The sequence below is a fragment of the Heterodontus francisci genome, chromosome 9 (assembly GCF_036365525.1).
Source record: "Heterodontus francisci isolate sHetFra1 chromosome 9, sHetFra1.hap1, whole genome shotgun sequence".
Taxonomy (NCBI): domain Eukaryota; kingdom Metazoa; phylum Chordata; class Chondrichthyes; order Heterodontiformes; family Heterodontidae; genus Heterodontus; species Heterodontus francisci.
Genome location: NC_090379.1, coordinates 98,578,542 through 98,795,769, shown reverse-complemented (window position 1 = coordinate 98,795,769; position 217,228 = coordinate 98,578,542). Strand labels below are relative to the sequence as shown.

Genomic DNA, 217,228 nt, shown 5'->3' with positions numbered 1-217,228 from the left:
ACAGTAGCCTTGGCGGTGGTGCAGTGCAGATTCATGAGAATTCTACTGGGTCTTAAAGGGTTAAATTATGAGGACCGGTTGCATAGACTTGGCTTGTTTTCCCTTGAATGTGGAAGATTAAGGGGTGGACTAATTGAGGTGTTTAAGGTGATCAAAGGATTTGAACGGGTGTCTCTGACTGGGAATGTTTGCTCCTGTCACTAGCTGTCTCAACAGTGGAAAGTAATCTGTTCTCCTGACAGGAAAATTCTTTCCCTTAACAAGCAGGAAGGGTCAATTCAACAAGAGAAAAGCGATTTGTGACTGGATATAATGGGAAGAAGGGAGGAACCTGAATGCTTAGGCCCCCAACTAAGACGGGCAGAGTGGAGGAGTCAAGCATTGGAAATGCAAAGAGAAAGCTCCCTATTGTTGGTGGTGGGGTTAGCAACTCAATGACGTTTCATGGACTACCCAGATCTACAAAAGGACGAGCAGTAGTAGACTGTGTGCATGGGCCTACACAATGAAGCAAGAGCCACAGCACTCAATGAATCAAACAAGGAGAGGGAAAAGGGGGAAGCCCTCAAACCCCTCCGACCTGACAGTAACAGTGCACACAGCTCCCTGTATAACACACTATTTGGTACACACAGCTAGTGAAGGCCAATCCCCAAGCACTATGGGGAGAAACTAGAGGTAGACACAGCGTGGGGGGAGGCAGGCAGGGGCACCTGTTACCAAAGCTCTTTTGTTCAGGGAACTATTGTCCCAGGAGATTCAACCAGAGAGATTAGAGAGAAGACACATTCCGCTGCAGATTCTGAAGCACTACACAGGGGGATGTCATCGCCATAGTGACCAGAAAATAGGGCTGGAAGCAGAAGAGAAAATAGTCCAAGCAACAAAGGAACAACGCCACACACAGAGCACAGATGGGGATGCAATAATCATTCATTAAGAACAGGGATCAGACATTGCTTCTCAGCATAATCAACAGACAAGCATGCAGGAGGCGGCATAAATAATAGCGCAAATGGAAAAGTCTAAATAATGTACGTGCTAAGGAGCTGGACGTAGAAAGAACTGCATTACACAGAAAGAGCTGTCTGCACTGAATAGTGTGTTACACAGAGAGAGCTGTGTGTACTTAACAGTGTGTTACACAGAGAGCGGGCGGTGTGTACTTAACATTGTTTTACATTGAGAGAGCTATGTGTACTGAAGGTATGTTACAAAGGGAGCTGTGAATACTGAACTGTGTGTTACACAGGGAGCGCTGTAGTTACTTAACAATGAGTTACACAGGGGGAGATGTGTTTACTGAACACTCTGTTACCCAGGGAGAGCTGTGTGTACTTAATAGTGTGTTACACAGAGAGCTGGCGGTGTGTACTTAACATTGTTTTACATTGAGAGAGCTATGTGTACTGAAGGTGTGTTACAAAGGGAGAGCTGTGTGTACTCAACAGAGTGTTACACAGGGGGAGCTGCATGTCCTGAAGAGTGTGGTGCACAGAGAGAGCTCTTTATACAGAACAGTGTGTTACACTGGAAGTGCTGTGTGTACTGAACAGTGTATTACACAGGGAGCTGTGTGTGCTGAACACTGTGTTACACAGAGAAAGCGCTGAACACTTAACAGTGTGTTGCACGGGGGAGCTGTGTGCACTCAACAGTGTGTAACACAGGTAGAGCTGTGTGTACTGAACAGTGTGTTACACAGGGAGAGCTGTGTGTACTGAACAGTGTGTTGCCTAGAGAGAGCTCTCTGCACTGAACAGTGTGTTATAGAGAGAGAGCTGTGTGTACTGAATAATGTGTTACAAAGGGAGCTGGGTGTACTGTACAGTGTGTTACATAGGGAGAGCTGTGTCTGTTAAGCAGTGTGTTACACAGGGAGCTGTGTGTACTGAACAATATGTTACAGAGGGAGCTGTGTGTACTGAATAGTGTGTTTCACAGGGAGAGCTGTGTCAGCTAAGCAGTGTTTTGCACAGGGAGCTGTGTGTACTGAACTGTGTGTTACACAGGGAGCTGTGAATAATGTACAGTGTGTTACACAGGGAGCTGTGAATAATGTACAGTGTGTTACAAAGTGAGCTGTGTGGACTGAAAAGTGTGTTACACAGGGAGCTGTGTGTACTGAACAATGAGTTACACGGATAGAGCTGTGTTTACTTAACAGTGAGTTACACAGGTGGAGCTGTGTGTACTGAACAGTGTGTTACAAAGGGAGAGCTGTGTGTACTGAACATACTGTTACACAGGAAAAGATGTGTGTCCTGAACAGCGTGTTACAAAGAGGGAGCTGTGTGTACTGAACAGTGTGTTACACAGTGAGAGCTGTGTGTACTGAACACATACTGTTACACAGGAAAAGCTGTGTGTCCTGAACAGTGTATTTCACAGGGTGAGCTGTGTGCACTGAACAGTGTATTTCACAGGGTGAGCTGTGTGTACTGAACTGTGTGTTACACAGAGAGAGCTGCGTGAACTCAACATTGTGTTACACAGGGAACTGTGTGTACTGAACTCTGTGTAACACAAATAGAGCTGTATGCCCTGAACAGTGTGGTACAATGAGAGAGCTGTGTGAATTCAACAGTGTGTAACAAACAAAGCTGTGTGCACTGAACAGCGTACTACACAGGGAGAGCTGTGTGTGCTGCACATTGTGTTATGCAAGAGAGATGTGTATATTGAACAGGGTGTTACATAGAGTGAGCTGTGTGTACTTAATAGTGAGTTACACAGGGAGAGCTGTCTGTACTGAACAGTGTGATGTACAGTACCACTGTGTGTACTGAACAGTGTGTTAGACTGTGAGAGCTGTGTGTACTGACCACACTGTTAACAAAGGGTGAGCTGCGTCTGCTGAACAGTGTCTTGCACAGGGAGAGCTGTGTGAACTGAACAATGTGTTACACAGAGAGAGCTGTGTGTACTGAACAGGGTGTTATACACAGAGAGCTGTGTGTACTTAATAGTGAGTTACACAGCGAGCTGTGTGCATTGAACAGTGTGTTACACAGTACCGATGTGTGTTCTAAACAGTGTGTTACATAGTGAGAGCTGTGTGTACGGAACACACTGTTACACAGTGAGAGCTATGTATACTGAACAGCGTGTTACACAGGGAGCTGTGAATACTGTACAGTGTGTTACAAAGTGAGCTATGTGTACTGAAAAGTGCGTTATACAGATAGAGATGTGTGTTCTGAACAGTGTGTTACGCAGAGAGAGAGCTGTGTGTGCTGAACAGTGTTACACAGGGAGAGTTTTGTGTAGTAAACAGCGTGTTAGACCTGGGGAGTGGTGTGTACTTAACAGTGTATTACACAGAGAGCGAGCGGTGTGTACTTAACATTGTTTTACATTGAGAGAGCTGTGTGTACTCAACAGAGTGTTACACAGGGGGAGCTGCATGTCCTGAAGAGTGTGGTGCACAGAGAGAGCTCTTTATACTGAACAGTGTGTTACACAGGAAGTGCTGTGTGTACTGAACAGTGTATTACACAGGGAGCTGTGTGTGCTGAACACTGTGTTACACAGAGAAAGCGCTGTACACTTAACAGTGTGTTGCACGGGGGAGCTGTGTGCACTCAACAGTGTGTAACACAGGTAGAGCTGTGTGTACTGAACAGTGTATTTCACAGGGTGAGCTGTGTGCACTGAACAGTGTGTTACAAAGGGAGAGCTGTGTGCACTGAACAGTGTGTTACAAAGGGAGAGCTGTGTGTACTGAACATACTGTTACACAGGAAAAGATGTGTGTCCTGAACAGTGTGTTACAAAGGGGGAGCTGTGTGTACTGAACAGTGTGTTACACAGTCCGCTGTGTGTACTGAACACTGCGTTACACAGTGAGAGCTGTGTGTACTGAACACATACTGTTACACAGGAAAAGCTGTGTGTCCTGAACAGTGTGTTACAAAGGGAGAGCTGTGTGTACTGAACAGTGTGTTACACAAAGAGTGCTGCATGTCCCAAAGAGTGTAGTACACAGAGAGAGTTCTATTTACTGAACAGTGTGTTATACAGAGAGAGCTGTGTAATTACCAATGAGTTACACAGGGAGAACTGTGTGTACTGAAAACTCTGTTACACAGGGAGAGCTGTGTGTACTCAACAGTGTATTACACAGGGTGAGCTGTATGTCCTGAACTCTGTCTTACAGAAAGAGAGGTATATGTCCTGAACACTGCATTACACAGGGAGAGCTGTATGTACTTATCAGTGTGTTACACAGGGAGAGCTACGTGTACTGAACAGTGTGTTACACAGGGAGTGCTGTGTGTACTGAACACTGAGTTACACAGGGAGAGCTGTATGTACTTATCAGTGTGTTACACAGAGGGAGCTCTGTGTACTGCAGAGTGTTACACAGATAGAGCTGTATATCCTGAACAGTGTGTAACACACTAAGCTGTGTGTATGAACAGTGTTACATGGGGAGAGCTGTGTTTACTGAACAGTGTGTTGCAGACAGACAGCTGTATGTCCTGAATATTGTGTTACACAGAGAGAGCTGTGTGTACATAACAGTGTGTTACACAGAGAGAGCTGTGTGTCCTGAACCGTGTGTTACATATGGAGACCTGTATTTACTGGACACTGTGTTTCACGGAGAGACTTTATGTACTGAACGGCCTGTTACACAGAGACAGTGTAGGTATTGAATGGTGTTTTACATCGGGAGCTGTGTCTAATGCACAGTGTGTTACACGGGGAGAGCTGTATGTACTGAACAGTGTGTTACACAGGGAGCTTTGTGTGCTCAACAGTGAGTTACACAGGGAGTGCTGTGTGTACTGAACAGTATGTTACACATGGAGAACTGTGTGCACTGAATAGTGTGTTACCCTCATAGGTCCTATTTATGCCTGTCTTTTTGTGGGATATGTCGAACATTCCTTGTTCCAGTCCTACTCAGGCACCCTCCCCCAACTCTTTTTCCGGTACATTGATGACTGTATCGGTGCCGTTTCCTGCTCTGGCCCCGAACTGGAAAACCTTATCAACTTTGCTTCTAATTTCCACCCTTCTCTCCCTTTATATTGTCCATCTCCGACACTTCTCTTCCCTTCCTCGACTTCTCTGTCTCCATCTCTGGGGATAGGCAGTCTACTAATATCCATTATAAGCCCACCGACTCCCACAGCTACCTCGACTACACTTCTTTACATCCTGCCTCCTGTAAGGACTCCATTCCATCCTCCCAGTTTCTCCATCTCTGACGCATCTGCTCTGATGATGCTACCTTCCATGACAGTGCTTCTGATATGTCTTCCTTTTTCCTCAACCGAAGATTCCCCCTCACTGTGGTTGACAGGGCCCTCAACCATGTCTGTCCCATTTCCCGCACCTCTACCCTCAACCCTTCCCCTCCCTCCCAGAACCGCGACAGGGTTCCCCTGGTCCTCACTTTCCACCCCATCAGCCTCCAAATCCAAACCATCATCCCCCGCCATTTCCGCCAACTCCAGCGTGATGCCACTACCAAACGCATCTTCCTCTCCCTTCCCCGTCAGCATTCCGAAGGGATCGTTCCCTCTGCGACACCCTGGTCCACTCCTCCATTACCCCCACCACCTCGTCCCCTTCCCATGGCACCTTCCCCTGCAATCGCAGGAGGTGTAATACCTGCCCATTTACCTCCTCTCTCCTCACTATCCCAGGCCCCAAACACTCCTTTCAGGTGAAGCCGCGATTTACTTGTACTTCTTTCAATGTAGTATACTGTATTCGCTGCTCACAATGTGGTCTCCTCTACATTGGGGAGACCAAACGCAGACTGGGTGACCGTTTTGCGGAATACCTCCGCTCAGTCCGCAAGCATGACCCCGAGCTTCCGGTTGCTTGCCATTTCAACACATCCCCCATGCTCTCATGCTCACATCTCTGTCCTGGGATTGCTGCAATGTTCCAGTGAACATCAACGCAAGCTCGAGGAACAGCATCTCATTTACCGATTAGGCACACAGCCTGCCGGACTGAACATTGAGTTCAATAATTTCAGAGCATGACGGCACCACCCCCCCCCCCACCCCCCCCCACCCCCCCACCTTTTACTTTTAATTTTAGTTACTTTTTCTTTTTTCTTTTTTATGTATTTTTGTTGTGTGTTTATTTTATTTTATTTCATCTTAGTTTGTTCAGTTTGCTTACCCACTGTTTTTTTTACATGTTAGTACTCGCTGCTGTTCAATTTTCAGTCTGTTAACACCCTATCTATACTAATGCTTTGTCTTTCAACACACCATTAACATATTGTTTGTGTTTGCCCCGTGACTTTCTGGTCAGCTATTCTGTGACCTTGTTCTATCTACACCGTCTCCTTTGTTATCTCTTGCCCCACCCCCGCTTTACTTGCTTATAACCATTTACATTTCTAATATTTGCCAGTTCTGAAGAAGGGTCACTGAGCTGAAACGTTAACTCTGCTTCTCTCTCCACAGTTGCTGCCAGACCTGCTGAGTATTTCCAGCATTTCTTGTTTTTATTTCAGATTTCCAGCATCCGCAGTATTTTGCCTTTATTTATGTTACACAGGGAGCTGTTTACTCAACATTATGATACAGAGGGAAAGCTGTATGTACTGAACAATATGTCACACAGGGAGAGCTGTGTCTACTGAACAGTGTGTTACACAGGGAGAGCTGTGTTTACTGAACAGTGTGTTACACACAAGCTGTGTTTAGTGAACAGTGTATTACACAGGGAGAGCTGTGTTTACTGAACAGTGTGTTACACAGGGAGAGCTGTGTGTTCTGAACAGTATGTTACACACAAGCTGTGTTTAGTGAACAGTGTATTACACAGGGAGAGCTGTGTTTACTGAACAGTGTGTTACACAGGGAGAGCTGTGTGTTCTGAACAGTATGTTACACACAAGCTGTGTTTAGTGAACAGTGTATTACACAGGGAGAGCTGTGTTTACTGAACAGTGTGTTACACAGGGAGAGCTGTGTGTTCTGAACAGTATGTTACACACAAGCTGTGTTTAGTGAACAGTGTATTACACAGGGAGAGCTGTGTTTACTGAACAGTGTGTTACACAGGGAGAGATGTGTATACTGAACAATGTTTTACACAGGGTGAGCTGTGTGTACATAACAGTGAGTTACACATAAGCTGTGTGAACTGAACAGTGTGGTACACTGAGAGAGCTGTGTGAATTCAACAGTGTGTAACAAATGAAGCTGTGTGCACTGAACAGCGTACTACACAGGGAGAGCTGTGTGTGCTGCACATTGTGTTATGCAAGAGAGATGTGTGTATTGAACAGGGTGTTACATAGAGTGAGCTGTGTGTACTTAATAGTGAGTTACACAGGGAGAGCTGTCTGTACTGAACAGTGCGATGCACAGTACCACTGTGTGTACTGAACAGTGTGTTAGACTGTGAGAGCTGTGTGTACTGAACACACTGTTAACAAAGGGGGAGTTGTGTATGCTGAACAATTGGTTACACAGAGAGAGCTGTGTGTACTGAACAGGGTGTTATACCCAGAGAGCTGTGTGTACTTAACAGTGTATTACATAGTACCGATGTGTGTTCTAAACAGTGTGTTACATAGTGAGAGCTGTGTGTACGGAACACACTGTTACACAGTGAGAGCTGTGTATACTGAACAGTGTGTTACACAGGGAGCTGTGAATACTGTACAGTGTGTTACAAAGTGACCTGTGTGTACTGAACAGTGTTTAAACAGGGAACTGTGTTTACGTAACGGTGAGTTATACAAGGGGAGTTGTGTGTACTGAACACTCTGTTATCCAGGGAAAGCTGTGTGTCCTGAGCAGTGTGTTACACAGAGAGAGCTTTGTGTATTGAACAGGGTGTTACACAGAGGGAGCTGTGTGTACTTAACAGTGAGTTACGCAGCCAACTTGGTGTACTGAACAATATGTTACAAAGGGAGAGCCGTGTGTACTGAACAGTGTGTTACACGAGGCAAGCTGTATGGCCTGAGCAGTGTGTTACAGGGAGAGAGCTGTGTGTACTGAACAGTGTGTTACACAGGGAGAGCTGTGTGTACTGAACATTGTGTTACACAGAGAGAGCTGTGTGTACTGAACATTGTGTTACACAGAGAGAGCTGTATGACCTGAACAGTGTGCTATACAGAGAGAGTTGTATGTCCTGCACTGTGTGTTACACAGGGAGCTGTGTGTACTGAACAGAGTATTACATGGAGAGAGCTCTGCACAGTGAATAGTGTGTTGCACAGAGAGAACTGTATGTACTGAACAATGTTATACAGGGAGACCTGTGTGTACTGAACAGTACAGGGAGAGCAGTGTGTTACACAGGGAGAGCTGTGTGTACTGCAGTGTCTTACAGAGAGAGAGAGCTGTGTGTACTGAACAGTGTGTTACACAGAGAGAGCTGTCTGTCCTGAACAGTGTATTACACAGAGAGAGTGGTCTGTCCTGAACAGTGTGTTACACAGGGAGACCTGTGTGTACTGAACAGTGTGTTTGTTTCACAGGGAGAACTGTATGACCTGAACAGTGTGTTATACAGAGAGAGCTATAGGTCCTGTACAGTGTGTTACGCAGAGAGAGCTGTAGGTCCTGTACAGTGTTACAGAGAGAAAGTTGCATGTCCTGAACAGTGTGTTACACAGAGGGAGCTGTAGGTCCTGTACAGTGTGTTTCACAGGGAGGGCTGTGTTTACTGAACAGTGTGTTACACAGAGAGAGCTGTATGTCCTGAACGGTGTATTACACAGAGAGAGCTCTATGTCCTGAACAGTGTCCTACACAGGGAGAGCTGTGTGTACAGAACAGTGTGTTACACAGGGAGAGCTGTGTGTTTGAATTGTTTTAGAGAAAGGGTGTTGTGTAGCATGTGTTTTCTTTAGCCTTCTTTCAAGATTTCGTTTTACTAAACTGCCTTCTTCACTTCAGATATTTAAATACTTTTTCTTGTAGAGGGACATGGTATAAGAGATTTGGAACCATTTGCCTTAATGTTGTGCCTCGTAGAGATACTCAATGTGCTCAGTTATTAGGCCTTTAATCCTAATGTTAGACTGCCATCTGCAGTCCACTGCTTACACTGATATACAGTGTTGACATGGGATTGTGGCAGACAGGTTTATCTGTCTTCAGATGAGACGCCAAGCCAAGGACCCCTCTGTCCTCCCAGGTGGACATAAAATGTCCCATGGCACTACTCAAAAGAGAGCAGGGAGTGCTGCCAAAATATGGCCAATATTTTTCCCTCAACCAGCAACACCAAAACTGTTTATCCAGTCATTATTTTATTGCTAGTTGTGGGAGCTCGCTGTGTGCAAGTTGGCCACTGGGCTTCCTACATTACAACAGGAACTCCACTTCAAAAATACTTCATTGACTGTAAAGTGCTTTGGGAGCTCCTGAGGTTGAGAAAGGCACTAGATAAACACAAGAGTTTTCTTTCTTGCTATCCTAGAAATGCTAAGTTGCTGATTTCTGTCACAATTGTGGATGAAACCCCTTGTAATTTTTATTGGAATGACCACTGTTTTACAGCAACATGCTGGGATAAATCTTTTCACTGACCTGGAAGTCCCGCTGGCGGAGTCTGAAGCTCCCAAGAGCTCCCAGCCCAATCAGCTGGCTGGCAGCTCGGCAGCCTCAGCAACCCAACCATTCGTGATGGCCGGTACTGAGGCTGTAGCTCCAGGGAAAGGGTGTCTCGGCGGAAGGGTGCCTTTGAATACGTGCGAGTTGGTTTGTGGATGTGGGATCATGCAAGCTGGCCCCGGCGATTGCGTGATGCACCGACGGCGCTGTTGCCATGGGGACAGCCATTGCCACCAAGTGGGGTGGGGGGGGGGTTGAGTGGGGTGGGTGGGGGCCGTCCGCGGGCCATGGAGTGCCTACAAAGGAGGTCCTCTGGGCCAGAACCCACTGGGAGGCCATCAGGTTTTACCTGTCAGGCTCCCCACATGGCATTGGGCCCTCACGACATGGGCAAAATGCCTGCTAAGGCGGGAAGTGGCTCTTAATTGGACAATTAAGTGGGTCAATTAGTCGCCAGGCAGGCGGCAGCATCGGCACATTTCCTGTCACTGGCCATATGCCATGGCAGCAGGAAGATGTCGGGCTCCCCTCCCGATGCCTTCCCCCTGCCACTTGGCAGTCCTCCCGCCTCCCAGCCTGTCTCCAATGGCCGGGAAAATTCGCTATCTTGTCCACTTGCAGCAAGGTGACTTGGTCGCTGGATTTTATTTCTGTGTCAAGGCCTGCAATGGAGCTATCCCATCAGTCACCCATTTTATTTCTCTCTACATTTTCGTTCCCATTCAGTTTGATAACGGGAGATTTAAATGAGGTATTCAAAACTATGAAGGGTTTTGGCAGAGTAAATAGGGTGAAACAGTGTCCATTAGAGCTGGAGTGTTGGTAGTCAGAGAATACAGGTTTAAAATAATCGCAAATGAACCAGAGGACAAATGAGAATTGTTTTTACATAGCGAATTGTTATGATCTGGAATGCACTGCCCTGAGTGATGGAAGCTGGCTTATTAGTAACTTTCAAAAGGGAAATGGATATATATACCTGTGGGAGAAACATTTACAAGGTCACGGGGAAAGAGCAGGGCAGCGGGACTAATTCGATAGCTGTTTCAAAGAGCCGGCACAGACACGGTGGGCCAAATGGCCTCCTGTGTTGTTTGATTCGTTGATGATTCGTTGATGGACAATAGTCAGTCAGTCTGATATTGCCCCAAGGTTGACATGACTCCCATTTTCTTCTCAAGGGGAGTCATCTCTTACAAAATGCTCTTCCTCTGTTACTTTTGGCAACCTGATCTTAATCCTTGAGCACATCATTTAGGCAGATCTTTCCATGCTATATTGTTGGAGGTGCCACAGTTCTGATAAGATATGAAAACATTTGCCCTTTCAGACTAAAGAGCTGGGAGTGGAAGGTGTTGGGGAATGAAAATGTATGCCGCCAATATCCAGGGTGTCACAGCCAGCAGCCTCTGACAATGAGCCCTCCTGGGTATAGGGTCAGGGGCAGGTACCCTCTTTAAATAGTTCTTTGGGGCATCTGCATGAAAGATACCCTGCATAGCAGGGGTTAGGGAAGAAACAGCAGCCGAGCAACACCATTACAACAAAAGCTTGCATTTACATAGTGCTTTTAACGTAGTAAACATCCCAATGTACTTAACAGAAGAATAATCAGACAAATACTGACACTGAGTCGGGTAAGGAGATATTAGGATCAAAAGCTTGGTCAAAGAGGGAGTTTAGGAGTGTCTTAAAGGAGAGAGTGGTAGAGAGAGGTTTGGAGGGGGAATTCCAGAGTTAAGGGCCTATGCTGCTGAAGGCACGGTTGCCAATGGCGGAGCGATGGAAATCAAGGATGCACAAGGACCAGGGTTGGAGGAGTTCAGCAATTTCGGAGGGTTGTAGGGCTGGAGGAGGTCACAGAGATCAGGAGAGCTGAAGAAAATTGGGAATGGACAAATGCCTGGAAGCTCCACTATACAAGTAGGTTACAAGATTCTTCCCAGAATAAGAGTGCCTACACTTCAAGGTAACCTGCTGTGTATGATGCTCTTGAGTTTGGTTTGACGTGACTGTAAATGGAAGTATCTCATTGCTGATACTCAGTAATAGTTTGAGAATATGAAACCTACTGGTAATGGAAGTCTCTTCGTAAACAAAATGATTAAAAGAAAATTAATCTCCTTCTTCATGACTTATCACCGTCTTTTCTTCATCCTTATCTTTCTGGTTTCTCTGCTCTTGCTCCATTACACCCAGCTTAAATCGTAGTTTTTTTTCCATTTTCCCCAAGTAGGTGGGGGCAGTGTAAGCCATGGGTGTGAAAAGTAAAAGTTTAGCTGTCTCAAACCCAATTACAAATGCGAATCTTTTACTCACTCTACTGATGCACTATACTGAAGATGGTGAATGGCAGATACCTTAGTATGTGTGAAATGGTAAGGCTCTACAATTGTTTTGAAATGGCAGATTGAAGAATAGATCCACTCTGCTACAGAATGATCGTTTGAGGGATTAATCTACTGGGCTACAGAATGGCAGATTGATCTACAAATAGATTTGCTGTAGACTGGAAGATCCTGGTATTTTTGTAAAATAAAAGACAGAAACCAATCATTTGTTTGGAGCGCTTTGTGTGATTATGTATTTTGGAGATTATTGTTCCTCCTGACATATGGAAGATGAGGTTGTTTCCACAGACTAGTAAAACATTATATAGTCCAATCTAAACCCAGAGCACCATCACAACCATTTAAAACTGAAGCCAAGTCTCAAGATTGCATAATCAGAGAAAATCATTTTTAATAGCCTCTTCACCTGAAGATGTTGACTCATGCAGGCTGATAATTTCATTGGGAGTCAGCAGGCCTCATGGCAGTGGTTATTCTTTACATGTGAGCTAAGATTTCACTGTAGGGACCATCACAGCCAAACTCAATCCTGCCCTTGCCTGATGCCCTCTCGCACACTTCCTACTTCCAGTGAACAATGAGTTGGTGCAGTAGTTCTTCATAGCTCAGCTCGGTCATGACCGATTGTGGTGCCCCTACTGCTACCTGGACTGACAGAAGCTAACTCAGCACAGTCAATCTGAGGACCTTTCTGTCTCAGTACAACACTGGGTGGCTGCATTTACCTATTGAACCATTTTGGGGAGAGTCTGCAAAATACATGTTGATGGGTCAATCTGGAGGGATAGGCTCCTCTCCTGAGCTCACTGGGGCTTGAGCAAGCCATGGGCAGGTGGGGTGGGGGTGCTCCAACAGGTTTGATGAGGGTAGTAAACAGGGAATCAATCACCTCATATATTGCAATTTTGAGTCATGTTTATTTATAAAAACATCACAGAGTGATACAGCAGTTGCTCAGCTTTTGGTGCATTCCACTAAATTACCAAACAATCAGAAAGCGTTGAGTGCCAAACCTTTACAGTCTTTCCATCTGGCAGCATACTGGATTTCCAGAAATCAGGAATAGCTAACTGTACATATTTTACATGCATAGTTTTGTGCTAGCAATTTTGTGCTTTCAAATGAAGTGAAAAGCCCATTGGGGAAGTAATGTCATGAACATTTCCTAGCAGTAGTTCTGAATACAGCAATAGAGACAGAGGGTGACTTCAAATGCAAGGCTCATTTGTGGATTTTTGCTCCCACATGCATAAGAGGCTCATCATTAACATTCCTGAGGTCCCCTCCCAGACCAAGGTTTCCAGGCCCCTTCATAATTTTTGTGAACCTGTTCACAGTGGAAATCATTACACATTTGAGGTTCTTCCTGATTACACCCATTGGAACAAGAGTAGGCCATTCAGCCCCCAGAGCCTGTTCCATCATTGCTGATCTCAACTATATTTACCTGCCTTTGCTCCCTTGATACCCTAACAAAATTCTATCAATGTCAGTCTTGAAAATTTCAATTGACCTCCAGCATCCACAGCCTTTTGGGGGAGCTCCAGATTCCTACTACCCTTTGTGTGGGGATAAGTGCTTAAAATATGAGAAGCTGTCGCCTTCACTTTGGAAGGGCCCAATTTTAATTCTGTGCAAGTGGGTTTTGAGTGGTTTTGAGTGAGTTAAAATCTTATCCTTAGTGCTAACTTTTGTTGGTTGTAATCATTTCTATCTCTTTTTGAAAATATGAAATCGTTCCATTTTTCTCACAGTCCCTTTTGGTCTTTCTGAGGCAGCAGGAGACTGACCTCCTTTTAGGCCTCTCACAATGGTACTCTGAGACTGTAGTAGGTGTACAATAGCACCCTGGGATGTTTCTACTTCATGGGGAGCCCCCGGTCTTTTTCTGACACTGTCTTGTAACAGTTGGAACCTGCAATTCACTGGAGTGAAGGGGGCATTGAGAGTGTGGACTTTGGCATTGCCATTGGCATTCTAATGCACTTTGCCACTATCCCCCTTTTTGAGCAACTTAATCTCCTCCAGTCTGGACCTGCTGGGGTCTCTAGCTCTGCAGGCCCTCAAAAATCACCCTTTCTATAGCACCTTTCACATAGAAAAACATCCCAAAGCACTTCACGGGACTGTCATCAGTCAAAATTTTACACCAAGCCACATAAGGGCACCTGCCTAAGTTTGTAGGCTGTGCCGTGTTATTGATAGAATAGGAATTGACCAAGAAATTTGATTGCAAGGAAATGAGTTGACAAACTGCATCATGAAGACAAAAGTAACAACTGATGGCATTTCATAGGATTTTCTTTGGAGTTAGTCTCTGCTACCAAATTGCCTAACTCCTTTCCAAAGCCATGGTTGTCTCAGGGTTCAATCTCAATGCTGCAGCACCTTGCTGCTTTTAGCCAAATACTCAGCACTTTCTACATTCATAATTCATTTTGCTACAGATATTAAAATCTAAGGGCTGAATATTATTCTGGTGATGGGGCTGCCAGGGGCAGGCCGGAAGGCAGGGGGAAAACCTGCCTCGGCCCTTGTTGCAATTTAACGGCTGGCGGCCAATTAACTGCCCGCCATCGAGTCATTGTCCCTATAAGGGACAAGCTCCCACCTCCGGCCAATCAAAGGGCCAACAGCTTTGTAGTACTGGCAGCGCCAGGACTACATCAGGAACGCAGCATCTGCTGCCATCTCCAAGGGCAGGATTTTATCTGAGTTCTGAAAATATATCCACTTTAAAAAGCACAGTTTTCTTTCTTGTGACTTGAATTTGTTTCAGTTTGCTGAAAAATATTTGGATGATGGAAAATATTCCTGTCTTTGTTACAATGATGTCTGTGGTTTGTTGCTAGGATTACAGAGCATGCTTCAGTACATACAGATGGATTCCCTACACAACATAGACTTCCATGCGGTCTTCTCACAGTTATATAATGCAGGATGAAGGGTGTTAAAAAATATCATGACAGACTATCCCTAAAACATACTTAACTACAACAACTGATCATAGGACAAGACTTTAATATTGTTTTAATTGGAATTGCTAATTGTGTATTGAACTGTACAACCCTGTCACCTGCCCCGATAAATGCCATAAACAAGCAAGACGAAGAAAAGAATACATTTTCTTGGTTTTGTTATAAATATGTACATGCTTCAATTTATAATATGCTTTTTACATGAGGATTTTGTTTCTATGTGGCGATTTTGCTGTGATATAGTTTTCAAGAACACAATCAACTATAAAACCTTCTTTTGGGGCTGTCAGTGAGACTTAAAGCAGTTAGCTCCCTCTGGTTTAGAAGATGCTGTACTTAGAATGCATGTGCATCTGATATTAAAAAGTTGCATCGATATACTGCTGTATTATCTATTTCAAAACACTTCTAAAGCGAATCACCTATTGAAATGCAGTAATGATTAATTTGATAGTATTGACTGCTGGACCAATGTTGGATAGGATGCCGGGAAACTTCACTCTCTTCTTTAAGAAGTGGAGATGGTGCTTCAGTTTAAAGTTGCTTCTGAAGGAGGCATTTACAGCAATGCAACTCTCTCTCAGTACTGCACTGGAGTGTTAAAGTGTATGCTCAAAGCTTTAGCAGGTCAGTGGGTCTTCAGTTTATCATGTCCTGGGAGAAGTGGATAATACTAGGATGATTGTATTTTTTTTTAAGCTTCCTTCTACCTCCTCAATGTCAAGGCCAATCCTAAATGAAAATACCAAACATGGGGTGCAAAAAGGCCAGATGGCATCACATTAAATCTGTTTTCTGGATGTCTCATCGACTGTAATGAACCACTGGTAGCAACTGTAGTTCTGAAAACAAATGCTTTGGTTTTGGTGCCTTTGAGTTTGGCAATTGCAGAAGATCCACTGTTCTGTGTTGATTTGTTGATTTAATTGATTATTTAATTGAAACCATTCATTAGCAAGAAGAGGTAGGGTAAGGGGACAAGGGAGTGAAGTTTATACAGTCTGTACAGGACTTCTTTCTTACCCAGTATGTAAGCAGCCAAACAAAAAAACAAAACAATCGTTGCTTGGTTTAATAATGATTAGCGAACTAGAGAAGATAAGAAAGGTGAACAGAGTAGAATACCTAGGCAATAGCGATCACAGCATAGTAGAGTTTAAAATAAAGATTGAGAAAAACCAAAGTAAAACAATAACCAAAACAATAGACTGGGAAAAATCTAGATTTGAGAGAATGAGAATAGAACAAGGGAGGTTAACTGGAAAAAAAAACTATTGTCAAATAGAACAGCAGTGAAAAATATTTAAAAGGGTGATCAATTATGTTCAGAAGAAATATATTCCTCTAAAAAACAATAACAAACTAGCCAATAATGAAATGAATAAAGAGATAAGGATAAAACTGAAACTGAAGAATAACACGAAGTTCATAGACAATAAAGGAGGATGACAAAAGGGATTACGAAGAGGTTAGGAAAGAAATCAAAAAAGCAATGAAGAATGTGCAGAGGAACTACAAAATTACATTATCAAGGAATAGAAAAAGAAAGAGTAAAGTATTCAACAGGCACATAGATAACCAAAGGAAAACACAGGATAGGGATATGGCCACAAAGGTATGCACAAGATACAGGTAATGGCAGGGAAATCCCAGAATATTGAATAATTACTTTGTTCAGTATTTAGCAGGGAGACTAATGGGGTGGTCGTGACATTAGATCAAAAAAGATATAAAGACACTGAAGAAAGAAAAGTGGGGTGGGTGATAATTGATAAACTAGTTAAACTTAGAGAGGATAAAACGCCTGGTTCAGATGGATTGCATTCGTACATATTAAAAGAAGCCAAGGGAAAATTTTGTAAAGCATTATTATCTATTTATAAAAATTCATGGGAAAACAGTATAATGCCAAAAGTCTGGTGGCTAGCTAATATGATTCCTGTATTTACAAAGGAAGATGAAACAAGTCCAGGGAACTATAGACCACTTCGCTTATTATTGTTAATAGGAAATGTAACAGAACCTTTAATTAAAGATGTAATTGAAAAAAATCTAGAAACTGAAAATATAATAAAGAGTTGTCAACATGGATTTCAAAGTATTCCATGCTTGACCAACCCTACCGAATTCTTTGCAAATGTAACAGAAACTGTGAACAAGGGTAATGCAGTAGATGCAACATACTTAGATCTTAAAAGGCCTTTGATAAGGTGCCACACAGTAGATTCATGACCAAAGTCACAGCATGTGAAGTCAGTGGACATGTAGCAGAATGGAAAGCATGCAGGCTACAAAACAGAAAACAGAAAGTAAGGGGTTAAAGTTATTTACTCAGACTGGCCGAAAATGGGAACTGGTGTGTTTCACAAGAACTGGCGCTGGAACCACAGTTGTTCATCATTTACATAAACAACCCTGGAATCTAAAGTACAATTTCAAAATTTGCAGATGAGACCAAATTGGGGGCTATAGTTAATACTGAGGAGGACTGCTGTGGGCCGGTTTAATAAATGATACTTATCCGAGTGATTGAAACTTCTTAAACAGTAGACACAGTAGACTCACAGAGAAGCTGTTTTCCTCTCTCTCAAAAGGGACAGAGAAGCAGTTCCTAATGCCAGGGTCATCACTGGTGTTATCAAGATAGGTGGAGAAGAGTATGACATTCCCAAGGGGATCATATAGAAACCACTAGACACCATAGACATTCCCAAGCTGATACAAGGGAGTCTTCTAGCACCATGTGTACCCTCTTATCTGTAAAAGTGTCTTCTGAAAGCTAACATTTGACCTTGAGCTGATGTGATGGACAAGCGGGAGGTGATGACCCCGACACCTCGAGTAGCTGTCATGTATTCATTGGTTAGAAGGGTTTGAACAAGTGATTGACATAGGGTGAACTACCAACCCCTAGAAATACAGGATATAAATAGATGCACAGGAGGGAAATAGTCTTTGAAGGAAAGAAGGGGAGGTTCCTGAAGCTCGGCTTCAGCCGAGTGTTAGGCTTCAGCACTTTGGTTAGCTCAAGACAACTGAGGACCCCGAGGACCAAAAGACCATCTACAGCTCGCCTGCCTCACCCATCAGGGAGACTGCCAACACCGTTCTGTCCCATTGTATGATCTGGGATCGATACTCTGTTCAATCATTTATAGGTCGTATGTCTTTTCTGTCTATTTAGCTTATGCATCATCATATTTAAACTGCTACTTAATATACATTATATTTAAAACTATTGTTTCTTAATAAACTATAAACTATTTTAAAATCACATTATGAGCTCACTCCCCTTCTTTGGGTATCTGTGACCCCCGAACCTAAATTTTACACTGTGACAAAATACAAGAAAATGTTAATAAACTTGCAGAATGGGCATATAAATAGTAAATGAATTTCAATATAGACAAGTGTGAGATAACACATTCTGATAAAGCCTATTGCTGTGCTATAAATTCTATGTAATTCAAGTTTAATTCATTTATATACTGTTTCATTTAATTAAAAGCCTTTGTGCTGGAGAAATTCCATCTTTATACCTTTTAAAGGAACAGAAGTTTGACAAGAAGCAGAAGGGCTTCCTGAGAGCTATAAAGAAAGAAGAAAGAACTTGCATTTATTTGATGCATTTCACATCATTAGAATGTCCCAATGCACTTCACAGACAATGAAGTACTTTTGGAAGTGTGGTCATTATTATGTATGCAAACACTGCAACCAATTTGTGCACAGCAAGGTCCCACAAACAGCAATGAGGTAAATGCCCAATTAATCTGTTTTTGTGGTGTTAGTTGAGGAACTAACATGGGCCAGGACACACATTTTCCCAGGGCCACTTTTTCTCGGAGTTTTTCACGTTAGATCCCAGTCTGTCAAAAAGAACTTATAAATAGTAGAGCAGTAAGATGTAGCAAAACGATTATGAAGTCGGGCTGTAACGTAACTAGTTGGAGCCTTCATATGCTGTGCTACAATGTTTAAATGGCTCCTCTGGTTAATCCTGAACTGAGGCTGATTCATGCAATGATTTTGTGTGATTTCCCACCCCGCCCCTGCCTTCATTCATTTAGTGTTTGCTCTGCATTCAGTCAGCATTGAACAGAAGATCCTTTTTACTCAGAATTACCATTAGTGCTGCTCCCTTTTGGCTAACATTAGATGTATTAAGTACCATCTACTCTGTTACTTTGAGATTCTCCGAATCACAGGAAGAAACAACACTGAGGATAGACAGTTGAGTTATAGTGTGAAGCTCAGTGATGCTGAATAGGTCACTGCCAGCAATCTACCTGCTGGAGATATAGAGGTTTCTGTCAGCTGTGACAAAGAAACAGCAAAAGAAACAGAACTAAGTTGCTAGGCCAGCATGCAATTCGTAAATCTCTTGCTAACATTTGTCGCTCAACTGTAATAAACAGCAACTGGGCACAAATGGAACCCATGAATTCATGAGTGTTTCCCCAACCCCTCAACCCTCTATTCAGATGGTCAGAAACTATCTTATGGTTTCACTGACAGCCAGCAATTCATTTTCTGCTTTGCCATCTCTGGGACTGATCCATTGTTTTGTTTCTTAAAAAAAAGGGAGGTTTTTTTCAATGACTTCTGCGGTAACTCAAATTCATTCTGCACAGAGGAAAGGTGAAAATGTTCAAAGATGATCTTTTTATCCAGTTGTACAGTACAACCCCTCACTGTGGCTCCTTCGCATGGTGAGTCCCGGGAGTGCAGGTATAAACCGCTTCCCTTTCTGCAGCAGGCAGCTCTGGATGTATGTCAGGAAGACTGCATGAGGCCGGTGAGACGTTTGGCAGTCAGAGACTTACCCTAGAAAACATGAAGTCATGTTTAATACATTTAAAAGCATACCAAGATTCATTTGTTACTAATAGATGCACCTATTAACCAATGGTAATATTATCAGTGTTGTTACAGGAATTCAATCTGGGCACATGTAATTTTCATATCATCCTCACGTCAAAAAACAACCAGTATGACAATCACAGGTTTTGCTCTTCAAAACTTGAGTTGAGTTGGAAGAAGTTTTTTTTTAGTTCTGTAATAAAGGAAGGATTGTGTTTGTGTAAAAACTTATCCCATCTCTCAGAAATATGCTTTCCACACAACAAATTATTTCGAAATGCAGTCAACGTTGTGTAAATCAGCAATTTCACACTTCACAGCATTGCACAAGCAACAAATGATATGAAGGGGGTTAGGGGGGAGGGGTGTGATCTCGAAGGTGGGGTGGGTCAATGAGTGGGGCATCCATATGGGGTCAATTGAGTGGGCTGCCGATCCTGGGGTCCCATGGTCGGGAGGTCATAGGGATGGAAATTGGAGGCCTGGGGTGGGGGGTGCAGAGGTGATCGGAGAGCCGCAGGAGTGGGGATCAGACGCCTGAGTCGGGAGGATCGGTTGAATGGTGGTGGGAGATGGGGGGCCTGGTGTTGGTGGGGGAGGGTTTGGGGACCTGGTAGTGGGGGGAGGGAGGAAATCAGAGGCCTGGTGGTGGGGGGATGGTGGTGGAAGGGTCTCAGGGTTGGGAGGGGATTGGAGGCCTGGTATTGGGGGAGCCGGCGGGAAGGAAAATCATGGACCTCGGTGGTGTTGGTTGGTTGGGGAGATGCCTGATCACAAAAACTCCTCAGGCAGGAACCAGGATTCTGGAGCTAGGTGTAAAGGCACGTACCTCCTGTATCTGCCAAGTCCTCGCCTCAATGAAGCTGTCAGATTTCCTGATGCTTGGGAAACCCGGCCGACCAGAGTTAAAGGTGAAAAATTAAATGATAATGAGGATCGCAGCCTCATTATCATTCTTAAACTTTCAACCCTCCTCCTTGGAGTGGGTTAGCTGCCTGTTCACCTTCTGGTCTCAGTTAAAGCTGGAAATGGGCAGGTTGGAGGTGGGTTTGGGTTGGAAAGCAGATTTTTCAGACTTTAACTGCTCACCCGACCCAAACCTGTTTTTTTTTGGTTAAAATTCACCCCAATGGCTTCACACCCATTTTTAGGCACTATATGGGTGCCTAAGCCTCCAATAAGGTGGGCAGGAAGCGCACACTCACTACGAGCTGGAAGTGCGCCACCCGCTGTATTGTGTCCCAGAGACTGCACTTGAAACAGGGGTTAGTTCCTATGCGTATGCAGATAAGGGGCCTAATACATGTTTGAGCCCTACTGCAAGACTGGATTGCCCTGAAAGCAGCTAGCATCGAGCGTTCAGGCAAACCAAGTTTACATGCAGCCTAACCAGTTGTCCTCAAATGGAACCACTGGAGACCATAACCAAGTGGGTAAGCTTGTCAAAAATATTTACCTGACTGTGGAAGCATGAAGTGCAGGAGGGCTTCTCCCGACTTCACTGCAGTCCTGCATCACCTTCCTTCTCAATCCTTCCTTCCTAACCAATTGCTTCCCCTGCCTCCTGGTCCCTTCCTTCCATGTCTCCTACCCCACCCTCTGAAATGAGAAGCTTCTTTATGTTGTCTGATGCAACATCAATGAGATCTGTGGAGTTCAGGTAGTTGAAGATCTCGAAAAGGTTTATTAAACAGCTAACAACTATATACAGTACAGAGCTATCTATTTGCAGATCTTCAGTTCGTTAACACCCTATCTGTACCAATGCTTTGTCTTTCAACACACCATTAACATATTGTTTGCCTTTGCTCCATGACCTTTTGGTCAGCTATGTGGCCTTGTCCAATCTACACCTTCTCCTTTGTTATCTCTTGCCCCACCACCGGCTCACTTGCTGATAACCTTTGACATTTCTAATATTTGTTAGTTCCGAAGAAGGGTCACTGACCCGAAATGTTAACTCTGCTTCTCTTTCCACAGATGCTGCCAGACCTGCTGAGTGGTTCCAGCATTTCTTGTTTTTATTTCAGATTTCCAGCATCTGCAGTATTTTGCTTTTATTTGCAGATCTTGCCTCTTGGTGGTACAATTACAGAGTGAGACTGGCATGTCGTCACATGACCACATCCTGGTACTTAGCTTCTTAGCATACTAAGATCTTAAAGGTACATTAGTCTTAAAGGCAATCACACAACATCCCACTTCTTTCCAAAGATAAGTCTCGAGGAAGAGGAGTAGAAGAGCAGTAGTGATAAGGGATTCATTAGTTAGAGGAACAGACAGGCGTTTCTGCAGCACTAAACATGACTCCAGGATGGTGTGCTGCCTCCCTGTTGCCAGGGTCAAGGATGTCACAGAAAAGCTGCAGGACATTTTTCTGAGGCAGGGTGAACAGCCAGAGGTCGTGGTCCACATTAGTACCAATGACATAGGTAAGAAGGGGGATGAGGTCCTGAAAGCAGATTTTAGGGAGCTAGGAAGGAGATTAAAAATCAGGACCTCAAAAGCAGTAATCTCAGGATTACTCCCAGTCCCACATGCAAGTGAGCATAGGAATAGGAGAACTGAGTGATTGAACACGTGGCTGGGGAACTGGTGTAGGAGGGGGGACATCAAATTTCTAAGGCATTGGGACCGGTTCTGGGGCAGGTGGGACCTGTACAAGATGGACGGGTTGCATCTTAGCAGGACTAGGATGAATATCCTCGCAGGGAGATTTGCTAGTGCTGTTGGGGAGGGTTTAAACTAAATTATCAGGGGGGATGGAAACCTGTGAGGGAGCTCAGATCAGAGGGAAGCAAAACTGGTAACTAGTCAGAGGTGTGGCAAGCAGGAGCAAGTATTAAAGAGGAATACCAAGGTGCACAGGATACTGGGGGAGACAGATGGCACGAGAGGATGGAATAGTACGTTATTCAGTGGGGTCAGAGTAAGGGAGAAAGTAATAAAGTCTGAATCAGGGTTAATGTGCATGTATATGAATGCACGGAATGTAGTTAATAAGACTGGTGAGGTACAGGCACAGATTTCCTTGTGGAAATATGATGTGGCTATAACAGAGACCTGGTTCAAAGAAGGGCAGGATTGGGTGTTAGATATTCCTGGATACGAGGTGTTCAGGAAAGACAGGAAAAGGAAAAAAGAGGGAGGGGTGATAGTATTGGTTAAGGAGAACATTGCAGTGCTGGAGAAAAAGGATGTCCCAGAGGGGTCGAGGACAGAATGAATTTAACTAGAGCTGAGGAACAAAAAAGGTGCAGTTACATTGCTCGCTGTTGTCTGTAGGCCACCAGCAAGTGGGAAGGATGTGGAGGAACAAATTTGCAAGGAAATTACAGAAAGGTGCAAAAATTATAGGGTAGTTTTAAAGGGGGCCTTTAATTATCCAAATATAGAATGGGATAATTGTAGTGCAGGGCAGTGAAGGGCAACAGTTCCTAGAGTATATTCAGGAAAGTTTTCTACAACAGTATGTTGCTAGTCCAACAAGAAAGGAGGCACTGCTAGACCTGGTTCTTGGGAATGAGGTGGGCCAAGTGGATCAATTATCAGTAGGAGAGCATTTAGGGGATAGTGATCATTGTATCATAAGGTTTAGGCTGACTACGCAAAAGGACAAGGAGAAATCCAGGGGAAGAATAATTAACTGGGGGAAGACCAACTTGAATGGGGTAAGAATGGAGCTGGGACGAATAAACTGGAGTCAAAAGCTGACAGGAAAACCAGTAGATGAACAATAGGCTACCTTCAAAGAAGAAATAATTTGGGCACAGTCAAGGTATGTTCCTTTGAAGAGGAAAAGTAGAGCAAACAAATCCGGGGCTCCCTGGATGACAAATGAGGTAGCGATTAAGATAAAGAAGAAAAAGTGTGCTTATGACAGATGCCAGGTGAAAATACTATTGAGAACCAGGCTGAATATAGAAGGTCCATAGGGGAAATGAAAAAGTAAATAAGAGAAGCAAAGAGTGAGCATGAGAAGAGACAGGCAGCTAGCATTAAAGGAAATCTCAAAGTTTTCCATAGGCATATAAATAGTAAAAGGGTGGTAAAAGGAGGAGTGGGGCTGATTAGAGACCAGAAAGGGGATTTACACATGGAGGGAGAGGGCATAGCTGAGGTATTAAATGAATACATTGTATCTGTCTTTACCAAGGCGGAAGATGCAACCCAGGCAATGTTGAAAGAGGAGGTAAGTCAGACATTAGAGGGGTTTAAAATTGATAAATATGAAGTATTAGATAGGCTGTCTGTACTTAAAATGGGTAAACCACCAGGGCCAGATGAAATGCATCCAAGGATACTGAGGGAAGTGAGGGTGGAAATCGCAGAGGCACTGGCCATAATTTTTCAGTCGTCCTTAGTCTCAGGGATGGCGCCAGAGGACTGGAGAATTGCAAACGTTACACCCTTGTTGAAAAAAAAGTGTAAAGATAAGCCTAGCAACTACAGACCAGTCAGTTTAACTTCGGTGGTGGGAAAACTCCGAGAAAAAATAATTCGGGACAAAATCAATAGTCACATGGACAAATGCGAATTAATCAAGGAAAGCCAGCATGGATTCTTTAAGGGAAAATCATGTTTAACTAACTTGCTGGAGTTTTTTCAAGAGGTAACAAAGAGGGTTGATGAGGGCAATGCTGTTGATGTGGTGTACTTGGACTTTCAAAAGGCATTTGATACAATGCCACACAACAGACTTGTGAGCAAACTTGTAGCTCATGGAATAAAAGGGATAGTAGCAACATGGATACAAAAATGGTTGAGTGACAGGAAACAAAGAATAGTGGTTAATGGATGTTATTTGAGCTGGAGGAAGGTTTGCAGTGGAGCTCCTGAGGGATCAGTATTGGGATCCTTGCTTCTCCTGATATATATTAATGACCTAGACCTTGGTGTATAGGGCACAATTTCAAAGTTTGCAGACATTACAAAACTTGGAAACATTGTGAACTGTGAGGAGGATAGTGCAGAACTTCAAAAGAACTTAGGCAAGTTGGTGGAATGGGCAGACAGGTGGCAGATGAAGTTCAATGCAGAGAAATGTGAGGTGATTCATTTTAGTAGGAAGAACATGGAGAGACAATATAGAAGAAAGGGCACAATTCTAAAGGGGGTGCAGGAGCAGAGGGACCTAGGTGTACATGTGCATAAGTCATTAAAGGTGGCAGGACAGGTTGAGAGAGCAGTTAATAAAGCATACAGTGTCCTGGGCTTTATTAATAGGGACATAGAGTATAAGAGTAAGGAAGTTATGTTGAATTTGTATAAGACACTAGTTCGGCCTCAGCTGGAGTATTGCGCCCAATTTTGGGTGCCGCACTTGAGGAAAGATATGACGACATTGGAGAGAGAACAGAAGAGATTCACGAGAATGGTTCCGGGGTGAGGAATTTCAGTTATGAAGATGGATTGGAGAAGTTAAGACTGTTTTTCTTGGAGAAGAGAAGGCTGAGAGGTGATTTGATAGAGGTATTCAAAATCATGAGGGGTCTGGACAGAGTTGATAGAGAGAAACTGTTCCCACTTGTGAAAGGATCGAGAATGAGAGGGCACAGATTTATAGTATTTGGTAAGAGAAGCAAAAGTGACAAGAGAAAAAACTTTATCATGCAGCGAGTGCTTAAGGTCTGGAATGCACTACCTGAGAACGTGATGGCGACAGGTTCAATTGAAGCATTCAAAAAGAATTAGACAGTTATATGAAAAGAAAGAATGTGTAGGGTTATGGGGAGAAGACAGGGGAATGGGACTGAGGGAACTGCTCTTTCGGAGAGCCAGTGCGGACATGATAAGCCAGATGGCCTTCTTCTGTGCTTTAATGATTCTGTGATTCTGTCTGTTAAAAGTAAAAATACATGAAATTAGATAACATCAAAATGATTTACACATTGCTAGAGATTATGAACTTTACAAGAATAGAGGCTCAAAAGTCCATAGGGCATCTCGGTGGTTTGACAACTCTTGCTCAAGGACTTTGTATCTCATCTGTTGCTGTTCTTTCTGAAGTTTCTCCCTCTCTGCATTCTGCTTCTGTTGCTCTGCCTTCAGTCTGTTAACGTATTCTGTTGCTTTTCTCAAGATGACCACTTTTGGGGCCTTGTCATTCTTGGAAGGTTCTTCATCTCGAAGAGCCAATAGACAATTCTACAACTCATTCCTCCTCTGCCTCTTCAGGACATTGCGTGTCCTTTGCCTCTCCTCATCCTCCGTGTCTGAAGGTTTGGGTCTCAAGATCGAGGACTTGTTGGGGGAAGAGTACTTGGTCTCATGGAGATACCTGTTTGTTCTGGCTCGTTGTGGTGCTGGTGGTTCTCTGGATACCAGAGGTGAAGGCATGGCATAGTTGTGCTGTTGCTGGGTTTCCAGACTGCACCATTTGATGCTGGTCAGAGTCTGTGAGCAGGTTCTGGTCTTTGAAGATTTCCCCTTGGCAATGCTGTCGTGGATAGTTATGATGTTGAGGTCCTTACACGCTGGTAGTCCTGCCACTCCTGGTCTGCTTGGGTCTATTAGGTAGAATGTTTGTGGTTTCGATGCCGACTTGCCGTATCTGCATTGCATTGTTAATCTGCCACTGCAAGGGATGGGTGACACGTTGTATGCGGTTAACTTGGCAGTTGTCGGTTATATCATTGATCTCCAACGACTCCGGTATTTATCCTTGAGGATTTGGACTGGTAGGATATTTGTACTAGCACCGGTGTCAATCTTGACCTTGATTGTGTGTTTGCCAGCTTTCTTTGGGCACGTGACGTTGATGGTGGTGAAAGATTCCAGTTGTTGGACTTCTTCAACATGATGTGTGAGGTTCACAATGTGGACTGCTTGCTCATCTTCTGATTGAGACTTACTTCTCTCTGAGCCTTGTCTCAGGTCTGTTTTGCTGTGGACCTCATGTATCGGCTTGTGATTATGCAGGTCTCTGGCACTTTCCTTGCTGCTGTTGCCGTGTTGCTGCGCCTGTCTTCTGTTGGCTCCTGTCCTACCATGGCTTCTGGCTGTTTCTTTGGAGCCAGAAGTCCTGCATGGGCGGGCCCAGTGTCCTTTTACACCAGACGCCTTGCGCAGGTCTCGAAATGCAGGGCAATTTCACCGTGACTGGGACAGACCTCACTTACCAAACAGCTTGCTTGCTCTTTTCAACCTGGTTATGGTGCCAATACTTGTTGTTGCAGCTAGTGCTTGTAGGTGCTGTTGTCCATCTACAATGGCTTCATATTTCCTGCCATCTTCCAGCAGTGCATCAATGCTGTGACCTTTCTTTTTCCCCAAGAGGTCTTTCTGAAATGCTTCAATGGGTGTTGATATGATCACCAACTCCATTATTCGGTCTGACAGCTCAGCTTCTGAGAAGTCACATTCATTGCCCTGTTGCCCTTGCTACAGCATCCGCTGATGAACTGGTCTATTGATTCCTGTGGCTGTTGCCTGTAGGACATCAATTCTGGGCGGTGAATTCTGAAATTCACTCTTAATCTGAGCTGATCTTACAGCATCTTCCATATCTTTGTGGGGTCTTTCTGGTCCTGTTCAGATATGCCTGAGGTATTGATTCTGTGTAATCCCTCATTTCCAATTGTTATCATTATTTTAAAGCTGTTTTCCTGTGCTCTTCAAATTTGGATTTTGTCTTCTCACCACTGCTGCCACTATGCAATGAGAAGCTTCTTTATGTTGTCTGATGTAACATAAATGAGATGCGTGGAGTTCAGGTAGTTGAAAGATCTCAAACAGGTTTATCAAACAGCTAACAACTATATACAGTAGAGCTATCTATTTGCAGATCTTGCCTCTTGGTGTTACAGTTACAGAGTGAGACTGGCATGTAGTCACATGATCACGCCCTGGTGCTTAGCTAATTAGCATACTAAGATCTTAAAGGTACATTACTCTTAACGGCAATCACACAACATTCCCGATTCTCTTTCCCTTCCTGGTCCTTTCCTTCCAGTCTCCTTCCCCCTTCTCATCCCTTTCCTCTTCCTGGTCTCTTTCTTCCTGATCCCCTTTCACCTACAGGTCTCCTTCTCCCTCCTAATCCTCTACCCGATCCCTTTGTTCGTCTGACCCCTTACCCCTCCCATCCCGTTCCCTTCCGAGCCCCTTCTTTCCTGGTCTCCTTACCCCTCCTGATCCCCTTTCCCTTTCTGGTACCTTCCCTCCCAGTCTGTCTTCTGCGTGGTTCCCTTCCTCCCTGGTCACTTCCTTTCCGGTCTTCTTTCTTCTCATGATTTCCCTAATAGGGTCTACCCATTCAGGCACTGGGATCATATTCTGTACCCAGTTGATGCTGACAGTCCAGCACAAACAAACTTCTAGGCCCGAGTCCTTCCTCCAGCTAGAAAGCTGAAAACTGACTATTTGATGAAACAGGCTGCCCAGAAAATCACAATCCAAACACTTTTGAAGTTATACTGAAACAAAATGCTGCATATTTTTCATCTTTATTAAATGCATGGCCAGTATTTAACAATGTTAGTTTGCCAAGCAGTGCGACCTTGGGGCTTAACCCCTCAATACGCAGTTTCCAACAATAAGCAGGTTTTTATTACTATTTATATGAATGACAGACCTGATTAGATTACTGTCTGAACACATTCCCAGAGTATCCATTATTTTTCATAGGCATAATTCCAATTTTGAATGTAAATGTTGAATTAGCACATTTGAGATCATATCCAGCACAGGCCAAATGTTAACTACCAAATCAATTGATATAAGCTATTTGTATCTTTCACCATATTAAGGAAATAGGACTCTGATTTTAGCTTAAAGTTTTCAAAATGTTTAAAAATATATTTTTTCTTTCATTCATTCCAAGGATAATGGGTACCACATGAGCTTGGTTCTCATCTAATGTTCAGTCCTAAACTACTACTGTGACATGATAGCTCATCTGAACCCTTGTGTCTCTTAGTACCCTAGGAGAAATATTGTTCAACCCAAAGATTTGAGTGTATTTAGCTTGTCTTCAATGTCTAAAATGTCCATCTCATTGATATCAATCTTTAGTTTTGAATTATTCCTGACATGGAGGGTATGTTACTGGGGTCCTCCCCAGGATGAAGCAAACATTCAGTATCTTAGTTCTGCCACTGTTATTTGGGTTCTGATCTCTTCTCTGACAGCCCCTTAACTCTTATTTATTTAAAGAATGCCTTGCTGTCGTGCTTAATACCTGCCGCTATGCTTATTTTCAGTTCCTTTGACCCTCTAACCATCCCATTGATGTTTTCTACAGAATCCATTATTCATCCCAATGACACCCCCCCCCCCACCCCCCCACCCCCGCCATCATTCTCCCACAGTAGATTTGTAGATTTTTTTCCTTATTCACTTTAGATTGTTTAATTGGTCTGCTTATGTGTGTGGTGGAGGAGGGATTTTTATGAGGTAATTTTTCAAAAATTGGAATGAATCATTCAGTGGGTATGGAAATACATATGGTGGAACAAGAATGGCGGCACAGTGGCGCAGTGGTTAGCACTGCAGCCTCACAGCTCCAGCGACCCGGGTTCAATTCTGGGTACTGCCTGTGTGGAGTTTGCAAGTTCTCCCTGTGTCTGCGTGGGTTTTCTCCGGGTGCTCCGGTTTCCTCCCACAAGCCAAAAGACTTGCAGGTTGGTAGGTAAATTGGCCATTATAAATTGCCATTAGTATAGGTAGATGGTAGAGAAATATAGGGACAGGTGGGGATGTTTGGTAGGAATATGGGATTAGTGTATGATTAGTATAAATGGGTGATTGATGGTCGGCACAGACTCGGTGGGCCGAAGGGCCTGTTTCAGTGCTGTATCTCTAAACTAAATGGCAAAATAACCAGGCAACATGATTAGACATGGAAGAAAACACAAGATACATGTTATTAATAGAAAATGCTGGAGTTTAATTAGCTAAAGCTGTGCAGCATACCAGCAGAAAGCTATCTCTCCACTTGTTGGGACCATCCAACCCATTTCAGCCAGTTTACATGGAACAAAGTAGGAAGAACCCCAGTTTCCCTATCTCCATAAGTCCATTAGTTAGCTAGGTTGGCTGGTTGATCATCAACAATGTGTCTGTTTATAGCCTGAAACCTCGGAGCCAGATTGACTCATAAGAGGCTCCACTTGCATGTTACCCCGAAGGAGGACATTATATAATTTAAAACAATTCCAAATTAGCATTTACAAATGTGTTTACAGGTGGCTGTGGTGGGGAAGAGACTGTTGCCAACCTCCTTCTGAAATGTGCCTTTGCAAAGCAGGTCTGGAAAGAGCTGCAGTGGTTTTTTGTTAAAGTTCATCCCGAGCAGCTCTGTAATACAGGACTCTGAGCTCTACGGGTTGTTCCCAGGGATGCACACCAAGATAAACATCAACTGTTGCCAGAGGACCATCAACTCGGTAAAGGACTCACTTTGGTCTGCCCGAAACTTGCTGATCTTCCAGGGAAAAGAGTTGCCCATGGCCGAGTGTTGCAGACTGGCACATTCTAAGCTCCAGGTCTATGTGCTGACGGATGCACTAAAGCTTGGGGCAACCACCGCAAAGGCTCAATGGGGAAAGGACACTGTGTAAGAGCCTCCCACCATAGTATACCGAGGGTCTGCAACCTGTGTAAAACCCCTTGGGCTGCATGCACCAATCTGTTTTTTTGCTATCTTTTGCCAATGTACATTGCATATAAAATGGAACGGCAAGAGTTGTGAGGCACTTCATGTTTCTGTATTTAAGAAATCTGATCTCTATTGTACTTTCCGAAATGTGAAATTTGAACTGTTTTGAACTATTTTGTAATGTATTTTTGCAAATTGTTTTATGCATAAAGTATATTTTTGAAACAAATATGTTTATAGGCTGAATTTTAAGCTGCTCCGGCGGACCGGAAAGTGGCATGGGGGCCGTGTAAAATTGAGCGTGAGGTTCCGGCAGGCTTTCACACCCCGCTCCCATCTCCAGCCAACTTTACCGAAGGTGTCGGTGGGGGGGGGGGTGGAACTAAGAGCTGCCAGCCCGCTGATTGGCCGGCAGCTCACTGAGGTGGGACTTCCTCCCTCAAGTGGGTGGAAGTCCCGCCTTGTGACAATTAAAGCCTGGGGACCTGTAAAATGTGGGTCGGATCCCCAGGCTAGGCAGAAGCGGGTTCACCACCGACGTAAAAGTCGGTGGCGAAGTCCCGTCCACCTAAGGTAAAGTTCAGCCCTATATCTTTTTTTTATTATTCTTTAATATTCTTCCCTTGGCAGATGGAATACAATGTGACAAAGTGTGAGGTTCTTCACTTTAGTAGGAAAAATAGAAAAGCAGAATATTTTTTGAATGGTGAGAGACTGGGAAACATTTGCATTCAAAGGGATCTGAGTGTCCATGAATCACAGCAAGTTCACATGCAGGTACAGCAAGTAATTAGGAAGGTAAATTGGTATGTTAGCTTTTGTTACAAAGGGATTGGAGTATAAGAGTAAAGAAGTCTTACTACAATTATACATGTCATTGGTGAGGCCATACCTGGAGTACTGTGTGCAGTTCTGGTCTCCTTAACTAAGGAAGGACATACCTGCCCTAGAGGGAGTGCAACAAAGGTTCACTAGACTGGTTCCTGGGATGAGAGGGTTGTCCTGTGAGGAGATTGAGTAGACAGGGCCTATATTCCCTGGAGTTTAGAAGAATGAGAGGTGAACTCATTGAAACGTATAAAATTCTTAAAATGATTGTCAGGGCAGATGCTGAGAAAATGTTTCCTCTGCCTGGGGAAGCTAGAACACAGGGTCACATTCTCAGAATAAGGAGTTGGCTATTTAGAACTGAGATGAGGAGAAATTTCTTCACTCAAAGGGTTGTGAATCTTTGGAATTCTCTACCCCAGAGAGCTGTGAATGTTCAGTCGTTAAGTATATTCAAAGCAGAGGTCGACAGATTTTTGGGAATTCAGGGATATGGGGATAGTGCAGGAAGGTATAATTGAGGTCGGAGATCATCTGTGATCTTGTTGAATGGCAGAGGAGGCTTGAAGCACTCCATTTCCTATCTCTTATGTTCTTGTGTTCTCTTACAAGTACTAATGCTTCAAAGAGTCCATGATCGCTGGCAGTGCTCTCCCAACTAGCCATCCTTCACGTGAAACTAGACAGGGAGTGCTGCCTGGTTATTTGACAATGACGCTATTTGCCTGTAGTTTGCAATGTGGAGCTCTGACTGCGATTGACTAATTCAGTGTACACAAGGCATGGTAATTCCAGCTCTGCCTGGCCCAGTTCCACATTGAGTGGAATGTCTAGCGTCTAAGCCATTAATCAAGCATTGCTTTCTACAAAGACCACCATTTATATCTTATTTACACTTTGTTAAGTTTTTCCAGCTCAGAGGATGAAGGTAACTTTATGGGCCCATCAGTACACACTTCATATTGTGAAGGAATCTGGCCATAATAAGGGGTTATAAGGCTAAAAAAAAGTTACTTCCTATGAATTAGGGATTTATAAATTAAAAGCAAGGTTCATCTTCCTAAAAGGTTAAAAGAAGTTCCTAGGCATTCCTCAGACATGCCCCTATGGTGAAGGGCTTGCCTCATCTTAGAGCATAGAGGCAGCTTCTGATAAGAGGGATTCACTCCTAAAAGTCAAGAAGCTCCTCACATAGTGAAACATTGATAACACAGTTTGCAAGTGATCACGTGAGCTACCACAGTGTAATAGAGTCATAGAGAGATACAGCACTGAAACAGGCCCTTCGGCCCACTGAGCTTGTGCTGACCATCAGCCGCCCATTTTTATACTAATCCTACATTAATGCCATATTCCCTACCACATCCTTCAATTCTCCTACCACCTACTTAGGGGCAATTTACTATGGCCAATTTACCTATCAACCTGCAAGTCTTTGGCTGTGGGAGGAAACCAGAGCACCCGGCAGAAAAGAAACCCACGTGGTTACTGGGAGAATTTGCAAACTCCGGACAGGCAGTACCCAGAACCGAACCCAGGTTACTGGAGTTGTGAGGCTGTGGTGCAAACCACTGCACCATTGTGCTGCCCTATGGTTGATATGATGGTCTTATGCAGACAGCTCTAAACCACAGTCAATTGAAATTTTGACACAACTGGCCAATCAGAACTTAGGTGACTAAGGAAATTGACCACCATGAGAAGCTCCCAGCTTGCTGCTGGTTTAGCCTTTCTTAGAAATCAAAGAAGGTGGATCTTAACGAGAAATTAACAGTTACACAGTCTTATTTGGGAAATAGAAGAGGACAAATCTACCTGCAAGAGAGGAAACACCCCCATATGTTAAAAAAGCAAGTTATGCAGCTTAGAAACAGTATAAAAATTGGATTTACACTGTGGATCTTTAGATTTGTTGGATACACTCCAGTGTTTCTCACGCTAAAGGTACTGCTGTTGTGGTGCAGCGATGAAAGTTCTCCCTTAATTGAGATAGAGGTGTCTCGCTAAACTCTGTAGCTTTGTACTCAGGGATTTAAGGTAAATGCTGCTTTAAATGTTGATGGATATCTTAAGTATTTTACTGCAACAAGAATTAGACTTAAAACTTGGATTTTCTACTACAAATAAGGTTATACTTTCTTTTTCTAGAACTAGTAATGTTGCAATTGACTTCCCATCAAATGTGAATTGCATGTTTGGTTTTTCAATAATCTTTTATATAATTTAGAAAATATATTGTCTCATATAGTCTTCTGTGTCGCAAACTTGAGAACCCGTCTCTATACATGTGGGGAGGTACATTTTTGAGGAGAGATGCCCGGACCCTTTTAATATTCAGGTTGTTATAATCTGGCTACAACTTGTTAAAAAGGCTATTTGGAGGACAGTAATATCCTCAGCTGGTTTCTATCCTTTGGGAAGAGTTAGATCAGTTCTTCAGACCCATTCAAGTGTCTGTGAGATCCAGGATGGTCCCAAAAAGGGGCTAGGATTATAATCAATATCAACTGAGCTGTGAAACTCTTAACTTACCACACTGCGAGTGAATTTTTCCAGTGAGGTTCTACGACCCTGCTCATTTTCAGGCTTGAATGGGGGGGAAAAAAAGCAGAAAGAATCACAGCATGACACCATAATAATGTGCAGCAACACGGGAGAAGTGACACAAGAATAATCAGGGGACGGGAAGCCAATCAAGTCTAATATGCTGGCAGGTTCATAGGAGCAAGGACACCAATTGATGTTCCAAATAGATGGCTTACTTTCACTAAAGCCCGACTGATCTACCAGAAATAACAATGAGCTGTAAAGGAAATGTCTAAAATCAACAATGAGGATGTACCAGAACTACAAAAGTTTCTATGAGTTGAGAAGGATACAATGACCCTTAGTTTCTCCATCCAGTCACATGCCAGAAGGGCACGTGTGAACATTCGGATCAGCTGTGAAGCTCCCTGCAGTTGAATAATAAAGACTCTCTACGCTCACTTTCACGTCTGTCACCCATGAAAAAGTTATCCTCACTAAAGGAGGGAAAAAATTGGCACAAAATAAAAATTGGCACCAAATAAGAGATTAAAGCAATTTATTAAAAATTATTGATCTTAATAATTCCTAATGACCTCATTTGAGAGTCAACTTGAAATGCTTTTCAATTGTACTTTGCTCCGTAGGGTCAAGAGTTAAATATTCTGCTTACTGGATAGTAACTAGCTGTTTTAGAAGGCAGGCAGACAGTCCTGTTACCCCATCTCCTCATTTTTTTATACTTCATTTCTAACATCTTAGGTTATGCATCTCCCATGGGGACCTGTCCCCACCAGGAGCTCTGGTGATGAATATCATCCCTGCTCCTCTGAGGTGATACCTGGAAATGGACCAGCTCCTTCCACAGTTGCACCACTAAGATTGTGACTTCTGCATTGTTGTGGATCAAACTCACATTCTCCACTTTTGCTATAGAGCCCCGGACTACATTCAATCTACCCATTCTATCTTTATCAAATGAATTGCTTTCCCTCTCATTTCATCCCCTCTGTCCTAACCCTGGCTGAGATACAGTTCCACACCTCCTTGTGTTCTTACCCAGCTCCCTATTCCTCTTATTTGATCTTGGGCAATGGGTGTCAACAGGCAATTTGATCATGAAGGGCATCACAGTACTTGAGTATTATCCAGCTAGAGTAATTAAATTTGGTCTAATTTTTTTTCCCTTTCCTAGACCAGGGGCTCTGGGGCCAATTTTAACAACCCAAGAGCTGCCCCAGCAGAGATCAGCTCGGAAGGGGATCAAATCTGAGACCTCCTGTCTTTGGGGCTCAGTAACACATTAACACAAGAAGTTTACCCACTAAGCTAACGATGAACTTTAATGGACACCAAACCAAAGCATGTCATCACAAATGAGGAACAAAAAAATTACTTTCAATAGCAAGTAGGTACAAGATCCTGGAACAATACCTTCTTTTTTGCTTGTAAAAGCTCCTGATAGCCACTGGAACGCAGGAAACGAGCATAGCTGTCACTTTTCATTAGTTTATAGATGTGTTCCTGAAAAGCAAGATTAATTCTAATTAAGCTGTTTTCAATTCACTGCTGACAAAATATCTCAACCCAATGTTGGGTTTCCTGGCCAGGGATGGGGGGACTGAAGGTACAGCAGCAGCTGCCACGGAACTCGATGCCAGGATTGTCGGGCCTGATCTTCCCAGTGGCAGCGAGACTTCATGTGACAGGACCCTACTTTAAATATATAAAATACCTCTCTGCATAAATTTAAAATTAATTCCCCATGATCTCACCATTAGTTCCCAATCTTGAGCACGTTGTGCGGCACTCATGCGCCTTCCCTTCCCCATCCAGGAGAAGCTAGTGCCATCGAGGTGGGGAAGGGGGCAACTCTGCATTATTTAGTGCATGGGGCGAAGGGCACAACTCTGCATTATTTAGTGTATGGGGGAAGGGGCAACTCTGCATTATTTAGTGTATGGGGGAAGGGGCAACTCTGCATTATTTAGTGTATGGGGGAAGGGGCAACTCTGCATTATTTAGTGTATGGGGGAAGGGGCAACTCTGCATTATTTAGTGTATGGGGGAAGGGGCAACTCTGCATTATTTAGTGTATGGTGGAAGGGGGAAACTCTGCATTATTTAGTGTATGGGGGAAGGGGCAACTCTGCATTATTTAGTGTATGGTGGAAGGGGCAACTCTGCATTATTTAGTGTATGGGGGGAAGGGGGCAACTCTGCATTATTTAGTGTATGGGGGAAGGGGCAACTCTGCATTATTTAGTGTATGGTGGAAGGGGGAAACTCTGCATTATTTAGTGTATGGGGGAAGGGGCAACTCTGCATTATTTAGTGTATGGGGGAAGGGGCAACTCTGCATTATTTAGTGTATGGGGGGAAGGGGGCAACTCTGCATTATTTAGTGTATGGGGGGAAGGGGGCAACTCTGCATTATTTAGTGTATGGGGGAAGGGGCAACTCTGCATTATTTAGTGTATGGTGGAAGGGGGAAACTCTGCATTATTTAGTGTATGGGGGAAGGGGCAACTCTGCATTATTTAGTGTATGGGGGAAGGGGCAACTCTGCATTATTTAGTGTATGGGGGGAAGGGGGCAACTCTGCATTATTTAGTGTATGGGGGAAGGGGCAACTCTGCATTATTTAGTGTATGGGGGGAAGGGGGCAACTCTGCATTATTTAGTGTACGGGGGAAGGGGCAACTCTGCATTATTTAGTGTATGGTGGAAGGGGGAAACTCTGCATTATTTAGTGTATGGGGGAAGGGGCAACTCTGCATTATTTAGTGTATGGGGGAAGGGGCAACTCTGCATTATTTAGCGTATGGGGGAAGGGGCAACTCTGCATTATTTAGTGTATGGGGGAAAGGGCAACTCTGCATTATTTAGTGTATGGGGGGAAGGGGGCAACTCTGCATTATTTAGTGTATGGGGGAAGGGGCAACTCTGCATTATTTAGTGTATGGTGGAAGGGGGAAACTCTGCATTATTTAGTGTATGGGGGAAGGGGCAACTCTGCATTATTTAGTGTATGGGGGAAGTGGCAACTCTGCATTATTTAGTGTATGGGGGGAAGGGGGCAACTCTGCATTATTTAGTGTATGGGGGAAGGGGAAACTCTGCATTATTTAGTGTATGGTGGAAGGGCAACTCTGCATTATTTAGTGTATGGTGGAAGGAGGCAACTCTGCATTATTTAGTGTATGGGGGAAGGGGCAACTCTGCATTATTTAGTGTATGGGGGAAGGGGCAACTCTGCATTATTTAGTGTATGGGGGAAGGGGGCAACTCTGCATTATTTAGTGTATGGGGGAAGGGGCAACTCTGTATTATTTAGTGTATGAGGGAAGGGGCAACTCTGCATTATTTAGTGTATGGGGGAAGGGGCAACTCTGCATTATTTAGTGTATGGGGGAAGGGGCAACTTTGTATTATTTAGTGTATGGGGGAAGGGGCAACTCTGCATGATTTAGTGTATGGGGGAAGGGGGCAACTGCATTATTTAGTGTATGGGGGAAGGGGCAACTTTGTATTATTTAGTGTATGGGGGAAGGGGCAACTCTGCATGATTTAGTGTATGGGGGGAAGGGGGCAACTCCGCATTATTTAGTGTATGGGGGAAGGGGGTAACTCTACATTATTTAGTATATGGGGGGAAGGGGGCAACTCTGCATGATTTAGTGTATGGGGGAAGGGTCAACTCTGCATTATTTAGTGTATGGAGGAAGGGGACCACTCTGCATTATTTAGTGTATGGTGGAAGGGGCAACTCTGCATTATTTAGTGTATGGGGGAAGGGGCAACATTGTATTATTTAGTGTATGGGGGAAGGGGGCAACTGCATTATTTAGTGTATGGGGGAAGGGTCAACTTTGAATTATTTAGTGTATGGGGGAAGGGGCAACTCTGCATGATTTAGTGTATGGGGGGAAGGGGCAACTTTGTATTATTTAGTGTATGGGGCGAAGGGGGCAACTGCATTATTTAGTGTATGGGGGAAGGGGCAACTTTGTATTATTTAGTGTATGGGGGAAGGGGCAACTCTGCATGATTTAGTGTATGGGGGGAAGGGTCAACTCTGCATTATTTAGTGTATGGGGGGGGGGCGAGAGGTCAATTCTGCATTTTTTAGTGTATGGGGGGGGTCAACTCTGCATTATTTAGTATATGGGGGAAGGGTCAACTCTGCATGATTTAGTGTATGGAAGGGAAGGGGCAACTTTGCATTATTTAGTATATGGGGGAGGGAGGGGTCAACTCCGAATTATTTTGAAATGTTTGCCGCACTGGCTGCCTTTTAAAAATGGCCCAGTACCTGCTCCTGCATCACCAGTGCCGCCCCCGCCACCTAATTGAGGGGGGGTTGCGGATGCCATCAATATGTTAAGTGGCCGCCTGCCGTGTAATCGCAGCCGTGCGGCGGCGTGTGCCCCATGCGGGGCAGCCACCATTTTCTGCACTCACCATCGCTCCCGGTGGCGGGACAACAAAATCCAGCCCAACAGTAAAATTAAACCCATTCAAAGTGATCAGTGTGGTGCATGGGTATTTTAAATCCTACATTTTACATTCAGTGTCAGCTGTGGTTCAGTTGGTAGCACTTGCGCCTCTGAGGGATAAATCTTCTGTGCCCGCTGCCGCAAAATGAACGGTATCGCGGAGCTGCCGCAATCTTCTGTTCGCTGGCTCATTTAAATAGCCTGTCCACAGACGCTGACTCCATTTTTAAAGGGCTTTCAGCCCTACCGGGAAATTTAAATATTTAAAGGTAAAGTAAATAAAAAGAAATACAGACATTTCATTTGCCCCTCTCTCACCCTCCCCCATACCAATTAAATTAATTATTTTCCCTCTCTCCCCCAAAACACTTACCTTGTCCATGTGACCTTACCCGCCAAACTGCATAAACTTAAAACTCCAACCCTTCCAAACGTCCCTTACACCCATGATGTTAATTTGACCCTGCTCCCTCCGTCCCGCACTGATAAACCTACCTCCTTCCCCATCCCCACCAGTGTGGCGCCTCAACTCCCCGAATGGGGATCTGAAGGCGCGGGAGTGCCGGCTGCCAGACCGAAGAACGCAGTGGGACATCAGGAGGTGACGTGGGTATCATTAATTAATTCATTTTATTTAAATATTCAAATGGGGGTCCCGTTGCTGAATGGTATAGGGGCTGCCACAAGTGTCACTGCCGTCGATAATATCGGGCCAAGCCCTCCTGGCATCGGGCTGTGTGGCGGCCCTCTCCCAGAGGCATCCTCATGCCCCTCCCCCCCGCCATGGAACCCGATGCCTGGGGGAAAGCAAAATCCAGCCCTGAATCACAAGATTCTAGGTTCAAGCCCTACACCAGGGCTTCACAGAATCACAGAATAATACAGTGCAGAAGAGGCCCTTCGGCCCATCGAGTCTGCACCGATGCATTAAAAGACCTGACCTGTCTACCTCATCCCATTTGCCAGCACTTGGCCCATAGCCTTGAATGTTGTGACGTGCCAAGTGCTCATCCAGGTGTTTTTTAAAGGATGTGAGGCAACCTGCCTCTACCACCCTCCCAGGCAGGGCATTCCAGACCGTCACCACCCTCTGGGTAAAAAAGTTCTTCCTCAAATCCCCCTTAAACCTCCCGCCCTTCACCTTAAACTTGTGACCCCTCGTAACTGACCCTTCAACTAAGGGGAACAGCGGCTCCCTATCCACCCTGTCCATGCCCCTCATAATCTTGTACACCTCGATCAGGTCACCCCTCAGTCTTCTCTGCGCCAGCGAAAACAACCCAAGCCAATCCAACCTCTCTTCATAGCTTAAATGTTCCATCCCAGGCAACATCCTGGTGAATCGTCTCTGCACCCTCTCCAATGCAATCACATCCTTCCTATAATGTGGCGACCAGAATTGAACACAGTACTCCAGCTGTGGCCTTACAAAAGTTCTGTACAACTCCAACATGACCTCCCTGCTTTTGTAATCTATGCCTCGATTGATAAAGGCAAGTGTCCCATCTGCCTTTTTCACCACCCTATTAACCTGCCCTTCTGCCTTCAGAGATCTATGGACAAACACGCCAAGGTCCTTTTGTTCCTCGGAACTTCCCAGTGTCAGGCCATTCATTGAATACTTCCGTATCACATTACTCCTTCCAAAGTGTATCACCTCACACTTTTTAGCGTTAAATTCCATCTGCCACTTTTCTGCCCATTTGACCATCCCGTCTATATCTTCCTGTAACCTAAGACACTCCACCTCACTGTTAACCACTCGGCCAATCTTTGTGTTATCTGCAAACTTACTGAGCCTACCCCCCACATAGTCATCTATGTCGTTTATATAAATGACAAACAACAGGGGACCCAGCACAGATCCCTGTGGTACGCCACTGGACACTGGCTTCCAGTCACTAAAACAGCCGTCTGTCATCACTCTCTGTCTCCTACAGCTAAGCCAATTTTGAATCCACCTTATCAAGTTACCTTGTATCCCATGTGCATTTGCTTTCTTGATAAGTCTCCCATGTGGGACCTTGTCAAAGGCTTTGCTGAAATCCATGTAAACTACATCAACTGCACTACCCTCATCTACATACCTGGTCACATGCTCAAAAAATTCAATCAAATTTGTTAGGCATGACCTCCCTCTGACAAAGCTATGCTGACTATTCCGAATCAAATTTTGCCTCTCCAAGTGGTGATAGATTCTCTCCTTCAGAATTTTCTCCAACAGTTTCCCTACCACTGACGTGAGACTCACTGGTCTGTTGTTCCCTGGCTTATCTCTACAACCTTTCTTTAATAGTGAGACTACATTAGCTGTTCTCCAGGCACCTCCTCCGTGGCCAGAGAGGAATTAAAAGTTAGGATCAGAGCCCCTGCAATCTCCACCCTCGCCTCCCACAGCATCCTGGGACACAAATCATCCGAACCTGGAGATTTGTCTACTTTTAAGCCTTCCTAAACCTCCAATACCTTGTCATTCCCTATGACAATTTGCTCAAGAACCTCACAGTCTCTCTCTCTAGTTCCATATCTACATCCTCTTTCTCTTGGGTGAAGACAGATGTGAAGTATTCGTTCAACACCCTACCAATGTCCTCTGGCTCCACCCACAAATTTCCCCCTTGGTCCCTAATGGGCCCTACTCTTTCCCTGGTTATCCTCTTCCCATTGATATACTTATAGAATATCTTGGGATTTTCCCTACTTTTACCAGCCATAGCTTTCTCATATCCCCTCTTTGCTCTCCTAATTGCTTTCTTGAGCTCCATCCTACACTTTCTCTACTCCACTAATGCTTCCGTTGATTTGCTCTTCTTGTATTTGCTAAAAGCCTCTCTTTTCCTTCTCATCGTACCCTGAATGTTTCTGGTCATCCATGGTTTTCTGGGCTTGTTGCTCCTACCTATTACCCTAGAGGGAACATGTTGGGCCTGTACCCTCCCCATTTCCTTTTTGAATGCCCCCCAATGCTCTTCTGCAGATTTCCCGACAAGTAACTTTTTCCAGTCTACCTTGGCCAGATCCTGCCATATTTTACTAAAATTCGCTCTCCCCCAATCCAAAACCTTTTTTTGCTTGAGTAAATAAATCAAGGATGATGCCCCAGTGCAGTACTGAAGGATTGCTACACAGAGTTTCTGTCTCTCAGATGAGGTGTTAAACTGGGTCCCATCCGCTTGTTGTGGTGGCTGTGAACGATCCCATGGCACTATTTTGAAGAAGAGCAGGGGAGTTACCCCGGGGTCCTGGCCAATATTTATCCCTCAATTAACATCACAAAAGTAAACAGATTATCTGGTCATTATCACATTGCAGTTTGTGGGAGTTTGCTGTGCGCAAATTGGCTGCTGTGTTTCCTGCACTTCCAAAAAAAAGTGCTTCGTTAGCTGTAAAGCGCTATAGTCCAGTGACCGTAAAGGTACAAGATAAATGCAAATCTTTTTTCTGCCGGATTGCTACCCATCTAAAGCAGGTGGAAGGAGGCAGTGGACCAGCCTTGGGCAGGTCAGAGTTATGTGGCCAAGACTGCCCACCAGCAGCAAGGAAAATCAGCAAAGGGAGCCACTCAGTGGGTCATTAAATTACCATTCAAGCTATGACATCATAGGTGTTATGACCAAGGAGGAAGGAGTGCACTGTCTTTCTCTAGTTCCACTTCTTCTCCACAGGTCACAACATTTATTTAAATGTTTACCCAGTTACTGATACAGCCAATCATATACTCTACTCTTCATCCCATTGTGTACTATTGTGTATTGTGGACTATTCTACTACTCTGTACTAGTGTTGTGTACTCTTCACAATATGCATTAATGATTCAGATGAGGGAACTAAATGTAATCGCTCCAAATTTGCAGATGACACAAAACTGGGTAGGAGGGTGAGTTGTGAGGAGGATGCAGAGAGGCTTCAGGGTGATTTGGCCAAGTTGAGTGAGTGGGCTAATGCATGGTAGATGCAGTACAATGTGGATAAATGTGAGGTTATCCACTTTGGTAGCAAAAACAGGAAGACAGATTATTATCTGAATGGCTATAAACTGAGAGAGGGGAATATGCAGCGAGACCTGGGTGTTCTCATACACCAGTCGCTGAAGGTAAGCATGCAGGTGTAACAGGCGGTAAAAAAGGCAAATGGTACGTTGGTCTTCATAGCGAGAGGATTCGAGTACAGAAGCAGGGATGTCTTGCTGCAATTATACAGGGCCTTGGTGAGGCCACACCTGGAATATTGTGTACAATTTTGGTCTTCTTATCTGAGGAAGGATGTTCTTGCTATAGAAGGAGTGCAGCGAAGGTTTACCAGACTGATTCCTGGGATGGCGGGACTGACGTATGAGGAGAGATGAGTTGGTTAGGATTATATTCGCTGGAGTTCAGAAGAGTCGGGGGGATCTCATAGAAACCTATAAAATTCTAACAGGACTTGACAGGGTAGATGCAGGAAGGATGTTCCTGATGGTGGGGGAGTCCAGAACCAGGGGTCATAGTCTAAGGTAAATCTTTCAGGACTAAGGTGAGGAGAAATTTCTTCACCCAGAGAGTGGTGAGCCTGTGGAATTAGCTACCACAGAAAGTAGCTGAGGCCAAAACATTGTATGTTTTCAAAAAGGAGTTAGATATAGCTCTCGGGTCTAAAGGGATCAAAGGGTATTGGGCGAAAGCCGGAACAGACTACTAAGTTGGATGATCAGCCATGATCATAATGAATGACGGAGCAGGCTCAATGGGCCGAATGGCCTAATCATGCTCCTATTTTCTATGTTTCTATGTTTCTATCCCAGAATAAAATACAACAACCAGGTTTCTTTAATAAGCAACAAAATTATCAGTTTATTATAAAACAAGATGCAAAGCATTAACACACAGTTTGAGATATTAATGGAAATAGATATTCCCTTCTGGATACCCAACACGCACACACACAGACACAGGTTAGATAAAAAAAAAGTTTTCTTTGCAGAGATTCACTTTACAAAAAGACAAAAAAACTTTGGTCAAATACTTGTTCATTCCTGAAGGAAAAGGAACAAACATGGAAGGATATCAGTTGTCCTTTAGTCTGGCATCCAGGTACATGGAGACAGGTCATGGGGATCTTTTCTGGAGCAGTTCTTTTCAGGCAGCATTGAGAATTAATCTGGCAGGCTTTCCAGGAGTTTCTCAGGAGAAATGCGGCATCAGGGGTTTTAGCTATCACACACTGGATTTTCCAAGGTTTTGCAAAGAGGTGGAGAAGGATGAGTTGGGTGCTTCTCTCTTGGCAGGCTGATCTCTAACTGCCTTCAAAACAGTCCACACCCCAACAGCAAGTCAAAACCTCCTGACCACCATAAATCTTGACATGTCACTTCTCTGCAAAACAACTCCCCTGGATACCAAGGTTCCTGTTGTTTATTTAGCTTAAGGCATGTGACATCCAGGTGAAGGCACCACAGGTGAACAGCTATTTCACACAATCACCTGAGCTGAACAGGTTCATTCTGTTAACAAAATGGAAACTTTTGCAACACTCCAGATTGTCTGACCCAATAAGGCTCGACGACATTGACTGAGAGTGAAGATTGACACAGGTGCAAGTGTCAACACTCTACCTTTCCACAATCTCACGGACCTATACCATGAGGCATGAAAGTCTGCGGTCAAACCCACAAGAGTGAAGCTTTCAGAATACAGCAGCTCGACAATAAAGTCCCTAGGTTCCCTAGACCTGGAATGCAGGTACAAAGAGTCAACATCGTCTACTCAGATATTCTACATAGTGGATCTGTCAGTATCAGCAGTAGCAGGACTGCTGGCATGCAACTGACTTAACATGGTCACCGTCCATGAGCTGACCCAGTCAGAAGACCAAAGCAGTCAAAACAGGTGCATGCTCATTGGATTGGTACAAGACCTCCACACGTTGTACCAGGACTGATTTGACACACTTGGGAATTTCCATGGGGACGCAGTCCTACTCCTTAAAGAAGGTGCAACGCCATCAATTGATCTGTCGTGAAAATGCAGCGTGCACATTTGAGAACATTTAAAGATGGAACTGGATGGAATGGAAACACAAGGCAAAATTCAATGAGTGCAACCTCACACAGACTGGTGCATTTCCATCACGACCGCAATCAAGAATGAAAGACATATTTTGCTATGTTTAGACCCAAGTAGGCTAACAAAGCCATAAAGAAATGTTCTCATAAGATACCAACACTAGAAGAGTTAAACCTGACATTTGCTGGAGTGAAATACTTTTACAAATTCGATCCAAAAAACGGATATTGGTCCATGCATCTGTCAAGAGAGTTGCAAGAGCTAACGGCATTCAGAATTCTCTTTGGCAGGTACTGTTTCCTCCGTTTACCACTTAGGCTGTCGGTCAGCCAGGATATATTTCAACAGCTAACGGAACAAGTCCTGGGCTGTGTGTGTTTTGCGGACGACATCACCGTAGTTGGATACATGGAAGAGCATGGCAGAAACCTACACTTATTAATGGAGACTACCAAACATGAAGGTTTGGTTTTCAAAGGCAAAAGGTGCTCCATCAAAGCTGATCACATAATATTTTTCAGTGCCATTTTCTCAAGCTCAGATATCAATCTGGCCCCAGGAAGATCAAAGACACCCAGGCAATGCCAATACCGCAGGACAAGGATGACATCCAAAGGTGTCTAGGTCTATTCAACTTCTTTTCTGCATACATACCAAGCTTCTCAGAGAAGGCTCTCTACTACGAAAATAGCTAAAGAAAGACACACTATTCCAATAGCAGGACGATCATCAACATGCATTCAGTGCATTGAAACAAGCACAATCAGACGAGTCATGTCTTCAATACTGTTATGATGCTGTAGTTTTTTTTCTGGGATGAATGCAGTGTGTCTTTAAGGCTGGAAAAAGGAGCCGTACTGCTTTAAGGCAGCTAGGACAGCTAGCTCCAAAGACTGAGTCGAAGAATGCATTCTCGTTGCCCCAGATACAGCCATTCAGAGACGGTGATTCAAAGAGTGCATTCTGGTTGCCCGGGATACAGCCACTCAGAGTCTGAGGATCAAGAGAAACATTGTTGCCAATTGACATTTGAAACTGGGTTTTGAGACACAGTTAACAGAGACACAGACAGACAGCTGGACCAGCAGGAACGGAACAGAGATCTCTGATAATTTAAACTGAAGGAAGGAAAGTTCGACTGTGACAATCTTTTATCCCTCAAAAATTCTAAAGCCAAATTGATTCATTAAAATGTGTTTGTGAGTTGTTAATTGTTGAAATTCATCACTGGAGAAGGAAAGCATCACTTACTACTGAATTAGACTACGGACTGTTCTACTGTTGAATAACCTTTTCTTCCCCCCAGGACGGCTTTGAGGACTTCAAGCAACCTTGGACTATTCCACATTGGAAGATTTTACTTCAGCAGGAACGTAAATATGCAAGGACTCTAATTTTTCTATTTTAAATGCTGTTTATATCTTAGTAGTGTTTACGAATTTAGTTTTTCTAATTAAACAGTTAATTTGTTGATTTAAAGACACTTGGTTTGCTTAGTCTCATTCGGGGGTTAGAGCATAGAGTTATACAGCATTGAAATGGGCCCTTCAGGCCTGTGCCAGCCATTAAGCCTTTCTATTCTAATCCCATTTCCAGCACTTGGCCCATAGCCTTGAATGCTATGGCATTTCAAGTGCTCATCTAAAGACTCCTTAAATGTTGTGAGGGTTCCTGCCTCTACCACCCCTTCAGGCTGTGTGTTCCAGAGTCCAACCACACGCTGGGTAAAAAAAAAATCCTCAAATCCCCTCTAAACCTCCTGTCCATTACCTTAAATCTATGCCCCCTGGTTATTAATATCTCTGCTAAGGGAAAAAGTTTCTTCTTATCTACACCCCTCATAATTTTGTATACCTCAGTCAGGTCCCCACTCAGCCTTCTCTGCTCTAAGGAAAACAACCCTAGCCTATCCAGTCTTTCTTCATAGCTGAAATGCTCCAGCCTAGGCAACATCCTCTGCACCCTCTCCAGTGCAATCACATCTTTCCGAAGTGTGATGACCAGAACTGTACACAGTGCTCCAGCTGTGACCTAACTAGTGTTTTATACATGGTCCATCTCCGACACTTCCCTTCCCTTCCTCGACTTCTCTGTCTCTATCTCTGGGCATAGGCTGTCTAGTAATATTTATTATAAACCACTATAAGGGTTAATAGACGGTACAATTTGGCTGAGTTTTTTTTAATTTGGAAAGTTTAAAATGATATGTTAGGCGATCTGTGGAGGGATGGGATTGAATTAACAGTGCGTTTCTCCCACCACAATCAGAATGGTATATTTTGATTGGGAGCTTTGGCTTGAGTGGTTGGTCATAACAATACTATGACCGTCATAAGTCAACAACATTAGAAGTGGACACATTGCAGAAAGGTCTTGGTGAAAGTCTTCTTCAAGAAAGCAAGCCTGTCGAATTTGTTTCAAAAAGTCTGCCGCCAGCACAAACAAATTACTCCAACGAGAAACTCTTGCTCTTGTCTTCAGAATCACCAGGTTCCACATATATTTATTCCGAAAAGAGTTCATTGTCGAGGCAGATAAGGCAAGGGAATCAAGGGTTATCGGGGGTAGATGGGAATGTGGAATTTGAGACACAAACAGATCAGCCATGATCTTATTGAAAGATAGAGCAGGCTCGAAGGGCCGAATGGCCTACTTCTGCTCCTAATTCGTATGTTCGTAAAAGCAGCCAAAGATGATGTGGAGAAAACCATTCACGAGTGCACTGCCTCGACTCCAGAGGTTATTCATTAAGATTCAGGGCTATAACTGTGATGTCAGATACAAACCCAGTAGTCAGATGATCCTATCGGACACCCTAACTAGATTGCCCAAACCTGGGAAGGCGTGAGAAATGCCATTTGACTTCCAGGTGGATGGAATCTGTGCAGGCTTGGAGGATGTCGACAACGTAGATTCTCATGTGCTTCGGTCAAAACAGGAGAGAGGAATTCCACAGGGAGATTTCTCAAGACCCCATACTCTGAGCTTTGTGGCAGGTCACTGCAGACGGTTTCTGAGACCATTCAGGACATCCCCATATATCTAGGAACATATTGACCATATTGAGATGAAATCGGTATATCCAATGAAGCATTAATCAAGGGATGCCCAGTACTCATACCAGCAACACATCAGTCTGACATACTTGGACAGCTGCACCAAGAACACATGGGAATAGAAAGGATGTGTTCTTGTCCGGAATCAGCAAGGGACATTGACCAAATGGTGAGATCATGTGATGCGTGTCAGGAATACCAGGCTAGTTAACAAAAAGAGCCGCTCCAACTGCATGACATACCATCATCACCATGGATCAAGATAGCAACAGATCTGTGCTCTGTGGGCAGAGAAGACTATCTGCTCAGGACTGACAGTAACTCCAAATTTCCCATTGTGCAGAAGCTTCGAGACACATTGAGTACAGCAGTGGTCAACACTGTTAGTGCAGTCTTTAATTCTTTTAGGTGCCCCGGTAGAAGTGATATCTGACAGCGGTCCACAACACACAGGAAAATCGTTCCAGGATATGTGTGAATGATGGTCCATCAGCCATGTCATATCATTACCCAGATATCATTGTTCGAATGATATGGTTGAATGCATGGTCAGGTCTGTCAAATCACTGATTAAAAAGTGTACAGAAACCAAGCAAGATATCCAAGTTCTGTTATTGCATCTTCACACAATACCACTAGATTCCAGATTGCCATCACCTGCTGAGATTCTGTTTGGTCGACTGGTGAGAACCACACTCCCAAGCTATAATCTCACCAAGTCGTCCTTGATCAGAGACCGGTTACGTCAGAAACATTATAAGATGAAAGACAGACACGACGTGCATGCAGATATAATATTACCGCCACTATATGTTGGCCAGAAGGTGAGGGTCCTACATCTGCAAGAACAGACATGGATCCCAGCAGAGGTGTCCAAGGTGTGCAAAGAACCATGTTCATGTGAGGTGACAACACCAAATGGTGCGGTACTGCAAAGGAATCAATCTCATCCCAAGGTACTCTCTGCTAGCTATGCAGAAGGCGACTAACCAGCAGCTTCTACGTATACCTGCATATGTTTTGAAGATGAAGAGACAACAAACAACAAACCAACAACTGAGGACAATCTACCAGTCACAATCTTCAGGAGGAGAGGACGGACAGTTTGAAAATATATCCATATGTCGTTGTCACAAAGTCTAGTCGAGTCAGCCGACGACCAGCACAGTTCCAAACATAGATAACACCGTGAAGAGGAGTGTTCCAAAGGTTCTTCTTACAGTCGAATATTTTATGTAAATTGTGTTATAATTGTCAAATTTCTTATGTCTTGCAAGGGTTGCTTATTCATATACGTAATTACATTATACTATATGGGGTTGCCATTTAAGGGAAAGGGGATGTTGTAATACTGTATTTGTTAGTATGTTAAATATAATCATTTAAATATATGTTTATGCTAACATGTATGTCACCACAGGAAGTGATGCAATATCATATGATTCAGTTCACTTGCACAGTTAGTTAGCACATGCCAGCTGAAGCAATAACAAGTCCCCATTAAAGCTCTGCATTCAAATCTTTATGCCAGCCCTTCAGCATTGTTTGTATTCGTCTAGAAAGTGATAATACAACACAAATCCACCCACTTCCTGTTTTAGCTAAGGTGGGACGAGGGACGGGCAACCAATTGCTCACAGGAGACAGGTAGGGCGTTGAAACCTTTTAAGGAGGTGTGTGCCTCCATATTAATTGTGTTTCTATCTTTTACAGTATACAAAAGCAAAATACTGCAGATGCTGGAAATCTGAAATAAAAACAGAAAATGCTGGAAGTACTCAGCCATCAGTGGAGAGAGAAACAGAGTTAATGGGCAGGATTATCCTTCTGGGGGCAGGACACCAATGTTGAGGTCAAATCAGGGTCCCGATCCTGTACCGTGTTGGCAACAGTCAGCTGACATGATTTTGGAAGGATTGGCCAATTAATGGCCAGAGGGTGTGCTCACCATCCGATTAAAGATAGCAGGTGCGCTCTCAAAGCTGGAGGGCCAATAGGAGGTCCTCCAGGACTGAAGGAACTGCAACCTGCCATTGCAAGTAGGGGAGAGAGAGGGCATCTCCATCTTGAGGCATCCTCTCAGCACTTTTAACAAAACTTTTTTAAAATATTCTTTCACAGGATTTAGGCATCGCTGGCTAGGCCAGCATTATTGTCCATCCCTAAATGACCTTGAGAGCTGCCTTCTTGAACTGCTGCAGTCCATGTGGTGTCAGTACACCCACAGTGCTGTTAGGAAGCGAGTCCCAGGATTTTGATCCAGCAACAATGAAGGAATGGCGATATATGTCCAAGTCAAGATGATGTGTGGCTTGGAGGGGAACTTGCAGGTGGTGGTTTTCCCATGTATCTGCTGCCCTTGTCTTTCCAGGTGGTAGAAGTTGCGGGTTTGGAAGGTGCTGTCGAAGGAGCCTTGGTGAGTTCCTGCAGTGCATCTTGTAGATGGTACACACTGCTGCCACTGTGCATCAGTGGCGGAGGGAGTGAATGTGAAAGGTGGTTGATGGGGTACCAGTCAAGCGGGCTGCTTTGTCCTGGATGGTGTTGAGCCTCATGAGTGTTTTTGGAGTGGCACTCATCTAGGCAAGTGGACAGTATTCCATCACACTCCTGATTTGTGCCTTGCAGACAGCAGACAGGCTTTGGGGAGTCAGGAGGTGAGATACTAGCTGCAGAACTCCTAGTCTCTGACCTGCTCTTGTAGCCACAGTACCTATATGGCTGGTCCAGTTCCATTTCTGGCCAATGGTAATTCCCAGGATGTTGATAGTGGGGTATTCAGTGATGGTAATGCCATTGAAAGTCAAGGGCAGATGGTTGGAGATGGTCATTGCCTAGCACTTGTGTGGCGTGAATGTTATTTGCCACTTATCAGCCCAAGCCTGAATGTTGTCCAGGTCTTGTTTCATATGTACACAGACTGCTTCAGTATCTGAGGAATTGCAAATTGTGCTGAACATTGTCAAGTGTCATCAATTAGACTTCAACGCCATTTTCTGCCGTCATTGCCTGACCAATGCCAGTTCCAGTCCTCCAACCATGGATGATACAGGTCAGGGGGTGGCCATTTTGGGTGATATTTAGAGAAATCCTTTGCTGCCCTGAAGTAAAACTGTGTGGAGCTTTAGGAGACACTTCTTTCAGCAGCTTGTGGGGGTTTTCACCTTCAAGGATTTGAAATTGTTTCTTGTTACTGCTGTAGGTTCTGAACTAATCTGCCTTTTGCAGGAGCCTCGTTCATGGGTTGACTTCTGCACTTTAAAATTTAAAGGGGCGGGAATGGGGGTGGTTGCCCGATCTTGATATTTTATCCCCACCCATTACCACACCCGCCCCGTCCCCACTCATTGGATGGGTTAAAATCGAGGCTGATGACTGTTTCTCCTTCCTGATCTGTTGAACGTTCCCAGCATTTACTGCTTATATTTCAGAAATTCCAGCATCTGCAATATTTTACTTTTGTTTCTCATGAGAAAAAAACATATTTACTTTTGGTTGGGCAGGTGCAGATGCTTACTGAAAATCCCTGTGGAATACGAAATGCATAACATGCAGAGATTAATGTTCAGAAGGGATTCATTCATTAGCAAATGATAATTGACGTCACATCTGGGGATGTAGTGGAATGCTGTTATATACTGAGGTACAATGTTTGTTAGATTTACGTGGGAGGTGTAAAAGCGAAGGTAATATTTTGAGGCGGTTGCCACAGTGAAAAGTCACATGGGGTCAAAGTGTTCCTTGTTGTTATAGTAACCCAGGCAGTGTGGAGCCACACATACCTAAAGAAGACGTAGAATGAAGGGAATGGCCAATTCTCCATCTTGACCTTATTAGGTCTGCCACTAATAATTAGGGGAGATTACACTGGAGACAAAGGGCATCATTCCAATGTGTGACCACACTGCCATGTGCTGTCTCCAATTGGCATGGTTGGTTTCTAACCAGATGGCCCTTTGGCCAGTGACTGGCATAGAGTTAGGAAATGTTGTCAGCCAGCATTTTCAAAACCAAATCATAAAGCAGGGACACATTCCAGGTGCAGAAATTCAATATTAATTCGATTGGCTTTAAAGAGCTGGTAAAGACAGCATAACTACAAACAGAAAAAAATGGGCATCAGCTAATCAATTCTGGAAGTTTCGAAGCAGCGCTTTCTCTCTCTCTCTTTTTCTTCATTTGTCCTTTGCACTTTGGAGGTTGACAGCCAGTGCACTCTATATTTTCCATTCTCACTGTCAGTATATTGTGTTAGCTGCTAAAATTACACCTGATGTTGCATCGCATTACCAAGCCACATTCTTCTTCACCTGCATCTTGCTCTACAATCATCAAATTTTAAATCTAACAATCCTCAAACCAGACATAAGATTCTCTCCACAGAGTTTGTGAATCTTGTTATGATTCTGTAGTTTTTTTCCCAGGAAGAATGCGGTGTGCCTTTAAAGCTGGAAAAGGAGCTGTACTAATTTAAGGTAACAAGCCCCAGAAACTGAGTCAAAGAATGCATTCTCGTTTCCCCGGAATACAGCCATTTGGAGACTGTGATTCAAAGAGTGCATTCTGGTTGCCAGGGCTGCAGCCAATCGGACTGACCATCGAGAGATATATTGTTGCCAATTGACATTTGAAACTAATTGAAAAGCTGGCTTTTGGGAAACAGTTAACAGACACTCACAGACTGCTGGGCCAGCTAGAACGGAACAGAGATCTCTGATAATTTAAACTGAAGGAAGGAAAGTTAGACTGTGACAATCTTTTATCCCTCAAAAATTCTAAAGACAAAGTGACTCATTAAAAAGTGTTTGTGAGTTGTTAATTATTGAAATTCATCGCTGGAGAAGGAAAGCATCACTTACTGCTGAATTAGACTACGGACTGTTCTACTGTTGAAGAACCTTTTCTTTTTCCCCCTGTTGGACAACTGTGAAGACTTCAAGCAACCTTGGACTATTCCACATTAGAAGATTTCACTTCAGCAGAAGCGTAATATGCATGGACTCTAATTTTTTCTATTTTAAATGTTGTTTATATCTTAGCAATGTTTAACAATTTAGTTTTCCTAATTAAACAGTTAATTTGTTGATTTAAGGACACCTGGTTTGGTCAGCCTCATTCGGGGGTTAATAGATGGTACAATTTGGCTGGGTCTTTCTTTAATTTGGAAAGTTTAAAATGATATGTTAGTTGATCTGTGGAGGGATGGGATTGAATTAACAGTGCGTTTCTCCCACCACAATCGGAATGGTATATTTTGATTGGGGGCTTTGACTGGAGCATTCGGTCGTAACATATTAATTGGGTTTCTCGTTCGGGATTTGAATCACATATTAATTGGGGGTTTGCTCGCAGTTGAATCATATTTAATTCAGTGGCTCGCATCTGGGATCAGAATCAGAACTAATCCAGAAGTCTCGCGTTTGGAATCATATTAGTTACTCGTCTCTGGGATAACATATTTAAATTGGGGTCTTGTGTTTGGCATCATATTTAATTGCTCTCGTGTCTGTAATCATAGTAATTGTAAACTTGATTGTTGGGATCTAAATCTGACACCAATTACAAAGAAATTTAAAAAAAACATGTCTCTTGTATAATAAGGTACAATCTATAACATTGTTATGGCATTAGTAGTTATAGCAGAATTTTTGGGAAAGGAGAATGTTTTTCTGAGTGACTTGATAACTTTAACTAAGAACAAATTAAAAGAATTGGCAGCGAAATTGGGGCTGGAATTGAAATCAGATGCCAAAAAGCAGAGATAATTGACTTAATAGCCGAACATCTGAAATTAGTAAAAGAAGATGATGATGATGATGACGAAGCTGAAGAGGAATACGAGGAACAAGAAAGGGAATATGAGAGACAAGAAGATAGTAGGTCTGAGAGTGATGCAGTGATATTGGCTAGGATTCAGTTAGAAATGAAAAAACTTGAGGCAGAAAAAGAATGAAGAAAACTTGAATTAGAGGAAAGGGAGAAAGAGAGAGCATTTCGAGAGAAAGAGAAGAGATCGGATTTAAGTTAAATGAGATGGAACTAAGACAAAAGGGTGGTCTTGAATCCAGGGAAAATTCGGGTCAGGAAGAATCTGAATTTAGATCAGGGCCCAGCGCGAAGTTGTTTAAATTTATACAGGCTCTTCCTAAGTTCGAGGAAAGGGATGTAGAGAGATTTTTCATATCTTTGAAAAAATAGCCAAACAGATGAAATGGCTGAAAGAAAGCTGGACATTGCTCATGCAGGGCAGGCTGGTAGGCAGAGCTCATGAAGCTTATGCCGTGCTTTCTGAAGAGGCTTCTGCAGGTTATGAGATGGCAAAAAAGGCTATTCTCACTGCGTATGAGTTAGTCCCTGAAACTTACTGTCAGAATTTTAGGAACTTACGGAGAGTGGCTGGGCAGACATATTTAGAATTTGAGAGGGTGAAGCAAATGAATTTTGACCGTTGGATACGGGCATTAAAGATAGAAACCACATATGAGAACCTTCGAGAATTGATTCTCTTAGAAGAGTTTAAAAACTCCATTCCTTCAGTAATGAGAACTCATATAGATAACCTGAAAGTGTTGAAAGCTAGGCAAGCAGCAGAGATTGCTGATGATTTTGAGCTTGTGAATAAACCAAACTATTTTGCCCATCACCCCCATAAACTCGAGAAGGATAGAAAGTGGGAGAGTGAAAAAAAGGCAATTAGCTGGGGACAAGAAGGAACAGCTGGGAATGCCCCAGGATCACCTCCTCAGGTCAGAAAGAAAGATGCTGAGGGTAGAAGTGAGGTTCGCAAGCCAAAGTGTTATCATTGCAACAAAACAGGTCATCTTCGTTCAGAGTGCTAGAAATTGTGAGGTAAACCCATAGCACTTGTTGGGGTCCACAAAGTTAGTGCAGAGGAAAAGACTCTGACTGAGAGTATAGCAGACCAGGCTATAGCTTTAACGACAGCTGTGAATGTGAAACCAGATACTAAAACTAAAAGGAGTGTAGTGGTTAAGAATAAAATACCTGAGAGTTATAATAAATTTTTGTCAAAGGGGAGAGTAACACTCCTGTAAGTGAAGCAGGTAAACCTATCGTTATACTCAGGGAAACAGGAGCAACCCAAACGCTCTTGCTGGGGAAAGATATAAGGTTTCCACCAGAGAGCTCCTTGAAAGCTAAAGTTTTAGTTAATGGAATTGGCAGGGAGTGTATACCTGTACCTTTGTATAAAGAACGCCTAGACAGTGACTTAATATCTGGGATTGTAACTGTCGGAGTTGTCCACAGTTTACCAGTAAAGGGAATTGATCTACTCCAAGGAAACGATTTGGCTGGATCAAAAGTATCAGTTTCTCCTATAGTTACAGAGGAACCAAGTGAAATAAAGAAAGCGGAGCAATTACAGGAGCAAGTTCCGGGAATATTTCCTGTGTGTGTAGTTACCCGAGCAATGGCTAAACAGGATCCATTGTCAGAGGTAAAAGGGGCATCACAGATAGAGAGCCAAGCATCTGAAACCTTATTTGGGGATTTAGATAATTCAAATGAGATGTTTAACAGATCATCTATCATTGCAGCACAGCAAGCTGATACAAAGATATACCGAGTAGCACAGACAGCTCTGTCAGAAGCTGAACTGAAAGGAGTTACGGAAGACTATTATATGGCAAACGGAGTTTTAAGGAGGAAATGGAGACTGCCTCACAGGCCTACTGACGAAGACTGGACAGTTGTTGAACAGATAGTGGTACCACCTAAATATCAATCAGGATTATTAAGGTTAGCACAGGACATTCCATTTGCAGGATATAGGGGGATTCGGAAGACCAAATCACACATAAGCCAACATTATTACTGGCCAGGTCTTACAAAGGATGTGAGACAATTTTGTAGAACATGCCATACCTGTCAAATGCTGGGAAAATCACAACCTAACATAAAGCCAGGAGATGAAGTATTAGTAATGTTACCATCACAGGGAGAACCATTAAAAGCATGGTTCAGTGGCCCATATAGAGTGATCAAAAGAGTGGGTAAGGTAGATTACTTGATTGACACTCCTGATCGCCGGAAGGTTATGTCACATCAATATGCTCAAACAATATTACCGCAGGGAGGAGGATAAGCCAGTACAGGTAGGTCAGATAATCGGGACTGTTGAGAAGGAAATGGATAGTGAGGATGAGGCAGGAAATTCTCAGATTGAACCTCCAACTATCCGATTAGCGAATACAGAATGGCTAAGAAAATTAAACAATAGGCTTTTACACTTGGAGGTAAAACAGTGGGAAGTCCTAACCAGGGTTTTCACAACATTTCAAAAAGTTTGTAGGGATAAGCCAGGATGTACAAAGTTAGCCACACATGATGTGGGTATAGGGGGAACCATTGCTTTAAAACAACATCCTTACCACTTAGGTTCAGACAGACAGACCCAAGTGGAAGCAGAGGTACAATACATGCTGAAGGGCAGCTTAGTTGAACCGAGTCAGGACAGCTGGAATTCACAGATGGTCTTGATGTCTAAACCTGGTGGGTCGGCTCAAACTTGCGTAGACTTTAGAAAAGTCACTGTGGTAAAGAAGGCAGGCTCCTACCCAAATTCTCATTTAAAGGACTGTACGGACAGGGTGGGCAACACAATGTGTTTTCCAGAGACAAAAGGGTTGGAGGAAACCTGTCAAATTCCTTTGACACCCCAGAGTAAGTAAAAATCAGCTTCTGTTACACCGGACAGGGTTTTCCAGTGTCAAGTGATGCCACATAGGGTAAGGGGTATTGGAGAAAATTCTCAGACAATAATGAGTAGTGGTCAGTGCTGCTAGCTGTGCAGTTCACCTGGCTGAGGTGATGGACAATTGGGACACGTGGAAGGAAACACGAAACAATTGAAGACTATGCTTGGAAATTTGAAATGGGTTAATTAGGACAATCTTTTGAAAATTTAAAGCCAAAATGTTCTGGTGGAACTTGTTGCTGTAGTCTTAACATTTTAGAGAAGTGTATGCGTATAAATGCGGGAAAAAAATGTGTCAGCGTTTTTTTCAATTTGTATTTTCTACTCATTGTAATGAAACGCATTTCAGGAATGGCATTTCAGTCCGCCAGGGACGGAGGTGTTATGATCCTGTATTTTTTTTTCCAGGAAGAATGTGGCGTGCCTTTAAGACTGGTAAAGGAGCCATGCTGTTTTAAGGCAACAAGCCCCAGAAACCGAGGCAAAGAATGCATTCTCATTGCCCTGGGATACAGTCATTTGGAGACTGTAATTCAAAGAGTGCATTCTGGGTGCCCGGGATGCAGCCATTCGGACTGAGCATCGAGAGATATATTGTTGTCGATTGAGATTTGAAACTAATTGTAAAGATGGCTTTTTAGAGACAGTTAACAGACACAGACAGACAGCTGGGCCAGCTAGAATGGAACAGAGATCTCTGATAATTTAAACTGAAGGAAGGAAAGTTAGACTGTGGCAATCTTTTATCCCTCAAAAATTCTAAAGTCAAATTGATTTATTAAAAAGTGTTTGCGAGTTGTTAATTATTGAAATTCATCGCTGGAGAAGGAAAGCATCACTTACTGCTGAATTAGACTATGGACTGTTACACTGTTGAAGAACCTTTTCTTTCTTCCCCGTCAAACTGCTGTGAGGACTTCAAGCAACCTTGGACTATTCCACATTAGAAGATTTCACTTCGGCAGGAGCATAATATGAAAAGACTTTAATTTTTTCTAATTTAAATGTTGTTTCTATCTTAGTAGTGTTTAAGAATTTAGTTTTCCTAATTAAACAGTTAATTTGTTGGTTTAAGGACACCTGGTTTGGTTAGCCTCATTCGGGGGTTAATAGATGGTACAATTTGGCTGGGTCTTTCTTTAATTTGGAAAGTTCAAAATGATATGTTAGATGATCTGTGGAGGGACAGGATTGAATTATCCCACCACAGCCATACCCTAATTGTCTCCCACCACAATCAGAATCATATATTTTGATTGGGGGCTTTGACTAGAGCGGTTGGTCAGAACAATCTGTAGAAGTGATTCCCAGCGAAAGCGTTTCATTCTGGGTCAAAAATGCCTTTAAAAAAAGAGGCTGGATAAATAGTCAGTTCGAATCATAGCACCCACGCCCATCCCCAGAGTGGGAAGGAGGGAGGGTGGAGATAAGGACCGGAAACCCAGAAGTACGCATTTCCCAAACATCCGGACATCTTTTAAATTTTCTCTCGAGGTTTCCTATCCGACATCCAATCTGAGTGACAGCCGCCTGTCCGGCAGGAAAACCAGCGACAGTAGAACACAATGAAAGAGCAGGTAGGGAGACGGAGAGATCGGGGTTGGGGGATTGTCTAGTGATGGGAGGTGATTAGAGTATGGTTGTGGTGGGGAGATGGCGGTCGGCTGGGGGGTGGAAAGCGAGATTGAGGAGCTGGGGAACTCACAGGTAAGCTTGTTGGTTCCTCCTGGAAATCAAACTGTGCTTATGGATCCATCCCTTCTCACCATTAACTTGACAGGTTTCCTGAGGCCTGGGATAGCCAGCTAACAGTAGTTAGAAATGAAAAGCATATTTAAATGGAGGCACGTAGCCTTCTTAAAAGCTGTTACTGACGAAGCTGCCTCCTCCGAGTGGATTGGTCGCTAACCTCCCATCCCTCTTCCGTTAAAACTGGAAGTGAGTGGGTTCAAGGTGGGCTGAAATCGGGTTTGAAATATTTTAAATTTTAAATTGTCATGCAACCCAAACCCACCTGTTTTTACAGGTGAAAGCTGCCCCCACAGGAATTGCAGGACCGAAGGAAATCATTTGTACCTGTGCTGGAACTGTCTACTCAAATTCTTTTCCTCACATCCTTTCATATTCTTCCCTTTCAAATACTAAACCCTTTAATGATGCTGTCACATCCTGTGTGAGCCACTTTGCAGACCTGCCCCATCAAGAATTCTTGGGTGACAGAGATTTGATCCTAAGAGTACAAAAATATTATGACTGTAAAAAGTTCAGCTCAGGCAACATAGGTAAAATCCAACTTGCTACAATGACTGTGGTCATCTATTTCAGAGCGCCTGCATAGGTATTGTGGGCTGATAGGCCGCTTTCATTGCTGTAAAATTCTAAAGCCTTGGAATTTGATTGGACCGGGAAACGGGCACAGGAGACAGGCCAAAGACTGCAAGTGCCTGTTGACATGGTCCCAGCAAGCAAGTTAAATTCATGCCGGGCTCTCATTATGATGAGTTAGGTGTGCAGCCAATGCTAATCGACCAATTCACTGGCTGCATGGCTATTTGATCGCGATGGGGAAGGGGGTGGAATCGGGGCATCTGTTCAGACGTGATTACTTCTTACTGCAGGCAGAGTGCACCTCCTATTTAAGAGGTGCTGGCTACCTTTAAGTGGTGTTAGAGACACCTGGGCCGGAATTATACATCCCCCAAAGAGCGGAATGCTCTTTTTACACGGGGTGGCGGCCGTGGAAAACGGCCCTCCCATCCCAGGCCAAACAAGGCCCTTAAGTGGTCAGTTAACGGCCACTTAAGGGCCTCTGCCCACCATCACGGGGATTTTACCATTGGCAGGCGGGCGGCGCAGGTCCGAGAAAAGCCGCATGTTAAAAGTAGGTGGCTTTCTGATGGCCTGGGTGCGGAGGGGCGGGGGGGGCCCTCCTGATCAGGTACCCTGTGACCGATGAAGGGCCACCACCGATGCCCCAACCACCCCCAACGCCCAACACACTACCTATCCCCCCAGTTGACCACCCTTGACTCACCGGAGCCTGACCGATCACCCCTGGCGAAGCCCCAAAAACGTACCTTTTCCCGAGGGCATCCTTTCCCTTCTTCTTGAAGCTGGGTTGCAGTCCCAGCAGTGGCCACCGCTCCCAGTGGTGCTGCTGGGACTAAAGAGCTGCTGGCCCGCTGATTGGCCAGCAGCTCCAATAGGTCGGACCTCTTGCCTCAATGAAATGAAAGTCCCGCCTCAAGTCAATTAAGGACCCGAGGAGCGTAAAATGCGGTTTGGATCCCCAGGCCCAGCGGACGCGGGATCGCCACCGACTTTTCGGTTGGTGGTCAGCTCCTGTCCGACGAGAGTAAAGTTCTGGCCCCGTTTTCTGCCCCTCCCCTGATCTGCAGCCAATGAATAGCTCAGGTGGTGCATTATAAGTATTTCACAGCATAAATATTAGTTGCTGTCTCCGACAACACTAATAGTGCAGTGTGTGGCCTAAGTGCCCCCCCACCCCGCCGAGCTCCCCTCCCTCAATCATTCCCACCCCTTGATTGCCCCACCACCATAGCACTCCACCCTGAGTGCCTTGCTCCTGTGTCCTGCCTCTGAGTCCCCTGCCCCCATCATGTACATCTCCTTGAGCGTCCCCATCCTGAGGGCCTGCTGCCTGAGCACCTCATCCTCTGATCACCCCGCCCCTTTAGCACCTTACCCTGAGTGCCCCTCCCCGTGCGTGCCATGCTCTGAGCATCCTGTTCCCACTTAACTAAATGAATAGCAGAACAATCTTGAGCGACCGAATGTCGAATGTCAAACACTTAGTCAGGACCTGTCATAGTTTTACAACAGTCTAATGCTGTGTGGCCTTTAAACAAAACTCCTGTGTTTTATTTGTCATTAGTGCCATTAAACTTGACAAAAAACTGAACAAACCTGGGCATCTTCAAAGGTGTACCTTCCGGGATCCTTGACATTCTGACTGGTTATCTCATATGAATGGGAATCCAGGTTGATGGCGCTGGGTGCCCCTGGCGCAAGAAATTCCTGCCAGGTTTCTTGAACCTTGTCTGGGACTTCCAGAAGGGGACGTTTCTTCAGATCCTCTGCAGCTAACCAAAACCTGCAGAGGGAAGGAAAGGACATGATTGAAAGTAAGCCAAAAATAATAATGTAAAGTAATTGATGAATCCAATCTTTAACTAACTGACAAGTAACATCATTGCCTTAACACATTAATTTGCAAAAGATCCAAGTCATTCATTAAACATATTTAATCATTGGCCTTTGCATTTTCCACACAATTTTGCTAAGTAAACAGTTAATGGAGAACTGATAATATCAACCCATAACAGACACATCATATGAATAAATATTCTTGGGTCATTATATTATTAAAGGATAGGCAATGAGTTAACAAAATATTTAATCACAAAACCTGTAATAATTGTGTGTGGAAGGATTACCAGGATTAAATTCCATGGATTTACTTCCAGCTTCCAACTGTCCATGGAATACACTATTGTCCTGCACAATCTGAGGATCAACCCCCTCTCACCCAAAAGTCCATCTAAGATTTAAATATTGTTCTTATATAAGGGAAGGCTTGCCTATCACCTCTCTGCATTCCTGGGAAGAATGGAAGAAAAAGCTTGAAAAATGATGAAAGGTCATAGACCTGAACCGTCAACTCTGTTTCTCTCTCCACAGATGCTGACAGACCTCCAGAGTATTTCCATCATCTTCTGTTTTATTTCTGATTTCCAGCATCTGCAGTATTTTGCATTTGTAGAAGAGAAAGCTTGTTGACTGCTCACATCTAACCTCTCCCTCCATGTCACAGTCTATCTTAATTGTCTATTTTATCAACACCACAGTGTTTGATGCAACTTTGAACTTTTTGTTCATCTGAGCTCCAAAGTCACATCCTCCTCCTATCCTCACTTTCCTTGCATGTTTTCCTTCATTTCTATCCTCATATGCTTTTCCTCACTATCCTCACTATTGTCACCTGCTCTTCCTCACTTTTCTCACTAACTTTATGTATTTTTCCTCCGAACGTCACTATGTTGAAATGAGCCCTTATCGTACCACTTCTTCAGTTAATCCATCATTTCCCAGTGCTACAAAGCCATCAAACTCCTGACTGAGTCCTCCTGCAATCTCTTAAATGCAGCAGGCAATAGGCAGGTTAGCAGAGTGGCAGATAGGTGGCAGATGTAATCCAATGCAAAGAAATGTGAAGTCGTGCATTTTAGGAAAAAGAACAGAGATCTCAAGGGGGCGACATCTAACTTCGAAAAAACGGATGGAAAATGGGCAATAGTCAATAGAGTGTAAAATCAGATGGGCAACCAGTCTACTATCACTTCTTTTGCACCCACAAAATTAAAATTTCACTTTAATGATGAGAGTGCCAGTAAAAAACACAGTACAAAAGTCAAATGGGATTCTGGATCTTATATCCAGGATCATTAAATACAAAAGCAAGGAAATGATATTGAATTTGTACAAGATATTGATTAGGTCACAGTTGCAGGACTGGATACAATTCACAATACCCCATTATAGTATGGATATTAACACCTTGGAAAGAATACTCAGCAAATTGACTGAAATAATACCAGGAATAAGAGGTTATAGTTATGAAGAAAGGCTTGAAAAATTGAAGAATTTTCATGGAACAGAGATGGGTAATGAATTCTGAAATCATTTGAGAAGGAAATTTGTAACAGGTGGTTTCCATTGGTTGACACATTGTATAGAGCGTATGGACCCAGGATTATCATGAAGGAGGAAAAAATGTAACTATTTCACATAGAGGGGTATTGGAATGTGGAGGCCTAGAAATTAAGCCATGCAGCACCCATTTTTCAGGAGCTATGAAGCCTAATTTGCCAAAATGGCGGGAGAGAAGCACATGCATACATTCAGCTGGAAGTGAACTGACTGCCCTATTGCATTAGGACAAACTAGAGGTGTGCTCTACACCTTTGCATATGCAAATAAGGGGCCTAACATCTGCTTGAGGCCCCTGCTCCAACTTCGATTGTTCTCAGGCAGCCAGTGCTATCACGGGCTGCATTCATGGATACCAACCCAACTGAATGCTTGCCAAGCAAGAAGGTAAGTAACTTACCTGAAGGTGGAGCAAGAGTTTTATGATACTTTTCCGATATCATAACCACTTGGCCACTGTACCTTGTATGGTTCAAACAAAAGGCCTCTCATTTCGTTGTAAATACAGTGAGCAGTGGTAACTTTAGAGCTTATAACCTGTGATGTCTTGTGACGAAGTAGAACATTGATATTCTACGCACAGTTCAGCACTCAGAGCTCTTTGTTGATAACTTGCTTGCATCATTTAAGAAGGCTATAGAAAAAATGTTTTCTTCTATTTCGAAATGCTATTTTTAACAAAATTTATGGAAGCAGAGGAAGTGGTGCCTAACACACTAAACCATGGCCAACAGGAAGCCAGAATGGTAGTACAATTTGAAACAGCACCTGCTCTGCTATCAGATTTTTCTCAGCTTGTAGAATAGTGACTGCCTTTATTCCTTAGAGATACTCAACTCTCCAACTGTCAACTTAACTGAACTATGGTACACTTTGGTGCACAGAAATATCAGGAGTAAAAATAAAAAAAACACAACTGCAGCTGCACAGGAAATATGGGTCAAGGAAATGTTTTGCAAAAGTGACTGTTTGTAAAAGCACTTGTGGCCCTAAGTGCAACTGGTAGTGATGATAGTTTGTGGATCATTGTGCATGACCATCTGGATCCCATTCCATCAAGGACTACACTCTTAAAAACAGGAAAGATTTCAAGCACCATTGACCCCTGTCAAAATTATTTCTATTGTGACTATTGAATCAACTTAGCACTTTGAAAGTTTAGAATAGAGAATATTCCCTGGAGATGAAAGATAGGAGAATCCTGCACTATGTAAAGGGCAGAGGTGGAGGGTTGGGTGATGCATAGGATACCTCTGGGATTTAGGTCTGAATGTATCCTGACTGAATGGATGTAAAAGGAGTAACTTTATTTTAGTTAGGCATGTGTCGGATATGCAAAGAAATGCAGCAAGTTACTGAAAAGTCCACACAGGTAGTTTGCCCAATATTGAGTGCATGTTCTGTGTTGAAGGACACTCATCACTTACCAGAGCTCAGAGAGATTAGGGGCAATTGTGCACAAGACTACTGCTGGAGTTTAACCAGCTAAACCCACATAGATTATCAGTACAGTTAGGACCAAGCTACCTATTAGTATAGTAGCATGTGGGGCTTGCTGGAACCAAGTGGGAACAATCTCAGTGCCCAATGCCAAGTCTACTCCACCAGCTTCCATTGATGACCCAGACTGACTCTCAATCATCATCAGTGTCTTAAAGTATTGCAGACCTTCTTGACTCAAGTAGCAGATTACCATGTCTGCTTGGTTCTAATCTTCCATTGCTAGACATCTCACATTAGATCCACCTTGGCCCAAAAGAGTGTGCCTATCTTCCCCTCAAGGAGGAAAGTTAATAGTTGGTCATTATATATTTATAAACTCAAATTTGAGCCAATGATAAGTGAATTCATTACAAATGGCTTAGAAGAAGCTCAGTTCCCCACTAAATGTGTTAGGGTGCTGCCAGCATGATCCTGACCACAGCATGGACTCAAACACATCATCCAACCTAGGGATACCAACTCTCATTGGAGATCATGTTTCATCCCATGGCCTTCCACTTTGAACCGCCCCACCCTCACAGTCTCACAATTCGTCGTCCAGCACGTCCATGCTCCAAACACTCACCTTCTCATTCTAATTGGATAGTGACCAGACTCTTCAAGCAATTCTTGACTGTTAAACATTCCTTTTTCCTCATCTCTTGACATTTTTGTAACTAATAAAAAAAAAGTTCAAAAAATATGACAAAACTACATCCTTTTTGAATACCCCTATGACTTTTCTCCCAGGTTGTTTGTAGCAGTGTCAGTATGATCTAGTCCTTTTGCCACATCCTTATGGCGTGTCAGTGAGATTGTTGATTTAATGCCTGTCTGTTGTGGACGGCTGCCCATGAAGAACTGGTTCGAAACTGCCCAAGTGCATTTTCACTTCAGATCCACACAGCTGGAAGTAAGAGGAGGCGGTTATTATTCTATTAGTATGGCCTGCATTCAAACCCAGCTCCAAAGTATGAGGAGAATTTACTAATCCTCCCTGCACCATCTAGTCTGTCGCATCTGTGCTTTTGAAATAAACAGTGTCTGAAAAATCAGCCTCTGTAATTCAGGACTCTTTGGTTCTTAAACACAAGTTTTAATCGTCGAGTATTTATTACAGGCAACAACACATCTGTCTCCATTCTCTGTGTCCTCTCATGTGTATGTCAGGCTTGGACCCACACTGTGCAATAAAAGGACAATGAGACAGTGTATGATAAACAAAGCAATGCAGCCTTGATTTGCCAATAACATGCTTCAGCAATGCACTGGGTTTGTGGCATTTAAATCTCTTTGTTACATAGCATATACAGCACAGAAACAGGCCATTCACTCCATCTCCATGCTAGTGTTTATGCTCCATCTGAGCCTCCTCTGATCTTCCCCATTAAACTCAAAATCAAAATCAGCAACATCCTCCATTCCCCTCTCCCTCATACGCTTATCTAGCTTCCCCTTAAATGCATCAGTACTGCTCACTTCAACTACTCCCTGTGATAGTGAGTTCCACATTCTCACCACTCTCTGGGTAAAGAAATTCTGAATCCCCTATTTGATTTCTTAGTGACTATCTAATATTGATGGCTTCTAGTTTTGCTTTTCCACAAGTAAAAATACTCTCACTGTGTCTACTCTATCAAAATCTTTTGTAATTGTTTCTCTTTTGGGCCTCCTTATCTCGAGAGACAATGGATACGCGCCTGGAGGTGGTCAGTGGTTTGTGAAGCAGCGCCTGGAGTGGCTATAAAGGCCAATTCTGGAGTGACAGGCTCTTCCACAGGTGCTGCAGAGAAATTTGTTTGTTGGGGCTGTTGCACAGTTGGCTCTCCCCTTGCGCCTCTGTCTTTTTTCCTGCCAACTACTAAGTCTCTTCGACTCGCCACAATTTAGCCCTGTCTTTATGGCTGCCCGCCAGCTCTGGCGAATGCTGGCAACTGACTCCCACGACTTGTGATCAATGTCACACGATTTCATGTCGCGTTTGCAGACGTCTTTATAACGGAGACATGGACGGCCGGTGGGTCTGATACCAGTGGCGAGCTCGCTGTACAATGTGTCTTTGGGGATCCTGCCATCTTCCATGCGGCTCACATGGCCAAGCCATCTCAAGCGCCGCTGACTCAGTAGTGTGTATAAGCTGGGGATGTTGGCCGCTTCAAGGACTTCTGTGTTGGAGATATAGTCCTGCCACCTGATGCCAAGTATTCTCCGAAGGCAGCGAAGATGGAATGAATTGAGACGTCGCTCTTGGCTGGCATACGTTGTCCAGGCCTCGCTGCCGTAGAGCAAGGTACTGAGGACACAGGCCTGATACACTCGGACTTTTGTGTTCCGTGTCAGTGCGCCATTTTCCCACACTCTCTTGGCCAGTCTGAACATAGCAGTGGAAGCCTTACCCATGCGCTTGTTGATTTCTGCATCTAGAGACAGGTTACTGGTGATAGTTGAGCCTAGGTAGGTGAACTCTTGAACCACTTCCAGAGCGTGGTCGCCAATATTGATGGATGGAGCATTTCTGACATCCTGCCCCATGATGTTCGTTTTCTTGAGGCTGATGGTTAGGCCAAATTCATTGCAGGCAGACGCAAACCTGTCGATGAGACTCTGCAGGCATTCTTCAGTGTGAGATGTTAAAGCAGCATCGTCAGCAAAGAGGAGTTCTCTGATGAGGACTTTCCGTACTTTGGACTTCGCTCTTAGACGGGCAAGGTTGAACAACCTGCCCCCTGATCTTGTGTGGAGGAAAATTCCTTCTTCAGAGGATTTGAACGCATGTGAAAGCAGCAGGGAGAAGAAAATCCCAAAAAGTGTGGGTGCGAGAACACAGCCCTGTTTCACACCACTCAGGATAGGAAAGGGCTCTGATGAGGAGCCACCATGTTGAATTGTGCCTTTCATATTGTCATGGAATGAGGTGATGATACTTAGTAGCTTTGGTGGACATCCGATCTTTTCTAGTAGTCTGAAGAGACCACGTCTGCTGACGAGGTCAAAGGCTTTGGTGAGATCAATGAAAGCAATGTAGAGGGGCATCTGTTGTTCACGGCATTTCTCCTGTATCTGACGAAGGGAGAACAGCATGTCAATAGTCGATCTCTCTGCACGAAAGCCACACTGTGCCTCAGGGTAGACGCGCTCGGCCAGCTTCTGGAGCCTGTTCAGAGCGACTCGAGCAAAGACTTTCCCCACTATGCTGAGCAGGGAGATTCCACGGTAGTTGTTGCAGTCACCGCGGTCACCTTTGTTTTTATAGAGGGTGATGATGTTGGCATCGCGCATGTCCTGGGGTACTGCTCCCTCGTCCCAGCACAGGCATAGCAGTTCATGTAGTGCTGAGAGTATAGCAGGCTTGGCACTCTTGATTATTTCAGGGGTAATGCTGTCCTTCCCAGGGGCTTTTCCGCTGGCTAGGGAATCAATGGCATCACTGAGTTCCGATTTGGTTGACTGTATGTCCAGCTCATCCATGACTGGTAGAGGCTGGGCTGCATTGAGGGCAGTCTCAGTGACAGCATTCTCCCTGGAGTACAGTTCTAGGTAGTGCTCAACCCAGCGGTCCATCTGTTTGCGTTGGTCAGTGATTATGTCCCCCGATTTAGATTTGAGGGGGGTGGTCTTCTTGATGGTTGGCCCAAGAGCTCTCTTCATGCCATCATACATTCCTCTGATGTTTCCGGTGTCTGAGGCCAGCTGAATATGACTGCATAGGTGTTGCCAGTAGTCGTTTGCGCAACGCCTAGCTGTTCTTTGTGCAGTACTTCTGGCTGCTTTAAGTGCTGCGGATGTTAAATCGCTGGGGGCTTTCTTGTAGTTCAAAAGTGCAATGCGCTTAGCGGCTATGACAGGTTCCAGCTCTTCATTATGAGATTGAAACCAGTCTGCATTTCTCTTCGCACTTTTGCCGTAGGTGGTCAAAGCTGACTCATAGATGGCGTCTCTGATGTGGGCCCACTTGGTCTCAGCATCCCCTGTGGGAGTGTTTTGAAGGGCTGTTACAAGTGAATTTAGAAATTTTTGTAACAGCTGTGGGTGAGAAATTCTGCTCGTGTTGATGCGCGGGTGGCCCTTCTGCTTGGAATGATGCAACTTCTTTGGTCTGAGTCTAACCTTGCTGCACACCAGGGAGTGGTCGGTGTCGCAGTCCGCACTGTGGAAGCTGCGTGTGATTTGAACACTGTTTAAGGCGGCTCGCCTTGTGACAATGAGGTCTAGCTGGTGCCAACGACGTGATCTTGGGTGCCTCCATGAAACCTGGTGACAGGGTTTAGTGTGAAAGAACGAGTTGGTGATGCAGAGGTTATGATAGGTACACAACTCAAGCAGTCTCTGCCCGTTCTCATTCATCCTTCCAACGCCATAGCGCCCAAGGCAGGAGGGCCATGAGTCATGGTCGGCCCCAACCCTGGCATTAAAGTCCCCCAGCAGGAATAGGTGTTCGGTGTTGGGGATGCTGCTAATGATGTTATGGAGTTGTTCATAGAACTGGTCTTTAGCTTCAGGTGCGGAACAGAGTGTTGGAGCATAGATGCTGAGTAGGTGTACTGGACCAGAGGTGGTGAGCAGTCGGATGGACAGTAAGCGTTCCGAGCCATTTGAGGGAGGCTCTATCATGCTGAGCAAGGAGTTTCTGATGGCGAAGCCCACTCCATGCTGTCTTGGTTCTTCAGGATCCCTGCCCTGCCAGAAGAAGGTGTAGTCTTGCTCTGCTAGAGAGCCACTCGCGGGGAGGCGAGTCTCCTGAAGTGCTGCAATGTCCACATTGAGTCTACTGAGCTCGTTGTTAATGATGGCGGTCTTCCGAGAATCGTTGATTTGTGTAAGGTCTTCCGACAGGCCAGGACACATAGTTCTGACGTTCCAGCTTGCAAAGCGAAGGGCTGGTACCTTCTTTCCTTTTTTCATGTTGTTTGGTGCGGTGTATCAATCCACCTTTCGGGCAATGACCCTGAGCTCCAAGCACCCATTGAAGCAGGCAGACTGTGGCGGGACAGAACCTTATTGACCGGGGGCTGCCCGGTTTGAGTAATTGTAAAGACCTCTATTAGCCCTCAACTTTCTCTTTTCAAGCAAAAAGAAACCCTGGCTGTTCATCCTTTCCTGATAGCTGTAACCTCTCAATTCTAATATCATCTGTGCAAATCTTTTCTTCCACTCTCTCCAATGCCTCTATATCCTTTTTATAATGTGGTGACCAGAACTGTACACAGTACTCCAAGTGTGGTCCAACCAAGGTTCAATACAAGTTTAGCATAACGTATCTACTTTTCATAGAGTCATAGAGTCATGCCCTTTGGCCCATCATGTCTGTGCTGGCCATCAAGCACCTAAATATTCTAATCCCATTTTTCTAGCACTTGGCCCGTAGCCTTGTATGCTATGGCGTTTCAAGTGCTTATCTAAATACTTCATAAATGTTGTGACGGTTTCTGCCTCTACCACCCCTTCAGGCAGTGCATTCCAGAGACCAACCACCCTCTGGGTGAAAATTGTTTCCCTCAAATCCACTCTAAACCTACTGCACCTTACCCTAAATCCATGCCCCCTGGTTATTGACCCCTACGCTAAGGGAAAACGTTTCTTCCTATCTAACCTATCAATGCCCCTCATAATTTTGTATACCTCAATCATATCTCCCCTCAGCCTTCTCTGCTCTAAGGAAAACAACACTAGCCTTTTCAGTCTCTCTTCATAGCTGAAATGCTCCAGCCCAGGAAACATCCTGGTGAATCTCCTCTGCACCCTCTCCAGTGCAATCACATCCTTCCTATAGTGTGGCAACCAGAACTGTACAATGTGCTCCAGCTGTGGCCTAACTAGCGTTTTATACAGCTCCATCATAACCTCCCTGCTGTTATATTCTATGCCTCGGCTAATAAAGGCAAGTATCCCATATGCTTTCCTAACTATCTTATCTACCTGTGCTGCTGCCTTCAGTGATCGACGGACAAGTACACCAAGGTCTCTCTGACCCTCTGTACTTCCTAGGGTCCTACCATCCATTGTATATTCCCTTGCCTTGTTGGTCCTCCCAAAATGCATCACCTCACACTTCTCAGGATTAAATTCCATTTGCCACAGCCCCACCCATTTTACCAGCCCATCTATATCGTCCTGTAATCTAAGGCTTTCCTCCTCACTATTTATGACATCACTAATTTTCGTGTCATCTGCAAACTTACTGATCATACCTCCTATATTCACGTTTAAATCATTAATGTACACTACAACCAGCAAGGGTCCCAGCACTGATCGCTATAAAAATTGGTAGTAGGTACAGCACTGGTCACAGGCTTCCACTCGCAAAAACAACCCTCGACCATCACCCTTTGCCTCCTGCCACTAAGCCAATTTTGGAACCAATTTGCCAAATTGCCTTGGATCCCATGGGCTCTTACCTTCTTAACCAATCTCCCACGTGGTACCTTATCAAAAGCCTTACTGAAGTCCATATAGACTACATCAACTGCTTTACCCTCATCTACACATTTCGTCACCATCTTAAAAAATTCAATCAAGTTAGTCAAACATGATCTCCCCCTGACAAAGCCATGCTGACTATCCCTGATTAATCCCTGCCTCTCCAAGTGGAGATTAATCCTGTCCCTCAGAACTTTTTCCAATAGTTTCCCAACCACCCATGTTAGACTCACCGGCCTGTAATTACCTGGTTTATCCCTGCTACCCTTCTTGAATAATAGTACCACATTTGCTGTCCTCCAGTCCTCTGGTACCTCTCCTGTGGCCAGAGAGGATTTGAAAATTTGTGTCAGAGCCCCTGCAGTCTTCTCCCTTGCCTCACACAACAGCCTGAGGATTTATTCTATCCCTCTAGAAATAAACCTTAGTGCTTGGCTTGCTTTTGTTAGGGCCTTATTGACCTGTGTTGCAACTTTCAGTGATTTATGACATTGTACTTTCAGATCCCTTTGCCCCTCTACTCTGTTTAGGTTCTTATTTTCCAAATTGTAATACCTCATATTTGGTGGAGCAGGCTCGAACGGCTTACTCCTGCTCCTATGTTCCTATTTAGCTGTGTTGAAATTCATTTGTCAATTATACACCTATTCTGCAAGTTTATTAATGCCTTCTTGTAATTTGTTGCAGAACTCCTCAGTGTTGACTATCACCTCCAATTTGGGGTGGTGTGCAAATTTGGAAATGGTGTTTTTGATTCCAAAGTCTAAATCGTTAATATAAATTGTGAATAACAGCGGTCCCAGTACTGATCCCTAAGGTACCTTACTTCCCACCTTCTGCCACTTTGAATAGCTACCTTTTACTGCTACTCTCTGCTTTCTGTATCCAACTAGATAGCCATTCTGCTACTTGTCCCTGATTCTGCATGCTCTGACCTTATTCATTAATGTATTATGGAATACCTTATCGACGGCCTTTTGGAAATCTAGATATAGTATATCTACTGCATTACCCTTGTCTACTCTTTCTGTTATCTCTTCTGGGCGGCACAGTGGTGCAGTGGTTAGCACCGCAGCCTCACAGCTCCAGCGACCTGGGTTCAATTCCGGGTACTGCCTGTGTGGAGTTTGCAAGTTCTCCCTGTGTCTGCGTGGGTTTCCTCCGGGTGCTCCGGTTTCCTCCCACACGCCAAAGACTTTCAGGTTGATAGGTAAATTGGCCATTATAAATTGCCCCTAGTATAGGTAGGTGGTAGGGAAATATAGGGACAGGTGGGGATGTGGTAGGAACATGGAATTAGTGTAGGATTAGTATAAATGGGTGGTTGATGGTCGGCATAGACTCGGTGGGCCGAAGGGCCTGTTTCAGTGCTGTATCTCTAAACTAAACTAAACTAATAAGCTCAATGAGGTTGGTCAAATAAGGCTGCCCACTTTGAAATCCATGTTGGCGATTCACTACCATATTTTTGGATTCTAAAAGTTTTTCTATTTTCTCCTTTAGTACAGATTCAATAATTTTTCCTACTATCAATTTTTATAGCCATGTGGTGTGAAGTGGGTGGTTCCCACTGTTCAACTCCCCACCTGACTCAGCTAGTGTATTTGTATTAAATGTTTAAGCCCTTGGTGTTTTATTTTTCAAATAACCAGACAGTGACAGAGTTTCTTGTAGGTTTCAAAAAACAGAAAGTCAATTGTTTATTAATCAATACGCCTTATCCTGAAATTGTCACAACCTCATTTACTCACGCTTTCGCTTGCAGACACGCACACACACAAAGAGACAGATAGAGAAGGGAAAAAGGTAGGTGGGTTTTTTGTGGGGGAGAAGAGATATGATAAACCCGTTGAATTCTCTCAAGACTCAAAGTCCAGATAGTTGCAGACCTGAGATGGTTGTAGATTTCTCTCTTGATTGAAGGTTCTGTTGAAGATGGTGGGTCATTTCCAGTTCTCTATCTGCTCTATTATGTAGAATGTCGGATTTTTTCAGCAGGGCAGGTGTTTTCTGGCTTGCTGGAATGCCAGCTGTTACAAGTAGCTTCACCTTTTGGGTCAGTCTCTCTCTCTCTCTGGCTGTCTTTATTTTAAGGTAAAACTGTGTCACCTCTCACCTTCCATGAGGACACACTTTGGTTTCCACCTTATGGTGATCACACAATGTCCCAGGATGTGGCGACTTCACACCTCCTTTGTTTTAGAAGAAGACATTCAATTCTGGATTGTTTTAGGATAGGTGTGAGATGTGTTTCATTAACACCTTTTGGCTTTGAAGATTTTTCCTTTGTCAAACTGTTTGAATACACAAAAGGCTAATCCTTTTTTCTTCAGTAGCCATTTTGAACCATTGTCCACTTTTTAAAATAAAGATTCATTTTTTAAAGACAAATTTTGTTTTTTCAAAACTCTTCAGAGTTAGTCCATGAATGTTGCATCATTGCACCTCCAATATGTGTGACACTTCGCCCAAAAGGGAAAAAATGAAATTCCTCGGATTTCACTTTTATATTGTTTTTTGGGTTTAGAAAGAGGGAAAAAGAAACTGGTGGAATTTTTCATTGGGCAGGAGGCCCCGTCCACCGGCTGAAAAGTCAGTGGCATGCCTGCTCCTGCAGGGCATGGGGAGCCAGACCAGGATTTTTTTCAGCACCTGCCTTTACTTGGTCTTGGGCGGGACTTCCACCTCCTTAAGGCAGGAAGTCCCACCTAATGGAGCTGCTGGCCAATCAGCGGGCCAGCAGCTCTTAGTCCCAGCAGCGCCACTGGGAGCATGCCATTGGTGGGACTACACCCAGCTTCAGGAGGAAGAGGATGACCCGGGAAAGGAGGTATGTTTTTAGGGCCTTTCTGGGGACAATCAGTCAGGCCCTGGTGAGGCAAGGGTTGGGGGGTTGCAGTTAGGTGTCGGGGGTAGTGTTGTGTATTGGGGGTAGTTGGGGCTTCGGAGGTGCCCCTCCTTGGGGCACAGGGTGCCCGATCAGGGGGCCCCCCACCAGCCCACAAGAAGGCCACCTGGTTTCACCAGGCGAAGTTTTTGGGGCCTCAGCCACCCACCAGCCAAGGGTAAAATACTCGTGGAGTTGGGTGGAGGCCCTTAAATGCCAGTTAATTGGCCACTGAAGGGCCTTGATTGGCCTGGGGTGGGCGGGCTGTTTCTCGCCATAGCCACCCTGCGTAAAATTGCAGCGGGGGTGGGAGGGGTGGGGAACAGTCCGCGCCCACCTCCCTCTCAATATTACGCCCCCCCCACTCTGACCAGCCCACTCATTTGGGGGCCTAAAATTCCAGTCAGTAAAACAGTTTAGGGTCACATCACTTCACACATTCATTTCATTCACTCCGCAGGCTTCCAGCGACCTTTTTTTCCATCATCCTTTCTTTGGATGAGGTACCATCAAAAAATTGCATTTCTTTTGCTTATGTGTTGTCAAATGGATTGTAGTTTCTCTCGCACCAGTTTGTACCACTTTCGGAATGTTAATCTCCAGGGCCATGTGATTGATGATGAAGCTTTAGTATGCTAATTTGTTACTGCTTGTAGCAAAATTCTCTGTTTGTACAAGCTTTAACTCTTTGACCACTACTTCCACAATACATGGCATTAACCATTCAAGCTCTGGTGCATTCATAGTTTTTATTTCTAGGGTGATAGTGGGTGATACATTGTTTTTTTAGCCCCTGCGGGGCATCTCGGTTTTCTTCCTGCCCCTTGTTCTGGCTGGGTTCTAACTCTCAATTGTTGGGTGTGATTAGTTTTGGATTGGAACGTGAGTGTGTGATTCTTCAGTGGTAGATCCATGCTGACCTCACTTTTAACTCTCTTGTGATTTTCACAAGTATGGTTTACTTTCGGGTACGTTACCTTCCCTTTTCCTTTTACTTCAGCGATAGATGTTTCCCTAATATGCCCCATGTCCTCTGGAACACTACTACACGCAGGTGGTTGTCCATCTTCCACTGCGCTCCGCTGTGGCACTTCGACTAGGGAAGGCATCTCCCTCACTCTTGGTTTTCCTGTTTGTGAGCTTTCCTCGTCTCTATTTAAATCTTTAAAAAAGATTTCAGCTAATCATATCTCAGTTGTTTTTCAGTTTTTTTCAGCTCTTAATGCAGCTTCTTTAAATATTTTTGGCTCTATCTGAGCCCTTTTAGATTCCTCTGGCTCTTACGTCCCCTATGGAATTTTTGGGACTTCCCCAGCCCTCTGCAGTTGTACAGAGTTTTGTTTTCTTCAGTCTCTATGGACTGCTCTGGACCCTCTGGGTACAATACTGTGCTTCCTGCCAAGTCATTGCCCAGCAATAGGTCTACCTCCTGCATGGGTAAGCTTGGAATGATTCTGACTGTCACTAGCCCAGTAATCAACTTACTTTGTATGTAAATTTTAACTAAGGGAACCTTCAAGCATTTGCCACTAAGCCTTTTTACGTATACCATGGTATTTGTTCTGCTCTCCAGTGGCATTTCTGTCAGTTTGGCAGCCAGTAAGGTTTGAGAACAATTGGTATCCCTGAAGATGGTTATCTCCTTGTCTGATGCTTGGGACACAAAAGGAGTCATTTTTCCTTTGTGCAAAAAGTTCTGATATGTGCTCTGCTCTTGAGTTATATTAGAACACAGGCTTATAACTTTCAAAGCCACAGACACAGGCTTGACTGCAGCGCCTCCTGCTGGTTTTTTGGCAAACCAACAATTGGCCCAGACATGCCCAGATTTTCCACACTGGAAACATGTCTGGCAGACCCCTACTGGTAACCACCCCCCAACCCCCCCCACGGGTTCCTTCATTTAAAAGTTGGAGACTGATCTGGTTTTCCTTCCCTCCTCTCCTTTTCTCTCGAGCCCATTTCTGCTTCCTCTGCATCCCTGCTATCTCTTTTAGCTTGTAAGAGATACTAGACCCAAATTTATTCGGAGTTAGAGATTTATGTATTTATTCATAATCATCAGTCATTTAAGCTACTTCCCTTACTGTTGTGACTCTTTAATAAAAGCAAAATACTGCGGATGCTGGAAATCTGAAACAAAAACAAGAAATGCTGGAATCACTCAGCAGGTCTGGCAGCATCTGTGGAAAGAGAAGCAGAGTTAATGTTTCGGGTCAGTGACCCTTCTTCGGGTCAGTGACCCGAAACGTTAACTCTGCTTCTCTTTCCACAGATGCTGCCAGACCTGCTGAGTGATTCCAGCATTTCTTGTTGTTGTGACTCTTTGTTCTTTGATCTGGGTTCTGATACTAGTTGGGATGCTATTTTTAAGCTCTTCCAGCAACATCACTTCGCTCAAATTTTAATTTGAGGGTTCGAGCTTGAGAGACCATATCCAGTGATCAAAAGCTTTGATTCTTTCAAATTCAATATACGTCTGTGTGGGTCTTTTCTGGGTGTGTTGGAATTTCTGTCGATATGCTTCCGGTACCAGTTCATAAGTATTTAGAATTGCAGTTTTAGTTTGTTCATAATCGGAGGACCTTTCTTCTAATAATAGGGAAAAAGCTTCACGAGCCCTACCCACAAACTCACCTTGTCGGAGGAGAGTCCAGAATTCTTTCAGCTATTTTAACCTAGTAGCTATTTTCTCAAATGAGATAAAATGTGACTCAACCTCCGACTCCTTAAATTTTGGCACTAGTCTTGAGTGTCTCAGCACGTCAAAGTTTTGTTCTGATTTGGGGATAAGGTTTGAGCGACTAGCAGCATTTTCATTTTGGTTTTGCAGTCCCTGTAACTCAAACCTTCTTGCTGCTTCCTCACTTTGTGTCTCTCTTTCCTCTTTTTCCTTTTGAACCTGAAACTCCCTTTCTTCCTTTTCCTTTTGAAATTGCAGCTCTTCCAATTTCAACTGTAACTGGATTCTAGCTCAAATTATTTTTTCAGACTCTGATTCTAGGCTTTCTTCTTCCAGTTCAAGGGTAGGTTTAAAATGGTTGGCTAGACTTTTCACCAGTTCAGGTTTCTTTGTTTTTTTCTGAAAGTGATTCCCACCTCTGTAACTGCATTTTTAAAAAATCTTCAGCACTTAATTTGTTTAACTTATCATGGGAAATCTCTCACTGCACTACAAACTCCTTTGCATTAAATATGACCATCTCTTTTGTTTCTAGCACTGTGGAGAACAAAAAAGAATAATACAAGAAAACCTGTTTGTTTATTTTTCCACAATTTTAGAGGTCAATTTTCCTCCCCTTTTCCAAATCTCTCATTTGCCTGGGGGTTCAGAACCTGGCATCGAGCCCCCAATTTGTTACAGCCATGTGGTTCCCAATTGTTCAACTCCCCAAATGACTGCAGTAAGTGTATTTGTATTAAGAGTTTAACCCCTTGGTGTTTTATTTTTCAAATAACCAGATAGCGACAGGTTTTCTTGTAGGTTTTAAAAAACAGAAAGTCAATTATTAATTAATACGCCTTATCCTGAAATTGTCACAACATCATTCACTGATGCATTTGCTCACATACACACGCATGCACACACACACACAAAGAAACAGATCAAGAAGGGAAAGAGGTAGGTGGGTTTTTGTGGGGGAGAAGAGTGCTCTTCAGACTCAAAGTCCAGGTTGTTGCAGGCCTGAGATGATTGTAGATTTCTCTCTTGATTGAAGGTTTCTGTTGAAGATGGTGGGTCACTTCCAGCTCTCTCCGTTATATAGATGTCGGAATTTTTCGGCTTGTCGGAATGCCAGCTGTTACAAATAGCTTCAGCTTCTGGGTCAGTCTCTCTCTCTCTCTCTCCCTCTCTGACTGTCTTTATTTTATGGGAAAACTGCATCACCTCTTATCTCCTGTTAGGAGACACTCTGATTCTTTTCCATGGTGATCACAGAATGGCCCAGGATGTGGCTACTTCACACTTCTTTGATTCAGAAGAGTACATTCAATTCTGGAAAGTTTTTAGGATAGGTGTGAAATGTGTTTCATTAACACTTTGAGGATGTGTCCTTTGTCTTTGTCAGATTGCTTGAATACAAAAAAAGCTAATCCCCTTTTTTCTTCAGCGGCCATTTTGGACCACTGTTCATTTTTTTAAAAAAAGGTTCATTTTTTAAAAAACAAATTTTGTTTTTCATAACTCTTCAGCGTTAGTCCGTGAATGTTGTATCATCGCACCTCTGATGTGCGCGACACAATGTTAATCTGACTGGTCTATAGTTCCCTTAACAAGTTCTATCTCTGTTTTAAAATATGGGTGTAATATTAGCTATCTGCCAGTCCTCTGGAACTACACCTTTTTCTAACGGATTGTTAAATATGTGTAATATTTGCTATGTCTTCTCTAGATTCTTTTGTTACATGATTGCCTTGTGAACCCAAGGTCACATGGCACGCATGTATGTAGCTATGTGCATAGGTATAATCAAAGTATGTATTGACCTCTGCATTGTCTTAAATATTCAATTAAAAAAAGTGAAATTATGTAAGTTGGCAACATCAGTATGGAATGTGATTCTATGGCTTACCAAAGTTAAACCACCAGTAAAGCATGAACAAACCATTTGTCATGAGGCTCCCAACTTTTTTCAGTAAACCAGTGAGCCTGTGTCCTCTATTTGTTCTACTGTACTCACTATTAAAAAATATACAAGAGTTATGCAGCATATCACTTCATATGGCACAGTGGCAAGGGACTTAACATTTCAAGTACTTCCCTGTTAAAATGTGATTTATTTTCTCCACCTCACTCCTCACTTACCCTGTGTTCAATATCACTCCCTGACTCACTGTATCAGCAAAGGGACTAGGTTCTCTGGCTTCAATAGAGTTGCACTGTGGCCGGGCACATGGAGATGGCTGAGAGTGACCATCTCTTTGGCTTCCCCTCCTTACCGGCTGCACTCAGGATATACTCCTGACTGCAGAGTGATGGTGGGGAATCCACCACATGAAAGTGTGTGCGTGTGTGTGTCCTAGCTATTGTTTTCTGTGGTAGAGTTTCAGAGGAACACCCACTTTAAAGAAAAGAAAAAAAAAAACTTATATTGATATTGTGACTTCCACAGCCTTAGGATGTCCCAAAATATTTTACAATCAATTAACAACTTTTGAATTGTATTCACTGTGCTTATGTTGGACAGTGTGAAACTGTAGCACATGCCTATGCTGTCCAAACGGTCTTTACATAAGCAAAGTGATGGACAATATCGACAAATTAAACCTATTATTTGACAAGAGACATGGAAGAGAGTGGCTCTCCTGGCACCCTTCCAGCTGCTCGCATTGTAGAATGTTCCAATAAAGAAATAGGCCATTTAGTCCATCAAGTCTGAGCTAGTGTTTTTCATTTGTTTAGTTCATTTTCACAGATGTGGGTGTTGCTAGCAAGGCTGGTATTTATTGCCCTTCCCTAGTTGCCCTTGAGAAGCGGGGCCTTTTTCTTGACCAACTGCAGTCCATGTGGTTTAGGTTCATTCAAATAGGGAGTTCCAGGAATTTGACCCTGCGACAGTTAAGGAACAGCGATATATTTCCAATTATGGACAGTGGAGAACTTGGAGATGGTGATGTTCTCATGTGCCTGCTGCCCTTTCCCTACTAGGTCACAGGTTCTGGAGGTGGAAAGATGCCTTGATGAGTTGCTGCCTGTACACACTGCAGCCATGGTACACTAGAGGGAGTGAACATTTGAGTTAGTGGATGAAGCGTTATAGACAGTGCTGAACTTCTTGAGAGTGTTGTTGCAGCAGCAGCCATCGACACAAATGGAGAGTGTTCCATCACACCCCTGACAAGCGCTGTATGTGGAGGACAGGCTCTAGGGAGTCAGAAGGTTAGTCACTTCCCACAGAATACTGATGTTGTCCAGCTCTTGCTGCTTTATTAACTGAGGAATTACAAATGGAGCTGAACATTGTGCAATCATCAGCAAACAGCTCCACTCTGCTATGATAGAGGGAAGGTCATTGATGAATTACCTTCATGGTCACCATTACTGATAGTAGCTTTTTAATTCCAAAATCATTAAATTAACTGAATTTAAATTCCCCAGCTGCTATGATGGGGTTTGAACTCATGTCTCCAGATCATTAGTCCAGTAACATAACCTCCATGCTACTGTACCCATGGTGAATAATGGTGAGTATTTGTTGCTTGATAGCACTGTTGATAACACTTTCCATCATTTTGCTGATGGTTGGGAGTAGATAATGGGGTTGTAATTGACCAGGTTGGATTAGTCCTGCTTTGTATACAGGACATCTCTGGGAATTTTCCAATTTATCGGGTAAGCACCTTGGGGCATTTTATTCCACTAAACGCATCATATAAATGCAAGTTGCTATTTTTGTAGATGCCAGTGTCGTAGCTGTACGGAAACAGCTTGGCTAGAGGCTAAGCTAGTTCTGGAGCCAGGTCTTGAGCACTAAAACCAGGATATTGTAGTGACCCATTGCCTTTACTGTGTACAGTGCATTCAGCCATTTCTTCATGATACATGGAGTAAATCAAACTTGCTGAAGTCTGGGTATCTGTGATGGTGAGCATCTGTTCTTAATCTGTCCCACTTAGGACAGAGGTAATGCCACTTGACATGACAGAGGGTATCCTCAATGTGAAGATGGGACTTCATCTCCACAAGGACTGTGCAGTGGTCACTTCTACCAATACTGCCATGGACAGATGCATCTGGTAGAATGGTGAGAATGAGATGAAGTATGTTATTCCCTTGTGTTGATCTTCTGACCATCTGCTTGGCCAGCTCAGTTAGTGGTGCTACCGAACCACTCTTGCCAATGGGCATTGAAGTCCTCACCCAGAGTACATTCAGAGCCCTTGCTATTCTCAAGTCTCCTCCATGTGTTGTTCAACATGGAGGAGAACTGATTCATCAGCTGAAGGAGGGCAGGAGCTTTCTTTGCCTATGCTTGACCTGAAGCCATGGGATTTCATGGGGTCCAGGGCCAATGTTGAGGAGTTCCAGGACCACCCCTACTGGACTATGTACCACTGTGCTGCCATCTTTGATTTCCCTGCTCCTGGTGCTATTGGATTGTTTGGGTGCAGCAAGTTGGGCAGTGAGGGTTCCACATTCATATGGCTGATTTTTCACCCATTAATTTAAAGGGATTTAGGCTCTATTATTTGTGTACAATCAACCTGCCTGACTTTCATCTGAGCAGCATGCAGGTGATCCAACAAGAGGAAAATCTACCCCTAATGTCGACCACACCGCTCATTCCTTTCCAGGACCTCAAAACTGTGGAACTCTTTCACGTCTGTCAGAAATCCTTTCCTCCTAATTGCTATAGTTTTTTTATAATTGCATTATTCAACCATGGCTTAAGTGTTTATGTTGTCTTTAAGGTCAGTGTCACCTAAACACTACTTTAAGTTGCATCCTTTTCTCCCATATCTTTTCAACATTGGTGCCTTGAACCCTGAAACTTAGGCTTTCACCAAGGTGTCAAAAAAACACTGGTTAGAAACTAGGAGCAGAATCTTCTCACCTCAGTCCATGCCGGAAAGGCAGGACCATTTTCGGGTCGGGAACCTGACTTGCTGATTTGCACGCCTGGCCGTTGTTCTTTCCCAGAGCAAGCTAATTATTGTTCCACCTCCGGGCTCCCCGACTAATTAGGGAGGTTAGGTGGGATGATGCATCCATTCCGGCAAAGGAAGGATTTCTAATTAAAGGGACCATGGCATGGCACTTGGATTTTTGACGCTACAGCAACCACAGGAATAGAAGACCCGGGGAAGGATGCTCCCCTGGATCTCTCTCTTACCTGGAGATCCTGCTGTAGGATTTGAGGGACTGCAGTGAGTTGATGATTGCCAAGGACAGAAGGAAGAGGCCAGCCTCTCCAACCAAGCAGGCACGGATGGAAGTGGCTGAGGAAGTCAGCAGCAGGAGTGTGATCCCTCAAACCTGAAGACAGTGCACCAAGAGAATGAGGACCTCAGAAGGGCATGGACGGTGAGTGGGATAACACTTTCAGGTGCCAAGCCCTACTCGCTGACTTGAAAACAGAAAATGCTAGAAATACTCAGCAGTTCAGGCAGCATCTGTGGAGAAACAGGCCAATGAGTTTTCATCAGAACTCGTTGGCTTGCCCAGCATTCTCCTGCACAGCACTCATTCCTGTCTTTGTTGCCTGTCTCCTAACTTGCACCAAGTCCTGTTCACCCATCACCTCTGTGTTCATTGACCACAGTGGCTTGTGTTCCAGCAATGCCTCAAATTTAAAATTCTCATTACTGTGTTCAAATCTCTTCATGGCCTTGACTCTCCCTATTTCTGTAACCTTCTCCAGTCTAACAATCCTCTAAGAACTCTGTGCGGCTCCAATTCTGGCCTCTTGCGCAATCCCTAATTTCCTTCGCCTCACCATTGGCGGCTGCACCTTCAGATGTCTAGTTTTTAAACTTTGGAATTGCCTTCCTACACCTCTCTGCCTCTTTACTTCTCCTCCCCTCCTTAAGATGTTCCTTAAAACGTACCTCTCTGACCAAGTTTTTGGACACCTGTTCCAATATTACCTTATGTGACTTGATGTGAAATTTTGTTTGATAACCTTCCTGTGAAGCACCTTGGGAAGTTGTATTGCATTAAAGGCACAATATAAATATAACTTCTTGTTGCTGTTGCTTTCATTACCTCCAAATTCCACCATTCCAATGCTTTCCTGGCTGGCCTCTTATTCCCCAGCTTCCAAATTTACCAAAGCACGATTACCTGCATCCTATCCCACACCAACTCCATCAGACCTCTCACCTTGTCCTTGCTGACACCATTGGCTTCCAATGAGCCAATCATCACCTTTAAAATACCCCTTATGTTTAAATTACTTCATGGGGCTGAATTCTATAGGCTTGCCGCCAAAATCGGCGGTGGACGAAAAAAATGGCGGCCCACATGCCCGGGATGCAGACCAAAGAGCCGCCGCCATTCCAAGTATGGCGCCTCATTGAAATAGCCGGGGCAGGCCGCCCACACACCCTCACCAGATCACATGGAGGGGATGACCCATCCGTCACTAGCAATGGCATCGGCTGCCTGTGCGCAGGCGCTGATGCAATTTTTAAAGGGCTTTGAGCTTTTCTGGGATTTTGTAAGAAAGGAGTAAACAGTTATTAAAAAATTAAAACTAATATTTTTGCACCTCTCCCACCACCCCCTGCCCATAACTACAATATTAAATACTTATCCTCTCCAGCCCAAAACACTTTCCTTTTTCAAATGACCTTTCCCCCCCACCCCCCATCAAAGTGCATCAGCTATAAACGTTACCCCTTTCCACCATCCCCTCCATAATGAGAAGACTTTATCACTGGTCCCCCTCCCCCCCCACAGAAAAACTGACCTGCTCCCCCCTCCCTACCAGTGTGGTGCCTCAATACCCCGGATGGGGATTGGAAGGCATGGGAATGCTGGCCAGCGGCATGAAGATTGCAATGGGACCGGAGGCGGGCTTGCAACTGAGTCAGATATGTAGATTTATTTAAATATTTAAATGCAGGGCCCATTGCCAATTGGTGGGGGGGGGGGGGGCGGAGCTGCCATGAGGCCTCTCCACCTCCGGAGATCGGGCCGTGCCCTGCCAGCGTGAAGGTCCGTGGCGGGCCTCATCCTGAGCAATCTTCATGCACCCCCCCGCTACAGATCCCGACGTCGAGGCCTCTATAAAATCCAGCCCATCGTCTTGCCCCTCCCTATTTTTGTAATTTTCTCCAGCCCAACAACCACCCAAGCCACCTCCTCCACCTACCTGACACTGGCGTTTTATGCATCCTCTCTCCTTTCAGCTCACCATTGGCACCTGTGCCTTCAGTCCTCCTGGCCCTATGCTTCTGCAATTTACTCCCTCAATCCCTCGGCAACTCCATCTCCTCCTTTATTGTCCTACTTAAAACTCACCTCGATCAAGTTTTTGGTCAGCCTAATAGCTCATCCTTTGATTCTTCATGCTGCAGAATTCCTGGATGGGATAGGTTTCTACATTAAAAGGCCCTCTAAAGGTGCATGTTATTATTGTTGTTGTTGTAATACGTAGCCAAAATTGTATAAATAAGAGGAAGTATTATCAAATTTCAGAGTGTTCTTATCAGACCACACCTTGAATACTGCATCCACGACTCGTCACCAATAAATTAGTGAGACATTCCAGCGCCGGAGGCATTGTAGAGAAGACGCACAAGTGAAGACTCCAGTGATAGGAATCTGAGAGCGGACTGGAGAGACTTGGGCTTTTCAGCCTGGGAAGAAGCAATTTACCTTCTGAAAGGTTAATCTTCTAGAAGGTTATAAAATTATTAAGGCGTTTGAAAATTTTGATCCAGAATATTGCTTTAAACTAAACAATGGAACGACAACTAGGTGAACTTTTAGGACTGACAGCAGGAAATTCTTTACACAAAGAGTGGTCAACCAGTGGAATAAATTTCCAGATGGAATAATGGAAGTAAAATCCCTGGAATCATTTAAGAGACAATTGGATACTATAATGGGAGGATGCTAGGATTTCTCTGGATGAAGGAGTGAGATGGGCCAATTGTCCATTTTCATGATCTTGTAATTATTGCGCCCGCCTCTGTCTGCAGATCAAGGTAAGTTGACTTGCAAGTGTCTTTACCTTGGCCATATTTGTAGGTGTAACTTCAGCAGTGTCTCGTTGGGTATACAGTCCACTCCTATGAATTCAAAATTGCTTCATTTGCATGACAAAATAATTCAGATTTTCTTCGCACAGAAGAAAAATGATTTTGAACTAATGGGAACAGACTGAACATGGTTCCCTGGCTTATTTATTTTATTTTGAGATACAGCACTGAAACAGGCCCTTCGGCCCACTGAGTCTGTGCCAACCAACAACCACCCATTTATACTAATCCTACACTAATCCCATACTCTCTACTACATCCCCACCATTCTCCTACCACCTACCTACACTTGGCGCAATTTACAATGGCTAATTTACCTGTCAACCTGCAAGTCTTTGGCTGTGGGAGGAAACTGGAGCACCCAGCAGAAACAGGGAGAACTTGCAAACTCCACACAGGCAGTACCCAGAACTGAATCTAGGTCACTGGAGCTGTGAGGCTGTGGTGCTAACCACTGCGCCACTGTGCCACCCTTAGTTAAAAGAATCCTGGTAATGCAATCTGTAAATTCACATAACTCAAGAACTTCGCTGAATCCAACCAAATTGTATTTGCAGGTAAGGCTGCCCTCCAGTGGTCTAAAATGTACAATTCTTTTGGCAGAATGACAAAAACAAATTTGCTGTAACTTCTTCACAGGCAGGGTGGTGAAAACTCTGTTTATGTGGATTAATGGAGTTTGCACTGCACTTCTGGAAAAGTTACAATGGCACAGTGACAGACAGTGGCAATGAGATTCACGGCCTTGGGGAGCTAATTTTAACCTTACAGATCATTTGCCATTTCTCATGCTCTTCAATTTTACTGGGTGGATGTGCAGAAGGCAGCAAGTTGAAACCCGCCGAGTAGGTTGTTCCAGCTCTACTGATTTGAAGTTTTGTTTCAAAATAACAAGATCCGACATAGCTTTAGAGAAGTATTGCTGTGATATTAGGAAATTTTCAAACACGCTTAAGCCCTGCACAGTGGTCGGCAACGTGTCCGTACATGGACCCCAGTGTCCGTGGTAAAAAACTTTGAGGTCTGTGACTGGTAATTTCAGGGATGAGAAACTTCCCACTGGCTTCTTCTTTCTGACCAGACTGGCTTTTAAAAAAAATCAAATCTCTCAGTTTCATAGCTGATAGGAGCTGAAGCAGGAACGGTGGCTTCTAAACTTTGGAAAGATTTTGGGTTTTCCAGCAGGTTCTGATTTTTTTTTTAAAAAGCCCACCGGAAGACCACAAAGCTGTTGAAGTTCCGAAACCACTGTTTCTGCTCTCAGCAATGTTTGCGGGCCGGTGGAGGGGGTGGGTGTGTGGGGGCGGGGGGGGGTGGGTGGTGGGTAGGGTAGTGGATAGAGACAGAGGGGGTGGGGGGGGGGGAGAGACACAGAGGGGGCAGAGAGATAGAGGGGGCAAAGACAGATGAGAGAGAGACAGAAATGGGGACAGAGAGAGACAGATGGGGGGCAGAGAGGGGTGGCCAGAGAGAGAGAGAGAGAGAGGAAGGGTTCAGAGAGAGAAAGAGGGGGACAGAGAGAAATAGTGGAGTGGGACAGAGAGAGAGGAGAGGGACAGAGAGAGAGTGGTGGAACAGAGACATGGATGGGGGACAGAGACACAGATGGGGGATGACATAGACAGAGGGGACAACACGGGAGCAATTGACACAGCAAAGGGAGGGAACAATAGAGAGGGGGGAATAAAATGGGAGGGGCACGGGGGGCACAGAGAGGGAGGGGGAACACAGAAGGGGGAACACAGAGATGGAGCAAGAGAGAGACAGATAGGAGGGAGAGAGAGTGATAAAAATCACTCCTGACAGATGGACATCTATCCAGAATACCCTGCAACACTACAAGAAGTGGGCGGGCAAATGTTGACTACTTGTTCAATCAAAAAAAATGCCAGATCTCTCACTAAATCAGTGTCCAACATAGTGATGAGAAAGTAAGTCAATACATTAGTCTTCTCACTTAAAGCTTCTTCACAAAAAATGCACATTTATTCTTGTTTCGATTAATAGTAAGATCAAATTTAATGCCTTTATCTTTTGAAATTGTCTCACCGGCCCCCTATGCAAGACAAAAATTGTAATATGCCCCCCCACCATGTGAAAAGGTTGGACACCCTTGCTCCAAACCTTTACCCTTGAGTTTTAAAATAACCTAGCAGCTAGTTTTTAAAAAAAACACAAGTTTAAAGGCTTGTGTTATGTAAACTCATTTTAAAATGGCAAAAGCCACTTAAGGAATGTGCCAATTTCTACACTCTGGCATGCATTACCTTCCCTTGGAACACAAGCAAGGTGACATGTTGAATGTTGCTGGACTTTTATTTCCATATAAATGTCACAATTCTGCTGCTAACACTTTAGTATCACATTGTTCCAGAACTTGCATTGAGGGGAAAATAGGCAAGAAAATCCAAGGAATCTGCAGAAGTCGACACTGTAAGTTTCTCACGAATACAAGAGTATGGTGTAATGGGGCTGAGTGATATTGGCAAAAACAGGATGTTGCTGACCCATATACAATAGTTAGTAAATACAATGTAATGGATAGCTTTTATAAACCTTAATCTATGATGAGATGTCTATAATTACTTAACAAAATCCATGCTGCATTTGCAGTTTTAAAAAGACATAGTAAAAATGTATTATGTTTTGATGACCATGTTAGAAACAGTCATTAACTGATTTTTTTTTTGCTGTGATTTGGATTAAAGGAAAAGTTTTATAAATATGTCAAAGATCAGTAACTGCAATGTGCTTTATTTACTATGCAGTTTGAGGGCAGATAACCTGGTGGCCAATGTCATTTGAAAGTTGTCTGTATCATATAATTACGTTATGTTAAAAATGCACTTTTGCTAATAGGTAAGAGAATTATTTGGCTTGGACATAAATTGGTTAGTCTGGAGTACAATCTTACAAATAGTGACGAAACATTTTGTAACTGAATAATACATGCAGTTACAACCGCTCAACGCTTTTCAAAAAAAGCTTTTTGTTAATGATTATCTTTTCAGAGCTGAATCGGAATCGTTAGTGATAGACTGAGATATGGACATAAGTGAATTTAAGAGAATTTGCATTATTGGAGGAACTGAAGGGCACTCTTTATTTGTAATTGTGTTTATCTAATTTGGTCACTAGCTTTGGTGAGTGAATGACATTTTTTCCAAGAGAGATGCCGTTGTTTCTGTATTTTAGAATCCAGGACCTTGTTTAACAGCCTGTCAAAATGAATAAACTAGTGTTGGCTACCTACCATTAATCTCTTTGTCCCTTCCTGTTCCACTCTGATTTTCTGTTTTAAATGACTTTTTTGAAGTACTATCTGCTCCATCCTATAAAATTGTCCTGATTTGGAGATTACTGCCCTTTTGTTGGCTGCCCTGTCTGAAGAAGTTGCACAATCAATGCCCATCATGGGTTAAATTGTCTTATGACAACAGCAGTGTAAAAAATGGTCCTTCTTCCTACTGCTGATTTTTCTACTGGCTCAACTCAATAACCACAATAATAATTCTCTCCTTGAGTTTAATGGTTTATTGGGTGAATTTGCACTCCTGACACAGTGTGAATACACAGAGGTCATCCAATAAGATCCATCTACCACCCCGTGACATGGTGTAGCTAGCTCTATTCTGTAAACAAAAGTAATTTGCATTGGCACTGAATACTATTTTACTTGCTAATACATTTGTGTTGCTCTCCATTGATGTTTGTATGCTTAGCTACTTTATTTGTAGGGAGAAATGTATTTTAAATCAGACTGTGTTTTGATGGCATTACATTGGAACTTAATATACAGATTAATTGCCTCCATCTCCATGGCTGGGTCAATAGATTTGTCAAATGTCCATGGTGCAACATGTTGGTGCCTATCCCTGCTCCTAAACAGCTTTATTCAAAAGCTTACCTTGAAGGCTTTGGCTTCCAAATGATGAATGATTGTGTCAATTGCCAGATAATGGCCAAAGTCTGTTTTATTACGGACCATGAAGGTAAAACATTTGCTTGATATGTCAGCATCCCCTTCCATGAAGGCTAGGAATGCAATTGTAAATGTAAATAAGCATGCAGCTCAAGGTTCATCATATTGGTTTGATAAAGGTACAGCATTACTTTGTATGGCAGCCGCTGTCTCATAATCTTAGACATGATCATAACCATTGGGGCTGCTTTTTGGTGCACATGTCCGTTAATATGCATCAAAAGCCAAAAGGCTATTGCATTCTCAAGGAAGACAAAAAATGTCATGGGTGCTCTTCATTTTCTTGTCTTACTAGCATCACTAGAGAGGAGTGGGCCTCTCGACAGAAAAAGAATAATTATTGCCCACTGATATCAGATGCACGACTCTAGTACAGTGAGACTGAATATGTCCTGTCCTTGGTAACGAAAGTCATGTCAGGCTTTTTATGAATCCCCAGTTCTCTTTCATATATAATTCCTCATCACTTATACATTTTCCAGCCTCTTTTAGCCAGGTGCTAACATTTATGAAAGCTCAATTCTGGCACATACAGCTGCTGATCACATATCTTAATTTCAGCACAGTTTGGTCAGCTTATACTTTGGATTTGCCATTTCATCATTACAAAGGTGGATAACTATCCAAGTTGGAGAAGACTAGAATGTAGTCGCTGGACTCCTCGGGTCGGTACCTAAAGTCATTAAGTTTTACTCAATACTGCAGGATGAGCATCCCATCTTATATTCTCTGAAGAGGAAAAATACAAAGGGGAAGACATAGTCTTTCATACCAGGATCCAGTCATAACTCTTTTTATGAATATAAATCGCGTTGGCACATAGCTGAGATGCCATATTGCAGAACAGATGCACCGCATTCAAGGCCTGCTGCAGTAACCCATAGTTCAGACATTGACTCCTCCAACATGGTCTACTACTCGATCGTTGTGTGAGATGCCAATATCTCTAAACTAGACAAGCTATATAGCACTTTTTTTAAAATTGAGAAAATAAAGATGAAAGGCTAAGACCCGTAGGGCTGGATTCAACTGAAGCTGAAAAGGGAAGGCAAAGAATTGAGCAGGTTCTGCCAAGCTTGGGTTTTGACTGTCTGGAGATCGAAAGATGATTGAAAGTCAGGAAATCATCAGCAAATAAATGGACAAGTTGGACAATGAGAAGAGGCAATCATTGATGTGAAGATGGAAAAGAGTAAAGAACAAACCCTAGGAACTCCTGAGTGAATGGAAAAAAAGAGTTAGAGGATGAACCATTAACTGGCAGAGCAGTTTCAGGGGAGACTAAATAGAACAAAGAAAATTACAGCACAGGAACAGGCCCTTCGGCCCTCCAGATCCTCTAGCTAAACATGTCGCCTATTTTCTAAGGGTCTGTATCTCTTTGCTTCCTGCCCATTCATGTATCTGTCTAGATACATCTTAAAAGACGCTATCGTGCCCACGTCTACCACCTCCGCTGGCAACGCATTCCAGGCACCCACCACCCTCTGCGTAAAGAACTTTCCACGCATATCCCCCCTAAACTTTTCCCCTCTCACTTTGAACTCGTGACCCCTCGTAATTGAATCCCCCACTCTGGGAAAAAGCTTCTTGCTATCCACCCTGTCTATGCCTCTCATGATTTTGTACACCTCAATCAGGTCCCCTCTCAACCTCCGTCTTTCTAATGAAAATAGTCCTAATCTACTCAACCTCTCTTCATAGCTAGCGCCCTCCATACCAGGCAACATCCTGGTGAACCTCCTCTGCACCCTCTCCAAAGCATCTACATCCTTTTGGTAGTCCTGAATTCGATGTTCGTGAATGGTTGAATGATGGTAACTTGTATAGTACAGGTCCACGGGCTTTGGAGATAATATTGCCAAATGAACCAAATCATTGGCAAAGTCCACCACGAACATCAAGGATGACTTCAAGTTCCCCTGCAGACTTCCAAAACAAATTCTAGAACTGTCTTCTTAAGGCAAAAGTCTCTTTTTTGATGGCTGCAAATGCATCACTGTTCAGAAAATGGTTTGCAACCTTCCATCTATGAAAGATGATAGGCAGCAAACAATCCATTTAGGTGGGGTGTCTTCTCTTGGTGCACCTTTGCTGATCGTTGTGAAGGCCAATCCTTGAGAGTCAGATTCAAGTAATGCACACCAGTCTACAGGATGTGTTGTCATTTCCCTCTTCCCCTGCTCATGCCTTCCAGGTGCAATAGTAGATATTTAGGGCCTTCATGTCACGCTTGCAAGCATCCTTGAAGCAGAGCTTTGGTTACCCCATTGGTTGTCTGGTCCCGGCTACTTCACCATAAAGGACGTGTCCAATCCACCGAAGCCGCCTCTGTTTGTTTAGTGCCAACACATTTGGGAGCTCTGCCTTTGAGAGGATGCCACATTTGTGATTTTGTCCTGCCAGGACAATGTAGCTCCCATAACAACAATGTTCCAAACTCACCATAAGATCTGCACATTCCATTTGCACATCTGCACATTTCTAGCTAGTGACGGTTTTTCTCAAAATTCATATGATTCAGGAAGGTGGACAACAAAAGGTCAGGAAATAAGCCACTATCTTCATCTTTTGCACCTCTAGCAAAGACGCAAGATCCTGATCGATGCTGGCATAACACCATCAATAAATTTTCAAGCAAGTGGCACTTTGGCCCAGATTTTCCTCAACTAGTTAGATGGGATTGTGAACAGAAAATGCAGAGAAATTAGACATAGGAGCATAGGAATCGGAGTAGGCCATTCAGCCCCTCCAGCATGTTCTCCCATTCAACTAAATCATGGCTAATCTGTATTTTAACTCTGTTTACCGGCTGTGGTTCCATATTTCCTAATACCTTCGCCTAACAAATATCATCACCCCAGTTTTGAAATTTTCTTTGATCTAGCTTTAAGATTTTCACTACCTTTTGTGCGCAGCAATGCTTCCTGATACCACTACTGAACAGTCGGACTCTAATTTTAAATTCATGCCCCCTAGTCTGGAATTCCCCATAAGAAGAAATAGTTTCTCTCTAACTGCCATATCCATTCTTTATTCTGATGAAAGATCATCGACCTGAAACGTTGGCCAAAATTTTTCACATGGCGGACAGGAGCCGTCCACCGCCTGAAAGGTCAGGGGTAATCCCGCCTCTGCCAGGTTTGGGGATTCTGGATTTTATGGTCCCCCAGAGCTTCATTGGTTTTAGGCGGGACTTCCACCTCATTGAGGCAGGAAGTCCCGCCTAATGGAGGTTCTGGCCAATCAGCAAGCTGGCAGCTCTTAGTCCCAGCAGTACCACTGGGAGCGGTGGCCACTGCTGGGACTGCAACTCAGCTTCCACATGAAGAGGAAGGACAGCCCCAGAAAAAGGTAAGTTTTTGGGGCCTCGCCGGAGGTGATCAGTGGCCCCGGCGAGGCAAGGGGGCGTGTTGGGTGTTGGGGGTGGTTGAAGCATTGGGATGGCCCTCTGTCTGGCACAGAGTGCCCAATCAAGAGGACCCACCCAGGCCGGGGCCGCCTGCCTGCCAATGGCAAAATCCCTGCTTTAAGTGGCGTTAATTGGCCTGGGGCGGATGGGCCATTTCTCGCTGCCGCTGCCCCGCATAAAATGGCGGCGGAGGTGGGAGCCGGTCAGGAAGGGCTGCCTGAGCTTCCCACAACGTTTTATGCTCCCCCCCCCCCTCCCCCACCACCACAATCCCGCTCTTTGGGAGGGCGTAAAATTCCGGCCGTTAACTCGGTTTATTCTCTCCACAGGTGCTGCCAGACCTGCCAAGCGTTTCCAGCATTTTCTGTTTTTGTTTCAGATTTCCAGCATCTGCAGTATTTTGCTCTTGTATCCATTCTTTTAATTATTTTAAGCACCTCAGTTAGATCATCTCTTAAGCTTCTATACTCAAGGGAACACAAGCCTAGTCTATACAACCTGTCTTCACAATTTAACTGTTTTAGGCCAATAATATTCTGGTGAATCTGTGCTCCCCTCCAAAACCCGTATATCCTTTCTGAGGTACAGTGCCCAGAACAGAATGCAATTCTCTAAATGGGGTCTAATCAGAGCTTGATATAACTGTAATATAGTACTACATCTCCCTTTTAATACAAAGGCCAACATTCCATTTTTTTTTTGTTTCATGGGATGTGGGCATCGCTGGCCAGGCTAGCATTTATTGTCCATCCTTAATTGCCCTTCTTGAACTGCTGCAGTCCATGTGGGGTAGGTACATTCACAGTGCTGTTAGGCATCAAATTGGGCTGCATTTTAAGACTCCGCCGCCTACTTTGGCGGCGAACGTAAAAAAATGCGGCGCATGCACATGGGCACCATGTCATGGAGCCGCCGCGATTTCAAATGACATGGCTCAGTTGTATGGCCGTGGCGCACGCCATCCGCAATGACTTGGGGGGGGGGGGGGAGTGCAAGCCGTCGCCAGCAACAGCGTCTGGTGCCAAGGCGCAGGTGCCATTTCTAAAGGGCTGACAGCCCTGAATGAACATTTAAAATTTAAAGGGCAAGTTCAGTGAAAGTTTTGCTCAAATAAATGCAATGACCTTTCCAGGCATTCTCCCACTCCCCCCCAATGGCATCACAACATTCCTGCCCTTTACACCGCCCTCCCCCTGCCCCCCGGAATTCCAATATTGAAACTTTGACCATTCCCCTCCCCCCACCAAAGTTCAGCACCTTTGTCCTTTACCCCTTCGCATCACCCCCCCACCGACCAATCCAAGGCCTTGTAACCCCACTCCCCCCTTCCACACAGAGATAAAAACCTCCTCCCCCCTCCCCACAGGTGTCGCGCCACATTTCCCCGAACGGGGATTCGAAGGCGCAACCTTGTCGGCGGCAAGAATGAAGATGGCAACGTTTTGGCAGAATCGCAGCAGGATGAATGGTAAGTAGGCATTTACATATTTTAATGTGGGTCCTGTCGCTGAGCGGCAGGGTGTTCGCAACAAGGCCTCACCGCCGAGATCGGTACAAGGCCTGCCGCCGTCAGGGTCGGTGGTTGGCCTCTGCCATACTGATCTTCATTGCCCCTCTGCCACGATTACCTTTGATGCAAGGGTTTTAAACTCCAACCCATTATTTTTTGTACCTATCCATTAGCTTTTAGTGATTTCTGTACTTGCACCCGAAATCTCTCTGCTTCTCCACAGTTCCAAGCTTCTTGCCATTTAGAAAATATTATGATCTATCTTCCTTAGGTCCAAAGTGGATGACTTCACACTTTTCCACATTGAACTCCATCTGCCACAGGCTTGCCCACTCATTTAATCTATCAATGTCCCTTTGCAAATTTTCTGCTCCCATCTACCTTATTTATTGTGCCACATAACTTTGTGCCATCAGCAAAACCAAATGCATGGCTCTCTATTTATTCAGCCAAGTCATTTATAAATGTGACAAAAAGCTGAGCTGCCAATACAGGTCTCTTGTGGGGTAGGGGACACCACTAGTCATACTCTGCCAATTTAAGTACATACCCACTATCCCTACTCTTACCCCCGAACCAATTCCCTACCCATGCTAATAGGTTGCTTCCAATTCTATGTGCTCTCATTTTTGTTAAGCCTCTTATATGGGACCTCATTGAATTATTTCTGGACATAAATAACATCTGTAGACATTCCCTTTTCGAACACATTTTTACCTCCTCAGAAAATTCAACAAGGAACGTCAGCCATGACACACCCTTTACAAATCCATACTGGAGCTCTCTCTCTGATCAGTTTTGTTTGTCCAAGTGCTCAGTCACTCGGCCCCTAATAATAGATTCTAGTAACTTTCCTATAATGGACGTTAGATGAATAGACCTACAATTTCCTAGTTTATCTCTCTTATTCCTCTTAAATAATGGAGAGTCATTGGGAATTTTCGATTCCAAGGGAAGAATTCTGAAGAGCTTTTGAAGATCATGACTAGAGCATTTACAATTTTTTCACATATCACTTTTAATATGCAGTGGTGTAAACAATTATATCCTGGAGATTTGTCTATCTTTAATCTCATAATTTTCTCCAGTACCATTTTTTAACGTATTAAATCTAGTAAGTTTCTCCCCTTGGTTAATTTCACATCTCTGGTACTTTATCCTCATCTTCTACTGTTAGGACAGATAGAAATTCCAATAAGAACAATATTTATATAGTGCCTTTCACGTGATAAAAATGTCCCAAAGTGCTTCACAGGAGCATTATAAAACAAAGTATGACATTGAGCCACAAAAGGAGATAATAGGTTCAGCTGACCAAAAGGCTGGTCAAATAGGTAAGTTTTAAGGAGTGTCTTAAAGGAAGAAAATGAGGTAGAGAGGCGGAGGGGTATAGGGAGGGTATTTCAGAGCATGGGGGCCTAAGCAACTGCAGGCGCAGTTACCGATGTTGGAGCGATTCAAATCAGGGATGCACAAGAGGCCAGAATTAGAGGAGTGCAGATATCTTGGAAGGTTGTGGCACTGGAGGAGATTACAAAGATAGGGAGGGGCGAGGCCATGGAGGGATTTGAAAACAAGGATGAGAATTTTAAAATCAAGATGTTATTTGACCGGGAGCCAATGTAGGTCAGTGGACACAGGTATAAGAAGGGAACGGGACTTGATGCGAGTTAAGTCATGGGCAGCAGAGTTTTGGATGACCTCTAGTTTACAAAGAGTAGAATATGGGAGACCAGCCAGGAGTGCATTGAAATAGTCAAGTTAGGAGGTAACAAAGGCATGAACGAGGGTTTCAGCAGCAGATGAGCTGAGACAGGGGTGAAGTTTAGCAATGTTACGGAGTTGGAAATTGGCGGTCTTAGTGATGGCACGAATATGAGGTCAGAACTCATTTTGGGGTCAAATGTGACACCAAGGTTGCAAACAGATTGGCTTAACCTCAGACTGTTGCCAGGGAGAGGAATGGAGTTGGTAGCGAGGGAATGGTGTTTGGAGCGGGGACCAAAAGCAATGGCTTCAGTCTTCCCAATATTTAATTGAAGGAAACTTTTGCTCATCCAGTACTGGATGTCGGATAAACAGTCTGATAGCTTAACAACAATGGAGGAGTCGAGAGAGATAGTGGTGAATGAGAGCTGAGTGTCATCAGCATACGTGTGAAAACTAAAGCTGTACTTGTGAAAGCTGTCACTGAGGGGCAGCATGTAGATGAGAAATAGGAGGGGACCAAGGACAGATCCTTGGGGCACACCAGAGGAAACAGTGCAGGAACAGGACGGGAAGCCATTGCAAGTGATTGTCTGGCTACGATTAGATAGATAAGAATGGAACCAGTTGAGAGCAGTCCCACCCAGCTGGACGACAGTGGAGAGGCAATGGAAGAGGATGTTGTGGTTAACCATGTCAAAGGCTGCAGACAGGTCGAGAAGCATGAGGAGGGAAAGTTAAGATTTGTCACAGTCACACAGGACGTTATTTAGCAAGTTTCCTATTTCCTGATTTTCAATAATAATAACGCCTGCATCTCTCTTTGAAGTGCCCACAATATTTTTAGTCGCCCTTGTTCTCTTAATGTACTTGTAAAATCTTTTAGTGTTGTCCTTGATATTATTTACAAGTTTTTCTTTTATTCCCCTTTTGCAGCCCTTATTACTTTCTTAGCATTCCTTTGACTGTTCTTTCTCAGATGGTGGGATCTCTCCTGTTCTTTGCGTTCATATAAACCCCTTTATTTAGTTTAATGCTATCTCTCACATCTTTTGTTGACCAAAGTTGTTTAATTACACAAGTAACAATCTTGCTTTTTAGGAGTATGTACAAGTCTTGTATTCTACCAAATACATCTTTGAACACCTCCACTGTCTGTAGTTTTAACCATTATTATTTCTATCCAGTCTAATGAGCAGTTATGCAGAGGTGTATTAATTTTTTTTAGATAGTAAAATGAAAACATCAGCATTTGATTCATATTCTTGCCCAGTGAAATAACAGACAGAATGGTATAGAATATATAGCAGAGAAATAGGCTATTTGGACCAACCAGTCCACACATGCATTTTTGCTCTGCTTCAGACGCTTCCCATCCTTCCTCATCTATTAGCATAATCCTCCATTCCTTTCTCCATCATATGCTTATCTAGCTTCCCCTTAAATGCATCTATACTATTCGCTTCAACCATTCCCTGTGGTTACGAGTTCCACATTCCCACCACTCCGAGTAAAAAAGTTTCTTCCGAATTCCCTATTCGATTTCTTGCTGACTTTCTTATATTGATGGCCTCCAGTTTTGCTCATTCCCAAAAGCGAAAACACTCTATGTCTACTCTGTCAAAACCTCTATTAGGTCACCTTTCAGCCTTCTCTTTTCAAGAAAAAAAAGAGATCCACCCTGTACATCCTTTCCTGATAGGTATATAACCTCTTGGTTCTGGTATTATCCTTGTAAATCTTTTCTGCACCCTCTCCATGCCTGTATATCCTTTTTTATAACATGGCAACCAGAATTGTACAAAGTACTCCCAAGTGTGGTCTAACCAAGTTTCACTACAAGTATAACATAACTTTTCTATTTTTCAGTTCTATTCCTCTAGAAATAATGCTTAGTGTTTGGTTTGCTTATTGACCTGTATCACAACATTTAGTAATTTGCATGCTTAAACTCCCAGATCCCTTTGCTCCTCTAACCTATTTAAATCCTTATTTTACAAGTAATATGTGACCTCCTTATTTTTCTTGCCAAAATGTAATACTTCACACATATCTATATTGAAATTCATTTGCCCATTATATGCTGTTATGGTTAAGTGAGGAAGGGTCAAAAAGCTTCCTTCTTTCCATCTCCTTGTTTGACCAGAACACGGACCAATTGGGCAGGTTTTCTTGAGTTTAACAAAGAAAGAGTTTGACTTTATTGCACCTAAACTGAACTAATGAAAAAAATAAACTATGTGCCAACTTTCAATCACACACACACTAGAGGTTTACACACAGACAAATAGGTTACAGAGTGGGGAAAAGTAGGCTGGTTGGGTTAGCATACATCGAAAAAAAGGGCCAAGGTGGGAGGAGTGCATTGTCTTTCTCTAGTTCCACTTCTCCACAGGTCGCAACATATATTTAAATGTTTAGCCAGTTATTGATATGGCCAATTATATAATCTATTTTATTTCAAATAAAATCCACCAACCAGGTTTCTTTCATAAACAACAAAAATCTCAATTTATTATAATACAAGCCTTATCCAATAAAGGTGCAAAGCATTAACACACAGATTGAAATATGAACGTTCCCGTCTAACTTAGCACAACACGCATGCACGCATGCGCGCACGCACACAAACACACACACACCGGTTAAAAAAAAAAAGAGGTTTTCTCTGCAGAGGTCTCTTTAGAAAAAAAGACAAAAAGAAACTCTGGCCAAATATTTGTTAATCCTTGAAAGAAAAGGATCAGGTATGGAATGATGTCAGTTGTCCCTTTTCTGGTATCCCAAATATGTGTAAACAGCTGTCACTGGGATCTTTTTGGAGCAGTTCTCTTCAGGCGATGTCAATGATTAGTCTGGCAGGCTTTCCAGGAGAAATGCAGCATCAGGAGTTTCAGCTATCACACTGGATTCTGGAGAAAGGATGAGCTAGTGTCTTCTCTCTTAGCAGGCTGACCCCGAACTGACTCAAAAAAAAACCAATCTAAAATGAAACCAACTCTTGACCACCATAAATCTTGACATGCCACTTCTCTGTAAATAACTCCCCCTAGTTACCAAGGCTCCTGTTATTTATTTAGCTTAAGATATGTGACATCCAGTAAGGGTTGTTTTTAAACAGAAAGCTCAAGTCCTTCCAGTGACCTTCATTTTCAAAAAAAAAAGTCCAGCATCTATGTAATCTCTTCAGTCCTCTAAAGGAATCCATTTCCACAATTTTAAAACAGGAGTCCTCACAAAATATTAAAAAATGGAAGTACTTTCATAACAGTATACAGTCGATGGCATTTGGTGATTCAGCTGGCTTCTAGCTGAATTCAATGGTCCTGAGGCATTTAGTTTGAAGTGGTTCCGTTGGTCTCTTGGAGACTGCAATGCGGATGATTTCCTCCAATGGGGTGTCTGATTGTATCCGGAATACACAAAGGTGGTCAGTCAACAGACAGAGTTCAAAGCTTGTAAGCTGGAATGGAGAGAGAGAGAGAGGGACCCCCACTTGGGTCTGCGTATGGCAGAATCCAGAAGCTTCTCCTCTTTGCTGCAGAGAAACACAAGCTTAAAAAAACACAGATGGGGAGGGGTTTGTCACATGACAGTCACTCAGTAATTCAAACACAGCATTTAGCAGTATTTCTTCTTAGGAACATGGGAACATAGGAGCAGGAATAGGCCATTCAGCCTATCGAACCTGCCCCGCCATTCAATATCATCAAAGCTGATCATCCACTTCATTGCTATTTCCCAAACTATCCTCATATCCCCTTACGTCATTTGTATTTAGAAATCTGTCAATCTCTGCTTTAAACATACTCAATGACTGAGCTTCCATACTCTTCTGGGGTAGAGAATTCCAAAGATTCACAACACTCTGAGTGAAGAGGTTTCTCATCATCTCCATCTTAAATGGCCTCCGCCTTATTTTGAAATTGTGCCCCCTCGTTCTAGACTCCCCAACCAGGGAAAACATCTTAGCTGCATCTACCCTTTCTATCCCTTTAAGTATGTTGCAGGTTTCAATGAGATTACCTCTCATTCTTCGAAACTCTAGAGAATACAAGCCCAATTTCCCAATCTCTCTTCATAGGACAGTCCCGCCATCTCGGGAACAAGTCTGGTGAACCTTCATTGCACTCCCTCTATGGCAATAATATTTTTCCTAAAGTAAGGGGACCAAAACTGCACACAGTACTCCAAGTGGGGTCTAACCAAGGTTCTATACAATTGAAGCAAAACTTCACTACTCCTGAAATTGAATCCTCTTTGATAAAGGCTAACATACCATTAGCCTTCCTAATTGTTTGCTGCACCTGCATGTTAGCTTTCAGTGACTTATTGACAAGGACACCCGGGTCCCTTTGTATATCTACACCTTCTAATCTCTTACCAGTTAAAAAATACTTTGCACATCTGTTCCTCCTACCAAAGTGGATAACCCCACATTTTTCCACATTATATTTCATCTGCCACATTCTTGCCTACTCACTAAGTCTGTCCATATCCCCTTGAAGCCACTTTGCATCTTCCTCACAACACACATTCCCACCTGATTTTGAGTCATCTGTGAACTTGGAAATGCTACATTTGGTCCCCACATCCAAATCATTGATATATATTGTGAACAGCTGGGGCCCAAGCACTGATCCCTGCGATACCCCGCTGGTCACAGCCTGCCAATGCGAGAATGACCCATTTATTCCTACTCCCTGCTTTCTGCCTGTTAAACGATCCATTAATCCATGTCAGCATATTACCTCCTATGCCATGTGCTTTAATTTTGCTAACCAATCTCCTGTGGGCGACTTTATCAAAAGCCATCTGAAAATACAACTATACCACGTCCACCAACTCCCCTTTATCAATTCTGTTAGTAACATCCTCAAAAAACTCCAATAGGTTTGTCAAACATAATTTCCCGTTCATAAAGCCATGTTGACAATGCCCAATCAGATCAGTATTATCCAAGTGCCCATTTATCACATCCTTTCGAATAGATTCTAGCATTTTCCCAATGACTGATGTAAGGCTAACAGGTCTGTAATTCCCCGTTTTCTCTCTTCCTCCTTTCTTAAATAGTGGGATGACACTTGCGACCTTCCAATCTGCAGGAACCGCTTCTTCTTGCTAAAAGAAAAAGAACTAGCAGTTTCCTTTAACTTCCTGGGTCTTGGTTCTTGCTTGGGAATGAGCAGACATTTTGTCTCCCTCCTCACAGGCCTTACAATGTCAGATACATTTTCATGATTATACTTTGAGAAAATAATGGGCAGAGGTATTTAGCGTGAATGACCAGAGCCTGTGCGAATTTTGCCACGCTCACTGATTGCTGTCATGTTGATACTGAAAAAAAAACAATGACATTTCCATTTAGTGCCAAGCAGTACAGATTGGCAGCTCGGTTGGAGCATTCAGCAATACTGCAAGCAAGACAGGCACATCTGCACTGCATGCCTCTACTGGTATCATCATGAAAGTAATTGATTGAAATTGACATTGATGTTCACAAAATGGAACTAGCAGCTGTGATTATGGGGTGCATTTTGTTATATCAAGGTCCTGGACTAAAACTTGAGCTCAGTAAAAATCCTGAAGTGGACCCTTATCTGTTAAAGCAAGAGATGTAAGAAAAATGTTGCAATTATTAAATATTGAACACCTTATGATGCTGTAATAACATGAATGGAAATGTTGAATGAAGCAGCAGTCCCATACCTTCATGAATGAAATGCTGATTCTTTGACCACTATGTTAGTAACAATTATAATAATAATAATTTCCCCCAAAAATGAATGAGCTGCTGAATCTGGAAACACAGGGGTTATTTTATATCCAGATCAATTACAAAGCACAAAGCAGACGCAGTAGAGGGCACAGAGGGATGTATGGAGGTGAGGGAAGCTAATGATGACTGAGGAGAAAGGGTTTCTCAGATCATTCCAACACATAAGTCAGCTATTTTATACATTTGGTGTTTGAGGGTTTTATCTGACAATAGGTCAACAAACTGCACTTTTGGGCAAAGCAAACAAGATAGTCAACAAAATGGGAGACACTATCATTAACAAGACACAATATTTTGGGGTCAAATTCACGGTCTTCAGTTGTTCAACAAGTTGGTCGAATGGATACTAAATATATAGCAGTATGTGTATCTGGTTAATCCAACTGAAGATCCTCCACAGACGAAATTACACTCTGAATAGAATGGCTAATTTGGGCTCCTCAGCAGAAGATAGGCACTTTCACTCTTCTCCTCTTACTGTGGTACTGTCTAATAATCTCATTTTTTGGGAAGTGGGAATGAGTTTTGCAGCCTTGATAGATGGGGTAGCCCTTCATACTGACCCTAAGATAGGTCTATTGGGATTACTGTTAGGATATTAATGCTCCGCTGCATTCACACTGACGTAGTATTGAGGATACAAAAGGAACAAGAAAATCCAGAAACAGGAAACACGTGCAATTGAACTTCCCTTCCATTTGTTTAATGTGCAGTTTGGACAAGAGCTTCGTTGAACCCAGTTATCAGGCTGCTTGATATGCAGTCACACAGGAGTGTAAAAGGAACCTAGATGTAATCAGATGTACAGTAATGTGCATGTTTTATAATTACATGTGGTAATGTAATGAAATGACTTATTGGGCGGGATTTCAATTCTGGTGTTGGAGCCCCGATGTTGCGATGACTTCCCAGTCTCAACCCCACACCACTGCGGCAATGCGCACATGTTGAAAGTTTAACTTGCAAATCACTTAATTGGCACAGAGTCGTGTTCACCTGCCAATTAGTGGCAGTGGCGGACACGGGAAGGAAGCGGGACTCAGGCAGCAGTGGGCCCAATTTAAAGGGCGCATGGGTGCCATTGTTGAGGTTGTTGTTTTTCCAAAAAATGAAAGGAGGACCTGAGCAGAGGGCAATGGAGAGGGAGGGCCCCCATGCCAGGGATTCCCCTGTTTTTCTGATGCCTCATTAAGAGGTACTGCTGGAGGTGGTGACTGAGTGCCGAAGCATCCTGTTCCCTGCGAGAGGCAACAGAAAGCCTGCAAGGCACACCAAAAGGGCATAGCTGGAGGTGGCACACGAGGTCAGCAGCAGAGGAGCGATGAGGAGGAACTGGGTGCAGTGCAGGAAACATTTCAATGATCTACTCAGGTCTGGAAAGGCGAGTCTAAAGGAAGACCCAGATGGCATGCCTCCTGGTCAGCAGTCACCACAGTACAAAAGTGAGGAGCGCCCTGAAGCTGCATAGAATTCTCCTGACCATAGGAGAGATGTGTGCTCAGCAGCCTAAATAACCCATAGCATAGGTCAGAACCCCAGTGCTGTTGGATGGGAAGGTAGATCACAGCAACATATGCTAATGGTAGCCACCAGTGGTGAGGGAGAGAGGCAAGCAATTTTCTTCACCTTGCAGGCTAAATGGAAGTTGAACACCAGGGAGAATGAGAGGACACGTCTGGACAGCGCGGTGCCCCAGCTCGCAGTGCTGATGCACTTTGATGTGGCCAGAGTGTCAAGTCACAGGGATGCTAGGGACAGAGAAATGGGAGTCAGCCTGACCTGCCGAGTATTTGCAGCGTTTTCTGCTTTTGTTTGAGATTTCCAGAATCCGCAGCATTTTGTTTTTGTATCAACCTTTGCAGGTTCAGGGGATGCATGGCAATACTCCCTTTGAAACAAGCTGCCAATGCTTAAGTGGTCATCTCATTATGTTAAGCAGCAGAGGCATCTGTTGACTATCCTGATCACTCTTCACCATCTTCTATCTCCCACAGGGCCAACTGTAGAGGGGCAGGAGTCTACGCTACAACAAGAAGTTCCCGAGCAGTCAGAGGACTTAGAGGAAGAAGACACTTCACAGCCTGCACTGTCACATCTTACTAGCGCACCCTCCACAAGCCCAGACACGAGCACCTCAGTAGGTCCTGGTGCGGTATTAGAAACGCTGGCACAGAGTGAAGCACACATCATGTCAGAGCTGGACGATTCGGGGGAGACAGAGTCGGCTGTGGCCAGTCCCCCTCGGCAGATGGAGGACAGGCGCAGCCCTGCTCAGGAGGGTGGAGACGCAGTGCCTCAGGAGTCATGAAATAGGTGGCTCTACCTGGAGAACCAGTGTGAGATGTGACCCCACATGTCAGAATTACTTGAGAAATGCCTGCACTGTCCAAATGGCCACTTAAGCCTCGTAATGAGTTTGTTGTTAGCTCGTTAAAAGGCCAGTTTAAGATTTTCTTTCTAAGTGTTTCAATCTCCTTAATAGGCCTGTGCACAAACTGGTAAAATGAGTGCTCATCACTGAAGTGTTGTTGAAAAGAATTCTTCTGAAGCAAGTCTCTCATTGTGAATACATCTGCTATTATGCGCCAGAAGCAAATATTCGATCAGTTTTCAATATTCAGAATAGTCCCTAATTTTCAGTAAGTGTTTCTTTGACATGTTCTCCCCTCCTTGTAACAGTACATTATGAGCATGTATGGTGCTCCTTTACTTCAATAGTGTCCTGTTTTGGACCATTCACACCAGCATATCTACAAATGCTCCTCAAAGGACTGCACCATTAGCAAACAAAGTTTGTTAGTTAGAATTGTCCATTAACAATCAGTATGTGATATTCTACCAATCAGGCAATTGCTTTGAAACAGTCTGCTCCAGACAGATAAACTGCAGATGGAGTTTGTGAGCAAAAGGCTGAATATTGGATATTGGCCTGAATTTTGCAGTTAGCAGCAAAACAGTGCTTGCTGATGACCTCAAAGAAAGCTGCCCACAAAGATCTAACAATCTCTCTGATGTGGATTTCACCTTTCCCGAAGTGAATCTGAATCTGGTGCCAAGTCAAGGGGAGTTCAGGCATCCAGCAACAGTGATGTCATCGAGCACAATAAGCAGCCAATCACATTGAAGAATTCACAAAGACAGCAAACTAGGAAGTAAAATGCACTGATTATCATTCACTTTTTATAAATGTTACATAGAGCGAAATAAAGATTGGGACATACACATTAAAAGTGGAATATCAGAAACAAACTTGAAGAATATTTATTATATTAAAGACAGAATTTTTATCATAATGAAAAAATTTGACATTCTGCAAATATTAGTTTTCAAGGACCAGAGAGGTTGTTCACTGTAATTATGACTTAATACACTGGTAAAAACCCAGTTACGCTTCATTAGCGAAGCGTAACCTTTTCGGGGGTTTTAACCATGATATTACAGCGAAAAAGGGGATGTTTTCATCAGATCAGTGATTTCTAAAGACTTCTGTCTGTGGGGACTTCAACAGAGTACCCTGTGGAGAAGCAGGGAAACACTGACAGCAACGCCTGGATTTCCACATGTGGGGACGCCAGGAGTTGCTGCCAGTTTTACAGGGTAATTAAGGTGATCGCTGATAGTTTTGCCGTCATTACAACCCTAAAATCCAGGCCATTATGTTGAAATGCCCATACTCCTTTTAATAGCCTTGGATTATAAGCACCATAAAATAAAAACATCATTCTGGCATACAGTTCCACAGACACATCCCTTTACTGCCTCTTTCTAACCTCCTAACTTATTCTGAAAGGTTGCTTCACTTACAACTCTGACAGTGCATTCTACAGCCTCAGTAGCACTCACTTAGTGAGTGGGCAAGAACGTGGCAGATCGAATATAATGTGGAAAAATGTGAGGTTATCCCTTTTGTTAGGTGGCATAGATGTGCAGAGTATTTCTTAAATGGTAAGAGATTGGAAAGTATAGATGTATAAAGGGACCTGGGTGTCCTTGTCAATAAGTCACTGAAAGCTAACATGCAGGTGCAGCAAACAATTAGAAAGGCTAACCTTTATCACAAGAGGATTTGAGTACAGGAGTAGTGAAGTCTTGCTTCAATTGTATAGAACCTTGGTTATTTTTTTTTATTTATTCGCTTTTGTGGGATGTGGGTGTCACTGGCTAGGCTAGCATTTATTGCCCATCCGTAATTGCCCTTGAACTGAGTGGCTTGCTAGGTCATTTCAGAGGGCATTTTAGAGTCAACCACATTGCTGTAGGTCTGGAGTCACATGTAGGCCAGACCAGGTAAGGATGGCAGATTTCCTTCCCTAAAGGACATTAGTGAACCAGATGGGTTTTTACAACAATCGACAATGGTTTCATGGTCACCATTAGGCTAGCTTTTAAATCCAGATTTATTAATTGAATGCAAATTTCACCATCTGCCGTGGTGGGATTTGAACCCATGTCCCCAGAGCATTAGCCTGGGCTCTGGATTATTAGTCTAGTGACAATACCAGTACGCCACCGCCTCCCCATTAGACTGCATTTGGAGTACTGTGTGCAGTTTGGTCCCCTTACCTTAGGAAGGATATTATTGCCATAGAGGGAGTGCACCAAAGGTTCACCAGGCTTGTTCCCGGGATGGCAGGACTGTCCTATGAAGAGAGATTGGGGAAACTGGACCTTTATTCTCTAGAGTTTTGAAGAATGAGAGGCGATCCCATTGAAACCAACAAAATACTTCAAGGGATAGACAAGGTACATGCAGGTAAGATATTTCCCCTGGCTGGGGAATCTAGAACCAGGAGACACAATTTCAATATAAGGGGGAAGCCACTTAGGACAGAGATGAAGAGAAATTTCTTAATTCAGAGGGTTGTGAATCTTTGGAATTCTCTACCCCAGAGGGCTGTTAAAGCTCAGTCATTGAGTATGTTTAAAGCAGAGATTGACAGATTTCTAAATACAAAAGATATAAGGGGATATGAGGATAGTGTGTGAAAAAGGCATTGAAGTGGTTGATCAGCCATGATGATATTGAATGGCGGGGCAGGCTCGATGGGCCGAATGGCCTACACCTGCTCCTATATTCCTATGTTCTTAAAATCTCCTGTGTAATAAATTTTCTCCTGTACTCTGTCCTAAGTCTCTTAATTTTCATCTTATATCTATTAACCCATCAGGCCAGTGGGATGCTTACATTCCTAATGTAAACTTCCTTTAGTGCAGCGATGATCACCTTACCTCAGATTCTCAGAGCTGAATTCAGATTCTAGAAACTTCAGAAATTGTTCTCGTCCTGCAGGATCCTTTAGCACCTCATCGAAGGAGAATCCCCACCTCTTCACACGCTGCTGGTTGAGCTCTTTGCTTAATTCACACAAAAAAAGAGGAGAGAAATTCTTTAACATAATAGCAAACATATCCATACATTGTTTCCAAAAAGAGATTCATTGAAGGTAAGTGAAGAAAGAACTTGGATTTATAGAGCACTAAATCACGTTTCCTCAGAATGTCCCAAAGCTATTCACATATGATGAAATGCTATTATGAATGCTAAAATGCTAAATGGAGTTCTATTATACAACTGTTATGACCAGGTGAAGAAGGTGTCTAGGGGTCTTTTACTGTCTTCACCTGATCTTATTGTAGCAGGGTTTAATTTTAAACACACAGTGTTTTGAGCTCCCCCTTTCTGAATCCTTGTTCACAGCTTTCCAATTATCAGGCAAAGAAATGAGCACACCAGGTTTTCTTTAGGTTTAAAGAAGAAGTGAAATTTATTAAACCTTAAACTTAAACTCTAATACGGGTAATGCCTATGGATATACAACACACCCATGTTAGCATGCACATGCGATACACACATGCAAATAGGGGTAGAAAAGAGAAGAAAAATAAAATGGAGAGGTTTGAGGCATTCTCCAAAGGGGGGTTTCTTGTTACTGTATGTGTTTCCAGCTCGCCATAGAGTCCTTGATTGTGGACAGCTCTTACTTTTCGTTGGGGCCCAGTATTCTTCTTAAACCTTGTTCATTGTAGGAGACGTTTCTCTCTTGGGGTTTATATTTCTTCAATGTTTTCTGAAGTTGGTGAGAGTGAGATGAGAGCAGACAGGAGACAGGTGTTCTCAGTCCAGGAGAAAACAGCTTTCTGAGTTCAAGTTCCTTGTTGGAAGCTCAAATTCAAAAAACTCCAAGGCAGTCCGTCAGTCATGTGACCAAACTGGTCCGACCACGCCTCTTTGTGTATTTGGCCATCTTAGCAGTTAACCTGGAATGCTTCAACGTCTGGTAATCAAAAGTCCATTGTGGATCAAATTGGAGCAGGGAATAGCTCCTTTGTCCTTTGAAGTACTTGTCTGTTGATATGCTAATGTCTCTCTCCAGCGAACGTGGCGACCATGTGGCACACTAGCCTAATGCACTGTCTCTTCCCCTCTGAGACCTGAAATAGAATCTGGCCGAGGCTACTGTGATTCTTGTAACAGTCAGCTAGGGGAAGTCAAAACTCAGTTTTTATATACACTTGGTGGAAGCACGAAACATAAAACATTGTATGTTCGTAATTAAAGTAAATTCAACATAAAGGCTTTCTGAAAAATTTAACAAGGTTCAAAATTTATACTATTTAGTTTGCATTGCCTCTTCTCATTCTTCCTTTCAAAATGGATCACTTCCCACTTCTCTGCATTAAATGTAATCTTTAAAGTTGTTTTACCAGTCTATGTTCTCTTGAAGTTTATTACTATCCTAATTTTGTGCCATCTGTAAACTTTGAAATTATACCTTTATTCACAAGTCCAGGTCATTACTATATATCAACAAGAATAGGGGTCCTAATGCCTACTCCTGGAGAACACACTGTATACTTCCCTCCAGTTCATTCAGGGAGCTCGAGCTTTCCATGCCCTGCCTCACCCCTCAAAAGAATGTGTTTTTTCTTTACCAAAACTATCTCCTCCTTGAAAACCTTCCATTGCCCATTTACCTGCCAATCTTTGTTTCCAATCCACTTGGTCCAGATCCCTTTTCAACTCACTGAAATTAGCCTTCTTCCAGTTCAGTAACTTTGCCTTTGATTGCTCCTGGCTCCTTTCCATAACTACTCTAAATTTAATTATATTGTGTTCACTGTTTGCCAAATGCTTACCCAATAAAACATGCTCCACTTTCTACTTCATATATCAGAACGAAATCCAACACTACTTCCTTCTTTATTAGGCTGGAAACATACTGATCAAGAAAGTTCCCTTGGTACACATTTCAGGAATTTTGCCCCGTCCTTGCTCATTATTTTGCTTTGGCCCAGTTGATATCAGAAGTCCCCCATAATCTTTATTTTATTTTTACATCTTTCTGAAATTTGCCTGCAGATTTGCTCCTCCATCAGTGACGATTGAAGGTGGGGGGGGTGGGGCTGTTTGGGAGTGGCGTTCGAGGGCGGGGTAGGTTGGGAATGGCAGTGATTGGAAGGGGCTGGGAGCGGCAATGTGGGTGGTGATCAAGGGGGTTGGGGGTGGTGATCAAGGGGAAGTTGGGAGTGGTGATAATGGGCGTGGGGGGGGTTGCAATGCAGCAATCGGGGGTGGAAGGTTTTGCGGGGGTGTCAGGAGCAGGGCCCACCAATCTTGAAGTTAGACTTTTGTTTTCCCTTCAATCTGGTGGGCAACACACTTCTGACCAGAAATACATACGGGCTTCCTGCCCACATGTTGGGGATTTAATAGGTTAAATTGAGTTTAAATAAATTGCAAATCTATCTTACTCCTAGAGATCATAAATCTTTCACTCCTAGAATAGTGACAGTCCTGTCAGCCCAGTATCACCAGTCCTCTAGCTGACTAGTGACAGTGTTGCACAGTTGGTAGCACTCCTGACTTCAGTCACACTCTATGACTTGAGCTGACAGTTCAGTGTGACACTGAGGGAAGGCTGCCTTGTCCGAGGTACATGCTTCATCTGCCCTCTTTCAGTTGTTTAGATGGACCTCAGAATCCCTGTAGCACTAATCGAAGAAAAGGAGAGAAACGCCATGCTGTCCTGGCCTACCCTCAACCAAAACCACCAAAAATGGTTTAACTGATCATTTGCTGTTTATGGGACCATGCCGTTCACTGCAACTGTGGAGGCAGGAGGATGGGGCAATGAGGATTGAGCGGAAGACATGTGCCTTCTAGGCTTCTGCCTAGAGAAGCACAGCTGAGTTCAGAACCCAAATAGAGCAAGGATTAGTCTATGGTGCAGGCCATTGGTGCTGTGGCATATCGAACTGCAAAGTTATTTTTTTAAAGTTGTTAATGTATAATCACAGAGGTCTGTAACTGTATGTTGTGTATATTTTGTACTTACATTGTAGATGTGTATCAAATGTGATGAATTGTTACATTCAGTTTAGTTGTGGGTGGCTTATGGATGATCCAAGCCGCTCACTTTTACCTGGAAATAGAGGCTGTGTAAGTTGTGCAAATTATATTGTTGGTTGTGTCAGGCAAGCCCCCCACCTGCCAAGAATGAGGAAAATTAATTTCTCCACATGAATATTGATTTTAAACTGCTGATGGTGAAGAAAGAACTTGCTTTAAGAAACAATTGGAGATGTTCTCAGTGCTGTTAGGGAGGGAGCTCCAGATTTTCGACCCAGTGACAGTGAAGGAATAAGGATATAGTTCCAAGTCAAGATGGTGTGTGATTTGGAGGGGAACTGCAGGTGGTGGTGTTCCCATGCAACTCCTGCCCTTGTCCTTTTAGGCAGTAGAGCAGGGTTGTCCAAAATATGGCCCGGGGCACAGGACCCAGCCTGCCAAAAGTTTCCATCCGGTCCCGGATGTAAACTATACAAGGCCATTCCTCATCCTTGCCAGGGGTTGGCAACATGTCCGTACAAGGACACCATTGTCCCTGGTAAAAAATTTTGAGATCTATGACTGTTAATTTCAGAGATGAGAAATTTCCCACGAGCTTCTTCTTCCAGATCAGCTTTTAAAAAAAATCGCAATGTCACTTTCACAGCTGACAGGTGCTGGGAGTAGGAACAGCGGTTTCTGAACTTGGGCAGCTTCAGGGTTTTCTGGCAGGTTCTGAGCAGTGATCCCTGTGGCATCCCACTACTTACAGTTTACCAATATGAAAATGACCCAATCTGTTTCCTGTTAGCCAATCTTCTATCCATGCTAGTATATTACAACCAACACCATGAGCTCGTCTCTTACCTTTTATGTGGCACCTTATCGAATGCCTTTTGGAAATCCAAATACACTACATATACTGGTTCCCCTTTATCCACCCTGCTTGTTACTTAATTACTTGATCCAGGGTGAGCTAGTCAATTGGATACAAAATTGGCTTGGTGATAGGAGGCAGATGGTGGTAGTGGAGGGTTGTTTTTCAGATTGGAGGCCGGTGACCAGTGGTGTGCCGCAGGGATCGGTATTGGGCCCTCTGTTGTTTGTCATATATATTAATGACTTGGATGTGAATGTAGAGGGCATGATTAGTAAGTTTGCAGATGACACCAAAATTGGTGGTATAGTGGACAGTGAAGAAGGCTGTCTAAGGTTACAACAGGATATAGATCAACTGGGAAAGTGGGCAAGGGATTGGGAAATGGAATTTAATGCAGACAATTGTGAAGTGATGCATTTTGGGAAGTTAAACCAGGGCAGGACATATACAGTGAATGGCAGGGTCCTGGGGAGTGTTGTTGAGCAGAGAGACCTTGGGGTGCAAGTACATAGTTCCCTGAAAGTGGCAACACAGGTAGACAGGGTGGTGAAGAAGGCATATGGCATGCTTGCCTTCATCGGCTGAGGCACTGAGTACAAGAGTTGGGACGTCATGATACAGTTGTACATAACATTGGTTAGGCCGCATTTGGAGTACTGTGTGCAGTTCTGGTCGCCGCACTACAGGAAAGATGTGATTAAGCTAGAGAGGGTACAGAAAAGATTCACAAGGATGTTGCCTGGTTTGGAGGGCTTGAGTTATAAACAGAGATTGGATAGGCTGGGTCTGTTTTCCCTGGAGCGAAGGAGGCTGAGAGGGGACATGATAGAGGTATATAAAATGATGAGAGGCATGGATAGGGTAGATAGCCAGAGTCTGTTTCCCATGGTAGGGGTGACTAAAACTAGAGGGCATAGATTTAAGGTGAGAGGGAGGAGGTTTAAAGGGGATCAAAGGGGTACATTTTTCACACAAATAATAGTGGGTAATTGGAATAAGCTGCCAGAGGAGGTGGTGGAGGCAGGAACAGTAGCGACATTTAAGAGGCATCTGGACAGGTACTTGAATGAGAAAGGCATAGAGGGATATGGAATTAATGCAGGCAGGTGGGATTAGTATAGATAGGCATTATGGTCGGCATGGACGCGGTGGGCCGAAGGACCTGTTTCTATGCTGTACGACTCTATGACTCTATGATTTCCCTTTCACAAAACCATGTTGACTCTGTCTGATCCCATTATGATTTTCCAAGTAATCTCCTTAATAATGGATTCTCGTAATTACCTTATGTCAGAGGCTAACTGGCCTATAGCTTCCTGCTTTCTGTCCCCCTCCTTTCTTGAATACAGGTATTACATTTGCAGGTTTCCAATCCAATGGGACCTTTCCAGAATCTAGGGAATTTTGGAAGATTAGAACCAATGCATCCACTATCTCTGCAGCCACGTCTTTTAAGACCCTAGGATGCAGTCCATTAGATTCTTGGGACTTGACAGTCTTTAGTCCCATTAGTATTCCCAGTACTTTTTATCTAGTATAAAAGCAAAATACTGCAGATGCTGGAAATCTGAAACAAAACATAAAATGCTGGAACTACTCAGCAGGTCTGGCAGCATCTGTGGAAAGAGAAGCAAAGTTAACGTTTCAGGTCTGTGACCTTTCATCAGAACTGGGACTCTCATTCTTCCGTTCAAAATGGATCACTTCCCACTTCTCTGCATTAAATGTAATCTTTAAAGTGTTTGCCCATTTCACCAGTCTATCTATGTCCTCTTGAACTGGTCCTGATGAAAGATCACAGATCTGAAACATTAACTTTGCTTCTCTCCCCACAGATGCTGCCAGACCTGCTGAGTATTTCCAGCACTTTTTGTTTTGTTTCACTTTTTCACTAGTGATTGTGATTGTTTTAAGTTCTTCCCTCCCTTTTGCCTCTTAATTTTTCTACTATTTTTGCGATGCTTTTTGTGTCTTCTACTGTGAAGATAGATACAAAATACTTGATGGCATCTTCCAAACCCGCAACGTCTACCACCTAGAAGGAGAAGGGCAGCAGATGGATGGGACCACCACCACCTGCAGGTTCCCCTCCAAGCCACACACCATCCTGACTTAGAACTATATCGCCGTTCCTTCACTGTCCTTTCCCAACAGCACTGTTGGTGTACCTACACCCCAAGACTGCAGCTGTTCAAGAAGGCAACTCACCACCACCTTCTCAAGGGCAATTAGGGATGGGTAATAAATACTGGCCTGGCCAGAGATAGTCACATCCCAGGAACAAATAAAAAAAATCAAAGTCTCTGCTATTTCATTGTTTCCCATTATTAATTTTCCAGTCCCATCCTCTAAGGGACCAATGCTTACTTTAGCTACTCTTTTCCCTTTTATATACTTGTAGAAGCTTTTACTGTATTTTAACTATTTCTTGCTGGTTTACTCTCATACTCTAATTTCTCCCCTTTTTTAGCCATCCCTTCCAGGTTTCTACAATCTTCTGGCCTATTACTAATCTTTGCAACATTTTATGCCTTTTTTTTCAATTTGATACCATACTTCCTTAGTTAGCCACAGATGGCACATCCTTCACATAGTCTTTCTTTCTCAATGGAATATATCTTTGTTGAGAATTCAGAAATATCTGCTTAGATATGTGCTACTGCTTCTCTACCATCTTACCTTTTAACCTATTTTCCCAGTCTACTTTAGCCAACTCTTTCTTCATACCTTTGTAATTGCCTTTATTTAAAATTAAGACTCTAGTTTCAGACCCAAAGTAGGGGGATTTCATGTAGGTGATGGAGGTCTCAGCCACCAGCTGAAGAGCCAGCAAAAGCCCCGCATTGCCTTTTTGTGGGAAGGCCCACCACATTATGTGCCAATTAGGCACTTACATGGTAAGCGCAGGCCTTCCCAGGGATTAAGGACCCTGGCAACAGAAGTCTCGCCTACTGAGAGCTGTCAGCCAATCAGAGGCTGGCAACTCTTTTACACAGCAGCACCACCATGGCAGAGTGGCTGCTGCCAATAATGCACCCACCCGAGGTTTAGGATTGTTGAGGGACCCAAGCCACAGATAAGTCATGGCAGTAGGGCTTTCGTGGGGAGGGGGTGTGGGGAGGGGGGTTATAGGTGGGTCGGCAGCAAGGACAGGGGGCAAGCTCTCGGCAGGACCCCTCCCTTCCTGATGCCGGGTTCCTCGATCAACGAGGGACTCCCCTCTCCCCGGAAGTGAGCAAGCAACCCACATGGGTGTTTTTGTCGTGCTCTCTGTGTGGTACAGGCCCACCTGCCGTTGGGCTAATACCAGCAGCAGGCCCTTAACTGGGCATTAATTGCCCATGTAAGGGCCTCAATTGGAGTCAGGGTAGAAAGGCCATCCACAGGCCTTCCCACCACAGACTTAATTGGGGTGGAGGCAGGCTGGAGAGCAAAAAATCCCTCCCCAAGTTTCTCACCTTCAAACTGAATGTGAAATTCTATCATGTTATGATCGTTGCCTAGACGATCCCTTACAATGTGGTCATTAATTAATCCTGTCTCATTACACATTATCAGGTCTAAAATAGCCTTCTCCCTGGTTGGTCCAGAACTGATGGTCTGAGAAATTCTATGAACTTATTTCCAGGCTATCTTTGCCAATTTTATTTGTCCAATCGATATGAAAGTTAAAATTGCCCATGATTATTGCAGTATTTTTCTTACGAGTCCCCATTATTTCTTGATTCATACTCTGTCCTACAGTGTCGCTATAAATGTCAAGGAGAGATGGTTAGATTCTCTCTTGTTGGAGATGGTCATTGCCCGACACTTGCGTGACGTGAATGTTACTGATACATATAGTGAATATTATTTAATTTTTATGCTACGTATTTCACTTAATGACTTATCTATTTCAACAATAAACAAAAACCTCCTTTCCTACCTGGCTTCCATATCCCAGAATGTGCTGTCATCACTGATCCATGGGTTGGAAGGATCTTGTGGCGTCAACAGAGGATCATATTCCAGATACTGCTCTGCATAACTGACCAAGCTGAAAAGCAAAGCACCAGCAAGTATAAATAGAAAGGGAAAATACTGCAGATGCGGGAACTCTGAAATATACACAGAAAATGCTGGAAACACTTAGCAGGTCAGGCAGCATCTGTGGAGAGAGAAACAGAGTTAACAGTTCAGATCACCGAACTTGCAGCAGAACTGAAGAAGTCGAAGATGTAATAGTTTTTAAACAAGTACAGAGGCAGGGAAAGTGGGGAGGGGAGGAAAGAACAAAAGGGAAGGTTTGTGATAGGATGGGGGGGCAGGAGAGATTTAACTGACAAAAGGGATGATGATGCAAGGCAAAAGGAGATGGTAATTAGACAAATAAAGAAACAAAAGGTGGATCTAGCGGAGATGTAAATGGCAACAGCAGTATCATTACCAACAGCTGCTGTCCGAAATAATGGGAGCACTGGCTATGATCCAAAACTGTTGAACTTGATGTTGAGCCTGGAAGATTGTAAGCTGCCTAATTCAAAGAGGAGATTCTGTTCCTCAAGCTTTTCTTGAGCTGCATTGGAACAGAGCAGGAGGCCGAGGCTAGAGAGATCAGAGTAGGAACAGGGCGGAGAATTAAAATGGCAAACAATTGGAAACTCAGGGTCAGGTTTGCGGACTGAATGGAGCTTTTTGATTTAGTATATTGTATTCGATATTCACAATGCGATCTTCTGTACATTGGGGAGACCAAACACAGATTGGATGATCATTTTGCTGAACAGGGAGAGGGGTTTAAATCCTGTAAAAACATGAAACACAATCGCAACCCATTGTGTACAAGCCTGTTGCCATTTTTATGGCAGTGGATAGTGTGTTGTGTGAGTGCACTGTTTTGGAGAGGCAAGACTCTTCATTCACATATTTAAATCAGATTCCTACAGTACATACTGATTTAAATTTTACTGTTGCTGGCTGGGATTTCCAGGGCTTGGAAAACAAGGCAGTGAAATGAAGTCAAGAGCAGCCGGCTCCAGAAGGTGATTGCTGTGGGCTAGAAGGAGCAGGAGTGCCCTCCTCAGGCCCTTAAGGAAGCCATCGGCCTCCCTTTTACCGATACTGGCCTCTCTCTAGTACCTGCTGCAATTGGGAACCTCAGCACCCCCACCTCAATCCCCTGCCAAACCCCAATCTTGTGATCTCAGCCAATTCCCCCTCCTCAAGCCTACCCACCACTTGATTGCCAAGGACCGTCCCCAAGGGATCAGCTGCCTCCCCATAAAAATGAGGGGCGAAGTGACAGTTTTACATTTTTTTTAAATTACTGGTGATACACTTTAAACAGAAAATACAGAAAGCACATTAAAATTTGTTTTTAATAAAAGTATTTTGTAAATTAATGAATCGCAGTCCCCTACTGCATACTGTACATATGTTTAGACATATGTGTAGATAATTTAAGTCACTGTATTAGCTCTTATTTTCTCTACTCAATTACTTTTAAAGCAACACTGCCAAGCATTACTCACTTAGAGTGAAAATCAAAAATTACGGAGTGGCGCAGTGGTTAGCACTGCAGCCTCACAGCTCCAGTGACCCGGGTTCAATTCTGGGTACTGCCTGTGCGGAGTTTGCAAGTTCTCCCTGTGACCGCGTGGGTTTTCGCCGGGTGCTCCGGTTTTCTCCCACAGCCAAAGACTTGCAGGTTGATAGGTAAATTGGCCATTATAAATTGCCCCTAGTATAGGTAGGTGGTAGGGGAATATAGGGAAGGTGGGGATGTGGTAGGAACATGGGATTAATGTAGGATTAGTATAAATGGGTGGTTGATGGTCGGCACAGACTCGGTGGGCCGAAGGGCCTGTTTCAGTGCTGTATCTCTAAATAAATAAATAAAAGTAGTCATTTGTCCCGTTCTTCTCCCTTGAACCTGTGCTGGTGTTGCATCTTCACGTGGATCTATTACTGGGATCTCCCTACCTGGGTTTTCCCTGGTTTAGTTTTCCAACCACAGGCTCAAACTTCACAACCAACACTTCCAGTAAAATGTGTGAGGGACAACTCAAATTCATATACTGCCTGTACCACTGCATCAAAGCGAGCCCTTGACTCAGTGTTAGCTTTCCCATCTCTGAGTCAGAAGGTGCAGGGTTCAAACCCCACTCCGGACATTCCCAGTGAGTGGAGACCGAAACTCCATCTCTGAATTTTAAGTTAATATCCAGCGGGATACTTGCATCCGGTGGGTGTGACTGGGTGCATTCATCATATGGGTGTCATAAATCCTCATATTGCATAAGACTATCTACCCAGTATTAAGATGGTTAGAACCATGGAAGGTGTCTGTCAGTCTACAAATCCTTCAATTACTTACACAGAATAGGAAGGATGTTTCTGATGGTGGGTGAGTCCAGAACCAGGGGTCATAGTCTAAGGATACAGGGTAAACCTTTCAGGACTGAGATGAGGAGAAATTTCTTCACCCAGAGCCTGTGGAATTCGCTACCACAGAAAGCAGTTGAGGCCAAAACATTGTATGTTTTCAAGAAGGAGTTAGATATAGCTCTTGGGTAAAAAGGGATCAAAGGATATGGGGTGAAAGCGGGAACAGGCTGCTGAGTTGGATCTTCAGCCAGGATCATAATGAATGGTGGAGCAGGCTCGAAGGGCCGAATGGCCTACTCCTGCACCTATTTTCTATGTTTCTATAGCACAGAAAGAGGCCAATCAACCCAACTGGTCTATACTGGTGTTTATGCTCCACATGGGCCTCTTCATCTCACCTTATCGGTATATTCTCCTATTCCATTTACCCTCATGTGTTTATCTAGCTTCCCTTAAATGCATCTATGCTATTCACCTCAATCACTTCCTGTGGTAATGAGTTCCACATCCTCACTGGATAATGAAGTTTCTCCTGAATTCCTTAGTGGATTTACTAGTGACTATCCTATATTTATGGCCCCTCCCAAAAGTGGAACCATTCTCTCTACATCTACTCTATTAATCTCCTTCATTATTTTAAAGACCCCTATTAGGTCCTCACTCAGCCTTCTCTTTTCTAGAGAAAAGATCTCCAATCTGTTCAATCGTCCGATATTTATAAGCTTTCAGCTCTGATATCATCATTCGTCAGAGTGTGAAGATATGAAAATCATTTCAGCTTTTTACCAAATAAAACCCTTACCTTTCAGCTACTTTGGACATTTTTAAACAATGCCTGTCTAGCTGGACATTTAAAAAGGTTATCTGGAAATAGAAAGAAATAATGTTTAAGACGTGTGTAGAATAGAGCTACACTTTAGTCTAGCCAACATATACAACACACCCTGAGCACGTTACATTCCAGGAATGTACACATCACATCCAAAATGCATGCACCAGGTCACGATTCACAACAGTTTACAGTGGCATAATGGACCTGATCAGTGCCATATCACATATCACCTGCTGCCAATGTATGCAGATTAGAGCTCAAAGTTCAATTTGTGGCAATTTGAGAGTTTGGCTGACAGGTGAGCCAGGTAACTAAACAAAGATTATTAGATTATTAAGCTTATTAAGTAACTACATTTACAATGGAATATTGTACATGGAATAGAAGCTCCTTTAGTTGTTCTGTTACCTGTTTCTTCAGATCTTCTTTCGCAGGTTGCTTAGCTGTTGGTGCGAGTGTATGTACAGGACTGTGCGTGTCTGAATCTTCAGAAACCCCATACACTGACTGATTTAAAAAAAAAATCTCAGCGTCAGAAATGCACTGATTGATCCCTGTTTCATGTTCAAATTCTGCTACAAAATAAGTACTACATCGTCTAAACATAAATCTGGAAATCAGCGACTTAACATAACACCTCATAAAGTCTGCTCCTTATCAAAGATACTTGCATTTACAAAGCACATTATCACAACATATTATCTCAACATGAGTCACACAATGATTTACGAATGAAGTGCAGGATGACCTTTAGATAGCCAAGGGCAGAAGCTTTGACTGACTAGTTCACCTTAGTTAGTTTGTTGTTGGTTGAGGGAGGAATGTTGGTCAAGACCTTGAGAAAACTCCTTGCACATCTTTGCATAGTTCCACAGGTTCTTTCAAGGTCCACCTAAATAAGAGGATGGGAATTCCACATAACATTGCAACTGAGCAGCATCTCATCTGAGTAGCACCTATGACAATCTGGCACCTAGCACTACTTCAATACTGCATCGAGTGCCAGCCTAGAGTGTAAACTACAAGTCCTGGTCTGAGGCTGGAATCCACCATCCTCAACCACAGTTGTGCAACTAAACAAACCAACGTGCAATCCATACACCAAATCCCTCTAGCTAAGATGGGGAGGGGCTTGATTTTCAAATCGGGGTCAGGAACCCGACGCCCAGATCATTTCCAGTTCCTGACCCCGCTCTGCAGCAGCATCACTGACACAACGCTATTTTTAATTGCAAAGGACCGAATTGGCCAGAGGTCAAGAGTGGTGCCCAATTAGCGGCATCGGTACCGGCATGGAGGCAGGACCCGGTGAAGGAGGGCCCTTTGAAAAGGCGGGTAGCAGCCATGGCTGGGCTTGCAGCTCACTGAAGAAATGGAGCAGCAAGGGACTCCCACGAAATGAGATGGAACAGGCAGGCGTTTATGGGAGGCCTCCCAATTCTCAGATGCCTCTCTCAAGGTGTTAATGGAGGCTGTCAGCGACAGGAGACATATCTGGGTAGATGACGACATATCTGCCAAAGGTGACTAAAAAGGCAATGGATAGAGGTGGCAAGTGAGGTCAGTGGCAGGAGAGTGACCTGAAGGACATGGGTCCAATGCAGCAAGAGATTCAATGACCTCATAAGGTCTGGAAAGGTGAGAGGCAAGCTGCTCCCGAGTGATAGGTGACCAGCTCAGTATGCAGCAGAATGCAGGTGAACTGGACTCACAGAATGCCCATAGGTCTCCCTAACATTGGCAGATCAAGTGGCCAGTTGTATTACTGAGGCGGCAGCCAATGTTACATATGGGGCAATATTCAGAAGGAGGAATCACTGTGCAGCATGCCAGTTCATGTGAATGCCAAGTTGGAATAGGTGAAGGAGGGCATCCTACTTATGAATCTTTCTCATCCTACAGGAAAAGAGAGCCTACAATGCCTGTGAAATGGCCATAAAGGGTGGTGGTGTGCCCAAGCTACACAGCCAATGGATGAGGTGGTGCTAGATATTGCCAGAGTGCCAATGCACCAGTCTGTGGGCGATGGGGAGATGGGAGGCCAACAGCAACAGGGTCATTTGATAGCTCTATCTTGGGGTGAAGGGCATGGAGGGGACTCCTGCCCGAAGCACACTTTGGCTCTTTGACCAATATCTTCTATGGGATTGCTTGTGCTGGGGGCACACGATGAGAGTCCATGTTCCATTAACCATATCCTTGTATTTATCGCAGGGCCAGTAGCCGAGGGGAAGCACAGTACTGAAGGACAAATGTCGCCATCCTCCTCGGTGGGGGCAGAACTACCGGAGCCAGCACTGTCACATAATTCCTCAGCACCTTCCACCAGCGCAGACACACTCACATCAGTCAGGCCACAAGCTATCTTAGAATGGGGAGCGCTAGGTGAACCTCACATCATCCGTGTGCTGGAGGAAGGTGAGGCAGAGTCAGCTGTCGGCAGTCTCCCTCGGAGGACTGAAGAAAGGCACAGCAATGCTCCACTGGGTGAAGATGCTGGGCCTTGGGTGTCACAACCAAGGAGGGTCTTCCTCCTTGGCAGATAAGTTCTTGTTTGTTGGAGATCCCTGAGGCTTGAGGAGCCACGGGTAGGCAATGGAGGAGTCCATCCAGCGCATGTGCTCCATCATGACTCAAGCTTTCGAGTGTCTGAGCTCCTCCTTTGAGAGACTGAGCAATCTCTTGGAGAGTCATATGCAGCAGCACTCTGAGTGGATGCATGAGCAGCGTGCTGATATGCACAGGAAGAGTGAAACTCTCTGCAGCATTGACCACTCAGTGTCGCTGATGGCGCTGAGATCCTGGGAGTGGATGCCAGCTGCACCCCAGTCAGTGACCTCACCCAGCATCCAAGGGCACCAGGAAAGGGGTGAGTTGATGTAGTAGATGAAGGGGCCACCCCTCAGGGAGCACCAGTGTCACCCTTCGGCTCCTCGCCCCTTCCGACTCAGGAACCATCTGTACCACAAGGCCCTGTGACAGAGGCTACCCCCTGCAATGACACAGACATGACAGCCTATGAAGGAGCCCCCACAGGCACCTCCAAGACGAGGATGGAAGCCATGGGGCATCTCAGCCAGTGGCAGAGACTAGACAGTAGGCTGCCTAGACCTCATCCTCTGCCACAGCGGGAGCACCCTGTAGAAGGGATAGGGAAAGATAGGTACCACACCATTAATTTCACTGATGGGTCACCTGGGTGCTTTTACTTACATTTGTCTGCTCTTTTGTTTTAATTTCAATACCATGTGTTTATGAAATCAATCTGATATGTGTTATTGATGCTTCATGTCAAAGGGGGATGGAGTTTCGTTGGGTGGGTGGGGAGCTGGGTTGCGGGGGGGTGGTGGGGAGGTGTCTCGGATTGCTGTATTTCCATGCTCTGTAATGTTGGAGACTGTTGGCAGTGGAAACCTCATTCTCCATGGTCATGGCTGCCAATGGGACTCCTCAGATATGGGTCATTATGAAATGATTGCTGTCTATGCTGGAAGGTAAGTTTTGGGATCATTTGTCCTGAGGGTCAGAGGCGATCAGTCGAAAGGCTGCTGAATCAGCGTGGACCTTGTGGCCATGTCAGACTGTTCACCCTGATGTCTGGGACGGCATCAGCGGGCATGCTCCAATGCCTTAGCATCAGCCATCTCTGGAGCGATCCCTTCCTCCTCCTCTTCCTCATCCTCCTAGTCCTCCGAGGTGGAGTGCCATTCTAGATCCTCCTCTTCATCCATCTCCAGGCCTCTTTGTATTGTCTTGTTGACAAGGGAACAGCAGACAACCACAATACAACACTCTGGTTGGTTCATACAGGAGGGCACCACTCAACTGGTTAGACTAGTCGACTGGCACAGCTTCAAAGGTCAATGGTCTGTTCAATGCAGGTCCATGTTAGTAGATGGCTCTGGTTGTAGCACCTCTCTACATCTGTGTCTGAGTAGTGATGGGTGGCAGGAGCCATCTCTTTAGGGGATAACCCTTATCTCATAGCAGCCACCCAGGGAGTCTGGATGTGGACCTGAAGAAGTGCAGCACCTGGGACACTAAGATGATAAAGGAGTCATGACATGTGCCCGGAACCTGCAAGATTCACTTCCTGTGGTCACAGACCAGCTGGACATTTAATGAGTGGTAGCTCTTTCTGTTCAGGAATCTGACTGACTGGTCTGTCAGTGCCTTGATAGCTATGTGGGTGCAACTGATGACCCCCTGGACCTGAGGGAATCCATCAATGGCAGCAAAGCCCAATGCCCTTTGTGACTGCACAGGCCCATCTGTGTCAAAATGGATGTAGTTCCCCACCCTCTATAATATGGCATCGTGACCTGCCTAATGGTGTGATGAGTTGCCGACTATGAGATGCCGCCTAGGTCCGTAGCTGATCCCTGGAACGACTGCTATGGGGTCCGTGAGGACTCAGGTCATTGTGGAGCAGAGCACAAATGTCTGAGACCATCTGCCTGCATAGGTGTAGCCTCCTACCATACAGGTGCTCTGTCATTTGAAGGTAGCTGACTCTTGGGTGATACATCCAATGTCTTGGGTAGTGCCTACTTCCCCTTGCAGCCCCTCTTTGTGCTCCTCTCGCCTCCTCCTGTCCAGGAGGATGCATCTGCTGAAGCTCATCCTGGCTGCTCTGTCCAATGTCAGAGTGGCCTGTTCCCATCTCAACTCCCTCAGCTGGCGCACATTCGTTCACCAGGCCTCCTGGCAACCCCAGCTCAAGCAATGCAAGTGGCCTCATGTGCCTTTTCAGATTCCTGCCACTCACCACTGACAAATGTAAGTCTTTTAGCTCCATCTATGGCTACTGTGTGCCACTGTTTGAGCAACTGATCTTTATTCTCTCCTTCTAAAATTGGTGAAACAACCCTTCCAATAGCCCTCATGGCCCTTCGCAGTGTTCACGACTACTACACCCTGCCGTGTTCCAGAAATTGCGTTTCCCCGTCCCTTCCATTGAATATTGCCAACTGCTCCTGACAAGCCTTTCAATGAGCTCCTCAACAAGCTCAACAGACAATAAATTCTAGGCGCACGGGTTTCCCGATCCTCCCGCTCCTGGCGTTCCTTTCAAAATCACTTGGCATTCCGGACGTGGCGGGACCCAGTGCTGCCCTCCGGGAATATGGTTTTCTAATTGAGCCCACATCAGCTCCTGCCCGCATCGGCATTTGAAAATCCAGCCCAGGGAGGCTGGCATGCAGAAAAATTGTGGGTGCAATGTGGATGCACATTATTTTCATGCCAATGCTGGTACGGAATGTACCATGTCATTGACAGTGCCTACCTGTCCCAGTTTATTCCTGATTCAAAGACCACGGAATTATAAATCCTGAATTGTGGATAACTAATTACCATGTGCTGTTCTTTTCTAACTCCAACTGCTTCTCATGTTCAATGAGAATGACCTCTCCTTTTATACAACTCTTCTGCATTCTTATCCCCATTGTTTTCAGAGGTTTCAGTAGGAGTTCCTATCTGTCTCCAATGGCACTTTTTATTGTGAATGTTAATAACCCAAGAACCATCTATTTCTTGGAGAAATCTTCTCAGTTCCTTTTGGATTGTTTAATACCAGTTGCACAGACATGGGCAAGTCAGGACGTTATTGTTTTTTCACAACCGGAAGATACTTTTATTTTAATACCAAATGTTGATTTTTTTTTGTTATAAAAAATTCAGTTTTGGCCAAAAAATCATTTTCCTAAGCCTTTTTGATTTGAAAGGCTGTGTCAATGCTGGGGTACTGTTCCCACAGATGATCGCGATCCTGCATTTAGATCGTGAGCTTCATTAGCTTATTCTCCTGTGGATCATCACACGCCTAATCCTATTGTCATTCATCATCCACACATACAAGTGCATATTTCTGATTATGGTTACTGGAAAGGAACTGGCAGGCTGCTTTTCCCCTCTCATGTCAGGGGATGTTGAAGCACATGTTAATGCTAACTCAGCACAAACTGGGAATTGAGCCGAAGACTTCACTTGTCCGAATGACTCAGAAATATACCAGATAGTGCATTTACCAACTGAGGCTCTTCCATTCTTTTAATAAAAGGAAAACAAGTTTTCTGAGGAGAATTTACTGTATTGTTTGGCAAGCTATTTAGTCATAGTTGTTCCATTTACATTTTAATTACTGGAATGAAAAGTTACTGTCTGTTTTCATCAAGTTCTTCATGCTTTTACCCATCATCAAGAGAACATGAGTTTAAGCACAAATTGATCTGAAGGTGCCACTACAGTGATTTGTTTTGCTAAAATTCTATTGGATATTGAACATTCCCTCTCTGAATGAGTTTTGGGGAGGTTGCTTGTACACACCTTCTTTACTTTGTTAGGGTTTTTCATCCTGCGACACTTCCTGATGTCCATTTCAGTGGTATTCACACAGCCAGGCTGCAGAGAGGACAATAAAAAAGTTTAAAAAATCAAAAAGAAACTTGCCCCTAGTATAGGTAGGTGGTAGGGGAATATAGGGAAGGTGGGGATGTGGTAGGAGTATGGGATGAGTGTAGGATTAGTATAAATGGGTGGTTGATGGTCGGCACAGACTCGGTGGGCCGAAGGGCCTGTTTCAGTGCTGTATCTCTAAATAAATAAATAAATAAATAAAGGAGGATTTTACAAAGAGACTGTGAGACTCTCAAAGGATTATTAGCCTTTTCACTGCTCATCACAGAGTTTACTTTCCAATTGTTATCCTTCTCCATACCTGAGATACGATACCATGGGGGTAGACCCGTAACCTCCTCGAATGGCAATTATTCATATGCGAGGCTTGACAGTGAATGACAGCTGGTCATTTGACCATGAATTGGGTCACAGCTGATCCTGTCCTTACCCAGCAGTTTGAGCGCAGGTGACCAGTTGGTGTTCCTTTTCCTCAGCCATTTGTGCTGAGGGTAGTTGTAGCACTCCAGTGGAGGTCTTTAGTAATATACAATTACAAACAATCTCATTGGGGTTTTCAAGATTACGAATGGAATGGACAATGTCGATCAGGATAGAATTGCTCAGTATGGTGAAATGTAGTAGGAAACCAGAAGGGTAAGAAGCCAAGTGGATCCTTTTTCATCCAAAGTTGTGGTGTGGGTTACCAAGAAAGGTCATTGCAGTAGGCAGTGTAAATGGATGGAAGACACATTTAGAGGGGCTCCTGCACAGAGGGATCTGATGAGAAAGTGTTAAATGAGATTGATGTGTGTTTGGGCTTAAAATAAATACCAACAATGAAATGGGTATCTGCCTTATTTCTGTCTTTACTGCTGTTCAGATATTGTAATTTTATGTGAATATTTATCCAGATATTTTCAAATAAAATCGTCCATAAAATATTATGAATATATATGAAAATATATATGAATATATAAAATTCACCTTCCTGGAAAGCAAGTGGATTTTTAAAAAAGTTATTTTATCAATGTCTTGGGCAAGAGAAGCGGGGGAATGTGAGGAAGAATGTTTTATGCAGCAGGTGGTGATGACCTGGAACCAGGGTGATAGAAGCAGAGAAAATCAATAATTTAAAAAGGAAATTGGATGGCCATTTGAATGAAATAAAATTACAGGGCTACAGGGATTGAGCAGGGCAGTGGGACTGACTGGATTGCTCCGCAGAGAGCTAGCGCAGAACTGATTTTATGGGGAGTATTCTTTGGAGGTGGGGAGAGCATAAAATCAGGTGGGATGGTGGTGATGCTTCTCTGCTTTAATTGTAAAATTCTTCCCCATTGTTCATTATTCATTGCCCAATGTAACATAGATTGCCATTTCAGCGCTTTCAGTCATAACTTATAACTTTCAGTCATACACCTTAGATTAAATGGTGCTTTTATTTTGATTCAGAAAGTATAAAAGCAGAGCTTCCTCAGTGCAGTTTGGTCTGCACTGAGAGCTGCTGACTCTGGTGGGAAGGAGTTTTAAGGGTTAATTTCTATCTGAAGTCGAGTTTTTTTTTAATATAGCAATTAATTAAAAAATTTATATCAAATTATGCCTTAAGTTAAGAGAAGTTAAGTTCTATTCCAGCCTGAAAACAGGGGTATACAAGCTCTTTTGGAGCAGTTGCAGCTATTTACTTAGGCAGCTGGCTTAAACTGGTTTTCGGAAACTTGAATCAGTTTTGTAGAAAGTATAAAAGCAGGGCTTTCTCAGTGCTGCTTTGTCCGCACTGAGTGCTACCTTGAGTGTACAGGATGTAAAGTGGGAGTTTGGTGAGTGAGGGAGTTGGTGAGGGAGGTGCTCCTTTCTTTCCTTTTCTACCTTTTTCAGCCTCCAGTAGCTGGCTCTTACTTCAGTACGGGGAAGAAGCTGATTGATGAGTAATTGTTAAGTTATTCTACTTATTATTATCATAATAAATATTTTTTAAAGTTGCGGTATGGCAGGTCAACTTGGCCAAGTGCAAAGCAAATCCTACGGTATGACCGAAGTCATGGGTGCACCATGTGTCCAAGACAAACACATCTGCAGGAAGTGTCACCAGCTGCAGAAGCTTGAGCTCGGGGTTTTGGAACCCGAGTGGTGGCTAGAGTCACTGTTGTGCACCCGTGAGGTGGAGGACTATGTGGATAGCATGTTTAGGGAGGTAGTCACACTGCAGGTTAGGAGCATGCAGGCAAAGAGGGAATGGCTGACCATCAGGCAGTCCAAGAGAACCAGGCAGGCAGTGCAGGAGTCCCCTGAGTCTAACTTGCTTTCTAATTGGTTCTTTATTTTGGATACTGGTGAGGGCAATGGTTCCTCAGGGACTGCATCCAGAGCAAAGTCCATGCCACCACTGGTGGTTCAGTTGCACAGGAGGGGAGGAAGAAGAGCAGAAGAGCAATAGTGATAGAGGATTCGACAGTTAGGGGATCAGACAGGTGTTTCTGCAGCAGTAAACGTGACTCCAGGATGGTGTGTTGTCTCCCTGGTGCCTGGGTCAAAGATGTCATGGAGTGGCTGCAGGACATCCTTCTAGGGGAGGGCAAACAGTCAGAGGTCATGGTCCAGATTGGTACCAATGACATAGGGAGGAAGAGGGATGAGGTCCTGAAAGCAGATTTTAGGGAGTTAGGTAGGAAATTAAAAAGCAGCACCACAAGAGCAGTAATCTCAGGATTACTCCCAGTGCCATGTGCTAGTGAGCACAGGAATAGGAGGATTGATTAATTGAATATGTGGGTGGAGAATTGGTGTAGGAGGGAGGGCATGAGATTTCTGAGGCATTGGGACTGGTTCTGGGGCAGGTGGGACCTGTACAAGATAGAAGGGCTACACCTTAACAGGACCAGGACTAATATTTTCACAGCGAGATTTGCTAGTGCTGTTGGGGAGGGTTTAAACTAGCTTTGTCAGGGGGATGGGAGTCTGAGGGGTAGCTCAAATTGGAAGGAAGTAAAGCTGGTAACAGGAAGTAGAAAAGTAGCAAGCAAAATTAGAAGGCAGGCGAAACAAAGGCAAGTATCAACTAGGCTTAGAATGCAGAATAATGTCAAAAAGACATGGTTAAGGGCACTCTACCTGAATGCACACAGCATTCACAACAAGGTAGATGATTTAAAGGCACAAATCGAGGAAAATGGTATAATCTAATTACTGCTACAGAAACGCAGCCAAAGGGTGACCAAGACTGGGAACTGAATATTCAAGGATATTCCACATATAGAAAGACCAGGCAAAAAGGAAAAAGAGCTTGTGTTGCGTGGATAAGGGATGGGATCAGGACATTAATAAGGGAGGATGTCAGATTGGAAGAACAAAATGTGGAATCTGTTTGGGTATTACAAAGAAACAGCAAGGGGCAGCAAACATTGGTAGGAGTTGTTTATAGGCCACTCAACAGTAGTGGTAGTGTGGGGCATGGTATTAATCAGGAGATTAGAGAAGCATGTAGCATGGGTAATACAGTAATTATGGGTGACTTCAATCTGCATATAGACTGGGTAAACCTAATGAGCACTAATGCTGTGGAGGACGAGTTTCTGGAGTGTGTTAGGGATGTATTTCAAGAGCAGTATGTTGATGAACCAACTAGAGAACAGGTTATTTTAGATCTAGTATTGTGTATTGAGAAAGGGCTAATTAATAATCTTGTTGTAAAAGAATCTTTAAAAATGATTGACCATAATATGATAGAATTTTACATTATGTTTGAAAGTGAGGTAGTTCAATCTGAAGCCAGGGTGTTAAATTTGAACAAAGGAAATTATGAAAGTATGAGGGGCAAATTGGCTGAGGTGGATTGGGAAAATACATTAAAAGGTATGACAGTACATAGGCAATGGATAGTCTTTAAAGAATTATTACATGTACAGCAACTATACATTCCTTCAAAGCATAAAAACCCCAAAGGAAAAGTCAGTTAACCGTGGCTAACAAAGCAAGTTGAGGATTGTATAAGATTAAAAGAAAAAGCCTATAAAGTTGCCAGAAATAGTAGTAACCCTGAAGATCGGGAGGATTTTAGAATACAGCAAAGGAGGACCAAGAAACTGACAAAGAAAGGAAGAATAGAATATGAATGTAAACTAGCAAAAAACATAAAAACAGACTGTAAAAGCTTCTATAGGTAGGTAAAAAGGAAACGTTTGACTCAGACAAATGTGCCTCCATTACAGGCAGAGTCAGGAGAATTTATAACGGGGAATAGAGAAATGGCAGAGAAGCTAAATGATTACTGAGGAAGATCCAAGAAATCTCCCAGAATTAGAAATCCAAGGGACTAGGAATGATGAATTGTAGGAAATTAGTATTAGTAAGAAGGTTGTATTGGAAAAATTAATGGGGCTGAAGATTGATAAGACCTGATATTCTACATCCCAGAGTGTTGAAAGAGGTAGCTATGGAGATAGTGGATGCATTGGTGAACATCTTCCAAAATTCTATAGTTTCCTGCAGATTGGAAGGTGACAAATGTTTAAGAAGGGAGGGAGAGAGAAAACAGGGAACTACAGACCTGTCAACCTTACTTCAATAGTAGGGAAAATGTTAGAATCTATTCTCAAGGATGTAATAAATGGACACTTGGAGAATAATGATCAGCTTGGGCATAGTCAACATGGATTTATGAATGGGAAATCATGTTTGACAAATCTGTTGGAGTTTTTGAGGTTGTTACTAACAGAATTGATAAAGGGGAGTTGATGGATGTAGTATCCTTGGATTTTCAGAAGGCTTTTGATAAAGTCCCCCATCGGAGGTTGGTTAGCAAAATTAAAGCACATGGGATAGGAGGTAATATACTGCATGGATTAAGGATTGGTTAAACGAGTCAGAATAAACGGGTCATTTTCGCATTGGCAGGCTGTGATTAATTGGGTACTGCAAGGATCAGTACTTGGGCCCCAGCTGTTTACAATATATATCAATGATTTGGATGCGGGGACCAAATGTAAGATTTCCAAGTTCGCAGCTAACACAAAATTAGATGGGAATGTGTGTTGTGAGGAAGATGCAAAACAGCTTCAAGGGGATTTGGACAGACTTAGTGAGTGGGCAAGAACGCGGCAGATCGAATATAATGTGGAAAAATGTGAGGTTATCCCTTTTGTTAGGTGGAATAGATGTGCAGAGTATTTCTTAAATGGTAAGAGATTGGAAAGTGTAGATGTATAAAGGGACCTGGCTGTCCTCATCAATAAGTCACTGAAAGCTAACATGCAGGTGCAGCAAACAATTAAGAAGGCTAATGGTATGTTAGCTTTTATCGCAAGAGGATTTGGGTACAGGAGTAGTGAAGTCTTGTTTCAATTGTCTAGAACCTTGGTTAGACCGCACCTGGAATACTGTGTGCAGTTTTGGTCGCCTTACCTCAGGAAGGATATTATTGCCATTGAGGGAGTGCAATGAAGGTTACCAGACTTGTTCCTGGGATGGTGGGACTGTCCTATGAAAAGAGATTGGGGAAACTGGGCCTGTATTCTCTAGAGTTTCGAAGAATGAGAGGTGATCTCATTGAAACCTACAAAGTACTAAAAGGGATGGACAGGGTAGATGTGGGTAGGATGTTTCCCCTGGTTGGGGAGTCTAGAACCAGGGGACATAATTTCAAAACAAGGGGGAGGCCACTTAGGACCAAGATGAGCAGAAATTTCTTTACTCAGAGGGTTGTGAATGTTTGGAATTCTCTACCCCAGAGGGTTATGGAAGCTCAGTCATTGAATATGTTTAAAGCAGAGCTTGATAGATTTCTAGATACCAGTGATATAAAGGGATATGGGGATAGTGTGGGGAAAAGGCATTGAAGTGGATGATCAGCCATGATTGTACTGAATGGCGCAGCAGGCTCGATGGGATGAATGGCCTACTCCTGCTCCTATGTTCCTATGATTCAGTTGCAGTATAAGGGATTAACAGGACTCAGATATAAACATTAAAAAGTAGTCATTTAATCAAAATGTTTGAGAAATCATGAACCAAGCATCAGATATTCAGGCAAATTAATATTCACCAGGATCACAGTGTAGTGGAAATCACTATTGAGACCATTTTACGACTTCGCCCCTTTGATGGAGTGCCTCACCTGTCACCACTGCACATCTGAAATTTGAACACGTGATTTTCTGACCATTTTAATTGATGGTCAAAAATTTTAATTGATGGTCAAAAAATCATGAGTCATACATGGCTGAATTTCTGATAAGAGCTACTACAGGTGAGGCTCCCTGCTGGAAGCACCAAACGGAAACGACTCCTTATGACTAAATCAAACATATATGGGCTTACGGTAATGTTTAATTATACTCACAACGGGTCGATGAACATCCCAAAATGCTCTTTCTTGACTGTCCAGGATCTTCCGTTCTGTTTTGTCCTTTTTCCTGTCAATTCTAAAAGAAGATGATATCAACTTCCAAAGGAACACTGTATTTACGGAACTGTTACCTCTCAGATGTACTTAAACTATGCAATTATAATAGTCTCAGGAACTGCAATCATGCTTCTTTTTATAAATACATTTTTCGCTAAATGTGATGAGCAAGGATACGAATTCAGCATGGCTTAGGATACGTACCATGTAATCAACCCCTTTCTGTGCTCTTGAAAGAACCATCAATTCCATTGCTCTTTCGCCCTTTTCAATTGGCAGCCACCAAATTAGCTAATTTATTAAATCAGAAAAGCAAACACCTATTCAACCCAATTCTCACCATGTTTAAAGTAGAATCGGGGTAGGATTGTCAAAGGTCAGGGCAATGAGTACTTGCTTATGTTCTGATGATTGCTTCACTAATGATGAAAATTGATTGAAAACTTTAACTAATAATAAGACCATACTAAAAAAAATTCTTGATAGGCTATTAAAACCAGAAATATTTCAGTCCAAAATCAGATGGGTGGCAAGACTGAGTCTTGACTTAGTTTCCAAGAACGATTAATACATTATTTCTTTGCTTCCTATAATGAAATAACACATCAAATTGTGCTCCCCTTCTCAAATGCCTTCTGAGGAAGAATGCAGTCTAGCAGTGGATCCAATATTGTGCAAGGCCTAAACATCGAGTTTAGAAGTATCAGAGGAGAGATGATTTTGGGAATCCTGCTTATGTTGAAAGCCAGATCTGTTCCTCATTAGAAAGCATGGTCGAGATTTGCTACCTATATATTGCCTGAAATTAGGTGGTATGGTGGGGTGCATGGGGTGGGAAGGTGGTGGTGCTGACCAGTACAGGGCAAGCAACAGCTGAAAATCACCCCAATAATTTCACCAAAATGGTTCTTATTCACTGGAACATGCAAAACATCAATGAAGAAAGCATGGGTGGAATTCACCCTCCGTGCATTGTGAGTGGGAAATATTACCTGTGCATTTCACACCAAGTGTTAATCACTCCCTATTAAACAATTTCAAAAAATAGGTTGCTGCAGTAAATAGTTTGTGGAATGATTCAGTTAATGCAGTCACTTTCAAATAACAGTGTATTTTCCTCTTGCTATAATCCATGTTCAGTGCAATTATGTCATCACAAGAATTTCCACCATATTCACAAACCTGGATTTTGTTCCCAGCCCGATGTTAAGTTCCATGGCAGGGGGCTGGAAAATCGGAGCAACAACGGCCGCCACGGAACCAGACACCGGGATTGCTGGGCCTGATCTTTCCGGCGGCTGGGAAGCTCCGTGGCGGCCCCTCCGCCACTCTGCGACGTGACCCGACTTAGCATAATTAAATAACATATTTGCATGAATTAAAATATAAACTGCAGCGATCTATCCAGAGGTTCTCGATCCTCAGCGTGACAAGTGGCACTCACGCATCTTCACTTTCCCATCCAGCGAAAGCTGGCGCCACCGAGGTATGGAAGGGGTGAACTCTGCACTCTGATGGGTATGGCGGTGGGTGTGGAAGGGGTGAACTCTGCACTCTGATGGGTATGGCGGTGGGTGGGGAAGGGGTGAACTCTGCACTCTGATGGGTATGGCGGTGGGTGTGGAAGGGGTGAACTCTGCACTCTGATGGGTATGGCAGTGGGTGGGGAAGGGGTGAACTCTGCACTCTGATGGGTATGGTGGTGGGTGGGGAAGGGGTGAAATCTGCACTCTGATGGGTATGGCAGTGGGTGGAGAAGGGGTGAATTCTGCACTCTGATGGGTATGGCGGTGGGTGGGGAAGGGGTGTACTCTGCATTATGTTGTGTTGTTTGCAGGGCTGGCAGCCTTTTAAAAAATGGCGCAAGCACCTGCTCCTTCAACAAGTGACGCCGTGAATCGCACCACCGCCACGTGATTTGGGGGAGGTGGCCGCTGTGAATATGTAATATGGCTGCCTGCCGTGTAATCCCATCGGTGCTGTGGCATGGGTCCTGTGGGGGACGGCCGCCATCTTCCGCACCCACTGCCGCTCCCGGTGGGAATACAAATTTCAGCCTCTTATGTGGGTGAAATGTGTGCCGTGATGACTCTCAGGAAACGATTTCCACTGCATTTTGCATGCTTACCTTGAAATTAATGAAATGTATTTGGAAAAATATCTAACCCAATATAAGGAAACAGCAGGGAAATGAAATTACAATAGATGGATCTAGTTAAAGAGCTAGCACAGCCCAGCCACTTTAGGCTGTAAGGTCTCCTTCTGTGCTGCACATTGTATGATACTATGTTAAAGAGTTGTGCATTCAAAATAAAAGACAGCAACAGTCTAATAGTGCTGTAAATGAATTTGGTTGCTAAAAGGTTGCTTGGGGTACTGCATCCAGACAGCATGGGTGAAATCGGACATCAATATAGATACAAAACAGGCGGAATCGCAACTGAATATTAGATGTGTTGCATAACGGTTGGCCACTGCGATTCGGCTTGTTTTATATTCCTGCCCTCAGCCAATGTCACCCTCAGTGTGTTCAAAGTGGAATTTCCCAAATGTAATCACATTAAAATACTTCTATTGCATCAAACTGCTCTTCTAACACATACAGCATTACAATGAAACATTTTGCCTTTATAGGACAAATTGGACTACAATCAAAGAGTAAAAACTACCATTTTTCATGCTGCCATGAATAAATTTTAATGCTGTAAAAATGTTTTAGACATTTGATTTCAATGGAACCTGAATTCAGCTCATATAAATGGATAAAATGGATACTGGGTCAAAAGAAAGAAAGAACTTGGATTTATATAGCACCTTTCATAGCCTCAGGACATCCTGAAGTGCTTCACAGCCAATGAATTCATGAATTGCTTTTGAAGTGTAGTCACTGTTATAATGTAGGAAATGCAGCAGCTAATTTGCACACAGCAAACCCCTACAAACAGCAATGAGATGTATGATCAATTAAACTGTTTTAGTGATGTTTCTCAAGCGATAAATATTGGCCAGGATACCAGGGAGAATGCCCCAGCTCTTTTTTGAATAATAGCCTAAAGGAGCCGACAGATTTAATATCTTCATCAGTGCAACATTCACTCAGTACTGCACCAGAGTGTCAACTACACTCAAATCTCTGGGGTGGGGATTGATCCCATAACCTTCTACCTCAGAGGTGAGAGTACTACCCACTGAATCTGTTTCTGAAGTTATTGTGGAACCATAACCTCAGTGCTAACAGTGGCGAAGATGGTGCTTGTGCCTGCATTATGTAAATTACAGATAACAGAACCTTCAACTGTCATTAGGATGGTGGTGGGGACTGTCTGAATTAAGTTACAGTAACTGGACATTAAGAAGTATTCTCCCACTTCATTTTCCATTTGGAAATAACTTTTCGCATTCTCTTCCTTTAGAATTTACTCGTGGCATGCAGCAATTTCTGGTCAGATAGATAGGTAGACAATTGCTGCTCTTGAATGAGCTGCTAGAAGGCACACAAGGTCTTCCTGGTGACTTCTCCATCTAAACAGTTAAACGTGGGACACTGTGACATGGTAAACCTATTGTATAGAAGAAAATAAAATGTATCTTTTTTTTTAGCAAATTACCTTAAGGAAAATTGCAGTGCCCGTAAGTATCAAATCTCACTGAAAATACTGCCCTTTCTAATGCATTGGGGAGACCTCCTTTATAAGGTCACTGTCTTTTTCACAAACAGTAGGAAATGTAAGAAAATATAATCTGTGTTTATCTTATTATTTAGGAAAAGGCTAATTTCAGTTAGTATCTGGCACAAGCTCAGCTGTATGCCAGTGCGAAAATTATTTATTTACAGTTTTGAAATTATTTATTTCTGTAAAGTTTTGAAAGTGTCCATCACTTTCCGGATATCACTTTGCATAAAACATCAATAAATCACAACTGTACAATCCTAAAAAACAAAGGCAGCTATCCCAATTAGTTCTTGTTTTTCCATATTAAAAAAAGGGGAATTAAGAACCTGCCAATCTAGAGAGACTTGTTGCAGAACAATAAATTAGACTGTAATTAACTTCAGGATGTATTTAGAGCAATCCCCAACAGGGAATACCTGATCACAGGCCAGGTTAGCAGATAAATGTTACAATCATGCTCCAGACCCAGGTCATCTATGAGCAATGCCATGAGAGATCAGCCCATACATACATATAGAAAAATGTTCCGTTCTTTCCTAATGGTTTCTCATTTTAAACATTCATAAAGTTGTTAGTTACGTACTTTACTTGGGCCTCTGCTTGCATAAAGATGAACTCCCATTTTCTTGCAAATGCTCTTTGTAACCTGGCCAAATTTTCCTGCAGAATGAATAGTCTTATGTTAAAACAGAAAACAGGTTTCTGCTTTTTATTATTGATATATTTTAGTGCAAGGACTGACTGGAATCCATACTGTAGTTTTCAAAATGACTGTGTGGCATTATAATAGTATGCTGTTGATTATAAAATTAGTATACCTACGGCTTCATAATCTGCAAGTTCCAGTCTTGCTTTGTTCTGCATTGTCCGCTTGCACAGGTAGATTGCTATGACAGTGAAAAAAATGAAATAATTAACTACACAGTTAAAATACCTACACCTTTCCCTTTCCAAACATAATTTCAATTCATTGTTTTTTTCACTTCATCAATACTGATGACAAGATGCACATCACGACTGTCCTGATCCTTCCCATCCACTACTACCAAGATATTGCATTCAATTTGCAGGATAGTTCAATTCCTGACAAACTGCATTAACCTACAAAATAACTTCATGGCATCCGACATCAAATGTGTGACAATGGCAGAAGATTCGTTACCCCACTGAAGGTGAAGACTCTTTTATATCAGTTAATGGATTTCGTGATGTGGCTCTGTGGCAGGAGACCTAGCTAAGAATGGGGGAGGTGTGAGACTGTATAAGGAGTGGGGGGGAATAAGGATTTGTTGTAGGATGGAAGAGCAGAATGTATTGTGATTCAAGTACAAAAAGGATGTCCCTTCACATTAAGTAGACTAAACTTTCAGACGCTCAAATTCTTCTATTTGTACAGAAGATAGATGTCACGTTGATAATACTAGTAAAAACAAGCTGAATATAGAAAATTCAGAGAAGTGAAAAATGAAATAAGAAAAGCAAAGAGAGAGTATGAGAAGAGACTGGTAGCTAACATAAAAGGGAAAACAAAATCTTCAACAGGCATATAATTAGTAAAAGGAGAGTAAAAGGTGGAATGGGGCTGACTAGGGACCAAAAATGGGATACACTCATGGAGGCAGAAGGCAAGCTGGGGTATTAAATTAGTACTTTGCATCTGTCCCTACCAAGGAAGAAGATACTGCCAAAGTCATAGCAAAAGAGAAGGTGGTTGAGATGGTCAAAAAAATTGAAGAGGAGGTATTAGAAAGGCTGGCTGTACTTAAAGTTGATAAAACACCAGGACTAGATTAGATGCATCCAAAGATATTGAGGGAAGAAAGAGCGGAAATTGCGGAGGCACTGGCCATGATCTTCCAATCCTCCTCATATACAGGTGAATGCCAGAGGTCTGGAGAATTGCAAATGTTACACCTTTGTTCAAAAAAGAGTGTAAGGATAAACCTAACAACTACGGGCCACTCCGTTTAAACTCAGAGGTGGGAAAGCTTTTAGAAACAAGAATATGGGACAAAATTAACAGTCACTTGGACAAATGTGAATTAATTAAGGAAAGCCAGCATGGACTTGTTAAGGGCAATTTGTGTTTAACTAACTTGATTGTTTTTTTTGGTGAGGTAGCACAGAGGGTTGATGAGGGTGATACGTTTGAAGTGTTGGATAACGTGCCAAATAACAGAGTTGTCAGCAAAGTTGAAGCCCGTGGAATAAAAGGGACAATGGCAGTATGGATATGAAGTTGGCTGAGTGACAGGAAACAGAGTAGTTGTGAACCATTGATTTTTGGACTGGAGGAAGCTATATAGTGGCATTACCCAGGGGTCAGTATGAGGATCTATATTAATCTTGAGATCTGTATTAATGACCTAAACTTGGGTGTGCAGGGCACAATTTAAAAATTTGTGGATGACACAAAACTTGGCAGTATTGGGAACTGTGAGGATAATGTTAGACTTCAAGAGGATATCAACAGGCTGGTGGAAAGGGCGGAGATGTGGCAGATAAAATTTAATGCAGGGAAGAGTGAAGTGATACCTTTTGGTAGGAAGGTGGCAGGGCATGTTAAGTAAGCGGTTAATAAGGCGTAAGGGATCCTGGGTTTCATAAATAGAAGCATGAGTACAAAAGCAAGCAAGTTCTGGTGAACCTTTATAGAACACTGGTTTGGCCTCAATTGGAGTATTATGTACAATTCTGAGCACCACATTTTAAGACGGATGTGAAGGCATTGGAGAGGGTGCAGAAAAGATTTGCAAGAATGATTCCAGGGATGAGGGACTTTAGTTACATGGATAGATTGAAGAAGCTCAAGCCAGTTTCCTTAGAGACGTTTGAGAGGAGATTTACTAGAGGTATTCAAAATCATGAGGGGTCTGGACAGAGTAGATTTGGAGAAACTGTTTCCATTGGCAGAAGGGTCGAGAACCAGATTTAAGATGATTGGCAAAAGAACCAAAGGCAACATGAGGAAAAACATTTTTGTGCAGCGAATGGTTCGGATCTGGAATTCACTGCCAAAGAGTATGGTGGAAGCAGATTCAATTGTGCCTTTCAAAAGGGAATTACATCGTTATGGCCACGTGGTGAGGAGTGTGTGTGCTTCCCACTGTTGAACTGCCACCTGAACGCAGCAAGCGTTTTTGTTATTAGAGTTTTAACCCCTTGTGTTTTATTTGTCAAATAAACAGATAGCAATAGGTTTTCTTGTAGGTTTAAAACAGAAGATTAATTATTTATTGACCAAAACAAGAAATGCTGGAAATACTCAAACCTGCTGAGTATTTCCAGCATTTCTTGTCTTTATTTCAGATTTCCAGCATCTGTAGTATTTTGCTTTTATTTATTGACCAATATGCCTTATCCTGAAATCGTCGCAACCACACCCACTCACACACACACACACACACACATGCACACACACAAATACACACACACACGAAACAGATAAGAGGAAAAGGGGTAAGTGGTTTGAAGTGAGGTCGGGTTTCAGGTTCACAGTAATTGGAGGTCAATTTCTCTTTAGTTGCAGCACTGGGGTGTTTGTAGACTTCTCTGTTGGTTGAAAGTTCAGTTTGAAGACAGGGGATCACTTCCAATTCACTGCTGCACAAGGTGAAATGTAGAATGCACAGCAGGGCACCTTCCTTTAGGCTTGTTGGATTGCCTCCCAGCTCTCAGATAGACAAACTTTGATGATGCCTTTCCTGGGTTTCTCTCTCTCTCTGCAGAGAGCTGCCTTTTAAGTTAAATCATCTCACATATCTCATCTCTGTTGGGAGACACAGATCTTCTTCCCTGTGGTGACCAACAATGGCCCAGGATGTGGCTATTTCACACCTTCTTTGTTTCAAAAGAACTCAATCAACTCAAAAATGTCTTGATGGGTTCAGGATGGATATAATTGACACCTCTTAGCTTTGAATGCATTCTTTTGGCCTTGCAAGACAGTGGACAGTTTGAATATACAAAGGCCAGGTCTTTTGACTTTTGGTGGCCATTTTTGAAGCACATTGTCCAATTTTTAAAAAAGAAAAGTCCATTTATATAACTCAGGTGAGAATAGAAACATTTGTAGGGCGATGTGGAAAAGGCTGGGTAGTGGGACTAGCTGAGTTGCTCTTGAAAAAAGCCAGCACAGTAAGCCAGATGGCCTCCTTCTATGCTGTAAACATTCTATGATAGGATAAATTGGAGTAGATGTCTATCGATGGATAAGAAGGAGATGTCTTAACAGAAGTAATAATTCATCAATATTTTCCGAGATTAAGTTGCAACTGGCTTTGGGTGAAATGGATCCCGAGAGGTTTCTGCATTGGCTATAAAAACAAAAGATGTGGTAGGACTGAGGAAAGAAATTATCCCAGCAAAGTCCAAATATGATAGTGTACTATTTCACCTGAATGTAAAATCTCAGGGAGATTCTATATTGGGGATTTCTTGGCATTCAACAGAATGATAGTAGATGCTAGAACTCTAAGCATCACAATCTTCAATCACCTAACTGCATGGATCCCATGAAACTCATGGTGGAAGCTGATGGACATGTCATGATTCCATACACTTCATGTGCTTCCTCCTAAAGAACTCTTCATCACATATGCATAAGGGAAATGCTGAATTAATATAGGAACGATTGGGAAGTGGATAAGTTAGCCTCATCTGATCAGTCAGAGGAGACAATTAATTTATTCATCATCAGCTATGAGAAAGATTAAAAGGAAACTTAGATGTAGGGAAGCTCACTAAAGATTCGACTTCCTGAGGTTAAAGATGATATCAACAAAAGTACCTTGTTTAGAAAAAAGGTATTTTGAAAGAGAGAAAGTAGTGAAGCTATTGATGAGCTATCGCGAAATACTTGCCACCTATAAGTGTCACCTATGACCTTTCGTTATGGGGGAGGGAAAATTGGATAGGTGGTTGGTGGTGTGGATGGGGGGTTGGCACTGTGTTGTAATTGGGCAGTTCTTGGTGGCTGGCTAAGAGGGCTTTGGAAGCAGTCTGAAATAGGTCATTTACAAATGGACTTTGTTTGGCAGCAAGGGTACAGGATCTAGGCAGGTTCTGCAAACACCTGAGGGAAATCTTACATTGAAGGGCAAATACCTCAGAAGAAAAAAGAAATTCAATGTTAGTCTGGCTCTAGCTGAGATGGGATGGTAATCCTCATGAATCTGAGAAATTGTTTGTCAAGTGCATTGTCCTGTTAAAGCAAATTTTTATCTGACAAATGAGCTACATGACCATGATCAGAAGTGCCATCATGATCTATCGTTACTTAATAACAGAGCTACAGGCTTGGTTAGAAAGATTTCTATAAATATCCGTGCATTTTAATGCAAAACATAATAATTTCAAGTAGATTTATGCCCTGTCTATGCAATTTGTCAATTTAGATAGAATGCAATGTAAAACATGAGAAAAGATGACAAATTTATTAGTGAAAAGCCTGTGATTTTAATTAGTCTTTTCCATTTTGGAGACAAGGAGTTGGTGTTGAACAGGATACAGAAATGATTTGCACAAAAATAATGATCGAGATATTTCCATTCATCATACTATTAAACACATTTGTGCTCAATAACTTGTTTGTTTCAAGAGAAAAATTAAATGAAGCTTAAAGGCCTGTCATGAAATTAATAACCAGATCTTCACATCCTCTCACTAACGAATATAGCCCAAGATTTAATATTGAAAGTGAGCAACATCAACCTTTTTTCCTTAATGAGGTAAGCCAGTCTAGAAGTAAATTGTAAAGGGTGAGATGATGCCAGAGTGCTGCAGTGCATTAATAAACCAATCTGTTGCATAGTAAGATTTGGGGTTGTGTCCATAAGAAATCTGCTAGTGAGTAGCACTGTGAATCATAAGTTGCAACATTTCAACTGCAGGGCCCTGCTATCTGGTCTTTAACTTTGTTAGGTCAAATTTGGATGATTTGTAATGTCTAGAAATGGGCTGATTCTCTTGATATCCATCATGCAGTCACGGTAGTAGCCTTCAACTTTCTATTGTTTTCAAAAGATTTTGACACCCTCAGATTCATTGAGAAACTGTCCTCTTTCAGCATGTGTAATGATCTGCTCAACTAAATGGTCAGGATCTTGCGTAGGAGGCAAGGCTCCCGACGCTGGGCCAAAAAGGCCAGGAAAGCCCGCCTCTGGACTTTGGTGCCGCCCCTCAGCGATCCTCCGATCTTTTTAAATCTAAATTTCTGGAGCTGGGATCTCCATCCCTTTAAAGACGGGGATCCTGATTTGAAGAGCTGCTGGCCAACCACGGGGCTGGCAGCTCAGCAGGATTGGCAACACAATCAGGTGCAGTGGTCATTGCCGGCACTGCAGAGGCCTTGAACACACGCCAAGCGCTGGAACCCTGGACCTCAGATAATTGATGAGGGGTCACCAGGGCCAGTCCGGAAGGCCCTGGTGAGGCTGTCTGGTATGCTGCCCAGTGCACCGTATTTCCTGGAGAACATCCAACATCCTTCTTGGAGGGCCTAATTCCTCAAAGTCAGCATTTGAGCCATCTGCAGCAGAATGAAGGATTAGAAAGGATAAACATTGATCCATAGGACATTGTACATTTAAATTGTTGGAACATTAATTTAAAATGAAAGACACCCTGCTCAGAAATTTCGACAAAAAGCCTGATCTGAATGAAATGTGCAAACTTTAACAATCCTTGATTAAAGGTTGTTGCCATTAGAAATCATTGGGAAGGACAAGATATGCCTGCGTTAAGCAAGACTTTGAGAAAGTTTGGACATTGAAGAGTAAGGCCAGTGCATTCCATGGTCTGTAAAAAGTGAGCTAGAAGGACATGCCTGTGGGTGAAGGCTTGCACCTGGTTTAACCTCTAAGGATGTTGAGTGGCACCAAACAGGAAACCACCCATAGTCAATACCTAGCAACAGTGACTGGACAAAATTAATCTTCCTCTAACTTTTACTTATGTCTCAACTTGGCAGAAACAACAGAAAAGGAGACATTGTGGCAGGTCTGGCACTGATGTTGGAGGAACCTTAAGAAACTTCACCAAGGGGAAAAATACCTGAGAACAAGAAGAAGAAACTTCAAGAGTGAGCTGGTCACTCTTCTGTCTTGATGCTGACACCCTTGGATTTAAAGGTCGCACGCATTGCTCGATGCTGTCTTCATTCTTGTGTAAACTCTTTTGATGCTGTGTGCAATGTTAAATCATTAAAGGTAACTTCAGTTGATTCATATACAGAGTAGTGTTACTTTCTTTCGTTGGATACTGTCCAGGTACAGGAATCACTGAAACATCCATATCCAGACAACATTCAGGCTTGGGCTTATCAGTGGTAAGTAACATTTGTGCCACACAAGTACCAGGCAACGACCATCTCCAACAAGAGAGAATCTAACCATCTCCCCTTGACATTCAACAGCATTACTATCATTGAATCCCCCACAATGGGGGTTACCATTGACCAGACACTTGGCCAGCCATATAAATACTGTGGCTGCATGAGCAGGTCAGAGGCTGGGGATTCTGTCGGAGTAACTCACCTCCTGACTCCCCAAGTCCTGTTCATCATCTACAAGGCACAAGTCAGGATTGTGTTGGAATACTCTCCACCTGGACGAGTGCAGCTCCAACAACACTCAACACCATCCAGGACAAAGCATCATGCTTGATCTGCACCCCATCCACCACTTTAAGCATTCATTTCCTCCACCACTGGTGCACAGTGGCAGCAGTGTATACCCTCTACAAGATGCACTGCAGCAATTCACCAAGGCTCCTTCGACAGCACCTTCCAAACTCACAACCTCTACCACATAGAAGAACAAGGGCAGCAGATGTATGGGAACAGCACGACCTGCAATGCTTCCTCCAAGTCACACACCATCCTGATTTGGAACTACATCACCGTTCATTTACTGTCGCTGGGTCAATATCCTGGACCTCCCTGGCTCACAGCACTGTGGGTGCACCTACACCACATGGACTGCAGCATTTCAAGAAGGGGGCTCACCATCACCTTCTCAAGGACAACTAGGGTTGGGCAATAAATGCTGGCCTTGCTAGTAATGGAGAACAAATAGGAATATTTCCTACAAGAACTAGGATGTAACCTTGGTTTCCAGTGAGCTGGCACCTATATTGTCCTCTCCTCCTGCCCACTTATGCCCAGTCAGTGTCTCATGGAGATTGCTCCTCGAAGTTAGCATCTAAAGTCCATGTGGTGTCAATATCTGACCTGGGGCTTCTGACAGTCAGATTGAGTGAGGTGCATCTCTTGGAACACTGTGTATCATCGGGAACACTGTGCATCTTTAGGAACACAATGCTCCTCTTTCATTACTGGTTGAGCAGTGTAGACTTCCTCAGAAGTTTTTATAAAAGAAAGGGACATGGATAAGCTTTTGTGGGAGACAGCGCAGAGAGAAAGAAGTGGATGTTGAAAGCATTGGCAGGTTGTTATGCAGAGTGTGTGGAGTGAGAGCAGCGACAAAAAGGATTAGGTATTAAGAAACATTGCATGGCAGCTCCTCCAGTGTTGCCATTGGCCATGGCCTCTGCTCTGTCACTTCCCACAATGGACAGCATGCTCTCTTCAAAAGGAGGGAGGGGAGGGTGTGCAGACATGATCTTCCTCCCCTAGTAGCCTGCTGTTCTGAGTGACTTTTGCCTGCAAGAAAGAGGGAAGTGTGTTAGTGAGACTCTTGTGGGGTTTTTGGAGAATATGGCTGCCATGGTGGAACTGCTGATAGTTTATGTGTGAGCTAGGGAGAAGTGAGAAGTGCTATAGTGGCAAATGTTTGGGCATGAGCAGAAGAATGTTTAATGAGGTATACTGCAGTGATTGCAAGACAGTGCAGGATCGTGAGGGAGAGCAGTGCTGTCAGTGTTGCAAGTAATGAGGCTTTGAGAGGTACAGCTGTGATCAGAAAGAATTAGAGCAGTCCTTTTCCCATATCAACTCTAGTTAGATAACTGAACCTTTTCCTGTGTTGCGGACATGTTCTGGGTACAATATTCCTGACATCGATATATCCAGCAATCTCTTCCCACTGCCTCCGGAGTAGTCGTCTGGAGGTCTTCCTTCCCCCTGGGGGATAAAGGATGTCCTTCCTCCTCTCCGTTGCTTACACCAAGACCTTCATTGCAGCATCAGAAAACCTTGGTGCCCACCTGCTCCCTCCTTCAGCCATTTGTTACTCAAGTTATTCCTGGGTATCTACAGCAAGAATGCATGTCCCCTTTAAGAGGGGCTGATTGCCACTAGGTAGTCTCATGGACTCCCAAAATTGGACACCCCGATAGATGTGCAGCCAATGAATAGTGCGGGTAGTGCTGGCAGCATGTGAAGTGGATTATAATGCTAGCCCCTTTTTGGGACCATCCTGGATCAGGCGTACCGCCTAGATGATCACTGTCACTTAAGGCTGAGAAAGACAGATCTCACAGACACTTGAATGGATCTGAAGAACTGCTCTAACTCTCCCCAAAGGAAAGGAACCAGCTGAGAATATTACCATCCTCCAGGTAGCCTTTTTAACAAGTTTTAGCCAGATTACAACAACCCGGATATTATAAGGGTCTGGGCATCTCTCCTTAATAATGTACCTCCCCACTGAAGAGTGTATGGAGATGGGTTCTCAAGTTTGGGATACAGAAGACTGTGAGACATTACAATTTCTAAATTATATAAAAGTTTATTAAATGAACCGAACATTTGATTTACATTTGATGGTAAAGTCAATCGCAATGTTAATAGTTCTAGGAAAAGAAAGTATAATCTTTTCCTAGTAGAGAATCCAATTATTAAGTCTAAACAGTTTTACAGTAAAATATTTAAGATATCCATCAACATTTAAAGTAACATTTATCTTAAATCCCTGAGTAGAAAGCTACAGAGTTTAGTGAGATACCTCTATCTCAATTAAGGAGAGAACTATTGTCTATTCATCCCAATAGCCCATTCCTTTACCATGAGAAATGCTGGAGTGAGCCAACAAATCTAAAGATCCACTGTGTGGTTCCAATAATGTTGCTAAGCTGCATAACTAATGTTTTTATGTATGGGGGTGTTACCTCATTGCAAGTAGCTTCGTCCCACACTATTTCCCAAATAAGACTGTATAACTGTTTATTTCTAATTAAAATCCACATTGTTTAATTTCTAAGGGGAGGCTGAGCCAGCAGGAAGTTGTGAGCAGAGATGCTGGTCAACATATCTTTAGAGCCAGGATGCTGAAAATTGCAAATGGTGCTAAACGTCCTAGTCACCCAATTGTGTTGGAAGATTATAACTCAGTTTCTCAGATTCAGTTGACATGTGGATTTAGGTCCATCCGTAGAAAATCGTGTTATCCATTGTTATACTCTGGTAGCTTACAATGATTTTGGATTAAACCTATATTATCAGTGCCTTACTGAGGTGACGATGTTCATGACTTTTTAGGAGTGAATTCCTATATTTTAGAACTTACCATTGTGTTCTAGGAACAGGCTGCATCCTTGACCACAGGGGCATGTCCAGGCATGCTTATGAACTTCTTCCAAACTTTTAGGCAGATGAACACTGCTTTTAATTTTTTAATCCCTAATTCATAAGAAAATAACTCTTTTAACCTTATAACCCCTTATTATAGCCAGATTCCTTCACACATGCACAGATCATTATAATGAGCAGGCAGCACAAATACTGCATGTTGCCTATATTTGACATTAATTGGCACAGGCAATGTGCATCATGCCAGTTTCCAGGTGCGATATGATTTTTAGGTCCAGGTCTTGAGAAACTGAGAGGACCTTTCAAATCTCAATTTTCAAGATTCTTTACAAGGGAATTCAAGTCTTCAAATTTGGAAAAAACACTTTTGTGACATTACACCTTTTTTGAAAATAATTTCAGCTGTTATTCTGTATTTGACGTTAAGTTGGTGCAGAATAGAAAGGGGTTTAGGCTTCATTTACCCTGCAACTGTAAGATAAAAACATTGTGAAAATGTGGACTCAAGGCCCAACCCGACTCCAGAGTAAAGCAAAGTGAGACGACCTGAAGAAAGAAATCACACTTCACTTTGCTCTGGAGTGAATTCAGGTCCTGGCTCTGGATTTACACAGTAATATTTAAACATCCATGCAAAGCAAAACCATTTATACCAATGCTAATGTTAGTTTAAATGAACTCTTATTTTGCATTAAATGGTGCTGAGTTCACCAAGGAGTGCTTGACATGGACACTGCCTGCACAGAATATAAAAGTGTTCCATTTCCCAATTTTTGCATCCCCCATCTTGAGCACAAAATTCACCAGAAATGTTTTTGTTTAAAAAAGGAAATCATGTCTTGCTAATCTTAACGTCTGCCTGTTCGTTCAGAGGTGGGTATTATGCCCAAATAATTCAAGTTAATTATCAACTGTGCCATCACTGATATACTGGAAGCCATACAGAAAGAAAGACTTGCATTTATATAGTGCTGTTCATGACTACTGGACGTCTCAAAGCACTTTACAGCTAATGAAGTACTTTTGAAGTGTAGTCACTTATAATGTAGGAAAGGCGACAGCCAAATTTGCGCAGAGCAAAGTCCCATAAACAGCAACACGTAATATGGTATTGATTGAGGAATAAATATTGGCCTGGACACCAGGGATAACTCCCCTGCTCTTCTTCAAAATAGTGCCATGGAATTTTTTACATCCACCCAAGCAGGCAATTGGGAGCTCGGTTTAACATCTCTTCCAAATGATGGCACCTCCAACAGTGCAACACTCCTTCAGTACTGCACTGGAGTGTCATCCTTGATTCTTGCGCTCAAGCGCTGGATTGTGACTTGGACCTGGAACGCTGTGACTCAGATTGCCCCGAAAGCAGCTACTCCCGCAACAACCCCCCCCCCCCAACCCGAGCCCACTAGGAAGCCGCCAGGTCTCACCTGACTATTTATTTAATATTTTTATTTTTTATTTCGAGATACAGCACTGAAACAGGCCCTTCGGCCCACCGAGTCTGTGCCGACCAACAACCACCCATTTATACCAACCCTACAGTAATCCCATATTCCCTATCACCTACCTATACTGGGGGAAATTTACAACAGCCAATTTACCTATCACCTGCAAGTCTTTTGGATGTGGGAGGAAACCGGAGCACCCGGCGAAAACCCACACAGACACAGGGAGAACTTGCAAACTCCGCACAGGCAGTACCCAGAATCGAACCCGGGTCCCTGGAGCTGTGAGGCTGCGGTGCTAACCACTGCGCCACTGTGCCGCCCATTATAAGCAAGTGAGATGGGGGTGGGGCAAGAGATAACCTGTGACTTTTCTAATATTTGTCAGTTCCGATGAAGGGTCACTGACCCGAAACGTTAACTCTGCTTCTCTTTTCACAGATGCTGCCAGACCTGCTGAGTGGTTCCAGCATTTCTTGTTTTTATTTCAGATTTCCAGCATCCGCAGTATTTTGCTTTTATTTAAGTGGCTGAGTTGGTCTCGGGTGGAAGGCCGTCCTCCACCTTCCCTGCTGTGGACAAAATGGCACAGTGGCAGGAGAATGTCGGGCAACCGATGCCTCCCTCCGCCATTTTGTCTGCCCCACCTGCCTCCCATCCCATCTACAAGGGCGAGGTAAAATTCAGCCCCATCAAACTCAATTTATGAAGGCTACAGGGGGCAGAGGATATGTGTGTTGCACAGCAAGGAAACAACTGGTAAAGAAAACTGTGGGGATAAAATACGACAAGATGAATAGAATATAATACAGCCAGTGGGAAGCCCACTGCCTTATTTTCATTCTGTTTCTGGTTGCATAAATAATATACAAAGAATCAACCAACCGGTACGTTAAATTTTTCCAGCAATGCAGTAAATGAAATGAGAGATGCACTTACCATAGTCAGTGTTTTCTGGCTCCCAGCAGTTGGATGGCCAAAAGTATGGAGCCTGTAATGAAGATTTATTTGGTACTGCACTGAATCTGACAACAATTAAGACACATGGGTACATACACAAAGCACACTTATTTGCCGATGGAGTGATGTCTACACAATACTGGAGAACAACTATGCTTTTGAGTTTATTTTTGCTTCATGTGACTATTTACATTGCACTGCAGTTCTGATATCTATAGGAGACAAGGGAATATATAATAGGCAATTTTCAACAGTGTTAGGCTACTGTGTTTTCACTGTTTGGTTTATTGTTCACCTTAAGTCCTAGCTATTCAGTTGTAGCCACAGAAGCCCCTGCAATGTTTTCTCTTCCCACCTCCTCATCTTTACCTTGCAGTGCTCCAAGGATCTATTATTGGCCTGTTCTCATTTTGGCAAGTTTTGTTTGATAACACTTCTGTGAAGCGCCTTGGGACAGTTTACTACCTTAAAGGCAATATACAAAAGCAAGTTGTTGATGAATGTTATTTTTGTGATTTGTCTCAACTAAATTGTTAGATGGGATTGAGGGTGCATATCTCACTCTCAGGTATCCACTAAGTATTTTTTTTAATGACATTTGACCTCTAGCTTTTGCCAACAGATCAACATGAACTGGAGGAGGTGCTAAAACTGACCTCAGCAGCACTTTGTCGGAGATAGGGGACTTGATTTTTAGCACCACTGGCAAACTTGCAGATTTTGGGAAGGATCATTTAATGGAAGTCTTTCATTGTTAACAGAGGCCCTGAAAAATTCAGGAGAAGAGCACACCCCAATGTCATTGCTAAGATGCACCTGCATGAGATGGGGCGCTGTTACTGACCCTGCCAAAGTCTGTGATGTCAGGGGGAGATCCCATCATTTCCATTGTGGTAATAGATGCCTGCATCTAGAGCTTCCCTCACCAAACATTGTCAAGGCCAGAAAGTGCAGCTGGCCTCTGCTGCTGGTGGTGAAGAAGGTAACAAGCTACATTCCCTCTAATTTTTTTTGTATAATGCATGGACAATGCACTTAAGTGCACTGGCCTTTTAAACTCTTTTGCGTGACTGCGCATACCGCTAACTTAAAGGGACCAACTTGTGCTCAGCCTGCGAAGGAACCTCTGGGTTGCTGTGCGGCCAAACCGCTTAGTGAAAACATTGGTAACAAGTTCTCCCCTGAGAACACCCAGAAGTTGCCCCAGAATCCCACTCTATGAGGCTATATACAAACATGTTTCTAATTTTAAAAAATCCAATCCTTTTCAGAGGTCCAAGACGTGACTCTAGCCTGGATCCCCAGTGGTTTGATGTCGCCAGGCATATCAGTGCCTGATCCTGCTCCCACCAACTGAAAGGCGAGGGATGCGGGCTCTCTAAGGCACGGGTTGAATGGAATTTCCCATGTACCTGCATCCTGCCCTATTTTCCTGTTCTCCTGGCTGAGTCACCAAAGTTACTATGGAAGAACACTGGAATAGTGTTAAACATTGACAGGTGAACCCTTCAGTTAAAGTATCTTAGGTACAGGGTTCTCTGATTCTGGAGAAGGAGCTGTGGTTACTCACCTGAAACCTGTAAAATGTCCCATCATCCTTCAGTGTCAGCACATGGTCTGAGATAGGAAACAGGTATCCTTGTGCAGCGATGAGGCTCCCTAAGTGTATTGCTTCACCTGTGAATAGGAAAAAAGGAACTAAAATCTGTGTACAATTTCTATTACCACACATTCCATTTAAACAGCTTTCCCCTGACCGCTCCCCACCATCTTCCCCCCATGGCCGCTTATTTGGTTTTAAGGTTCCTCATCATTGCATTACTTCCTTTAACAAAGTCTGCTATGATTATTGTCCAACATCCTTTACCAGTGCAATTTAGTAATATACACCACGTTACAGATCAATATTCTGCATGAATATGTGAGGTTCCGATGGGAACAATTCTTGCTGAGAGCAACAGCAAATTTTGCTGTAATTTTCCTACTTATTTCCTCCCCATACAATGTCTTGGGACTTCAATCCAAGCTGCAAGTCATAAGAACATAAGAACGCAAGACGTAGGAGTAGGTCATATGGCCCCTCGAGCCTGCTCTGCCATTCAATAAGATCATGAAGATCATGGCTGATCTGATCTTGGCCTCAACTCCACTTTCCTGTCTTTTCTTAGCATGCCAAGGTTGTGAACCTGGATGCCATCAAGGCGGAAAGGCATAAAAGAAATGAAGGAGGTGACTATTAAGTGACATACGTTTGTTTATAAGGAAGACTAAGGGAGGTAAGGACAGAATGAGGTAGAATAGAAAGCTATGTGAAGAGTCTTGATTGAACATAGTGAGAATGTAAGGAGGAGTCAGATAAGGCATGTACTTGAAGGAAAAAGAGAAGAAATTTTCAGAGCTGTATTGACCATAACAAAATCAACAAAGTAGAAAAAAGACAGAAAGAGATTAGATAGACAGAGAGAGATTGAAGGCAAGAATTGAGACATGAACCACCTTTTTTTTTATATATTTAGAAATACAGCACTGAAACAGGCCCTTCAGCCCACCGAGTCTGTGCCGACCAACAACCACCTATTTATACTAATCCTACATTAACCCCACATCCCCACCACCTACCTATACTAAGGGCAATTTACAATGGCCAATTTACCTAACAACCTGCAAGTCTTTGGCTGTGGGAGGAAACCGGAGCACCCGGCGGAAACCCATGCGGTCACAGGGAGAACCTGCAAACTCCACACAAGCAGTACCCAGAACTGAACCCGGGTCGCTGGATCTGTGAGGCTGTGGTGCTAACCACTGCGCCACTGTGCCACCCATTAAACCTCAAATATTTTTCCTTCATCCTGTTCAGAACTGTTGGGATACATTTCCATACCAGCTTTAGCATCATAGGAAAGCTGATGTGTAAACAGGTACAGATCACACTGGAACACATGCTTTCAGCAGGTATATTCACTTCTTATCCACCCCAGTACATAACCCTAAAAGTTAAATATATAACATGATAAACACCTCATAGAATTATAGAAAGGTTACAGCACAGAAGGAAGCATTCATGCCGGTATTCTGCAAGAGCAACTCATCTAGTCACACTCCCCTGGTTTTCTCCCCATAGCCCTGCAATTTTTTTCTTTTCAGATAATTATTCAGTTCTCTTTTGAAGGCCTCAATTGAATCTGCCTCCACCACACTCTCAGGCAGTGCATCCCAGATCATAGCCACTCGCTGCGTAAAAAAGTTTTTCCTCATGTCGCTGTTGCTTCTTTTGCCAATCACCTTAAATCGGTGTCCTCTGGTTCTGGATCTTTCGGCCAATGGGAACAGTTTCTCTGTTCCTACTCTGTCCAGACCCCTCATGATTTTGAACACCTCTATATCAAATCTCTGCATCTCTTCTCCAAGGTGAACAGACCCAGCTTCTCCAATCTATCCACATAACAAAAGTTCATCATCCTTGCAACCATTCTTGTTAGTCTTTTCTCCACTGTCTCAAATGCCTTAACATCCTTCCTAAAGTGTGATGCACAGAAATGGACACAATAGTCCAGTTGAGGCCGAACCAGGGTTTTATACAGTTTTATCATAACTTCCTTATTTTTGTACTCTATGCCCCTATTTATAAAGCCCAGGATCCCATATGCTTTATTAACTATTTTTTCAACCTGCCCTGCAACCTTCAATGATCTGTGCACAGATGCTCCCAGGTCCCTTTGCTCCTGCACCCCCTTTAGGATTGTACCCTTTATTTTATATTGCTTCTCCTCATTCTTCTTACCAAAATGAATCACATCACACTTCTCTGCATTAAATTTCATCTGCCACTTGTCTGCCCATTCCACCAGCCTGTTTATGTCCTCTTCACGTTTATCACTATCCTCCTCACAGTTCCCCTAAACGATTCAACAGTTTTCAAAATGAGCCACTAAACCAATGAAATTACCCATGCCAGCTTCCAATGGGTAAAATTACTTTCACCCACACAGAAATCAGCTTCTCTGTTTCAGATACTCGGAGCTACTCATATACGATAAGGTGTAGCATGCTCTAATGCCCGGTCACTGAAAATCAGCGTATTAAAAATTGCAAGTATCCTGAGTCTGACTCTTGCACTACCTCACCTCTAACCTCTTTTTAGCATGAAAGCCTCCCATTTATGAATACTATGGACTGGATTTTACCAGCCCCCTCGACATCGCGGGTTGTGGTGTGGAGGCCTGGAAAATACCTCCTGGAGAGGCCCACCATGAGCAGGAAAGCTTTTTCTATAAGTTGAGGGGATGGTGGGAAGGGGTTGAGAGTCACAGTTCATAAAGTTCGGAGGGGGAAGTTCGAGATCGGAATAAAAGTTTTTTTCAGGGGGAAAGGGCAATTTATAGATTAATTATTCATTGGAGGATGGGAGAGGGGATTCAGACTGCTGTTAAAGTTTTAATTTTACTTTTTGCAGACCAGGATCTTTCAAAATTGGCCCTGAAGTACTTGAGGACCTTTAAAAATGGCGCTGGACGCTGTTGCCGGGGACAGAGCACCTGCCTCCTCTATGTCAGCAGTTGTTCCACCCCCTCCATGTAAATGAGCCACCACGCTAAATATCGCGGCGGCTCAGCAGGACAAATCCCGCGCATGCGCCCCGCCACTTAAAAAGCTCGCCATCAATTCAGCCCTATGATTCTGTCAGGCAATTTTTTTTAGCCAGCCAAAATACTTTACATCCTCTTCCATACTTTAACCATTCATTTGTAACATGGAAACTTTGTAAAGGCCATTAAAATATTTAAGTACACAATAATATTTCCCTTGTCCACCCTATATCAGTATAACCTTCCAGAAGGTTAGCTGAACACAATATCCTCTTCCCAGGCTCCCTTCTGATGATCCTTTAACAAGTTATCCTTTTCTAAGTTTGGCACCCACTTTTTTTTTCATTCATGGGATGTGGGTGTCGCTGGCAAGACCAACAGTTATTGCTCATCTTGAGAAGGTGGTGAAGAGCCATCTCCTTGAACCGCTGCAATTCATGTGGTGTAGGTACACTCAGTGCTGTTAGGGAGGCAGTTCCAGGATTTTGACCCAGCAACAGTGAAGGAACTGTGATAAGAGTTCCAAGTGAGGATGGTGTGTGGCTTGGAGGGGAACTTGCAGGTGGTGGTGTTCCCATACAGCTGCTGCTGTTGCTCTTTCAGGTGGTAGCTGTTGCAAATTTGGAAGATGCAGTCAAAGGAGTCTTGGTGAGTTACTGCAGTGCATCCTGTGCTGCCTCTGTGTGCTGGTGGGGGGGGGGGGGACTGAATGTTTAAGGTTGTGCATGGGGTGCCTATCAAGTGGGCTGCTTTGTCTTGGATGGTTTTGAGCTTTTGAGTGTTGTTGGAGCTGCATCCATCCAGGCAAGTGGAGAGTATTCCATTACTACCCTGACTTGTGCCTTGTAGATGGTGAACAGGCTTTGGAGAATCAGATGAGTTACTTGATGTAGAATTCCCAGCCTCTGACCTGCTCTTGTAGCCACAGTATTTATATGGCTGGTCAAATTAAGTTTCTGGTCAATGGTAACCCCCAGGATGTTGATGGAGGGGGAATTTAGTGATGGTAATGCTGACAGGTGCTTAGATTCCCTCTTGTTGGAGATGGTCATTGCCTGGCACTTGTTGCTTATCTGCCCAAGCCTGAATGTGGTCTGGGTTTTCCTGCATGCGGACACTGACTGGTTCATTATCTGAGGAGTTATGAATGGTATTGAACATTGTGCAATCATCAGTAAACATCCCCACTTCTGACCTTATGATGGAGGGAAAGTCATCGATGAATCAGCTGAAGATGTTTGGGCCCAGGACACCACCCTGAGGAACTCCTGCAGTGATAATCGTGGGGCTAGATGATCGGCCTTCACAACCACAACCATCTTCCTTTGTGCTAGATATGACTTCAAACAGTGGAGAATTTTCCCCCGATTCCCATTGATTTCAATTTTACTACGATTCCTTGACCTCACAGTTGGTCAAATGCTGTCTTGATGTTAATGGCAGTTACTCTCACCTCACCTTTGGAATTCAGCTCTTTCGTCCATGTTTGGACCAAGGCTGTCATAAGGGCCAGAGCCGAGTGGCCCAAACTGAGCATTGGTGAGCAGATTATTGCTGAGTAAGTGCTGCTTGAAAGCACTGTTGACGACACCTGCCATCACTTTGCTGATGATTGACAGTAGACTGATGGAGTGGTAATTGGTCAGACTGGACTTGTCCTGCTTTTTATGGATAGGACATATCTGGGCAATTTTCTACATTGTTGGATAGATGCCAGTGTTGCCGCTGTACTGGAACAGTTTGGTCTCTCAAGATTGTTTCAAAGACTTTAGCTATCACAAACGTTTCATTTACTGGTCTGCTGTTTCCAGGTATGCTTCTTGACTCTTCAAAATAATAAGGTCTATGTCAAATTGTCATGTAGAGGATATGAATAGGAAATTTGCAGATGATACAAGAAATTGGCCAGGTGGTTGATAACAAAGAAGAAAGCTGTAGACTGCAGGTAGATAGCAATGGACTAGTCAGGTGGGCAGAACAGTGGGAAATGGAGTTCAACCCAGAGAAGTGTGAGGTAATGCATTTGGGGAAGGCTAACAAGGCAAGAGAATACACAATAATTGGTAGGATACTGAGAAGTGTATAAGAACAGAGAGACCTTGGAGTGCATGTCCACAGATCTCTGAAGGTGGCTGGATAGGTAGATAAGGTGGTCATGTGAAGGAATATTGGTATAATAGGCTTGATTAAGTAGAATTTGGAAATAGTTAGTGTATTATGCCTTTAGAGTTAAAGATTGAATAAATGGTTAGTTTTCAGAGCTCACTGAAGTTCCCCTTTAAGATGGTATTGTTAAATATTTCAAGGTCCCTGTTAGAATAGAATCTCTGTTACCAGGGGTCTCTGTTAGAATAGAATTACTGTTACCAGGAACTTGGAAGATAAACACAAACATTGAAATATCCCATGTGACCTTAGTAAGAGGTAGCAATACAACTTAATTGATCTATGGGATTGTTGTTCAGACAGGTCGGCTCCGGAGATTGCTGTGGGTACCATGGAAAGGGCAATTAATAAATGGAATGCACTCACAGGAATAAGAGAGGTCAGGTAAACACAATTATAAACATTTTGACCAGATAAAAGCTCATAACTTCATATTCCAGGAAAACATTAAATTAAAGATATAAATTTTAAAAGGGAACACAGGAAGGTCACATCTAATACAAAAGTCATATGACACCTGAGAAATAGTATAAAAATACAAAGTTGTGAAGCAAACACTTAGGAGTGTTGAATCCTCAAACTACACTTCTCATCCCATGCCTTATTTGGGGATTTAAGCTACAAGTTTACTTTAAATTTTGATGAATATTCTGGATATTCTAAGATAATTTTGCTTTAACATTAGCAAGGTTAAATTTTTGGATTCTATGTTAGAAATAAGAATATTTGTTTATTTGTTTAGAGATACAGCACTGAAACAGGCCCTTCGGCCCACCGAGTCTGTGCCGACCATCAACCACCCATTTATACTAATCCTACACTAATCCCATATTCCTACCACATCCCCACCTGTCCCTCTATTCCCCTACCACCTACCTATACTAGGGGCCATTTATAATGGCCACTTAGCCATAAAATATTAGAAATTGGCTATCCGAAAGACGGTAAAATTCTCTGTTGGTTTTCTTTCTTTGAGAGAAAGCTCGTGCAATTCTTTGGACCCAAATAAGTGTCTGAGAATTTGTCTGGCTTGAACTTGATTAAAGGAGATTTGTGGGGATGTACTCCTGATTTGGTTTAGTCCCTGCAAGGCGTTGTCTTAAATTACTTCAGTCAAGAAGGCATACAGGATTCTTGCCTTGATTAGCTGAGGCATAGAATATAAAAACTGGGAGGTTCTGCTAGAACTGTATAAAACACTAGGTAGACAACAGCTAAAGTACTGCCTGCAGTTCTGGTCACTACATTATAGGAAAGTTGTGATTGTACTAGAGAGGGTACAGAAGAGATTTATAAAGATGGTAGCCTGGACTGGAGAATTTTAGCTATGAGGAAAGACTGGATAGGCTAGGGTTGTTTTCTTTGGAACAAAGGAGTCTGAGGAGAGATCTAATTGAAGTGTATTAAATTATAAAGGGTCTAGATAGAGAGAATAGGAAGGTCCTATTCTCTTTGGTTGAGGTGTCCATAACTAGGGCCATAGATTTATAGTAAGAGGTAGGAGGTGTAGAAGGGACTCAAGGGGAAAGTTTTGCACCCAGAGGGTGGTAGGGATCTGGAACTCACTGCCTGAAACGTTGGTAGAGGCAGAAACCCTCATAACATTTAAAAAGTACTTGGATATGCACGTGCAGTGCCGTAAACTACAAGACTACAGACCAAGAGCTGGAAAGTGGGATTAGGCTGGATGGCTTTTTGTCAACTGCACAGACACAATGGGCTGGATGGTCTCCTTCCATGTTGTAAATTTCTATGATTCTATGATTCTAAGTTCAGGAATGTTTCCAACAGTTAGAAAACCTACAAAAATATAATTAAGGACTTAGTCATTTCAGCTTCCATCTCCCCATTTTCCCCTTTTTTGTGTGAACGTTATACTCACCCAGATGAGGGATGTCAATGCAAGGGAATGGAACACTTTCTGTTTAAGCATCCAGTGTCAAGCATCAAGTTCTCACAGGCCAGGAATGGCACATTTAGACATAGTGTGGTTAGATTCTCAATTCTGTCTTCCCCAAATATGTGCCAGACACAGAAGTGTCAGAAGATTATTCACTACTGCACCAAAATGAAAATTTCCACTCCCACATCAGCCATGCTGTACCCTCACTGGGTGAGATTGTTAATTTAGTGCCCAATTAAAGGCAGTTTAGTGATGTAGCTCTATGCCCACTAGCAACTGAATTGAGAGTACCCAAATCATTATACACAGACCAGTCACAAGAAAATTTCATTCCAAAGCCTGTATTGGATTTGAACATAGGTCCTTGAAGTGAAAGGACTGTGCTGCAAAAAAGAATTACAATGATAATACTAGAACGGAGAGGGTAAAGCTATCAGGAACAGGCTGGGGCTCTATTCTTTGGAAAAGAGAAGACTGAGAGATGACCTGATAGAGGTCTTTAAAATAATGAAGGGGTTTGATAGGGTAGATGTAGAGATGATATTTCCACTTGTCAGGATTCCAAAACTAGAGGAGTCATTGATTCATTTATGGCACAGAAGGAGGCCATTTGGCCCATCGAGTCCATGCCAGCTCTCCGCAGAGCAATCCAGTCAGTCCCACTCCCCCGCTCAAGCCCCCTAGCCCTGCAAGTTTGTTTCATTCAAGGGGCCATCCAATTTTCTTTTGAAATCTTTGATTGTCTCCACTTCCACCACCCTTGCGGGCAGCAAGTTCCAGGTCATTACCACCCGCTGTGTAAAAAATGTTCTTCCTCATATTCCCCCTGCCCAAAACCTTCAATCTGTTTCCCCTAGTCCTTGTATCATCAATTAATGGGAACAGGTTTTCCTTGTCTAATTTATCTAAGCTTGTCATAATCCCCTCAATCTCCTTTGCTCCAGGGAGAACAACCCCAGCTTTTCCAACCTGACCTTGTAACTAAAATCCCCCATCCCTGGAACCATTCTGGTAAATCTCCTCTGCACCCACTCAAGGACCCCCACATCCTTCCTAAAGTGTGGTAACCAGAACTGAACACAATACTCTAGCTGGGGCCTAACTAGAGCTTTATAAAGGTTTAGCATAACTTCCCTGTTTTTGTACTCTATGCCTCTATTTATGAAGCTCAAGATCCCATATACTTTACTAACCACTCTCTCAATATGTTCTGCCGCCTTCAAAGATCAATGCACATGCACACCGAGGTCCCTCTGTTCCTGTACAATTTAACATAGTTACTAATAAATGCAACAAGGAATTCAGGAGAAGCCTCTTTACTCAGAGAATGGTGAGAATGTGGAACTCACTACCACAAACAGTAATTGAGGCGAATAGCATGGATACATTTAAAGGGAAGCATGATAACTACATTAAGGAGCAAGAAATAAAAGAATATATTGAAGAGTTAGTTGAAGTAAGGTGGGAGGAGGCTTGTGTGGAGCATAAACAATGGCATAGACCTGTTGAGTGGAACAACCGGTTTCTGAGCAGTGAATACTATTTTTAATATTATATAGGATGTAATATACATCCCTTTGATTGTCTAATAGGGAGAGAATTCCAGATTTCCTTCACCCTTTGCATGACAAAATGCTTCATGATTTCACTCATAAATGGCTTAACATTAATTTTAAGATTATGTTTTGATTTGCCCTCCAGGGGAAATAGTTTCTCTTTGTTTAGCATATTTTATCATTTTAAATATCTCAATTAGGTCATCTCCCCAACCTTCTAAACTCATGCGAATACAAATCAAGTTATAGAAGAAGTAAAGAAATAAAGACTTGCATTTATATAGTGCCTTTCATAACTTCAGGACTTTACCAAAGCACTTTACAGCCAATGAAGTACGTCTGAACTGTAGCCACTGCTGTAGGTTTATGCATCCTGTATCAGTCTGGTGAATCTACACTGTACCCACTCCAAGGCCAATATACCTTTCCTGAAATTCGGAGCCCAAAACTGAACACACTATTCAAGATGGGGTCTGACCAAGACTCTGTACAACTGAAGCATCACTTCCTCACCTGCGAATCCTAACCTCCTTGTGATGGAGGCCAAGATTTCAAACGTCTTTTTCATTACTTTCCGTAGCGGTGCTCTTGTTTTCAGTGATTTTTGTACCTAAACGCCTAAATCCTTTGCTCCTTCACAATTCCTACTCTCTCACTATTGAGAAATAATTAAGATGTTAAGCAACTATTTAAGTAACTGCTATTGCTGTGTTGCCGGATTATTCAGTTCGCTCACCCTTTTTTGCTGCGGATATATTTGAAAATCCGTTCATTGTTAACTGAAATATTCTCAAATATTTTTGTCTATGGGGCTTTCCTGGCTTTTCCTATTCACCAGGTCTAGCTCATCTTTATAATTCTCCCAATCCTGCTTCCCCTTCAATCATTTAGCATTCAGCAAAGCAGGGTCAAGTCAGCAATGTTGTCACAGATTTGACTTGTTTGGTAAAAGCATTTGCAAAGATAACCTGTGAAAAGCAGATTGTAAATACAGAATCCTGCCCTTTCATAATTAAATTTATAATAGTCATTTTTTTTTTACCTTGATCTTCAATGTTCAGGCTCTTCATCAGCCACTGTACAATGTCAGCACCTGAAATGGAAGATAATGGAAAACAAATGATTAAACTGACAGCCCAAGGCAAGTGCACTGTTATTAACAAGTCTTTCAAAGGGAATCATCTGGGAGCTTTGATGAAAATTATTTTTACACTGAGACTGTGAATAGACCAAGTTCCAAGTTAGAAAGTAACACCTACATAATTTAAATCAAAGCCAAACATGCCTGCACTATTAAACCCATGATCACTACAGGACTATGGTAATCCCATGAGGATGGTACAAACAAACTCAGCACTACTGTTTTAGAAGCTGGTTTTAAATCAATTTCCGTGACTTAATGCTGAGGAAATGACAGGATAGGAAAAGTTAGAAGCTTCAGAGGATCTTTTTCCCTTTTTTGCACAAAAAATACAGACCTGGACAATGGAAAAAAGGGTTTTGGCAGTCTGCTTACAGTGTTATGTAGCATATATGATTTTAAATATATGTCAAAATAAAACCTTTGCCTTCAGTGGAGCAGTCATATTTTGAAATTTTTGACTATTCAACCTAGGAAGGATTTTGGATTTGTTTATATGAAGATGCTGCTATTAATTGAAATCCAAATCCAAAAGGGATTCAAGCCATATGACACAATCCCCTTCTGGAATATAGATTAGATTTAGGTGAAGAAGCTAGTGAAATACTGGTCTCAATATTGATCCTCCATGACTGGCGGAAGGGTCAGTGTTAAAGAATAAAATATGGGAAACCTGTCTCCAAACTGCTGTGTGCGTGCCCATTGTCATTTTGTAGGGCAGAGATATCGGAGCAGCTGAATGTCCCGTCATGGAGAGATGGGGCACTTCATTAGCATATTTAAATCAGGCTCCCACTGTGCAATTGGGAGCTTGATTTAAAATTCGCTACTGCTGCAAGGGCTTCTATGAGATCAGGACACTCGGCAGTGAAAGGGAGACAGGAACTACCAGTTCCACAAAGTATGTGACTTTTCCAGCACTCCTTGTGGGCCAGGAAGAACAGGAGTGCCCCCCCCCATGATCCCTCATCGAAGCCTTTGGCCTCCCCTCTGCTTATTGTGGCCTCTCTTACTCCCCCCCATACACTCCCATCTCGATTGCTGACCTCCCCCCTCCTAATTTCTGGTGTTCCGACCCCAGGATTCCCTGGCTGCAGCCTCCTGCCATTGGTTAACTCTCCGGGCTGCCATCCAGGCTGTCAGTTGACCAGCTGCTGGGCAAAAAATGGAAAAAAATACAATGGCTAAGAGGTCCTGCCATTAAATTCATGTCCCCAGCATTGCTGGGTTCTTCACTCACTTTCGACCTCCCTGCATTTATTGGAAGCGTTATTTCTTGCATTCCTCGTCAGCTTGAAACAAGAGAGTTCATTAAGAGATTATAGTCCAATTCACACCTAGCATGTTTGGATTAGTTTCATTCATTTAAGAACAGCATGGGGTCTTTGTTGAAAAAGATTATGTAGTGCGGTCTTAGATTCAAAATGGCAGGTTTGATTGCGAGCCCCACAAGCCAATCCCTGATCCAGAGGGGGAGGTGGTCAGAGGCCAAGTTTTGGCTTCTTATCTGGATAAAAAGCAACGGCACAAAAGCAAAATACTGCAGATGCTGGAAATCTACAAGAAAAACAGAAAATGCTGGAAATACTCAGGCAGCATCTGTGGCGAGAAAAACAGAGTTAACGTTTCAGGTCAGTTCTGATGAAAGGTCACAAACTTGAAAAAGCAATGGCAGCTGGAAAAGCTGGGGTTTGAGACGAATACAGAGGAAGAGAACTTTTTTTCCTAAAACTAGAGTATCTGCGAGTCCATAAAGTGAATTTAGCCTGTTAGTAGGAATAATGTGATGTGCTTAGTTATTTCCTGTTCTGAGATGTGTTATCAGTGAAATTCACTGTGGACTATATTCTGTTTATTCAGAGAGTATGTGTAAAATAAATCAGTGCTTTGTGCCATGTCTCACTAGAATGCAGATCAGGTCATCTTTTGGAAGATAGGGGAATTGCACTTCAGGGCACATGTGAGATTATAGTTTCCACGTGGAATTACATGATTAATTTTATTTAAGGGGTTGTATCTCTGACATATATTTGGGGGAATGTTTTATGAATGCTCACTCTTGGTGCGTAACCTTGACCAGCAAGGCCACACATTGGGCAATCAGGAGGGTGCTTATCACAAATTCCTAATTCGGGTGAGGCAGTGTGTTGGGAATAGACAGTCATTCAATATATCCCATGAAGTGGAGGACTTGTCTTCATTTGGGACCTTTACAGTCTGTACAATGAGGAGACTTCCATTCCCACAGTCTGCACTAGATTTGAATCTGGCTCCAAAATGAAAAGACAGAATTATATTCCATTGGACAACTCTGCCCCCAGTTCTACCATTAAAACATTAATTACAGTTTTGCTCACTCCTGGTATTAATAAGGTTTCATCTTATCTCTCAATGACTTAGAGTTTATCCAATGTGTAGCTGAGACATCTGGACTAGGACTGTCCCAGGGTTGATCCCTTCAGCAGGACTTTCCCCCACCCCCCCCCCCCCCCCCTCGGGCTTCAGAACCCTGCTGTCAGAGTCAAGTTAGGGTCAGAAGCCGCACTGTGTGGGGAACAGTCACTCATCTGTGACTTTCCCCAAATTAGTGGTCAGAGGGCGGATTCGCTGTCCGATTAAGGATAGAGGGTGGGTTCTTGAAGCTGGAGGGCCAATAGGAGACCCTCCAGCTTGGATGTAACAGCAGGCTGCCTCTTCAGATAAGTGAGAGGGAGGGTGCCCCCAGATGGAGGCGCCCTCTCTCCAACATTTTAAACTTTAAATTCAAAAATGGCCACAGCAGCTAGGCCTCTACACAGGGCGGCCTGCAGCTGCAGCTGATACCAGGCAGGCAGGGAGGGCCTCTAAGCCTGCCTGGAGCACTACCCCCAGACCCCCTCCCAGGTCTAGGTCACCTCCTGGCAGGGTTCCTGTTCCTTGCTGCCTTCAAGGCCTCTGCTAATTGGTCTTAATAGGCTCTTAACAAGTTGAATTGGCTACCCAACCCCATCGCCCTATCTCTGGGAAAATGGCCCGGGGCTGGGATGGAGCTGGCGAACCGGCAATCTTGTCGGCAGCGTGAATTTTCACACCTGCCTGCCTCTGGTCTCTGCTGAATGACTTAATCTCAAAAAACACCCAAGATTGGGCAAGTTCCTGCACTGGGAGTCGAACAGCAGCAAATGGACCGGGAGTGGAACAGCAACAACTGGACCGGGAGTGGAACAGCAGCAGCTGGACCGGGAGTGGAACAGCAGCAGCTGGACCGGGAGTGGAACAGCAGCAGCTGGACCGGAGGTGGAACCGCAGCAGCTGGACCGGAGGTGGAACCGCAGCAGCTGGACCGGAGGTGGAACAGCAGCAGCTGGACCGGGAGTGGAACAGCAGCAACTGGACCGGGAGTGGAACAGCAGCAACTGGACCGGGAGTGGAACAGCAGCAACTGGACCGGAGGTGGAACAGCAGCAACTGGACCGGAGGTGGAACCGCAGCAGCTGGACCGGAGGTGGAACCGCAGCAGCTGGACCGGAGGTGGAACAGCAGCAGCTGGACCGGGAGTGGAACAGCAGCAACTGGACTGGGAGTGGAACAGCAGCAACTGGACTGGGAGTGGAACAGCAGCAACTGGACTGGGAGTGGAACAGCAACAACTGGACCGAGAGTGGAACAGCAGCAACTGGACTGGGAGTGGAACAGCAGCAACTGGACTGGGAGCGGAACAGCAGCAACTGGACTGGAAGTGGAACAGCAACAACTGGACCGAGAGTGGAACAGCAGCAACTGGACTGGAAGTGGAACAGCAACAACTGGACCGAGAGTGGAACAGCAGCAACTGGACTGGGAGCGGAACAGCAGCAACTGGACTGGGAGTGGAACAGCAACAACTGGACTGGGAGCGGAACAGCAGCAACTGGACTGGGAGTGGAACAGCAACAACTGGACCGAGAGTGGAACAGCAGCAACTGGACTGGGAGTGGAACAGCAGCAACTGGACCGAGAGTGGAACAGCAGCAACTGGACCGGGAGTGGAACAGCAGCAACTGGACTGGGAGTGGAACAGCAGCAACTGGACTGGGAGTGGAACAGCAGCAACTGGACCGGGAGTGGTACAGCAGCAACTGGACTGGGAGTGGAACAGCAGCAACTGGACCGGGAGTGGAACAGCAGCAACTGGACTGGGAGTGGAACAGCAGCAACTGGACTGGGAGTGGAACAGCAACAACTGGACCGGAAGTGGAACAGCAGCAACTGGACCGGGAGTGGAACAGCAGCAGCTGGACCGGGAGTGGAACAGCAGCAGCTGGACCGAGAGTGGAACAGCAGCGGCTGGACCGGAAGTGGAACAGCAGCAGCTGGACCGGGAGTGGAACAGCAGCAGCTGGACCGGGAGTGGAACAGCAGCAACTGGACCGGGAGTGGAACAGCAGCAACTGGACCGGAAGTGGAACAGCAGCAACTGGACCGGGAGTGGAACAGCAGCAACTGGACCGAGAGTGGAACAGCAACAACTGGACTGGGAGTGGAACAGCAACAACTGGACTGGGAGTGGAACAGCAGCAGCTGGACCGAGAGTGGAACAGCAGCAACTGGACCGAGAGTGGAACAGCAACAACTGGACTGGAAGTGGAACAGCAGCAGCTGGACTGGGAGCGGAACAGCAGCAACTGGACCGGAAGTGGAACAGCAGCAACTGGACTGGGAGTGGAACAGCAGCAACTGGACCGAGAGTGGAACAGCAACAACTGGACTGGAAGTGGAACAGCAGCAGCTGGACTGGGAGTGGAACAGCAGCAACTGGACCGAGAGTGGAACAGCAACAACTGGACTGGGAGTGGAACAGCAGCAACTGGACCGAGAGTGGAACAGCAGCAACTGGACCGAGAGTGGAACAGCAACAACTGGACTGGGAGTGGAACAGCAGCAACTGGACCGAGAGTGGAACAGCAACAACTGGACTGGGAGTGGAACAGCAGCAACTGGACCGAGAGTGGAACAGCAACAACTGGACTGGAAGTGGAACAGCAGCAGCTGGACTGGGAGCGGAACAGCAGCAACTGGACCGGAAGTGGAACAGCAGCAACTGGACTGGGAGTGGAACAGCAGCAACTGGACCGAGAGTGGAACAGCAACAACTGGACTGGAAGTGGAACAGCAGCAACTGGACTGGGAGCGGAACAGCAGCAACTGGACTGGGAGTGGAACAGCAGCAGCTGGACTGGGAGTGGAACAGCAACAACTGGACTGGGAGTGGAACAGCAGCAACTGGACCGGAAGTGGAACAGCAGCAACTGGACTGGGAGCGGAACAGCAGCAACTGGACTGGGAGTGGAACAGCAACAACTGGACTGGGAGTGGAACAGCAGCAACTGGACCGGAAGTGGAACAGCAGCAACTGGACCGGGAGTGGAACAGCAGCAACTGGACCGGAAGTGGAACAGCAGCAACTGGACCGGAAGTGGAACAGCAGCAACTGGACCGGAAGTGGAACAGCAGCAACTGGACCGGAAGTGGAACAGCAGCAACTGGACCGGGAGTGGAACAGCAGCAACTGGACCGGGAGTGGAACAGCAACAACTGGACCGGGAGTGGAACAGCAGCAACTGGACCGAGAGTGGAACAGCAGCAACTGGACTGGGAGTGGAACAGCAGCAACTGGACCGGAAGTGGAACAGCAGCAACTGGACCGGAAGTGGAACAGCAGCAACTGGACTGGGAGTGGAACAGCAGCAACTGGACTGGGAGTGGAACAGCAGCAACTGGACCGGAAGTGGAACAGCAGCAACTGGACCGGAAGTGGAACAGCAGCAACTGGACCGGAAGTGGAACAGCAGCAACTGGACCGGGAGTGGAACAGCAGCAACTGGACCGAGAGTGGAACAGCAGCAACTGGACTGGGAGTGGAACAGCAGCAACTGGACCGGAAGTGGAACAGCAGCAACTGGACCGGAAGTGGAACAGCAGCAACTGGACTGGGAGTGGAACAGCAACAACTGGACTGGGAGTGGAACAGCAACAACTGGACCGGGAGTGGAACAGCAGCAACTGGACCGGGAGTGGAACAGCAGCAACTGGACTGGGAGTGGAACAGCAGCAACTGGACCGGGAGTGGAACAGCAACAACTGGACTGGGAGTGGAACAGCAGCAACTGGACCGGGAGTGGAACAGCAGCAACTGGACCGGAAGTGGAACAGCAGCAACTGGACTGGGAGTGGAACAGCAGCAACTGGACTGGGAGTGGAACAGCAGCAACTGGACTGGGAGTGGAACAGCAGCAACTGGACTGGGAGTAGAACAGCAGCAACTGGACTGGAAGTGGAACAGCAGCAACTGGACTGGGAGTGGAACAGCAGCAACTGGACTGGGAGTGGAACAGCAGCAACTGGACTGGGAGCGGAACAGCAGCAACTGGACCGGGAGTAGAACAGCAGCAACTGGACTGGGAGCGGAACAGCAGCAACTGGACCGGGAGTAGAACAGCAGCAACTGGACCGGGAGCGGAACAGCAGCAACTGGACCGGGAGTGGAACAGCAACAACTGGACTGGGAGTGGAACAGCAGCAACTGGACCGGGAGTGGAACAGCAACAACTGGACTGGGAGTGGAACAGCAACAACTGGACTGGGAGTGGAACAGCAACAACTGGACCGGGAGTAGAACAGCAGCAACTGGACCGGAAGTGGAACAGCAGCAACTGGACTGGGAGTGGAACAGCAGCAACTGGACCGGAAGTGGAACAGCAGCAACTGGACCGGAAGTGGAACAGCAGCAACTGGACTGGGAGTGGAACAGCAGCAACTGGACCGGAAGTGGAACAGCAGCAACTGGACCGAGAGTGGAACAGCAGCAACTGGACCGGAAGTGGAACAGCAGCAACTGGACTGGGAGTGGAACAGCAGCAACTGGACCGGAAGTGGAACAGCAGCAACTGGACCGAGAGTGGAACAGCAGCAACTGGACTGGGAGTGGAACAGCAGCAGCTGGACTGGGAGTGGAACAGCAGCAACTGGACCGGGAGTGGAACAGCAGCAACTGGACTGGGAGTGGAACAGCAGCAACTGGACCGGGAGTGGAACAGCAGCAACTGGACTGGGAGTGGAACAGCAGCAACTGGACTGGGAGTGGAACAGCAACAACTGGACCGAGAGTGGAACAGCAGCAACTGGACTGGGAGTGGAACAGCAGCAACTGGACTGGGAGTGGAACAGCAGCAACTGGACTGGGAGTGGAACAGCAGCAACTGGACCAGGAGTGGAACAGCAGCAACTGGACCGAGAGTGGAACAGCAACAACTGGACTGGGAGTGGAACAGCAGCAACTGGACTGGGAGTGGAACAGCAGCAACTGGACCGGAAGTGGAACAGCAGCAACTGGACTGGGAGTGGAACAGCAGCAACTGGACCGGGGCTGGAACAGCAGCAACTGGACCGGAAGTGGAACAGCAGCAACTGGACCGGGAGTGGAACAGCAGCAACTGGACCGGGAGTGGAACAGCAGCAACTGGACCGGGAGTGGAACAGCAGCAACTGAACTGGGGCTGGGAACAGGAGCAACTGGACCAGGAGTAGAACAGCAACAACTGGACTGGCACACGTGACAGCAACATCTGGACCGGGAGTGGAACAGCAACAACTAGACCGGGAGTAAAACAGCAACAGCTGGACCGGGAGTGGAACAGCAACAACTGGACCGGGAGTGGTACAGCAGCGACTGGACTGGGAGTGGAACAGCAGCAACTGGACCGGAAGTGGAACAGCAGCAACTGGACTGGGAGTGGAACAGCAGCAACTGGACCGGGAGTGGAACAGCAACAACTGGACCGAGAGTGGAACAGCAGCAACTGGACCAGGAGTGGAACAGCAGCAACTGGACCGAGAGTGGAACAGCAGCAACTGGACCGGGAGTGGAACAGCAGCAACTGGACCGGGAGTGGAACAGCAGCAACTGAACTGGGGCTGGGAACAGGAGCAACTGGACCAGGAGTAGAACAGCAACAACTGGACTGGCACACGTGACAGCAACATCTGGACCGGGAGTGGAACAGCAACAACTAGACCGGGAGTAAAACAGCAACAGCTGGACCGGGAGTGGAACAGCAACAACTGGACCGGGAGTGGAACAGCAACAACTGGACCGGGAGTGGAACAGCAACAACTGGACCGGGAGTGGAACAGCAACAACTGGACCGGGAGTGGAACAGCAACAACTGGACCGGGAGTGGAACAGCAACAACTGGACCGGGAGTGGAACAGCAGCAACTGGACTGAGAGTGGAACAGCAGCAACTGGACCGGGAGTGGAACAGCAACAACTGGACCGGGAGTGGTACAGCAGCGACTGGACTGGGAGTGGAACAGCAGCAACTGGACCGGAAGTGGAACAGCAGCAACTGGACTGGGAGTGGAACAGCAGCAACTGGACCGGGAGTGGAACAGCAACAACTGGACCGAGAGTGGAACAGCAGCAACTGGACCAGGAGTGGAACAGCAGCAACTGGACCGAGAGTGGAACAGCAGCAACTGGACTGGGAGTGGAACAGCAACAACTGGACCTGGAGTAAAACAGCAACAACTGGACCGGGAGTGGTACAGCAGCGACTGGACTGGGAGTGGAACAGCAGCAACTGGACCGGAAGTGGAACAGCAGCAACTGGACTGGGAGTGGAACAGCAGCAACTGGACCGGGAGTGGAACAGCAACAACTGGACCGAGAGTGGAACAGCAGCAACTGGACCAGGAGTGGAACAGCAGCAACTGGACCGAGAGTGGAACAGCAGCAACTGGACTGGGAGTGGAACAGCAACAACTGGACCTGGAGTAAAACAGCAACAACTGGACCGGGAGTGGAACAGCAACAACTGAACTGGGGCTGGGAACAGGAGCAACTGGACCAGGAGTAGAACAGCAACAACTGGACTGGCACACGTGACAGCAACATCTGGACCGGGAGTGGAACAGCAACAACTAGACCGGGAGTAAAACAGCAACAGCTGGACCGGGAGTGGAACAGCAACAACTGGACCGGGAGTGGAACAGCAACAACTGGACCGGGAGTGGAACAGCAACAACTGGACCGGGAGTGGAACAGCAACAACTGGACCGGGAGTGGAACAGCAGCAACTGAACTGGGACTGGGAACAGGAGCAACTGGACTGGGAGTGGAACAGCAACAACTGGACCGGGAGTAAAACAGCAACAACTGGACCGGGAGTGAAACAGCAACAACTGGACCAGGAATGGAACAGCAGCAACTGAACTGGGACTGGGAACAGGAGCAACTGGACCGGGAGTGGAACAGAAATATCTGGACCGGGAGTAGAACAACAACAACTGGACCGGACCGCAGGGACTGGAGTGCAGGGACTGGTTCTGGTCAATCGGAAACAAGACAGCAATCCAAGCACTGCAAGAGGTGCAGAGAGTAGCCATGAAGAAGCTGTTTTCTGTCAAGGAGTTATGAGGAAGGACTGGAGAGACTTGGGTTTTACAGCCCATTTAGGAGGTACCTGAGAGGTGATCTTATAAAGCTTTGTAAGATAGTAACTGGTAAGGAAAAAGTTAATCTGGAATATTATTTTAAACAGTGAGAATAGGAAAAGGGGAGACATATTCAAACTAGTAAAGGGTAGATTTAGGAGTGATATTAAAAGGTTCTTTTTCATGCCAAGAGTAATCTACAGTTGGAATGATCTTTGGATAGAATGGTGGAAATCCTGGAATCATTTCAGAAACAATAAATACAGCGATGGCGGGGGGGGGCGGGGTAGGGGGGTGGACGGGCGGAGTGTACGGTTATTCTGGTTGAATGGGCCAATTGGCCTTCCTCATCCGTAAGTGTCTGGTGATCTTGTGAGCAACAACAGTATTGAGCGCTCTGACATCAATGGCATTACACACTGGATTCAGAGTAAAGCTCCCCCCACTTGGCTCCAACAACATACCTTGACACCATTGCACAGCTGTACTGCACCAGAGGATTTCCATCTCCACAGACACCATCCTCTCTGAGTTGTCAATTTAGTACTGAATCTATTGGGTTATGAGTTTATGCCCACCAGGGACTGGGTTGCAACTCCTGAAATTCACTTCACTTAAGCATGTCAGAGAGAGACTTTTACCCCATCAGTCTAAGCTGGATTAGAGTCTAGAGGTGAAAGGACATTGTTTTAAACTACTGAGTTGGGTTATCTGATTTTATTTACTTTAATAAAAGAGAGCATTCTTTTACATCAATTATTATTTTGATTTTTTTAATACCAAAAGACCAGTTTCATATGAAAAATAAAATATATCAACTTTAATTTTCCCAGCACGATTCTGATGTCCTACAACATGTCCTCAGTGGGACTAAGTTTCCTTGTACAAGCGTTTGCATGATTGCTCACTTCACTATTGATTAGCACAGTGTGTTTGTCAGACTAAATCCTCAACAAATTGGATCACAATTTTCTGCAGACAATCTGGTTGTCACTTAAACGAATATGGTTGAGACTGAAAACCAGTCAGTTCTTGATGTGGAATTTTATGTGCTTTATACAGCAGCATATTGTAATTACAGTACAATATTGACATGTAATGTGCCAGTCTTTTATTCCAATACCAGAGAACCTCAAACAGCCTTGCATAAGAAGAGTATTTGAAAATTATTTTAAATTTGAGTTTCAGAGGACACATGGAGTAAGAAAGATTGGTCAGATCCCAAAAGCCTTCATTTGTGTTAATAATGGTGGTCGTGATTAGCCACACTACCTACTCCATATCGTTCCTGTCCATCACCGCTCTCCTCTGCTTGTTTGTGCACTACCAGCATTTTCTGTTTATGTATCAGATTTCCGGGATTTGCAGTTTTTCTTTTTATTTGCATTATTTGATTTAATTTGATTATTTTTATTCATTCATGCAATGTGGGAGGCACTGGCGGGGCCAGCATTATTGCCCATCCCTGAACACCCTTGAGAAAGTGGTGGTGAACTAACCTGTTGATAACTGAGTGGCTTACCAAGCCAATTCAGAGGGGAGTTAAGAGTCAACCACATTGCTGTATGTCTGGAATAACATATAGGGCAGACCAGGTAAGGACAGCAGATTTTCTTCCCTAAAGGACATTAGTGAACTCGATGGGTTTTTATAACAATCCAGTAGTTACATGGTCAATATTGCCAATACTAGTTTTTTATTCTAGATTTATTTACTTAACTGAATTAAATTCCCCAGCTGCTGTGGTGGGATGTGAACTCGTGTCACTGAATCATTAGTCCAGACCTCTGAATTACTAATCCAGTAGCATAATTATTAAGCTACCATTCCAGGAATGCCAGCCTGGAAGAGGTTTGATTCCTCTCTTTGTCATGACTCTTGTTCATTTATTTTATCCTGTTCACCTTTATTGTTATCCTTTCTCTTGCTGTTGCTGTGTGTTTGCCAAGACCCACTTTTACAGTGACATTTCTTTTCTCAGCACCTGCCTCTCGTTCCAAGTCATGCACTGTGGGCTCTGGCTGCAGTCTCAGCTGTAGTTTTTCCACCATAATCACTGATAATTTTGTGATATTTAACCCTCCTCAGACTGCACCTCTCAGTGTTTTATACAATTCACCCTTTCTACTATAAACCACTGCATGTAAGCTCTCAACCTCTCTTCAGCAGCATCGACTAGTATTCTAACTATTCTGGTCCTCAGTTCCACATAATTTTTGTTTCATCACAACTCTTGAATATTAATCTATAGCTGATCCCTTCACTTTCATATAACTCTATTCCTCCTTCTAAACTCACATCTTGTTGGCATTTCCCCATTCCTTTTGACTTTCTCTTTTAAGGTCCCGAATGGTCTGTCCTTAGCAAGAGCCTTAGCTTCATTCCCCCTGAACTCTCTCCCCAGCAATGAATTAGAGGCTCAACAAGACGCTTGGTTCTCCTGTTAGTGATTCCTTTTTTGATCAGGCGGGTGCGTATTCTCTCATATATCTGATCTCCTCTCCGATCAGGTCAATCGGAATCCGTGAAGAGCAAAGACAGTCAATGCTTCAGATTCAGGAGTTCTGAGAAAGGGTGCAATAATGTTGGCAATTTGTTCTCTTGATAGATGCTGATTGACCAATTGTCCAACTTTTTCTGTTTTTGTTTCAGATTTCCAGCATTTGCTTATTCCCTGCTTCTGTTCCCAGCCTTCTCAATTCATCAGGAACCTTCACTGGGTTCATACTTTCTCTCAATCCTTTCATCAACAACTAACATTGCGTTGCTAAGGGGCAGAATATTTGGGCCCCGCCGAGGTCGGGAACGGGGGCGGACAGGACCTGAAAATACCTGCCGGCATGCTGCTTTCCCGATCCCATTTATAGTGACGGTCATTTTTAAGGAGACGGGTTCAGGGCTCAGCAGGGCTGCCTATCTCCACAAGGTGGGCAACCAACTAGGCTCATTCAGTTTCCCGACGCAGCAGGGGGCAGGTTAACTGCCTGGAGGCATTGGTGGCCTGGCTGCTTTTCTATTTTTTATTTGAATTTTTAAAAAAGTTGGAGAGAGGACAGCTCCATGTTGAAGCCTGTGCTCAGCTACTAACCATTTACTCCAGCCTGCAGCTCCTCCCAAGCTGAAAGTCCTCAGATTGGCCCTCCAGCTTTGAGAGCCCGCCTGCTGCCCTTAATTGGACAGGGAACTTGTCTCCATCCCTATTAAGGGGTTCCCTGGTCAAAATCCAAAAGAGTGACTGTTCCCCCCCGGGGTGGGTGAGTGCAGGTTCAGGACCCGGAAACAGATCCAGCTCCTGTTTACTGCCCCCGAAGCGAAAATTCTGCCCTAGGTGACTCACTTTCTCTACTCCTTATACACTCTAATCTTAAACAGTCTGAACTTGTAGCATTCCATGCTTTCAGTTCTAACCCAGTCTTTAAATCTCGTGATTAATGAGGGGCTGTTGCATTACACTGGCGACATCATCAACTCTGAGACTTCTCCTAGCTTGCTCTGAACCATTGCACCGGGCTGAATTGTAAGCCGCCCCAGCGGGTCGGATAGTGGCGTGGGGGGGGGGGGGGGGGGTGTAAAATTGAGCTGGAGGCTCCGGGAGGCCTACCCGCCCCGCTTCCACCTCTGGCCAAGTTTATGGCGTCGGGAGGGGGGGTGGGAAACAGTCTGCTGGCCCGAGGCCAATCAAGGCCTTTAAGTGGCCACTTAAGGGCCCTCGCCCACCTCCACGGGTATTTTACCCGTCGCAAGCGGGCGTGCTGGGGACGTGAAAGGCTGCCCAGCGATAGCTGCTGGCCTTTCCATGCCCTGGGGTGGGTCATGGTAGTCAGGCACAGGGTGCCCGATTGAGGGCCGTCGCCGCCTCCCATCCCACCCCCAGGACCCAAAACGCTCCCCCCCCAAACGACCACTCCAGCCTCACCAGGGAAGGACCGATCTCCCTAGTGAGGCAAGCCCAACTTACCTTGTCTCCAGGGTCCATGGCGTCAGCTGGGTTGCAGTCCCAGCCCACTCCCGGTGGCGCAGCTGGGACTAAGAGCTGCTGGCCCACTGATGGGCCAGCAGCTCACTGAGGCGGGACCTCCTCCCTCAAGTGGGTGGAAGTCCTGCCACGAAACTATTAAAGCCCGGGGACCTGTAAAATACGGGACGGATCCCCAGGCTAGGCAGAAGTGGGTTCGCCAATGACTTTCACATCGATGGTGAATTCCCGTCTGCCTAAGGTAAAATCCAGCCCCCCATTACCAAGAACAAAGGATTGTTTCCCAGGCTGTCTCAGAGACTACCCCACACTGCCTCCAATCTTGTAATTCCCAATCCCATACATCCAGTTCCTATCCCCAGGGTACACAAACAGGACAGTCCCAGTAGACAGACTGCTCCAGCCTGCTCTCCAATGTTCCCTTTAAAAGTTAGTTGTCATATGTGGCCAAATTTTTCAAGACATGGTCCCTTTAATGTTTTTGGCCATGTACATGCATTGTTTATCACAGAACAAGGCCTGCCTAGCACCTTCCAGGCTGTCTCCCGGCCGTACGCCTGCACAGGTTAGCAGGAACGTTGCTACTTTTTTTATCTTTGTAATTTTTACAAAAGGCAGGTCTATGTTCCAGTCACTAGCCCTGAGGGAAAATTTATATCCAGAACATTTATTATCACTTTATAAAGACCGATGTGTATTTTCAGGATTTGCCATTTCACTTCAGATTTCCAGCTTGATCAGTGTTTTTCTTTTTCTTGTTTCTTTATACCTTATCTCTATTATTGAAAATGTTTATTTCTCCTCTTGAAGCTGGATTCTAACTCGTGAGAGGAAAAAAAAATCTCTCCTGCTATTTACAGTGGGACATTTATTTGCTAAAAGAAAATTCTGAAAGGGGAATATTCCAGACTCTAACACATTAAGGCCGAGATTTTGTTGAGCTATGGATGTCAGGTTCCATGGTGGGGGTGCCTGAAGATCGCAGCGGCTGCTGATCTTCCGGACCTGATCTTCCCTGATCTCCGTGGCGCCACCCACCCCTACCACCGCTTGGAAATAGGACCCAACTTTAAATATTTAAATAAAGGAAATGAACACATTTAAATACCATTCAGTGCATTCTTACTGGCTGTCCAGGATCTTCTGTGCAACGGGCGGCACACACGTGCCTTCACTTTCAAATTCCGGGAAAGCTGGCGTCACTGAGGTAGGGAAGGGGGGAGCTTTGGGTTTTTAGTGAAGTGGGGTTGGGGGAGGGCATCAACACTGCATTTCTAGTATGTGGGGGGGGGGGGGGGTGTGCGTGGGGGAAAGAGGTGATCTCTGCCCTTTGTGAATTGGGAGTGAGAGAGGTCAAATCTTCAATGCAAGTGTTTTGGGGTGGGGGTGGGGGAACGGGGCAGCCATTTATTTTCATTATATTAGGGGATAACAAGCCAGAAATTTACTTAGAGTGTAGTGGGGAGGGGGTATGAGGATCAAATCTGTAGCTTCTGTGCAGGTCTGGCAGCCCTTTTAAAAATGGCGCCAGCGGCCAGCACAGAGGCATCGCTGAGGCCGCCCCCACCACGTGATGGGGAGGGGAGGGGAGGGGGGGGGGGGCGGTGCGGTCTGCTTTGTGTATTTAAAGCAGCAGCGTGGCGGCATGTGGCCCATGCGTGCGGGTCACCATATTGTTCACCTGCCACTGCTCCCGGCAGTGGGAAAGTAAAATTCAGCCCTAAGAGTGGTTTCATGCCAATACTATGAACCTTTATGACAGTAAAATTCCACTCACAGTAAAATAAATTTTCAGTGTCATCAAAGCAATGTTTATATGATTTAGATATTATTGAAATTTCAGCTGATCAAAGAGAATTAGCATGGATTTATGAAGGGTCGGTCATGCTTGACTAATCCAGTTTATGTTTTTGAGGAGGTCACTAGCATGGTGGATAGGGGAGTTTCTATGGATGCTGTCTCGATGGACTTCCAGAGGGCATTTGATAAGGTTTCTCACAAGAGATTACTAGCGAAAATGAGAGCACACAGAATTGGAGGCAATCTTGTGACATGAGCTGGTAATTGCTTGGAAGTTAGAGGACAAGAGTGAGGAAAATTATCAAAGACCTTTCAGAAGTTTAGGCAATATCCTTAGGCACTCCCCATGTCCACCTTGCTAGTGACTTCCTCCTTATTATACTATAATGTATTATACAATAATGTAGTATGCTATTCATATATTGTATATTTCTTGATAGTCTGCTACTGAATAAATCCAGTGCCACTACTATATTATCAGTTGTGTGATGCCAACATCTTCAAGTCCCAAACTGAAATCATCATTGTTGCCCAACTTCAAAAAGAATAAAAAATAAACTTTATGTAGATAAGAAAAAATCCCACAAAATATAAAGGACAATAAATGTCTGGTAATAAATTTCAGAGAGCAATTCAATCTCGGGGGGTTGCAGATGTTCAGAAAGCATTCTGAGATTCACAACTGCAATTTTTGTCAGAGCTGCTTGATTTGGTTACTGCCTCATAACTCGCTGCTATCTGTCTAGAATCCTCTCATACTGACAACTTCTGCAGATACTCGTACTGCACAGGCAGAAAAATGCCTTCAAACAAGGCTCTTTTCAAATATGAGTTTATTACCACAAAGTCACTAACAGTGCTTTATTATTGGCCTCCTTTTAAATCAGAATGTAGGAACTCATCACTCAGCCCACTCTTAGCCTTTAGTCTGTTTTATCTGATCAACAGCAATCTGGGCACTGAGCGCTCAGAATCTAACTTAAAGGACGACCATCAAATGCCTTTTGGTCTCTCCCATGACAAGAAACTGACAAACTGCACTTGCTATAAGCCAATGCAGACCCCTCCATTGTCACATTAATAGTTGCAAAACAAGCATCTGCCAATATAGAAGCAAAATACTACGGATGCTGGAAATCTGAAATAAAAACAGAAAATGCTGGAGATAGCAGGTCTGGCAGCATCTGTGGAGAAAGAAGTAGAGTTAAATGTTTCAGGTGACCTTCCTGAAACATTAACTCAGTTTCTCTCTCCACAGATGCTGCCAGACCTGCTGAGTATTTCCAGCATTTTCTGGTTTTATTTCTGCCAATACAGAATCTGTTTCTTTCTGTAAATGACCCAAAATCAAAAGATTCAAAACGTAGCACTTTAGAGAATCTCTGCAGAAAAGGTTGCCACCCACTTCTAATTGCTTTTTCCCAAAAAGCCATTGTTGTGCCAGAATATATGTCTATTTGGCTAATCTGAACTTCCAACTTCCGTGCATAACACTTGGAGAATATTTGCATTTCCAACAGCTCAGTTTGTGAACAAATAAAATCTTCCCAAATGTTGATTTATTTCACAGCCTAATAAGAAGTGATTAATTGATTCATCAAATACAGAGGCTACCAAATTAAAACAATGCTTTAACATAAGTTCGCCAACACTTTAATATTCTTTCAATCTTCTGAACAACGTGTTTCAAATCAGCATTCTCTATTGAGCTGCACCAACCAAGAGGGACGAAAACCTTCTTGCAGCCATAATTAAAAAGACTAATCATATTTAGATCCAAAGCTGTATTCGTACTTTTATTACATGTAAGACAAATCACAACGATAATGTGGAAGTCAGAGCATGGAACAGATATTTACTTCAGTTACTTCACAAAGATCTACAGATAGCATTATCTACATATATAAACTGGGGAAAATTAGCATGAATAAAGAAGAACTGAAATAGCCACACATTTTTCACCATGATGACCCTTTCATAACTTGGATTATTAGGGAATATCTATTTTATGATCTACCAAATTTTGATCTGTGCATTGGGTTTGATTTGCACAGCCCATCAGTCTACTTTCTCTCTTAGTACCAAAAATATTACCTGCACTTAAGCTTCATGCATTTATAACTGGAAAAAAAAGAATGAGATGCTGGGGGATGGTGCTGAGAATTAATTCTACCGGGTGAAGGATGATTGATCGTCCAATTCTAACATCCAGTCTGAGCTGTGCCAAGTGTGACAGCATTGAGTGGATCCCTGCTTTGGAGAGGGGGATGGAAACATTGGGCTTTGGTGAGACCACACCTGCAGTAGTGTACAGTTTTGGTCCCCTGATCAAAGGAAGGATATACTTGATTTAGAGAGGATGCAATGAAGATTCACTAGATTGATTCCTGGGATGAGAGGTGTGTCTTATAAGGAGAGAATGAGTAGCATGGGCCTATATTCTTTTAAGAAAACTTAGAAGAATGAGAGGTGATCTCACTGAAAAATATGAAATTCTTAGTGGGCTTGACAGAATAGATGCGGAGAGACAGTTTCCCCTGGCTGGAGGGTTTGTTAAGGGAAGATTGTGTTTAAATAACTTGCTGGAGTTTTTTTGAAGGGGTAACTGAGAGGGTTGATGAGGGCAATGCTGTTGATATGGTGTACATGGACTTCCAAAAGGCATTTGATACAGTGCTGCACAACAGACTTGTGAGCAAAGTCAAAGTTCATGGAATAAAAGGGACAGTAGCAAATTGGATACAAAATTGGCTGAGTGACAGGAAACAAAGAGTAGTGGTTAATGGATGTTTTTCAGGCTGGAGGAAGGTTTGTAGTGGAGTTCCCCAGGGGTCAGTGTTGGGACCCTTTCTCTTCCTGATATATATTAATGAACTAGATCTTGGTGTACAGGGCACAATTTCAAAGCTGACAGATGATACAAAACTTGGAAGCATTGTGAACTGTGAGGATGATAGTGTAGAACTTCAAAAGGACGTAGGCAAGCTGGTGCAATGGGTGGACAGATGGCAGATGAAGTTCAATGTGGAGAATTGTGAAGTGATTCATTTTGGTAGGAAAAACATGGAGTGACTATAAAATAAAGGGTACAACTCCAAAGGGGATGCAGGAGCAGAGGGACCTGGGGGTATATGTGTATAAGTCATTAAAGGTTGCAGGACAGATTGAGAAAGTGGTTAATAAAGCATACAGATCCTAGGCTTTATGAATAGGGGTATAGAGTACAAGAGCAAGGAAGTTATGTTGAACTTGTATAAGACACTAGTTCGGCATCAGCTGGAGTATTGCGTCCAGTTCTGGGTGCCGCACTTTAGGAATGACGTGAGGGTATTGGAGAGAGTACAGAAAAGATTCACGAGAATGGCTCCAGGAATGAGGAACTTCAGTTGTGAAGATAGATTGGAGAAGTAGGGACTATTTTCCTTGGGGAAGAGAAGGTTGAGAAGAGGTTTGATGGGGGTATTCAAAATCATGAGGGGTCTGGACAGAGTAGATAGAGAGAAAATGTTCCCATTGGTGTAAGGATTGAGAACAACACAGAGTTCCGAAGAAGGGTCACTGACCCGAAACGTTAACTCTGCTTCTCTTTCCACAGATGCTGCCAGACCTGCTGAGTGATTCCAGCATTTCTTGTTTTTGTTACAGATTTAAAGTAATTGGAAAGAGAAGCTAAAGTGACATGAGGAAAAACGTATTCATGCAGCGAGTGGTTAGGATCTGGAATGTACAGCCTGAGAGAGTGTGGTCTAGACAGGTTCAATCGAGGCATTCAAAAGGAAATTAGACTGTTGTCTGGAAAGGAAGTATGTGTAGGGTTACGGTGAGAAGATGGGGAAATGGGACTAGGTGAATTGCCGAATGGCCTCCACCTATGCTGTAACATTTCTGTGGTTCTATGATTCTGTGAGTCTAGAACAAGGGGCCACAGTCTCAGGTTAAGGGATCAGCCATTTAGGACTGAGAAGAGGATAAATATCTTCACTCAGAGGATGGTGTATCCTTTGGAATTCTCTACCTTAGAGGGCTGTGGATGCTCAGTCGATATTCAAGCCTGAAATTGATAGATGTTTGGACATTATAGCAATCAGGGAAATGGGGACTGGGTGGGAAAGTGGAGTTGAGGTAAAGGATCAACCATGATCTTACTGAAAAGCATAGCAAGCTCAAGGAGCCGCATGGCCTATTCCAGTTCCCATTTATTATGTTACATGTTCTTAAAAGAGATCCCCCTACCGCCTCCAAATGACTGATGATAAGAGGGGACTGGAGGCTGAATGGCCTCCTTTATGAGAGCATGGGTGTGCAGCCCAAACTGATAGAATTGTTGACAAAAAAATACCTCAATAAAGTGGATGAGTTTATATTACTGACCAGACTCCCCCTCAACCCAATTCCCATATTTTTGCCTTACGGAGGGAAAGTACAAACCATAAATCAAAACTCCGCTTGTTTTCAGATGTCAGATCCCTTAAAGTAAAAATAAGAAATGTACTAAAGGGGCTATATGTCGCAAGAGGCTGCTGCTAGGAACATTTATGCTTTTATGAATCTGTTTCATTATTAATGTTTGCAGGTGTTGAGAGTTATATTACTAAAGAAAGAGTTTTGAATGAAATATACTGTGTTAACAGGCAGAGGCAGCAAATCATACAATCTAAGAGGTGCAATTATTTAATATGTTGTTGATCTTTTTTAACAAAGGAAAGAGCCAGTATATTTTGATTTTCCCGCTAATTCTCACCCCTCTCTTCCCCCTCTGTTGAAAACAATGGGGGGCAAAGTTGGGCTTGTTGGCTCCGTTTTTGGGTGCTACGAATTCCAAAATGGCATCCGCACACAGGGCGCCCTCTTGGTAAAGGGGTTAGCAGTTCACACTTAACGAAAACCCGGAAGGATCTGGAAGTATGCAGAACAGGCAGATCATGCCATCAATCAGTGTGCAATGCCAGCCCTGCCATTTTGAAGCTCCATGCTCTAGCTAACACTGTCTCTTAACCTCCCAGAGCTGAACACACACGAAGCAGCATGATGGACCAACTCCAGTGCTATTTAAATAGATAATCAACTGCTTTCAGGTTAGTTGCTGATTGATTTCTGCTAGCTCTTCCTGCAATTTTTGACATGTTTGGAGATTTTCAGAGTTGTTTAAAGTTGCTAAAGTCCACAGGGAGTGGTGCTTTGACTTCAAGGATTCTGCACAAACCACATGCTCCCGGACATGAGTGCAGCATTAAGCATTGCCCTTGGCCTACAGCATGACAGGGAGAAAGAGCAGAAGTGACACAGAGCAGGACAAGCTGCTGGAAGAGTAAGCAGGAGGAGGAGGAGAAGGTCTCTCAGCAGGAGACCCAGGGTATTTTGGGAGCAATTTTTCTAGTTGAACCTCAGCGAGGAATAATGCTTCAGACATCTGCACTTCACTAAGGAGGTCATCACTGAAATCTTCCAACTGTGGTAGCCGCAACTCTAACCTCAGAGTAGGGCAAGGACTGCATTGTCAGTGGCTGTGAAAGTTACTATGGCTATGAACTTTTACGCATTGGCTCTATCCTGACTGATGGAGATATTAGCAACATCTCATAGTTTGCAGTGCCTTGTTGCTGGATGGAGGTCACTGAGGGCCTCTGTTCAAAGAGAGATTCATTTAATTCCCTCTTGTCAGAGAGAAGCAAACAGAGCAAGCTCAAGGGCTTGCAAGAACTGCAGGCTTCCTCATGGTGCAGGGCATCATTGCATACACATTGCTTTGCAGGCGCCACATGTCAGGCTGAATTTGGTTGAGCTCCTGATGTCGGGCTCCATGGCGGGGAGGTGGGGGCAGGGCCAGAAGATCGCACTGGCAGCGGCCTGCCATGGAGCCCGATCTTCCTGGTGGCAGCGAGGCTCCGTGGCGGCACCCCAGCACCCAACTTTAAATATTTAAATAAAGGTCATGAATAAATTAACATACCTTTCACTGCGATCTTGCTGGCTGTCAGTGATCTTGTGTGTGGCAGCCGGCACTCTTGCACCTTCACTTTCCCATCCAGGGAAAGCTGGCGCCACCAAGGTGGGGAGCTGGGGATCATGGGATTTTCAGTGTAGTGGAGTTGGGGGGAGGGTGCGGGGGGAACGGGGCCAAATCTGCATGTGTAGTGTACGGAAGGGGGGAGGGATGACCTTTGCACTTTGTGCAGTTGGTGGGGGTGAAGGTCACATCTAAGATACAAGTGTTTTTTGGGAGCGGGGGAGAAACAGGGAAGCCATTTATTTTCTTTATATTGGGGGGTGCAGTTACGGGCCAAAATTCAATGCACAGTGTTTTTGGCGGGGGAGGGGAGGGGGTACACACTTCAACTGTGCAGATCTGGTAGCCCTTTAAAAATGGTGCCAGCGCCTGTGCAGAGGCAGTTGATGCTGTTGCTGGCGTCGCAGAGCCCACCCCCACCATGTGATTGGGCGGGGCGGACCGCTCAGCATATGCAGATGAGCCGCCGCGTGTTAAATTGCAGCAGCATGGTGGCACACAACCCGCAACCATTTTTTTCGTCCGCCGCAGTAATAGAATTCAGCCCATCATCTCTGCAATGTACTGGAATTGAATAGATTACACCCTCTTAATATGCAGTTGGTGTGTGACCATAGGAAGTACATCATGCAGGTCAATGTCAGATATCATGGCATCAGTCATGGTGCCTTAATTCTGTGCCAGTTTGCTGTGCCAGCTGCATATGAGCCACCACGGCAAAGCAAAGGCTGGCTCCTGGGTGACAAGGGCTATCCACTGGCCACTTGGCTAATGATTCCAACTCGCAATCCATGCACACATACACAGCATGCATATAATGAAAGCCATGCTCGTATAAGAAATCTGACAGAGCAGATCATTGGTGTCCTGAAGCGACAATCCGCTGCTTGGACCGGTCTGGAAAAGCCTAGCAGTACTCGGCTGAGCAGGTCTCAAGATTTGTGGTAGTATGATGCATGCTCTGCAGCCTTGCCATCATGAGGGAACAGCACTTTCCACCATATAATCGGGCAAGAAGCTGAGGAGCAGGAGGACAAGGAGGAGGAGGAGGTGGAGGAAGCAGCGGAGGAGGAGGAGGCAAAAAAAGGAGGAGGTGGCAGAGGATGAAGAGGGAGGGAGGCTGCAACCTAGACAGCCCCTTTCTTTGGGGGCTGTATGAGAAGAACTAATTGAAGTGTGAAACCAGTAATCTCAACTCCAATTCAGGGATAGGCACCAACATGTTGTGCCACGGACATTTGACAAAATTATTGACTCAGCCACGGACACGGAGGCGATTAATCTGTATATAAAGTGTATATCCAATCTAATGCCATCAAAACACAGTCCAATTTAAAACACATTTCTCCCCATAAATAAAGTAGCTAAGCATACCAAATATCAATGGACAGCAGCACAACTGTATTAGCTAGCTAGCAAGCAAAATATTATGCAATGCCAATGCGAATTATTTTTTCTGCTAGGTTATTTTAAAACATAATGTTAAAGGCTTGAAGCAGGGGTGCCCAACATTTTTGCATGGGGGGCCACATTAATTTTTGTCTTACATAGGGGGCTGGTTGAGACAATTTTGGAAAGATAAAGGCATTAAAAATTTATCTTATGATTTATCAAAACAACAAAGGTGCATTTTTTTGCGAAGAAGCTTTAAATGAAAAGACTAATTTATTGACTTACTTTCTCTTCACTATGTTGGACACTGATTTAGTGAGATGCCTGGCATTTTTTTTGCAGGCACAAGTAGTCAATGTTTGCCTGCACACTTCGATGCGGGGTAGTCAGATAAATGTCCATTATCAGGAATGCTCTTGATCGCTCTCTCTCCCACTTCTCTCTCTGTCCGTCTGTCTGTCTCTCTCTCTCTGTCGCTCTCTCCCCCTCCCTCTCGGTGTCCCCCTCTGTGTTGTCCCCCCTCACAGTCTGCCCCCCTCTCTCTCTACCCCTCACTATCTCTCCCTGCTCCTTCTCTTTCTCTCTCTCTGCCTCCCCTCTCTCTCTCTGTCCCCCTCTCCTTCTCCCTCCTTCCCTCCCCTTCTCCCTCTCTCCCCCTCTCCCTCTGTCCACCTCCCTCCCATCCTCGCTCTCTTTCCCTCCCTCTCTCTCTCTTCCTCTGATAGTTGCAGCGAGCAGGAATTCTCAGCTTTGTGATACGTCCGTTTTTTAAAAAGTCTCAGCTGGCACTTTTGCAGCTGACGTGCTCAGAGTAGGAACAGTCGCTTCCAATACGGACAAGTTCAGGGTTTCTGGCAGGCTTTATTAAAAAAATCAGAACCTCCCAGAATTGGAAGTGCTGGCCCTGCTCTAAACACATCAGCTGCAGAAGTGACATCTGACTGGTTGAAAGAAGAAGTCAATGGGAAATTTCTTGTCCCTGAAATTATCAGTCATGGACCCCAAAGTTTTACCACGGACACTGGTGTCTGTGTACGGACACGTTGCCAACCCCTGCCCCGATCCCCCATTCACCACCAGTCACACAAATCTACCTTCCCAATCTCACTGACCATCACATTGTCCTGTTTGCTGCAATGCAAAATTAAAAGCCAACACAAAATAAACGTTTTAAACAAAAATTAAATATTAAATCATGCCACATTGCATACAAAAGTCAACTAATCACCCTTGTCCAATGCTTTAGTGCCTGTTTACCATGTGCCTTTGCCTGGCCTAGTCACCCCAGTGCCTGCAGCATGACTGGTGGAAGGCTGCTGATTTTCAGTTGAGGAGACTGCATTGCGGAGACTGCAGATGGCCTTGCAGGGTGATCTTGAGCAGCACTTAACCTGGAAAGCTTGGCTTCAGACTGCACCATCTTGGCATGGGCGGTAGCAGTCCGGGCTGGCTGACAGGCAACAGCAAAGGCACTAGTGGAGTGGCAGAGGTGCGAGCACAAAGTTGTCATCCTGCGAGAGCACAATAGGTTCAGAGGTCTGCTGGATGTGCAGCAAAGTCATATGGAAAATATGGCAGTGATGCCTGAGGTCATGCGTGGCTTTGCGCGTGTCATGGAGGAGTCCAAGCAAACCATGGCATCTGCCATGTCCGAGGCATATGGCTTCCTCAGTCAAGAGTCTGGCAAGCTCTGTGACGAGACATGGCGTGGCATCTCAGCAATCCTCGTAATATGTTGGAGGACAGATTGTTGGACGTCTATGACACCCTAGAAGAGCTATTGAGCGCTCGTACCCAGAGCCATGACGGCAACAGTCTGAGCTTGCATGGTAGAAAGTTGAGATTGCATAATGGCAGTCTGAGCTTCCACTTTTGGTGGAAGTAGCTTGTGCTGCAATGTAAGCTGATGTGTCATCCATCAGACACTGTCTCATGGTTGTGCAAACGCAGTTGGCCACCAGTTCCACGCTGGAAGGGATCGGTTCCAATCTCTGTGCAAAGTCCTGCCCCAAGTTGGAGCATGACTCTTCCATGCATCCTGACATTGACCTCTTTCTAGCAGGCTTCCAATGCACCAAGTATTTGGTTGTGTATACCCATCAGCCTCGTTCTGTAGCCTGGCCCATTAAAATCCTCGTCTGAGTCCTCTGCAGCTGAACCCCTGTGTGTTCTCACCCTCCAGTGAGCTGGTATCTGTGCTTTGTCCTTTTCTCTAGCTGCAGAGCAATTGTGCCCAGTATCCCAGCTTCTGCAGATCCCGCCTCAATGTTATCTTCTAAAGTACACTGTCAGTATCTGAGCTTGTGGCTATGGGTGTGTGAGAGAGTAATGGTGCTGTCTCTTCATCATCATCTTCTTGGTCTTCCTCCCTTGCCTGGACAGCCTGCAGTTCTTGGATATCTGGGGAGAAGGGTAAGGTTGTGGTGAGGGGAGAGGGGAAAGTAAGATGTGCATGCTTACACCATCTGCAGCTTGTAAACCAGAAAAGAGTGTAGGATGAGGGGAAAGTGGGATGTGAGAAGGGGGATTATATATGAGGATACCATCATCTTCAACAGATTCGTCCCTGCTACTAGCCATGACCTCAGCTATTGCCTTTCCCATACTGGCCAGCACCATCTCCTCCATAGGGGGTTATCACAATAGTCAGAATGCACTGTGACCCAGGAAGCAAGAGTTAATAAAAGTGTAAACATCTGAGAGGTGTGAGCAACATAAAAATTGTATTTTTTCAGTTTTATACATAAACTACCAAATGAAATTCTGTGCTAACAGTACTGTTTGAGATGAGATTTCTTTGCACTGAGACAGACTGATGCTTACTTTAGGATGAGAGGGGATTATTTATTAGATGGGTTGATGCTGACTTTGGACATTGAAGCTGGAATCAGTCAGTCAGTCAGTCAGGCCGAAACCACAGTAAATGGCTATTTATTCATTGTTGGTCACAGTGACTTGATAGTAGGATAAAACTCCCTTGGCAATGCTTCAACAATTGCTTGAGAAGGGGGAGAAATCATACATCTTGTGGAATTATGTATAACTTAGGAATAAAAAAGGTTTGAGAAAAGAGAACAAAAAAATAAATAAAGTATGGTGGGAGGTGCGGGGGTGGTGATTTTCCCCAGATATTTTAACTACTAAAGAGCCTCTGAGGTGGCCAAGATAGGGTCTTGAGCTGTGACACTGGTTTAGCCCACGCTTAGTGCAAGACATTGGTAAAGGAGTTGAAGGCATGCTAGGATAAGCTGACCCGAGGATCATAAAGACTCTGATGGACAATTAAATTGTCTGATAGTGCTCATTAAACAGGCTTCACACCATTTTGCAGCCTAGTGCTGCAATTTACAACCTCTCCTAAAAGTGGCCAGCTGAATAGGAATAAATGAGTCACTGCAAAGGATTTAGGGTACTATTTAAATCCATGATCAGCTTTTCATTGTTTACTTGCTGCTGAAGATAGACTACATTTAAAGAGGGCTTATGAGACACGAGAAGACATTCTGGGACATTCTATTTAGGCTTCACTGACACTCTATCAACATTTTTCCCAGAAATTCTCTGAGGACTTCAACTAGAGAGAGTAACTGCTGTGCTTATTGGACATCTTATAGGAATCACCAGGAGAAAGGGAGTACTTTGTCACAGGTATCTTACTAGGGACCCCCTTTGGACGAGGAATGGGAGGAGGACATGAGTCCAGGCAGAGCAGAGTTATTTCGTTCTTGAGTAAGTTTTGCAAAGTCTAAATCTTAAATCTGTGGAGACCCTTTCAGCATCAGTGAGGTATGTAACATACAGTGAGGCTGCCTTCAGTCAGCCACACAATATATTTGCCATATCAGAGACCTGGGTGTTGCTCATAGTGGAAGCGGTGGCATAGTGATAATGTCACTGGACTAGTAACCCAGAGGCCCAGGCTACTGCTCAGGGGACATGGGTTCGAATCCCACCACGGTAGATGGTGAAATTTGAATTCAATTAATCTGGAATTAAAAGCTAGTCCAATGGTAACCATGAAACTATTGTCGATTGTTTTAAAAACCCATCTGGATTCCTTTAGGGGAAGGAAATCTCCCATCCTTATCCTGGTCTGGCCTACATATGACTCCAGACCTATAGCAATGTGGTTGGAATGTGCTGGAAACAATATCAGCAAAGCCATGTCGATCCTGCAAAGTCCTCCTTATAATATCTGGGGGCTCGTGCCAAAGTTGGGAGAGCTGTCCCACAGACTAGTAAAGCAACAGCCTGACACGGTCATGTGGTGTCCTGGGCACAACCATCTTCAGCTGTTTCATCAATGACCTTCCCTCCATCATAAGGTCAGAAGTGGGGATGTTCACTGATGATTGCACAATGTTCAGCACAATTTTTATCTCCTCAGCAACTGAAGCAGCCTGTATCCATATGCAGCAAGAACCTCAATAACATTCAGGCTTGGGCTGATAAGTGGCAAGTAACATTCGTGCCACACAAATGCCAGGCAATGACCATCTCAAACAAGAGAGTATCTAACCATCTCCCATTGATGTTCAATGGCATTACCATCGCGGAATCCCCCACTATCAACATCCTGGGGGGTACCATTGACCAGACAATGAACTGGACCAGCCACATATATGCTGTGGCTATCAGAGCAGGTCAGAGACTGGCTAACTCACCTCTTGATTCCCCAAAGCCTGTCCACCATCTACAAGGCACAATCTGGGATCTTAATGATCTATTTAGAGTTGTTAAGGTAAGAAGACTGCTCTCATACTCTCTGCTCACCAGGTACAAGTGCCCAGCAGTTAGGGCAGGGGATAGAATGTCAAAGTGGCAGCTCTCTGAATGGTGAGGTCAAAATCAGTTCTGTTCCAGAGGAGTTAGGTAATGATTTTGAAGACCCAGGTTACTGAAGAAGGTTGATGGGCATACACTGGGAAATGCTTGGTGCACTGGGCAGCCTACCAGAGAAATTCCGTACAATGTTGCAGAGTATGGAGTAGGCCAGCTCCAACTTTTTTCAAGTCTTTGTACAGAGCATGGAGACCATTCTGTCTAATATGGTCAGATCCATCATTATGACAGTGCAACCCACCATGATGGAGCCTTTGCTGACAGCTCTGCCATCACAGAATGCTGTCATGGAAGCTTAGACAACTGCCATCATGGCTTTCTGGGCACAGCTTCCCTCTGATGGAAGGGCTGGGATCAGGAACTGTGGAGATTAAAATGGTCTATTTACACCAAACAAAGTGCTTCTCCTTCCTTACATACATGCCAGCCATTCTGCCCTCTCTTCCTCCCTTTCAATGTCACTTGGCAGCTGGTTCATTTGTAGCCATCGCTGCATTCTCAGTTCGGTCAACATTTTGCGGAAGATACTTCTTTTGTCTCTTCAATGTCAAACTGTACCAATTCAATCCTCCTGTCTAACTAATCTTCAGGGTCCATTATTTTTTTTAAACTATGTTCAAGTAACTGGCAACAACTATTTGCCACTTCTGGGAAGTTATGTAACGGCTCCTATTAATTCCTAGCTGTTGGTCGTAAACTATTGCTCACAGTTAGACAATATATCCCATTAGAGGAACAGTATGCATATTTCTCAATTTCACACAGCATTATACCTTATTCTATTTTCATACAGTATCATGAAGTATTGGCCATCTGGTTTGCTGTTTATTCCATCTTGTTATTTATTAGTTATACTTTGGAACTTCTCTTCTTAGTTATACCATATTTCATCATTTGGATTGTGTTCAATTTCTTCCCATCTGTCATGCTTTTTGATATTCGGGCTCATTACCTGCCTCTTCAGGTCTACTGCATGGCCAGACTTGCACAGAGTGAGGATTAAGCAAATGCGTTTTTCCCTTTTGTCGGCAGTTTTAACTTACTGGTGTAATTACTGGGACACTCAAGGATCTGAGCAATAGGACACAGCCTAGCAAATGTTTACATTTTTTATATAAAGCAAATATTCACTGATCAGGTTCCAACACAAATCAGAACTTAATACTCCTCCCACTCAGGAATGGTGGAGACAGCAACAAACAAGCTGAAAAATAACACTGGTCGGGCAGGGGATTTTTGACTCGGCTGTTGTCCTATTGTTCATTTAGTTCCAGTAGTATTCAATAGCTTGACCTCATTCTGCCTTGTTTCTCAGCAAGCTGTGGCACATCTATAAACTCACCTTTTATTCGATCCAAATCTTTTATTCAAATCCATAGTTTGTTTCCTCCTCCTACCTCCTAAAGTCGTTGACACCCTGGAGGGAAACAGTTCCTCAGCAGTTGGTTGTCCCCTGGCTATGGGCTTTGTGCATTAGCAGCCTTCTCAACCAGAGATTCATTATAGTGAGCCTGATCCACACCTCACCCAATGCCCATAATATTGTACTTGAGGTAGAGATTGCTGGATGTCAATCAGCAGCATGAATCTTTGCTGTTTTCACTCTCAATAAACCTGAATTACTGAGGCCAATTGCAGCATCTCTACCCATATAGAGACAAAGATCTATAGTAAGGCATGCACAATTTGGTACAATAGAAACAACCGTCAGCTGGTGCTTGGAATTTGAAAACTGTGACACCCAACCTTTTAGTAAAAGGGCAGCTCTCCTGTTGAATTGGGCACTCACATGAAGGAAGATGGGGTAAGATTGATGTGCATCATTTGGCACAAAAATTAAAACTCCAAATTAAGCCTGGCAGTTAAGAGGGGCAACAATCTCCTCCCTTTAAAAGGGAAAACTCTTGCCGAAGCAAATGAAGCCCTTCTTTAAGAAAGCCACCTAACTGATAATCAGGCAACAGGGACTCATTGAAGTTGGGTGGCAGAGGCAATACACTCTACATTCAGTTCCAGGCTCTTGGAGTCGAATTCCTTTAAGAGAAACTTTCCAAGCAGTGGGCAAAGTTGATGAAGTTTGGTGACTGATTGCTTAAATTAGAATAGATTGATTCTGAATATATGTGCTGAAACCCCTCCCACCCCTCACTAGGGCCTGGCTAACTGGCCCCGGCAAGCCCTGACCCCACTTACCTGCTTCCAAGTCCAGCGACCCTGGTGCCTCTTCTCGCCAGCTGCATTCCCAGCAGTGGCCACTGCTTCCAGTGGCGCTACTGGGACTGAAGAGCTATTGGCCCACTGATTGGCCAGCAGCTCTTGGAGGCGGGACATCCTGCCTCAGAGAGGCGGAAGCCATGGCTTGAGCCACGCAAAATGCGTTCATGGCTTCCAGGGCCGGCAGAGGTGGGCTGGGGCAGGGCCACCGCCTCCTGCTGCTATTGACTTCAACAGAACTAAATATCAGACATGGTGTATGACAGGCAGGAACAGCAATTGCGCCTACATTGTGGCTACACTCATGCCCAATTTCACCCCAGTATCTCTGAGCTTTGAACCATCAGATGTCACCTGTTCAGTTGCTTAAGTGATAAGCTAGCTCATTGATTCCCGGTGGAATTCTGTTCCAGGTCTTCTGTTATCGATCAGTATTTGCCAATGGAAAAAGCAAACAGGGAGGACTCTGGGGCCTTGGTGCAGGAGATGCATCAGGTGGATCAAACATCCTACAGGGAATGATTGTAACATATTTTGACTGGTACATACTGTTGGGTGAACTTCTTACTAGTTTCTAAGCCTCTAATGACAACACAAAGTGATAGATTATAAATAATGCATTAGATCGGGGCTCTGTGCAGGCAGATTTAAATACTTTAGTCCAATCTGAAGAATTTCCTTGGAGCTATTTTAGTCCAAGATTATTACCATGCAGTACATTCAGAAACATTAAAGTTTTTTTTTAATCTTCAATGATACCCTCGAGATTGAGTGCATTATCTTCCAGGAAGCTGACAGAGCAATTTGTAGAGATCAATTACAGAAAATGCTGGAAGTAAACAGCAGCTTCATCACAGTGAAGAGAAACAGTAGCTTAACATTTTGAGTGTAACCCTGAGTTAGAGCTGAGTTCTTGCAAAGTGTGGTGTACTGTTTCCCCTTACGGATGTCCGCCAACCTTCTGCAATTTCTGTTTGTATCAGACTTGCAGCATTTGCAGATTTAAAAAATTTAGTTTTAGAGAACAATTGGTTTACTGTTAGGGCATATGTGAAGAAACGCAGAGAAAGGGGGAGCTGAGAAATCAGAAGATATTAAAAAGTTCAATAATATGTTTCAGAATAAAAGTTGAATTTGATTCACAGCAAGTGAGAAATAATAATTTTCTTAAAACCAGAATATGCCTTTGGGATAATTAAATCCACTCACACAGGAAATTGGAATTGTGAAAACAAATAGAACATTAAACAACTTCAGAGGTTTTAAGAACAAATTTGAAAGGTTTCATGAGAAATCCTAGTTCTTTGTTTTTCTTCCAAAGAACATCCATAAGACTTTTTCAAGGAATTAAAACTTTTAGTATTATCAAGTGAGAAAGGAGATCAGTTACTCTTTTTCCTGCCTCAAAGTCCACTGAGACAGAGGCAAGACAGCCTCAAAGTCAAAAAGATCACAGGTTCAAGTCCCACTTCAGAGTCTTCAGCACAGAATCCAGGCTATTTCAGTGCAATATTGAGGGAGTGCTGCATGGTCGGCGGTGCCACCTCTCATATGAGATGAGATGTCTGCCCTCTCAGGTGGAGGGACTATTTGAAGAAGAGCAGTGCAATTTTCCCAGTGTCCTGGCCAACATCATCAAAACAGACTACCTGGCCATTAATGCCATTGCTGTTTTTGGGACTTTGCAGTGTGCAAATTGGCTGCTGCACTTCCTTACATTACAACAGTGAGTAATTCATTGGCTGTGAAACTCTTTGATCATGAAAGGTGAAACATACATGAAAGTTCTTTGTTGTTCCTTTCTAATCCTCAGTTCATCAGCTGCTGAAACCCTCATCCGCTGCTGAAACCCTCATCCATACCTTTGTTACCTCCAGATTTCACTATTCTAATGCTCTCCTGGCCAGTGTGCCATATTGCACCTTTCATTAACTTGTGCTCATCCAAAACTTTGTTGCCCATATTCTAACTCATACCAACTCCCATTCACCCATCATCCCTGTGCTCGCTGATCTACACTAACTTCCAGTCAGGCAACGCCTCGCTTTTAAAATTCTCATCCTTGCTTTCAAATGGCTCCATGGCCTCACCCCTCCCTATCACTGTAATCCTCTGACATCTCTGCACTCTTCCAATTCTAGCCTTTTGTGCATCCCCGATTTACATTGCTCCAACATTGGTGACCGGGCCTTCAGCTGCCTTGGCCCTAAGCTCTGGAATTCCCTTCTGCCTCTCTACCTTCTTTCCTCCTTCCTTTAAGGTGTTCCTTAAAACCTACTGGCTGGATTTTTCGAAAAGCCAGATAGTCCCACCACTGGGATCAAAAGCGGGTTCCGAGTCCGCGCAGATGGCGGGACCCCGGGCAGGATTTTACCGGTGGCAGCCAATTAAGAGGCCGTTGATAGCAGTGGCTGCTACTGAGGCTGCAGGGAGATAAAGAGGGCATCTCAACATGCTAGGTAAGATTTTATTTTACTGTGCCGGGGCTAGGGGTGAACACTCCAGCACCAGGATGGGGGCTGCCCATTGTCATTGGGGGTCCCTCCGTGGGTCGTAGAGCTGCTATAAAGGTAAGCCCCCTGACCCGATTCTCAAGAACCTGCTAGGAGGCCACCTGGCAGTCTCCGTATGCAGCGGGGGACCGTCCCGGTGCAGCTAAATTGCCAGTGGCAGTGGGAAGTGGCAGTTAATTGGCCAATTGGCTGCCCATCTTCGGTCGTTGGGCAGCTACACTGCTGCAGTTACCACCATTGACAATATCCCGTGGGAAGACATCAGGCTCTCCTCCCGATGCCGTCCGTCACCATTTTATGAGCCCTCCCATCTCCCAGCCCATCTCCATACCTCCCTACAAAGCTTTTGCTCACCGCTCCTAATATCTCCTTATGTGGTTTGGTGTCATATTTTGTTTGATAACCCTCCTGTGAAGTGCGTTGAGACATTTTATTACTTTAAAGACGCTATCTTAATCCAAGTTATTGTTGATGGGTTACTTGGGGAAATCTTGTTAAAAACGTTATATGTGGTTCAGACAACAACTCTTCCATACATAGGGAAAACTCTAAAATAAAAGCAGGAAATGCTGGAAATACTCAGCAGGTCTGGCAGCATCTGTGGTGTGAGAAAACAGAGTGAATGTTTCCGGTCGATGAGCTTTCATCCGAACTCTGATGAAAAGGTCACCTATCTGTAACGTTGGGCAGAGTTTTGGATTCGGGATTGGGTTCCTGACGTCGGATGTCTTTCCGGGTCCTGACCCCGCGTCATGTCGGAGCATTGCACGTGACGTGGTTTTAAGCAAGCAGGCCAATTAGTGGCCACCCAATTTGGCGGGGAAAGGGATTGCAGAGGCGGGACAGAATTGAGGTGCGTGAAATTTAAGCAGGAACTAGCAGCCATTATTGCGGTTGCAGGTTTATGGGGAAGATGCTGGAGGGAGAGGATCAGTGTCCCAGCAGAAGGACAGGCACCTGTGCCAGGGCGGCCCCCATTTTTCGCGATGCCTCTCTTGAGGCTCTCCTGGAGGTGGTGTCAGCACAGCGTGATATTTTATTTCCGGCAAGTGGCAGGAGACGGCCAGGAAGTCAAACAAAACAATATCGGCTGGAGGTGGCAGAGGAAGTGAGTGTATGTAGCGTGGTGAGGAGGATCTGGATTCAGTGTCACAAATGCTTTAACGACCTTCTGTGGACTGGCAAGGTGAGTGCAGCGCTGCACCCAGATGATAGGCCTCCAGGTCTGCAGTCACAAGCACACACAAGTGTTGAACAGCAAAAGGACACACAGTCCTCTTGAATAGTCAATACACGTGTGCCCAGCAGCATCACTGAGCTGTGGGCAAAGCTGACCTTTCTATCAGAAGTGTAGGAGGCAGAGTGGCAACACATGATGGAGTGAGCGATGGTTAGAGTGGAGTCCATCCAATACAGGGTGAAAAGATCTGAACATCTTCAGGTGACAGAGATGGAGCTTCCTCCTCCCTGCTTTTCTTCTTGCCAAAGCAGTAGCTCTAAAGGACGGCTTCAGCTTTAATGACAGGCGATTTAGCATACCCACTTCTTATGTCTCCCAGATGTGGAGGAGGAGACAACACAGGCTGAAGTGACACAGTCGGCGTCCTTTGATGAGGAGGAAGATACGAGTGAGGTTGTACCATCACAGCATCAAGTGCACCCTCCACCAGCACAAACACACTCACCTCAGTGGGACCTAAAGCACACGTTTCACAGATGGCACACGGTGGGCAATACATCAGAGAGGAGGTGGGAGAGGCAGAGACAGCTGTGGGCAGTGCTCCTCCAAGGATGAAGGACAGACACAGCTCAAGATGGGCAGAGATGCTGAGACTTGGCTGTCAGACACAAGGCACCTCTTCCTAGAGCAACAGTGCGACATCTGTGCCCAAATGTCAGTTCCTTGAGGCTTTGCAGAGTCATGGGCAGAGAATGAAGGAGGCCATCCATGACATGTGCTCTGCCAAGTCTCAGGCATATGACAGCATGAGTGGCCAATCTCTTGGAGAGCCATATGTGGCATCAAGCTGCGTGGATACAGGAACAGCGTACTGACCGCCTGACAATAAATGTCACTTTATATAGCAGTGACCTGTCTGTGGCACTGACGGCACAATGATGCATTGCAGAATGCCAGGTGTGCTCCCGCTGGTCATCTACTCAGACATTCAAGTGGCCCATGAAAGGGCTGAGGCAGCTAACAAAGTGTGAGGGGGCCACCCCTCAAGGGACATCCTCATTATTTGATGCCACCTTGGCCCGCTGACTTAAAGCGCCATCAATGCAGGAAGGCCCCGTAGCAGTGGCTGCCCCTGCATTGTGGCAGGTGGGGCAACCTGTTGCAGTTCCCCCAATGGCACCATGGTGCCGAGGACGACCGTCACAGGCTTCTCAGCCTCATCCATACACACGTGAGCAGCCAGCCTCCATCTCATCTGCTTCCACAGGGGCTCACTTGGATGACACTTGTTATACTTTGGATGTGCTGAACTGAATCGATGTATTGCAATGAAGTCAATTATGTTGGCACTCAGACTTGTGTGATTCTAATGATTGATGAGTTAAAGGTGTTGTATTATGTTGCTTTAAGGACATATTATGTTGCGTTAAGAACATGTACAGAGAGTGGGAGTGATCATCACGAAGGGAAATGATCTCACATTGCATGTGACCATGCCAGTTGTGAGGTGTGGATCCTCAAAGCTAGACGTGCTTTGTGAGCTCTCTGTAACATAGTGTCATCTCTGCAGCAGTCCAAGTTCTCAAATAAAACGAACCTATCTTTTGTTCATACCAAAAGTTTGGTGTAAAGCAAACAAAGCAACACGAGAAAACAACAACATTATATGGTGGCAACATTGCAAGTTTGAAGATCAGCCCATGCTGCTGAATTTTAAAAACAAAATTTGAAGCTAAGAGAAAAAGCTCGAAGTCGAGAGAAGACGACAGAGAAAGAGAGAGCCGATGAAGAAATTTGGGACCACAGGGGATGTTTGCAGCAGCGGCAGTGAAAACGAGCTGCCTGTGAAACTTTAAACAGCACAGTGACTACCCGAGTTTAAAATTGCCAAACTGGTGGAAGAGGCAGGATGGTCCAGGGTCACTCTGTGTAAATCACTTGAGTGTTGGTCCAGGGTAGAGCTGTCCAGAGTCCATCTTGTCCCTGCTGGAGGTCGAGGAGGGCTGGAGCAACCATTACTGTCTCCTTCCCAGTTTTTTCTACTTTGTGGGTGGGTCTTAAGTGCAGGAAGTAACAGACAATGCCAGTGGGAGATCCACAACAACTAGCAGCTGTTAGTCTGCATACTCACAAGTGAAAAAACACTTTGGAAAAAAAGCACTTTAAAAAGGTGACTGATCTTCACTGTGCAACCAGAAGCCACAGCTGTATAACAAACAGCTTGTCTCTGCAGACACTCACATATTTTTCTTAAAAGGGCAACACAAAACAATGGCTCCTGAAAAAAAAAGCCTGTAAAAGCTATATTTAAAAAAAAACTCATTAAGAACATGACCAAGTTCCCAAGCATGGACTGGAAGGCAGCTAACATCATTGCAGAATTTAAGCTTTTCCAACAGACAATGGAGCTTTGTTTTTTAGACGTAGGCATTGCAGATCCTGAAAAGCAAGCGATTAAAATTAAGATTGCTGCTGGCAAGGAGGGGTTGCACAGAATCAACACATCGGGGCTATCCGTGAAGGATCAAAAAGATCCTGCCAAACGTTGGAGCACACTGGAGTATCAGCTTCATGTGAAGGTGAACTTCAGGATCCATCGTTTGGAGCTAATGACCTACAGGCAACAGCCAGAAACAAAGAAAATAGGAGCAGGAGTAGGCCATTCAGCCCTTCGAGTCTGCACCGCCATTCAATACGATCATGGCTGATCATCCAAACTCAGTAACCTGTTCCCGCTTTCTCCCCGTATCCCTTGATCCCTTTAGCCCCAAGAACTATATCTAACTCTTTCTTGAATATATTTAATGATTTGGCCTCAACTGCTTTCTGTGGTAGAGAATTCCACAGGTTCACCACTCTCTGGCTGAAGAAATCCCTCCTCATCTCAATCCTAAATGGCTTACCCCTTATCCTTAGACTGTGACACCCTGTCCTGGACTGCCCCGCCATCAGGAACATCCTTTCTGCATCTCGTCTGTCCAGTCCTGATAGAACCTACAAAATTCTATCAGATCCCCTCTCATTCTTCTAAACTCTAGCGAATACGAGCCTAATCGACCCAATCTCTTTATACGTCAGTCCTTTCATCCCAGAAATCAGTCTGGTGAACCTTCGCTGCACTCCCTCTATAGCAAGAACATCCTTCCTCAGATAAGGAGACTAAAACTGCACACAATACTCCAGATGTGATCTCACCAAGGCCTTGTATAATTGCAGCAAGACATCCTTGCTCCTGTACTGACACAACCAGCGAGGACGGAAGTGGCTCCACAACTCTGCTACCATCTGTCTTTATGGGCACCATTTCAATGACACTGATACTCCAAGCTAATTCATTGTCAGCATACCCTATGTGGAGTGTATCACCTTCATTCTCCCAGCTTCTTGTCCAACACCTCTGCATGCCTCTGTGCCAATGGCCTCCACTTGTTGTGTAAGCAGTGCTCCTCATCGCTGCTTGTCCCCATATCCAAGTAGTGCAATGAGAAACTTTTTTATGTTGTCTGATTCAACATAAATGAGATGCGTAGAGTTCAGGTTGATTGAAGATCTCAAAACAGGTTTATTAACAGCGAACAACTATATAGAGTACAGAGCTATCCATTGCAGGTCTTGCCATTTGGTGTTACTGAATCAGACTGGCATGTAGTTACATGATTATGTCCTGGCACATAGCTCATTAGCATACCAAGACGTTAAAGGTACATTACTCTTAAAGGCAATCACACAACATCCCCCTTCTTTTCGAAGATAATTCTAATATGCTAAGAGCAAAATTAGATAACATCAAAATTTACACATGGCTAGAGATTATGAACTTTACAAGAACAGAGGTTCAAAAGTCCATAGGTTGTCTTGGTTTGACAACACATCCTCAGGGAATTTGTGTCTCATCTGTTGCTGCTCTTTCTGAAGTTTCTCCCTCTCTGCATTCAGTTTCTGTTGCTCTGCCTTCAGTCTGCTAACATACTCTGTTGCTTTTCTCAAGATGACTGATTTTGGGGCCTTGTCATTCTTGGAAAGTTCCAACACCTCACCTCAAAGAGCCAATAGACAATGCTTCAATTCATTCCTCCTCTGCCTCCTTAGGACATTGTGTGTCCTTCGCCTCTCCTCATCCACCGCTCTGAAGGCTTGGGGCTCAAGACCGAGGACTTGTTGGGGAAAGAGTACTTGGTCTCATGGAGATATCTGTCCATTCTGGCTCATTGTGGTGCTGGCGGTTCTCTATAGAGAAGTGAAGGCACAGCATAGTTGTGGGTTCTGGGTTTCCAGACTTGATGCAGGTCAGAACCTGCAAAGCGGGCTCCGGTCCTTGGAGATTTCCCCTTGGCAATGCTTTTGTGGATAATTATGATGTTGAGATCCTTACACACTGGTAGCCCTGCCACTGCTGGTCTGCTCGTGTCTACTAGGTCGAACATTTGTGGTGTCCATGCCGACTTGCCATACCTGCATTGCATTGTTAATGTACTGCTGCAAAGGATGGGTGACCCATTGTATGCAGATAGTTTGACAGTTGTTTGTTATATCATCAATCTCCAACGACTCCGGTACATATCTTTGAGGATTCGGACTGATAGGATATTTGCACTAGCATCAGTGTCAATGTTGACCTTGAGTGTATGTTTGCCAGCTTTCTTTGGGCATGTGATGTTGATGGTGGCGAAAGCTTCCAGTTGTTGGACTTCATCGACAATGTGTGTGAAGTTCACAATGTGGAATGCTTGCTCATCTTCTGTTTGAGCATTACTTCTGTCTGAGCCTTGTCTCAGGTCTGTTTTGCTGTGGGCCTCATGTATAAAAGCTTGGGTTTATACAAGTTTCTGGCATTTTTCTTGCTGCTGTTGCCGTGTTGCTGCTCCTGATTTCTGTTGGCTCGTGTCCTACCATGGCTTCTGGATGCATCTTTCGAGCCAGAATTCCTGCATGGGCGGGCCCAGTGTCCTCTTACATTGCACGCCTTTCACAAGTCTCGGAATGCAGGACAACTTCGCCGTGAGTGAGACAGACCGCGCTTACCACACAGCTTGTTTGCTCTATTCGACCTGGTTACCGTGCCGATACTGTTGGCTGTACCTAGTGCTTGCAGGTGCTGTTGTCCAGCTACAATGGCTTCGTATTTCCTGCCATCTCCAGCAGTGCATCAGTGCTGTAACTTTTCTTTTTCCCTAAGAGGTCTTTCTGAAATGCTTTGATGGGTGTTGATATGATCACCAACTCCATTATTTGGTCTGACAATTCAGCTTCTGAAAAGTCGCATTCGTTGCCTTTACTACATCTGCTGATGAACTGATCTATTGATTCTTTGGCTGTTGCCTGTAAGGCATCAATTCCAGGTGGTGAATTCTAAAATTCACTCTCAAATGGAGCTGATCTTCCAGCACTTTTCGTATCTCTGCAGGATCTTTCTGGCCCTGTTCAGATATGTCTGCATTATTGATTCTGTTTAATCCCTCATTTCCAATTTCAATTAGAATTTTTACAGCTTGTTTTTCTGGTGCTGAAATTACTTGATATGTAAAGCATAATTGCATTCTTTGTTGGAACAGTTTGAACTCAGATAGGATATCCGAGGCTTTCCAGTTCATGCTGGGAAATAATTTGGTATCCATTTTTCTGCTGTTCCTTTTGCTTTAAATCTTGCTTTAAGAACTTGCTTTAAGACCTGGTTCTGTGACTCTGTAGTGCTTCCTTTTGAAAAATCCTTGGCTGTCTGATTGACAGGAGCAGCTTGTTAGTTTATCTAGCTTCCAGCACTCTAGTCTGTTTGTTTATACAGCTGAGCAATAAGCATTTCAAGTGCTTTGTTTTCTTTGCTAAAGTTTGTTTATCCAGCCATTCAGGAGGCAATTCTAAATGCTTGAGTGGTTTTATGAGTTTTGTTAAAACCCTGGTTGAGTGAATGAAAGTCCTCCAGCCTTGACTTATTTAATGGGGTCTCTATTTATAGCTGTGAGCTGTGTGAATGGAGGGTTCCCACGCTTTTCACTGTCAGGTGCCTCCAGTAATGGCGCAGACCTGCTCAGCTCAAGAAAGGGATTGGGTCTTCCATTAATTTTTACTCTCCAAGGAAGCCTTTGAGAGACAAAAGAAACCAATCTTTTAAGGACTTCAGTGTTTCTCTTTTTTTAAAATGGAAATTTCTCTACTGACAGCAGACTGACTCACCAGATCACAGTGATTGATCTGCAGCCTGTTGTTCAGAGCTCTGTCTGCTGCAGCTGAAGGTGAGTTTTTTTTAATATACTGTTTGGCCAGTGTTTCTTTTAACTTTCTCTCTTCCAGCTGTAGGTAGTTTTTAAAGCTGTTTTCCTGTGGTCTTCAAACTTGGATTCTCTCTTCAAACCACCACTGCCACAATGCACTGAGAAGCTTTTTTATGTTGTCTGATGCAACATAAAAGAGAGGCATGGAGTCCAGGTTGATTTAAGATCTCAAAACAGGTTTATTAAACAGTTAACAACTATATACAGTACAGAGCTATCCATTTGCAGGTCTTGCCTCTTGGTGTTACAGTTACAGAGTCAGACTGGCATGTAGTCATCTGACTACATCCTGGCATGTAGCTCATTAGCAAACTAAGATTTTAAAGGTACATATCCAAGTAGCTCAGTCCCATCTGCATGATCGTCCTCCCTTGCCTCCAGAAGTGAGGTCACAGCTACCTGGACCCCCTGCTATGCCCCTGTAGGGTCACTCCCCCCACTCCACCCCCAAGTGCCCCAGTGCTGACAGAGCTACCTCTACGTGACCTTTGCTGGCCACTGTGTGTCTGAGCAGCTCTCTGAGCCATTGCCCTTTAATTCACTGATGCTAAATGGACCACCTCTATGACTGGCTCCCTGCTGGGCTGCTCCCTCTTACTCAGGGACATGGTCACAACCTTTCATGGTCTCTGTGCCTTACAGCCCTTTAAGTGGCCGTTAATTGCCTTATTTCTATGCTCAAGTGCTGAGCCACTGCGTACAAGCGACTTGTCAGTGTCGTATAAGAGTTTGAAAGGGTTAATGTTTGAGACAGTATGAGGACTACTTCCCACCATGATGATGTAAGAGATCACATATGAGAGACTGGAGGGAGAAGTAGCATGGCTTCAGAAGAGTCACACAGACTTATGTAAAGCTTTATATGGTCAAAATGTACTAAATGAGTTACTGTTAAAATTACCGAAGCCTCAGTAATCTCTCCTAGCTGGACTAACCAAATATACAAACAGTGGCAGACTAACCAAACATACAACAGCCGTGGGAGGTGGGACCATGTCGGAGAGCCGGCATATTACACCTATTTCCAATTTTGCCCTCTCGCCCACCTCCTTTCCTGCCTCCACCGGAGATCAAAACTTCCACTGTTTAACTCTATTTCTCTCTCCACAGATTCTGCCAGATCTGCTGGGCATTGAGCATTTTCTATTTTCATTACAGATTTCCAACACACATTTTGCTTTGGTATTAGGGAAAACCATACCCAGTGCTGAAGCTCAAGAGCCATTGATCAGTAACATTTTGTTCGTGTCCTTAAAGGGAGGGGAGCTGCGACGGCAACTCATTAGTTGCCAGATGGGCCCAAAATGTGGCCGGGGGTCCCTCCCAGAAATGGCTGAGGCAAGGTTGCCCCCTGACTTTCAGGTCCATCATCAGGGCCCCTGCCACCCCAACAAAATTCAGCCCATGGAGCATGAGATCTCTTCAAAAAAAAAAGGTAAAAACGAATATGTGAACAATGTTTTAACACCAGGTCCTTGTTTCTCTGTCCAGCCACTTCTCTCTGGATACAATCGGTTATGACCTGAAAAATGTCCTTCAAGGAGATGAATATTTCATTGCAGGACCATTTTTGCTCTAAATACTAATCTCTTTAAATCAAGAGCTACAGAGTTGACGTGAATATTTAGCTCTGGGACACGAAAACAAAATATTAAATTCCCCGTTGATTGTAGTTGTAGTCACAATGTTATTACACTATGTAATAAATTTTCTATTATGTCTTATCAATTGAACAGAGCTTTTCAAAACAGCAGTTGCATAAGATCAAGGGGGTTATTTTGGTGAAAGGGGAAAAACAGGCACTAAATGGGTGCTGTGCTAATAACACATGCCTGTTTAAAAGACAGAACTTAGCACAATTTTAGTCCTAATTGCTGATTTCCATAATTTGAACTTCATTGGAGATGCTAAACAGATACCTGCAGGTTTAGCACTCAAGTGCTGATTAGATGCAATTTCCGTGGAGCAGTATATGTGGGCTGCACACACCTACTTCCACTGAAGGTGTAGGGTGTTCTAACTGGCACACAGCAGCACGTTGCAAGATGGTTCAGCAACTGAAGGAGAGAGCACACAGGTTCTCAGATGCGGCACTGGTGGTCCTGTTGGAGGAGTTCCAGAGGAGGAGGGATATACCCAGAGGGGGGAAGGGTGCCAACTCGCCTTCATGTCACTCTGTCCTGCTGCAGCTAGTGTCACTGCCTGGCCTTATGTCCTCCTCCCATTTCTCATTCAGATCAAGGAAGACTGCGTGGAAGATGCCTATGACCAAGCAGTCACTTTATCTTGGTGACTACTATAAAGGTGTCCAATAAGGTAGAGTAGAACACCACTTACTCTTTTTCGGTGAAGTCCTCAGAGAACTTTTGGAATAAATGCTGCCCGAGTGTCACTGAAGTCTTGAGAAAGTGTTGCAGAAAGTCTCCTGTTGTGTTTCAGAGATCATCTTTGCAGCTGCAGCAACAACGTCCATGAAATGGCAAGTAGCCCTTTAAGTGGTGAGTACCCCTTGAAGTAGCAATCAAAATTGACATCAATGCTGTGTTTACTCCAAAACAGCTGCTTGCTGTTAGGACAGGGTGATAGGACAATTGCTATCTACCGAAATGCCACACAGCCTCTTCAGTGAGCACTCGCAAGCATCTTAAGTGGCAATCAGCCCCCGAACGAACCTCATTCTTATGGCAGGCTTCAATTCCTTTAACAAATGGCATATCACACTTAAACTCAAGCTTAACTGGCATTTCAGCTCAAGGTGCCTTGAAGAATTGTTATCGCCTTAACACACTGCCGAAAATTCCCCTCTTCACTGAAATATTTCACTGCTGACAAATTAATCTCAACCACAGCTTCTTTCAGCTCACTGTCTTGTGTTTCATATTCTCTAATAAAACAACCAGAAATCCTGCTTGAAATGTTAATCCAATGGGATCTCATTAGTGAGGAAAGAAATTACATCCTAAAGCATTTTGGAGCACGTTGTAGGGCAGTTTCAAAATCCAACAGCAGTTTTGACAACAGTTTGGCATAAAAATGGAAAAGAAAATCCCCTGTTTAATAGTTTAACCTCTTCAGTTGTCAGGACTTCTCCATTGTTTTGGCTGGATAAAGCTGAGCCAATAATGTTCCTGCCTTCTTGCTTTGTAAGCAAATGCAAAATACTGCGGATACTGGAAATCCGAAATATAAACAGAAAATGCTGGAAAGGCTCAGTGGATCAGGCAGCATTTGTGAAGGGAGAAACCACAGGAAGGGAAGGCAGCATTGTGGGGAAGCAGGATTTTCATCACTAAAGGGAGATGAGGACTGCTGGATGCAACAGGACAGCATGTGGGTCAGGAGAAGCGGACGTGCTTCCCCTTCCCCGACACCCATCCTGGCCTACCAGCCTTACCTTGTTAACCCTCCACTGATCGGAACCCTGCCCCCCAGATCTAATACCTCCTGATGACCTTTATAAACAAGCCCTTCGATTGAAAGGCCTGCTACCCGCCCTGAACCCGACGGGACCCGATGACATGTGTCGGGTTCAGGTCAGGTCGCACTTCCGGGTCCAGCATTCAGACTTGGGTCAGGTCGGGCCGGATCGGACACGCTCTATCACCACCTCAGGTAAGTGACTTTAATGTTAATTTACTTTTTGGACTTCAAAGGTGGATTTGCTGCAGTTATTTTAAGCTTGTGCAGGTAAGGAACAAAGTGAAAAACGAAAGATAAGTTAACTGATGGTTGGGTCGTGTCGGGCGCGGGAAAAAATGGAAGGACTCGGGCCGGGTCGGGCTCAGAGTCAGATGGGGTTCTGTCAGGCTTGGGTCGGGTCTCATTCGCAGACCCGATCAGGCCTTTACTTCCATTTAAACAAAAAGCAATAAAAATAAGTCAAGGTAATAAAGCAGAGAGAAGAGAGAACAGGAAATCTCTTTACGGATGGGGAGCTCTTGGCAGCTGATCCTTTACTGACCTTTTTATTGTATATTAACTAAGACATGAAAGATGAAACTTAATTTCAGTGGGTGCAAAAGAGGCAGTAGCAAATTGGCCATCTGTAATACACTTGCCCTACATCCCATTCTGCTGCTGCTCTCTGTTTTGTCAATATTCTCTTTTGAGGACCCTTATCAAATGTCTCCTGGCTGTCCGTCCAGACACCATGCATAGACACTCCCCTGTCTGCTGTGCTGCTTACCATCTTACAAATTCAGTTCGATTAGTCAGGCATGACCTATTCTTCACAAATTGATGCTGACTCTGTTTGGCCAGCTGCCAATTGTCCATGTGCTCAGTCACTCTGGGGGTAATTTTAACCGCCAAAAAGGGTGAGTTTGGGTCAGGTGGAAAGTTAAAATTTGAAACATTTCAAACTCAAACCTGTCCACTTGGGTTTTAATGGAAGTGGGATGGGGGTGGTGGGTGGGAGACCAATCTGCTCCCATTAGGCCAGTCTCTCATTTAAATCCTTTAATGAGGTAGTGTGCGTATAATATATTATCTCTGTTTGAACTTTAGCCCTGGCCAGGTGGGTTTCCTAGACCTTTGGACACCCAGCATCTGGTGTGGAGTGAGGACTGCTGGATGGAGCAGGTAAATGTCTTTTACAGCACTGCTTGTGAGGAGCTGGAGGGGCAGGAGTGCTTTCCACTTCTGACCTACCAGATACCTTGTGAACCACCCAAGTAATCAGACCACCCCCCAGCCCCACCCCCTCATGATCTGATGCCCACCTGATCTCCTCCGTGTCCCATGCTTTCCTCCCACATCCCCCTGCCATGTCCTCCAAGGACCCCCCTGATATTTTCCCCTCCTCCCCCAATCTCTCCCAACCCTCACATCAATGTCCCCCTAATCCTAGATCTCTCCCGCCCTCCTCTCAGCTTCCTGCCTGCAGCCTAGTGTTATAGGCCTACACGTCGACAGACAAGAAACCTTTCAACCTGTCTGGCTGTGGCTGGAGAACGGTTTCCAAAAATGATAATCAGGTCCTGTCCTTAAATTCAATCCTTACTTCCACATTTCCCAACCACTAAGCTATCCCCTGCTCCCGCCCCATAAATATCAGAGCCTCTGGTGTTGATGACAGACTCCAGTAACTTTCCTATGCTTTTTTAAATTCTTTCTTGAATTGCCCTCGAGAAGGAGGTGGTGAGCCGGCTTCTGGAACCGCTGCAGTCTTTGGGGTGTAGGTACACCCACAGTGCTGTTAGGGAGGGAGTGCCAGGATTTCGACCCAGCGACAGTGAAGGAGCGTGATGTATTTCCAAGTCAGGATGGTATGTGGCTTGGAGGGTTCCCATGCGTTTGGTGCTCTTGTCCTTCTAGGTGGTAGAGGTCGTGGGTTTGGAAAGTGCTGTCAAAGGAGCCTTGGTGAGTTGCTGCAGTGCATCTTGTAGATGGTACACACTGCTGCCACTGTGCGTCAGGGGTGAAAGGAGTGAATGTGGAAGGTGGTGAATGGGGCGCTGATCAAGCAGGTTGCTTTGTCCTGGATGGTGTCAAACTTCTTGAGTGTTGTTGGAGCTGCACTCATCCAAGCAAGTAGGGAGTATTCCAACACACTCCTGACTGGTGCCTTGTAGATGGTGGACAGGCATTTGGGAGTCAGGAGGTGAGTTAGTCACCGCAGGATTCCCAGCCTCTGTCCTGCCCTTGTAGCCACAGTACTTATATGATTGATTCACTTAAGTTTCTGGTCAATGGTAATCCCCAGGATGTTGACAGCTGGGGATTCAGCAATGGTAATGCCATTGAACATCAAGGGGAGATGGTTAGATTCTCTCTTGTTTGAGATGGTCATTGCCTGGCACCTGTGTGGCATGAATGTAACTTGCCACTTATCAGCTCAAGTCTGAATGTTGTCCAGGTGTTGCTGCAGGTAAGCATGGGCTTCTTCAGTACCTGAGGAGATAAGAATGGTGTAGAACATTGTGCAGTTATTAGCGAACATCCCCACTTCTGACCTTACGATGGAGAGAAGGTCATTGATGAAGCAGCTGAAGATTGTTGGGCCTAGGATATTAAAAGTTTAACCGATAGGTCTGTATTTTGCAGAGAGCTTTGGAAAATTATGACTAATGCTTCTGCGATTTCCTCACCTATTTTGTTTATTTCTCTGGAGTAGAAACCATCAGGTCCTGAAAATTTGTTTACCTCAAGTCCTATTATTTTCTCCACTACCATTCTTTTACTTATATTAAATCCACAAAGTTGACTTATTTTTAAGTCCCTTTGTACTGTTGGGCCTTTTTCCTTAACTACGAAAATGAATAGAAAGTACTCATTTAAAAATGTCTGCTATTGCCTTACTGACAATTATAATCTCACCTACATGTGCATCTGTATTTAGTCGACCCCATTCCCCTTTGCCAATCAATTTTAAATGCATTTATAAAAAGCTTTTGCTTTTAGATTTGATATCCCATCCAAGTTTTTCACATTCCCTTTTTGCATCTCATTATTTTTTGTGTCCCTTTGTTGCTTTTTGTAGCTCTCCCAGTCTATCAGATTTCCAGTTTTCCTTGCATTCATGTAAGCCGAGCACTGTATCTTTGGTGATGCATAAATGGTGCCTTTGTCTTTTTAGGGGTATGTACTGGTTTTGTGCCAATACTTCTTTAAATACTTCCCACTGTTTGTTCATGGATTTACCCATCAACAGAGTAGCCCAACAAAAAACAGAAAAATGCTGGAAATGCTTAACAGGTCAGGCAGCATCTGTGGAGAGAAAAACAGAGTTAATGTTTCAGGTCTGTTTGACCTTTCATCAGAACTCACAGACCTGGAACATTAACTCTGTTTTTCTCTCCACAGATGCTGCCTGACCTGCTATTTCTAGCATTTTCTATTTTTGTTTCAGATTTCCAGCATCTGCAGTATTTTGCTTTTGAATAGTTCAGCCCAATTCACCGTGGTCAATTTATTTCTCATCCCTTTGAACGGTTGCCCTACTTATATTTAAAACCTTGGTATATGACTCCCCCTTTTCTTTCTCAAAACGAATATCAAAATCAGTCAAAGTATGATCACTTTTTGTAAGATGCTTCCTTACTACCAGATTGTTAAGTAATTTTGGTTCATTACTTATCAACAACAACAACTATTTATATTATATAGCACCTTTAAAATAATAAAACATCCCAAGGAGCATTCTAAAACAAAGTATGACACTGAGCCACAAAAGGATTTACTAGGTTGGATGACCAAAACCTTGGTCAAAGAGGTAGGTTTTAAGGAGTGTCTTAAAGGAGGAAAAAGTGAGGTGCAGAGGCGGAGAGATGTAGGGAGGGTATTCCAGAGCTTGAGGCCGAGGCAACTGAAGGCATGATCACCAATAGTGGAGTGATTAAAATCAGGGGATGCACAGAGGCCAGAATTAGAGGAGTGCAGATATCTTGGAGGGTTGTGGGGCTGGAGGAGATTACAGCAATAGGGAAGGGTGAGGCCATGGAGGTCAGCAAGCACAGGGATTATAGGGGAACAGGACTTGGTACGAGTTAAGACACGGGCAACAGAGTTTTGGATGACCACAGGTTTACGGAGTGTAGAATGTGGGAGGCCAGCAAGAAGTGCATTGGAACAGACAAATCTAGAGGTAATGAAGGCATGAATGAGTGTTTCAGCAGCAGATGAGCTGAGGCAGGGGCGAAGTCAGGCAATGTTACGGAGGTGGAAATATGTGATAAGAAGCTCATCTCAGCGTCAAATGTGCCATCAAGGTTGTGAACAGACTGGTATGTTTCAAACAATTGCCAGGGAGAGGGATGGAGTTGGTAGCTAGAGAATGGAGTTTGAAGTGGGGTCTGATACCAATGGCTTCAGTTCTCCCAATATCTAATTCGAGGAAATTTCTAATCATTCACTACTGGAAGTCAGATAAGCAATCTGATAATTTTGCAACAGTGGAGGAGTTGAGAGCAGTGGTGGTGAGGTACAGCTGAATGTCACATCAGCGTACATATGAAAACTAATTCTGCGCTTTCGGATGATTTTGCCAAGGGACAGCATGAAAATGAGAATCAAAGAACCATTATAGTGCAGGAGGCGGCCATTGGCCCATCATGTCTGCACTGGCTCTCTGAAAGAGCAATTCCCTCAGTTCCATTGCCCCGCCTTCCCCCTCTGCACATTTTTCCTTTTCATAAAACTGTCTAATTCCCTCTTGAATGCTTCAATTAAACCTGCCTCCACCACGTTCTCAGGCAGCGCATTCCAGACCTTAACTATTCACTGCATGAAAAAGTTTTTCCTCATGTCACTTTTGCTTCTCTTACCAAATACTTTAAATCTGTGCCCTCTCATTCTCGATCCTTTCACGAGTGGGAAACAGTTTCTCTCCATCTACTCTGCCCAGACCCCTCGTGATTTTGAATACCTCTATGAAATCACCTGTCAGCCTTCTCTTCTCCAAGGAAAACAGTCCTAATTTTTCCAATCTATCTTCATAACTGAAATTCCTCATCCCTGGAACCATTCTCGTAAATCTTTTTTGTACTTTCTCCAATGCCCTCACATCTTTCCTAAAATGCGGTGCCCAGAACGGGACACAATACTCCAGCTGAGGCAGGACTAGTGTCTTATACAAGTTCAACATAACTTCCTTGCTCTTGCACTCTATGCCCCTATTAATAAAGCCCAAGATACTGTATGCTTTATTAACCACTCTCTCAACCTGTCCTGCCACCTTCAATGACTTATGCACACATACACCTAGGTCCCTCTGCTCCTGCAGCCCCTTTAGAATTGTACCCTTTATTTTATATTGTCTCTCCATGTTCTTCCTACCAAAATGAATCACTTCACGTTTCTCTGCATTGAACTTCATCAGCCATCTGTCTGCCCATTCCACCAACTTGTCTATGTCATTTTGAAGTTCTACACTATCCTCCTCACAGTTCCCAATGGTTTCAAGTTTCATATCATCTGCAAACTTTGAAATTGTGCCCTGTACACCAAGGTCTAAGTCATTAATATATATCAGGCAAAGCAAGGGTCCCAACACTGATCTCGGAGAATCTCCACTACAAACCTTCCTCCAGCCTGAAAAACATCCATTAACCACTACTCTTTGTTTCCTGTCACTCAGCCAATTCCATATCCATGTTGCTACCGTCCCTTCTATTCCATGAGCTACAAGTTTGCTCACAAGTCTGTTGTGTGGCATTGTATCAAACACCTTTTGAAAGTCCATGTACACCACACCAACAGCATTGTCCTCATCATCCCTCTCTGCTACTTCCTCAAGATACTCCAGCAAGTTAGTTAAACATGATTTTCCCTTTAGAAATCCATGCTGGCTTTCCTTAATTAACTCGCATTTGTCCATGTGACTATTGATTTTGTCCTGAGTTATTTTTCTAGAAGTTTTCCGACTACTGAAATTAAACTGACTGGCCTGTAGTTGCTGGGCTTATCTTTACACCCTTTTTTGAACAAGGGTGTAACGTTTGCAATTCTTCAGTCCTTTGGCACCATGTCTGAGTCTAAGTAAGACTGAAAAATTATGGCCAGTGCCTCTGTGATTTCCACCCTTACTTCCCTCAGTATCCTTGGATGCATCTGATTTGGTCCTGGTGCTTTAACCACTTTAAGTGCAGACAGGAGAGAATCAAGGATAGATCCTTGGGGGACACCAGAGGTAACAGTGCGGGAGCAGGAAGTGAACCCATTGCTGGTGATTCTCTGGCTACGATTAGATACATAAGGGTGGAGCTAGGTGAGAGCAGTCCCACCCAGCTGGATGACAGTGGAGAGGCTTTGGAGAAGGATGGTGTGGTCAACCATGTCAAAGGCTGCAGACAGGTCGAGAAGGATAAGGAGGGAAAATTTACCTTTGCCACAGTAACATAAGATGTCATTTGTGACTTTGATAAGAGCTGTTTTGATACTGTGGCAGGGGGAAGCCAGTTTGGAGGGATTCAAACATGGAGTTCTGGGAAAGATAGGGATGGATTTGGAAGGCAACAGCACATTCAAGGACTTTGGAGAGGAAAGGGAGGTTGGAGATGGGATAGTAGTTTGCAATGATGGTGGGGTCAAGGGTTACTTTTTTTGAGGAGGGTGTGAAGACGGCAGATTTAAAGGGAGAGGAACAACACCTGAAGAGAGACAATCATTTACAATATTGGCTAACATGGGGACCAGGAGTGGATCAGAGGTTTAGTGAAAATAGGATCGAGGGAACAGGAGATGGGTCTCATGGACAAGATGAGCTCAGAGAAGGCATGAGGAGAGATAGGAGAGAAACTAAAGAAAGATATGAGTTCAGAGCTAGGGCAGGGGGGAATATGATGGGAAGTTTGGCCAGGTGGTCTTGTGGAAGGGCAGAGGCAGCTGATCAGATGGTGTCGATCTTGGTGACAAAGAAGTCCATGAGTTCCTCACACTTATTGTTGGAGGTGAGGGTGGAGGAGACAAGGGAAAAGGATCGATTTTCAGTAGAAAAAGAAGCCGGGGTTATTTTTGCATTCCAGGATGATCCTGGAATAGTAAACAGTTTTAGCAGATGGTCCAGCCAGCTCTGGCGGTGGATAGCTACATCAGTTGTCTGCCATATCCTTTCAAGTCTGCGTCCCTTGGACTTGAGGGAGCGGAGATGAGGACCGTACCAGGGGAATGGCCAGGGTGAGAGTGAACGATCTTTTTATTGGGGCTCGGGCATCCAAGGTGGAGGTGAGAGTGCAGTTGAACAAACAAGTAGCTGCAGAAATGTTGTGGCAAACAGAGTAACAAAAGCTAGGTAGTTGAGAGTGTGAAAGTGCAGTTGTAAGTGAATAGGGGGATAGTTTTTTCCAGGGAAGGATAATAAGGTAGGGTTGGGGTGTGGAAGGGAGATGTGGATGATGAGTGATGCAAGGGAGTGATCAGAGATGGCCTTATCTGTAATTGATACGATGGGACCAGCAAGACCACATGAGATGACAAGGTCAAGGAGTATGGCCATGAATATGGGTTGGGGAGTTTACATAGAGGGAGAGATGTAGGGAGGATAAAAGGGGAGTGTATTTAGAGGAGAGAGAACATGATGAGTTGACATGGAGTTTGAAATCACCAAGGATGAGAAGTCATTCAGTGCAGAGACTGAGGAAGGAAAACAGTGAAGATATCTTGATGATGAAATTTTTATCACTTGTTCCCTTGCTGGTTCTAAAACATTTTGGCCCAGAAATTGCTGCAATGGCAGGTTTGGTAGCGAATGACATGAATTGGACTTTTATGCTCACTATTGGCATCACCCTATACTTGTGTCATAGATTGCTGGACTGTCGATGCGATATTGACCTTTTGAACATGTGTCCAATGGCTTGACCAATGAAAGAAAAGAATAGAGAGGAAAAATAACAGAGGATTTTATTCCAGTGACGGGGGTCCCGGCAGCGGGCCAGAAGGTGAGGGGAGAATCCACCTCGGCCCTCCCTTGGACCCCCCATTGCAATTAATGGCAGGTAGCCAATTTATTGCCTGCCACCGGAGATACCATCCTTTAAAGGGATGAGTTCCCAGCTCCAGAGCTGCCAGCCAACTGGAGGGACAGCAGTTCTGCAGTACCGGCAGTGCCACCAGGAGTGGTGGCCATTGCCGGTACTTTGGGAGCCCCTGCAGTACCGAAGACCTAGGAGACCCCGGGATAGGTGAGTGGGGTCAGGTTTGCCAGTGCCTGTCAGGCAAGCCCCAGCGATGGGGTGGGTGGAATTTAGTGAGGTTTTGGGGGGAGGGGGGTTCTTCCCAGGTGGCAGCCATTGCCCCCAAAGGAGGAACTTCCGAACTCACTAGGAGGCTGCCAGGTCTCACCTGGTGGCATCTCCACATGGCGGTGAGCCCCTCTGTCCTCCATAAAAATTGGAGTGGGGGCGGGAAGAGGCCCTTAAGTGACCGAAAACAGCCTTCTCGCCCAGGATGAGATGGCAGAGGGCCAGGACAACGTCAGGAACGGCACCCTTTGCCATTTTGTTTGCTCTCCCATTTCCATTCCTGTTTCCAAGGGCAGGATAAAATCCTGCCCAGAGAAGGAAATATGGTGAGTTAGAGTCAAACATAATATAGAGACAGAAAGAGGAATAAAGAGAGAGAAAGGGTGTCAATTAAGAGAGAGAAACAAAGAGACAGAAAAGTAAGAAAAACAGTAAAAAAAAGAACAAACAGTAGACAAGGACACTGTGACCCAGTTGTGTTTGAGAATGTGTGTCTTGGCCTTGGAGAAGTTACTGAGTTAACGGCAGGGCAATGCGTAATGTACGAACATTCTTCACCCATGAAATATTGAACCAGCAGCTCCATTCATCATGATCAAGAACAGTGGAACGCCCAGTAGGTAAATCACTGTGCTGCTTTCACTCTATTCTAAGTGTTGAAACAGCTTTGCATTCTGAAAATGATTGCCTTCCGACACTAACAGGAGTGTGGATGGCAAGACTGGCGCAACAAGACTGCCAAAGAGATAAAAAGAATAAAAATCTTCCAGGAACCATTCACTACCTACTAGAGTGCGCCTCCACAGCTTCATTGATCCCTTTATGTTAATCGTCATGTGAAAACCATAATTTATGTCATTAATATAGATTCCTCTACGAAATGCATTACCACCCCTAAATGGCAACAGTGGGAAGAATTCATATTAATGCTGCATTCACCATTGGCATTTAGTTCAATGGGGAACCTCATGGTGAGAACAAACTTTAATCAGCTTTGGCGAAGCTAACCGTGGCATGGAACAAATTGTCCAGCAATTTGAAGAGGATGAGAACTCATGGTATTTCTCTTTTACACTGCAAATAGTTGGATTTTTTTAAATGAATAATGGCGAGTGCTGTTAATGCACCAATAGCCTAGAATTTCCTAGAGATTTGCACCATTGTAAAGGCTCATCTCCGTCATTGGTCCTGTTTTATGGGGAAAAAGTTCCAGGAAATAATGGCATAACTTATTTACTCAATACCATAATTTCTTGGGAATTTTGTGCTGTTCCACTGAGACCCTCACCAAAACACATAAAGTACAAGAATAGCTCCACCAACCACCTGCCACCCCCCAGCCCTTCCCAAATAAAATGAATGGCAATTGCAAATTTGTTAGATTAACACTACCTCAATCATCACTGTTGCAAAATGGTGGGTTCAATATGCTTGGTATCATCGCAGGAACAGGAACAGGAAAAATCAGTTTGGTTATAAAATGCAGAATATTAACACTGTAAATAAATCTATATTTGAATTAACTCGCTCAGATGTTACACCCATAGTTTACAATCCATTGAACTTCATCAAAGGAACTACTTAAAGCAATCAATTACTTTCCAGAGCAGTGAATCTGACAAAAAAAAAATCACCCTGTGCAGGCTGCTGTTTACAATATTTGACAACTCTTATTTGAAACAGCTCATTCGGGATTCCCATTTCTATAAACTATCACGGGTATGAGTAACATCATTTTGACTTTCCTAATTGCTGTCAGCAGCCCAGTAATATGCTCAATGCCTTCTATCCAAATGCCCAACCATGTCATCACGTTGTATTTTAGTTACACCACCACCCCGCCTCTCAGTTTTACAGACCCATGAGCTTTGAAACCACATTCCACTTCAGAAACCTGTCTGTCGTCAAACGGCTGACTAGGTGAATCGGATTTAAACTGATGGCAAACAGCAGTGAGTCTGTGTTTGGCTTTGTACAACTGCAGAAGCTCAGCTCCATTCAGTTACTGCCACCGACCATATTTATATATCCCTTCATTACATCATTACTGTTATGAGGTCAGCCAAATATCGAACAGCAACAACTTGCATTTATGTTAGAGTTGTGCAGTCTTTGCTGCTCCTTTACTGTACCCAGTGTTTTCACTGCCCAGTCACCTTTCCTGAAATCACTTCTTTTTACTGCAGTAATTGCTTTGGTCTGATGTAATTGCTTTTCATTCTTCCGAGGTGGGAGGAGTGCACTGTCTTTTTTAGTTCCACTTCTGCACAGGTCACAACATATATTTAAATGTTTACCCAGCTGCCAATCATATACTCCACTCCTTATCCCAGAATAAAATACACTAACCAGGTTTCTTTAATAAACAACAAAATTATCAGATTATAAAATAAGACTTAACCAGTAACGAAGTAAAGCATTAATGTATTGATTAAAAAATATGATAGTTCCCTTTTTAAAAAAATTCCCCAATTACATACACACGAAAAAATACAGAAATTTACTCTGCAGAGGTCTGTTACAAAAAAAGACAAAACAAAAACCTACTTGGGCCAAATACTTGCTAATTCTTGATGAAAAAAGAAAGAAGATATGGAAGAAAGTCAGTTGTCCCTTTTTTGGTCTGGCATCTGGGTATACAGAAACGGGTCACTGGGATCGTTTCAGTAGCAGTCCATTCTGGAGATAGAGAATTATTCTAGTAGGCTTTCTCGGAGAAATGTGTCATCAAGGGTTTTCCGCCAACACACCCTGGAATCGCAGGATTTATTTGAGCTCCTCAGGAGCTGTACGGCACCAGAGATTTTTGCTCTTCCACACTGAATCTTGGCAGGATTTCTTCAAAGAGGTAGAGAAGGGGGTGAGCTAGATGATATATTTTTTCCTTGGCAGGAAAACACCAACTGTCTTCAAACAGTTCACATCTCAACTAAAACTAAAACAATATTCAAACCCCAAACAGAGAGTCGACCTCCTGACCTCTGTCATGGTCCTGTAGTTTTTTCTCTCTCCGGGAAATATGTGGTGTATCTTTAAGGCTTGCAAAGGATCAGCACTGCTTTAAGAACCAGCAAGCCTCAGGAGTTAGAGAAAATGCATTTTTGGTTGCCGTTGGATACAACCATTTGGAGACTGAGATTCAAAGGGTGCATTCTCATTACCTTGGATACAGCCACTTGGACTGAGCATCATGCAATACATTTGTTACAACTCAATTTTGAACTGGCTTTTTAGTTGAAGACCCACTTTGTTCTAGCAGAGGACACAGACAGAAAGCTGGTGTTAGCACCTGAAAGAAGAGCTCTCTGCCATTTAAACTGAAGGAAGAGAATTTTGTTTAAATTATCTCTCAAAAAATTCTAAAAAAAAAAGTCAAGCCAAAACAGAGATCTCTGGTAATTTAAACTGAAGGAAGGGAAGTTAGACTTGACAATCTTTTATCCCTCAAAAACTCTAAAGTTAGATTGATTCTATTGAAAGTGTTTGCAAGTTGTTAATTGTTGAAATCCATCTCTGAAGGAAGGAAAGCATCACTTACTGCTGGAATTAGACTATGGACTGCTCTACTGTGGAAGAACCTTTTTTCCCCATCGGATGGCTGTGAGGACTTCAAGCAACAATGGACTGTAAATTTGCAAGGACTCTATTTTTTTCTATTTTAAATGTTTATATCTTATAGTGTTAAAGAATTTATTTTTTTTAATTAAACAGTTAATTTGTTGATGTAAGGACACCTGGTTTGGTTAACCTCATTCGGGGATTAATAAATGGTACAATTTGGCTGGGTCTTTCTTTAATTTGGAAAGGTTAAAATGCCAAGTTAGGCGATCTGTGGAGGGACGGGATTGAATTAACAGTGCATTTCTCCCACCACAATCAGAATCGTATATTTTGATTGGGGGCTTTGACTGGAGCAGTAGGTCATAACACCTCCATAAACCTTGACATGTGGCTTCTCTGTAACCATTTTTCCCCAGGTCACCAAGGGTGCTGTTGTTTACTAAGCCCAAACCACAGGTGGTTTCCAGCACAGGCGGTTTTGAAACAACATCTTGTCCTGTCGGTGAACTTGGCAAAAAAAAACACATCCATGGAATCTTTTCAGTTTTAACACAAGTTCTCAAAAAAAAAATTTTTTTTAAATGGAAGCACTTTCATAACAATGTCCAAATATTGATTCAGGCATTGACCCCCTTACTAGTAGAATAAAAAGGATCATTGGGGAGCCAGCTCTAGTATTCTTTTACACTTATGTTGTTATATTCTGATTAAAATACCAAGTCTGGGGATCGTTCTTAGAATAATTCAATACTTTGATATTTTTAATCATTTTTTTTAGTGGTTTACAACTCTTCTTAAATGTAGACAAGACCACTCTCCCAAACCAAGCAGGCCTGGAGTGAGGTCATTGAGAAAGTGAGCAGATGAAGTGTGGCCAGGAGGAACTCGGTTCAGTGATGGAAACTGTTCAATGACCTTCTTGTAATAATTATGGGGCACTTTAATCTTCATTATGGACTGGACCAATCAAATTGGCAAATGTGGTCTGGAAGATGAGTTTGTGGAATGTTTGCATGACAGTTTCTCAGAGCAATGCATTGTGGAACCAACTAGGGATAAAGCTGTTTTAGATCTAGTATTGTGTAATGAGACAGGTTTAATTAGTAATCTTATAGTAAAGGATTCGGAGGTAAATGGTGATCATCATGTAATTGAATTCCGTGTCAAGTTTGAAAGTGACATAAGTCTATCACAAACAAGAATCGTAAACTTAAGCAAAGCCAATTACATAGGAATGAGGAGAGAGCTAGCTGAGTTTGATTGGGTAAGTAGACTGAAAGGTATGCCAGTAAATAAATAGTGGGGAACATGTAAAGAAACAATTCAAAATGTTCAACAAAAATACATTCCATTGAAAAATAAAAAACTCATCAAGAAAGATCCATCCATGGCTTACTTAGAAAGTTAAGGAAAGTTAGATTAAAAGAGGCTTATTATGTTGCAAAGAATAGCAAGTCTGAGGATTGGGAGTGTTTAGAAACCAGCAAAGGTCCACCAAAATGTTGATGAAAAGGGAAAAAAATAGAATACGGGTGTAAACTAGCTCATATATCAGATTGTAAGAGCTTAAACAAGTATATAAAAAGGAAGACAGTAGCTAAAGTAAATGTTGGCCCCGTAGAGGCAAAGACAGGAGAAATTATTTTGGGGAATGAGGAAATGGTAGAGACATTAAACAAATATTTTGGGTGGAATTTTGTGCTGGCGGCGGGGTCTTGATGTCAGGTGAAACCAATGCTGAGATCCCCACGCCGACTCTTATATGGAAGGCCCACCGAATTTAATGCCAATCAGGCACTTAAATGGACAGTGGCGGGCCTTCTGTACGATTTAAGACCTTACCGCTGGAAGCCTTGCAGAGTTGCCAGCCAATCAGAGGCCAGCAGCTGCAGCACCACTGCAGAGGCAGTGACTGCTGCTTTAGCTGCAGCAACCAGACACTGAGGAGCGGCGTTGAAACCAGACTCAAGGTCAGGGCGGTAGGGGTCTCACAGGGTGGGCGTCACGGGGTAAGGGGGAGGGAGTCGGCAGCAAGGGCAGAGTGGTGGCCTTCACCCTCAGTGGATCCCCCACTCTTCTCCATGCCAGGTTCCTTGTGCATACACTAAGTGTCTTTGAACGAGGGACCGCACCCTGCCCCCCCACAACAAACCCCGAGCCGAGAAGCAGCCTGCACGATTTTTCATGCCCTGCTTCCTGTGCAGCGACAGGGTCACCCGCCACATGGGTAATTGCGGCTGAGGCGGGAAGAGGCCCTTAATTAGGGGTTAATTACACAGTTAAGGGCCTCAATTGGCGGCAGGGCAGGTAGGCCATTCACAGGCCTTCGCATTCCAGACTAAATTTCGGCGTAGGCGGGGTGATGGCAGGAACCACACCCCCCGCAACCACCATCCCATCCCGGCTCTCCCCACCTCCAAACCCACCACGGGGGAGAGCATAGAATTCCACCCTTTGTATCTGTCTTCACAATAGAAGACACAAGTTACACACCAGAAATATAGGGTAACCTAAATGCCTTAAAGAGTGAGGAAATTGAGGTAATTAATACCAGTAGAAAAAAAGGTATTGGAGAAAGTTAAGGGATTAAAATTCAACAAATTCCCAGGACCTGATGGCCTACATCCTATGGTTCTAAAAGTAATAGCTGCAGAGATAGTGGATGTATCGGTTATGATTTTCCAAAATTTCCTGGATTCTGGAATGGTCCCAGCAGATTGCAAGCTAGCAAATATAACACCGCTATTAAAGAAAGGGGGGAGAGGTAAAACAGGGAACTACAGGCCAGTTAGCCTGACATCAATCATTGGGAAATTACTAGGGAGTGAATGTTGAAGGTGGTGGAAGGGGTGCCTATCAAATGGACTGCTTTGTCCTGGATGGTGTCGAGCTTCCTGAGTGTTGTTGGAGCTGCATCCATCCAGGCAAGTGGAGAGTATTCCATCACACTCCTGACTTGTGCCTTGTAGATGGTGGACAGGCTTTGGGAAGTCACGAGGTGAGTTACTCGCCGCAGGATTCCCAGCCTCTGACCTGCTCTTGTAACCATTGTATTTATATGGCTACTCCAGTTCAGTTTCTGGTCAATGGTAACTTCCAGGATGTTGATAGTGGGGGATTCAGCGATGGTAATGCCATTGAATGTCAAGGAGAGATGGTTAGATTCTCTCTTGTTTGAGATGGTCATTGCCTGGCACTTATGTGGTGCAAATGTTTCTTGCCACTTATCAGCCCAAGGCTGGATATTGTCCAGGTCTTGCTGCATTTCTACATGGACTGCTATTATTAAGAAAACTTAACAATGCACTTAGAAAATCATAGTATAATCAGGCAAAGTCAACATGACCTTATGAAAGGAAAATGGTGTTTGAAAAATTTATTAGAGTTTTTTGTGCGTGTAATTAGTAGGGTAGTTAAAGGGGAACCAGTAGATGTCATATACCTGTTTTTCTAAAAGGCATTTGGTAAGGTGCCACACAAAAAGTTAATAGGCAAGATAAAAGCTCGTGGAGTTGGGGATAATATATTAGCATGGATAGAGGATTGGTTAACAGACAGGAAACAAAGAGTAGGCATAAATGGGGCATTTTCAAGTTGGCAGGTTGTGACTAGTGAAGTGCTGCAAGGAACAGTGCTGGGGCCTTAGCTATTTACAATCTATATTAATGACTTATAGAAAGATATAGAAAAAGTAATGTATCTAAGTTTGCTGATGACACAAAGCTAGGTGGAAATGCAAGCTGTGAGGAGGACACAAGCAGACTGCAAAGAGATATAGACAGGTTATGTGAATGGGCAACAAGGTGGCAGATGGAGTATAATGTGGAAGTGTGAGGTTATTCACTTTGGTCGTAAGAATAGAAAAGCAGAATATTTTTAAAAGGCGTGAATCTTTTATATGCTGATGTTCAGAGAGACTTGGGTGTATTCATACCAGGAACACAGAAATTTAGCATGCAGGCACAGCATGCAATTAGGTAGGCAAATTGCCTGTTGGCCTTTGTTGCAAGGGGATTAGAGAAGAATAAAGAAGTCTTTTTGCAATTGTACGGGGCTTTGGTGAGACTACACCTGGAGTACAGTGTGCAGTTTTGGTCTCCATATTTAAGGAAGGGTATACTTGCATTGGAGACGGTACAGTGAAGGTTCATTAGATTGGTTCCTGGGATAAGAGGATTGTCCTATGATGAAAGATTGAGTAAATTGGGCCTATATTCTCTGGAGTTTAGAAGAATGAGAGACGATTTCATTGAAACTTATAAGATTCCGAAGGGGCTGGACAGGGTAGGCACAGAGCTTCTTTCCACTGGCTGGGGAATCTAAAACACAAGGGCACAGGCCCAGGATAAAGATCCAATCATTTAGGACTGAGGTGAGGAAAAAATTTTTCACTCAAAGGGTTGTGAATCTTTGGAATTCTCTACCCCAGAGGATTGTTGGATGCTCCATCATTGAACATATTTAAGGCTGGGATCGATAGATTTTTAGTCTCTCAGGGAATCAAGGAATATGGGGAGTGGGCGGAAAGGAGAAGTTGAAGCTCAAGATCAGACATGATCATATTGAATGGTGGAGCAGGCTCAATGGGCCATATGGTCTACTTCTGCTCCTATTTCTTATGTTCTTCGGTTGCACAAGGCAGATCCCCAGGACAGGCCTCAAGGTATTATAACTCCAGCTGACACTCAGGCTGAGGAGCCTGAGAGCACATGCTGTTCCTGAACATGGGAGAAATGTGTGCCCAGGGCACTTACTGACCCCTCAGCAAGTCTCAGAGCCATAGTCCTGTTGAGGACCTGCCAGTACTCAGATATGCAGCTTCTCATGTCAATGAGCCCTTGCCATTGGCCCGTGCCTTACTTATCTCTCTATTGTCATTGCAGGAGGAAAGGGTACGTAACATCTGCAAAAGTGCACAGACCAGAGGAGGAGGGCTCAAACCACACATTGTCACTGCGATGGCGGAGGGAGCAATGGAGTTTCCCAGGGTGGCTGACTGTGAACAAGTCAGGGAAGGTGAGATGGGCATCCCTTGTGGAGAGGGTGTATAGAGACTGCAATGCGTAGGTGAAGAGGATGCACTGCACTCCAACGTGTCTGACAGTTGCATTGGGAAGCCTCAGCACTGCAGAGACTTCTACTCTCCAAGGCTAGTTCTCATGATCGCTTCTTGTGTCTCCCACAGGTTCAGACATCGAGGGGGAAGAACAGATTCCTTTGTGTGTTTACCGGGGCAAGTGCTTCCAGCTACGACAACCGACCAAGCACCGTCATATCTGACAACGAAGATACAGTCACCTCAGTGGGTCCTTGTGCGTGATTAGATAGAGTAGTACTGGGTGATGAGCACATTAAAAGTGAGCAGGAGGAGTTGAGAGAGGCAGAGGCAGCTGTGGGCAGCACCACTCAGATGAGGGAGGACAGACACAGCCCTGCTGGGCACAAATGCAGGGCCTCAAGTCACAGGAATGGAGGTTCTACTTAGACCGACAGCAACAGATGTGCTCCCACATGTCAGACTTCCCTGAGGCAGTGCGAAATCATGGGCTAAGAATGGACAGCTCTTAACCAGTAATGA

At 44.1% G+C, this 217,228-nt stretch overlaps 1 protein-coding gene across 1 annotated transcript; it reads right to left on the bottom strand.

The window, feature by feature from the left end:
* Positions 1 to 18,952: 18,952 nt before the first annotated feature.
* On the bottom strand, positions 18,953 to 186,752 carry rgs6 (regulator of G protein signaling 6). Its single transcript, XM_068038170.1, has 17 exons — positions 186,736 to 186,752; positions 186,426 to 186,505; positions 156,665 to 156,715; positions 146,982 to 147,088; positions 145,391 to 145,442; positions 133,337 to 133,401; positions 133,098 to 133,174; positions 128,778 to 128,859; positions 122,369 to 122,443; positions 116,450 to 116,548; positions 116,012 to 116,073; positions 112,769 to 112,879; positions 104,864 to 104,989; positions 59,946 to 60,132; positions 35,138 to 35,227; positions 33,710 to 33,763; positions 18,953 to 19,713 (listed from the first exon to the last, which is right to left on the bottom strand). The coding sequence occupies exons 1-17, from the start codon at positions 186,750 to 186,752 to the stop codon at positions 19,663 to 19,665; spliced, it is 1,386 nt and encodes a 461-aa protein (XP_067894271.1). The 3' UTR covers positions 18,953 to 19,662.
* Between the last annotated feature and the right edge of the window lie 30,476 nt (positions 186,753 to 217,228).

What these genes read in the sequence shown, in the direction of transcription:
- rgs6 (XM_068038170.1), bottom strand. An exon ending in CAAGCAGAGGCCCAAGTAAA is followed by an intron (nt 128,860 to 133,097) that starts GTACGTAACTAA and finishes ATCTTCTTTTAG; the next exon opens with AATTGACAGGAAAAAGGACA. An exon ending in ACCCTAACAAAGTAAAGAAG is followed by an intron (nt 116,549 to 122,368) that starts GTGTGTACAAGC and finishes TTTTTAAATCAG; the next exon opens with TCAGTGTATGGGGTTTCTGA.